The sequence below is a fragment of the Amia ocellicauda genome, chromosome 9 (assembly GCF_036373705.1).
Source record: "Amia ocellicauda isolate fAmiCal2 chromosome 9, fAmiCal2.hap1, whole genome shotgun sequence".
Taxonomy (NCBI): Eukaryota; Metazoa; Chordata; class Actinopteri; order Amiiformes; family Amiidae; genus Amia; species Amia ocellicauda.
In genome coordinates, this window is record NC_089858.1 from 12896816 (window position 1) to 13126694 (window position 229879).

The window sequence follows — 229879 nt, forward strand, 5'->3', positions numbered from 1 at the left end:
CAGTGTTGGATTCTGGAGCAGGAAGTGGAGTTTTAGGATTAAGTAGGAGAGTAACCCAAGCCACACTGACAATCCTGCCAGAGGCACCTTGACAAAAAGCCTGCTTGCTGTCCTACCACATTCATCTCCATTAAGGTCAACCAAACAGGGATGTGGGCGGCCCCTCCCCGGTCTGCATTATTTATGTTCAATTGAGAGAAAAATAAATGAAAGAAAAGAGAGGATAGAGGGGGCAGTGATGTGTGACAGACAGAAACAGTAACACACACTCACACACAGACACACACACTCACTGACACACACACACTCACTCACTCAGCACAGAAAGCAACTGGAGCCATGATCTCACTGTGCAGCCAGCATGCAGGTCAGCTGCCCATTGCTCAATGATGCTGGAAGCCCCGGGGGGTTCAGGAATCCTTCTTGGTGACTAAGCAATCTCAACCGGACCGGGCAGCATGGCCCCCCCAACAAACCCCACCTTAATAAGCAGAACCAATCCATAAAAAATGTACAACCTCCCCTAAATAGATAGCAATAGTTTTTATAGCACAAGCAGGCGTGTGTGTGGGTGAGCTGAGTGGGTTGCCCCAGCACAATGATTCATGTCATATTCCTCAGGGTGCACTTCGTTTTGTTTAGGCGAGAGATTGGTTACCACTTGTGTGTGGTACTAGGTTCGATGTGTGTGTTTGTGTGGTGCTGTGTGTGTATGTGATTGTGTGTTTTATTGTGTGTTGTACTTCCTCACAAAAATAAATGTTCGCACCACCTGCCTCGCATGAAAAGAGGGGGGAAGTGGGAGCTAGGGTCACTCAGGAGCTGGCCTGGAGATCAGAGGTGACAACACAGCCAGGCTGGGCTTTCTGTGACTTGTTTTCCAGTCAGGGATGATGCAACCCGACCTTCGGCTGCTTGCAGGCAGCGGTAGGGCCAGGGCCTTGTGTTTCTGCTGCCGTTTCCTTATCTGCCTGGGAGGCAGGGCACACTGGCCCGTGTCCAGTGTTTTATAGTAAATCAGCCAATTAATACATACATATTATACGCAGTATATAAATTATAAATCCAGTATGAAAAAAATAATCAAGCATGTCTTTGTAAATCCTTCCACAGTCTTTCTCTTTCTCTTTCTCTCTCTCTCTGTCAAAAAACAACATGGGCATATTTTGAAATGACAAAGGGAAAGAGGAGAATGAGGGGGGGCGCATCCCAGAGGGGAGCCGGAGTAGTTTGCAAAAGACGTCAGCGATACAGTGCTGTCGGCACGCCCAGGAGCCGAGCACACAGGAGCTGTGCCAGTGTCTGGGACGGCGAGGGGAGCGGGGAGAGGGAGGCAGTGTGGGGCTTGGAGGAGGGGGGTGGGATGCCAGGCAGAGGTGTGACTCAGGTTACTGGGCCCCACTGATACAGGACAGGAACAGCTGCCTGCCTGCCAGGCCCAGAGCGTGCCGAGAGGGATCAATAATGCAACAGCAGCCAGGCAGAAATTCTCCCATTACAGCGCTGCTCCTCATTAACCCCACGATGACCACCACTCCCACGGGATGCCCCGAGCACAGGCCTTACCGCCTGGGCCCACATTTACTGGCTGTCCACGTCAGCACTGCTACCCCCCAAGAGCAGGCGGTTACACAATTAATGCTCAGCGCATAATGAAGAATCAGAGAGACAGAGACAGAGAGAAGGAAATGAATCAGTAAGTAAGATGGAGAAGAGGACACCAGCGCAGCAGTCTCATCGAGAGCAGCAGCGATAACAAACCCTACCCCCACCAGGCCAGTCTCCCATGCAACCCTGCAGCTCTGGCTCCTCGCTGGCGCAGTGGCTGGGAGTGGCTGGCCGTGCTCTTGCTGGGAGGACTTTACATTTTTTCTTCCCCAGGCACTAGATGTACCTGGGGAGCAGATGGAGGAGCCAGGCTGACACAAACTGAGTTGCTGAGAGCCAAGAGGAGGAGGGATGAAAAGTGCAGGCAGTGGGGGGGGGGGGGGCAGATATGACTGTGCGATTTTTAGGTTAGTTTGAGTTTTTGTGGCAAGAGAATCCTTTTGTCTCTGCTCGTGTACAGGGTAGTTATAGTTTGACTCAGTGGGGCCTGAGGAGAGTAGAGGAGATTGTGTACATTATTCTCAGTGGGGGCTTTTTTTATTATTATTATTATTATTATTATTATTATTATTATTATTATTATTATTATTATTATATTATCCTGTCACCAGAAACTCAAGAATTGCTGCAGTGTACAGGCTGACAGACTAGGGAATTTATCACAAACTCAATGTGGCAAAGAAACTGGGTGGCCAGGTCCAGTTTACAGAAACATTGGTGTATAGATTAGTAGAAGATATATGACTGTGGTCTTTTATTTAGTGTGGTTGTTGCAGAGAGCATGCCCGCTCACTGGCAGTGTGAAAACAGGGGCCCTGGTCCGTGTTATAGTGACTACCGCTCACACGCCTCTCCGAGCAGGGTACCTGGGCAGAGTGATAACCGATCTGGCTGGCTGGCTGCCAAACTGCTTGTCATTACAGGGGCCTTTGGCGGGATCAGAGCATGACTGGTGGAATACGTTTTGAAAACCCCTGAGTGTCCAATCAGCATGCTCCACAGGTCGAGCTGGACCAATCAGCTCGCTCTCTCTGCTCTGTTTTGGCGGGCTCTAGGCACCTGTGAGTTCTGTTTGGTTTATTTTGCCTCCTTTTTTTCTGTGCTTAAAGAAACTAAAATAACAAACGCCTCTGCTCAGTCCAGCCCCCCACCCACTCACTCACACACACACTGTCATCTTCCTTGTCCTGTTTCAGTGTAACACCCACCAGCGCCCCCCTCCAAACACACACACGCATGCACTCCCAGCCTCTAACCTTTAACCAGAACAGAGAGTCAGGCAGGCCAGTCCTGGAAGCTTCTCTTCAGTACTCCATCCCAATTTCCTTCCTACATAAATCCCCTACTCTCCTACTCTCTCTCTTTCTCTTATATCCCTTTTCCTTTTTCCTTCTTTCTGTCTTTCTTTTGTCTTTTCCTTTCTCTGATATAGTCCCAGTACAGCACGCAGTCTGTCACAGGCCTCCCAGGCAGTCCCTTTCTGAGAACAGGGACACAGACACATGGGGACATGGGAACACAAAGACACTGAGACACATGCACCATACATGGGATGTTATTGGTTTTGTTGTTTTTAATCAGCTGTTTCAGTGTGGGGAGACTCTTTGACTTAAGAAAGAAAGAAAAAAGGAAGGAGAGAAAGACAGACAGACAGACTAAGGCAAAGAATAAAAGACTGAAGAAACACTCGCAGCTTCACTCTGCACTGAAAGGCAGCTGTGGTGAAAGCTGAGCGATCAGCAGTCTGATCCGCTTCCTCTTCTGTATGAGGAAGGCAGACAGAACGAATACTGCCGCAGTTTCGGTTGACATTTACTGATAAAAAAAACATCCAAATGAAAAAAAACAAATCTTCCTGAAGCGATAACTAAAACAGGAACACTGCCGTGTTGAGGAATTGGCTTTCCTCCAGAGATGAAGAGCCACGACGGGTGGGGGTAGGGGTGGGGGCAGGGGTGGGGGTGGGGTGGGGGTACGGGTGAGCTGGCTACCTGTTTTTCACGTCTCCAACAACAAAGGGGAGAAGAGTGGCGTGGCAACTCTCTGTTGCCACCTTGTGGCTGCATTGGGAATAAGAGAGATTATTGAAACGTTGGCGCCCTCTGGTGGCGCTCTCTATTACGACACTTAAACAGTTATATTTTGTATATGTGTATTTTATTATTTAAAATATTTTTTTCAAATTAAACTTTAGAGAAAGTAAAACAGACAACTGTGAAGCAGCACAGAGGTGAGAGAAATGCCGTCTCGGATCAGTAGCAAGCACATTAATTGAAAGTAGATCCTCTTTGTTCAGAACAATTAAATTCAAATCGGGTTGAGCCCAGAAATTGCATGAATGTAAAAGGAGACAGGCCCACTTCCTGCAGGTTAAAAAGCCAGAATTGTTAGCAAACATACAAAGAAACAAAGGGCCTCATCTGGGTGTGACTGGGTGTGAAAGGGCTCCTGAACAAAAGTATTGATGGACTAGGGAGGATCAATCATTATTATTATTATTATTATTATTATTATTATTAATAATAATTAAGTCATTTAGCACATGCATTCATCCAAGTTGACTTGCATGTTTTTTTTTTCCAGCCATGGCTAACATGCAGTGCTCTATACATACACACAATCGCAGATTAATGTGAAATACAGAAGCTTAAAATGTTTATCCACCATGGGAGATGAAAACGAAAGAGCAAGATGATCAAATCTAATATTTTATATCCACTACTAAATCTATCTTGAATAAATAATAATAAAAAAAAAATTATAGACCCTATTAATTTTTTGGACTCTCAAACTACAATTGAATGTATGACTAATCAACATAACATCAGGTAATAGATTATAATTAAAACCTGCAATTAAAAATATCAGGCTTTATCATATGAAAATTAATATGTCTGTGATCATATCAGTTAATAGAATAAAACCCACATTACTTCACACGAACACGCTTGTTTTGATTCTTGCAGCCAATGGGACCCCTTGAAGCTGCCCTTCTAACATCACAGCTTGATGTCACACGGACGGTTTTTGTGTTTTCTTTAAAACATATAAACTTCTTGATTACTATTTATTAATAAAAACATCCAATGCGTTTTATACTGCAATATTATTTTATACAATGTAAAATTATTCTAAATTTTAATATAATATTTAACTCTGGATATGGGAAGTAAGGTTTGGGACGAAAAAAGTCAGGGGAAAAGTTTAGGTCAATTAATACTTGAATTGTAACCAACTTTAAGCTTATTTGATTAAATAAATAAAAAAGATTGACCAGCCTATTACAAACTCAGAATCTTATATTTGTGTGGGGTATACACTCACCTAAAGGATTATTAGGAAAACCTGTTCAATTTCTCATTAATGCAATTATCTAACCAACCAATCACATGGCAGTTGCTTCAATGCATTTAGGGGTGTGGTCCTGGTCAAGACAATCTCCTGAACTCCAAACTGAATGTCTGAATGGGAAAGAAAGGTGATTTAAGCAATTTTGAGCGTGGCATGGTTGTTGGTGCCAGACGGGCCGGTCTGAGTATTTCACAATCTGCTCAGTTACTGGGATTTTCACGCACAACCATTTCTAGGGTTTACAAAGAATGGTGTGAAAAGGTAAAAACATCCAGTATGCGGCAGTCCTGTGGGCGAAAATGCCTTGTTGATGCTAGAGGTCAGAGGAGAATGGGCCGACTGATTCAAGCTGATAGAAGAGCAACTTTGACTGAAATAAGCACTCGTTACAACCGAGGTATGCAGCAAAGCATTTGTGAAGCCACAACACGTACAACCTTGAGGCGGATGGGCTACAACAGCAGAAGACCCCACCGGGTACCACTCATCTCCACTACAAATAGGAAAAAGAGGCTACAATTTGCACAAGCTCACCAAAATTGGACAGTTGAAGACTGGAAAAATGTTGCCTGGTCTGATGAGTCTCGATTTCTGTTGAGACATTCAGATGGTAGAGTCAGAATTTGGCGTAAACAGAATGAGAACATGGATCCATCATGCCTTGTTACCACTGTGCAGGCTGGTGGTGGTGGTGTAATGGTGTGGGGGATGTTTTCTTGGCACACTTTAGGCCCTTTAGTGCCAATTGGGCATCGTTTAAATGCCACGGCCTACCTGAGCATTGTTTCTGACCATGTCCATCCCTTTATGACCACCATGTACCCATCCTCTGATGGCTACTTCCAGCAGGATAATGTACCATGTCACAAAGGTGGAATCATTTCAAATTGGTTTCTTGAACATGACAATGAGTTCACTGTACTAAACTGGCCCCCACAGTCACCAGATCTCAACCCAATAGAGCATCTTTGGGATGTGGTGGAACGGGAGCTTCGTGCCCTGGATGTGCATCCCACAAATCTCCATCAACTGCAAGATGCTATCCTATCAATATGGGCCAACATTTCTAAAGAATTCTTTCAGCACCTTGTTGAATCAATGCCACGTAGAATTAAGGCAGTTCTGAAGGCGAAAGGGGATCAAACACAGTATTAGTATGGTGTTCCTAATAATCCTTTAGGTGAGTGTATAATCAATTTGATAGGCTTTGTTGTATTTTTACCCCTACAGTTTGTATAACATTAAAAACATTGATAGATCCAGTACCCTAGATAGTGTGAAAGCATTAAATCCCCAAATTTGTATATGATTTGTATTTTTCTGACTGGGCCTCTCAAACAATTTAGCAGCATGATGCCTCTGGTGAAAGGTCAGGGGTCAGGGCTCATGGGTCAGGACCGAGCTGTCAGTGAGGTATACTGTGTGTGGAGGGTTCCAGAAGCACCTTTTTCATGTGAACAGGCCCCAGATCACAGCCAGTCTCCTCTCCCTCTCTCTCTCTCTCTCTCTCTCTCTCTCTCTCTCTCTCGCTCTGTCTCTCTCTCTGTCTCTCTCTCTCTCTCTCTCTCCCTCTGTCTCTCTTTCTCTCTCGCTCTCTCTCTCTCTCTCTCTCTCTCTCTCTCGCTCTGTCTCTCTCTCTCTCTCTCTCTCGCTCTGTCTCTAGCCCCTGGCCCCCTTGGACAGAACATTGTCCTGGAAGTAGCCCTTGTTGGTGATGTTGCCGGGGGGATTGTAGAATGCCACAGAAATGAACATTCCATTTCCATCGGTGGCCAAGCCCAGCCCCACCTCCTTGGAGGATCGCCACACCATCTGAGTGAAGTTCCCTGGGGGAGAGAGGGAGAGAGAGAGAGAGAGAGAGAGAGACAGAGGTGTTTATTATATTATATCTTGTTAAATGCTATCCATTGTAATGTCACGTCAATAAAGCAGATTTGAATATTAATTTGAATGTTTGAAACAGAAAGAGATAATGAGGGAGAGAGAGATAGGCGAGAGAGGCGGAGAGAGGGACAGTCAGACACGATACCTGTTCCACTCTGAAATCCCGGGGCGCTGAAGTTGTACTTCTTGCTTTCCTCGTACCAGGACTCGGCCACCTCGGACCCTGCGGACACAGCGCACTGTCACGTGGGCTCGCACCGTCACCCTCACCACGCTCCTCTGTGTGATTTCCACACCTGAAACCTTTTCCTTCGCTGCTTCTTTCGAAGGATTCACTAAACACCAAATACACTTTCCTTTAGAGCAGTAGTCTCTATTTGTCTGTCTGTCTCTGTGTAAGTCTGTCTGTCTCTCTGTGACTCATTTATCTATCTGTCACTCTTTCCCCTTTTGTAAGATAAAACGTAATACCAAAACACTGTATACCGCTCTGTATACTGCTGGCTGTGTACCTGAAGGGGGTGCTGTACTGGAGCCCCAGCGGTACCACAGGTTCTCTCCGTGCTCATTGCCACTGCTCTTCAGGGCCTTGAGCCGCACCAGCTCAGCTGCCCAATCACGTGCCTCCTTGGAGAGGGCAGGGCTCAGCGTCAGAGGCCTCGCTCCATGCTTCTTTCGGAAGCCATTCAGCGTCTCGAGCAGAGAGCGGGAGAACTGGGCCAGAGTGCTGTCTGCAGGGAAAAGTGCAGTCCACATAGCACAGATTGAAATGGTGTAGCACAGTACAGCCCAGTGTTATAGAATACAGGAGAGTTCAGCACAGTACAGACATTTTCCTGTTCTTCATGTATCCATAGACCACAAGCTGTAAACAACTGCAAACAAACAAATAAACAAAATAAACAAACCAAAACAGACGGAACATAAAATAACTAAACCAGACAGGAGGGCTGTAGCGCTGGGGCTGCAGGTACAGTAGAGCGCCCTTCCGCTCCTGCACTGCGGGGGTCTCCTCTCACCTGGCAGAGGGGCCACTTTGTTTCCTCCTGCACTTCGGGACTCCACTACAGGCTGCTCTGTGACCTTTGACCCCGGGGGCAGGACATTGCGCGCGTAGAAGCCGGGGTTGGTGATGTTGCCGGCAGGCTCGAACTGGGCCACCACGATGACGGTGCCTCCCTTGCTGGCCACACCCACCCCCACCTCTTGGGATGAGCGCCAGACCAGCTGGGTGAAGTGCCCTGGTTGAGTGGCGGCGGGGGAGATATATAAGAGAAAGATAAGGCACTGACAATTCAAGATTTTGGATTCCTTTTATAAATTGCCCTCTACCCTCCCCTTCGCTCTTCATCATCTTCTCACTTACACCAGTCGTGCTGTTTCTATTGATTTCCCCTGTGTCCCCTTCCCCTGCAATCTTGTCTGCAATTATTAGCTCACGAATCGAGGATGCCGGGCTTGTATTAACTGTATTTTTTCTAATGCACTTCTGTAATTTTGAACCTGTAATTTGTACTATGTTTGATCTGTAATTTTAGACTGTATTGCACTTTTATAATGCTGTTATGTTTTGTAAGTCGCCCTGGATAAGGGCACCTGCGTACCTGTCTTGTCCTGCCGCCCCGACCTGGAGAAGTCGTATTTCTCGCTCTCTTTGTACCAGGCGTCCACTACCTCGCGGCCTGGGGGACAGAGGGCCAGCTTTAATTAATCTGATAGGCTCTACCTCCTCCTCCTCTTCTCCGCCTCCCACTCTCCCGCCTCTTCTTCCAGGCTCCTACCAGTAGCAGTGGTCCCCGGGCCCCCAGTCTTGGCCCAGATGTTCTCTCCATGTCCGCAGGGTGAATGCTTAAGGACACTCTGGGACAGCAGGGTCTCTGCCCAGCGCTGTGACTCCCCGATCAGGTCGGGGCTCAGCACTAAGGGGGGGGCACCGTGGACACGACGTCGCTCGTTGCAAGCCTGCAGGAACTCTCTGGAGAAGGAGTCCGATTCTGAGAGAGAAAGAGAGAGAGAGGGAGAGAGGGAATGGGAGTGGGCATAAGTGCATAATTTATTCAATTAACCACTTAAGCAATGACTACTGGAATCCTTTCTGACTCCTCAGGAATTGAAAGTAAATACCCCCTTCATTCACCTACCTATGGAGTCCACTGCCTGTTGCCCCCTCTCCCTTGCTGGGCTGCTGTGGGGCTGTGGTTTCTGCACTGCGGCCTCCCTGCTGCCCCCCGGTGGTGCGGTGCCGCGTGGCAACACGTTCTTCTGAAAGTAGCCAGCATTGGTGATATTCCCGGCTGGGCGGTAGCGTGCCACCGCGATCACCATCCCTTTGCCATCTGTTGCCTTGGCAATGCCCAGCTCCTGCGAGTCACACCACACCACCTGGGTGAAATGACCTGTGGAGAGAGAGAGAGGGAGGGTGAGGTGGAGGAATAGGGATGGTAAAGTGAAGAAGCACCCAGTGTGCGTGTGTGTGTGTGTGTGTGTGTGTGCGCAGTGACAGGGGCAGTGAGACGCTGGACTCTGACCTGTGCTGCTCTGAAAGCCTGGCTTACTGAAGTTGTAATCCTTGATCTCGCTGTACCAGGACTCCACTGCTTCCTCGCCTGCAGGAACAAGGTATAGTACAGTACATCACAGCATAGTATAGTACAGCACAGTATAGTATAGCACAGCACAGTATAGAAGAGAATAGCACAGCACAGCACAGTGTAGCACAGAACAACACTGGTCCTGGTGCGGGTGTGGGTGGGGGGGTTGATGGAGGGAGGGATGAGGGATGTGGATGGCACCGATGCTGAAAGCTGGCTGTGGGTTGGCAGGACATGGGCTGGGCTGTCTCACCGGAGACGTCGGTCTTGTTGGAGCTCCACTTGTACCAGATGTTCTCCCCCAGGCTGGTGGTACTGTGCTGCAGGGCCCGCAGGGACAGCAGGTGGTCCGCCCACTCCTGGCTCTCACGGCAGAGGTCAGGGTTCAGATTCAGCGGGGGGGCCCCGTGTAGCCGCCGCCGGGCATTGTGGGCCTCCAGCGCCTCCCTCTGGAAGTCCGACTGGCCTGTCGTTCCCCGTGGTGGTGCGGGGCGGGGGGTGACAGCGGCGGGACGGGACGGAGATGGTCTGCTCGGCTTGGCTGGGGACTCTGTCCCCCCTTCAGCCTGACTCACTGCAATACAGAAGCACACAACACGGGGCGGGCCTTTACTCGTGGGACCAACAACACAACTCCCCTTCACGTTCGGCAACACTATCTGTGCAGCTCAGTGCAGACGCTAACTGAGGCTGCGTCCAAAAAACAAGTAGCAAAAACTGTACAGATAGGCTAGGTATGTTAGTAATGATTTATATGAGTGTTCATCATCAGAAATATTTTATTTACTGCAGTGCAGGGAAAGTTCAACACGACGCGATTTGATTACATAATTAGTGTGTCCACATTCAGGGGTTCTGTTAATCTGTTCTGTTATAGCCCCCTCTGTCCTTGTGCTCAGTTTCCAGTGTTCTCCTGCCCTCAACGCTGCTGCAAAATTTCCTAGTTTGGTGCAAAAAGGTGTCAGAGACCTGTCTGTGTTTTAAGCACTCTTGTAAAGAGGCCCAAAGAGGCCCATAACTGCGGCCCAGAGCAGGTACTGAATTCTCAACAGAATCATTATAATAATTTAGGTTGTCAGTGCAAAAACATCTGTTAGAGAAGGAACAGTACACCTGGGCTGGGGGGTCAGGGGTTTGCCCATATCCTGCCAAATACCACACAGGTTCATTTTATTGCTATGAGAATCCTCTCTATAGGCCTGTTTCACAGCTGGGAGGAATGGACAGCCACTTCATTGGTCAGGCAGTGAGGGAGGCATGTCTGAGAGTTTCGCTTTCTGCTCTTTTTACAATGGCCCTTTGGAATTTCATATTTCATTACAAGCCACAATAAACCATTCCACCATTTTAATATAATTTTTCTAATTATTTTAGTTATTATTATTTTCATTTGTATTATTGTTTTATTATTATTGTTGTTTCATTAATTTGAAAGATGCTTTTGCCCAGAGGAGTGACAGTGACTGAGCCACAGTGAGACAAACAACAAAACAGAACCTCTCAGATGGACAGGCCTTCACCTGGTTTGAGATATTAAACACACAAGACTGCGCCCTGTGAAAGTCTCGGGACTCGACCCATAAGGCGACAGGGTGGGAGTGTGGGGGGACGGGAGGCAGGGCATGTCCAGGGAGGGAGTGCACAGCTTATTTGCATGTATTTAAATTAGTGGAATGTGTGTGCGCATTGGACGATTGACGACATGTTATCAGCGCAGGGTGTTATTGGAGTGGGTGCTCTGGTACCCAGGTCTGAGTGCAGACGACTCTGACTGACTGAGGCTGTTTCTCGGGCCGGAGAAAGAGCCAATTCACTCTCTGCAGGGAAGACAGACAGTGGCTCTCTGCAGCATACAGGCCGATCCTGTCTCAGATCAACATAGGAGACAGGGGCTGCGTTTTGAAGACGACTTTCAAAGCTTCTCTTGCTCTGATGTTACAATTAGTAGCACCATTTATTATTATTATTATTATTATTATTATTATTATTATTTTATTAGTAGTAGTTTTGAACTCCCACTCAGTGTTTCTCATTTACACTCGGAGACCTGCGAGCGGATGTGGACTGAAGACACTGAAGGAAGGTGGTTGTAAATATGGGGCCTCTTAATGGGGTGATGAAGCAGACTTTTATTTCGTGTTTGTGCATCACACTGAAAGTTATATAGCACACATCAAGCACTTGATATCATACATTTAAGTACATTTATATATATATATGGATATATGAAGTAAAATATCAGCGTCAGTGGTGCACAACTCCCTGCCATCTGAGCCACCACGGAGTATTTCTCAATTCTGGATGGCTGGATGTCAGGATTGTGCACCCCTGTCAGAAGCATATATACTACAGTAATGCCCTTTTAAGCTCTACAGGAAGCTGCAGGCTGGCGTGCTTCAGTCCTGGGCCCTTCCCCTCTCTCCTCCTCTCCCAGCTCTCTGCCAGCTGCGAATGGAAGGCCCTTTATTTGACTGAAAAGGAAGAGTTAAGATGGGTGAACGGGGGGCCTGTGGCGCCGGTAGTGAGCGGGTTAGTGAAGCTGGCCCACGGGTTGGAGCCTGTGGTCGAGGTTAGTGTCTGTGAGAGCAGGCAGAGGAGACTCTTGTGGAGACAGTTTGGAGGCCCACTGGCTGCCGCTGTTCTGTAGTGTGTTGTTTGTGTGTGTCTGTGTGTGTTGCTGTGTTTGTGAGTTTGTCGATTCGATCTGTGCAATCGCACAGTGAGTGGTACAGTGTTATTGGTGTGTGAGCCAGTTTGATTGAGACACGTTGTGCTTGGAGATGGTTCTCCTGTATTGTAATATATTGTAAGTAGGAGCAACCTGTGTTGTGTTGTTTTGTGTTGTGGTACCACTGTAGCTTTGTTTTCGTTTTTTTTTTTGGTGCCTTGTGAGTAACCAAAGCTTGAGAGAGAGTGGCATTCGGAATCTCTTCAGCACAGAATAGGAGAGAGGACAGAGGGGTTAGCTCGTTGATATGGAAATAAAATACAAACATGGGTGGCCACAGAGTACAGGCCCCTCTTGGAGTTCTGTGCCATGCAGTGTTCAGATGCACAATAGAGAGCTTCTCCGCCGTTCCAATGCATCATGCCCCCCGCCAATCACTCATAAAGCCATGTGTTACCTGGGGTGTCCAGTGGCAGGACGTTCTTCTCGAAGTACCCCTGGTTGCTGATGTTGCCGGCGGGGCTGTACTGCCCCACCACATAGGTGGTCGCCCCATCTGTGGCCAGACCCACACCCACTTCCTTGCTGGACTTCCACACCACCTGGGTGAAGTGGCCTGCAGGAGACAACAGGATGAGTGCCCATGTTGCAGTGTGTGAGGGTGGCAGCACTGGTGTGTGCGTGTGTGTATCATTGTGCATTGTTTGCGCTTGTGTGTGAGTGTGCATGTGGCAGTGTGTGTGTGGTGCAGTAGAAACTGTTGCAATCCTCAAGGAGGCTTCAACAAGAAAGAAACTAAAGAAAATGAAAAATATATATATTTTTTTTTAAGCAAATTTGTGGTGAATTAACAGATAGCCTGGTGCAGCGGCCTTCCCCTCCCACACTTCCTCGTGATCCTGACTGGCGGGCTTGTGTCGGACACCCTTACGGACACCCTTACCCGTGTTGCCACCAAAGCCAGGGTTGCAGAAGTTGTAGTCCTTTATCTCACTGTACCAGTTGTCCACCGCCTCCTTCCCTGCAAGAGAAGCAGAGAAATTAAAGTTTAAAAATCTATAAAATAATACAGAAAACGCAAAACAGTGAAAAATACACTGTGCAGGCAGGAGTGCCGGACCCTGGGATGACATGTGCATGTCACAATCATTTCACAGGCTTGGCACTCAACAGAAATTGATGGATACATTGGTTGGATGGTTGACATATATTATCCCTACATCCCCGGCACAGATACGCCACACTGAGTTCCTAAGTGTTCAGACCTCTGTGGGATTGGCTGCCGCTCCTGGAGGCTCTGCACAGCTCCACACACAAAACCCCAACCCACACTGTTACCAAGCCCCGACTCACCTTATGCAAAAGATGTCTCTGTCGCGCCCTTCCCTAATTCTGCACTGCAGTGTGTGCACGGCCTGCTGGAGCCTCAGAACTGTTTTGCATATGCCTGGAGAGTGCTTTTAATTGGGGGGAGGTTGGCATTCTGTCAATCTGTCAGACAAGCTGCGTTTTCAGTTTTGTGTTGCTCTACCAGCAGGTTAATTTAAACATGGTTGAAACGTAAAAGTTGATCAGTGAAGAGGATATTTCATCATTAAAAAAACCAAATGCTTTTCCTTACGTTTTTCTTTTATCTAGAGACCTCTGCTTGTAACTAAAGAAGAACCCAAGTGACCAAACACCTGTGAGCATATGCACCAATGAGTACACACCTGTCAGGTTCTTGGGGGAGGAGCTCCAGGCATAGTAGAGGTTCTCTCCGTTCTCAGTGTCACTATGCTGCATGGTTTTGATTGACAGCAGGTGGTCAGCCCAGGACTGCGCTGATTGGCACAAACTGCGGCTCAGGGTCAGGGGCGGGGCTCCATGCTTCTTCCTGTAGGTGTTGTGGGTGTCCAGGAACTCTTTCTCAAAGCTGGAGCGCTTGTCGTCTGTCACACACAGACACACACACACACAGTTGTTGATAACTTCTTTGGAAAGAAAAAAACAACAAAACGGCCTGTGGCCAAAGGGGTCCAAACAACCACTGAATAGGACTGTTCTGTCACTGACTGCACTAGGACAATGAGGGTAGCAATTTACTGGATTCACATTTTAATTTCCTTCTTCCTATCTGAAAATAACAGAACATGAAATCAGGCAAACAAATCATGTTTGGAAAGAAACCAAAGGGACTCACCTGCCATTGTTTTGGTATTCCGGAGAACTGCAAAAAAAAGAAAGCAAATCACCAGGTTAACATTATTGACTGCACTTGGCTCCAATCTGTGTTTGTACAGCGTTGTATGTACACATATTAGCAATTGCAAGGCAAACACATTTCTCCTCTCAGAGCAGTTGTTTTAGGAAGGGGTGTGGACAGCCAGGTAACTTGTACAAGTTCACTACAACAAGGACAAGAGACTCCAGCTGAGGAACACAGCTCTGTTTGCATTGCTGCTTTGTTAGAACAGAGATGAGTGTTGTGCACAATACCTACTCCAAACACCCCACAGGGACACACACACAGACACACACAGGTAGACACACACAGGGACACACGGACAGACACACACAGGGACACAGACACAACACAGACAAGGCCAACACCTATACCAACACACTGACAATGCTTTACACTTCAGAGAGCACTGACTCACTTTGAGCTACCCAGTTAATCTGCTCATAAACCCCTGGCTCACCTGGCTGCAAAAATACAAAAACACAAAACACGAAAGGAAAAGAAAGTCACATAGCAGGTGTGTGTGTGTGAGAGAGAGAGAGAGAGGGAGAGAGATTTATGCTCCTCCTTTTTCAAAATTTGAAGGAAAAGAAAATCCAAGGCAGAGAAGATGACAGAGGAGGACATCGGACAGACAGTGGCCCTGTTCTTACCCATGACTGCTGTTCTTTCCTGAGCAGGAGAGCGACAGTCCAGCCAGTCCGAAAGTCACAGTCAAGTCAGTCAGTGTGGGACTGCGGACAGTAGTCTGCAGATCAGTCAGTCAGTCAGTCAATCGCTCAGTAGGTCAGTCAGTGTGTAGCAGAGACACAAAGGTATCCGTCCTGTGAGAGCCGGGAATCTGGCAGCTACACCTGTGCACACGGTTACACCTGTACTATACCTGCCCAGTGTAGTCGCCTGGTTGCATTGAGCTACCCTGAGCAAACACGGCCTGGGGAGGGAGGGGAGGGGAGTGGAGCTGGACGCAGTTTTTTACATGGCCACGATACAATGGGCACTGTGGTGAGTACACTCACATCTCTCAAGTTATAAACAGTGCATTACAATCCTAGCTCCGGCAGTAGTGCTGTGGGGGCCTTCTGCTTTACATGGAGGGTCTGTATGCTTGAGAGGGTGCACATATGGGGGAAAAATAGCATTGATTACTTTGTGTTCCCTTGTTAGTCGTTTTCAGGATTCGTTTAAATGTCAGGGGGTTTGCCAGCACAGTCCTGCTGCATTAGGGGAGCTATTAACAGAGCTCCAGAAGGCCAAATCGATGCGACCACAGCAAGAGAAGAAGAATTACTGCCGCTATGGCTGGAGCAAATCAAAACATCAGCAAAATGCAAGAGTGACCGGCCCACCCCGTTGCTCTGGAGCTGACAAGGGCCCAGCTACTAGTGCAGGACACACAAGCACAGCTAAGACCCTTATACACTGAGCACTGCGCAGCACACATAATTACCCACCATACTTACACAGTAGAAAGATATCTCTCAGCTTTCTCAGAAGTACAGTGAGCAGCAGAGGACTCTTTCATTCATAACTGCACTCTCTCTCTGTCTCTTTCTCTCTCTCACACACACACACACACACACACACACACACACATACATACATACATACATACATGCACACATACACACAAACACTCATTCTCCTGAAAATATCTGTGCACACAGTCAGTTACAATAACAACTCACTGGAAGGAAAGGTAACCTAATCATGTGAAGTCTGTGAAGATGATGAAGCTAATTACAAGATCATTACAAGCTCTCCTGCGGTTCTGTTTATTTTTGTTCTCCTTGCGAAGCACTATTGGAGTCACTCACCTACTAACAGAGAGACGCGTCTTCAGTGTGATTCACACAGAACGAGACACAACTGAAAGGCAATAAGACAACACACCAGGACTGCAGTGTGACAGTGAGATAGATAAGTAAAGTGAGGAAGTGAGAAGGCAGATCCCATTCTGTTTTATCCCTTTATGAAAACATTTGCATGGGAACATCATTACCATTTTAAAAAGTATCTGTATGGATGGGAAAGAAATGGTATAACATTATTTCCCTGAAATGAAATGTAATTTCTCCCGTGCACACAGCAGTCCACAGTGAATTGCAATACTTTGCTAATGACTGTGAATAAATAAACTATGCTACACACTGCACTACACAGTTTTGCATTGTGTATACACTGTGAAATGCTTTCTGCCTCCCGTGCCACTGCGGAGTGCACGGGTATTGAGTGCCCGATCTGGCCCATTATAAGGAGCTTTCCACACTGTTGTCTGCTGCTGCTGCTGTTCTTGAGAGACACTGCAGCAGCAGGCAAGCCTCAGGGCCAGGCTGGATGCTTCTGCTGCTGCAGCATCTCTCGCTCTGGACTCAAGAGAAGAGTTCGAGAGCATGGACAAAATCAATATCATCACCATCGTCAGCGCCCTTCCTCCCCCTTACTCACCTGCGGATACTTTTCTGTGTTTTTCGGGCTTGTGATCGATCAGCACTGAAGAGCTTCGTTGGTCTGCTGGTCTGCTGGTCTGCTGCTCTGCCTCTCTCTCTCTCTCTCTCACTCTCTCTCTCTCTCTCTCTCTCTCTCTCTGTCTCGCTCTCGCTCTGTTGTTATGTTCATCCAGGGACTGCAGACCCTATATATTCTGATTCGACTGCCCGCCTCCTGCTACATAGGTGGAGACTTCAGCTTGTAAATAATCTAACTCTCCCCCAAAAACACCCAACATCAGCAACACCCACCCCACCCCCTGCTACGCTCTCTGTGCTAATGACAGGCTGATGTCTCCATTCCTCAGAGTCTCATTGACTCCTTCCTGATGCAATTAGGCATCAATTTCTGTGGTTCAGTGGCAGCCCAAATGACATTTTTGTGTAAGGAACAGGTTTTCAGTCAACTGACCTGCCTGTGTCAGGGTGTGTGTGTATGTTTGTTTGTGTGCTTGTGTGTTTGCGTGAGAGAGTGTGTGTCTAAACAGATTCTTATATTTCTCATATGTACACATGTCACAGCACTGCCCCCCCATCGACAAATCGTCAGCAACCCCCCCCTCGACGACATTGACAAATTGTAAATCGTCAGTAGTGTGCCCCCTTTTTGGTCTTCCACCCCTGCCCTCCCAGTGTACGTGCCTGAATACACAAATTATTCTGTGGTCATGTTACGCCAAGATAACTAGCCATCAGTATCTGTTTCTCAACATGGCGAAACCAACGTGTAATTGGCCTAATTAAACTAAAACACCAGATAGTATGTATGAGCTAGTGCCTGCTCTGTCTCTGTGTGATGTTGACAGAGTGCGTTTCAGCAGCAGATGACCCGCCTAATCTTTAGGGAATCCAGATATTCAAACCACCAGCCTCCTACAGCTCTGCCACAGTGGCTGTGGTGCCCACATCTCCGTGTTTTGCATAAGTCCTCATCTACCTCTCCTCAGAATTATTATTATTATATAATTTCTCAGCAACTAACAATTGTTACAACTTATCACATTATTTATGTATTTTGTACATACAATTACCCATATGTACAGCTGGGTTTTTACTGGAGCAATCAAGGTACACTACCTTTCTCAAGGGAAACAACACCAGTGCCCTCCACCCGGTATTGAACACATAACCCTCTGCTCCACAGTCCTGAGCCCTGACCACTACTACACGATTATTAAGCCATTAGCCACTGAGCAGAGCCTGTCAGCACCTGGTGATGTAGAGACTGGGGCCTAGACCCAACCGAAACTTTAACCTTCCCCCGTCAATCAAGATTTAAAAACAACAACCCCATGCCCTCTTTCAGGCTTTTATTCACAAGTGGTTAAAGTGGATTCTGAGGAATGCCCTGGGCATCGATGGGCTCCTGCTTTGCACTATTGGCGTGGATTTCTCTGGAGTGCGGAGGCGTGGCCTGCACCCAAGGGGCTCAGGGAGTCATTGGCTGGCATCGGAGAGACATCTCCCGGACTTCAGCACCCTGCATGCATATCTCAGCTGCCTGTACTTCTTTACCTCCCTCTAGATAAAACAAATCAGTCATATGAGACTGCACTATTGCACCCTGCTGTTGTGGAAGCCTCTGTCATAGTGACATTCACACAGGTGAACTTATGGACGCAACTCCTGCCGTGTCCCATGTGCACAGCTGACAAGGTTTCTACTGAGGTTTTAGCTGTGCTGCAGCCCACACATCTCACGCACTGTTTGGGGTTGGCAAAAGGCAAAAGAGTTCCCCTCTATAGAGGCGTCTGCTGTTAAATAAATTCAGTAGTTTACAGCACTGATTGCAATGGTGTGAGGTTTAAATGTAAAGATTTGGCTGAACTCTCTTGGCTGAGGGAATGACGGTCTGGTGCCAGATGCAGACTGTCAACCACCCCCCTGTCTGCGGTGAATGAGCCAAAGAGCTGCTGCAGAGGCAGTGACAGGGGCAGTGGTGGGATGCAAAATGATGAATGCTGGGGGTGTGTGTTAAGGACGGGGTATTTATACCTTATGGGCAGAAGCGAGAGCTGAATCAGAGTTGTCTACTCGTGAAATTCAATTATAATTTCCAATAAATATATTAAGGGGGTACTTGAGGAGGTTTGTGAACAGGCACATATCTGGCCTTCTATGACATCCAGGGGCACACAGACTTAAGTACCGTATCTAAGTGACATCGTTATTATTTTTCTATGTTACATTTTTCCCCTTCTGCAAACACAAGTTGGACCCTTTCTTCCCCAATATATGTCAGTGAATGCTCAGGGGTTTAAATGGGGAATAAATACATGAATAAATCACACACACACATTCACGTCCCATCAAACACAAACACACACAGGCTCCCACAAAGACCTGCGTGCAAGGAGTATTGTGTTTTGACATTCCCTGGAACTGGATAACCTCTTAAGACAACAAGCCCATTCCAGGGAAACCCAGAGAATGAGGAAGCAAGGGCTAAATAATGTGACCATTGCAGGCATCCTTCTTTCACTTTACACAGTTATTATTTCCATTTTTGTCATAGCTCCTTCCCCAACCACCCCCTTGAAAACTGATCCCAGCATGCTATTTGTGTGCTTGTATTTGAATTCTCCTGCTGCTTTGTTTTGGTGCAAGCCCATATCTTTGGAAAACAAAAGTAATACTCCCTTTTCAAAACATCACTCCGGTTACACAAACCCACAGAACAAGGAAAAATAAATAAAATTAAAATACTACTAATACAGTAGTCTACCCCTGACCGGGCAACACACAGAGATATATATGACTCCATATGGGTTTTGTTATTTTCAAATCCACGGCTGACTTTGGCCCACACAGCTGGGGTAGGCCCCAATCTCGCCACAGGCCGAGACATAAAACAAAAACAGCAACAACAGCAATTGCAAAAGACCCATAAAAATACTGATAACTAACTAACTAAATAAATAAATAACAAACCACAGTAGAACTAATAAATGTGCACAGTTTACACCACAACTGGTAGCGTAAACACTGCAGCCCAGGACCATTAGAGCCAGCCCCATAAGGGCGACGACGCAGACAGACTAAGCTACCAAAAAACGACTTCCACCCCAAAGCCTTTCACTGGCAGCTACCGCAGTGGCGGTGGCGGCAGACTGCAGTCATACGTATATTTCACTGCCGGGTTACTGCTCTGCAATAGGGCCATATGAGGTGCACATGCATCCACAGGAAGAGGCCACAGTGCCAGGTTCCAGGAGTGAGGTGCAGGTTAGGCAGGCTGCTGGAGGGCTGCTTGTGCGCAGCCAGAGACAGAGTGGTGCTGCTGCAGAATTGAGGACGGGTGCTAAACGAGCAAGTTTGTACTCGGCTTCCCTCCCCCCTGGGCTTCGTCAGCCCTGTTGGAGAAAATGGGATGGTCTGCTTACCTGGAAAGATGAAAGACATCTTGAGGCTGGAGACCCAGAATGTGCTGTGCTGTCCGGTGCTGTCCTGTAGTGTCCGGTGCTGTCCTGTGGTGTCTTGTGGTGTCCTGTTGTGTCCTGTGGCTCTCTCACCCCACAGAGCGCTCTTTCTGAAGCTCAGCTGCTGTGATGAAGGCTGGGGTTGCAGCAGTGTGTGTGTGAGTGTGTTGGGGGGGATGTCTGTTTGGTTGGGGTTGCTGCTTGACAACGTCAAGGTTTTCGGAACATCAGCATTGAAATCGCAGCTCACTTCGACACGGGAAGGAAGCTGTGGCCGCAGGAGCTGTGACAGCAACACAGGAACATGCACACACACACACACACACACACACACACACACAAGAAAAAAAGAAAGAAAGAGAGGGAGAAAAGAAATACAGCCGCTCATCCCTTGTTTTTTCAAAGGGCCCGGGCGTGGCCCATATATTTCAGCAGAGGTGCTGATGAACAGATTAATAATTGCACAAGACAGATGAACCTCACTTGCCAAGAGCCCCTTTAGGGCAATGCAAAGCACCAACACGTAGCTCAGACAGCCTCCGTCTCGTCCTGCCTGGAGACAGTCAGACCTGGTGTGCGCAGACTGTGCTGGGAGCTCTCAGCACACCCTCTGTGCAAGTCTGCATGAATACATGGGTGACTGTGTTTATCTATGCATGTGTGAATGCATCTGTGTATGTGTGTCTGTAACTATTTATATATCCGTGTAACTGTGTATGTATCTGTATATCTGTGCATGTATGTTTGTAGATCTGTCTTTATGCAAGCATGTCTGATCTGTGCATTTGCATATTCACATATTCACCGTCTCCTGTATCTGTCTGTAAACCTGGTGCAATGTGGCTGAGTCTAATCCTGCCAAGCAGTTCGAGCCGCTCTGCTGTACTGAAGACTCACACTGTCACACAGCTGCAGTTACACCCATCGAGTACAGACAGACAGACAGATGTTTGTTCTTGTTAAGAGATTGGAGAACAGGCTGAGAGGGGCGGGAGGTGAGACACAGGAGTGTAAGATTATTTTAGGCAGAGCACAGAAACATATGTGGCCTCCCATACAAAACCAACATATATGTTTAATTCTTGTGCTCTCTTTTTGTATATTTTAACACATAGAATCTATTTTAAATTAATTTTATATTTATTTTACAGGTTGAAAATTAACGGCACCCTATAAAATAAATATATGGATTCCAGACTGAAATAAATTAAAAACATATCTCATATATTTTAAATATATAAAATATGGGTCTGTTTTGGCACATGACAAATATAAAGACAGAAAAACACATTGCGACCAGATATTAAAAATACATTTTCGTTCCGTATGGGTGCGACCATTTCAGAAAAAAAATTCTCACACACAACATTTCATATGGCATGTTTTTTTCCTTCTATTTTTTTTTCTCTCTCGTGCCCAAAAATCCCACATTTTCGGGCCACTGTGTGAGAATAAATGGGGCTGTAAAATGGGCTGTTGACTGAACCTGGAAGTAAATGGATGTAGCAGAGGGCACGTCTCTCTGGACTTAAAAGGCCAACGATAAATATATATATTATATTGGAGTCTGCAATCAATTAACATAAGGCTTCTGCCGTAACCATCAGAGTTCGCACACGAGTACAATGCCAGCGGTCATGATGACATCACTCTGATCCTACAGCTGAGGGGGTGGGGTGGGGGGTGCAGCTTTTGCAGTAAAAGCTTGGTAAGAAATTAACACCACCAGTGGAATATTTAATATTTAATTATATTATATATATTAAATATAATTTTGTCCGTAATCCATCCATTTAATGCATATGTGAAATAAATAAATGGTAGAATTTAGCCTTGCAGTGTACACTCACCTAAAGGATTATTAGGAACACCATACTAATACTGTGTTTGACCCCCTTTCGCCTTCAGAACTGCCTTAATTCTACGTGGCATTGATTCAACAAGGTGCTGAAAGCATTCTTTAGAAATGTTGGCCCATATTGATAGGATAGCATCTTGCAGTTGATGGAGATTTGTGGGATGCACATCCAGGGCACGAAGCTCCCGTTCCACCACATCCCAAAGATGCTCTATTGGGTTGAGATCTGGTGACTGTGGGGGCCAGTTTAGTACAGTGAACTCATTGTCATGTTCAAGAAACCAATTTGAAATGATTCGACCTTTGTGACATGGTGCATTATCCTGCTGGAAGTAGCCATCAGAGGATGGGTACATGGTGGTCATAAAGGGATGGACATGGTCAGAAACAATGCTCAGGTAGGCCGTGGCATTTAAACGATGCCCAATTGGCACTAAGGGGCCTAAAGTGTGCCAAGAAAACATCCCCCACACCATTACACCACCACCACCAGCCTGCACAGTGGTAACAAGGCATGATGGATCCATGTTCTCATTCTGTTTACGCCAAATTCTGACTCTACCATCTGAATGTCTCAACAGAAATCAAGACTCATCAGACCAGGCAACATTTTTCCAGTCTTCAACTGTCCAATTTTGGTGAGCTTGTGCAAATTGTAGCCTCTTTTTCCTATTTGTAGTGGAGATGAGTGGTACCCGGTGGGGTCTTCTGCTGTTGTAGCCCGTCCGCCTCAAGGTTGTACGTGTTGTGGCTTCACAAATGCTTTGCTGCATACCTTGGTTGTAACGAGTGCTTATTTCAGTCAAAGTTGCTCTTCTATCAGCTTGAATCAGTCGGCCCATTCTCCTCTGACCTCTAGCATCAACAGGGCATTTTCGCCCACAGGACTGCTGCATACTGGATGTTTTTCCCTTTTCACACCATTCTTTGTAAACCCTAGAAATGGTTGTGCGTGAAAATCCCAGTAACTGAGCAGATTGTGAAATACTCAGACCGGCCTGTCTGGCACCAACAACCATGCCACGCTCAAAATTGCTTAAATCACCTTTCTTTCCCATTCAGACATTCAGTTTGGAGTTCAGGAGATTGTCTTGACCAGGACCACACCCCTAAATGCATTGAAGCAACTGCCATGTGATTGGTTGGTTAGATAATTGCATTAATGAGAAATTGAACAGGTGTTCCTAATAATCCTTTAGGTGAGTGTATATTATGAAAACATAAACATAAATATATGGATGACAGACTAAAATATATCCCATAAGTTTAAAACACTTGTAATGCAGGTGATTACATTTGCAGTTTTTGAGCAGGAGATTATCTATCAGGGTTTGGGACAAACATCTGGTTCGAGTGTTTAAGCAGAGAGTTGTGTTTTCAGTAGCTAATAAACACACACGGTGCACATTCGCTGGTGAATACCTTAGCAGCTTTGGAAAATCAGGACCATGGTGAGGAGGCGGAGGCTTCTGTATAAAATCTCAAACATGGCCATACAATAAATAATTATTTTAACACAAAACGTGGTACCAAACAGAACAGCTAATGCAAAAAGTCACAAATTAGTTGCAGGGCGATGAACGATTGTTTTGATAGCTACCCACACACAAGGAACAGATTATTATTTGACTTGTGCCATTGTGCTCTGAGACTTGCCAAAGCAAAGCAAAAAAAGTTTAATTATTTTCCTGTTACTCTACCAGGGCTCTTGTGTGTGCCAGTGTGGCTCATGGCTTATGGTGTAAACAGAGAGGACAAAGTCACAGCCAGTTCTTTCCCACTGGACAACTTACTTCTGTTTAAAAATAGGAACAAGACATTTTGTTTTCTACGACAATTGTTTCTTTTAAGTTCAACCAGGCTTATGATACTGTAACTTTCTGCCTACATTTAAAATAGATGACATAATTAATTCAGTATGGAGTGGATGGAAAAGGGTAGCAGAAAAAAAGAGAAAGAGAGAGAGAGAGCTGATGTCATACCTAGGGCTGGTGGTGGGAGGGACCCTTCACTTCCTTGGCGCCTCCTGTGTCCTTCCATGTACGTCTCACCTGACACGGGATATTAACAACTCAGCTGCGAAGATGGGTATCCCAGAACATTGCAACCGGAGGAACATGTGTGTGTGATTGTTAGAGGGTGTGTGGGTGGGTGACACAAACCCAGACAGTGGAGACATCACAAACAGGAATAGCAGGCTCCACTCGTACCTACCTGTGGACCTGCAGCCAGTGCTACACATGCATGCAAGCAGATTTCTCTTTTCCAGTCATGCCAATCAACTGTCCATATGAGTTTCCATCTAATGGGGTTACAAAACCCTGCTATTAACCAGTCATATAATGTTAGGGCCCCCGTTCAAAAAATGTCAGCGTAATTTTAAATGCACAACCCCATTCAAAATCAAAATCAGAATAAATATACAAGTGAAGCATTTGGTTAAGTTGGCAGCCTGGAGTTTTTCGTTTTTTCCTGTCATACTTCCCCTTCTTCTCTGTATGCTTCTGCTTGCCCTGCTGAGGGGAAACTGGTGTTCACTTCTTACATTTACTTTGTAATTTCTAGTGGTTTCTGGGTTAAAGGAATGGAGAAGTGACTTAGTGTGTAAGCCAGTCTGTCGCAAAGAGGAAGGTGAGCACAATCACAGCCTGAGATTTGTTGGTTTTGTCAAACAAACATGTTGGTTATAAAACTGGAACTACGAAAGCCAAACAAGATTCTGCTTAGCTTGTGAGACATGACAAGATTCAAGGTGGCACAGCAGCCGGCTACAGGGTTATTTTTGGCAACACCATCGAACTTGTCAAGTGTCTCAGGGGAAACGAATGAGGAAACTTCACTCGAGTTATTTTACACAACTGTGGCCACAAACTGCGGATTTCTGAAACAGGTCAAGAGAGGACGCCTCAGCTCCCAACTACACCAGGGATGGCTGAACACTGCAAAATGCATGTTTTGTTTGTTAGGTTTCATCTTTTATTTTATTTTTACTGGAAATAAATGTTTCTGTGACAACAACACAGAGAAGTTCCTGAGGCATGAGCCATGGGGCTGGACACCCTAGGACCCCTATAAATTATTTATTTGTGTTGTTGTTGTTTTCCAGAAAAACATAAAATAACCCACACAAAATCAGTTAGCAGAAAAACACTGTTCAAAAATGAGATTTAATACACTCACTGACAGCATCCCTGGGCACTACAAACGGAGGAGATAGTGCTGATGGCCCACTCTTTGAAGGTGGAGAAAGAACTGTGTGTCCAACATGTCATGTTTTTCGGCAATCTCGGCAACCCAAAGCAGTGGTAAAAACTGTAAACACAAATGATCGTATTCAAATCAGTTTATTGTCGTGTTAAACTTAAAGTCACCACTCCTTTTTTTAAAAGATGAATAACGAACACCCACTTGCAATGTTCTTGTAAGCATTAAATAGTCAATGGAAAAAAATATCATATACACTGGTACAGATCTTTGTTCTTGTGGGTTAAGCTGCAATGAATCAGAACATGTAACTAAAGAACAGCCTAGTCGGTCACTTCTTCCAAACACACACGCACACGCATACACACACACGCAGACACACACACACGCACACACACGCACACACTCATGAAGATTCCAATTTACTAATAAAAATATGGACAATATTTACGTGGGATACTCCACAGAGATCATGAATTCAACAGGGATAGTTTAATAAGCACTATGCACTTATATACATCTATAATAAACTGTGGTGTAAATACACTATTACAAATGAAGTTTAATTAATCATATACAGCATGTGTAAAATAGCCTCTGTGCGCTCTGACTTTTTGTCAGGCTCCTTACAAATTTGATAACTCTTGACATCAATTTAACGGCATTTCCTACTGAATTAGGGTGTAATTAAAGCAGGGAGATTGCCTGACTATCTCATACACTTCCGCTTGGCTCTGATGATCACATGATTAAGCCCTTAACCCCCAATGATAGCCTGTAATCCTGACCTCTGACCCCATTATATATGTGCACATAGGAGGTGTGTGAGATATTCAGTTATATTTTTTATTGTATTTGTATGTTTTATTCTTTTGGGGGACAATATCGAAACATTGAATTTGAAGGATTATTAAAGCATAAGTCACTGCAGTCGGTGCCCGAATGGGAGACACAGCACAGCTCTGTCTGGAGCTCAGCTCTTCTCTCCACCTTTGATTGGATCATTAAAAAGCGCTTGAAGTCAGGCTGTAAACACGCAGTAGAGGGGCCGGACAGGAGGTGATGGCAGTTTACTGGCACTGCTGGGGTTGATATAGACTTCACTCGCACTCCCTCTAGACCTTTTTATTCTATGTATGGGGTATGGGGGGGCAGATGGCGTTTAAGGCCTCTATCATTCAGGCTGTCACTTCTCTTTTCTCAGGCTGCGACTCGGCATGCAAAGGCACATATGCGATGCTGTGAACATATAAAAAGAACCAACATACTCATAAGACAGGAACCTCACAGCTATTCCCCTCCACAGCTCACATGGAGTGGAGCAGCGCGGGGCCAAGGAGCCGGGCAGCTGGAGCGTTGGCAGGAGCTCACTGCCTCAAGACAGAGCCAAAGCCAGGCAGTTCACATGGCCTGCATAAACAAATTCCAACAAAAAATAAATAAAAAAATTGGTCATTCTGGTTTCTTACACAAAAGCAATACAACAACCTGTGGTCTAGCCCAGTCAGTGATTACTTAATTCCAACATCCTCCACTGCTCTGAGCCTGTGATTAAAATGACTGGCATACCTGGGAGAATGAGCCTTAGGAGCCTCAGGGGCCTCAGGGGCCTTGGGCGGGTAACTGGAGGAATCAGCAGAATACCACAGGTTTCGAGGGAATCACGATACTGCCCCCAAACACACACGCTGCATGCATGCACACACGAACAAGCATGTATGCACACACACATACATACATCAAAGGGACGATGGACGGGGCCATGTACCATCAAATCTTGGGTGAGAACCTCCTTCCCTCAGCCAGGGCATTGAAAATGGGTCGTGGATGGGTATTCCAGCATGACAATGACCCAAAACACACAGCCAAGGCAACAAAGGAGTGGCTCAAGAAGAAGCACATGAAGGTCCTGGAGTGGCCTAGCCAGTCTCCAGACCTTAATCCCATAGAAAATCTGTGGAGGGAGCTGAAGGTTCGAGTTGCCAAACGTCAGCCTCGAAACCTTAATGACATGGAGAGGATCTGCAAAGAGGAGTGGGACAAAATCCCTCCTGAGATGTGTGCAAACCTGGTGGCCAACTACAAGAAACGTCTGACCTCTGTGATTGCCAACAAGGGTTTTGCCACCAAGTACTAAGTCGAAGGGGTCAAATACTTATTTCCCTCATTAACATGCAAATCAATTTATAACTTTTTTGAAATGTGTTTTTCTGGATTTTTTTGTTGTTATTTTGTCTCTCACTGTTAAAATACACCTACCATTAAAATTATAGACTGATCATTTCTTTGTCAGTGTGCAAACGTACAAAATCAGCAGGGGATCAAATACTTTTTTCCCTCACTGCCATAACATTATGACCACTGACAGGTGAAGTGAATAACACTGATAATCTCGTTATCATGGCACCTGTCAGTGGGTGGGATATATTAGGCAGCAAGTGAACATTTTGTCCTCAAAGCTGGAAATATGCAAACAGGAAAAATGGGCAAGCGTAAGGATCTGAGCGACTTTGACAAGGGCCAAATTGTGATGGCTAGACGACTGGGTCAGAGCATCTCCAAAACTGCAGCTCTTGTGGGGTGTTCCCGGTCTGCAGTGGTCAGTACCTATCAAAAGTGGTCCGTGTGGTCCGATCCAACAGACGAGCTTCTGTAGCTCAAATTGCTGAAAAAGTTAATGCTGGTTCTGATAGCAAGGTGTCAGAACACACAGTGCATCGCAGTTTGTTGCGTATGGGGCTGCGTAGTCACAGACCAGTCAGGGTGCCCATGCTGACCCCTGTCCACTGCCGAAAGTGCCTACAATGGGCACGTGAGCATCAGAACTGGACCACGGAGCAATGGAAGAAGGTGGCCTGGTCTGATGAATCACGTTTTCTTTTACATCATGTGGATGGCTGGGTGTGTGTGTCGCTTAACTGGAGAACACATGGCACCAGGATGCACTATGGGAAGAAGGCAAGCCGGCGGAGGCAGTGTGATGCTTTGGGGAATGCTCTGCTGTGAAACCATGGGTCCTGCCATTCATGTGGATGTTACTTTGACATGTACCACCTACCTAAGCATTGTTGCAGATCATGAACACCCTTTCATGGAAACGGTATTCCCTGATGGCATTGGCCTCTTTCAGCAGGATAATGCACCCTGCCACAAAGCAAAACTGGTTCAGGAATGGTTTGAGGAACACAACAACGAGTTCAAGGTGTTGACTTGGCCTCCAAATTCCCCAGATCTCAATCCAATCGAGCATCTGTGGGATGTGCTGGACAAACAAGTCCGATCTATGGAGGCCCCACCTTCCAACTTGCAGGACTTAAAGGATCTGCTGCTAATGTCTTGGTGCCAGATACCACAGCACACCTTCAGAGGTCTAGTGGAGTCCATGCCTCGACGGGTCAGCGCTGTTTTGGCGGCAAAAGGGGGACCTACACAATATTAGGCAGGTGGTCATGATGTTATGGCTGATCGATGTATATACATACATATATACATATATTTATATGTGTTTTTATCTTATGTCCAAGTAATGTTTGACTGAAATCCCCTTAACCACCCCTTCCAAAACAAAGAAACAAACACAACCAAAACACAACAACAGTGACAAAATTGTTATTGTTTCTGTTTTGCATTCCTTCATCCATTTACTCTTTCAGCTCACCCTTGATGTCAGTGGCATCTCGGGAGGGGCATTTTTCTTTGGAACAGAAGCACCTGGAAAAAACACTCTTTCTATCCGGTCTCTAACAACCAGAACCATTCTAAAAATGACAGAACTATTCTGTCCACAGTGTTCCTGTTTCTGAATCCCTCACCCACTAGACAACCCTAGCACTATGTATCTGTGTATGTATTTATCAGACTCTGATAAATCAATCTGATCAGAATGTGTGTGTGTGTCTGCCTGTGTGTGAATGCCTGTCTGTATGCGTATGTGTGTATGTGTGCACGTGTGTGCGTGTGTGTGCATCTGTGTGCAACTGTCCATCTCATGTTGTGCATGCGTGTGTGTGTTTGGCTTTTTATGTGAACATTCTTTCTTTTAAGTGCAAAATCAGGCTTCTTTCATGCCTCCAATTAGACCTCTTTTAAATGTTTTGCAAGACTTCTTCAGAGGAGTGAGGGGGTGTCCTGCTGTTCACACACCTGCATCTTTCTCTCGCCACCAGGCCTGCTGTCCAGCAGATGTCTCTGAAAACAGACCACTGGGTCCCCTGGACTCCCCTGACTGGAGGGGTACAAGGGTAGAGTTAGGGAGCAGTCAGTGCAGTGCTGTACAGAACTGGACAGGCTGACCCCGGGAAGCCCGGCAACACTTAAAGACAGGCATTTCCAAATCACCGTGAGGAACATTTCTTCTTTACTGGTAACATAATTAATGGCTTGTTAACAGCTCATCATCAACCCTACGAGTTAATCACTGCTGATGGGGCTTAATCTCCCCGTTACCACCACCCGGGCGTTCTTGCCAGCACATCCACACAGCCCGTCCACTATTTTTACTATGTCACAATTCACAGGACATTCGTTTTAAGGGGACAATGGACCAGAGCACTTGGGTTCTGAGGGGCGGATGAACCACCAGCACTTTAGGAACGTGGACATCCTTGGGAAACTGGGCCAGTGAAGGCAGGATGAAGCAGGATGAGGTAAACACCTGAAGATGCACTCCCACCCTCCAGACCAGAGGACCCTGCTGCACCCCGTTAGACTGAAGTGTTACTTGGTGAAATAATTCCAGCCCCTGAGTAGAGGCGACAGTGTGTGTTGCAGACGGGACTTGGGTGTGGGGGAGACAGCGAGTCAGTCGGGTGTGGTATGTAAAGGGGAGGAGCTTTTTTATATATTTTTATATATTTTAGTATAGCTGGGCTCGCAAACATCAAGTCCTGGAGAAGCCGCCATGTTGTCCTGCTCGTGGTGACTGGATCGGTCTGATTAAAAGCAGACTAACTGATCGAGTTTAATGCTTTTCTGCAGGCTGAATCAAAATTATATCCATCCATCCATCCATTTTCAAAACCGCTTATCCTGGTGAGGGTCGCGGGGAAGCTGGAGCCGATCCCGGCAGGCATAGGGTGCAAGGCAGGAATACACCCAGGACGGGGCACCAGGCCATCGCTGGGCAACACACACACACACCTAAAGGGCAATTTAGCATGGCCAATTAACCTAACCTGCATGTCTTTGGATGGTGGGAGGAAATCAAAAGTGCCCAGAGAAAACCCACGCAGACACAGGGAGAACATGCAAACTCTGCAGCGCTAACCACTGCACCACCGTGCCGCCCATCAAAATTATATTTTTAAACATTGAAACAGTTTCAGTTTCTTTTTAGACAATATCAGATATGGTGTAATTGTTGAGATTAACCTTAAAAAATAGAAATAAAATAAAAATAACCTAGCAGAAGACGGTGGCCCCTCAGGAAGTTAGTGTGAGAGGCCCTGTAATACATTGAGATGCGACAGTTTTCACCTCTATGTGACCTGTGCAGGGTGAGCAGGGGGGAGTGTGGTTCAGGATGCAGAGCGGCTGAAAGCGGTCAGAAGCCAGAGCCGCAGTTCAACTTCCTGTGTTGTGGAGAGCGACAGTGCCAGAGTGCACTTGACGTCAGTGGTGCAGCTACACAACGGGAGACTCCAGATACAGTGCAAAGCAGATTTGTTATTATTTTGTTTGCATCTCATCCGTTAGACACAAACTGACCGGTGCATTTCATGTTAACTTGCATATACTTTCTGATTGGTCTTGAAGAGTCACAAAAATCCAGAGATCTGTACCTCCAATCAAAAGGTTTTTATTACAAGCAGCTGCATGGAAGAGGCGATCTCAAGAACAGTCTTAGAGAAGTTACAAACTACAGGCACTTGTATGCAGATCAGACAGGAGAGAAAGATAACAGGCCCATATGTCTGCCTCGTGATGAGTGGAAGTTCGATTTCTGCCTGACAACTGCTCAGGAAGACCCATATATAGTCAAACCAGGTTAAGGCATATGTAATGTTTAATATAAGGGGGGTTTGTACGATGCAGTCCAAATTGCTGGTGAAAACTGGTTCTTATCAGACCCTGTTCTTCTAGGTATCAGGGTTGAACTATAGCACAGTACCGTAGCACAGTAAGACAGTAAGACAGTGACCTTGTTCACACAGACACACAGGGAAAGAAATGCAGTTTCTCAGTCCCTCCTGTTGGTACAGCGAAAGAAATGAGTGGAAACCAAAGTCTCCATCTCTATCCCTGCAGTCATAGGGTGTATATCAGTAAGGCTATTTGCATGCATTTACCTGATATGCTTGGCAAAGTGAAAGTGGGTGCTTGATTGGTGGCGATTAAAGCCCATAATATAATAATGGAAAATGTGTGATAGGGTGTGGTTATAATAGGGTGTGGTTGTATCGTTATTCCTTACAGTCTGGTATAACTATGTATTTCTGGGACACCACGACAGAGGAGACACACTGGATCAAGAATCAATTTATTGCTATTTTTTCCCATGTTTAAGTGATTTTCTTAAAAAAAAAAAAAACTAAACAAAAAACAATTTCTAAAGCAAATGCCAGAGTACAAGTCCTCCTTATCTCCCAATATATTACTGTACAAATCTACTCTGATTACACTATGTACACGACAGCAAAACGTGTCTGACATACAATCATGAGATCCAAAAAAACAAACAGAAACAAAACAATTGTAAAACAAGTACCATAAAATGCAGGAAATGGCTTGACATCACTTCCTGTAGCTATATGTGCTCCTAACTCTTGACTGTTGTCACTGAGCTAGTCTGTGGGCCTTTAAAACTCATATGTATACTCTCTCTCTCTCACACACACACACACACACACAAACTTAAGGGCCTTTGAGTAGTTATGGCCAATAACCCATATAGCTCACACTCATAAACAAACATGCACTCTCCCACTTTTACCCACCCACCCTCTCTCTCTCTCTCTCTCTCTCTCTCGGTCTCACACACACTCACCAATTTTCCCAGCCCAGTGACAACAGTTAACCACAGGCTCACTCCAGCAAAGGCTTCTGGGAGGTGTAGTTTCATGGATCTGCCCCTCCCCAAAGCATACAGACAGAACAGTGTGAAGACAGCAGCTGTCAAGGAAAAGGGTTGGGGGTCAGGAGATCAGGAGGTCATCAACTTTAACACCTTTTCTCACAGACAGGCCTACAGGGATTGCTACAGTTCTCAGTGCACATTGGCTCTCCACAAAAACTACATCTCCCAGATGGCCCTCCATGGCTCTATGCGTGCATAGTTATAACCGTTAAAAATTACAAGAAAAAAAAAAAGACATTTTAAACAACTATAACAAAAGCAACAACAACAGAAATACAAGAGATTACAAATTAAAACAACCCTTGTCCATCTAAAAAACAAAAAGATGAAAAGTACATTTTAAGAAAATCAATAAGATCTAATACCATACCAAACTGAAAAATAATAACAATAATAATAAAAATGTAACCACTGCGTTTCCATTAATTTGTTTAGGACATTTTTTGGCAAAACGTTTCAGAATTTATATATAAAATAAGAAACAATCCACAGGCTAACTGTCCCTCTTCACACACAGGACAGTTTCAATGTGCCCTAGAGATCCCCCTGCCCATAACTCTGCCCCCAGCAGATACACCCCGCCCCCAACCCTAATCTCTGCCCATAACCCCCCTCTAACCACAGCTGACTGAATATTCTAGCTGTATTTGAAACCGCATACTACTTATACCACATGTACTTCACAACAACATTTCAGAAGTACGCAGTATGCATGTTGGAGATAATATATGTTCATATGTACTTATGTACTTATATGATTTTGTAGTATGGTAAAAGAACCCCGATGGCTTGCTACATTTGCCAAAATATGCAGTATACAGCCAGAGCTCAGAACTCAGTACAGACTACGGCATCCCATCATGCTTCATGTTTGGTCACATGACATATATACTACACTGAATCATTCATCTTCATACTGTGTACTGTACTACTTAGAAAATCAGTATCTAGCATGCAGTATGTACTTATGCAGTAGACAGAATATAGTAGGGTAGTATGCGATTTTGAATACAGCCTCTCTCCCCATTTTAGCATCCATAGGGACATGCCAGAGAGAGAGGTCTGTTATGGGGTTGGGAGTGGGTGGGGAGTCCATTGCACAATCAGTCCATTCGGGCTCCACAATCCTCTGGTCAGTCAAGGTTTGTACTTCAGCCATGACAGTAGTTCTGTTTCAGCCAGAGGTCAGGGGTCATAGATGGCCTACACTGACCTCTGGTGACCATTGTTTTTAGTTTTTCTTTCTTATCCTTTAATATCCTAAAATATTACTAGTAATAACAACAATTTAAAAAAATAATAATCCAGTGTGGGGGAGGATTAAGAGGGAATGACAGACAAACTGAACAAAGCAAATCAATTCCAACAGCAGTGCTTTACAAAGAAAAAAAAAAAAAAAAAAAAAACACAGGACTGATACCGACTCACTTGCGTGCACACGCCCACACACACGCACACGCCATGCCCACACGCCCACACACATGTCCACATGCACGCACACGGTCAAACAAGATTCATACACATGGAGGAGAGGAGGGGCAGAGGAGACGGAAATACAGTCTTGGCTCCGGGTTCGAGAAGAGCACCCCACTGTAGATTATTTTCTCAGTCTTTAAGAAACAAAGAAGAGCTCTTCCGTTTCCACAGAAACTCAAAAGCATGACCTCACCGCCTATCAGCGGAGAAGTGGGTAGTGGTGGGGGTCCCCTGGCCTCTCTCTCCCTCTCTTCATGCCATCCCCACTCAGAATTGCTACACTACCACCAGTCAGTCCCGTCTTTCCACAGGAAGAGTGGAGGAAGGTCTGGTCGGCCGGGAGGGGGCTTGTCAAAATGTTCCCCAGCGCCCCAAAGCCAAACCTCTCAGTCCCTTCTCTGAGCCTCCACCACCCTGGGTCGAGGAGGAGGAGGGGTGTTTGGGAGAGGCAGGGACCGTCCTCACAGTGAAGGGAAGAGCAGAGAGCTCACGGCCTCGGTGCTGACGGCCGCCCCCTGCAGTGTCAGTGCTGTGTGAGAGAGGAGGGACCGCAGGACTTGCACAATGAGACAGAAAACGAGGTGGGGAGAGGATTCCCGCACACCCCCACGTCTGATCCTCCCTGCCTCGATTTCTCTCCATCCCTCCCTCATCTCAAGGATACCGCAGGCGCATTGCCCCGGCACAGGGAGGAAAGTGTGTGCGCGTGTGCGTCGTCTTTCCCCTCTATCCCTCTGTCCTCCTCCAGCACCTCACAGACCCCCCCTCACCCCCCGCCCTGTCTGCACTAGGCAGTGTGCTCTCGCAGGGCCTGGTACAGCCTGTGGAAGGGCGGCCGGTCCTTGGTGTCTCGACTCCAGCAGCGCAGCATCACCTCGAACAGAGACGGGGGACACAGGGGCGGCGGGGACAGGAAGATCTGGGAAGGGAGAGAAGGAGAGGTGGGGGAGTAGGAGGGAAGGAGGAGAAAGGCATAGAGGAAAAGTCAGAGGAGGAGAGGGAGAGGAGAAGAGAGGCAGAGAGACAGTAAGTAGAGGGAGAGGGGAGAAAAAAGGAATGATAGAGAGAGACGGAATGGGAGGTTGAGATCAGTTTCTTCGTTTGTACATTTGTCATTTTTTCCTTATAAGGCTACGTTAAACTTGTATTTTTTGCACTAGTAATTAAAGCATCATCTCCAGGTAGGTGGTATCGGTGCCCAGGTGTACGTACCTGCCTGCCCTGGTTCCTGAAGAACTCGCCCGTGTTCTCGATCACCTGCTCGTCGGTCAGCAGGCTGTAGGGCTGCTCCTTACACAGTGTGAAGACCTCCCACAGGGTCACCCCGAATGCCCACACATCACTGGCCGTTGTGAACTTGCCCTGTGTGCAAAGACAGATACACAGACATAGACACACACAATCAGGTCAATACTGATATAGTGGGTGTGCGAGAGAATGTGTGCAAGTGCCTTTGCGAGTGTATGGGCATGAATGCTTGTGTGCGACTGTACGTATTTGAGTGTGTGCGTGTCTGCGCCAGTCTGCGTCCTCCCACTGACCAGCAGGATGCTCTCCCAGGCCATCCAGCGGATGGGCAGCACAGCACGGCCCTGGATGCGGTAGTAGTCGCTGCTGTACAGGTTCCTGCTCATGCCGAAGTCGGCGATCTTGATGGTGAGCCGCCGGTCCACCAGGCAGTTGCGCGTGGCCAGGTCTCTGTGCACAAAGTTCAGGGATGCGAGGTACCGCATCCCCGAGGAGATCTGCGTTGCCATGTGTAGCAGGTCCCTCATGCTGGGAGAGAGCAGAAGGAAGGGAGAAAGGGTGCAAAGACGGAGAAAGAAGAGAGAGAGAGGAGATGAGGGGGAAAGGGCAGAAGAGAGGGAAAGAGAAAAGAGGGAGAAAGAGAGAGAGACAGAGAGAGATGGAGACACCCATTACTTACCAAATCCAGACTGAGTGCAGACTGAATTTACTGCTGCCCCCTAGTGGACACAGCAAACAAATCTGAACTCATCTACTAAAACATAACTAGAACAGCAGCAATTAGAAAGTTTACAAACGAGAGGAGGCCATTCGACCCATTGTGCTCGTTTGGTGTCCATTAATATCTAAGAGATCCAAGGATCCTATCCAGTCTATTTTTAAATGTTCCCAAATTGTCTCTTCAGCCACATCGCTGGGGAGTTTGTTCCAGATTGTGACGACTCTCTGTGTGAAGAAGTGTCTCCTGTTTTCCGTCTTGAATGCCTTGAAGCCCAATTTCCATTTGTGTCCCCGGGTGCGTGTGTCCCTGCTGATCTGGAAAAGCTCCTCTGGTTTGATGTGGTCGATGCCTTTCATGATTTTGAAGACTTGGATCAAGTCCCCACGTAGTCTCCTCTGTTCCAGGGTGAAAAGGTTCAGGTCCTCAGTCTCTCAGTAGGACATTCCCTTCAGACCTGGAATAAGTCTGGCTGCCCTCCTCTGAACTGCCTCCAGAGCAGTGATATCTTTCTTGAAGTGCGGAGCCCAGAACTGTCCACAGTATCCACATGAGCTCTAACTAGTGCATTGTACAGTCTGAACATCACTGCCCTTGTTCTCAATTCTACACTTTTGACAATATACCCTAGCATTTTTTTTACCCTTTGCCTTTGGTCTTTCTCACGCATTACTTCATCTAGTTCTATTCCTCCCATAGTGTAATTATAGTGGACATTTTAATACCTTGCACTTGTCCACTTTGAATAACCTGTGCTGCCGAGATTGTATCTGCTGAGCCACCTATTTTAGTATCTTCTGCAAATTTGACAAGTTTGCTAACTATCCCAGAGTCCAGATCATTAATATATATTAGAAAAAGCAAAGGCCCTAGTACTGATCCCTGTGGAACTCCACTAACAACCTCACTCCAGTTAGAAGCGACTCCTCTAATCGACACTGACTGCCTGTGTGCATCTGCCTTTCTTTCTGTGTCTTCAGAAGTCTGTAGCAGACAGAGACACTCAGTTCTCAAAACATTTTTTCCTTGCCTTGATACTTTTAGGGCAAGAGGTAAACATGGCCATATTGATAACGAACCTTCTTGTTGTTTCTGAGAGTTATCCACAAGGTTACATTCGTGGTGAGGTGGAATTGTACCAAAGGGAATGACATTAATAATAATTATAATTATAATAATTATTATAATAATGTATTTATTTTTTAGCAGACGACCTTATCCAGGGCAACTTACAAAACATAAGAGATATGTACTCATTAGCTATATTCTTGATTATAAAATCTGTTAGCCTTCCATATTTATCAATATTTAATGAATATTCATTGATTCTTCCAAATTATTCCCATACATAGACTTTTCTTTGTTCACTTTCAAGGTCTCAACCTATAGTGGGGGGGGGGCCTGACCTGACAGAGGGGATGTTGTTGGCATGAGTCAGCGTGCTCTCCACCTCCCTCTGCGACAGGAACATGTTGAGGTCTCCATTCTCCATGTACTCCGTGACCATGCACAGGGGGTCAGAGGTCACACACACACACAGTAGCCGGATGATGTTGGGGTCGTTGAGCCGGGACATGATCTTGATCTCCTTCAGGAAGTCGTTCCTGGAAAATGGATGGACACACACACACACACAAACACACACAGTGTCAGAACATGAGTGGCACAGGTGCCGTTTGTGGACTCATGGTGTAGCAGCAGGAGACACACAGGGATCACACACGCCTATCCTTCTTCTAAACATTTTCACACTGCAGTCACAGCCTACCTCCCCCACCACATGACACACAATCACCCCGTCTCCCTGTCTGGACGCACAGTCACACAGCTGTCTTTGGACACACGTACAGTTCTCACTGTCTCTCTGTACACCTGGGCCTGACCCCTTCTCGTTCCTTCCTCATTCCCCGACAGCCCCCCCAGGTGACTAACCTGGCATTTTTGGTGGCATCGGCTCTCAGCTGCTTCACGGCCACCAGCACCGGCCGGCCGTCCCGCTCCAGAATCGGGATGCCCCCCTCAAGGAACTCCGCCAGCCCCTCCGCCTCACACAGGTGCACCTGAGGAGGGGAGGATGTAGAAGAACAGTCAGCTGACTGGATTGTGTTTGGGCTCAACCCCCCTGACATTAACCCCTGACCTCTGACCCCCCCTGTACTTATCAACCATGTTTCAGCCGGTCCCAGTGCAGGGAAGCCCAGTAAAAACCTCCAAAAACCACAGGAAACCACGGTAAGCTTATGGATAGTGATAGTGGCCAAGATATGTAATTAAGTTTACTGTTTAAATGTAAAATAAATTAACTATGGGTTTGAAAAATTGTACAGCAAGAGTGTGGACTCTCCACGATTGTTGCAGCTTGTGGAGTCGAGCCCCTCCTGACCTCTCACTACTCTGCCAGCTGACCCCTGACCGCCCCACACACAGTCCCGACCGCTGACCCCTCTAAGCCCCAATCTCTACAACCCCTGACCCACGACAGCTTCCCTCACCTCCCCGAACTGGCCCTCGCCCAGCTTCTCACGGAAGAGGAGGCGCTGCTGTGGGAACTCGGCGACGGAGATGTCCTTGCGTGTGAGCGAGTCGATGGTCAGCGCGGGGACGGCGTACATGTTGCTCCCGGTGACGCCCTGCAGGCTGACGATGTCAGTCTCGGCGTAGTGCTCCACGCTGCTGTGGAAACACTGGTGAGGAGTGCCCTGCGTCAGGTCTGGCTCCGCATAGTCACCACTGCACACTGAGAGAGAGCGGGAGACAGAGGAGAGGAGAGAGGACGATTACGCGCTTTTACGGCACCATTTCAGATCCCCATCAAATGCATCAGTTCATTTGATCAGGATCAGTGGTGTTGCAGCTACACTGCTGTTTGATCAGGGTCAACTGTCAGCAGCCCCAGGGGTCTGCGCTCAAGCATATTACAGACGGGTGACAAATTAAAGGAAAAACCTGAATAAATGAGTGGAGGAACATAACGAATGCAGATGCCACCAAAGAGGTGTACTGCATGATACAATTAAGCAATTAACATCCTATCATGCTCTTTGGCATGTATAACAATGCTGAGCAGGCCCAGTTGAGGAGCAGGAAAATTATGCGAATCATATTGTAACGAAGCACAGCCGTAGGGGTACCCAGGTGCAGAGTGAGAGGTAGTCAGGAACAGGCTGGGGTCAATGCCAGCAAACAGTAATGTCCAGGAGAATCCAGAAGTCGTGGTCGATAAGTCAAGCAGGGGGTCAATGATCAGGCGAACAGGTTGATAGGGAGAATCCGGCATTCGGTGGTCGAGGTACACGTGGAGGTCGTAAACGGGCAATCAGTAACAAAGGGGAAGACTTAGAAATGCAACGGGACAGAAGACAAGACATGGCAGTGAATGGAATTTACAGAGGGGTTTGTAGGTGTAGCAAAGGGGAGCAGGGGGCAGTGAAGGGGAGTACTGGTCCAGTGTGAGTTTGAGGATGATAAAACAAGTGCAGTGCAGTCTGATTTCTGGGGAAAGTGAGGGTTTAGTATTCTGGTGGTGATGACCTCTGGTGGTGAGCTTGTGAATTACGGGATGTGTGGGATACAACAGTGAGACATGCTATGGCCTCGCAGTCACCAGATCTCAACTCAATTGAATACCTACGGGAGATTTTGGACCGACGTGTTAGACAGAGTGTTAGACTCTCACCACCATCATCAAAACACCAAATGAGGGAATATCTTTTGGAAGAATGGTGTTCATCCCTCCAATAGAGTTCAGAGACTCGTAGCATCTGTGCCAAGAGCATTGAAGCTGTTCTGGCGGCTCTTGAGCCTAACACCTTACTGAGACACTGTTGGTTTTTCTTTTAATTTGTCACCCGTCTGTATGTCCAACCTTAATTATGCGGCTATACAAGTAATTTAGAACACAAACACGCTAAGTAAAAATTATTACCTATATATGGTTAATTTTATTTTATTAATAATAAGGGAAGTAGCGAAGTGTTCTCTTATCTGCTACACTGATGGGAAGGATGTTTGGCTTTTCTTTTTTTGGGAAGGATGTGTGCCGCCTGTCTTTAAAACAAACGCCGCTGCACTGCATGCCGGAACTTTAGCCAGTCGAGCGTTTACACTGCCAGGATCAAATGCTACTGATGCACTTGATCCGGATAAGAAGTGGCAGTGTAAACATGACTATAGACTGAGACACTACACACAGAGATGGAGAGATGAGTATCCCTCTCTCCTCGTCCATCCTCATTTGTGTCTGTGGTCTTACCGTTGATGGGGGTCTGGGGGGTGGCTGTGGGGCAGGGCCGGGATAGCACAGTGAGGGGTGGGGAGGTGGAGAGGAACAGATCATAGGCTGGGTTACTGAAGACAAGAGCTGAAGGACAGAGACAGACACAGGGAGGGAGAGAGATAGAGAAAAGGAGAAAGAGGGAACAGGGAAATGTACAGCTGAGGGGGAACTGAAAAGTAAACAAGAGATGGGAGAATCTGGAGGGAGGACCTGTATAAGTTCTGGATGCATGCATGCTTATTGTGTATTGTACTGCACTATACTGCACGTCTCAGTGTATCGGTGTGTTCGAGCACGATATACCTGAGTCCTCTGCACTCTGGGACAGTTCAGGCAGTGCGTGTCTCAGAGCGGAGGGGTCCCGGTACTGGGGGTCCAACAGGTAGACCCGCTCATAGGGGGGGTCCCCCTCGGGACAGCTGGGCTCGGCATGGGGGGTCTGGATCACGATGGTGTCGCTGCAGGAGGACAGGCGCACGGTCACATCTTCATCCAGAATACGGCGAGGGCCCTGACAGAGGGGGAGGTAGCGAGGGAGAGAGCAAGCGTGCATAAGAGTATGTGTGTCTGTGTAGGTGCGTGAGTGCTTGTCGAGGTGCTTTACTCTACCTTTTCCATCACTTTGCACACGTACTGACACCACAGGATCAGGAAGATGATCACCAAGAGCAACAGGATGATGGTCACCAGGCAACCAATCAGGGCCGAGGTGCTCTCGTCGTCATGGTGATCCTTCTCAGTGGGCGTGGTCTCTGCTGAGAAGGGGGTGGGGCTTTGACTGAGGACGTGCGTCAACCCTGATGGGAGTTTGCACATAACATCTGTAAGTTTAAGCATCTACAACAGGGGTTTCCTACCCAGTTCCTGGAGAGGCTACAGTGTCTGCTAATTTTGTGTGCCATTGGAGCTCTCTCGGTCTCTTAATTAATCTGGTAATTCTATGAATTAGACATACATTACATTAAGGTTTAGTACAGTTGATGAATAAAAAGATTCTTCTGATTCGGAAGATATATTCAGTTATATGCAGGGGTGATTTTTGTATTAATCTAATGCCCCGTTTCCACTGGCTAAGCGTCCGGACACGTTCCGTGTTTTGTGGACGGTTAACTATCTGGTGCTGGATGTGTCCGTAAGCGTCCGTCCCCACTGAGGACATGATTTGCTTTCAGGAGCGGAGGTGTGCGCTGGACTTCCAGACAGGGAAAAGATCAGATACATTGTGTCGGAAGATATAACCTCAATTGCCGTGTGCGATCATGAAGAAATTGCAGTTTTATTAGCAGCATGGAGTGAAATCCACGTACAGAAACAATGACTGATACAGTTAATATCCGAGTGTATTAAACACTTGGATTTCACAGGACCGGTACAGTGCCTGACTAGTTAAAAAAAAACTGAAGGATAATAATCGGAGCGGTAGCAGCCGATGTTATTAATATTTTTTGAACAACTGGACGTGTTTCAGGCTGTGTTTTGTGAATGGTGTGCAGAACAATCCGCAGAGACAATCAGTGTGAAGGCGAACACGATTCAGTTAACGTGTGCCCATTTACAAGTTAAATTAATGAATAAATAAATACAGCAGATCTGGGTTTCCCTCTAAAACATTAAGGACTGGTTTAATAAATGCGTCCATAAGTCCATAAACACCATGACTGAAATTTGCACACTTTAGTTTAATTATAACCTGCTATATTGTAACTGGATGATTAATTGTGAAACATGTGTATTTTGTTTCAACTGTAACTTGCCCTGGTTATGGACGTCTGATAAGTAAATTATAAATAATACGGCAAAAAGTATTGTTTGCAAATCTGCAGAAAGAGTAATAAATTAAGGGAGTCACGTTGTGCCGTTTAAAATACATATATACTAGCACAAACGATGATGATAATAATAATAATACTAAATAGCAAATATGTATTGTTATTGTTGCACATGGAAGCATATTGTTATGGGGACGCGCGTGTCTGAATATAATGCTGTCTGTACATGTTTAGCACTTCCTAATATCTCTTAACAGAAATGTGTATTTATTACACTGTTTACAATTATGTAAAGCAGAAATAATAAAATAGACACAAAAGTCCTTTCCACGTCAGGCTCTATCGCTCGTAGTGTTGTTCTCTGTCTTTGTTTTTAAAACGAAACACAAACCAAACCCACAGTCGCTGCTCCTCCCATCAGAGGGACGGACTTCACAACGGCCTGCTTTTACAAAAAAAGCTCTGGGAGCTTAAGCCAGTAGAACCGAGGCATAACTATTTTGATATTTTTCAAACCCCTGCAGTCTAGAGACTTTAGGCAGAGTGCCCTACACTAATCCATAACATAGACGATGATTTGACAGAGGCATCAGAGTGTATTCACAGAGGGGTTACCTGGCTGCGGTGTGGGGGTCGAGGGCTCTGGCCCAGGGCTCGAGGTACTGACTCCGGAAGGCAGCTGGGTGTTGATTGGAACCACTAATGGGTTCACCATGTCTACAGAGAGAGAGAAAGTCTTAAATGTATAATACCACTGGACCACTAACCAAGACTGAGAGACTTTCCTTCAGTACCTCTCCCTCCATCCCTCCCTTCTTTTTTCTTCATTCCTTTACAGATGACTACAAATCTCTCTTTTCTCCCTCCTTCTCCCCAACTCCCTACGCCGCTCTCTCAGCCCCTCCCCCTATCCTCTACCTCGGCCTCCCTCCCTCACCAGACTGGAAGGAGATTTCGCTGATCATCATCCAGGTGTCAGCAAAGGAGAAACGGCAGCGCAGGGCTTTGCCCCCCCGCCCGTCCAGCGGCACCGTGACGAAGCGTGCGCTCGGGTTCCGGTCATCCAGCACGGGGTAGAACTGGGCTGGCCGTGATTCCCAGTCCGAGATCAGCTGCAGCTTGAACTGGCAGGACACCTCAGAAAAGATCTTGACCCCCCGGGAGAACATGTTGTTGCAGTGCACCTGGAGAGAGAGGGAGGGACTTCACTGGTTAAAGGACATAGCCACGCACGCTCTTCACCCGTCCTTCCATCCCAGCCCCCCTCTCTCCTTGCCTTCATGCTGGTGAAGTTCCTCTGCCGGTCGAAGGTGAACTCCATCTCCACGTAGCCCAGCCCCATGCTGCCGTTTCTCCAGCCCACGTAGTCATACCCGGGCCACATCCGGTACTGATGGGTCTGCAGGAAGTCGTCCTGCCCGATCAGCCCGTCCGTCAGCTGACCCAGGCCCCCGAACACCCACCTACAGCAGGGAGGAGAGGGGATGGGAAGGAGGAGGAGGCCACAGAGATATAGTAACTCTGGCTCACTGGCCCATTCTAGTGCTCAGACACACACATGCATGCACACTCTCACAAATTGTGCTTTATTGGCATGACCGGTATTAAGTATTGCCAAAGCAATAGTGACAGGTGTCAAACAGTTTCAAACGCAAACATATACATGTACATTTACATACATACAGTGGGGGGAAAAAAGTATTTGATCCCCTTCTGATTTTGTACGTTTGCCCACTGACAAAGAAATGATCAGTCTATAATTTTAATGGTAGGTGTATTTTAACAGTGAGAGACAGAATAACAACAAAAAAATCCAGAAAAATGCATTTCAAAAAAGTTATAAATTGATTTGCATGTTAATGAGGGAAATAAGTATTTGACCCCTTCGACTTAGTACTTGGTGGCAAAACCCTTGTTGGCAATCACAGAGGTCAGACGTTTCTTGTAGTTGGCCACCAGGTTTGCACATATCTCAGGAGGGATTTTGTCCCACTCCTCTTTGCAGATCCTCTCCAAGTCATTAGGGTTTCGAGGCTGACATTTGGCAACTCGAACCTTCAGCTCCCTCCACAGATTTTCTATGGGATTAAGGTCTGGAGACTGGCTAGGCCACTCCAGGACATAATGTGCTTCTTCTTGAGTCACTGCTTTGTTGCCTTGGCTGTGTGTTTTGGGTCATTGTCATGCTGGAATACCCATCCACGACCCATTTTCAATGCCCTGGCTGAGGGAAGGAGGTTCTCACCCAAGATTTGACGGTACATGGCCCCGTCCATCGTCCCTTTGATGCGGTGCAGTTGTCCTGTCCCCTTAGCAGAAAAACACCCCCAAAGCATAATGTTTCCACCTCCATGTTTGACGGTGGGGATGGTGTTCTTGGGGTCATTCCTCTTCCTCCAAACACGGCAAGTTGAGTTGATGCTAAAGAGCTCAATTTTGGTCTCATCTGACCACAACACTTTCACCCAGTTCTCCTCTGAATCATTCAGATGTTGGCAAACTTCAGACGGGCCTGTACATGTGCTTTCTTGAGCAGGGGGACCTTGCGGGCGCTGCAGGATTTCAGTCCTTCACGGCATAGTGTGTTACCAATTGTTTTCTTGGTGACTATGGTCCCATCTGCCTTGAGATCATTAACAAGATCCTCCCGTGTAGTTCTGGGCTGATTCCTCACCGTTCTCATGATCATTGAAACTCCACGAGGTGAGATCTTGCATGGAGCCCCAGACCGAGGGAGACTGACAGTTATTTTGTGTTTCTTCCATTTGCGAATAATCGCACCAACTGTTGTCACCTTCTCACCAAGCTGCTTGGCGATGGTCTTGTAGCCCATTCCAGCCTTGTGTAGGTCTACAATCTTGTCCCTGACATCCTTGGACAGCTCTTTGGTCTTGGCCATGGTGGAGAGTTTGGAATCTGATTGATTGATTGCTTCTGTGGACAGGTGTCTTTATACAGGTAACGAGCTGAGATTAGGAGAGTCCCTTTAAGAGAGTGCTCCTAATCTCAGCTCGTTACCTGTATAAAAGACACCTGGGAGCCAGAAATCTTGCTGATTGATAGGAGATCAAATACTTATTTCCCTCATTAACATGCAAATCAATATATAACTTTTTTGAAATGTGTTTTTCTGGATTTTGTTGTTGTTATTCTGTCTCTCACTGTTAAAATACACCTACCATTAAAATTATAGACTGATCATTTCTTTGTCAGTGGGCAAACGTACAAAATCAGCAGGGGATCAAATACTTTTTTCCCTCACTGTATATGTATGATAACATAAACCTATTTATTAATAACAATTAACAACAATAAAGAGATTAATTTACATTAATGTATATAAATCAGTTTAAACAATGATTCAGAGATATATACTAATAATACTATGAACATTAGTATCATTGGCTGTGTACAGGAGTGTCCCCTGTGTGAGTGGACTGAGTGTCCACTGTGTCCCTCTGCTAGAAGGACTGGGATTTGTTCAGAGTCTGGCACGACTGGAAATTTCTTACAGAGCTCTGATATTTTGGGGAAAAACTCAATTCTTATTTGTTTGTATTTTTTGCATTTTAGAACGAAGTGCAGCTCTATCTCCACCTCTCGGAGTCGGCAGTGGGAGCACAGCCAGTCCTCTCTGGGCCGCCGGGTCTGCCTGTTAGGCATTAGGGTGTGTAGAGTGTAAATATGGTCAGATGTACAGTGTTTTGGGAGGAAGCCAAACTGACCCTTACTCGGGACACTGTGCTCGGTAAGGAAGGCCAGTATCAGAGTGCTGAGGATACTGCAGAACACCTTCCCTGGGTTACTGCTCACACATTAAAGTCCAATTCGTCACACAGTCTCACACACAGTTTATAGGGTGACCTAGGTGGGTGCGGCAGGGTTGGCAGTGTGGGCACAGGGGTCAGGTGTTACCTGCGCTCCAGGTAACCATCATAGGTGGAGTCATTGAGATAAGCGATGGGGTAGCCGGGCGCTGCCATCACCTGCCCCTCTGGAGAACTGTATGCTGTAAGACCATCTGAGAGGGACAGGGAGAATTTTTTTTTCTTATTTCAAACAAGCATCATAAATATGAATATAGTAAAAGCTGGAAGCAATGTGGATTTGTGAACCAGAGACCTAGAGGGAATACAGACCGACAATTCAACCAGACTGATTGTCATTGCACAGCCTGTCCACAAGAGGGCAGAATTATCTAAGCAGACAAAATGGATGCAAAAGCGCGCACACACACACACACACACACACACACACACACACAACGTGAAAAACCCTTACTGTTATTACTGATTCACTATGATCTCTATCCATGTCTGCTTAGAGGGCTCACCATACTAATACAGCACTACAGTATTATAGTTACAATTTACTATTATCACAAAAAGTTTGGTTGTCAAAGTGTGCGACAGGAGGACAGAAGGAAGCGCTCGGGCAGAATGAGACCTGCCCAAAAAAAGCAGCTGAGCTCAGAGAGCAGGAGGAGCAGAAACATGTGAGGACAGGCAGGCTTGTTTTCTTGCAACATCTTTATGATTAGTCTGCATGTGAGAACATATATCAATAAATAATAATAACACATAACAACACTAGCAAGAAGTAAAACATTAACCTGCATACTACCATAAGATTAATACATATCCGGCAATTTATGGTGCCAAAACTACTGTCACCTGCAGACAGTAACTTCAGATCCTTTAAACTCTAGTTATGATGATCCTACACCATCGATTTAGTGGGTATTCACACGGGGTCATTTTAAACTAACTCAGTTTGGTTCGTTTGCTTTGAGACAATGTGTCTGTTCACACTGGCCTTCCGTATATGGTATATGTTGAATTTGAAAGAACCGAGACCTTCCAGTGTCACATTCAAGTTTTTCAAGCAAACCGAACTCAAATCTATTGCCAAACAGACCAAGACCACTCTTACAGTGGTCTCAGTTCGGTTCATTTGCCAATTGAACTTTGTTTTTCACACGCTTCTCCAAATGAACCAAACCGTACCAAGTATGAAAAAAACCTCTAGTGTGAACAGACATTTACACAGGTCCATGTGAGACTGGCGTGTCCTCTAGCAGGACCCCACCTGAGCACAACTGTGCAGTGTGATGGTAAGCTCACCGTTCCAGGCGCAGCCATACAGCTCCACCCTCATGCACACCGTGGTCTGGACGCGTGTGACCGGGATGATGCGCAGGTGCCGGGCGATGATTGGTGGGTGCAAGTCCTTGATCACAGAGTCATAGGGGTTATTGTTGCCTTCAATCACCTGCATGGAGGGGGGGAGAGGCTGCTCAGCTGAAGGCATGAGACATCAGCTAAATGTTAATTATATTACTAACTTTTACCACTACTGTAATACAACTACCACTAACACCATTCTAACTACTGCTACTTGTAACACCATACCAACTACTACTACCACCACCACCCAAGTTTCCCTCCCTCCCCACCTTGGCCCCTGCACGGCTCCTCCAGGATACCCAGAGCTGGCCGTCGCGGCTGTACTCCAGGCGGTATGTGCGTGCGAACTCCTTGCCATTGCCGCGCGCATGGCGCCCCTGTGTGCCCACCACCGTCAAGAACACAAGCCGGCCCAGGTCCACCTGCAGGAACTGCACGTCCGAGGGCTGCAGGAGCCCGGCTGGACACCACGCCCCGTCTCCCTCCTCCCTCTCCAGCCTGCGGAAAAAAGTCCCCCCTTTAGATAACCCTAAACGTTCCTTTGTTCTTATTTTTTCTGTAATTAACATTTCCAGTTCATGGTAACTGGTAATCCCAATAAATTGGCTAAATGAGAATATGTTTTTTAAATTGAGTTTGGCAAAGTTATTCAAAGTAATTTTCCGAGTTTTCAGGCTCCGTACCTGGCGTACTGCGGCCCTGTGGACTCATACCACTGGCTGGACGCGGTGATGTCACTGTCCTTGATCCTGCCATCCTGCATGCCGAGAGGGTAGCGGCAGTGAGCTGTGGAGGATGGGGGTTAGGTGTCAGAGTTCACAGGGTCACACAGGACAAACTGCCAGGGTCTTGTGGCTACAGAAGTGAACAGAGTGGTGTTGTGTGTGGGAGTGTGTCTCTGTGTGCTCTGGGGGTTGGGGGGCTGTTTGCTACAAGAAACATGCACTGGCTTTGATAACAGTCTGTGCAGACAAGCAGTTCTTACAGTGTACATTGACAGGGCTGTGTGGGGCATCTGTATGGACAGGTCTGTATGGGGTGGCTTTTATTAGTTTGAATGCACAGGTCTATGTACACTGATGTTTATGGACTGGGCTGTGAGCGGTGCCTCACCGGGGTCAATCTGGCCGTTCGAGCTGCCTGGCAGGACCAGCAACAGAAGGAACAGCATGGTGGGCAGGGCCTCTGACTGGGGCGTCTGTCCAGAGAGCGACCACAGCCAGGGACTGATACCTACATCTCTGAGAGAGAGAGAGAGAGAGATTATACACACAGATCTACATTTGTGAGAGAGGAGGTGAGACAGAGAGAGGTATTATCACATTTGAGGGAGAGAGAGAATTGTAATGCTCCCAAACCTATTAAGGAAAAAAGTGTGAGAGAGGGATAGAAAGAAACAAATTCTTTAACATCCCAGCTGTTGTGTTGCTATACAATGTCAGTTTCTGTAAATCAGAAGCGGTTACATTGTAGGCTGTTATTATTTAGTATTGTTGCGAGCTATTGTTCAATGTAACTGCGTGTGTCTGGCAAGGTCTTTGTCTGTATTGACATTCAAAGCGGCCATTAATTGTGCTATTAGCAGTCCTGCCTGGGAGGGATTGTGCCACCACGACAACCTTGTGTCATTCAACGCAACACAGGTGTGTACTGTCCTAATTAGGTACAGGTGGAGTATTTAACAGCCCCCTGGACCTCTGTGCCAGCAGCCTCAGTGCCCCCCTTACAAAGGGCCCCATCTCCAAAGGGCAGGGACTCTAGCTGTGGGACTCCAGTGAGAAGACTGCGAGAGAGCCCTGCATTTCAGCCCGAGCCCGACGGGCCCCGACTTATTTACGCCCCTCGGGCTGGGCTTCGGGCCAATTTTCACGTCATAGTTCACACGCGGGCCAGGCATCGAGCCTGTTTTAGGCTCCTCCTCCTTTTTATATTTTAGACATTAATTAATTTAAAAAAACTATGAGAAGTTGATGATGGTAAAACAAACATGACACGCATGACAGTCACACACACAGGTTTCCCATGGAGAGCATGCTACCGCGCCTGCGCAGACTGGCTTGCACGGTGTTAAGTGTCCCCGGCAGCAGCAGCACGTCTTCAGCGCAGCTGGAAGAGGACAGAAGAAACAGGACTGGACTGAAACCTCCACTGTGGATGCTGTGCTTGTTCTCCACGATGCTCTGTAAAACACTGTTCTTCTGGCTGTAGCCATGTTAAGACTAGGAGGCTGTCTTGTTTTTTCATTTGATTGGACTTTATTTTCATTAGTCTAACTGTTGGAAACTATTGGAAATAAGAATGGCCATGTTCTGTGGCGACGCCTTGTTTTTTCAGGTAAGATAACCTGCGTGCTTTATTTTATGTGTTCAGATCGTACAGCCCATTCGCTCGTTTTTCCGCATGACGTTGTGAGCAGCAGAGCAGCCTGGTCAACTTGTCAAAATGCCTTTTTATTGTGGTGGTGATAATAAACATTTAAACTAACATTGTGTGAGATGCTTGAAGTGTTTTATATCTATGGATTTTATTATAGGCAAGTCAAGTGTTGATTTGAGAGGCTAAATTGATCAAACGTGATCAACTCACTGTCGGCCGCTGGCCGCTTGGTCATCACTTTAAAAACCAAAAACTTTAATTTAACAAACATAAAATGCGCCAAACATTCTTCTAAATTAACTTAATAAAGAAACGAAAATAAATATAAATACTTTGCCATTAAAAACAAAACTGAGCTATTTTAATGGCTGCAACAGTAGGATAGACTGAGTAATGAAAAAAAAAAAAAAAAAACACGGGCTCCAGTCGGACTCGGGCCGAGATTGTGATCAGCTGTCGGACAAGGGACGGGCTGGGGCCTGAGCGTCTCGGGCCAGGGCCGGGGTAGGGCCTAGATTTGAGGCCCGTGCAGGGCTTTAGACTGCGAGGAGGTACTGCACAGCAACAGCAAGAAGCCATGAAGATCTCTTAGATTCCTGTCCTGCTCTCTCCTTCCACTCGGCATGCACCTGCACGCCATTGCCTCCTTAATCCCTCTAACCTCATCTCTCTGCCTCTCCCCTCCTCCTGAGGCCTCTGGAACTCCCACTCAGCTTTCATCTCCGCCTTCACCTCCCACCACTCTCTGGACTTGCTCTCACCGAGACATGGCTCTCCCGAGAACTCAACCACCTCTGCTGCCCTATCCTCTTTGTTTGTCCTGTCCCACTCCCCCCCACCCCGTCTTACCGGGCGGGGAGGAGGAACAGGGCTCCTGCTCTCCCCTTCTCTCCTCATCTCTGTCCCCCCTTTCTCTCCTCTATCACGACCCACAGCTTTGAATTCCATGCAGTGGAAATCACCTCTCCCTCTCACTTCTTCCTTCTAGTTCTCTACCGTCCTCCCAGTCCACTTGCCTCCTTCCTGGATAAACTCGACTTTCTTCTCTCCTCCCTCCCCCCGCTGTCCTCACCTAACATCCTCCTGGGATACTTCAACATCCACCTCTCCAACCCCTCCCACTCTGCCGGATTTCTTCCTCTCCTTCACTCCTTTATCTTCTATCTCTCCCCATCTCCCCCCAATCACAGGGCAGGCCGCCAGCTAGACCTCATCTTTTCTAGAGGCTGCTGCCCTTCAACACTCTCCATTACACCCATGGACATCTCAGATCACCACTTCATCTCCTTCTCCCTTTCTCTCCCCTCCCTCCCCACCCCACACACTCCCTCTGTCACCTTCCGATGTAATCTTCGCTCCGTCTCCCCCTCCACCCTTGCCTCCACTGCTCTGACTCTCTTACCTTCCATTGAATGTTTTTCCCATCTGTCCATCAACTGCACTACCTCCTTTTTGTTCTCCTCCCTCACATCCTCCCTTGATTCTCTCTGTCCTCTCACGTCTCGTCCTATCCGTCCCTCCCCTCCTCAGCCTTGAATCTCTTGCGTTCTTTGCTCAACCCGATCCAGTCTGCGTGCCGCTGAACAGAAGTGGAAAAGGTCCAAACTCCCAGTTGCCCTCGAACTCTACCGCTGTCTACTGTCTACATTCTCCTCCTCACTTACCTCAGCCAAGAAGTCTTACTTCCAATCACTCTTTGAATCCACTGTCAACAACCCCTGCAAACTCTACTCCACCTTCTCCTCCCTCCTTGCCCCCCCTCCCCCTCCTCCTCCCTCATCTCTCACTGCAGATGATTTTTCCTCCTTCTCCTCCAAGATCACAGACATTCGCAAGCTCTTCAACAGTCCCCCCCTCCTCTCCCATCCTGCCCAAGTCTCCCACTGACAAAGCTTCCTTTTCTTCATTCTCACCTCTCTCAGACTCTGAACTTTCCCCTCTCCTCCTAGGTCACAAACCTTCAACGTGTGCCCTGGACCCTCTCCCTACTCACCTCCTCCAAGCAACTGCTCCTGATCTACTCCCCTTCATCTCCTCCATCCTCAACTCCTCACTCCTCTCTGGCGGTTTCCCCTCTGCATTTAAACAAGCTGTGTCATCCCACTCCTCAAGAAACCAACCCTTGACGCCACCTCTCCTCAGAACTACCGCCCTGTCTGCCTACCCCCCTTCCTCTCAAAGACCCTCGAGCGGGGGCGGTCCACCGTCAGCTCTCTGCATTTCTTTCCCATCAATCACTCCTGGATCCTCTGCAATCCAGCTTCAGCACAGCTCACTCCACTGAGACGGCTCTCCTGGCTGTCACTGACAACCTCAGCTGTGCTCGGGTGGCCTCCCTCTCCTCAGTCCTCATCATCCTTGATCTCTCCGCAGCATCTGACACTCTCGATCACTACATCCTCCTCTCCTGCCTCACTGACCTTGGAATCTCTGGAACTGCTCTCACCTGGTTCTCCTCCTACCTCAGCGACGGGACCTACCAAGTGACCTGGCGAGGTTCCTCATCCACCCCCGAACCCCAAGGCTCCGTCCTGGGCTCCCTCCTGTTCTCTCTCGTTCCCCAAGGCTGCGTCTCGGGCCCCCTCATCGCATCCCATGGTTTCTCCTACCATTTCTATGCAGATGATGCCCAGATCTTCCTGTCTTTTCCCTCTTCTGACCCTCTCATCCCCTCTTGTATCTCTTCCTGCTTGTCTGCTATCTCAACCTGGATGCACTCGCACCACCTCAAGCTCAACCTCTCCAAATCGGATCTCCTCTTTTTTCCCCCCACTCTTCCTCACCGTCTGCTGATCTCTCCATCTCAATCCCCTTGGAATCTACGATACTCTCTCCTTCTTCTTCCGCTAAAACCCTAGTAGTCACCATCGATCCTGCGCTCTCCTACACTCAGCACATCACCACGCTGACACGCACCTGCAGATTCTTCCTGAGCAACATACGCCGAATCCGACCCTTCCTCACCGACTACTCGACTCAGCTGCTCGTCCAGTCCCTGGTCCTCTCCCGCCCGGACTACTGCAACTCCCTCCTGGCCGGCCTGCCTACAACTACTACCCACCGCTCCAGCTCACCCAGAACTCTGTGGCTCGTCTGGTATTCTCTCTGCCCCGATTTGCACATGATACTCCACTGCTCCGTTCCCTCCACTGGCTCCCAATACTGGCACACATTCAGTTCAAGACATTGACCCTCACCTCATCTCGACCACACTGCATCAAGCTACCTTCAGACCCTCATCTCCCCATACATCCCCTCCAGACCACTGTGGTCTTCCGGTGTCAGAAGACTAACTCTGCCTCCTCTGCACTCTCCTTCCTCCAGAGCCGCTCCTCCTCATCCCCGGCCCCTAAGTGGTGGAACGACCTTCCCACTGAAGTCAAAACAGCAGAGTCCTTGACCTCCTTCTGGCGCTTACTCAAGACACATCTTTTCAGACAGTATTTGTAATTTAGTCCTTTACTCTCCTGTAAGATAGCACTTCACAATGTTTTATCATACTACTTGCCTTACGTTACTAGTATTCATATTATTTTGATTTCCCCATTGCTCCCTTTCCTTTGGCCCTTGACTGTGACCTAACATCTTGTCTGCACTCAGCTTTTACTATCCAGGATGTAAGACCTCATTTATTGTATACACTTGTGTAAATTGGAATTTGTAAAATGTTTTATGCCTTGAACTGCACTGTATTTTTGCAGTTTGTATTGTGCTTATATTTTGTAAGTCGCCCGGGATAAGGGCATCTACTAATAAATAAATAAATAAATAAATAAAAATAATAATGTCAGTGAAATTAAGAAACCATGATCTTTCTTACAACTTGTAACTTTCTTCTCTCACAAGGCTGCCATGTTCTTGTTTGCTTGTCTCTCTCTGCGCACACACTTTTAGGGACTATCTAACAATTACTACCCCCCTTATTCGTGAAGCAAAAGGGCTCATCGATAACTGATCACCGACCATTAAACCACGAAGTCCCCGGTTCCAAAGGGGATGAACCGGGACAAGAAAGCAGAATATTATTTTTCTTTTGTTTGTGTTTTAAGCCACTTTTTAACCCTCACATTGACTGTCAGCCCTGATCAAGGCAGGCAAGTATGCACTCACACACACACACACACACACACACACACACACACAGACAATGTCAGCCTGAACAGGAAGACAGGCACTTGTGGGAGTCTGAATTGTTTGCTTAACATGTGCAATATAACTGCATCTGCCTTCATGCTCCAACAGAGAATACAGCGAGAGAGAGAGAGAGAGAGAGAGGGAGAGGTGTGTGTCAGAGGGGGAGGGGGATCCAATGGAGGTACACAGACAAGAGGAGGGAAGGGAAGGGGTGGAGAAATGTAATCGCTCACAGCTGGTCACATCCAGAACCCCCACCCCCCGCACCCCGGTGTCTCCCAGGGAGAAAAAGAGAGGCAGAGAGAAAAGAGAACGGGAGGGGGAGCACAGAACAGACAAATTCTGATTACAGTTTACCACCCCTCTGCCCCTTTCTCTCCCCTGTACCCCCTCTGCCCCCACCCCTCTCTCACTCCTATCCTTCTCCCCTTCATGCTTTCGCTCTCCCTCTGCAGCTGTATCTGTTCTCTCACCGTGGTTTCCATGGCAATCACTTACTTGCCAGAAGTAAACCGAGTTTTCTCTAATGTCTAATGTGTTCCCTCCAGTTTTTTGGCTAAGACTGTCGAATATTAACCCCCCCACCCCCTCATCTCCTCTCCCCCTCTCCCTCCCATAATCCCTCCAAACCCCCCTTAATACCCCTTTCCCACCCCCTCTCTGTCTGTCTCTAACTCCCCTCATTCTTTCAATCCTTCACTCCCTCTATCTCAATAATCTCTCTCATTATCATTCCTATCTCCCTCTCCCTCTCAAAACCTCTCTCTCTCTCTCAGTCTCCCTTCCCTTTTTCCATCTGATAAGACACAGAAAGCTTACAACCTCAAACAAAACCATGCAACACAACACAACACAACACAACAATGCCACACAAAACAGATCCTACCCCCCCCCCCCCAAGTTCAGGTCAAAACACAAACTATGTAACAAACTTCCTTTTCTCTGTGCAGATCTGCACTGCACTCACGCCCCCTCCATCTCCCAATCACTCAATCACATCAGACTGCCACTGCAGCAGCCGCCACTGTCTCGCTCTCCCCCCTTCCGCCCATCTCTATCCCTCTAACCACCCCTCCTCCTCCGCCACCTCCTCCACTCTTTCCCTCCCTCCTTCCTCCTGCTGTTCTGTCGTTCTTCATGTCTCTTTTTGCTCACTCTTGTTTCTCACAGCCACCCCCCCCCGCCCCCACCAGGCTGGTTCTCTGGCTCTAGGCCCGAGAGAAGCCTGGAGTCGGGCCAGAGAGCTCTCTCCCAAGAAACCGCAAAGAACGCACAGCCGCCAACCACAAACACAGGGGCCTGCACAGGCTGTGGCGGGGAGAATAGCTAGGCCAGGAGAAGGGAGAAGGGAGAAAGAGAGAGATGTTAAGTGGAGAAAGTAGAGAGGACAGTGAAAGAGAAGAGGAGTTGTAGAGTAGACCAGAAGAATGTTTATTTACTTGCTTTTTTTTCTCCTTAATGGGTTGGAATATGCACAAAGACATTAAATAAATATCTCAATCTGGAACGGATCACGGCACTGTGTGGTTTCTGTCCCCTGCAGAGCAGTGGCACACACCGGGGAGGGTTGGGGGTGGGGGGCAGTGAGAGACCCTGCCTCCCAAATCACTGCGCTTTCCTGCCTGCTGCTGTGGCTGTTGCACAGACGTTCTTCAGCGAATCCACAGAGCAACACAAAGAAGCTCAGCCCGAGTTGAGCATCACAATGGCTGCAGAAACAACCACAGCGCCGGGACCCCTCACAGACCGAAGGTTGATAGATTAATCTCGTATTGTGTCATACATTTGAAACATTTATAAATGCATTTCACATAAATGACGCACATGCAAGTCTTCCTAAATGGGGTATTCTAACACCACCACACTGGTACTCACAGACTCTAGTTCACCATAAACCTCCCCAGGCATCACTAGGGTGTAGCAGTAACATTGAATTTTAATGGTTAACTGATTGGTAAATTGAAGTGACAGTGCGTAGGTAGCCTACTTTGGTATATACATGTATATGTATGGGGCAGCATCGAGACAAAAGCCGCATAACAACTGTGCAATCGATTATAAGATGCGCTCAAAATAAATAAAAAAAATGACAAAAGAAGTGAATGGGCCTGTAGCTGTGTCCTATCCTGTACTGAGCAGAGTCCTTCCCTGAGATTACCCCCCCGTCCCCCGCTACTCTGTGAGGACTATTAGAGAGCTCTGAGGTTTACTTCTCGTCCTCAGAGCCAAAAGCTCATGACGCAATCCCAGATGAAACCATGCCACAGGAATGCAACTGCAGATTTTTCTTTTCTCCATTTCCTTTCCGTTTTCTTCTTCTTCTTCTTCTTCATCGTTGCTGTTGTCTAGAACTTGCCACCCTAGTCAAACTGCCAAGGTAGACTCTCTGGCTTCTACATGAGATCCCAGTTGACCGATCACTCAAACGAGAGAAATCGCTCTGAATGTGCTTCCTCTGCTTAATAGCCACTCATATCCTGAAACTACAATCCAGTGATCCCCCCTCCCCAACTCCCCAGAATCTCAGACTCTCGGTAGTCGATGTGATATTTAACCAACCAGCTGCAGTCCCTGCCTCATTCATTTCTTCCCATCGTTAAGTGCTGAGGTTTCCTTGAGCAGATGCAGAAGTTTTATGTCAGAAGGCCGAGGCTGACAGCCCTGCTAATCTCAGGGAACAACGGTGCTCTGGCCTGGGCTTGGGGCCAGTCCACAGCTGGGGTCACTCTGAGAGGAGGAGCCCAGAGCCTGCGCATGGCTCATCTGCTTGTAGGGAGCACCTATGTTTATTTTTATTATCCCCCTCCTCCACTGCATTTCAGCTCTGAAAGTTGTTCACGAAATCTGCAAAATGTCCTTGAGAGAGAGAGATAATAAAGGGAAAGAGGGCAGAGAGGATAAAGAGAGCAGAGGGAAGTGGGGGGGTTAAGAGGAAAAAGAGAAATAGGACAAACATAACAGAGAAATAGCAAGAGAGAGAGGGGGAAACATGGAGGGAAGATGAAGGAAGGAGAGAGGGAGGGAGGGAGGGAGAGAGAGAGGGAGAGTCACGGCTGTTTTATGTAATGTTTGGCTGTATCCCAGGCGTGTTCTGCTATCGGATTCCTTTGCTGTTGTTCATATTTCCAGAGGCGTCACATGATCAGTTGGGAACAATAATGGCAAACAGCGAACCCATGGAAAGTAGAAAAACACAGTATACACACATGCAAACACACACTCACATAGAGACACGTACACATACAGACGCACTCACAATACAACACTGAGGCTTAGAGCAGGAGGCATGAACAACAAAAAGTTTTAAACAAAAACAAACTAATAAATAAATAATAGATCGAAAACGTTCAGCCTCCTCCCTTCCCAGCTGATTTACAGGGAGGGGTCTCTAAACATTTGCAAAGGTCGCTGCTGTTTTTGTTTTTTTCCTAAACGGAAATTAAAAGCGGACCAAAAAAAACAACAGGGAGGTCTACACTGGACAAACATCAGTTAGCATTAAACATAACCATGGATACAAACTTGGCACTGTCAGCATATATCTAACGGGATTAAAAGTACATCATTCAGATCATGGTACAAGAATCTTAAAGTTCCTCTTTGATACATCAGTTCAGGTTGTCTTGTGCATTGTTTTTGAGGATTGACTTCAACCAAACGCTTAGATGTCAGCTACTAAAATGTATATTCTCTGGTGCTCAGTTTAAGGAGTGGATTATTACAACCACATTTTGTAATGACAAACCCCAAACGCTTGCTCCTTCTACACACACGCAAACCCTGCAACACCTACTGGGACTGCAGTCCGCCACTGGTGAGCGCATATAGGTTATGATTTTGATCTGGGTCTGAGTCAGCAGTCAATCATACATCCAATAGACAATCAGCAGTGAGGATTTACACCGATTTGAGCAGATGTCTTTATTTTAACATATAATCAAATAACGATCGCTCATTTCCTATACCTAATGCTTAAGCTATGTGCATTCATGTGGTGCACACTGATTTCCCATCATGGCCCTAAAGCCCCAAATACACTTATTTTCAACATATTATTATGTGAAAAACATTTCTGAGGTGTCCCTACCTTCTATCTTGCAGATCCTTGGCCAAAGGAACAGGCTCAGCGGAATTGGAATAATAATAATTAATGTGTTTTTTTAATTAAGAGCAACCATGTAGGATACACATTTTAATGATTACAAAACTGCCTTTCTGTGTGAATGAATGTGTTTTAAAATCTGCTACTATTAAAGGAACACTAGACTGTCAAACTCCTACACTGGCTTACATTTTGGGACTTTAGTCTTGGTTACACCTAGCGACAGAACTGGTCCAAATGGTAAAAACTGACTATGACTCACAAGGTTGATGACTATTTAATATACGCTGCTGTAATTCTGATATATGCTCCCCTGCTATGACATGCTTTGTTCAGGTATGATGTTCTTTTACTAACATGTGGCATTTGTATAGGCTCCTGTATGGTTGCTTAAGATGTGTGACAGTTTTGGGTCATGTACAACATTCTTGGCTCACCTATGATACTTTTGGTTTGCAGAAGACACTTTTTATGATCATTTCTAGAGGTTATTTTAGCACACTTTTTGGCTCTTTTCCTTATTGGCCTTGTATTTGCACAGAGGTTCTGATGTATGATGTGTGATGGGTGTTATTTTCATTGTATGATCAGTGATAATGATAATGACTACATAACAGTGATTCTGCATGATACAAAATAGGCTGCTGGTAATCACTGTCCAGATATCATCAAAAATGATTGATTATTAACCAATTAGAGAAGCAGAATAGCTATTATATTATATATATCAAACACCATTACCAATGCATACTACTCCTAACCTAAACATTATAACCTAATACCTTAGACTAACCTACACTGTCATTGATACTAACCTGCATACTACCATAAACAAATGTAATATTAAACATTATGTTTAAGGACTGTCACCATTTTGGATCACCAGAGGCCAGAGCTGAGAAATGCAAGACTAGCACTCATCCCAGATACACTGAAGGCTGAATGAGAATTGCAAAATCTCCCAACACATTTCCCGCCAGATGCAAGACCAAATGCTAAAGCTGACCAGAACCAAGCTCAAAAAATGTGTCCCCATTGCCTTTTCCAGTGCGTCAGCAGCTGCGTTGTGTTACTAAGTGGCCCTGAACAGGAACACAGAGAAAGACCCTTTTTAAACGCTATATAGATTGAAAGCTTTATGGTGTTTCAGAGGTTAGAGTTCATGAAACCTTCCCTGATGAGAGTCTTGTTGGTTAACTTAGTCGCTAACTTAGTCTCTCACCCAAGCGCTCTCACAGGGAAAAAACTTCAGAGCCCCCTTGGCTTCTACAGCGATTCAGGACTCCAGCTGCAGAATGACAACAGTCAGGAATCAGTGGCGCTGCCAAAGAGATCATCAGGGCCAGGGAATACTGTGCACAGCTGGGCTCTCTCACATCCCAGCACGGACTCTGCATTCCACAGCCGCAGCGACTGTCTGTCACACAGCCTTCTCCCGGACAAACAAGCATCGGCACACGGACACCACGCCTGACTCCTCACTCAAACACACACACACAAACACACCCCATACGCCCTCAGCTACACACCCTCAAATCATTTCTAAGATTTAATATTCCCAAAACATAGTTCCGTATATATTTACATTGCCCTGTGTTTTTCAAAAAAAGTCTACAGATGTTTTTTTAATTTTCCACCTTTTCACAGCCTCGTCAGTTTTTCCTCACTGGACAGTTATGAAATGTATATCTTGGATGTAAAAAACAAAAGTCTAACAATAATTGTCAGTGACAGCAGCCTGCTTCATAGTGCAGTTTGTGTGTGAGTGTGTGAGGGGGTCTAAGCGGCCACATAAACCCTGGGGCATCTCCAGTGCACTGTGATCTGGAGAAGGATGATTCTGCAGCAGCTGTGTAAAAGGACACAGATACTGCGTAAACCACTCAGAGGAATCCCCGCAATGCACTGCGACACACGGGACACTGGGCACTGGGCAGACCTCAGGGGAAACTGAGGAGACTACCAGAGCACAATGGTTCCATAGGCTGCAAGATCTTGGTGTACCGGTCTCCCCTGTACCCAGGCTGTATCCTGTGCCTCATGCCCTGTGTCATTTACTGTCATTTATAATTTTTAGAATTTAGAATTTAGAAGGTCACTTACAGGTCCTGGCCTACAGAACAATAGGAGAGCACAGGTTTTGTGGGGCAAATCATTTTGTTTACTAGTATAAAGATTTTCCCACCCAGCTCTGCAATTTCATGTCTGATGGGAAATCAGTGTGCAGAACATGAATGCGCATAGCTTCAGCATTAGGTATAGGAAATGGGCGGGGGAGAACAAGGCTGAGTTTTAACAAATTACTTTTCTCTCACTGGTGATCTCCACAGAACAGGCCCTCCTAATGCCTTGCAATAACAGAAGACGTGCAATATGTCCACCAAAAGAGGAAGTTATTATATATATATATATGACCATCAGTCAGAGCACTACACTCACCAGTCACCCGGGCTCTGCGCTCTGATTGGAGAAAAAGGAATTGGGCACCGCAGGTGATATCACTTCCTGTTCTTTGCAGGCTCTTCCTGTTAGTATCTGCTGGACAAAGAGAGAGAGAAAAAAAAGACTGAGTGAAAAAATATATATATTCCCTAAATATGATTATAATTTATATATATCACACACACACACACAATATATACAATTGGGCACATGACATCAGCACACAGTTGTGGCTCTGTCGTTAGCTATGTTGCAGCCAACTTCAGTCCAGCACAGCAATCACATAAGTGAGTTTACACAGCTCATACCATATACATAAACAAACCAATATCTGCACACATTTTAATTTAAATAGTTTTCACTGAAATCTCCTTTAAACTCTTTAGGAGGAGAACCTGCAATGCATTTGAACTGTTGTCCAGTGCCATGCAATGGGAGTCATTTCCAACACTTATGCAAAGCAATGCAAAGACCCGTCATTGCAATGGATACAGCCGCAGGCTGATCTGAAAGGGTAGGGGTCTGGGGAGACGAACAACCCCACAGAAGGGCTGCAACGAGAGACAAACCCAGGAGCACAAACATAAACGCGGCTCACCTGGTAAACTCTTCTGGTTGCGAGTTTAAAAATACTCCCTCCCCACCTCCCGTTCCCTTCCCCCCACTCCTTCAGAGCTTCAGCATGTTTGCCGGAACAGCAGCTCCATGTTGGGCAGAGGTGAAAGGTCACACAGATCCTATGACAGTCCCCCCTAACCAAAATACTGGAACAGGAGTGTTGCGGCACAGCTGAAATCACACTCTCTCACTGTGGTTCCCCTGCAGTGTTTTGTGAGTCTGTCTATAAAGAAATGTAGAGAAGCTACAGCTACAGCACCACAGCAGGTACCCCCCTACCCCAGTAATGCCTCTGTCTCGGTGACTGTGGGCAGGCTTTACAGAAAGCTAAAACCCGCTCACAATCTGCATGCAGTTCTGACTCAAGCCCTCAGATGCTCTAGGTATTACACAACAGTGTTTATTTAGAAGACAGAAAAAAAACATAACATTGTTTAAAAAAAAAAAAAAATGTTTTAAAACTTGGCCTAGCCTTCATGTTTATCCATCTTTTTTCCCTTAGGATTAAGGCTTGTGTTGACTGTGTTTGAGTGGCTTTGTGTTTCTGCCCGATCGCAGGCTTGTCCCCTTTTAATGCTGCTTCTTTCAGCCCTGCTCATGGGGGTCTTCTGCTTTTCATTCCAGTTGTTTATTACTTAACTGGACCAATTACTTGCCTAATTAGCACAAGTGAACACATTATGCAGGTTTTTGCTTGTTAACGTTTAAAAGTTTCCCTATAAATGCTGCAGGCAGGACTGTAGCTCCCCAGAACCAGGGGTGCTTACTGATCCTGCAGGACAGGTGTGGGCCTCTGTGGGCCTCTGTGGGCCTCTGTGGGCCTCTGTGGGCCTCTGTGGGCCTCTGTGGGCCAGCAAGGTGAATTATAGGTCTTCCTTCAAACGCCACCATCTCCCTCACACTAGGAGCCGACTGTGCAGAGAAGCACAAAGCCCTGTGACGACGCTCACTCCTCCCAACCTCAGCGCCTGCCTGAACTTGCTGCCGCGCTCTAACCACCAACAACTGCTACTGCCGGTCCTGTGGCCACGGCTGTGACAGGCGTCCTCAGAGGCACAGTGGTTGCGGTAGACAGCACAAGCCGCCGGCCTTCTACTCAACCAGCACCGGTAAGCAATGAATCAAGCAGCCGCCATGCGTGGTAACTGCAGCCGCCGATCAATAGAAGTGCAGTGGCGACCCGAGATCTCGGAGAGCGAGAGGAGTGAGGAGACTCGCGTTATCTTTGTGTGACCCAAACTGGGAGGTGTTGCAGGGGGTAGATTTCAGGTTTTCATATTTCATATATTGTTCCACATTACTGCTGTGCTCCGTCGTTCTGTAGTGAAGTCTCGGCCAGCGCAGCGCAGCCTGCCTGAGCACAACAACAGGATCTGGCTATATAGCGCCTTCCACCCACCCACCCACTGCAGCCTGCCTCGTTACAGTCTGGCAGTTCAGCTAGCAAGCCCTACTGGTTGTAATTCCTGCTGAATCAGTTCCCAGTCTGTACATATAGGATTTGGAATTGATTTGCTCAAGTGGACATTTGAAAGACACACACATATAATGTATTTATAGATACAAAACAAAAAATGTAATGCTAATTGTTAGGTCAACACAGCTCACTGCTACATCCCATATGCCAGCACAGGAGAGATGAAGACAACATGCACCCCACACACAACATCCAGACATGAATCTGACTTGCACACGCTACGCAAATGTCAAGTTCTTCACCTACATCAGCTCTGGACACCAGCGTGGCCTAAAGGAGCTTCCGTTATCCTGACCATCTTCGTCATTATTATCATCGATACTCACTGAGTACCCGTAGTTGAGTGACCGGCACACGGTCTATCGGTGAATGGGTACTACCACTGCCAAGCATGGGAACACTCGGGTTTCAGACACAATGAGCGGAAATGCTGCCCAGGGGGAGTTCTGCACTCTCAGGCAGATGGGGATGACGCAGAAATATAGGGATGGTCCTGGGAATCGACTTGCCCTGGCTGCCTGCCTCACACTAGGGCCTTTGTGCTCCAAACACTAGCCTGACATCACTGCTGGGAATCCCTGGGAGACCCCCGCCAGACTGTTTTTTATTATTGACTTGCTTGCATTGTTCTATAAAACAAAGTAAAACAATGACAATATATTCCTCAATTTATATTACAAATATACATCTACATATAATAGAAAGCTGCAGACGTGTTTGTGAAACGAGGTCTGTTGTAGCTGCGCTGTAGGTCAGTGCTCTCAGACAGGGAGACATGGGGGATCAGCTGTGGTCCTAGCAGGCAACAGTCTGGGGGTGTTTTCTTTCCACGGTCTTCTGTAATGCCCCTGTGCCTTCTGCCATTAACCTTCACAGCTGGCTGATGTGCGTACATGTGTGTGAATCCATAGTTTACACACCCTGTTCTGTTATACAACGTCCCGTTTTCCAGTTGTGCCCTCTAAGACCCACAGGGCGATTTTTAAAGTGATTTATAAATGTAGGCCTAAAGATGGCCTGGGCATTTGGCATACACAACCTTGTGAACAGGCTAAAATGCATTTTATATTTTACACAAGCGCTGTTTAATCACAATGAGGGGGAGGTTGTGCATGAGGTCATAAGGTCATGTGCTGCAAAGTGCTTCCTGCACTGCCAGGGAGAGCGAATGTGTATGGCCTGTTTGCATGTTTACAGCTAATTAATATTATATTGTGTTGATAGGTTTATTACCTTATCTGTACGGGACGATTGAGTGAGATAGGGCAAAATAGGCGCTGAAAGAATGCGCAGGAGAGAGATTCACATATATATTTGGTCTACTCTCCTGTTGAACTACAAGTCCTTGTATTGTGTAAAAAGCTGCAGCTGCGCAGGCGTGAGCAGGGCTGCGATCTGCGCTGCGTGCCAGGCGGCCAGAGTCACGTCACGTGTTGTGAAAGTTGCTCGTGATTGCAAACAAAGCGCTGGTTCGCGCAGATCTGCACCAGGACGCGACCCACGAAAGTGCAGATCTGCGCAGAACAGCGGGCGTCTGCGCCACACGACCGCGGCCCAAGAGCTCGCTCGCACCCGGACCGCAGTGTGGACCGGCTCGGTACCGCCGCGCAGCTGCACGTGTGTAAACAACCCCGGTCACAGCGTGCAGTGCACCCCCCACAACACACCCGTATTGGTAAGCATCAGCTACCCCCAGTACCCAAAATCCATTAAAGGTTTTAGAAGCAAAAAATGAGAGCTAGCGGAGGCGGGGACAAGGGGTAAATAACACCCCCCACACACACTACCACAGATACCCCAGACTCCCTCCGTGTCATTCCCAGGCAAGACCAGAAAAGTGCAGGGAATTAGGGGCAAGAAGAGACGGTGACAGTAAGCCTGCAGGGAATAGCGAACATCCGGGTCCTCACGGGCATCTTATATTTAAAGTAAACTTCTATTTTTAATACGTCTAACTTTTATGTGAAGTTAGAGGAAATATGAATACTGCAGTAACCCCCCCTCCCGAGAAAGAGAGAGAGAGAGAGAGAGAGAGAGAGAGAGAGACTTTCTGGGTGATTGCTGTAGGCCAATCAACTGGTCGTGCAATTCACAAGACTGCCTTTCAATAAAAATAAATAATAAAAAAAAGTGCCTACCCCCTACCACATCTCTCTTCACTATTTCACAGGCAGCTGTCACAGAAACGCATTGATCGATCCGGTTTATGGGTCAGTATACACAATTGAATAACCGTTTTTTAAAAAGCAAAGAGAACTTATTTTTCATATCATCATCATCATCATCATCATCATCAGAACCCTGGGGCGCTTGTAGGGGGAGCTGCGGGGGGATTCAAACATTTTTAATTGCTGTTTTATGTCTAACAAAACTAGAACACAAGCGACGGGTCGGTACCGGTTCCTGAGCAGCGCGAGTAACGGAGCAGACCCGGTTATCCGCGCCGCCAAGTCCCGTCCGGCAACTTCGGCCCCAAACACAACTTGTGCTGTTCAGCCTGGCTGGGTGTCCGCACCGTCCCGCACCGTCCCGCACCGACCCGCACCGTCCCGCACCGTCCCGCACCGACCCGCACCGACCCGCACCGACCCGCACCGACCCGCACACCAGCCTGCAAAGACGCGTTTACCTGCAGCTCGATGCGCCGGCGATCCCTGGATCAGATGTGTTTTCCGAGCCTCCTTTCTGCTCCCTCAGCGAGTGCGGCCAGATCTGCAGAACATTGTTACTTTGAATCCCAGATCGTCGTGTTAGAAGAAGCAGGAGAAGAAACGAAAAATCAACGCGACTGCGTCCCTCTGCTCTTTCCCATGTATCGGGGAATGTGCACATTCACCAGGAAGAAGTAGTTGAGGGGAAAAGAAGAAAGAAAGAAAGAAAAAAGTGGGGAAAAAAAAGTTGCAATGTGATTTTTTTTAGCTCACATCCCCCTTCTGGCGACTTGCGTAGGGGGAGCAATTTGCTTCAGGAGAGAGAGGGAGGGACGGAGGGGGAGGGAGGAAAGTAAAGAAAGATGGCATGGGAGCCGTGAGTGTCCCTCAGTAAACTGATAACGCTCTCTCTTTCAGTACTCTTGTACCGGTAACGACAGTGCTTATTACTGGAAGTGTATCTGGATATTGATTCGAGTTATTATTATTTATGCCATTGAACAATAATGGAGAGAAGAAGGGGTTTCCTCCTGTGCCTCTGGTGATATGGGGGGGAGGTAAATTAACTGTAACGCAGATTACTTTGTGAATATATTATGTTGTGTAACATTCATGAATTGAAAGCAAGTAGCATAAACTCTGTAAATGCATCTCGGCAAGGAAGCTCCAGTTACACTACTTGTGCACTTTATTAATTTACTTATTTATTATTAACTCTGCTACTGCTACTAAGTGAGTCTCATTCTGGTAATGTATGTTGCCTTCTTGTTGTGCATGACCATTTGCACCTTAGCCCATACAAACATATACACACACACGCCACCATCATCATCAGCCTTTGTCTGAGGTTTGCTCTTGTTTCGACATACAGCATCTCTTTTCCAGGTCACACCATCAAATCTTCCGATTGCATCTTCTCTTTCGTGTGGCCATCTTCTAGCTCTTGCGATCTGTTCTCTAGCTCCCTTCATCCGTCTTTGGTCTGTTCTTCTTGCCCCGTGTCTGCCCCCTTCGCCCTTTCAACATCTTCACCCTTTCAGTGACGTCACATACTTTTGATTGCTCTCAGATACATTTCTTTGTTTTTCTGTGTCTTCTGATATATTTAAAATAATGTACAGCTGCTCTGCAATGGGAGGACTGGTGCCCCGTACCTGCTGAAATAGAGAGACAACAGGTTTCAGGAACAGACAAACTCTCAATCATCTATTTCTCAATGCACGGAACACATTTTTAATTGGCAGTTCTGACCAGCCAAATATTGAAGAAATACATTTGTTGTAGGGCATGGGGGGGTAAAGAAAAAAACAAACAAATGAAACAGAAGTGCTTGTGGCCTTCCTGGGTTCGACAACTGTGTACACAATATATAAAGCGGTTGTTTACTCTCACTTTGGATAAATGCACTATACTTCTACTAACAATATCAAGACCCTCCTCCCCATAATTAAACTACTACTAATTAACTTTCCCTTTCTTAAACAGGGTGCAGTGTTTCCCAGTCAGAGCTCAGGACTCAGCACTGCCCCCTAAAGGGAGGCCCCAGCAGTGCAGGAGGGACGTCAGCTGAAGCAGTCTGGGTGAGTGCAGCTCAGTATCTCTCTGTAGAGCAGAGGGGAAGCAGTTAAACAGTTAAAAATACATCCCAACCCCCGTATAAGCAACAGATTTCAAATACACATTGATTACAGTTGAAAGTATTTGCTTCATTCGAAACCATGTTCTTGGGTGCATTTGGTTGATTAGCTATTGAAAGTTAAATGACCTTTGCTGCAATTTTTCAGTCAGCAGCTGGCAGCAATATCTCAGTTTGGTTTGCCAAATAAAATGTGACGTATCTTATGTGCCGCACCAATCAGCCCTTCTCCATCGGTAAATACATATTCATTATGTATGTCATGCTTTTTGTCCGTCATCACTGCATTGTATTATATATTTACTTATAGTTACTTAATTTTCTCATCTGTAATCAGTGTAAATTAAAAGTGGCTCCGGCTGCACTGTATAAATGAATGGCGAGTTTCGGGTGCTTTGTTGTGGGCTGGGTTGAAGGGTTAATGTGAGTTGAGCAATTTTATTGTTATTGTGTATTGCCACAGATGGTGACCCCTGTGTGCCAAGGTAACGTGGAAGTCAGAACCTGGGCAGAACTGCGCCATCTGCTGGAGGTGCTGTGTAAGGACATTGACATTGTAAGGGCTTCACTCCTGAACCATGTCTGTTGAATTAGAACATTTCAATAAAACGATCATTTAAGTAAACACAGAAGACAAAAACTTATTTTGTTGCTATGAGTGTTACACTACATATAACATATCTTACTACACACTATACTACATCCAAGATGTTTGGAGAGTGTTATTTTGAATAATTGGGTTATGGTCTGGTTCTAGCTCGGGTCAGGGTTAAAGTCCCATTTCAGTTAACTGCATCGGATGTAGGTTTGTGTAGGCCTAGCCTGTAAGTTTGGTGTTGGTTGGGGCTCAGGCTCTTGTTTGGCCTTAAACTGGGTTAGGTTACCCACTCATGTAATACAATGTCTCTCCAGCAGATAGTCCCTGTGTTTCAGTTACATACAGGCCAGGGCGTTTGTTCCAGACCCCTGTAGTTAATTCATTAATTATTTTTATGCATTAAAATAATAATTCAACCAATTGATTTCTCTAGCCTGGTCTAATTGGGGCTCCTGTAAACACAGTCTGTGTTAGACCACCTTGCTATTGAGGCCTGCATTGTCTGCATGACTTGGGCTTGTGGCAGTGGCAAGGATTGGACTCTAGGTGGCAGCATAACCCCACAAGCGAGACTGAAAGCCTAGCAGTGCCCCCCTCACCCACTGCCTACAGTCTGGACTCTTGGAAATCGACCTTCAGGGTAGTTTACATTCGTTGCTGCTTCCTGCTGAGCAACCCTGTAATTTCACAAGTGTGTTTTGAGTGAGCGGTCTCTTCCGTTTCCCCTCTTGCTGTTTCTGTCCAGGCCTGGAGTAACTGTGTATCCCAGTGATTAGCTGTTAGATTACATTTGAATCTAAGTTACCTGTGTACCCCTCCCAGTTCTGCACCACTGCACAACAAAGCTATACCAAAACTGCTGACTTGCCTTTTATTGCAAAATATGTGGCAGAGCATATGTGGCTTTGTTGCGGTAGCTGTTGTTTTATTCAAATCCCATTTGCACACCTGGCTTGTTCTTGTTTTCAGCACCGTTGACACAGTGAAACAGTTTAGACCTCCTCCAGGTTTGAGGCGGTTTGAAGATGCACAGTGGTGGAAGTTTAGGCTGTGCACGCTTGCTATGTGAACTACGTTGTCTGCGGCTCCTGTGCCCTGGCCGCTGTATCCTGTGCTGTGGTATTGCTGCCCTGTGTATTTTGTTGCACGATGAAGCAACAGATCCTCAGCAAATGTGAGGCACTTAGGACAGAGGTGTCAGTCAAATAATAATAATACCACACAGATGTATGCCACTACCTTGGACTATTGTGAGATACCATCTTTGCAGTGAAAATCTGCTTCCGAGTAGATCCCACAAGGGTAACTATAGGATTTGAGCTAGGGAAGATCAACCGTGTAGCACAGGCTTCACTTCAGAAACTCTTTGCAAATGGGTTGCCAAGCATGGTGCAGCTCTGAACTGCTTCCCCCTTCCAGTTCTTTGCCCCCTTCGCGGGCTTGCTGGTCCATAGATCGCTCTTTCTTTGAAATGTTTTTTTCTTTGTGTGCGTGTCTGTATCTGTATCTGTGTGCATGTGTGTCTGTGTTTGTTTTCATATTTGTCTGGTAAGCACTTAGTTAAAATAGAAAAATAAGTAAATAACAGACTGACAAAAGAATATGAATCATGACAGACACACGGCAGAGGAGCTGTGAGACAGTAAATGCTGTGAGCGAGCAGCCAGAACGGATTGCAGAAATGGCAAGTTGCTTTTGAGGGGAAACCATTGCAAATTTTTGCAGTGATTGTTTTGATTCTGGGCTGAGATTAGCTGGGAGGAAGTGCACTTGTGTGGTGACTACAGCCAGGGCTTGCACAACCAGTAAGTGAACTAGGTAGTCGACAGTTTATTGGGAAGGGGGGGTTGCAGAATAATTGGTGAGGGGGTATCAAAAAATGTGAACCGTGATATATATTTGTCACATGAAGTTGTGAACTCTTTAGCATCAACTATAGTCATTGCACGCAGGTGGAGGCTGACCGACCATAAGTGCTGTGACCACTTGTCCATCTCCCTCTGTCCTGTGGGTGGTGGTGGCGGTCCAGTCCAGGAGACAGGGCATAGGGCATAATTTTCCCTTCGCATCGGCCCTGACTACTGCCCCCCACAGTGCTGGAGAACAGAGTCTCCGTATTCACACTGGGGCAGAAGGACACTAGGACTGACTTAATTATTTATCTCCCACACATGGTTCACATTGCGGGTGGGATTTGGATCTGGGTTTTCCCCCAGGATCCAGGGGGGCGGGGGGTTCTGTGGCAAGGTGTCCCTCGATGGTGCCTCTGGTTTCTGTAGCTATGGTGCTTTGACTTGAAATCAGCTGAAGATCAGAGACAGCGGGGCAGGCCTAGAGGGAGACAGAGAGTAGTTGCAGAGCAGCGCAATCAGTGTCTCTTGCTAGTTACCCCCCCCCATGCCACGGAAGCTCTCCCCCCTAGTCTCGCTAGCTTGTGTTCACATGCTGTTGTACTGTTCATCTTATCTTACCATCGGCCTGCATCTCCGCTCTGCGCCTGTGTTCCTGCATGCTAGCTGCTGCAAGAGTCTCCTGCAGGGACTTCCTTGGTAGTTTTTGTCTTTTAATATACTTGCCCTACTTCAACCAGTTAAAAAAACAAATAGAAAGATATAGAAAAATATCCTACAATGTCTTCAATTCCTATGAGCAGGTGCAGGAATCCAAAAGACAGGCATCCCTCTCTCCACTGGGATCGGTTTTGTTTGTTTCCCTGGGATCTCTAAGGAGACAAGCGGATCAGAAGTCTTGGAAGAGTTTTGTAGTCAGGGTAAGGGGGGGGCTGTTGGTCGCGTGCTGAGTGTGTGTGTGGGCGTGGGTGTGCCCGCGGGTCATCCTGTGTTGTGGTCGCTTGGCGTGACTGGCTTTCTCTCTGTGTTGGCCACCCAACCCTCCACCCTCCACCCTCCACACCCCACCCCAGCCCATTCACATTTCCTTTCATCTCAAGATCTCAGGGTGCTTTCATCCCACTGACTCGAACTGCGGTTGAACTCTCACTCAGTAATTGCACCATTTAGAAGAAAAAAGAAAAAGAAAAAATAGCAAGGTGCATCAACTAGTCCTGACATGCTGACCTCACTGCCGGGGACAGGAAACATTGTTTGGGGAACTTGTCTTGATCTCTGACTGGCCTGAACCTGATCGAGCACTTTTTAAATGAGATTTAGACATTCAAAAACAGTAATGTAAACCGTGTACAGGAGGGCCGGTGTTTGCAGTAGCAGATGCTGTGGTCCTGATAGTTTGGGCCAGTTACTGCCAACCCTGTTCTGTGTGACTGGACAGAGGGAAATGAAGGACAGAAAGTGAGAAGGAAGAAAGAGAGAGAGAGAGAATTACATTTACACAGACGGTGTTGAAATTGTGTCAAATTTTCTAGACTTTTGACACACTGAACTCCTTTTTGGCATGAATCCACTCAAAAAAAAGACAAAATGTGATGTAATGGCCGATTACGTTCTCCAGTTTGACCTGGTGTGAATTTCCCTCTGCTCTGTGTGTCACTGAGTTCAGAGGGCTGTGTCTCGCAGTGTCCAGGTCAGGAGGGTAAAAGCAGTGGACACTTTTTCCACTGAGTCACTGATAACTCTGTGAATTGATGCATCATGGGCAAAATCCATAAACCTTTTACTGTTGTGCTCACAGGACAAATAAGTGGGGGGGTTCTTATTTAAGTTAACAAATGTAAATCAGATTTTTTTAAAGTTTTAATATTTACTTTGTACCAGTGGGTGTTTGTTTTAGTATTTTAATAGTGTAGTGCAATGTAATGCAGTTTACTGTATTGTAGTCCAGGGCATTGCAGTGTGGTGTAGTGCAGGGCAGTGTGTACAAGAATATGCAAGTTCCTGCTTCCGTTTCAAAAATTACCTCGCACGACAGCGTGCAGAGCTGTGCTGAGCAAAGCAGGTCTTTGGGCATTTCTGCATTTTCCTAACCGGATCCTCTTCTGCTTTGGTCAGAGCCTGTAACATCAGCCTGCTGCCTGCTCCTATTTATAATCAGACCACAGCAGTGCTCTGACTTCCAGTGTTGCGTTAGAATTTAATCTCCCGGATACCAATACTGATCCACAGCATTGCAACACGGCACCACGAGCAGGTCCTCGCCTGCTTGGCAGTGAGGGGGGACAAAGGGCAGCAGGGCAGTAGGGGGGGGTAGAGATGGGGGTGGAGATAGACAGGTGGAGGGGGAATGGAGGTAGATGCTGAGGAGAAGAGTTGGAGAAAGAAGGGGAGAGGGGGGGAGATAGAGAGAGGGCTTCAGGACAGAGAGAGAAAGAATGAAACATGGTATCCAGGGAGAGGGGGAATGGGAGGCACAGATGGAGAGGAGGAAGATAGAACAGGATTGAGGGAGATGAAGGATACATTCTTAGGATGTTAATAGCCACAGATGTTAAGGAATTCTGTCTAATCAAGCAGAACAGAGTTGTTGCTGCTAAAGAGAACATGGGGTCTGATTATTCTGTATAGGATCCGCACTGGACTATATACATATTCAAAGACTGAATCATGACTAACACCAGCATTTTAAAGACAGTTTCTTACACTGTGGGTCTAATCATTTACTAATTATGCCGTTTGGTGTATTTGATATGAGTGTGTCACAGGCACTTCAGGCAACGATGCCGTTACCAAATTTGGATATATGTGTGCCTGCTTATGTAACTCCATGGAAACTCATAGGACCTAACAGGAGAACAAAGCTCAACGCCCTCAATGCCTTTCTTTTGACTATAACAATAGGAATAACATGGATGTTATTTCCTAATGAGAGCCGCAATGCATTGTCAGAGAGAATTGTGAATGAGTGTTTGCATTTTTTTGACATTCTTTTTGAACAAGATTATATAGCTTAGTTCTCCCAATGAGGTGAGGGTGCACCGTGCCTTATGCGTTATGCAGTCACGTTATTGTTAAAGAGCACTTTCGGAGGAATTACGTCACTGCGAGAAGAAATGGAACGTTTAAGATTAAGAAGTGTCATTAGTCTTTACATTGTCTTACGCTAGCAAACCGCACCATCGTGTCAACTGTGCATCACTGGTGAATGCCTGGGCGTGCAGCACAGAGGCAGCGTCCGTTTTACGAAAGCAACACTCTTTTCTAATCTACTAAATATCAGCTGTTTATTGGGCTTAAGTGGGTTAAGGCACAGACTTGTTTTTGTGTCCGAAGGTACTGCTAATATTTGTATTAAAATGGGAGATATATATATATATATATACATTGTGTATGTGTGTGTGTGTGTATATATATATATATATATATATATATATACACAGTGAGGGAAAAAAGTATTTGATCCCCTGCTGATTTTGTATGTTTGCCCACTGACAAAGAAATGATCAGTCTATAATTTTAATGGTAGGTGTATTTTAACAGTGAGAGACAGAATTACAAAAAAAAAATCCAGAAAAACACATTTCAAAACAGTTATAAATTGATTTGCATGTTAATGAGGGAAATAAGTATTTGATCCCTTCGACTTAGTACTTGGTGGCAAAACCCTTGTTGGCGATCACAGAGGTCAGACGTTTCTTGTAGTTGGCCACCAGGTTTGCACACATCTCAGGAGGGATTTTGTCCCACTCCTCTTTGCAGATCCTCTCCAAGTCATTAAGGTTTCGAGGCTGACGTTTGGCAACTCGAACCTTCAGCTCCCTCCACAGATTATCTATGGGATTAAGGTCTGGAGACTGGCTAGGCCACTCCAGGACCTTAATGTGCTTCTTCTTGAGCCACTCCTTTGTTGCCTTGGCTGTGTGTTTTGGGTCATTGTCATGCTGGAATACCCATCCACGACCCATTTTCAATGCCCTGGCTGAGGGAAGGAGGTTCTGACCCAAGATTTGACAGTACTTGGGCCCCGTCCATCGTCCCTTTGATGCGGTGCAGTTGTCCTGTCCCCTTAGCAGAAAAACACCCCCAAAGCATAATGTTTCCACCTCCATGTTTGACGGTGGGGATGGTGTTCTTGGGGTCATTCCTCCTCCTCCAAACACGGCGAGTTGAGTTGATGCCAAAGAGCTTGATTTTGGTCTCATCTGACCACAACACTTTCACCCAGTTCTCCTCTGAATCATTCAGATGTTCACTGGCAAACTTCAGACGGGCCTGTATATGTGCTTTCTTGAGCAGGGGGACCTTGCGGGCGCTGCAGGATTTTAGTCCTTCACGGCGTAGTGTGTTACCAATTGTTTTCTTGGCGACTATGGTCCCAGCTGCCTTGAGATCATTAACAAGATCCTCCCGTGTAGTTCTGGGCTGATTCCTCACCGTTCTCATGATCTTTGAAACTCCACGAGGTGAGATCTTGCATGGAGCCCCAGACCGAGGGAGACTGACAGTTATTTTGTGTTTCTTCCATTTGCGAATAATGGAATCTGATTGATTGATTGCTTCTGTGGACAGGTGTCTTTTATACAGGTAACGAGCTGAGATTAGGAGAGTCCCTTTAAGAGAGTGCTCCTAATCTCAGCTCGTTACCTGTATAAAAGACACCTGGGAGCCAGAAATCTTGCTGATTGATAGGGGATCAAATACTTATTTCCCTCATTAACATGCAAATCAATTTATAACTTTTTTGAAATGTGTTTTTCTGGATTGTTTTGTTGTTATTCTGTCTCTCACTGTTAAAATACACCTACCATTAAAATTATAGACTGATCATTTCTTTGTCAGTGGGCAAATGTACAAAATCAGCAGGGGATCAAATACTTTTTTCCCTCACCGTATATATGATTTAGTTTTTTGTCCACTGTGTCTGCTCCCTCTATCAGTCTCATCTGACTCTCTCACAGTCTCCCAGGCTACATTATATTTTAGTTCAACCCAAAAATACAACCTACTGCAGCATCTGTGTGTTGCAGGGATATAAAGGCCCAATCCAGTTTATTCAGTTTACATTCATAGTTCCCTATAGGTGGCTGGGTTGAAAGTCAGGCAGACAGAGAGATAGACAGAGAGATAGATATATAATTTAAAATAATAATAATTCTGTTTATAGGAATCAAGTTTTCGGTGCTAGCTGGGGTTTCAGACATAGAAGATATTTTAATAAAATGCATCCAACACTGGTCTTTGTCACAAAATGAAAGGAACACTGTGTGTGTGTGTGTGTGTGTGTGTGTGTGTATATATATATATATAAAATATGGAGTAGCACCGGCCCCAGGACCGATGCGACTCCACAACAACTGGGAGCTCTGACGCGGCACACCTGAGACACGCTGTGACTCCACACACCTGGGCGGCCCCTCCCTCCCGGAGCTCTGCGGCTGCCTGCATGCCTGGCATTCTGCGGGCCCCGCTCCCTGTGAGTGCACCCGGAGGAATCCGATGGCTTCCCATTGCGTTCCACAGCGCTGCTGCAATCGCTCCTCTAGGAGAAACCGCCGGTGAAAGAGCAGGGCTGGGGAGTTTCGCCTGCTGGATTTGCATTGGCAGATGTACAGATATGAGTGTGGGTGTGTGTACATGTATAGAAATTTTAAATACAGATGAAATAGAAATGGCATCTGAGCCAATGGTGTAGCACTGAGGGGCTGATCAGAATTAGGCAGAGCTATGTGACAGGAGTGTGTAATGTAACAGATGCCCCCCCCCCGTACAGTACTGTAGAGCCACACTGATGATGCGCTAGTTTCGAAACCCACTGCAACCCTGTAGGATAATCTGCGGTTTTGCTGCTGTTTTTCTCGTATTGTTACATCGGCAATTGAGCTAATTACAGAGGCGCAATTCTTCCGGAGTTTTGCAAGCTCTGGCAGCAACTCAAGTGATCTGCCTGCCATCTATTCTTGCATGTTCTCCCTAAAATAAATTCAGTGAACCATTTTTGCTTGCTGGTGTGTTTGTTTGCAAAAAGTCATGTAGTAAATTAGAATTTGAAGCCTCCTGTCTGTTAGACTGAAACCCTCTCCTCCTCCTCCCACGCTCTCCTCTTTTCATGCTGGGACACGATCCCCTCTTTCTCTCTTGCTTTCAGTCTCGGTTTCTCTTTCTGACTTTTGTGAATTTTTCCCTCCAACTTATCCCTCCCTCCGCCCCCCCCTCTCTCCTCCATTTATTCTCTTTTTCTCTCACTTATTGTCCGATTCTTTTTCTTTTTTCTTCACCCCTCTCCTCTAGCCTTCTATCTTGTCCTTTTTCCACTCACTCTCTCTCTGTGTCTGTCTAAACCCCTCCCTCCCCCCATCTCTGCCTCTTCCTGTTCCAAACTGCTTCTTGCAGGATGAAAGCAGTTTTCTGTGCCGTCAAGGAATTCCAGTTGGGAGAAAGGGAAGGAGGGGAGGCGAGAAGGAGAGAGAGGGGGCGGGGGGCCAGTAAGGACAAGTCTTGTATTATCCTGTCTGTAGCCACCGTGGCCGTGGTGTTTGGGAAGCAACTGTGTCCTGAATGGACCTCTTTCTCTGTGTAACATCCTGGCCCATAATCCAGTTGCTACTCCCTCCTGCCCTGAGTTTACTCTCTAGATTTGCATCTGTCAGCTACGCAGTTGCATAACAGCTGTAAAAAGAAGAAAGTCCCTACAACTGGCAAGTTTTACCAAGAAAAGCATGACTTTCTCAGTTAAAACTACTAAAAGGATTTTTCTTTGAAATTGTGTTACTTCCTTACTGTTGTTTCCTGTATGCCTGTGTGGTAATGCTGATGATACCCTGTGGTCTCCTGCCTCATTTCCTCCTCAGCTCTTTCATTTAAGGGTAAACGCTTTGTGAGTGTGTACGTGAGCGTGTGAGTGTGTGTGTGAGGTCAAGATTGATTCATAAATCGAACATGATGGAAAAATAAAGAGTGAGAGATCCAAACTCTGCTCAAACAGCATAGTAGATGTGACGCCGTATCTCTTGGGCATCTCTGTGTCTTTCTTGAGCTGTTTATTTCAGATGGACGTCACAGTTTGTAAATATGCATGTGAGGTGATTTCCGCCGGGCCCATGGCAGTGGGGTGGGTGGGCTGATGCGGGGGATTGTGGAACCTCTGCCAGTGGTTCCAGAACCCTGTCCCACAATCCCACTGTCTCCTCATCTGTAATTGGTTCATAACAAAATCAATAAAATTTGTGCCACAGCTGGGTTCCCTCCTGCCAGTCTTCCACAGAGCATACTGAAAGCCATTGTCCAAGTTATCTTAGATCTGTTGTACTTTTTACTCTAGGGCAATGGATCATGCAGTGTAGTGTAGAGAAGTGGTTTGCAGTATAGTGTAATGCTGTTATGTGCCTTCCAGTATAACGTAGTGTAGATTAGTGGTGTGCTGTGCCATTTTGCATGGTCTAATGTAGTGTAATCGTATGCAGTGTAGTGTAATGTAATGTTGTTCTTTATACTGAATATATAATAAATGAAGGGACTTTAATACATTAATAATTGAATCATTAAAGTCTGATGAATCTGAAACTGAAAACACCAGCGTATCTGATCTCGAGTTACCCTGAGCCTCTGCTCTGATAGAGGGTTTGGTTCCCTCTCGGCGTGTCAGGGCATACGCTTGGGGCGTGATGATATGACTCTGCATCTCTAGAATGATTGACTTTCGATGTGGCTGAATTGTCATGTCATTTATTTTACATGCCAGTGGCATTCCTCAGCCACTGGCTAAGAAAGAATGTGACTGTGAGGGGTGAACTGTGGGAACTCAGTTGAATGATAGGAGAGGCCACCGCCACACTTCTGTACAAACCTGGGAGTCTCTGTCAGGTGTCTGCCCTGCTGCCTGTCCTTGTCAGGTTCCGTGACTACTGAGGTCTGTTTCCCTTATGGCATGATTTCCCATGATGCCCCAAAAGTAGGGGTCAGGGTACCCTTGTCTTGCTGGCCTGAAGGGGAGGAAATAGACTGTGGGCTAGCAGCTGCTCTCTTTACCCGTCTTCTGTGTGAATTGAGCCCGGCTGGGGAGGCTCTCACCGACAGCGATGCAGCATCATCAGCATGAGCAAATGTGTTTCTCACAGGATGTCGGCAACTCTTTAGAATTAAGATTAATCAAGGCGTGCTTGCTTGAACTGTTGGACAGAAGGGTTGTGACCACTCTCCCATCTCCAACCCAGTAGGAGGGGTGAGATGTGTCCGAGGTGACAGTTAGTTGGCCTAGCCCTATGGTATTGCTTCCCTTGGTGGCGACCCAGCCTAGAAGACACCTCTGTATGCCAGCCAGCTGTTGTTTTCTTTCACTTGGGCCCAACACCTTAAAAGTTTAAATGTATTGATATAAAACATTGACATAGTGAGTGTGCATTGCAATGAGTTTTACAATACACTCACACACAGAAAACAGATTAAAGGGGAATGATGCACAGTGCTAACAGACATGCAAAATATTTAAAAGACCCATTTTACAAACACACTTTCCCCCTCGCAGTCTGCCTCCCTGCATCACTACCTGCCTGAGCAACTGCGGAAACGCTGCCAGCAGCAAGGCTCGACGATTGCCTTCACCACAGTGCGGTCTGACCTCACATTTCCCTCGCGCATCACATCCTGACTCATGACGCCTCATTCTTTCTTTGCCCTTGAAGGCAGGATGTGTGGATTCCCAACTAGCAGCCAAAAGGAAGAAATCTGTTGCAACAAAAATATGTAAATCGGTATGTCTATTTATAAATATAAATATAGAGAGATGCTCATGTTTTCACTCACAGTGCCAATATCTATAACTGACCAGTTTAGGGTGGCAAAGTTAAGAGTGGCAAAAGGGAGGGGATGTGCCCGTTGCATTTTAGGGGGTGTATTATAAAAGTAAACTTTAGATTGATGAACACACCTGGCAAATCTCCCGTGCTTGCTTTCTCCAGGAGTCTGCTGGGGGGGGGGGGAGTATTCCTGACTCCCACAGTTCTGCTGCTGCCATGGAGGGACTTTTCCTATCAGATGAAAGACATTTGGGGGTTAGTTGGAGGTTAGTTGGCTCTTCCTCAAGAGGCCCCTAATTCAAGGACTAGACCAAAACTAACATCTAACATCTAACTAACAACCAGAACTAACATCTCCACCTTTTGCTAATTTTTTTAACCTGTGAACTCCCTCTTGACATATTAAAATGTATTTATAAGTAGTAGAAAAGTGGTTTCTGATAATTAATTTAACCCACCACTGGGTTCAGGTTTCCAATTTGGGATTCATGGGTTGGGAGAAGTTTTAATTTGGTTTGGGCCCTGGTGTGTGAATCGGGATGCAGGCTCTGTTTGGCGTTAACACAGAGATGGAGAACCAGTACATATCTCATGAGACTAAAACCCCAGTTCGCATCCTACAGTATTTTCCTGTAAGTCCTATTATAATAATAAATACTTTTCATTTTGCCAGATTAAATCTCGATGCATGTACCCAGTAAACCATTTTGCTTCAGGAAGTGCAGCACTCTTCCAGCTTGCCCAACGATCCTAAAGATTTAGATATACAGACTGGAGGATTTGGGGGATTGTGGGTACTTTGCCCATTGTAACACACAGTGCTGTGGTCTGCATGGTTATTGCCTGTTATTCACGTGTGTGGACAAGGCCTAGCCACACCATTAACTTGTCACTCCCTTATTACATCCTACAGTTATTGTATTCTCATAATTATAACTTTATAAAGAAATCCTTAATTTAAAATCTATTTTCTTTCATCAGCAATCCGGTTGTGGTTATGTATTTGTTTCTAGTTGTATGTGTGAGAGAGAGGTGTTATTTTTAAGTTCAGGCAAGTACATTAAAACATGATTAGAAACTGAACCAGAAAATGTGACAAAAAGAGCAGGAGATTCAGAATATTCTTTTCATTTATTTTATTTCAGGTTTCTGTGATGCATTAAATTCATAGGAACTGTATCACAATAAATATCATTGTAACAATAAATATCAATAAATAACAATAAGGACATTATTGCCCATAAATACCAACAGACAGCAATACATTACAATAGTCTTTTCAAGTGTTACAGTGCTTTTGTTCTTGATAAATTAGTGCATTTTTCCCCGCTCCCAGAGACACAGCTCAAGTCCTGTAATCGAAGAAGTGGTGTCACACCATACCCTGTTCAGAACAATTCAGGGGACTGGTGGGAAAAGGATATTTCTTCAGCAAAACTACAGTAAAACATTTGAACCAGAGTCCAACAAAATAAATACACTTCAAGTTATACTTCAAACACCAGTAAGTCAAGTTTCTTTTTTGTCTAAAGAAAATGTCAAGTACAAGTCATTTTTTAATGTGGTGCTTCTACCACTCTCTTAAGACTTTATATGTTAAAGCATTTTTTCTTTGTTTTGTGCATGATGCTTTTCTCTCCCCGACCTGACGTTTCTCCAAAAGGAAAGTCTGTGTCCAGTGCGCATAGGCTACATTTATCCATGTACAGCCCGGGTTAAGCGCTGTGGAAGATCTCTCCATTCAGTTCGCCTTCCTTCACACTGGGCTTCACAGGTTGTGATAGACGGGGTAGAGGAGAGCCACCACGTAGCCACTTTGCCTGCTGGGCACAGACATCCTGGCCACCTCATTGTACCAGTCGGGACACGTTGAGTTCAGGTCCTCGCTGTCTACCCGGTCCGCCGTGCTCTCCTCTAGACGCTGCTGCCCGGCCGCGTAGCTATCCATCTCCGGCACCTTCAGCTCGGCGGAGAGGAAAGGTAGGAGCTGGAGCTCGGAGAAGCGCAGGTCCTCGCCAGAGCCCTCGCCAACGACCGCCGTCTCCGCGCAGGGCTCCTCGGTGTAGATCTGCAGGCACACCACCAGGCAGAGGGCGACCAGCCAGCGCTTGATCAGACTCTTCTCGGGCGGCGGCAGGTACTTGCGCACCTTGGACGGGTACAGGACCCGGGTGGTCCTCCTCTTGTTGCGGTGTAGCGAGCTGCGGCGCCGGTCGGGCTCGGGCAGCCGCTCGAAGGTGAAGATTTCGGGCTGGGTACTGCGGGCCATCGGCCGGTACGAGTGCGCCGCGTACGAGTGCTCTGCAGAGATGGACAGGAGCAGGCTGTTGGATCTGGTGTACATGGCTGCGTTTCTTGTGTGTAGTTTCTCCAAAACCGTGCGTAAACTCGTGTGCGCCTCTGTTTTGGATCTGCTGGATTGCGCTGAATATGCGGGTTTTATAGGCTGTGCGGATGTCGCTCCTCCTCCCCGGCCCGTCCCGTCCCTCCTCTGTGTGTCTCATGCTCTGGCTATCCAGCTCCAGCGCGGTTCCTGTATTTCATCAAAAGGGAAAGTTCCACTTCCCAAAAAATAAATAATAAAATGTAATCAAAAGATTCCAGGTGCAGATTGTCCAGCCTGTCCTATAATTATTTTCATGATTTGAATTCCTTAGTTTGTTTCTGACTTTCTTAAATTAAGATCAGAGTTTTGATCTGGAGAGAAATTAATAAATACGTGTGTATATTTGCCCCCTTCCTGATTTCCTCCATTTTTGGATATTTGTCACACTGAATGGTGTCAGATCTCCATACAAAATGTAATATAAGATGAAGAGAACCCAAGTAAACACAAAATTCATTTTTAAATTATAATTGTATTATCCAAGTTATCCATCTATATATATTTTGTCGCACCACGTTTGAAAATAATGAATTGCAATAAAAAGACTGTTGCAGCAGAATGTAGGGCAGTATTTCTGTCTCCGGCCACATGAACTGAAGGCGATGGATGCGGATGAAGAGGCTGGTTGTAACACAACAGTGTGAGGAGAGTAATTCGTACAAAGTTCTTGTGTGTGTCAAATGCATTATTATTATTTCGAGGGCCATTATTCAGCAGAAAAGTAGTGAAACTCCTTTTTAAAATATATATTGGAACAAATTGCAACTACATGTAATGTTATTTGAAGTGCAAAGGTTTATATACAATCGATTGTGGGTTGGATTTAGTTTTTATTTTACGATTTATTTTATCGCATTGTCAATATGAGGTGATTTTGGCAGGTGTGTGTATATATATGCTAACTGCTATATTGGTATTGGCTGTTTCCACTGTGTGGTCATTTCAGTTTTTAGGAATACCCGTGTCCATCCACAGTCTTTACGAAATTTAAAATTAACGATTAATATAAATCGTCCTCGTTGATTGAAACGCAGGATATTTCCCATTCAGAACTGTCAAATATGTAGGCTACGTCAGTATTTCTCAACTTATTCAATGACAAAAATCTTCCCACGCGTGATTGTATTGTCACCCTATACAAACATGCATGTATTTCCGACGCAGTAGAAGAAAAATATTCACTGCATTCCCTTCTCAGGCATGAAGTCCAATAATTATCTAAGTAACACAATGCAAGATATACGAGTTAACCTTTTAAAACCACACACCTTAATTATACTTCAAGGTTTCAAATATCAGTTTCTAAAACAAAATGAATACAAAAACACAGTGAACATTGTAACAGGAGTCATACATTGTAATCAAGCATTGAGATTTGTTATCGGTCAATACCAAGATACTAATGGGGGAAGATACGCACATGGATTCGTATTCGGTGGCTGTTTTAAGCGTTTGCTAGTTGTCTCACGCACATCATGGCATGGTGACTGGAGGCGCCCCTGCAGCTTAATCAACACCCTGGGAAATGCATTCCTTCTCATTATAAATAATTATACATTTAAAGGGTTTAATTGGGCGAATTAGCTTGTAATTGGAGAATTGGAAGTACATTATGCTACCTGGGTTGGTAAGATGAAGCAGGAACAAACTCTGGGTTGCCAAAACACAAACCAGGTAAATAAATTAGGTATATCCTCGTTGTAAAAGCACAATTAAACTCGTGAAACATTAAATAATGAAATACTGCGCTTTTCCATAGGTAGGTGGCAGTATTGGGCTCTGCTCACGCACAATTCACTGAACAGCGCTGTTTTGAATGGGATGAATGGGATGGTGAGCTCAGTGGATGATGCAGCAGCGACAAATCCACCAAGGTGAAAGTCTGATTGTTAACACTGAACTGCATTCTTAGCTTGACACAAAAGCCTTTGTCATATAAATCACCTTCAAAATAAAAAAATACACACATTGAATTTAAAGTATCTGAAGCTACACTGCATGTGACCATGGTTTGCAGATATGTTACTAGTGGATACAGTGGCTATAGGAAGTGTTCACCCCTCTTTAACTTTTCCTAGAGTTATTTTCATTATTTTAATTCTTTAGTTTGTTTCTGACTTTCTTAAATGAGTATCAAAATTCAGTTTTAAAATTATAATTGTATTTATTTATTTTATTTATCTGGCCCTGTGTGAAAAAGTAATTGCCCCCTTAGTTTGACCCAAATTTGAATGGTCATTGGATTAAATTAGAGCAGACACACCCAGCCTTGATTACTGCCAGCCCTGCTGAATCTAAACATGACTTATATAGAACCTTAACATCAGTGTGAAGTAGGGTACAAGGTCTCAACCAGGAGCAGACCATACCGTGATCAAAAGAAATTCAGGAATAGAAAAAAAAGTTGTTGTGATACACTCACCTAAAGGATTATTAGGAACACCTGTTAAATTTGTCATTAATGCAATTATCTAACCAACCAATCACATGGCAGTTGCTTCAATGCATTTAGGGGTGTGGTCCTGGTCAAGACAATCTCCTGAACTCCAAACTGAATGTCTGAATGGGAAAGAAAGGTGATTTAAGCAATTTTGAGCGTGGCATGGTTGTTGGTGCCAGACGGGCCGGTCTGAGTATTTCACAATCTGCTCAGTTACTGGGATTTTCACGCACAACCATTTCTAGGGTTTACAAAGAATGGTGTGAAAAGGGAAAAACATCCAGTATGCGGCAGTCCTGTGGGCGAAAATGCCTTGTTGATGCTAGAGGTCAGAGGAGAATGGGCCGACTGATTCAAGCTGATAGAAGAGCAACTTTGACTGAAATAAGCACTCGTTACAACCGAGGTATGCAGCAAAGCATTTGTGAAGCCACAACACGTACAACCTTGAGGCGGATGGGCTACAACAGCAGAAGACCCCACCGGGTACCACTCATCTCCACTACAAATAGGAAAAAGAGGCTACAATTTGCACAAGCTCACCAAAATTGGACAGTTGAAGACTGGAAAAATGTTGCCTGGTCTGATGAGCCTCGATTTCTGTTGAGACATTCAGATGGTAGAGTCAGAATTTGGCGTAAACAGAATGAGAACATGGATCCATCATGCCTTGTTACCACTGTGCAGGCTGGTGGTGGTGGTGTAATGGTGTGGGGGATGTTTTCTTGGCACACTTTAGGCCCCTTAGTGCCAATTGGGCATCGTTTAAATGCCACGGCCTACCTGAGCATTGTTTCTGACCATGTCCATCCCTTTATGACCACCATGTACCCATCCTCTGATGGCTACTTCCAGCAGGATAATGCACCATGTCACAAAGGTCGAATCATTTCAAATTGGTTTCTTGAACATGACAATGAGTTCACTGTACTAAACTGGACCCACAGTCACCAGATCTCAACCCAATAGAGCATCTTTGGGATGTGGTGGAACGGGAGCTTCGTGCCCTGGATGTGCATCCCACAAATCTCCATCAACTGCAAGATGCTATCCTATCAATATGGGCCAACATTTCTAAAGAATTCTTTCAGCACCTTGTGTATATCTGTCTGGAAAGTGTTACAAAGCTGCTACAACCTGAAATTTCAATGCATTTAATTGGGATGTATTTCCCTTTGATTGACAAAAGCCACACAATACTTTGAAGGGCAAGATCATTTTTATTGTGAAACAACAGTTGGTGAAAAGATGTAAAACTGAAATGTCTTGGATAGAGATGTATTCACCCCCCTGAGTCCATACTTGGTAGAATCCCTATTGACAGCAATTAGAGCTGTTGGTCTTTTGGACTAAAGTCTACCAGGTTTCCACATCTGGATTGTGCCCATTTTGCCCATTCTTCTTGGCACAGTTGTTCAAGCTCTGTCAAATTGGATGGGGATTGTTGGTGGACAGCATTCTTCAAGTCTTGCCACAGATTCTCAATTAGATAAGTCCGGGCTTTGACTGGGCCTCTTAAGGATATTTCTTTTTTCTAAGCACCTCCAGTGTCACTTTGGCTGTGTGCTTGGGGTCATAGTCCCGCTGAAATGTGAAACTTTCCCAGTCTTAGTTATTTTGCGACTGAAGCAGATTTTCCTCAAGGATGTGCCTGTATTGATCTCCATCCATTTTACACTCTACCCTGACAAGCTTCCCAGTCCCTGCCGCTGCAAAGCATCCCCATGACATGATGGTGATGTGTTTCAGTCTACACAGTCTTTCTCTTTACTGTGGGGGGGGGGGGGACAGTAGGAATCTCATTCATCAATTATGATGATGATTAAATAAGTGTATCAGGGCTTTAAGACTGTGATGTGCAGCCTGTTGAGCTTTGTGTTCATTTCCCACTTGTGAACTCGCCAGCATCAGTAGTTGCACAGATAATGCTGACGCGCAGTATCGGTGCCAGCGGCTGTCCCAGTGACAGCCTCGGTTTAAGACCATGGTGCCGACCGCATTAGCTCTGTTCATGAGTGGCTGGTGAAATTAAACAAGCATGTGGGGATTTCGATGTGCTCACCGCTGTTGCACAGTACTGCCCAGAAAGAGGAATGGCGGGAAGCGTGGGAGAGGAAAAAAGAAACAAAAGAAACAAAAAGGGGAAAACAAAAGTATAATTTTAGAGTCTGACAGATACGTTACTTAATCCAGTAATGTATCCTGGGTGTGACGTCTTGTCTGACCTTTACATTGACGATCTGTGTTCCCTTCCTCATGGCAGAGAGCAGGCCTTCTGTCCAAGTGCACAGTCTCTCCTCCGCATCTGTCCCTCCCAGCACAACTCTGTTGTTCTCTGTGCAGCTCAGGTTACTCAGCTCCAGGTACCTGGCATACCATGTAGGTCAGGGACTCTGAATTTAGCCCAACTGGGAACCTGCGGTTATTAAAATAATTCACTTCAGTTCAGATCGCCCCTTCACCGCACATCACCACAGAGTGTTGCGCACGAGATAAACTTCAGGTATAAATCTCAGGGATACTACTAATGAGAGCACAAAACTTGTCATGATTATGACAATAGAGAGTATAAGGCCTTAAGGCTTGGTCCCAGTGTTGGCATTTCTTGTAGGAATAAGTACAAGGCTTTGCCACCAGGAGTGCTGTATCTGCTCTCTATGATCTCCCCCCTGGGAAAGGCCATTTTACCTTGGGGGGAGGGGTAGTTATCTCACCTGTCCTCTGGGAAAATAAGAAGCAAATAACTCTGCAGACCCACATGAGAGCTGTGGCGTAGTTTGCCCGTGAGCTGGTGCAGAACACACACACAAAATCCAAAGAAATTTAAACAATACTGGTACTGCCCCCAAACAAAGTCACCCAGAGAATGGCACTGGTAAATGTCCAAACCTTTGTCCAGACAGTTGTGGCCCACAAACCTCTTTCAGTGCCGGGAACAGTAGATTCATTTATTTATACTGTGTGTGTGATTTCCTTTTCACAGGATGACGAAGGCGGTATATTGTACTCTTATATAAAGAGTTTTTATTTTTCTTGGAGTCTGACAGGAAGCATCGTCCAGCAGAGGAGAACAAAAGCTTCCTCTGGGGGCGGTAAGTGTTCCAGCGCCGCCCAATGCTGCGCTGTGTTGTTACAGTTACGTCTCCTTTTCTCTGCTGCGGCTGACTGAGAATCCTGTTGATTGTCCCTAGGACCAGAAACAGCATGCCTACTGTGGCACAACAGCCTAGCGGTCTCATTCCTCCTCGTGCAGGACACAGCGGTTTGCCAGCCATGCCAGTCATGTAAAATAATAGCGACAGTTCTGTGTGGTGAAATAAACTTTTTATGACTACAAACCGATTGAACCGATTCAGAAACATATGACGATGGGGCAATCGAACGTGCGTAAAATGTTATGTTTTCATGATTTTCCGGACTTTTCAGATTTTCTCCATTGACTTCCAGCAAAGCATCTGCAGAGTTAGCACCCCCGTGACGTCGGGGCATATTTCCTGGTCTCTGATTTCTGGTGCATAGAATGAGTTGGACTTGAAAAGCACACTCAACAGAATATGTTTCTAATTATAGAATGACCTGAATTTTTGGTTGAGTTCCCCTTTAAGTAGCCTATCAACTTCACTGTGTATGCTGCTCTGCCTAGTATGTGATGGGGCCTGATGGTAGTCTCAATTACTTTATTCACCCAGTTTATAAGATATAAATAACACAGTTTAACTTGGTTTTTCATTGTTTTCATTTATTTAGTCCATGGCTTAACAGATTTTCTTGACTCATGTTACACGACACCTGTGTCATAGTTTCACTAGCCAATCAGCAGTGAATCGTACCCCTCGAGAGCGAATCAGCAGGTAGGATCCACAGCCATTTTAATTCTCTGCCTGTGCTTGGTATCATGGTGATGTAGTCAGTTTCTACTTATATGACACTCCAACAAAACAAATAATGCCTTTAGTTTGGAATACAGTTATATACAGCACCTCTGCTTATTGCCTACAAAGTAAGTATTTAATCTAGCCAGTTAATAAGCCGCCCAGTTAATTTATTGGGAGCTGGATGCATAGAGGAAGAAAAAAGTATTTTATCTAGCCACAAAGAAAAGGGGGCTGATTGTTACATGATGCCCTTTACAGCCAATCGGCCATTAGGATTTATAAACATTCAAAGGGAAGTGGGCACAGGGGTTCTGTTAGGTAAAAGCTGTGGTAAAAGTGGAATGGAAATCAGGAGCCCTGGTGCCCTGGGGGAGCAGACTGGCTTTCACTTCCTGGAATGAGAAGGTTTCAGAGCGTGTTTGTTGTTCAGGAAGAGAGGCCAGCGCACAGTCCTTGGATGAATGTCAAATAGTAGTAATAATAATGGTAATAACAATAATAATAATAACAATAACTAAGTCAATTTTATTTGCAAAGTTTGCACAATGGGGAGGGAGGATGAGGGGGAGGGAGGATGAGGGGGGGGGAACAGCCAGTGAGTCACAGCAGACAGAGAGAAGGGAACCGATAAACTGCTGATGTCCACTTACTGCTAATAATATTGTTGGTTATTTGTTTTGATTTTGTTTTGTTTTTCTGCTCTTGTCTTTTGGCTGTTGTCATAGTGTCCAGACGTGCTCACCTGCTGGCCCCGTCTGCCATGTGTGCAGTATTTTGTGTGCCATCTTGGTTGACATGAATGACATCATTTGCACAAAAAAGATCAGAGAGAGAATTGCAGTAATGTGTGACATGACAGCATCTATTTTCAGTGCCTATTGTCCCAAGAATGTGATGACATCACCACTTTTGGCACAGTGACTAGGGTTCGACCTATAGGAGATCAGGTTCCCGTGGGAAGTTTATAACACATGAATGATGTCTCTTGTTTGCTGGTGCGCTGAATAGACATCGGCTACAGATAAACAAATGTATGAGCGTTTACCTGTAGCCTGAGGTGGGGACCAAGGGAGAATGACAGATATGCCGGTCTTCAACTAGAGAAATATGAATGATTACCACATGTGTGTCTCATAGTCTGAGAAGCCTTTGCTTGTGTTTCGCTCGCCTTCGCTTGGTTTTGGTCACGTATGAAAAGCATTACACATGAATGTTATGAGTGGCCACACTGTGGTGTGTCGTGTTTATTTCCATCTTTAGTTCGAGTTTTGTTTTTTAAATTATTAGCTTTGAATCAATAGGCCGCTTCAATGATGGATGCAGGATACCAAAGGAGGAGCAAGGGTAACAGTTTAAAATAACTTCGTACAGGGTTGGGGTCAAACCTGTATTTTCCATTCCAGTTTTGTTTGTAATTCTTTCTTTTTTCGGTTCTGTTCCACTTCCTGTAGAGCCTGTAGGGCAGCAGTGTGGAGTAGTGGTTAGGGCCCAGGTGGAGGATGCTGCTGTTGTACCCTTGAGCAAGGTACTTTACCTAGACTGCTCTAGTTAATGCCCAGCTGTATAAATGGGTAAAATGTAAAAATAATGTGATATACTGTAACAATTGTAAGTTACCCTGGATAAGGGTGTCTGCTAAGACATTGAATTTAATTGAGTCTCTTTTATCAAATGGCAAAAAGAAAATAAATTGGAGTGGCAGTTTTGAGAGGTACATTCCTTTAGTGCAGTGTGCAGTGTAGCATAATGTCATATAAAGACAATGTGGCAATCTTGGAAATGTCTGTATGTAGGCCGTGGAGAAAGTCGTCTGCCAGAAAGAATGCTCACGGCACCATAAACACCAGGGCATCATGGGAATTCTGAGGGTCTGACGCTAGAATAGCCTTCTGAGGCTTGTGACTAGTGTGAGTGAACCAGGTGGGTGATCCACAACTGGCACAAACACACGCGGCAGTACATCTTTTTACCGTGCAACCAAAGAGAGAGAAGGAAAAATGAGAGTGAAGGAATCGCATATAGGTCACTCACGGGTACTTTCTGAAGCCCCGCAATATATAGCTCCCCTCCACTCCAATGAGGTCGTCTGGGCTGAGGGGCAGCGCCAGAATCGAGAGTCTTGTATCTGTCGCTAATATCACAGAAAGAGAAGCACCTGGCCACCTCACTACAATTTCATGTGACGGGAAGTAATTCATCAGGGTACTCCCTTCATCTTATATGATTTTTATTGTTATTCTTTTAATTTGTTTATCATAAATGCTTTTCACTGATGTAGAAAACAGAAAGGTTTTTCATAAACTGTAACCACGAAGATTTTGCTCAAGTTTTGTTTTCCTGGGACCCAGGTGCTGTGCGGTCTGATCGCTGACTAAGGCACTCCTCCTGAAGGTAAACAGCAGCCACCCTGTCGGAGGATCAGATCCTGCTGAGTGGGAGCAAGGCCACTCAGAGAGAAAATAAATAAATAAACAAGACACCAACAACAAAGGAGTAAGAGGGAGAGAGGGGTGGGAGGGTATTTGCACGCAAACCGGATGGGTGACCACCGCTTGAGTGTAGCAAACTTGGAAAAATATTTACTGCATCAGAACCCTGCCTCCTCTCCCCACACACTCGCCATGCGTGCGTTAGGAGGCCCCCGTCAGCGCTCCTCTGACAGGCCGTGAGTCTCTGCCTTGCTCTCACCTTCTCTCTCAGGCTGGCTGTATCTCTCTCACAGGCTGCAGTTCTGCAGAGTCATTTTGGCCGGGTTAGTCACTGCTGCCCACTCCGTGCGAGACTGTACACTGAGTTTCCACTGGCCCTGCTGCTTCACCCGGGGTCTGCAGTCTGTTGTGTGTGGGAGTGTTTTTATCTGTCAACAGCTCATTTCTAATGATGAAGCTTCTCGCTCTGTCTGTCTCTCATCTCTCTCACCCCTGTTGTCTCATCTGGCAGCGTGCCACATACTCTTCCAGTGTGTGGGGCACTTTCTGACATATTGGCCAATTCTGTTAATTCCCTACCACCTCCTCAGTCAAACAAAAACACAAAAGAAGGTAAATGTGTTTCTTATGTCGTAAACCCCCCCTCCCGACAAACACACAAACATGAAATAATCTATAGGAGGGGTGGTGGTGGTGGTGGGGATGTACTTTTTTCCCAGTGGAACTTCCCCACCCCCCCCATGATGTAGCTCCACAAAAAAGTTAATAAGAAACAAAAACGAGACAGAAAAGTTAAACTGAATTTTCTTTATTATGATGATTATTATTGTATAAAACATCAGGCAGATATTCAGGACAAGAGGTAGGTTTTAGTGAGGGTCTTGCTCTCAATACTCAGCATGTCATTTTAATTGGCAATGTGGCTGCATTGGGCTTACGCTCCTGCATTCCCAGAATGCTGCACTCTATGAGTTCCACATTAGGACTGAACCTTGCAGCTTCCTGTTGCTTTAAACCTGAGCTCACCAAAGGTTATGGTGCACATCTCATCGGTGTGACTGGGACAAGAACACTACACAGTTTTCACAGCACTATCTTTTAACATGAGTGCAGACTTTATTGCATAAATGTACAGCAACAAAAAAAACCTCAATAAACATACCTGGACATGTTTACATTCTGTTCCCATACCTCAAGAGTCTATGGTTTTGATTTCCAACAGACATACAAAAAAGAAAGAAACAAAAAATAGAGTCCTCTTTTTCCGAGTCTTTATCCCAGCTTAGTCTCCTTGATCCCTGGTCTCCTGCACTCCTGGACCCTGAAGTACAGTCCCAACCTCGCGCAGCCCGTGCCACCTGTGCAGCCGCCCGTCAATGGGGGAAAAACTGCAGTTGAAACCTCCTTGCGTCACCCGCCTAGGCATTCTCCTACTGTCTCTCGTTCTCACGCTCAGGCATCTGACAGTACAGGCACCAGACCTTGGGCTCCGGGGAGCAGCCCTATTCCCACGGCAGGGATGGTCGTCCAGGAGGCACCCCTGGAGAAGTTCAGTGCTGTGGGTGGGAGGTGGATTGCAGCAGTAGGGCCACACAGGAGTGAGGATGAAGAAGAAGAAGAAGAAGAAGAAGAAGAAGAAGAAGAAGAAGGAGGAGATGGTGCTGGAAGTGGTGTGGACTCCTCTGTGCTCATGTGGTGGTGCAGGAGGCATCGGTAGTGCCCCGGCAGTGAGGTCCATTCTGGCTCACCTCCGCTCCTGGCAAGGGCTCTGTCTGCCCTCAGGGAGGTGGTGCTGTCTGGGGTGATCAGGGCAGGGAGCAGCTGCTCCTCAGGCTCCTCCTGCCCCTCCTCACTGTAGACCTGCAGCAGGAGCACGGCACACAGCACCAGCAGCCACCGCTTCGCTGCACTGCCCCCCTCTGGCCGGGGCAGGTACTTCCTCCCCAGCGGAGGGTAAAGCACTCTCTGGCATCGCCGGGGCTTTTGCCAGGGCCTTGTGGCGGTGATGCCAAGTTGGGGGGTTGTCCCCAGGGCACGGGCAGCTAGCATCTCCTTCCCCCTTCCCTCCCCCTCCTGTTCCTCCTCCACTGTCCCTCTGGCGGTGTTTCTCTGCCAGCGCGAGGGCATGGGGCCTCTGCAGCGAGCACACATGGTTGAGAGGGTCGATGGACACGTCCTCCTCTCTCTCCTCTCTCTGCTGATGCCCCTCAGACCACACTGGTTTGTGCAGTTTGTGGTGTTCAGCCCAGCAGGGTCTCAGGCGTCGTGTCTGTGGACAGGTCACTATGGGGCGTCCCGTCACCCTCGCTTTGTCTGTCTGCCCAGGCAGCCGGTGTCGTCTCCCTTTTGCAGTTGAAGCAGCTTACTGTTGACAATAAGGGCTGCTGTCTGGCTTCTCTTTTCTTCTTTCTTTCCTTAACTGCCCTGTTCCATTCAGTTTTAGGCTCTCTTTCTCTTTCTGTCTCCAGCCTCTCTCCTCCACCTGTCTCTCCTCTCCCCACCTTTAAATAGCCCAGGTTTGGGAGGTTCTCTCACCTGAGGCTCCACACTCCTCCCCTCTCCCTGCAGCTCTGTCTCACTGCTTCTTGCTGTTTTTTTTGTTTTTTTCCACGCACTATTTTTATCCTCAGCTGGCCTCCCAACAGCAGAAAAACGTGTCCGAGTTCAATATGCAAATTCTCCAATGCTCCCCAGTTCTGTCGGCAGTGCACCTCCCTGGAGCTGCAGGGCTTTACACCTTTTCAACTGACTTCCAGCAAACCATGAGTATCAACTGAGTATCTCATAAAAACCTTTTGAAAATTAGTGTCCTTTTGTATTTTTCTTCTTCTTCCGGTTTACCTAGTTACGTCATGTTCAACTCATTCCTTAGATCTCGGGAGGTTTTGCAGCAGAGCCACACTGTGTTTCTGTGCAGGTAAGGTGCTGAGCAGTTGAGTCGGTGTGGAATTAGCTTCTGTCCAGGTGCCAGTGAGACGCACTTGCGGGGAGAGGGGGAACTAAAATAAAAAATAAAGAAAAGAAAAGAGTAAGGACAGGTGGGGTAATATTTGCCGTCACTAGTGAAAGGGGCCCAGTTTGATACTATTGATAATGGATCATTGAAGTGCAATACGCTGCAGCTCTCCAGCAACTGTAAAGGTCATGTACAGATTGACTCAGCACGGGCAGCTGCCTGCTCCCACACTACAGTATTTACGTTATCCACAGTTTATTGGTTGCTAGTGTGATCTCACAGTAGTGAAGAGGCATTTTATTATTAAGGGGTTTTTGTTTCATTCGTTGACACACTCGTTTCTAACCCTAGTGAAGCACAACCAGGCCTTTGAGCAGGAGGCTGGGCACCCCAGTGTCCAGGGCTTCACGTGTGGACTCCCGGTTTAAGCTGGGTCTCTGCCCCTGACTCTGAACCCCGATGTAATTACTGAGCCAGAACCCGCTGAGATTGTGTGGGGTCGAAAACTTTACCTTGTGGCATTCTGCTCAAGTTCAGGTGTTGTGCAGTGGGGTGGGCTATGATATGTTAGCACTGCTCCTCTACTCTTTCACTCGGCTCCTCTACTCTTCTCATCAGCTCCTGGGTGTCTTAACCTTACTGGTAAAAGGCTTCAGGTAGGACTGCAGGCTGGGAGAGGCCTTGATGGTTTTATTTGCTGACTAATGTAATGTCATCACTTTCTATCTGTCCCTTAGTTTATCTGTCTCTATCTCTCGATCTATCATTCATCTGTCTATCTAATTGCTGATTGCCAAGAGATGTCGTGACCAGTGCAGTGCATTGCTGCTCAGTCAGCCCCCAGCACAGCGTGGCTCCGCAGGAGAGAGTGGAGCCCGGGCCAGACTGAAAGGAATGCGTGCCGTGGATCAGCTCTCGGGGCACGCATACTATTTTTTACCCTTTGTTTTTTGCCCTCCCCCCTTCCCCCAAAGCTATCCATCCCAGACAGAGCTGGCTCGCACCTTTGAGTTAAGCGGGAGGAAAGGCTTTTAATTTTGTTTTTCTTTAATGGTTTCTTGCCCGTGGGATAAACAAGAAAAGATGGGTGTTGCTGTAAAATCCACATTCCTTTTTTTTCCCTTTCTTTTTTCTTTTTATTTGGGAGTTTCTCTGACAACCCATCTTCTCCCCTCCAAATATTTACAATAATTTGAACAGTGTGGTGGGGTCAGCATTGAGTTCCCACCTGCTGTGTTTTTTGGGGAGTTATTTGGCAGTCTTCACAGACCAGCGACATTGTGAGTGTTTTTTTTTTACTGTCACCTTGTTTGCTGCCTGTGTGAGAGTGTATTAGGGTTGTATAAAAAAGTTTAAGTAGCCATAATAGTTGCAGAAGTAGAATGTAGTAGTAATAGAAAATTGAAGTATAAGTGGTAGTTAATTTGCAGTCATTTGGAAGAAACTTTCCACTCGTGCTGATTCGATATGAATTACATTATCCATATGTGGCCTACCTGCAAAATACAAAGAGCAACTAATGACACTGGGAGCACTGGGAGCACTGGGAGTAGGCAGCGCAGTGACTAGCACAGCTGGGGACCCCGATCCTTGTGGTCTTCTAAAGCAAACAAAGATTAATGGCAGGAGAGCATGTGGAGGCATGGTGCGGTAGAGTGATACCAGCTCACAAGCCAGGAAAAACGATCACAAAGCAGACATACCTGCACAGGTTAAATTACGGAGGGAGAACCTGCCCAATCAGGCTGCGATATAGTGTCCAAAGGGAGGCGCAGCACTCTGTGATCCTGCCTGGAGGCCAAAAGTCGGCACTCAGGGCTGGGATGCAGGAACAGACTGGCAGTATTTACCCTGCCACTACCCACTGCTCCCGGAGATGGGCGAACGCCTGGGTGACGGAGTGCACGGTGGGCAAGAGAGCTTGCCTGGGATAATTGTTTTCCTTTTTCTTTTCTGTGCCTCCCTTTGTCCTTAGGAATGTGGGAGGGGTGACTTGCGTTGGCCTTGAGTGCCAAGGAACTAAAAATACAGTTTATTTTTGAATAATACCAATGATAACAATGATAAGGGAGTAAGGGATAAGGAAGGGCCTGCCTCCGCGGGTTGAGCGGCGGTGTTCTGTGGGCGTAGGGAGTTCCGTTCAGGTGAGCCCGAGGTACGAAAGCCAACCAGTTGAAGGCATGCATTCCTGAGTCATGGCAATCCCACCAAAAGCACACACATTCTCTTCAGTACAAGCAATCCTTGGCAAACACTTCTCACCTTTGCGTGCAGAGTCCAAAACCGCTCAGTGACATTGTGCAAAGGGGGTTTTTCTGTTTTCTCTCTCTCTCTCCATCTCGTTTTCTATATACTTTTTCTTTTTCTGTCCTCCCCCTCCTTTCTCCCAGGCAGTTCACCATCAGCACTCTTCATCTGATCTCTCACTCCTAGATCCTCTGCAATCTGGCTTTTGCTCTGCTCATTCCACTGAAACTGCTCTCCAAACTGCCCTCAACTCTGCTCATGCGACCTCCCCCTCTTCTGTCCTGATCCTTCTCAATCTCTCTGCAGCCTTTGACACAGTCACTCACTCCATTTGTCTCTCCTTCCTCACCGACCTTGGAATCTGTCACTGCTCTCACCTGGTTCTCCTCCTTCCTCACTGACTACACCTACCAGGTGACATGGCATGGATTTTTGTAGACGCCTCTCCTCACAGGTGTGCCCCAAGGCTGTGTCCTGGGCCCCCTACTGTTCTCTCTCTGCACTCACTCATCGCCCCCTCATCACCTCCCATGGGTTCTCCTTCCACTTCTATGCAGTTGATGTCCAGATCTTCCTGTCTTTTACCTCTTCTGACCCCCTCTCACATCTCTTCCTGTCTTTCTGCTATCTCCTTCTGGATGCACAAGCATCATCTCAACCATTTCAAATCTGATCTCCTCTTCTTTCCCTCCTCCTCTCCACCCTCTTCTGATCTGTTAATTTGAATTCCCCTGGAATCTACCACACTCTCCCCCTCTCCCACCACAAAGAATCTTGGACTCAACCGTGACCCCGCCCCATCCCACTCCCAGCCCAGCTCCACTCTGGCATGCATTGCTCCGTTAATGTTCCTGTTAGATCAGTTAGACTTTTCATAAGCCTCTAACAGTCGAAGACTTTAAATTATCTTTTGAATCAAGGTGGCTATGCTTGCAGCCTGCAGAGCAGTATTGAATTAATACAGTACACCTGCTAATTAGAACAATTAAGTTACTATGTGCTTGGTTGGATTACGAGCCAGAAGCACATGATATTGAGAGCCCTGGTACAGAGGTGTATCAGTGATCTTGAGGTTTTCGACTGGGTAAGGGCTGTTGTCGGAGTATTCTTTGACTATCCTGTTCATAAGGGTGTGAAGGAACTGTCTCCAAATATGTACTGTCTGGTACTGCAATCAACAGTGTTTCTGGATTTTGACCCTGTGTGTGTTGAGCATTGCAATTGATAGTAAGCTCACATCTACAGACTCTACGGTTCAACTCTCTGCTTCACAACCTTCATCACCAACACAGCACTACCACCCATTACAGTGTCACAGGCCACAGGAGGAGCTGATCATGGTCAGATCTTAGTTACACAGTTCTTATTTCTAGAATGCTCTGTCTGTCTACAATTCTGGGAATTTGACCTGTTTTCTGTGTGTATTTTTGTTCAATACCACTCTGCCCCATGTACATTTTTAATGTTGCTGAATGCAAGTATAATCATCATCAGCATCATAACGCTTAGAGGTTTAAATATCCCAGAGAGAATCAAAATAAAATAAATACATCATTTCAAATCTGAAATTTCCACGTATTTTGGAATCGGCAAAATGTAGCCCTTGGAATGTCTTCAGAGCTACACAAGGGGGCGCTGTGACTGCAGGCGCTGCACGTGAGTTTTAAAAAAGCACATTTCCCTAAACATGACAACAGATCCAATGTGTGCCTCAGTGCCGTGGGGCGACAGAGTGTCGGAGTTGTGCAATCTGCCCGGGCTGTGCCCCTGTTCTCAGCATCCTCATTCTCAACATTCCGGTTCTTAACCCCAGGACAATGGCAGCCGAACAAAGCAAGCTTTATTGAAGTTGGAAGTTTGCATCCAAATAATTGACAGGTTTTGTTGTTATTGTATCCTATGGTGATTTATTTATTTAAATAATCACAATCACAGCAAACTAATTAAAACAAGTAACAATAATCATCATCATCATCATTATCATAATTTTTATAAAGTGCTGATAAACTAATTTATTGATTTAGTACTGTACTGTGATTTACGACCTTCCAGTTCCCTGCCCCCCTGCGCAGCTCGTCAGACTACAGACAGGCGCTGACAGGACCACACCAATGCACTGCAGCAAGACCGGCCTAAAGGATTGTGGCTCCACCATCACACCTGCTCCCCGATTTCTGGCTTCACCTAAGTTTCCCCAAACTCCCAAAAAACGCTGGCCCACCTATCTGTAGAAAACTGTGACCATGGCACCTTTTCTGGCCTGTCTCTTCTCAATGGAATCCTTTTCGCTCTGCCCAGTGAAACCCCTGCCAAGAAGTGTCAGTTTGGCATTTGGTAAAGTGGTGAGTTATTCTGTTCATCGCCACCCAGCCTGCGTTTCGAACAAGAAACTAGATATTTAGTTATTTATATTTGATTATTTATATATTTTGGACTTTGCCTGTCCTAGCTGTGTTTCTGGCTGCACTTTCACCCTTGATCTTTCATCATGTCATACAGACAGAAGGGGAGATGTTTGAATTGATCACGGCATCTCTGTGGTAGAAACTTTGCTCATGACCTAATCGTCTCAGTCAGGTGGCTACCGGAGCATGCTGTGTTCCTGCACGATTGCTGGGATCGCTGTAACGTGTCCTGTACTCTGCTGCACTGAACTGCGTCCTGTAGTGGTGCTTTCCTTATTCTTCACCGCTGTGCAAGAGTTGGTCTTTGCTCTGTGTAACTTTGTGCAGTTCCTTCCTGGATGTGATTTGATCATCATCATCACCACCTTTATCGTTCACCATCATCTGTGCCTGCACTGTTATGATCCTGCTTCTATTTATATGGTCACTTCTAGGTGATTTATGAGGAAATAAGAATTTAGTTTCCCATATGCCTGACTACAAAATGATTGAAAACAGGGGCTTTCCCTCAGTCCTGATAGGCCTATCTGTGTCATTGCACTTGCATCGCTGTGTGCATCCTCTGGTCGGAAACAGGGCTGATAACATGATAGCTGTTTCTTTATTGAGAAACAACTCTGTCAGTGTCTTTTCAGTTGACAGGCTTGTGTGTTTACTGAGGAAAGCTTGAGCTTGAGCTTTGAGCTTGATTAAAAACAATAATAATTGAAATAAAAAATATATATCCTCCCCACCAACCCCCTATCCAGGACACACACTTATGCAAAGATGTTTGGTTCTGAATGCGTGACAAATTTACATGGATATAAAAATGCTTTTTACATGTCAGGTAATTAAAAGGGATCTAAATAGATCAATGTCATTTTGGTTTTTTTTTGTTTGCAGAGGATTCACAGGGGAAGCGTGTTCAGACAGGAGTTTGTCTCTAATGTGGATCATCTTTGCGTGACCTGTGCAGAGGCTGAGGAATGTGCCAGGGGGATAGCATTTCTGCACCTAACTCATTTCACTTGCTTTATTGTGTTATTTATTTATTTAAAGGAATAGTAAAGGTATGCCTGCTTGCATACCAGCACGCACCCTGCCAAACAGCACAAAACAGACAACAGAAATAGACACAAACATCGTAGCATTGCAGGTGCCAGTTCTGTGTGCTAAAGAGCAGTACCATTCATTCGACTAACAGTCTCTCCAGCCCTAGAGGGCCTCAGTCTGGCAGTGTTCTGCTCCTGCTCACCTGCATGTGAGCTAGGACAACAGTTCACAATGGGTCAGTTGATTCATCAGTTTAATTGACATTGTAGGAGCTGATTAGGGGGAATGTGCACCAGGTCTCTCTATCTGGGCTCAGATCTGAAGACCTCTTCATCTGTGGCAAGATCAAACGGATATGTGGGTAGGATTCCATACATTTGTCATTGCAGCCCATCAGTCAGTGTGTCAGTCATCCCTGGACTGCACAGTGCAGAGGGCCCGCCCCTAACTCACAGTGACTCAGTGTGCTTGTGTGCAAGAGTGTGTGTTTGTGTGTTTTTCTGTGTGTGTGAGTGTCTCTTTGTGTGTGTTTGTGATTCTCTGTGTCTGTGTCTGTGTGTATATGTGTTTCTGTGAGTGAGACTCAGGCTGCCTTAGGACTCCTTGTCCATTCCAGTGCAAGTCTTAATTAGCAGGGTGATTTTCAGTAGCAAACCCAATTAAACAATTGACGTTCAAAGGATTGAAAAGGCCTTAGCTGACCTGCATGGAAGTTTGATGACGTCATGGTTTTCTCTGCAGCTTGGTAAACTGACAAAGAATGGTTCTTGGAGTGGAATTTTACTTGCACTCTGGGCAGGAAGTGTGGGAATAACAGTGTCAAATAACACTGAGTCTTGTGAAAAAGGTGTACAGAAGAGAGAGAGAGAGAGAGAGAGAGAGAGAGAGAGAGTAAAAATAGACCCAGGAAGGCTAACAAAAGAAACCTTTTTTAAATATTTATCAAGATGTAGTTTGTGTCCAAGCCACAGCCTTCGCAGACAGTTAGATGCTCACAAGCTGGTTATCAAGTTGCATGTAAAACGATAGCCTCAAAAGATACAACAGATGTAGCGTGTGAAACCCTAGTTGTCAGTGAGAGTATAAATTAATTCCTCTCGTGTTCAGTCCTAGGCTGTAACACTAGGCTATAGCAACTGTAATTCATCCTTGTGGTAGTTGAGAACAGAGGGATTATTCAAGAGTATTGATCACCCTGTAAATGTGTGTGTTTTTGTGTATTTGTGAGTGAGTGAGTGAGTGTGTGTGTGCGTTGTGTTGTGTTGTGTGTGCGTGCGCGTGATATGATACAATGTTAAGAGTTTGATTTTCCTTGAAAGTGTAAAAAAAAAAGAATAAATTAATTAATGCTAAAGAATGTAACCGGATTTGAAAATAAAGAATCATTCTAGAATCTAGAAAGTTATTTACAATATTTTTGCCGAACTTTTCCAGCAGCTCAAATGTGAGATTTTTATTTTTTCGAATCCACGTCCTCCTTGTCTCTCCCAGCTTGAACAGAGATACATCACCGTTTCTCTCCACTGACAATGTCTCATCCCCTCCAACCCCCAGCGAGTCTGCTCTTCAGTCAAAAAATGTATTAATAACAAAAATCCCACTCTGCAGATCCACACCAAGTGCCCGTTGAGAGGTCCACATAAGCAACCTTCTCCATCCGTGTTCAAATACGTCCAAGCATAAGAGGGAGTGGAGTGGGTGGCATTTCCAGGCGAGAGCTTGTTCCAACAACAACCCCTGTCCTCTTGAACACTTTCCTGGTTGTCTTCTCAAGTCAGACTGCGATATCATAGCAGATTGACCTTTCCCACCACCTGCTTGCAGCCGTTCCTGGAGTACTCCCGGTTACCCGCCGTGTAGTAAGAAATCTCAGCGGCCAGGCGCTCAATGTGGGAGGTGTCCGGGTAGAAGCCCTCCCGCGTCATCTCGTCCAGGAAGCACTCCATGACATGGCTCTTTTCCAGCAGCCACATGGGGACCACATCCGTGTCTGCCCACAGAGGGTGGTAGTGGACCAGGGAGCGCTTCACCTGCCTGCCCAGCTCCTGGGTCAGCTTCTGTTTGCCCAGAGAGTCGTTGCTGGAGGAGTTCTGCAGGACAAATTTGGTGATCTCCGCCTGGCCGATGTTGCTGATGAGCACGTAGACAGCATTGAGGTACTCGTTGGTCTGGTTGGCACGGAAGAAGCCCTGCAGGTACTCCAGCAGCGGGCTGTGCATGAACTCCACCTCATCAAAGATGAACACCGGGATCTTCTCCTCTGCCTCAGCCCGGTTTACCATGTCTGAGATGCGGGTGGCCAGCTCCTGGGCGCAGTGCGGGGCATTCTCCTCCAGGGGGCAGTGATGGAGCATGAAGTACTGCAGCACCAGCTCCTCACTAGCCACCGAGCGGAAGTGGCGTGCCAGGATGCGGCCCAGATGGCTCTTACCCACACCACTCGGGCCGTTGATGGAAATAACGAGTGGCTTGTTGTGGACATAGGTGGAGAGGTAATCTGACAGCAACTCCAGGATGCTCTCTGCTGCCTCCCTCTGGCCGAACACCTCACGCTTTAGTGTCTTCTCCAACCCCTCCAGGTCGTACCTTTGCAGGTGATCATCCAGGTTCTCGATGGCGTTGTACACCTGCACGCACACAATGATGCTGAGTAGGAACAGGCAGTTCTTTGCACGGCTACGTTCCTTGGCGGGCAGGTACCGCCGACCATCATTGGGGAACATGACTCGGTTCCTCTTCTTCTTCTTTCTCTTGCGTGGGCTGCCACCACTAACGGGCAGCTGGTCAAAGGTGAAGATCTCTGGACCCGTGGGCCGTGGCAGCAGTCCAGACCGGGGCAGCTCCCCACCCAGCTCCGCCCTTCGTTTCTTCATCACCTGGTACTTGCGCCGGATGCGGACCATAGCGCGCAGCTTGGAGGAGAAGTTGGAGATGCTGGGAGCAGCCGTCTCCGTCTGGCTCTCCTCCTCCATCGCACTCTCTGATGTGTCCAAGTCAGCCATTCTGTGAAGGGGGAAGAAAATACATCAGGTGAACAGACGCCGCTGCAATGGCACACCATTAAACAATTTCTTCAATTAAATCAAGAGTAAAAAGTACAGCTGTTACCCCAATGCATCCCAAAAAACAGCCTGTGTGTGGCCTGTGCAACAGGAAGGGACACGTTTGAGTGTAACACCAACCCCCGACTCCCACTGCATGCCTGGTTGGCATGGCTAGTGCTGCAAAGGATCAGATGATCGCGTTACACCCTGCAATTTCTACTCTTTTGCAGGGTGGATCTGATATACGTTTGAGGCATTTATTTCCCTAGCTACAGTACACACAATAAATGAAGAGTGCTCTGGGTTGTGGCAGGCAGGGGCAGAGTGCACAGTAAACAGCCCCAGGTAGGGAGGTGTTTTTGCTTGTCCAACGGGGGTAGCATCCTTTAACAATAAGGTGCTCTCTGTGAACCCTCAGCAGGGCCTGAACCTGCCCACTAGCTAGCAGATATGCATGCAAATGCTGTGGTAGTGGGTACTTTTATGCAAATGTAGCTGGAGAGGTGGCAGTCTCCTCCTGGGCTCTGCCCTAAGAACACTGATGGCTTCTATGGCTTCCTGTGGTGCTCCAGGATGCAGACACTTTCCCTCCCTACTGACATTAAAAGCTGCTGAATTTTGCTTTCAATTTATTGGACTTTACAACACAAGCAGGGCACAGGGCACAGTGTGCAGCCAGAGTGGACCCATGTCGTGTCCTGTCATGTGTGTGGACTGTTCATCTTTAGGGCAGCTGAAGCCTAGCAATGCAGCCCTCTCATGTGCTGTACTACACACCTCCCGGTCAAACCCACTGCCCTCAGTTGGATGTACCGCCACACCGTGCACTGGGAAAGACTGTGCAACATTGGTTTTAGGTTTCCTAACTCCAGTTGGGAGTAGGCCCAGCCACAACCAAAATACCATAGTGCAACACCTGTAGCCTATCGCTGTTTCACTCATTGTCAGAAACCCACTTTCTACTGCTGTGAATCGGACTGTGACAGGGTGTGGGACTGTGAGTGGCATTGCGGTGCTAGTTCACGGTTTAGATCTCCTCTAGGCCTAGTTGCTAGGCCCCGATGACGATGGATGCACACACATCTCTACTGCAGTACACACAACTTTAGTGTTAGGTGTTTGTGTTTAGTGCCTAGAGAAGGGATGCAATCACACAAATACAGGGCTGCTAGGTTGGTAGGTTTTTATGCCTTTAAAAACTGAGAGAAATCATCTTAAATATATATAGTACACTGTGCATGAACTGCTCAGACTTGAGATTTTTCCCCCCACCATTTGTATGTGTAGTGTGTGTGTGAGAGAGACAGTGTGGTTATGCAAAACTGCTGCTTCTCTTTGCCACGGGTTATTATGCAAAGTGTGCCGCTGTGAGGGGATTAACTGGTTGGAAAATCGCAACCTGCGATCTCTCACAATGTGGACTGTTTTTTCACTGTGGTTCTAATAATAAACCAGCCCTGACAACTCCCATTCACAGACTGGACCTGGAGCACAGCATCCCTGCCCTGGGTCAGGCACACCAGTCTGTGATGTGTGTCACTTTTGTGTCTCTCTGTCTCTCTCCACCAATCTCTGTCTTTCTCTCTGACTCTCTCATTCAGTCTCTCTGTGTCTTTTTTGTGTGTTGTCTTTTGCTGTGTCTCTTTGTCTCTCTCCATATCTCTCTCTGTGTGTCTCCCCCTGTCTCTCTGTAGTCTGTCTCTTATCGTTCTCTACAGCTGTATTTGTCCCTTGTACACTCTCTCTCTCTGTCTCTCTGTTTCTCTCTTCTGTGCATATGTGTGTATGTATAAATACTGGAATCTTTACAATTTTGTCTGTACCCCGTTGAATGGGTACAGTACAGTTTCATGAAAAAAACATTTTCATGAAACTGAACGAATCGAGAAATTAAGTGGATTTCAAGCTACAGCGGTAGTATATCTTGACATCTTGACAGCTCTTAACATTTACAGCAGTGCACACACAGGAAAAATTAACACTGCAAGGCTTGTTAACACAGTTTTTTGCATTTAAACCAATTTCTGCAGTGTTGGTGAATTTTGCAGTTTTAACAAGTTCTCAGTGATTATAGCATTACTGTTACTACCACATCTGCTACTACTACTAATAATAATGATAATAATCTACATTAAAATAATCATAATCATCCTTAAAATAATAATATTAATAATTGTAATAGTAGTTATATATATATATATTTTTAAGTCTCTCCTCTACACCTGGAAGGACAGGTAGCCTCTGTCTCCACTGTACTTCCTTGCTATCTGGTCTCCCCAGATAAAATGGCACCTGTTCACAGTATGATCGATGCTGAACTCCGCTGCTGAGCTGTGCAGTGCTGTGTAGGACCCTGCTACGACAAACAACCTCTGTGGCCTGGCCGCCTCGTAAGTGACAGGCAGTGGGTGTGTCTTTGTCAGCTTCCAGTGGTGGCAGACTACATGTGAACCCACATAGCCCCCCAGCGCAGTGCTGAGCTCAGCAGTTTAGTCAGTTTAGTCAGCACTTCTGCTTCAGCATGGCCTGGGTCTCGGCCTACTATTCTCAGGCTTGCAAATTGCACTCTATCACTTGTAGGTTTTCTACTCAAGAGTAGTGTGAATTAGAGAGGAGGAAAAGGAGAGAGAGAGAGTTTTTCTTTCTTTCCTTATTCCAGTATATCCCACTCTGTCCTGGATTAATCAGGCATATACTAATCAAATAGGCACAACTGCTCCAGAACACAATGGATAGGAATCTTAAATATGAATCCCTATAAAGAGTAGTTATTATTATTTATTATTATTATAGTCGCTGCCACTAATAATAGTGCAATTAATTGCTGTTAACATTCGTATCATTCACTGTTTGTAATATATACAGTTAGGTCCATAAATATTTGGACAGTGACACGTTTGTCACTGTTAGTTTGTTTGTCCAAATGCTTGCTTTGAGCCCCTAAAACTGGGGAGACCACATATGAAAATGGGTGTAATTCCTACACCGTTTACCCAATTTGGATGTACTACCCTCAAATTAAAGATGGAAATCTACACTTAAAGCAGTCTTGATTGTTTCCTTTCAAATCCATTGTGGTGGTGTACAGAGACAAAATGATGACAATTGTGTCACTGTCCAAATATTTATGGACCTAACTGTATATACAGTACATTTTTAAAAATCCTATCGCAGCTTAGTCTAGCCTTCCTGTGGTATCTGTGTCAGGAAATGTGACTTGACCACAGCTGAAGGCCCTGCACTTTTGCGCCGCTTTGTGAGGATCGCTGAATGGGACGTGTGCGAACTGTGCTGCAGGCCGGACCACCACAGCGGCACTGGTGCAAGAGGAAGACGGTGTGGCAACCCTAAAGTGGTCTTCCCGGGTCACTGATAGAGATCTGAGAGCTCTGCACAAAGTCCCTAATGCACATGAAGACAATTACAGCATGTCAGCTAAGGGGCACACGTGTATTTCTGTGTTGCTGTATTTCATGTATCCCATGGCTGTACTGCGGATATTGAACACAATTGCCCATGTGATCCTGCTGACATAAGATGGTGCTCACATAATTCCTACAGCACAGTAACTGCTCATCTTGTTGCTGTGGCACTGGGGGGTTGTGAGGGGGGAGTAGAGGCATCTGCTAAACTCACTATCTGCTTTGCATGACACAGTCCGAAGCATGCAATCCCCCTGCACGCAGAATCAGTGCTTCCTCAGTGCTTGTCCCCAGTGGCTACGACAAGAGTTCATATTCACCTAAGCAGGTCATGGAAACCCACTGCAGTCCCAGACCAGGAGCTGGGTGGGCGGGGTAGGGTCACCAGTCTAGACGTTTAACACAAAGACCTTTTAGTTTGAGGGACTTTTTTTTTTTTTTTCGTCAATGGAGCAGTTTACCATCAGCTATTACTGTAAGCAGGCTGCGGTGATGATGTAGTTCTAGGAAATGCACAGCGCGAGGGGCTATTTTGCATAGATGCACCCACGAGATAAGCAAGTTCTGCATTTTAGAGTCAGATTCGAAAGCGAACAGGGTGAGTGAGAACGAAGGCATGATGCCCGCCCGCCTGCCCGCCCCTCTGGCTGTACTTCTCTAATTCGCAGCTGTAACAAAACCAAGGTGCCCCAGGGCACTTGTGGCTCTTCTCTCTGTGCCAAAAGCATCTGAATGGTCTAGATACAGAAGGTGTGAACAACTTTCAATGGATGCTCTCTCATTCGGTACTATTGTGTTGTTTACAACCAACACTGTAAACGTAGCATTATAAGGACTACAGCCTTGTGTATCTCTCTGCAGTTCTCACACAACGTCTCCCTCTGTGTGCACCCAGTAGGTTTTTGCATTCCCCCCAGCAACACACAGATGTTGCAAGACTGTACCTTGGCAGCCAGCAGCAGCCGTGGTAAACTGGCAGTGCTGCTTGTGTTATCATCACGGGGGCATGGACAGAACTCTCTTTCGAAATGGTTGGCCTTTCATCTTGTTTTTGGCAGACTGTCTGGCTTTTTTTGGCGCGAGAGTTGATGTCTGAGAGACAGAATGGTGAAGAGCCTCATTATGGCGCCAGTTTAAAATCAGACTTTCATTGAGTGACTGTACAGTCTGAGCCAGGCCAGGCGCTACAGTCTGCAAGACCCCAGAGCTGGTAACATGGTGTTTGCCATACACACACCCACATGAGTTGCAACTGCCCTGTTTTGATAGCCCTGTAGTGTTTTTGTCTGTGTGTTTTGAAGGGAGTGCAGATGGCTCGATGGACCTGACCTGGACCAGATCTAAAACTCACTGTAGGAGGAGGGGTGTGTCTCCACCTTTATTCAGAAACGCGTCTACAGGCACAGACCTCTCTATTCCTATGCCAGGATGCTGTATAAACAGGTCCCCCCTGCATTAGGACTGACTAGCATGACTATTACCCATGCCTCTTCTTTGAAACTATTCTAGAGAATAATGTCATTATTGGGGCATCAGCTGGATATTGCAGTACAGGATTATTTGAGGCAAAAGCTGAAACTGGCACTTTTGCAGGCTTCATTTTCACTTCAGATCAAAACACGTGGTGCACCTTGGCCAGTGTGGACGCTGTGTGCTCTGTTAAACCACACTGATCTTGTGTTCAAAAACATACAGGATTGCCATGTGCAATGCGTTCGCTGCAACCATTAGGTGCATTTACACTGCCATTTCTGAATTTCTGAAAATGCATGGGTACATTTGATCAGGATCAGTGGTGTCGCTTTTACACTGCCATTTGATCAGGATCAACTTTCAGCCGCCACGGGGGTCTTCACATACGCACTAGCACGTAAGTCCAAACTAAATTATATGCATATATTAAAATAGTCTTTTAGAACACAGAGCTATATCAAAAACTTCTCATTTTATTGCATTATGAATTTTTCTAACAAATAAAACCAATGCACTTGCTTTTTGTTCACAACCAAAACATTTGTAATAAAAATACAAATGTTTATTGCCAGCATAAAAAGTTACTTTTCGCAACTGAAGCATTTAAAATTAAAAATACATAAACATAAAATAACAAGCCATTTAGTTTTCATTATAATAATATTTAACATATAATACATGAAGTAGGGACGTGTTCTTTTATGTTCTCCACTGATGCGAAGGGTGTTTAAAACAAACGGCGGCAGTGCATGCCAGAACTTGAGCCTGTCGAGCGTTTACACTGCCAGGATCAAAGATTACATATGCATTTGATCTGGATCTGTACCATTTTCCTGAGTACATTTGATCCGATCGCTTTGCGATTACACTGCCATTTCTGAGCAGGATCAAATGATGCCGATGCATTTGGTCCAGATCAGAAATGGCAGTGTAAATTCACCTACTCTCACCTGCGCACTGAGGAGTCTGAAAGTGCCAGGGGATGGATTGGATGGAGAGCCAGAAATCGCTTCTGTCAGTCTCAAAATGATTCCCACGCAAAAGATGTGAACTAGTTTCTGTTTTCATCAGTTACTCTTCTTTTCTAGTTAGTTAGTTATTGGGGTGGGGGTGGGGGGCTCTGGTGAAAGGTGCCATGCTGCATAAGTTACTGAATGGAAGTGAATTGAACTGAAAACCATATATAATGTGTAGTAGAGTGCAGTGGTTTTGATGAAGCTGAAATTTTAAAAATAGCCTTTTAGAAATTAAAAAAGCCTTCTGACTGGTGTGGGTCTGTTTTAACAAGTTCTCACACTTTTTAACAATTCTCTTGAAGTGGAATAATTCACAGCAATGGATCTCCTGAAAACAGCTGCAGAAATATCTTGTGCTGGGAGCTGCTTGGCTTCCATTCGCCTGCAGGCTGCTCTCTGTGGAGGGGTGGGGGGCTGGCTGTTTTGGGAGGGGAGATGGGGGGAGTTGGCTGAGAGAAGACATTCCACATCGGCATTCTAGATTCTGCGCTAAAGTTGCAGGGCAAAGGGTTGCATCCCCTCAGCCAAACTGTGCTTAATGATCATGATGATAATAATAATCATAATAATCATAATAATCATAATAATCATGCATTGTGAGATTTGGATGTCTCAGCTGCCTGGGGTCAGTTGGAAAGTGAGAGAGCAGCAGGAAGGGCCTTGGCCTGAGCGTGGAAGATAAAAAGGTCACTTCCGAGAATTTGCAGTTTGCAGCCCCTGGTTTTATTCTCCAGACACCTACTGTGCCCACAAAGAAGGCTGGACGGGGAAGCACAACTCTGGCACATTTAACTTGGAAGCACAGCTAACGCCTGGACCACCGCTTCATTACAGCTGATTGCAGTTTCTGTGTAGTATAGCATCTGCAGGGGAGAGTTCTTCTGCTTGAGTTCTTGACAGGGTGTGATATGAGAGGCCGGGTGGCTGATAAAATTCTGCTGAAGGAGTTTTTTTTGTTTTTTGTTTTTTTTTATTCTGTTCCAGTGAATAACTTCTGCAAAAGCAAAAGTTATTTAATAATCAGATGAGTTTATTACAGTGCATATGGCATTCCTTCTTGTATTTGCATGTTTGTGTATTTGCACAATTAACTCTTCCTCCCTGCTGTTTTTAAAAGCGTGCTGTTTTTGCGGGTGAAAGCATTCATTTTAGAACCAAGAAAACACAAAATGAATACAAAACTTTTGCTTGTAAATCAGTCATTATAGATTGAGCATCCATTGTATGCATCAAGACGTACGCTTTGATCTCTTGCAGTTTAATCGCCAATCAAAATTCTCAGTGGATGTGAAAGTGTGTGAGAGTGAGTTTGTGAGAGATGTCTGTGTGTGTTTGTGAGTTACCTCAGTGCTCAACCTGTCAAATAAGGTAGCAAGCATGGTACTAACTCGTACTATTACAAAGATCTCTTCTACACACATACTGTATATCTTGCCAAGACCTGTACTCCACCAGGCCAACATCATTCAATCTTACTCCATTCCAACCCCCCACCCCCCTCTGACGCTGTGCTCTGACTGCGTTGTACTAGACACATACTGTCAGACAGCTGCCTGTGCCAGGAAGACCTGCATCTTTCAGAACTGCACATTTTTGGAAGAGTGGAGAGAGAGAGGGAGAAGGAGAAGGAGAGGGAGAGAGAGGGGAAGGGAGATGGTGAGGTTATGCTCTTACCTTGACACTTGTAATGGACCTGTGGCTGCTACTCTTACAGTTCTCCAGCACACTCAGACTGAGAGCTGACTCAACCACCGCCACCCACGACTGGATATTAAAACTGTCCTAGGCTCTTGTTCACGTTCTGCCTCTCAACTTCCCCTGCTCTCTCTCTTTGGCTCCTCCTCCCCCCCCTTTCTCTCTCTCTCTCCTCTCTTTTTTCTCAGTTTCCGTGTTTCATTTGAACCTGTGAGCTATCTGTTATCAGTCCACTGTGTTTTTCTTGGTCTATCAGCAGCTTGTACTTGAGGCAGAACCAGGGGCAAATGCCAGTTGTCAGATTTCGGGTGGAGCCTTGGAACCTGGGTAGGGTGTGTGGGGGAGGTGGAGAGCAGGGGGAGAACAGGAAGAGAATGGGGAGGAGGAGAGCAGGGGTCATTCTGCACCTGAACTAGCAAATGATCCTGCCTTCATTCTTTGCATATTTTACATAAAGTTTGGAGATTATAACTTTAAATTCACAATGTATAGGTGATCAGTTACCAGTTATAGTTTTTAGTTATAGTTAGTCAAATTTTTTCTTCTTCAGTTTTAGGTGATGTCACTTTCTGTCTTTGCTTCCGAGTGGCTGTCAGTCCCTACAGGACAGGTCAGTGGCCTTCATTGTAAACCGTGCATCTGGCGTGACTGGCTTTTCTGGCCGGTTCTCAGCTGGGGGGTCGTTGCCAGGCACTCAGATCACAATCAGCACCTGATCGAGCGCCTCTCTGTAATTAGAGAGGGGGGGGAGGGGGGCGTGGCCTGACTGTGCCCTTCCAGCCCATTCAATTCCTGTCACTCACATTCGGGCACCCAGGAACAGGGAGATGTGATTTGTATTCATTATTTATGTGTGTATTTATTTATTTATTTATTTATTTATGTATTTGTTTGTAAATGGTCCTGCTCTCCTTGTGCTGCCTGTGTGTGCTCTCTGCTCATGCTCCGGTCTGAGGAGAGTTGCTTCTGTTCTGTTGTTGGTTTTGGTTTGGTTTGACTGGGCAGTTGTGTTGTGTTTTCCTTTCTTTCTTTTATTCTTGTGAAATTCATCCTCAGTTTGAGCTGTAGTCCCTCCCTGTGGCCAGCCAATTGGTAACCGTACAAAATACCTACTCGGAGCACCTATGGTAAAGCTCAGCAAAGGCATGTTGAGCCCCTGGGAGACCAGTGCAAAACTAACCACGGTTAAGCCAAGTTAACGTTGCATCAATCATGTGGTCAATTCACAAAAGTAGTGTTGACCAAGCTCAAGGCAGGGGGATGGGCAGTGCACATTTCACAGGAAGTAAGGGTGACCAAAACATGAGAGAAGTGACCAAACAAAAAGAAGGCTCAATGAGATGTTACTTAGCAATACTTTCGCAACCGGTTTCTTACCTCATTCTCATCGGAGGGTTATTTCTGGCCTCCCCAACTTTGCTAAGCCCCACACCATCTCCCAGGCCGTGTCTTTTTGCACAGGCTGTGTTTTCGGACTGCTCCCCCCCAGCTGAGCTGCACGATTAAACCAGGGGTATCTCAGCAAAGTTAGCATTTTTTCACAATTTTAACACAGTTTTACAGTGTCTGTGTCCAAGTGTTACAGTGGCCTCCTATGGGTCCAGCATGCCTTCCCTGTTATGTACCACACTGCAGAGGTAATTCTAGAGTATGTGGGCGCCCCAGGCAAAATAAATCCTGATGGTGAAGCCGGGGGGGGAGATTTCTCCCGTAAGAGTGGGGGGGGGGGTTTCCCATTTGGGCCCCCCCCCCCCAGCCCTGGACCCCAGGCAATTGCCTAGGATGCCTACCCCCTTGCGATGCCCCTGCACACTGGACCCAGGCAATACCATGATATGATGATGATAAGGACTTCTCCGGCCTGTTGACATGCCAGTGAAGGCATGCCAAAATCCTAGGAAGCCACTGTAGAACTTGGGCACAACCACAGGCAAACCATGTTAGAAGTGCAGTCAGTGTTACCAGTGTTGCATGTTTCCCCAACAGAGAAAGATAAAAATAACAACCCAAAAAAACCTCTGACCACAGATGCTTTTCAATGGCTTTGACTCAGAGCTGCAAATCTTGCCCTGGTCACTGTGCAGTTTGAGCATGTTGGGTTGGGGTGGGGGTGGGGTGAAGGCTGTATTTTCAGTGAATCACAGGTCAGTGTTTATGCAGGGCAATCCATACTGGCGGCACGGTGTCCACACTCCAGATGTGCACAGCTGCATGGAAGATATGTGTCATCAGCTGTCATGGGCGCTGCTGCAGTTAAACTCTCTCTGTCAAGGGGGGATTAAATCAGATCCCTTCGCCATTAAGTGGGAGAGTGTATATCAACAGTCATGCGTCAAGTATGCTGTGCATGTCTGCCGGGGTAAACCCATGACCCCTCTGGCTGAGCTGTGTGCCCGCACTCCTGAATGACCCCTTCAGCAGAACCTGGAGGTCTGAAGGCGTAAAGTCCCCAGCAGTATAGTTTAGCAATAGTGTTAGCTGAAGTAGTACCAGCAGTATATTAGTAATATTAGTAGTAGCAGCACTGTAGTTGTTTAGAAATAGCAGAAGTGTAAGACAACAGTAGCATGAGACAGCAGTAGTGTATCTGTAACTGCAACTCGGAGTGGTCTCTGCGGGGGGAGGGTCCAGACAATCCTGTCCACTCACAGGGAGGCCGCCACAGGCAGCCAGCCCCTCAACACAGGAAGTGGAGAATGTGTGTGAGTTGGGTGTCAGGGTCAGAAGTCGCAGGTTCTAAACAAAGCTCCTCCAGCGATTATGGGCCCTACTTTGACTGGAAAGCCATTGAAATGAGTTTCCAGCTGTCGTCATTCTCTTATCACCAGGAGGCACACTTCCTCCCCCCATTGTTCCCTAACTCCCTGGCAAGGCTGGATCAAAGAACAGCTACGCAGAAGTTGCCCCCCTCCTAGCCCAGTGCCTTCTCGTCAGCTCTCATTGACAATTGCACCTGCCTTGCTCCCCAGCCTCTTGGCTCTGACCTCTGCCACCCACTGCCACTCTCCCTCTCTGCTGAGTAAAATCGTCCTGACGGCCTCTCCCTTAGTTCTCTGCTCCACAAAGCTGTCCGCTCTCCCCAGAATCTCAGATCTAACCTCTGCCTCCCTCTCCCCGGTCTCGTCTCTAATCAGCAATCTGAGCTGCCCATCTCCCTGGCCTCTCAGCTCTAAGCACTGCAAAAATGCTCTGCAGTGCCCACCTCTCTCACAGTATCCGGACTCAATGAATTACAAGGCATTGCCTCTCACATAGTTCAACAGTACTGTCTCTCTCTCTCTCAAATTTAAAACTGGTCATTGCTGTGGGAGGTGTTTCAACACCAGTTATCTGTGATGAAAGATAATTGCATGCATTGCCACACAACTAAATTCCTATTCATTTAAACATATTAACAAACAAACATGAACACAATAGAAAATGAAAGATTACATGACCGTTGTTTTGACCACAAAGCCGAGTGCAGTCAGATTGCCGTCTGGCCTGTGCAGCTCTGAATGGAGGCTGCAGATGGAGACTCAGGAAGTGAATTATTGTGCCCAGGGCCTGTGATGGGGCTCTCAGCAGCCGGGGAAGGGGACTGTGTCAGGAAACAGAGCAGTTTGTCAGGAACATAATGCGTGAGAGCAGCAACAGGTTGTATAAATTGCTTTAGTAGTAGTGATGTTGGTTTTCCATTTTTTGTTTTGTTTTTGGTTACTCTTGCTTGCTTACTCTCATTTTTTCTGTGCTACTCACTCCACCAACAGGAAGCTCAGATCACAGCCTGTCTCCCCCTGGCTGGACTGACAGACAGGGATAGTCTTGCATACATGCGGAGAAAGACCTTGCATAACCACGGAGCGCCATTGCAACATTGTTTCACAACACATCCCTCCCCATTGCGTAGTATAACATAGCATGGCATAGTATAGGAGAGTGTACCATTGCATAGTACAGGATAGTATAACATAGCCCAGTACGGCACAGCGTAATGAAGCATGATACAAAGGATGGAAAACCAAGGCACAGCATTCGATATTCATGGATTAGCCATAGGAAAACCATCAGTCAACCTGCTCAATTACTGTTCAAAATGCTTATTCTGCTTTGGGGATGGTCTGTTTAGGAACTACTTAATGTATCTTTGTTTTCAACACCGTCTAGTCTGTCTGGGATTACATGAAGATAGAGAAGCAACTGAGGCTGCCTAAATCCACAGAAGAACTGTGGTTGGTTCTCCAAGATGTTTGGGCCAACCTACCTGTCGAGTTCCTTCACAAACTGTGTGCAAGTGGACCTAGAATTGATGCTGTTTTGAAGGCAAAGGGTGGTCACACCAAATATTGATTTGATTTAGATTTTTCTTCTGTTCACTCACTATAATCTATTAACATGTCTATTTTTGAAAGCATTCTTATTTACAGCATTTTTTCACACCTACCTAAAACGTTTGCACAGTACTGTATATATTGTTTAAGAAGGTTTTTTTCAAAGCAGAAACTACTATGTTTAAAGATTTTTTTTTTATATTATCCCGAAATAGTTCAAGGGAAAAAAAAGTCAAATATAAATTAAAGTACAGGGGGAAGAATAGTGTTGACGAGAACATAAACAGGGAAGCCTTGCACCCGCAGAGGAAATGGGAGCTTCCTGAAAACCACTTTCTGTCCTTGAAGACGTCCTGTGTGACTCAAAGCATGTTTTCAAGAACACAGAGCGCAGGCCAAAGACGAACCAGGCTGTAGGGTACCAGCACTCCCCAGCAGGCTTCTGAGGCAGCTTTGAAACTATGGTCTCATGTTTTCTGGCATCAAGACAGGACTCAAGTGTGGTGAATCGCAGGCGGACAGGCAAGGAGCCGGCGGTGAGCTGGACTGGTGCAGGAGTGCATGTGCTCCCTGCTCAGGGCTGCTGATATTGAGCAGTGGTGCTGCAGTGTGTACGTTTCATCTGGCTAGACCTCACGAGAGAACAGTGCCGGGAATCTGCATAGAAATTCAATATTTTCTAGCGGTTCTCCTGTGTGTTTTGTAGGTTGCATTTCCTTTGCGTTGTACTGCTCTCCCACCCTTACAACTGATTCATACAGTAGGTTTATGATATAAAACAGTTTATCTGTTAAATAAACGACCTGCTATGCTGTGTGTATATTGTGAACAGGATCCCTGAGCTGCTGTGTTTAGACACAACAGAGACAGCAGTCCTGTGCCCAACAGATAAGTGTGTCTGAGGACAGAGCGCAGCAGCAGTGTGTTGGGGCCATGTGCAGTTTGCAATACCAGATCAAAAATCAGTAACACAAGCAAAAGTAGAATAAAAACAATTTCCTCTCTGAAACCTCTTTCCAGGTTTCCACAGGCTTGATGTCTCAAACTTTCACTCCTCAAGACTCGCACCTCCTTCTGGGAGCTTTACCATCTCCATTGCATTCTTTTCAATAGAAGAACAACAACAGAGAAGCTACAATTAGGCCTTGCAACCAGAAACTATCTTTGTCCTCGTTCCTCCCCCACAGAGCTTAGAGAGAGGCTCTTATGCACAGCAGCATCCATAGAGGCGCAGACTCCCCCAGGTGCAACCAGTCACCCATCCCAGCAGCCGCCCCCACCCCCCTGCCTCTACTGCAGCCAGCTGAAAACGGGAAGGACACACCCCAAACACACCCAACCAATCACAGTGCCTGCCCCCAACAAGGCAGAATTATTCTTAGGTGGGGGAGTTCTACACTCAATTGACCGCAGGGTTGCAAGTGCAGCCTGTGTGGCCCCTGCTAGTTAGAAATAAAATATGTTTTTATACAATTTAATGTAACATAATACAGTCTTTCTCCCCTGGGGTGATGTAACCCTATCCCTATTATTATTATTATTATTATTATTATTATTATTATTATTATTATTATTATTTATTTCTTAGCAGATGCCCCTATCCAGGGCGACTTACAAAAGATAAGAGCATTATAAAAGTGCAATACAGTATAAAATTACCGATCAAAACATAATACAATTATAAGTTCGAAATTACATAAGTGCATAAGAAATATATACAGTTAATACAAGTCCTACATCATAGATTTTTGAGCTACTAATTGCAGACAGGTTGTGAAGTCAGAGTTAATAGCTCAGGGGAAGGGGACATTAGGGAAATCAATATAAACAACAAGAGTATTAGCAATGTAAAAGAAAGTTGTACGAGATATAACGTGCAATTTTACAGGAGAGCCGAGCCACACGGGAACTAAATTACAGGTACAGTCTGAATAGGTGTGTATTGAGTAATTGCAGAAAGGTGGTCAGCTGACTTTCCTGACTTCAGTGGGAAGGTTGTTAAACCACTTAGGGGCCAGAGATTAATCCCTAGATACATGTGGCCAGATAATTGTCTTTAAGAGTCAGCCTAGGGTTAGGGTCATTTACGTTATCAGAAGCTACGTGGCGAAGAGACATTTGACAGAAAATAGCCGATACCTGTGACCTGCTGGTTAAAAGGGAGTTGTGGGGAAATGTGGAAATAAGACATTGTTCCTGTTCCCTGAGATTTCCATCTGGTTCAGCCTGATGGTAAATTGAGTGTCATTTTTAATAGGAGGGGGGCACAAGGAGAAAAACGCTCACACCAGAGTGACGAAGGCATGGATAGGGAGTTGGATAAGCCCTACCCCTAAGCAAATAGACATGGAGGCCAGATTAAACACAAATATCTTTCAGAAAGGGCCCGAGGGAACTGTCCTCAGCGTGCCTGGTTATAATCACATCCCCAGGAAAGGAAAACGACAACAAAGGACTGGCAGATACAGAACAGAAAGAGGCCTTGACCCCAGTGGAGGGGGGACTATACGGGAAGCCTAGGAAAACAAAGATGTCTTTTGACTGGAACTTACTCAGTCAATGCTTTTTGCAGTTCAGTGTGGAAGTGTGTATTTACTGTAATATACATAGTGTGTATGCAAGTGTGTAGGTCTGTGAGTGTCAGTGAATGTGTGTGTGTATGTCTGTCTGTAAGTGTCTGTGTCAGTGTGTGTGTGTGTGCATGTGTGTCTGTCTGTGAGTGCGTCTACGTGTCAGTGAGTGTGTATGTGTGTGTCTGTGTGTGTTCATACTAAAACGTGTAGTACGTTTCCCCAACATACTGCTATACCACTATCTGTACTGGAAAGTCTGGGTGCGAGACTGGAGGATACGTGTTGGGGAATGCGTGGTAGCGGCGAGGCGGAGGGTCTCTGTCTGAGTCATCGGCTCTGACGTCTGTAGCCCTGAATTTGGAAACTCGACCTCACTCATCTCTGCTGTGTGCTCCGTCTGGGGAGACCCTGCTGAGCCCAGCAAAGTGACGGCAGCAGTCACCACAGCTTCACGCTGAGGGAGTTTACTGTTACTCTGCATGTTTGACTCATTCTTTGATCACCCCCCCCTCTATCTCTCTCTCTCTCATGTTATTCTGATAGGAATTATTTATTTAATATTAAATGTTTCTCATGCGTGCCTTTCCCGTCAAAACTCAAACTTAGAACATTTGGCAATGCTCAGTTATAATCAGTGATGCAGGTAAAGCCAGAGGTTATTTAAGTTGTTTAGAGGCCATTATTTTAATCTAGACTAATTTTGCATGTAAATTAAATTAGGGATTTTAATTAAGGTTACGTGTTGGTCTGTGCTAGGGCAGGGTTAGAGTCCCCTATTTCAGGCACTGTACAGCAATGAAGAATTTAAATATAATTTGCAAGTTACCCTCCCATATTAGTACATTTGACCAAGCTTCAGTTTTTAATTTAGTGGTTGAGAGGATCTGAGGCCCAGGGGGAACTGCTGTCTACCCCCTCTTTTATCTCCCAGTGCTTTACTGTGGGTGGCCAGTGAGGCTGAGTTGACACCTGTTGCACAGGTTACCACACCATCGACATGATGCAGTTTTGTGCGATGGCATCCTACGGAGTACTCAGACTGCTGGTCAGCCCCAAACTGCTTTGTAAGTGAAATCGAGGAGCCATGGCTTACTGGCTCACAGTGGGCGCTTCACTTGCATGTTACTGTCTGGATGTTTAAAGGGATTTGAAAAAACAAATCCAAAAAAGAAGACAGAATGCTTTCCCTTTTCAAAGCTTCCCGGCACCTCTGGAGCCCCAGGCTGGGAGAGGGGGGGGAAAGAGCTAGCGCCACGTGCACAGCGTGATCCATCGGCAGTGCTGCTCTCTGCTGCCTGACTCACTACCTCACCGCCCAGGAATGTCTTGATGGGCCTCCTCAGCACACTTAACCAAACCAGCTCTCTCGATTCCAGCTGCAGGGCTGCTGCTGCTGCCTTGTTTACTGTCACAGGTCCCTGTTACCCTCTATTTACGAATAATCTCACACAGACCCACACAAACAGACACCTCCACACACTCGCACACACGTGTCAACTCTTGCACGGATTTGATCTGGGCTCTGGCACCCCCGTCTGGTTGGTGCGCAGAACTGCACCTATCAGACCAGCACTCACTCTTGTGTTCAATGGCCAGGAGACAGAAGGGAATGGTTTATTTGGATTGTTTGTTTTGAATTAGTATTAGTGTTAACTGTCATATGGACCCTGTGCATGGAACTGCAGCCTGCATGCGTGTATTATCAGTTGTGGTCACATATGGTTCTGGCCAGACGTGGGAGCTGCACTTCTCTGACTAACTGTCTGTGTCCGACAGCAGCAGAAAGGGTCCAGCATTCACGGCAATCACCTGGTGTGCTTCACCCTGAATCCTGAAAGGCCAAGAGCCTAGGTTATTTTTTATCATTATTTTGATGTTCAGTATGTCTGTTCAGTCCCGCGGTCCAAGGCACGGATATTTATTGATTGATTTATTTCGGTCAGTGTGCATACAAGTGGACAAGTGGACATTGTGCAGGAACCCAGACAGAATGAAAAACAGTTTCTGAGCATCTCGGAAACCACAGAGCTTTCTGTGCTTTGGCCAATAACAGGAGCTGCATGTCGAGTCATGGAAGTGAGACAGAAAACCCTTCTATGAGTAATAACAGTGGTCTGGATCACTTTCTCTCTTTCTGTCTTTTGACTCCCATATGTGCTCTGTCATCCAAGTCTCGCAGCCAATAGGAACAAGCCTCCAGACAGACGCACGCAGGTACCCGACCAGAGAGTACACAAGACCCTCACAATTTCCATCTCACCGGACAGACGTCAGCATGGTGGGATTCCCGCCCCCCCCGGGCAGCATGAGTGCCTGCCGGTGCTGAGTCAGCTCCTGTCAAGAGGAAAACCTGCCGCTGAGACCACTGGGGCTCCCAGACTGCCGCGGCACACCCTGCTGCCCAGAGCATCTGCATGCCACATGTGGACCCTGAGAAAGCAGGAACGCCCCCTCCCCGACAGCCATTCATTTATTATTTTACACACAGTAAATGTTTTGAATGCAGTATAGTCACGTTCTAGTTTGCTTTTAATTGGGCATGTTTTTTTGTGGGGGAGTGGTATCCACACCTGTTTAAAATCACACCTAAAGCTTTAAGAATCTATTAACCTGTCCCTCAAATTTTGCAGAGAGGAAAAACAACCATAATCTCAAATATCTGAGTGTCTTGGGACCTATTCCCACTGAAGACAGAAGTTGACCTCCTCCACACAGCCTTGTCATAAAGCAGCACAGCTCAAGGGGAATATTTATTTTGTTATTTTTCTTTTTTTCTCTGAATGCCCTCGTTGACTCTGACCCTTTCGAAGATGACGAATGGCTTCCAAACAGATCTGGCCTCCTGTTTACGAACTGAAGCACGCGCTCCGCATCGCCCCCGCTGCCCAGGAGACTTCTGTAAACTTCCTCAGTGACTGCTCTCCTACGTCGGCAAAGTAAACGCAGGGTATGGCAACCAATCCCTGCCCCTCAGAGTTGGGGAATGTTTGCGTGTGTGTGTATTATAAAACTTGTCCAGGGATCCCCTCAGTAAGAGTTTCCATTCTTCAGTTCTTTCGGACGTCATGCAAGCTTTTTTGGAGTTTTTCTTACTTCCTTTTTTTATTTAATTTCTCTTCACCCTGGCCCCCATCTGCCTGCCTGTCAATCCATCTGTTTATCTGTGTTATAGATTATATCTTTCTGTGTATATCTTTGCCTCTTCCTCTCTCCCTCCCTCTCTTTCTGTTCGCCGATGTGTCTATCTCTCCATCTCCCTCCCTCCTCATTGCCAGTTTCGTCTTTCGTCCTGAAGTCCCTGGAAGCCAGACATGCCAAAGTTATTTTCTGAAGAAGTGCACATTGTCTCCCGATCCTTTGACATCTCTAATTTTGTCCATTCCTGTTTCAGAATACTAATGCTTTGGGATGCGTTGGTTTGTTCTCTGCGAATCTCGTGCGAGTTTGTTGTTTCACAGGGAGGTTCGCAGGAACGGTGTATAATTCACTGTAACGCTTTCAGCTCTACAGGGCTAACATGCATTTTGTGCAGAAGTTACCCATAAATCCATGTGTTTTTCACGCTATCCTATTGTTATCATACTGATCACATGAGAATCATTAGCAGTTTGAAATTCACAGGAAAGCTAACTGTTGCAACACTGAGATTTTCTGAGAAGGTTTTATTAAAATGTTTCTATGAATGTTACTTAATTGAACACGTATCCCTTGGAAAAAGAAAACAAAACTACAAAGATATAATGACATCTTGATTAATCATTATGCAAGAGTGAGTGATGTCATGAATGGGGTGCGTTGTATGTCATGAATGTGTGAACCTACTACACGTGACAACTCCAATGCCCGCGGGTTTGATCTGGGCTCTGGCATCCTCTTCTGGCTGGCAAGCAGAACTGCATCTGCCATGCCAGCACTCAGTCTTGCGTTCAACAGCCAGAGACAGAAGGGGACGGTTTTGTTTCTTTGTTTGTTTGTTTTGCATTTATTTAATTTGAACTCTGAGTTAGACATCAAAGTGTGCATTGGACACTGCAGCCACTCTGAGCTCAGGAGGGAGGCATCATCTGTAGTTCAATCACAAACTTCAGCATGTGTACAGCTGTTTTAAGAACGTATCCCCAGCTCTCCAGCCCAGACAGTGACAGAGCGAAGAGGAACATCTGGCAGAGCTGGGAGAGCCTCGGGGCCTGCTGAGACTCCGTCTGGAGTCTCTCGGAGTCACACCTCTCTGCGAACAGCCGGGAGATCGGCAGGCCTCCCACTTTGCTCAGAGCCTCCCTGCGCAGCACAGGAAAGAGGGCTTGTGTGTATGAAGAAGAAAAAAGAATACATACACACACACTGACCCTCCATTCCCATCCCACAGTTTTTTCTTGTCTTTTTTCCAGCACAAGAGCTAGTAGCTCCCATTTACTCTCTCTTCTTCCTTTTCCCTGATTTCCTGAAAGCTGATAGTCCAGCACCCAACTGTTTTGGTCAGTTATCGATACACACACACACACACAAACATACACGTACACACAGACACTGTTTCTGTGATTGTTCTGTGTGCCCCCCCCCCCGCACCTAACCAGCTGCAGGGCTAATGACTTAATTTTCTCAGTAAAAAGGCAGTATTGTCTCTCGCTCAGTCAGAAGCTGTGACCACGATGCATGCTGACACATTCTTGGCCGGGATCATTCTGTTTAAATCACTGACACATTTTTTTTTAATTGATTCTGTTGTGCTCTGATTAGTTTCTATTCAATTTGTTTAGAAGACCAAAAATGATAAGTAAATGCATAAACACATAAGAGATGTCTTTGTCTGGCAGCAAAAACAAGCAAATTAGTCTCCGGATATAATTCATGTAAACGTTCGATTGCTTCTAGTCTTTCCCTTAGATAGAGTTTTAGGCCCTGAGCTTGTGCCTCTGCCTTTTTCATCAAGGATTTCAAAAGTGTCTCTGTGTCTGTGCGTGTCTGTAAGAGTTTGTGTCAGTGTGTCTGTGGACACAGGTGCTTGCCTCTGCTCCTCTGTTTGTGACTTTATTTTTCTGCCTGTGTGTTTCAGATATGTGTCTGTGTGTTTCTGTGCGTTTCTGAGATGTGTCCATGTGTTTCTGTGTGTTTCTGTGTACATATGCCAATGTTTGTGTCTGTGTCTGAGTGTGTGTGTGTCAGTGAGTGAGAGTGAGAGTGAGACATCATTCACAGTGATTAAGTGATTGACAGACGTGACACCATGTCCTTGTCAGTGAGTCATGGTGTCTCCTGTGAACGGTGGCCCGTTGGCATTACAGACACATTTTTTGCTGCTACTGTATAACGCTTTTATTTGGAGTGTGTGTCAGCCCCATTGGAAAAGCATTACAGGGCATCACGTCACATCCCATCTCCCAGCACTGCCTGGAAACGCTGCCGGGATACATTATAGTTGTCTTCACTACTGTTGTCAAGGTGAAGTGGAGTGAACACCAAAACACACGGAGCAAGCAGGGGACAGGAGAGAGAGTGAGCAGCTGTACTTTGACTTACACCTACACCTGACACAGACACCACGGGCAGGCGTGAATATTTCCCTTCTGATAACAACGAGACGCTGCGGTGCGACTGAAAAGGTCCGCTGGACAGTAGCGAATATAAAAAACAATGTTAACACAAAGTACAATTGTCTTATTTTTCTCAAGGTTTGAGAGCTGCATCACATCAGAAATGGACTACCCAGCATTAATCCTATAAGCTGCCACACATTTCTAATGTACTGAATGTATGAGTAGCGTGCGGTCAACATCGGAGCTCCCTGAGGTATTGATGTGGTATTCACACTTTAATTAATTAATTAATTAATTAATTAGGGAATGTAATGATAACACTGTACAATTAATGATCCCCAATTCATAATGAATGCATGTATGAATCCCACAGGAAACACCTGTGAAGGCCTTTGCACTTCCACTGAGTTCTGCTGTTGATCACATGTATGAGCCCTGACCCCAAACCCAGTCTTGTCACCTTCTCCCAGACCCCGACCCTCACCTAGTTATACCTGTGATTAACAGCAGACCTCAGATAAAGTGTGTAAGATATTTGTGTGTGATCCTGGAGGATTCACACATCATCTCATTAGGAACCAGTTGTAAAGTGTGACCCAATTTAATTAAGGAAGGGGCGGCTGATATTGTGCTGGGTGTGTGAAGATGTTCGTGGCTTCCACAGCTGACCAGATCTCCACTCTGAGGAAGCGAGCAATTTCACCCCTTCATTGTAAAAAGCAAAGGAGAGGAAAGGCAGGAGAACAGGCAGCTGAGTGCTATTATTGTCATCGCTGTTATTCTTAGTATGTGTTTCTTTTCTTTTTTGGAAGATTTCAACACAGTCTATGTCTTGTGTAATTTCTGACTGGCTCATCATAGTTGTCCTCGAATTCACCCTATGACACCCCCCCATCTCTCTCTCTCTCTCTCTTTATCACACTAGCCCCCCTACCTCGCTCTCTCTATCTGCGTCTCTGCATCTCCCTCTCTTTCTGTGTGTGTGAGTCAGGCCCCAGTATGAACCCGCTCTCTGATGAGTAATTCTTGCTCGCTGTGTGGTGTGGTGACCCCCAGGGGAGAGGAGATGGGGGTACAGGCTGCCCTGCGCTCAGTGGCTGTGGTGTGGGAGCGCTCTTATCACCTCTGACAAACACAGCCAGACTTTTATCTACAGGAAAAAAAATTAACAGAGGAAACATTGGCATGACTTGAATACAACAGGAGCTCATGGAGACAGACTCTACACCGAGTTACACTTCATCATTCTGCAATAATTGCCCAACCCTCTCACTCCCTCCCCCACCTCTACTGTTTAGACTGTGTGTATTTATTATAATATTACTCTCATTTCTTGCATTGTTTTGTCATTTATTTGATATTGTGTGTATGTGTGTGTGTGTTAGCTACTATAATGCACTGTACTCTCACCAAATAGTTGCAAAAAGACCCTTATAACCGATTTTAGAAAAACTGCAATACCTAAGAAATGGGATATAATGACAGCTCCATCTAGTGTCTGAAAAGGTGTAGTGTGTGATTGATGCGAGTGTAACTCATGGGAGGGAACATTTGTAGTATTATGCTGCTATCTGCTGGATGGTTTGGCGTACTGCATGTTAGTCATGTTGCAACACTGAGCATTTTGGATTTGTTGTTGCTTTTTCATGCTGCCCAGGTGTACAGGAGGGAGGGGGGGGGGGATTTTACAATGAGAACAGATAATTATACTAGTGGCTACTGGCATCCATTGGAACATTCTGTTTTATTTATTCCTATCTTCCAGTTTGTGCATGGTTAGTGTGTATGTGGGTGTGTGAGGGATGAGGTAAGCAAATATCCACTCAGCACAATCACTTGTCACCTTCTGACAAGTTACTGTCATTTGCCTTTGAACTCCTCCAAGACAATCACACACAAGAGCTGTGCTGTGCAGGTTTTTATTCAATTATTAACTTAAAAGCATCCATACAAAAAATGTACAAAATATACAAACAATTACCTCTCTGTATGAAGCACAGCGACAGAGTACTGAGTGTTTGTTTGAAGCAGTGCTGATTCAGCAGCAGCTCTGACCTGTATCTGTATCAGAGCGCAGTCAGAGGGAGGCAGGTCCACATTATTTCAGTTTTCCTATTTACAGCGAGCGTCAGGTTTTGGCGGAGGCGTGGCACTGAAGTCCCTGTGTCGCTGCTCCCAGTAGGAGCCACAAGTCTTCAAACAACAAAGTGCTGCCATGTAGAACTGGGCTTGCAGTGTATGATGGGAGCTGTGGACAAGCTCTGAAACCAGCACATAGCCACAGTAAAACCATGCTAAAAGTGGCACATTACTCTGGTAAATTTACCAGAGTATAATTTGCATGCAGGTAGCCTGGCCAGTTCCCAAATCTTGGCACTGCATTGCAGCATCTGTGGAGGAGAAGGAAACAATCCAGCTGGGAGAAAGGAGCCCAGAGTGGCAGCAGGTTCACACCCTCACTGGCACTTTATAAACTGGGCAAACTGCCTGAACCATCGGAATATAGGACAGGCATGTGACATTATAGCTTAAAGTGGAATATTTAAATGTTCATATTTATGTATTTGTTTATTTGTGTGTTGGTTTGTTTGTTTATCTATAAATTTACGTCTTTTACATTCAGAAGCCTGTACTGGATAGAGACTTGCCTGTTGTGGTTCTGTGAGGGATTCAGTCCACTTTCTATTTGTTTTGATTTGATGAATATATTATTATTATTATATATTGTTGTTTATTTTCTGAAAGGATGGGTTAGTGTATTTTGTCTCTTTGCCCAGAACCTTGTCTTTCTCTGTCTCTCTTTCTCTTTCTTTTCTCACCCTTTCACTCTCTCCCTCCCTCTCTCTCTCTCTCTCTTTCACCCCCCCCTGCCTCTAGTGATTGAGGAAGAAGATGATGATGCAGGTGAACAGCACCAGAGTGAGCACCACAGACAGCATGAGGAAGACCCGGCAGCAGGGCCTGCCTGCCAGGCCCAACACCAGCCCGTCCTGGGATTGGCGGCGGGCATGGTCATTGGGCAGCCCCACGTCCAGTGACTGGCTGATAGAAGAGAGCTGGGGCAGTGCGTGTGCCTCGAGGGGCCTCTTCACCTGCAGCCGGCCCTTGTTGCGGTTGAAGCGGACACTGTAGACGCGCTGCATGGCATCGGGTAGGTAGGACAGGATGGTGGGGTTGTTGTCCAGCTTGGGGAGGCCCAGCACGGGCAGAGAGGTGTGTCCTCGGCACAGGGGGCACTGGATGGTGTCGGGCTGGGTGGACTTGATGTTCATGCGGGCCAGGCACTCCAGGCAGAAGGTGTGCCGGCACTGCAGCATCTTGGGCGCCCGGAAGACGTTGTTGAACTGGCTGAAGCAGATGGCGCATTCCAGGTCAGGGGCGTCCTCTTCCCCTTCTTTCCCCCCCACCCCCTCCCACGCCCCCAGGCACGACGGCTCCAAAGGCTGCATTGGCTCCTGTCAGGAAGTGGGGGGGGGGGGATTCAGTTGGTCAATGATTCTTCCAGCCAGACACACCCCCCAAAACTACATGTGACCTGAGGCCTGGACTGACCTGAAACACAAAAGACGGGCCATGAAACACATTTAATGATCAAAGTCAGGAATTCTATCGGCATTGGATACATTTATTAGGGATAATTTTGCCTGTTGTTAACAAAGCTTTCTTCCATGTAAATTGTCTATTATTACCCCCCCAGCAACACAGAAAGATATATAAGTAAATATATTTATTATAATAAGAAAGTCCATGCAAAGTGGACAGCAGTCTAGTTTGCATTATGGCAGGTGTCAGTGCTGTTGAGACATGCATCAGAGTAATAGCTGTGCTGGAGTGTGAGGTCTGTAGCAGGCCTTTGTCAGATCTCTGATAGAGAAAAGTACCTTTCGAATCACGTTGCGCATGCGATAAAGGATTGTAAAGCAGTGCAGTTCATAGATATTTCTATTCAGGTCACACTCCGCACTGATTTATCTTTTCTTTTTAAAGCAAAATTTCCTCTTAATTTTCTCATCTAGGAAGAAACAACAGAAGCATGTATTTACTGTTGTCACTGAAACAAAAACAACTTTAAAAAAAAGGTTTTAAATGCCACACATGCTGTACAATTGCAGCAAAAGTTGTGACATTCAAAGGGTCAATGGTCTTTGTGAGACCCTTTTGTTTTATTTTACTTTCAATACATTTTTTTGTTTGTTTTAAGTTTATCAGAAAGATCAGTTGGAAACACGGAGGGAGTGACTGTGGGTTGGGTGTTTTAAATGTTTAAATGTCAGCGTGTAGCAGCAAGACGGGCTGAAAGAGGAAGCTGTATATCTTTCCATAAACTATTCGAGCAAATTTGCATTTTCCAGTGCGGAAGAACAACACACGGACGCACACCGGCACACCGGCACCCAGCACATTGTTTCACTCAACACTGCAAACACCTCAGTGAGGAGGAAATACATCAACCGCTGATGGGATTAAAATCACCTACACTGGGCACGATCCCAATCACAGTTCAGTGAATAAATATGGCAACATGTTTGAAACAAGAAACCGTGTTTTGCAGCAGCAAAGGCTAGGCTGTTAAACACAGCTTCTACATATTCCCTAGCATAAGCAGGCTACAAACATATGACAAATAAGGTTACCATAGACTCCGTTGTTTGAATACGTTTTATTTCAATACTCCTACACAAAACTATTCTCTTCTGCTGCAAACTATTTAAAAACAAATACTTTACAACCTGTCATTATGTTTTTTAAGCATCTACTTTTTATGGACTTGATTTTAAATTATATTGTGTACTTTTAATGACTATTATTTGTACTCCATATATGGCTACAAATCATAATGTGATCGGTAGGACTCACACGATTTGTGGTCTCTGGGTCACTATATGAAGTGTGGTGTCCCCTGCTGTCCAGGCTGAACGACTCCAAACTGGCAGCCATGTTGTCTACAATGTTTATGGTCTTTTTTTCCCGGTGTGTCTGGTGTCTTGTGGCTCCCAGAGTGTTTACATTATTTGTACCAATGTCATTTGTATAGATTATTGTTATTATTATTATTATTATTATTATTATTATTATTATTATTATTATTATTATTATTATTATTATGATAATAACTGTAAACACAGCCTACCCTCACAACTGGGAGTAGGAACCATGCGAACACCATGATACCCCATGAGAAACATTTCTAAGGCCTGTTCGCTGTGGTGTATTCATGGTCTGGTGCAGTATAGCCCAGATTTCCCACAGGCCTCCACTGCAAACCCACAGTAACAACACTGCGTAAAAAAAAGTGCAGAAAGAACCCAAACAATCCAATGGGAAATTTGCCAGGCAAACTTGCACTTTGAGTAGCTGGGCGATCAGCAGGTGGGCCCTGCTCTGTATGGAAAGAAACCAGACTGACCTGACAGGGCTTCTCCCCAGTGCAGTCCGAGTTAATGAGCTGGGTGTCCAGGCAGCAGGGCAGGGGAGGTCTCCAGGTACAGGTGAGCTCTCTGATTGCAGGTACACAGCATGGGTCAGAATGTGCACCTCGACCCCCGAGACACACAGCCAAGCTGTGAGGCAGGGTGGAGTCTCTCCCAAACCCTTACTGCTTGAGAAATACCTCTCTCTCACACTCTCACTCTCTGTGTGTCTCATTTTTGTGTGTCTCACTCCCTTCATTTAAATCCTCATTTAAATACTGGGATAATATTCAGAGACATGAACAGGACAGTCAAATGAGAGGGTGGCGAGTTCTCTGTGTAAACTAACAGTGTGACGACACACTGCCACAGCGACTCACAGCTCAGCTGTGCTGGGTGGGGAGGACTGTGGGTAGAGAGGGTGTCCCTGGTGCCCCCCCCAACTCTCTTCTGGTTCCACTGCCAATGGAAACCCCCTGTTTCTCTCTCACACACACACACATACAGTATACACCGATCAGCCATAACATTATGACCACTGACAGGTGAAGTGAATAACACTGATAATCTCGTTATCATGGCACCTGTCAGTGGGTGGGATATATTAGGCAGCAAGTGAACATTTTGTCCTCAAAGTTGATGTGTTAGATGCAGGACAAATGGGCAAGCATAAGGATCTGAGCGACTTTGACAAGGGCCAAATTGTGATGGCTAGACGACTGGGTCAGAGCATCTCCAAAACTGCAGCTCTTGTGTGGTGTTCCCAGTCTGCAGTGATCAGTACCATTCAAAAGTGGTCCAAGGAAGGAAAAGCAGTGAGCCAGCACACCTTAAGAGGTCTAGTGGAGTCCATGCCTGGACGAGTCAGGGCTGTTTTGATGGCAAAAGGGGGACCTACACAATATTAGGCAGGTGGTCATAATGTTATGGCTGATCGGAGTAAATACCAACACATACACACACTATACTCTGGTTTCCTCTGTCTTTCCCACCTGTTTCCTTTAGTTGAGCTACCCTTACCTGCGTTTACTATGGAACATGGTGGGCATTATTTGTCACCTTTATTTATTCTTGGTCAGAGTGTTTGCAAAAGACAAAGTATGCGTAACCAACAAAGCATTCTAGAGTGTCGTGACTCGAAAAAAATAATAACACCAACACACATACACACACATTCTCTGAGAAAGAATGGTTTGGGGTTTGTGTGTAATCCAATCAGAGTTGAAGTAAAATAGTATAGTACTCAAAATTGTAATATTCCCGATGCACACTACTCCTAAACTAAATTATACAGCACTACTACAACTGCTATTGCAAACTATCACTGATACACTGATATTACAGTTTTTCTCGTTTGCTAAGTCAATGTCAATGAAACTGTGGTCCACATGACCAACACCATAACTTAGATGAGCAGAACAGTATACATCTGTCCAGGGGAGTTGGCACGGGCTGCTGTGAGCCGCATTCAGCTTCACCTGACCTCCCCCCAAGATACCCAGCCCTGTTTGGGCCCCCTCACTGGAGTTCACCGGCATTGCCAGCGGGCATCGGTGTGCCCTACGTTGGATGGAAATATGGCTGCCAAGGCTGACCTCCACGACACTCGGTGGAATGAGCCTCAGGCCACTTGTTAAAAGACTGACTATCAGAAATATGTCAATTACAGTTATAATAATCTAAAACTCAGAATGAGGGGTGCGTATGCCGCTGTGCCTCGCTGCTGCATTCTTCAATTGCTTAAGAAGTGTCAGCAAATGTGCATTTCCCCAGGCTGGTCCTGAGAGGAGAGCGCTGGGTCTCTGTGTGTCTCCAGAGAGTCCTGCCCTTGCCACCGCACCGGGCAAAGCCAGCCCCAAGGCTTCACACCAACATGTGATACTTTGTAGCTTGTTAATATTTGATCTGTCTTCTATTAGTCCCACGTGTCAAGGAGATGGAGTAATGGAGATGTGGCCACAGCATTGAATTGCAAGGTGTGCCTGTTTGGCCTGAATGGAAGCCAAACCACACCTCGTGAGAAGAGGCCCGAGTGTACAGAGTATTGTGTACTCTCACACCAAGTTACCATGAGAGACGGGGGGTGAGCCACACAGAAGGGACAGAACACACACCGTGCTCGGGAGAAGCCACTGGACTCTGTCTGCCGGCTGACCCGTGCCCGTGTGCTGCTGCCAGCGCTGCCTAGCCATTCTAGAGGGCTCTGGCATACGTGCAGGAGAGCAGGAGGGTCAGCAGGGGACCAGCGTAAATCTCTCTGGAGGAAGGGGACCGTAAAATTGGAAAAGCGGAATATAATACATTGGATTACAGCACAGCACCGCAAACTAAAATTCAGTACAGTGGATTACAGCACATCCACAGAAACAGTAAGTGTGGAGAGGGGACAGCCAGAGTCTGTCCAAAAAAGAATGTGCCTACATACAAGATTTTCAGTGTATAAACCTACAAACTGACTGTATCTGTCATCAGTGGAAATCAGCTTTCCTTTAACTGGACTTCTGAGATCAACCCCCCTCCTCTCCAGTCCTGCTGGGGGCCCTGTGTGTTCCCTGATGGCTGCCCCTTCAACACCCCCTGCCTCCCCCGACGTGCCCGAGTGTCCCATCTGCTTCTTCGCCTACGACAACGTCTTCCGCAGCCCCCTGCAGCTGCCCCCCTGCGCCCACACCTTCTGCCTGCAGTGCCTGGCCCAGATGTGCCTGTTCCGAAAGCCCCTCCAGAGCTTCTATTGCCCCCTGTGCCGGGAGCCCGTGCCCTTGCCTGTCGGCGGAGCCCCCTGCCTCCCTCCCAACATGGAGGTGGTATCCCGGCTGCCCCCGGGCCAGAGAGGGGGCTTGCAAAAGGTCTGGCTGAAGGGGTTCCAGCTGCACTGCTCAGACCCTGACTCCCAAGGCTCTGGCCCCAGGACCCTGGACCTCCTGCCCCTCTTCCCAGACCGCCCCACCTCAGGGCCGGTGGCTGTGCAGTCAGCGCAGGGGGCTGCGTGGTGCCGGATGAACATGTGGTGTGTGGTGTGGACAGTCCTGCTGTTGATTCTCTGCCTCTTTATGGTTGCTTTCTTCCCCATTTACACCAGCACCTGGAAGGGGAGCGGGGGGGCGGAGGAGGAAGAGGAGGAGGATTCACACCCACTCAACAACGGCTCCAGCTCTCTGTAGTGGGACTCCAGGGGGAGGAGGGAGTGTCAGAACTGATTGGTTTGTGTGTTTGTTTTGTTGTTGTTCTTTATAGAGATTTGAGGTCTGCAGGATTTGTTAAAAGTGCGACTCGCATCCAGGAAGAAATGGGACACACGCTGCTGCTGGGGAACTGCTGACAGCTGGACACTGATACTGTACTGCTGGTCAGACCTGCACTCTGACTGTGGACTCCCTGTGTGTGTGTGTGTGTGTGAGAGAGAGTGAGTTTGTGTGAGTGTGAGTGAATGTGTGTGTGTGTGTGTGTGTGTGAGAGTGAATGAGTGTGTGTGTTTGTGTGTGTGTGGTGTAGGATCCTGCCCTCTGTGTCTTTTTGTTTTGGCTGTAGCCTAGTTACCCTGGCCCTGAGTTCTCCAACAACAGAGCAGGTGTCCAAAGCACCATTCCTCTCAGTAGCAGCAAACCCCACCGCATGGAGAGGAGAATAAAAAAGAAGAGGAAGCCGTCGCAGCAGCAGCCAGTCCCTGGACAAGACGGCCACCATACCCCGTCCCACAGTCAATAGGTAGGTGGTCTGTGCTGGGGGGGGTTGGTGTGCAGGAAGCAGTGGCTCCAGCACTGGGCAGTGTCCCAGATTGAGTCCTGAAGACCAGAGCGTTGGTCAGGCAGGGGAGGGGTTCTGCGGCCTTCACTTCAGTGTGCCGTGAATCCTCCAGTCAGTGAGCGAGTCAGAGGGCAGTGGAGTGGCTACAGTGGATCCCTCTGTACCTGTGGGGTTGTGTTGGGTCTGGGCTTGTTTTTCACACATGTACCTTGATACTGTATTGTCGGTGTCTGATACAGACCAATCCACAGCAGCTGTTGGTTTACCTGGAGTTGATGATTTCTCTTGTATTACCAGTTGCTGATTGTGAGTTAGAGGGGCTGGCCGGCCGGACTGCAGTGGACGCTGCCATGTGATTGAGATCGTGCCCAGTGTAGGTGTTTCCATTTTTGTTTTTGTTTGTTGTGTTCATGCACTGCCCAGTTGGAGGGCAGATGAACACCTATATAGCGCCTTATCCTCTGCACAGAAAGGGTCACTGAACTGAACTGCTGAGAATCTGCTGATCTGACCACCTCCCCTCTGTTGGTAATGACACAGTAACAGTTTTTTTGTTTTCTGTAGCTCTCCTGCCACACAGGAGAGGGGAGGGCCGTGGCAGTGGCTGTGGGGGATTCTTCAGTAGCGCTCCTCCCATTCTCCAGAGCTGCCTATCTCCCCTTCCTCTGTCAGGCGATCCTCTTCCCACCCCGACTGTGTGTTCCCTGATGGCTGTTCCCTCGGCACCCCCTGCCCCCCCCGGCGTGCCAGAGTGTCCCATCTGCTTCTCCGCCTATGACAACGCCTTCCGCAGCCCCCTGCAGCTGCCCCCCTGCACCCACACCTTCTGTCTGCAGTGCCTGGCCCAGATGTGCCTCTTCCTCAAGCCACCCCAGAGCTTCCAGTGCCCCCTGTGCCGGGCGCATGTGCCCTTGCCCACCGGTGGGGCCCCCTGCCTCCCTCCCAACATGGAGGTGGTTTCCCAGCTGCCCCTGGGCCAGAGAGGGGGCTTGCAAAGGGTCTGGCTAGAGGGATCGCAGCTGTGCTACTGGAAGACGCAATCGGCCTACAGCCCCAAACGTCTGATACATGACCCTGGAGAGGACATGGTGGTCAGGCTGCAGTTGACCAGAGTTGCCCCGGGCACGTCCAACTCTGGACCTCTGGACCTGGTGACGGTCTGGACACCGAGGTGGCTGCGCTGCAGGGAGGTGTGGCGCAGTTTCTGGTTTCTCACGACAATGGTCACTCTGAGCTTCATCATCCTGTTTTGCACCATCTTCTTCCCCATCTACATCCTGGGCCGGGGGCCCTGAATCCAGGGGGGAGGGGGCACACTAAAATGCCCACCTGCCTATCACCAGCACAGGCATCCACTGAACTTTCGCCCCTTCTCCCCAATCTCATGGAATTAATATAGTTCTCCTCTGTGACATAGGAGGACAGCTGGGGTGTTGGAGTCTGCTCTCCCTCCCAGCTCCTCTCCTCTCGCTGTGCTTTATCCTGGCCTAGGAGTATTGTTGTACAACTGTGGGAGACGAATGGGAAACTGTATTAGGAGACTTGCCACAAAAACAAACAAACAAACAAAAAACAAGTTGTGTGAGAACAGTCCGTAAGCAGTGCTGCTAGTCAAGTATCTGACTTATTGGAGTAAGAACTGCTGCTTCAGTTATTATATATATGAGTTCAGTACAACACCTTTGCACTTACTTTAGGTGTGATGAATTACAGATTGTGTTTATCAATCAAATTTGAAAAGCAATGCCGTTCTGAATACTCTTACTGTTCCATTCAGGGAGCTTACGTTCCATGAGGTCTGTCGATTCCTCATCAGTAACCATGGCAAACTCATATTAAAAAAAAAACAATTGTAGCAAATAACCTTATTGCTTCAGTGGAGAAGTTGTAAAATATGAAGCAGTGTATCTGTGTGTAAATGTAATGCCCAGAAAATGCTGATCAAAGTGTCTATACCAATATGCTGGACTGATGCTCGGGGATCCCCTCTTTCCTCCTCCACAGGTGTGTGACCCCAACACGGACAATGCCAACTCTGAAAACTAACCAGAATATGAGGAGAAGGCAGGTCACATTGTGTACTTGTGCTTTTAATATTGAGTGTTAGATAAAGAGTTGGGGGCAGGGTTCTGACTACTGTCATTATTTTCGCTGATGTAAATAACTTTTACAGTCAGCGGACCAGCAGCCAGAGCAGGGGAATGTGTTGACAGCACTTTGGCCTGGAGTGGCAGGTCTGTTTTAAAAGTAACAGCCAGCTTGGAAATTGGAAAGCGTTTCTATCACTGCAGAAACAAAACAGGACTATGATTCTATCTGTACAGTTTACTTCCTGTTTCTACCTATTTTTGGTTGATCTTTTTTAACATCATTTCAATAAATAAAACCTAAAGGTATTTTATTCTGATTATTCTGATTATTTAGAAATTAATTATTCCTCAGACAATCTTTCAGACAGCATTGTTTGAATGACTAAGTCTCAGGCAGTTCTGTAACCATGGGACCTGTAGAATTTGTTTGTCATAAAATTCCAAATCAGGTCACAGTTCATTCTGTGATTAATTTTGTGAACTGCTTCTAGAATTCTATCAACAGACCAGTCGCCACATATTGTTCTGTGCTTTTTGGACTCACACACACACACACAAACAGGCAATGGTTTGAATATCATTGTTGTATTTTGCCCTGTTCGTCTCCTAGCTCCTCCAAGGAACAACACACGCAGACAGAACACTAGCAGTGAGCCGCCCATTGTGTGGATGTATGTTATGTCACTCCTGCAAGGCCAGAGACAAGCCCAGGCTTGAGTGGGAAAACACTAGGCCCAGTTAACAAACACAATCCCAAGAACCTGAACTGACACCTTATTATTTATTTCACCTATTGTGTTTCCTGATTGATACATAAGGGTCCTTGTAATGTGAAGCCACTATGTGCATAGAGGGATTCATACTGATACAACCCATTCAATTACAACAATGCCAGCTGGGCACCTTGTCCACTGCCCCCCGGGCTGAAGCCTTGTGGTCAGTGGTGGCGGAGGCTGTGGGCAGTGTTTGGAGATGCTGGCAGACAGTGGGGCCTGGATTGGAGGAGAGCTATGGAAAAGTCTTCACTCTGATTGACTGAAATATCTGAGCCATTCACTCAACTGCAGTGCTTTTGCTCCCTCGCTCTAGAAAGTCTACATCAGCTTCTACTGGGCATGCCATGACAACCAAACCTGTTTTACCAGTCCACAAACCTGGCAGCCTGCCTGTGAGTCTCATAGGCCAATTGTGCGAGTTGTGAGAGTGTGTGTATGTGTGAGCATGTGTCGAGAATGAGAGTCAGTGTGTGAGTTTCAGTATGTGTGTGTGTGTGTGTGTGATGTCAGTGTCACCTTGTGAGTGTGTGTGTTAGTGAATGTGAGTGTCACTGTGGTTATGTGTGTGAGAGTTAGTGTGTGTGTCTGTGTGTGTGTGTGTGTGTGTGTGTGGGTAGGAAGTGGAGCTCACTGTGTCTTTGTTAGCTTGCCAGCCTGACATCTAACGTTGGATCCTTTGCTTTGTGGATAACAGTAAGTAAATACAAAATAATACTGCCAATAAACCATAGCTTATCATGAGCTGATCGCTAGTTGCTTTCCATCAGGGGCCCGGCATATCATTCACAGACAGACGCTTCATTGTGCAAGCAGAATTTTAAGAGGTCGATTTCCATGTGGTGAACCAAACAACTCAGATAGCCATCACATCTCTCCACCTGGGCACACAGCAGAGAGAGCGAGAGGGGGAGAGCGAGAGAAACCAAGAGGAAGAGAAGGACAGCAGGAGAAAGGCAGAGAGGGATAGGAAGATGGAGGGAGAGAGAGGGAGGGAGGCAGAAGGACAGAGAGGGCTGATCGAAAAGGTGCAGGTGGTTCACTAGCCATGACTGCTCCGTGTCTCCACAGCAGGACACAGGTTAGTCACAGGAGGTGTCGGCAGTGTTGCTTTGCCTTTTGTTAATCTAGTGCCTGTGTGGTAAAAGATTGTTGTTTTTTGGTCTCAGGTGTATGAGGAAAGGTCAGCCATGTGCTCATCGCAACATTGCAACATTATGAAAAAGACAGAAACTTAAGTACTTCTCTTAAGTTGTTAACTTGAGGAAACCTTTCCCTTACCTAAGGGGATTAATTAAGAGTGTTCCATAAACCACCTTAAATATTCCCCTTAGGTTAGGAAAACCCCTTAAGTGTCTTGCTCCTCACCTTTTGCTACAACCTGCAGGCTGGTTACCATAGAAATGTTGCAATGCAGATAATTGTTTTATTTACTCAAGAAAATGGCAAAATGATGAAACCCCAACTGGTATGAAGAAAAAAAATGTTTTACTTGATAAGTACAGTAAAAAGAAAAATATAGTTATGTCCAGATTAAATCCTCAGGTGACAACAATCAATAAACAAAAACTGTGGGATGAAATAACAGAGGCTATAAATGCACGAAACATCACCGTGCAGAGGACGACTTCTGAAATTAAAAGTATGAAAACATTGCAGTAATGGCAAAAAAATATATTCCAGTTACAAAAGAGAAGATCTTGCTATTTTAAAATTGTGGAGTAGTGGGTACTACCAGGCCATGACGCAACAATATTTGTGATTTTGCAGGACGGATCATAAAGACACTGCATATTAATGGAGTGGTAAGTTTTCTGATTTACATACGTTTCTTCATATTCCTGTGGTGCTTGCAGTCTGACGCTGCTGCAACTGATAACGCCTGAAATTCTGGGAAATTCTGTGACTGTGGAAATCCACCCCAAAGCCTTTCTGAACTTAGTTTCTGGGAACTTTTATTAACTGTCCAACATTTTAACATTCAGAATTGGAAACCTTGTGGATAATACGGTTAACTGTAGATTTCTGAATATGAAAAATATCTCCAACAACTGCTTAGAATCTGCTAGTGGCAAACAATGGGAGTGCTTCCAGTACCCATAGAACAGGGAGCAATGTGCGACTCCTCCTAGTTTGTGCTTCTAGATCAGTTTCCAGCATCGCAGATATTTGAAATATTGAACTAACTAAAGCAGTAGTTTTTCATTATTATCTCATTATCCAGTGTATCCAAAGGATTCACTCTATTTCTGAACACCCTTGTGTGAACCTTCACCTCAATTTTCAATGTGTGGAAATGTGGCCATTATAAAAAGGCTTTAAGGGAAATACTTAAGTATATATACTTGTGATCAACCTAACCAACATTACCTTACCCTTAAGGCAATAAAATAAAGTTGTCTTATGCAATACACTTAAACTTAAATTCCAGTTAAGATGAAAACTAAGGTGAAAATTCACTTAAGTTGTTTTATGCAACTGGCCACTGCACCTCTAAGGTGTGACCCTTCTGCCTGCTCTCTTTTGGAGTCGCACAGGCTGACGAGAGATCGATTTGCTTGAATTTCGTTTGAGCGCAAAAACACCAGCTCCCACTGTTTATCTCACTGCTAAGAATCTAAGTTATGTACTCACACACTTCACTACATTTTTGTTTGTTTTGTCTCTACCAAGCTTTTCTCCCTTAATTGGAAGTTTACTTCCTGATCTTCATTACTAATTTTCTTCCTGCACTGGCCCTTACTGTGCATATCCCCCTCCAAAGCTAACATAGCCCACACTCTTCACAAATTCAAGATCTGCTCTGTGCAATTTCAAGTCACTGACGATGGGCTCACGCCTGGTATTCAGCCAGGATCAAACTCCAGCCTGCTGTGGATGGAGCAGAGCACCTGACAGCTGCCAACACAGCCGAGGTCGATTTAGGGGGTTAGTAAAAAAAATAATAATGAAATACGGGTGATAAGATGTGCCGAAATGGACCACTTCTCCAGTGTTTTTAGGACTGTCCACAGCCTGCTCTTGTGAGTGATGGCGGACAGGTGGGCAGAGAAGTCCGAGTCCCTGAGCTGTTGTAATTGCCCCCACCCGCCTCCAGGGCTTAGAAGCGTGCGGTCTCGCAGAGGCGGGCCAGGTCAAGCTGCAGACTTAGCAGGTGGATCCCCGTGTTGAAGCTGGCACATAGCAGGTGCCCGGCATAACCTGATGCCAGGGAGGAGAGCGGGCCCGAGCCATCCAGCGTCAAGGTGGTCAGGCAGGCTGCAGGGAAGCAGACACACAGTCATGCACCTACACACACAGACATACGCATGCACAAACACACATACACATGCACACCCAGACATACATGCACACACACATACACAGTCATATGCAGACGAACAGAAAGAAAACACAAGAGGACTCAGTAAGTTGCTCTCTTACTCCTTGGCTCTTGAATCTGGTCAAGTTTGTTTTTACCTGGCAGGCCATTCCCTTCATGTGTCTCCACACATAATTTTTCTCTCTCTCTCCCTCTCTCTTTGTCTCACCCTCTCGATTCTTGTTGTCAAACACTTTTTTCTAAATGATAGTTGGACAGTGTGTGTTTTACCTGCTGAGTTCTGGTCCCAGATCCTGACAGAGCAGTCTTGGGATGAGGTGGCCAGGGTTGGGGCGCTGCCCGGGGAAGGCGGCAGGAAGAGGCAGGAGGTGGCGGACTGCAGGTGACCCCTGTACTCGCACACCTTGCTGCCAGTTTGTCGCAAGTCCCACAGCTAAACAGGATCATCCAGGAACCCAGGGACAGAGGGAACAGCGTGGGATTGTTTCAGTAAAGTATGTTGACTGTGCCCAAGATTCTGCATCAGTGTGCAAAGTGGATCATAGAAAGATGGCCATTGGGCTTCCCCGGCTCTACAGTGGAATGCAGGACATCTCTAAATCTGCAACTGATCAGACATCTCACAGCTGGGTTTTAACTGGAAAAATCTGGGTAAAGTATCTTGCTCAAGGGTACAACAGCTGTGACCTCCATTTGGGAATGCAGAGCCCTGACCTCTACTCTGCTGCAATTACCAAACTAATTATGCCAACTAACCAGAGACATTAATGAAGCACCCTGTCTGGGCCTAAAGCAGCCAACCCCTCAAACTCCTGTACTTGTGGACCCTGCAGGACTGGATTTGAAGGTCACTGGTCACTCTGTATCAAATTCAAATTTGCTTTATTGGTAATTATTATGATTATAATAATAACAATGAAAATAATACCAGTGCTAATATTAATTATAATAACAATGATAATAATTCTGAACACTCTCTCTCTCTCTCTCTGTAACTCTGTATCTCTTTCTCGCTCACTGTGGCCTCACACCCCTGTCCTCCAAAGCCGTGGCTACAGGTCAAGCAGTAGCGGCCATCGTTGCTCACGTCGCAGTGCGTCTGGATGTGCTGCTTGGGTGGGAAAGTGCTGGAGACCTGGAGACTGCGGCAGTCCCACAGCCTGCAGAAACAAGAAACACAGACACACGCACACACATAGATGCATACATACAACACACACACACACACATAACATGCAGACATTAATGCATACGTAAAACACACACACACAGCACTGAGTCAGAAGGACAGAGCAAGGAGACCAGCCAATTAGAACAGTGAAGGGCAGCGTGAAAACCTGGGTGTGAATGCCCTCTCCCGATGCTCTCTGCATCTTCACTGCACTGGTCATACTGGCCACATCACTCACCTGACCATCTTATCCTCTGATGTCTGCACGACGCAAGAGCCTCCTGGCACCCAGCATAGGTGAGTCACCTGGGGGACATCGAAGCAACAGCAAAATAAAGAAAGAAACAAAGGACTTGTTTACTGATTGGCATACACGGAACCTGGGCTGTAACAATGTCTGATCCTGAGTCACTTGCCTTGCTTTGTGCCATTTAATATTTATCACTGCTGGAAGGGGACTGAAGCTGTTTCTCTCTAGTTACTGGGTGTGCCGTACACCTGCCTTTTCCTGTATAATTTAACGCCACACTGTCTTATTGTTAATCATACGGCATGTGTAGCTATATGCATTATATTTACGTTTACACATACGGTGAGAGGGCATTTTGCTGCTGTGCCTGTGAATTATGGAGCACGGTTTTCATCCACGTCTGGATCTCTGTTGCACCGAGCACCTTGACACCCAGGTTAAGAAACACTGCTGTTTCAGAGCAGCTTTGGACCGAGCCTCCTGTGTCCGGCGTACTGGCGTTTATTTCAGTTTCATCTGCCTTTAAAGGGCTTTGAGAAACTCGTAACAAAGTCGATTTATAAGTTTAATTTTTACATGGATGTTGTTAGACAGAGCCCAGTCTGACCCAGTCGTTCCCCCACCCTGCAGAGGGCCTCAGTGAGGGAAAGGACCTGGGAGGCCGTGGGGGGGCAGGACAGGGACTGGCCTACGGCTTCCCACACTGTGTCTCTCACCAGGTTCCTGGAGATCGCATTCTTCAGCAGGCACTCCCCTGACTCCACGTCCCACAGGCACAGGGCGTTGTCCCGGGACCCTGTGCAGAGCTGGGACCCATCTGGGCCCCAGTGTCACCGTGTTAATCTCACTCACTCCCTGAAGAGGCTCAGCATTGTAAAAGACACTGCACATTGAATTGAGGTCGGTGAGAAATGCAGATTAATTAACAATTGTCTGGGCTTCCTCCCTCTCTTTTCCAACTCAGAAAACACAGAAACACACAGAAAGTTTTTATCCTACACAAAAAATCTGATGTTTATTAATATTGACTAATTTAACAGTTCTTAATATTACAGTGTATAGTCCATTGAGGAACCCTGGTGCATTTTGTTCTTGCAGACACGTCTTGCACCCTAAATTCCGATATTCCATTAGGTTCACGCAAGCCATGCTGGAAAGCTGACGGGCAGCTGCAGCACCATGTGTACACTCTCTGAGCGGTGCGGTGGGAGCCCAGGTCTGTAGCTTTAAAAGAAAGAACTGTGAAGCCTCGTCACACACAGTGCAGACACTGCCTCAGTGAGTGGACACAGGTCCCTGGAGATCGTACCCACCTGGACTGACCGCCAGGCCACTGACCACTAGGTCGTGCCCACAGAACTCTTGCACAGGCTGGTCCCCTCCATGCAGGTCCCACATCAGGACAGTCAGGTCCCGGGAGGCGCTGAACAGTCTGCTGGAGCCATACTGGCAGCCCACCTGTACACACAGTAGGCAGTGAGCCAGGGGGCACTGTACCGTCACGCCATCCATTTGCACCACCCTTAGAGAGTTACTGTGCCACACTCACCTTGGTCACCTCCCGCTGATGCCCTGGAAACCTGTGCTGCAGCTTGCCCATCCTCCAGTCGTACACCACCACTGCCTGGGGGAGAGAAGAGACATCGCCCTGAGGTGACCCTCCTCGGCTATTTCCTGTCGTGGACCCATGCTGCACCGGGCCACAGCTTGGGCCCAACTGCTGAATCAGAGCAGTGGAGAGGGGTCACACTTAGAGACAGGAGCGGGCCCTCGAGCTTTCCTGCCAGGACACTGGTGTGCTTTGCTAGGATTGAAATGCAGCTGCCCTGATAAAGGTCCGGTGGAGACCTTTTTCACACAACAGTGAACTGTAGTGAGGCATCAGAGAGGTAGGGTAATGTGGAACAACCATGGTACAGGGCACTGGGGCACGAAGGCAATGCGGAATACACGGCATAACCAGGGGAAAAACTGCCAAATTACTGAACAGATTTACTGCAGTAAGAATATGGGAGAATGCTCTTCCTTTGTCCAAAGCTCTTAACTCTTTGGTCGGGGCGTTGTCGTTATAAACAGATCCGAAGCAGTTAATACGCAGTAGAGCTGGAGGCTGGCAGTTGTATAATGTGTTAGTTCACCCTGGGGGAGGGGAAGGGTGGACCAAGAAATTGCCTGGCACATTTGTTTGCAGGACAAAAAGCAGAAAACTTACGCACCTCCAACATCTTATAAGCTGCAAGGAAAATGAACTCCTCGTACATGGAGACCTGCACTAATGTACACAATAATGCATACTGTTTTCGATCATCAGGACCAGCTACCGAAATGTTGCTGCATCTAGGTTTAAAGGGATGGTCACCTCTGTGACAGCGCTACCTGCTACCTGCTACAGTCCTGTTACCTTATCACCTCCTCCTGATACACAGAGGTCAGAGTTCAGAGGCGCCACTGAGTTGACCATATCGGTGTGGGCGGGGCTGTACTGCAGCACCTGCTGAGTGGGAGGGGGCTCCTCTTCCCGTGTCACTGCCCTGCGGGGAGAGAGTCACACGGCACCTGAGGAATGCAGACAGGAATGGAACAACAATAGGGCCTCGATAACAACTAAATAATTGAGAAACGTCAGGACTGTGACCTGTCCATTGATCAAACATTACCACCCAGTAACTCACGGTGATCTTTTTTAATGGTTTTAAAAAATATACATTATAAAAAGACAGAAACAAACAAACAAAAGAAAACCGATTATGAATTCAGGTAAAAGGAAAACCAGGAAACATTTTGACCCTTGAGGAATAGCATTGAGGTGCACTGTTCTAGAGTGTTATTATATACTCATTATCATGTTTTTTCCCCAAATGTTTTTTAAAACAAGCCGATGAACTGGTTGTGCAACATGAGAATTAAACCAAACTTTTCTTGTACATAAAATATCCAAGCTGATTTTGCTTTCGATGTTGGAATCCCCTTCACTCCACTTCCTTTCATTTTCAGTTTAGGCACATAAAGCTTTCCTGAAGGTGTCACCAGACATGTATCTTTAGGATGGTGGCTGTTGGGTAAACACTCTGCAGGAGGATTACACAGCAGGTGCCTGTAGCAAGCGCAAATGTTGAGAAGGTCTTACCTGTACACAGACGAACGGCATCTGTATTTGCTCTGGAGCTTCCCCATTCCTGTGCAGCATGGGAGGCACAGGAACCAATGCACCCCTGGAGCTCAGGCTAGTAAAACCCCCAACCGCTGCTCCCCAGATCAACCCCTGACTCCACTTCTCATCTCGGCCACTCACAAACCGACACCGGCCCAGAGATCCTGCAGACACCCAGCAAACCTAAAGCACAACAAAGACAGACAGGAAAAACTCTCTTCAACAAACAGGAGTCTCGAGGGGAGACAGCCAGGCAGGAGGGGTGAAGACGCAGACTCAGGCTAGGCCCAGGGCTGAGCAGGGTGCTTGTGTGCATCTGCTTGTGTGTCCGCAATGCACGCCTAAATGTGCACGCAACACACAGCCCAGCAGCGGCCTGTCTTGGAGAGCAGTCTGAGCCCTGAGAACCGCACAGACGCCACTCCGCGCTGTCGGAGGGGCCCTTTGGAAAGCCTATTAGGTTGGCATTATGATGGGTGTGCAACAAATTAGAACAGGACCAATGCAGGTGGGCCATCTGTTTGCTGACTGAGAATTGCCTGATCCGTAATGGAGAATTGGTGTGTCCTGAAACCAGGCATTACTGGAATATAATTTGGTTAAAAAAATATGTTAAGATTATTGTAGTGTCCCTCTACAACGTTTAACCTAGTCATTACTATTTTTAAAATAGTTTCCTATATAATACTACTACTAATAATAATATGACATGACATGGAAGTACCAGTAGTAGAGAGTAGTTGCGCATTTAGTTAAATTAATATATATTTATTTCAATGTGAACAGAAACTGTGAAAAACACCCATGCACTTATTATAATGATTGCACTGTGTTCCAGTAGGATATTGCAGTCACCGTTAGCCGCAAGTATTTGCATGCTTTTCTAACGCAGCCCGTTTCGCACTTCCTGTATGCGTGTGTGTATTTACTGAACACGTTGTTATAGAATTGCACGCACTATGACCTTCTAACACATAACGAAGATCTTGCACACACAGCTAATAACATCGCAGTCTTTCATTCTAGCAAGCGACTGTGTCCTAATACCAGTCTGTTATAGACATATGCAATACAGCCGGTTAACTGAAATACTTTATTTTATTAAATCGGGAATCGCTCACCAGCTTCTGATCCTGCCCCCTCTCATAACGCGTGTGTCGTGCTGCTACTCTCTTCCTCCTGGGAGCAAATCAATGCATCCAACACTGCCAACCTCATGAGAACTGCACCCGTAACAACAGAGCCATGATCTCCTGGCCCCCTGTTGTACCCGGGGCTTCCGGGAGCTTGTCTGGGTTAATTCACTTTATGTAAGTAAATACATCAAATAAAATAAATACGTGCATATATTTATATGTCCTGAGGTTATCGACTTAAAACCCCGTTCCCCGCTCACTTCCTTAGCGACGCTTTCTGTAACCAGGGACCCGGCGGTCACATGACAGGGGCACAATGGCCGCGTCCCAAATCACACACTTGCTTCTACACCCTTCGACACGTGTGTGTTGTGTACTAGGATGTAACATTTCAATACTCAGAAGTCTTAGCACATTTTAAGACGCAGTAGGTCCAATTTACTTCCGTTTAAAAAGTTGTTGCTGGTAATACGAAAGTAACTCATTTACACGATGGGGCACATCATTCGGGATCACTGATTAATGCATAGCCAGTGAACTAGCCATTCATGAATCACATCCTTTGCAGTGGTCTTCCTCGGTGGTGTTTTCGTTATTGTGGTCCGGAACTCGAGTCGTGCTCAAGTGTCCCCTCGGCGGCGGACGGTTTACAGTGTGGCACACGCATGCGCCGCTTGAGCCGCTTCCGACAGGCATTTCCGGGGGTAAGTTAACATACTTCCTGCTCGAATGTAAGTTACAATCACATTAAATTAATTTAAATTAAATCAATACAACACCGACACACATCGTACCCCGAAGCGAGTAAAAGGGAAATTAACAGAAACGTGAGAAAAAAAATTAATGATTCAATATGTGTGTGTATATATATATTGTATATATATATATATATACAAAAAAAATGAATATCGTTAAAATTATTATTTTGCTGATAGGAATGGCAAGCTATGACGAATTATAAATTACACTAACTGATTATTATTTCACTAGTACAACAGTGATTTAATGTAGTTAATACACCTCGGCGTTATCTGTGTGTACTGTTACTTTTTTGCATTGCGTTTTAACGGTTGATTTGCACTTTGTCACTGACTGGTTTTCAGCGTTAGTCGCCGTCGTACGTGTTATATGTGTTAATGAGTGTCATGAAGGCTGAACACAGTGCTGTACCTTGCCTTTACTGGGAATTAACAAAATCCAGTGGTCAACTTCCGGATGGAAATTGTATGGCAGTGTTTAAAATGAATTTGCGTGTTTTTACCACAGTAGGGCACATTATACTTTACTGTGTTTTTACTACAGTACAACACATTATACTGTAGCGCTTTACTACAGTACACCACACTACACTTACTAGCTACTCTTCGGCCCCTTGGCTATAGTATAGCTGCGTATTTAACAATTACACCACTGGTCCAGCCAAATAGGGCAAAGTGTGAGACGGGACTCGACTGAAAAATAATAACATTTGGCTTTTAATACAATACAAACCCCCCTTGAGCAGAACTTTGAAGAAAGTTACTACACTTTGTCAATATCAATATCAATAATAATGCGACTATATTGTCCACAAAGTAAACAAACAAAAAACACTGCCCAGTCTCCTGTTAGGGGAACCAACTGAATAAGCTAGGACCACAAAGATCAATATTTATATTTGAAATCCATGAGGCAGCAGTAATGCGTGCTGAGGGACATTACCAAGAGGACAGTTTGAGGTTTGATCAGAGGGGCCTTTCTGAGGAGTGATGTGGGGGGCTCTCATCTTCTGAGTTTTTATCTCGCTGCAAATATTGACTCCTACTGCTGTGCCCTCAGCTCTCCCTGCTGTGCCAGGTCAGGAGAACATGAGACAAATTGCATACATTTGGATGACAGCAGCTGACAGGGTATTGCTGTTGCTGCTGCTGTTGATGATGTGTTTGTTGTAGGTGATGCTGTTTATTTGGCATGTGTCCTGTTGTCCTTTGAGATGCAGCTGATGGCTTCTCCCAATGGCTCGTGCAGGAACCTTGTTTGTGTCTGGCGGGGCCTGGAAGGGGAGCAGATTGGCAGAGGCACAGCCCAGCTGTGCTAATCATGTTGTTGGGATTGGTAGGACAGTGTATGTGTGTGACTGCTGGTGCCCTGCTGATGTAGCCTACATGCTGTGCCTGTAAAAGGACAGACTTGTCAAACAGTGTGCACAGTGAGGGGCTGTTTCTTCAAATCGATTTTCAATTAATTCAAATTTTAAACGTGACACTGTAGGTTGTAGTTGAAAGCATTCACACTCTTAATCTGAAGTGATGCTGTTGATATCTGGTGGTTCATTTGCTTTCGTACCTGTTCTCTTGTTGTAAATCTACTACTTAGGAATCAGTGGACTGAACACATCGGGATCCTCAGGAGAGATTATGTTAATGCCTTTTGTTTCATGGTTGCAATGCGGAGGTTGGTGGGGGGTGTTGGGAATTGGGAGTGTGGGGGTGAAAACGAGCATGGGCCAGCATGTTTGCTGTCTGGGGTGGGAGGGAGGGAGGCAGGAGGAGGTGTGTGTGTGTTATGGGAGGAGAAGGGGGTGCAGTGGCATAGGGACTCCCAGCTGATAGCAGAAGCTATGACAGCTTGATGCTAAGCACGCACCTCTATTGTTCTCCTAATTGTGTGTATGTCGGGGGGGGGCAGGGGGCATTAAAATGACAAAGGCAAGGCATCAAGCCAGCAGTATAGTATGGGGAGTCCCTCACTCCACACGCTCCACACCTCCTCCTGTTCACCCCCTCTCCTCTTTCCCTCCAGGGGGTAGAAGCGTGGCGTGCAGTGTGTCTCTCATTAAGGACTTATCACTTAAGCAACGCTTCCACCCCCTGACAGATGCACCCCCCCATCAATGCCCGCCCCCCCAACACACACACACACACACACACACACACACACACACACCCTGACAAACACAAGCCTGTACTTAGATGCTAACAAGGTGTCCCTCGGTACTCTGTGTCTGCTGTCAGAGCCCAGCTCCACAGCTGCTCAGTCGCTCAGCATTCATTCACACAGCACCGTGCTCCTGTGATCCCTGTGAGTCCAAGTCTCCCTCTGTATGGAGCGCGAGGCACACCACCCCTGCCCCAACATCCCTACAGTATGCACTCTAAAACCTCACCCACCTTAGACCTGGTATATTTAAAATATATATTTTTTAAAAGGCTTCAGAAACTGGTTGAATTATAAAAAGCAGTTAATGAATGCAAGGGTGTGCCAGGTCAAGAGTAGCGTGCTGGACTGTTAAAAAGCTGCTTTGGAACGCGGCGTCTCCTATTGCTGGGGGAGACCCGTGACCTCTTATTAAACAGCTGCCTGCAGTAGAGCCATGTCCACACTGAGTATAGGCCAGCCGAGGGAGAACATGGTGAAAGCATGGAGAGGCATAGAGTACAGAATAGTACAGTACATGTGTTCCCAGGACGTGCAAACTCACAGCATACAAACTACAGTTACAAGAAGAAAAATACAAAATACATTCTGTATACCATTTAAAATAAAAATATACTTTACAAATACAAAATAAAATGCATAATAAGCTAAACAATGCACATAGCTGTAAGCTGTATATTCAAAGAATTGGAACTGATGAGTTCACCTCCCATTCTGTGCCGGGGGGGCCTACACAAGCTTAGCAGCACAGTGTGTGGAGCAGAGCGTATTTGCCCAAAGCTTGTTTGGTGGGGTTGGGCAGGGGCAGGGTAGTGTGTCTGCTGGGTTAGATGTGATCCGATTGCGGACCGGTGGGCAGGCGAGAGAGAAGGGACACCGCTTTGATCAGAGAACGCCAGAGCAGTTCTGAAGACACTGAAGTTTCCGCTCCCTCGCTCGCCAGCCCCCCCAGCTTCACAATGGCCACAGCCTGGCCCCAGCCCCTCTCCCTGACAGCAGGAGCAGTGGTGTTGCTTCAGTGATGGTGCTTGGCTTGGGAGGGGAGGTGGCTTGTCGGGGGTATTCTGGCAGCTGTGTGGTGTGGTGTGCTTTGGCTTGGCATGCTACAAGGGGAGGGATGTTTGCTAAATATCCGTTAACTATGCTGGTGATAATTATCCATGGCGACCCTGACGGGCAGTGGACAGAGAGAGCGATCCGAACAGGGGAAAACAATGGTATGACCCACATGGAATAAGGGTTAAGGCTACATTAAGGTGTTGTAATAGTATTTTACCCCCCCACCAACTGTTGTCCCTCCCCCACCAAGAGAATATCTTCTATTGATTTGATGATCATTCTTGGAGACCTGCAGATGTTTTTTTGCACTACTGTGATGAACAAAAAAACAAACAAAGAGCTTGTGATTTCGCTCTTGAGTTTTAGCCCCCCTCTTACAGCCATCTTCTCCTGCAACATGAGATTAATCGGTACATTCTAATGCAATGTGCACATGTTTTTTTGGAGGTTTTTAGTTTTTTCAATTTGTTTTGCTTCCTGCCGCTGGGACCGCCTGGCCACTGGCAACTGCCCTCTCTATGCAGAATCTCAGGGTCTTGCAGCCCAGTCGGTATTTCCCTTTGACCCACTCTGAGAATCTGCCTGTGTTCAAGGGCTAAGTGTGACAGTCACGCTCCCACTACATTCATTGTGGATTTATATTCCACAGCTGTTAATGCAGGGAACTACCAGCAGAGGGAGGCATCGGCCAGTTATAAAAAACAAATAGACTGTTGCTGCAGCCTTCCTCAGAACTGCTTTCGAAGTAGAGAAAACTGTCAAGATTTGAACTGAGTTAACAGGGCGATGCGTAATTATAATTCCACTCCACTTCTCTCTTTACATATACATACATAAACAAGAATATACACATATTTGTGTGTGTACATGCAATGCAAACCATATTATAACAGACTGATAATGCCCGAGGCTGGCAGAGGGTGTGATTCCCAGAGTGGCCACAAGAGGGAAGAGCTTGTGCGCTGAGGGGTCTGTCTTGTCCCTGCTGGTCCTCCTGAGCTGTAAAGACAGAGGCTGTGAGCCAAGAGCCTCCCACAGTGTTAGTGGAGAAAGGGAAACAGACGACTCTGGAGCTAAGAAAACATCCTCGGAGCCCCGCAGAAACCCTCTCCCTGGGCCAGCTGGCAGGCATCCCCTGTCTCTGGCTGGATTTCCCACAGGGGGGCTGAACCGGGGCCAGCAGCAGCAGTAACAGCAACAGCAACCCCGCCCCCCCCCCCTCGCTCCACAACCCCCTTCAACAACCTCCCTCCCCTCCCCTAGTCTCTGCTCCTTGGCCTGTTGGTGCAGGAGACTCTAGAGAGAGGTACAGAGACCTCACACACTCCCGTGCCCGCAGCCCGTCCCCACCGCCACAGCTGCTCAGATTCATGAGGTGGTTCTTCGGTGTGTTTTGTTATTTTTGGTTTTGTTTCTTTCTTTCTTTGCACTTGCAGTAAGAAGTAGTGCAGACAGGCCAGGTTTGCTCAGCGCCAAGTACAGACAGGCAGGGGGAGGTGTTGATAGATTTGCTTATTTCTGATATGACATTTATATGTTTTCATTCAGTTTTACAAAACTAATCAGAAGTTGTATTATTATTGCTAATAATACTGTTTAAAATGCAGTCTTTCAGGGCTAAATATAATAGTCATGACAAATATGTTACCCCCCCAATAAATAAATAAAGTAATTCAATTAAACTCATAGAGCTTTGGGGGGTGATCTCTCAGACAAATGGAAAAAAAATGCTGAAAACAATTCCCTTTCCTGTTTAAAATAAACAAAGTCAGTTAAAAAAAAATGAAATGTTGAATTCTGGCAGCAGTACAGTGGTTGGCAGCAGTGAATTGTTTGCAGTATGAAGAATTGCTGGCATTAACTCAGAGGCTGCTTAGTGTTGCTAACTGTTTTGAGCAAGTGATGAACGGCCTGGGCTTGAGCTGCTGGTGACCTGCTTAGAGCTGGGGTCAAGGGTCACAGGAAATGGACTTCTATCATATCATGTGGAGGGAGGCGTGGCGTGGCCTAGCTTATGCGGACTGTGTTTTTTCGTGGATGTGCTGCCGGCACATTGACACCTTGGTGGGATATCGGTGGGGACAGTGAGACGGTTAGATCCTTTTTTGTATCTGGCCATGTGCTGCACTGGCTCCATGCTGTGCTCAGTCCTGAAACCCTCCCTTCTCTGCATCCTCCCTGTAAGGGTTGGCAATGTCTTGGCACCACCGGCCGAATCTGGGATACAGTATTGTAACAGTGCTCCAACCATGGAGACACAGAAATGCGGTCTCCTGTTTGCCCCTCATCCCATCTGCATTACACCAGTAGAGTCGCAAATGTCAAAGCTGATCACTAACCCGAGCAAAATCAATAAATACAATTAAAACAAAAGAACACTGATAATGACAACCATATGCCAAACAAATAAATTAATACAAGAAGCAGCAGTACCCAATATAAAACTGCCTCACCCAGCAGAACCACAGCCATAACCTAACTGTAAGTCAGACACTCTTGTGTAGAAATAGATATACATAGATCTATATTAAAAAGAAAAAAAAAAAAAAACCTCTCCACTGCCATAACATTCCAGTCTGAGACGGATACCCTCGTAGCATCAGTGGTTCATAATCTCAGTGCTGGTATCTTACTATAGAATACTAATAAAGATTAAGTGTACTGACCAGTTTGTGCTGACTCTTTGTGTGGTCCCCAGGGTACTGAGAGGAGCCGCCAACAGGAGGGTGAGACAGTGACCAGGACATCCAGACTGAATGATGAGCAAAGGGTCAGCACTCCAGGGTGAGTTCCGGCCAGGCGCCGGGGTGGACGGCCTCATCCTGGGGGCAAGTCTGTGACCTTGGTGACCCCCTCCTCCCCCCTAGCTGTAATGGCTTACAAAGCGCTGGGATGTTCTGGGTTTGGCAGATGTGTGTCTGTTTAATTAGAGCACTAGCGGCCAGCACAGAGACTCTGAATATTACTCAGGTGTTCAATGCTCGTTCATTTAAGGCCCATTAGCTGCCATATCTGCTTTGGCCAAAGGTCACAGCTGAAGAAAATGTAGAATTTTAGAATTAATTGACTGAGCGAAGTTTGAATTAAGGATACAGACAAAGGCAGGAATGTTATAAAGGCTGCATTTAGCTCGTGTAGAGAAAATTCTCCTGATCATTGTAGTGAAAGTGTGAGTTTACATGAAGTGAAGTTTTTATAGTAGGGTTTAGTTTTGGTCCGGTTTCAGAGTCCCCAGTTAAATTCAGGCCTTCATTAAGGTTAGCGCTAGTTTTCTACTGAGTTGACAGGGATCGGGGGTAGTTTTGTGTGGGCCTGGCTTGACATATTGGTGTTGGCTGAGCTTGGACTTCAGGCTGCTGTCAGGGCCTTTCCCGAGAAACTGGGGGCGTTAAACAGTCTGTCTGATGATGAGGAATTCAGTTTGTGTGCCAGTCCTGAAGCAGCTATTCAAGTGTTTTTTTTTTTTATCCCCATGTAACAGTATATCGCCAGAAAGGCTGAATTGACGCAGAGTCTGCATGCAAGGCCAAGCAAGACACAGAATGCAGAATCTTGATTTAAACTTATTATAATAAATTCGAATAAATTAGATATATAATCTTATTTTTTTATATCTTGTTCAGTAACCTTATGTGACTGTGCTCTGTCGGGTCTCCTCTGCAGCAATTTGCTCTTCTACTCTCCAGCTGACCTCCCGGGGGTGTCAGACAGGGGTCGTTGGGAAGGTCACATGACAGGAGTGTTGCTGTTTGGGGTCAGGAGCTCTTCAGGGAGGCCCAGTGCCTGTGGGGGGAGATTTGAAGAGTGAGAGCGAGGGGGGCAGGGGGTCCTTCACTCTGTACATCTGGAAAAAATACCCCAAACAAAACAAAAATGAGCCAAACTCAGACAGTGTGTCCTGCGTTTCAACTCCTGTCATCCTCACATTTCTTCGAAAAGTCAAAACAATTCCTACCAGACTTCATTTTTTTTTTTTTTTTTTTTTAATGTTTATAGCAGTGGGGACTTCCTAGGGTTCTGCAACAAATCAAGGAAGCTGAGTTTTTTTTCTTTCTCTCTTTAATTTGTTTATGATTACTTATCAACATTGTTCATTACTTTAGAGGACTCCTCTTTCTTCTTCACTTTCTTCTTTGTCCGCTTCTCAGAGAAGAGCCAGCTGTGCAACACAGACGTGTGACATTGTGTGTTTGTGCGCGTGTGTGCGTGTGTTGCAGGTCCTCCAGCTCTCCCTTGGGGTATGCCGGGATGAGCAGTTTTACTGAGTGTTTGTTTGACAGTGTTGCTCCCCTCGGGCTGTAAAGCTGGTCCTTGCTCAGACTGTGTGACCCACCAGTAACACCCCGGTGCTGCACAGGCTGTCACCAAAGTCCCTGTACAGCCAGGCAGTGTTACCGCACAAGAGTCATGTCAGTCCTCTGAATGACCTCTTTTCTCTGGTGCCTCATGCTGTGGGGCTTGTAAGTGGAGGAGGACGACAGACTTCAGGACACGTGCATCTTCATCCTCGTCGCTGTCCCCTGCTGAGACTAGATCAGCAGAGGCAGCAGGATGAGTGCAGCCTAGTAAAAACTGATAAGGCAGCAAGGCAATCCCAATTTTGAGGCAGCTTGAGAAGGAAAACCAGGAACACAGAAAAAACTCCAGGGAAGAATACTCCAGGAGTGCCCCAGCGACACTGCTGCCGTCTCCTGTATGAGCAGTGTGTGGCCACAAGCAGACCCGCCGGGGTTTATCAGAGGCCAAAAGAAATCAGAATTGCACAGACACACCAATGCATCTTCAAACTGGTAATGCTGCTACTGTCACATAAACTGAAAAGAAAGAAGAATGCAACAGTGAGGAACAGGGAAACCAGGAAATGCCACAGCTCAGTAGGGATGGGTGGGCCTTCTCCAGGGTGTCGTAGGGGTGAGGAAGACTGGGGCTACGTGGGTGGGGTGGGGCTGCTGCCACGACGAGCAGAGGCTGAATAAGGGGAAGCACAGGTGCCACGGCAGCCAAGTGACTCTGGCTGGTGAACGAGCCCGACCGCAATCACACCATCCATGAGCACCTATGCTTTACATTTTTTTAAATGTATATAATATATTCAATTTATATCTCCTCCTCCTCTTTCTGTCCCGGTGCTGTTGTTCTGGTCACCGCAGTGATAAGCTGTGCTGCCTGGAAGCTTCCCAGCCTGGCAGGAAGGGCAGCTCCGTGCCAGCACTTCCTGCCCAACTCTGAGAGCGAGCAGGCCTGGGAACAGATGCAGAGGGAGATGGGGATAGGGAGGAAGGGTGAGTGAGAGGGAGGAAGGGAGAGAGAGATGGAGGGAGAGTGGGACAGATATTAAATGGGAAATGGATAGAGAAGGTAGGATGAGGAAGGACAGATGGTTGGATGGAAGTGGGTATAGAAAGGTGGAAAGAGAGCAATGGAGGGGAGGGGAGGAGGGGGAAGTCTTTGAATGGTGCATTTGTATTGTACATCGGCCTACCGGTAAGCAATGTGGCGGGCTGTGGCTCACCCCAGGCACCTGCAGTGCCATCCTGACTCTGCCCGTGCTGTTCCTTGCCCACGACTCGGCCTGGACACGTGGGCACAGCACCTGTGGCATACGATATAGAAAGGGATCAGGAGATAGTAGAGAGCTGACTGGAGGATCTGGGAATGGAAAGCAATGCAGTGGAGAATCTGGGAATAGAAGGCATTAGCTGGGAATAGAAGGGAGTAACAGGAAACGGAGCCCGATGCCGGGGAACAGAGAGCCCTTGTGTTGTGCAGAGTTCACGCTGGTGGCAAGTGCACAAGGAGTTTTTTTTCCTCTCTTTCTTGCGCGCAGTGCGAGAGAGCGATGTGTTTTTTCCCAGGCTCAGCATCACAGAGGTTACTGCCGTGAAGGATTCCCACACCGTGAGCGAACTGCGGCCTTTTCCTGGGGATGTCCGACACCACCGCCACAGCGCTTGCAAACGCGGAAAGCAGGAAAACAAGAATGGGGGGGGCCAAGGAGGAAGGTTGAGAGGGGGCTGGAGGGTGGGGGGTGGGGGTGCTGAGAATGGGAGAGCAAGATAGAGTGAGTTAGTCAGACACAGACTGAGAGGACAAGACAGAGGGCAGGCGGGTGGGTGGGCAGGAGACGCAGGCCAGCCTGCCTGAGCAGATGGGATTGCTCAAGGGGAGATTTGTTTAGCTTGGCATCTCTCCTCATCACTTCCCTTTTATCCCGAAATCACCCCCCCCTCCTTCCCAGTCCACAGTCCCTTCTCAGGGAATCTTGGATACAAACATCAGGATCTCGGTCCTGCCAACAAAAACAACCCCACCAGTGCCCCCCGTCTCTCTGAAGTATGAGGAAGAGCAGCCCTGCCATTCTGCGTGGGGGGGGGGTGGGGGGTGTTAGTGTTCACAGCAGCAGGGCCACAGGCAGACACATGCACTGCGCTCCTGAAACATCTGTTAGGTGTGCAGATTATTGTACTGCACTGTACTGTACCCTACTGTACCCTACACTAGACAGCATTTGGGGAGGTGTTCGTTTTAATAAGACAGGGCTGTGTAATTCTCTTCCTTTCCTCCCATTAGCAGAAGGCCAATTTGTTTGGTCCACCCAGTCTGGGGTGGTCGAGGGAGGAAATGTGAAAATACTGTTGCTGTTGCTGCAAAAAAAAAAAAAAGTTGTGTTGCAGTGCTGCTCCCGGCCCCGCTCCCCATCACTCAATGTAACCTGCTGCTGCTCCTGCCCGCTGTGTGAGGCTGACTGGAGGAGCGGTCTTGGTTCACACTCCCTCCCTCCCCCTCCTCCCCTCAGACTCTGATTGTCATAGGGGCTGTAGTGAGATAAATGTGTTTTCTATTACCCACTGGGCCAAGAACCCTGGGCTTCCCTGCAAGAAAAATGTTTTAACAGAAAAAATAAAAAGGAAAATGTTCTTGTCATAATTAGAGATGAACCGCAGACTCTAATAACAAGTGTGTGTGTGTATGTGTGCTTGCAAATTCCATCTCAGCTGTACTACGAACACTGTACTGGGTTCCAAGGGGTTGCAAGGAGATTTCTGTTGATCCCTGTCCCTCCCTCCCTCTCTCTCTCTCTCTCTCTTTCTCTCTCTCGCTCTCTCGCTCTTTCTTTCCTTCCTTCCTTCTCCCTCCCTCTCTTCCCCCCCTCTCAAATTCAAATTCAAATTCAAAATGAGCTTTGATAAGTTTTCATGTGTAGCCAAAGCATTTGCTCTCTCCTCCCACCCTCACCAAGAGGGCAGCACAGTACAGATCATTGGAGGTGTGTGATACAAAGTGTGTTGAATGAATTCGTCGTACCTCACAGCAGTTGGGGGGGTGTCAGTGCCCTGCTCCCCAAGGCTGCGCTAGCATTGAAGCACTATGACTCTCAGTAGTGTTGACCCTAGTGTAAAATCCCAGGCACTATCCAGGGTGAGGTCCCGGCTCCGGCTCACTTGAGTAACACACAGCCTCCTGTTTCCCAGGTTTGGACCCTGAGCAGCTCAGAGATCGCTTGCTCGGACTCTGGGCCAAGAGGGAGATTGCAGAGGTGAGAGAGTAAGAGTGAGTGGGTTTATCAGTGTGTGAAAATGAGTGTGATTGTGTATTGTCTGAGTGAGTGAGTCAGTGAGTGTGTGTGAGTCAGTGTGTGAATGTGATTATATGGCTTTGAGTGTGTATTTATCTAGTGTGCCTGCATGTTTGCTTACTGCAGTGATTGATCGACACAATTCCTCCGTCTCCCAACCCCCCCCCCCCGCTTGCAGCTCCGCGTCGTGGCTCAGCAGGGCTTCTCCACCCTTGGGGACCCCCTGTGGGGGCTGCTGACCATCCTTGAGAGCTGTCCCGGGACACAGAAGGGGAAGGGGTCCTCCCTGGGCCACTGTGTGCTCATAGAGTTCCAGCGTTGGCGAGAGAGCAATCCCCAAGCCAGCCTGCAGGGGGAGTCAGTGGCCCGGGTGCGCAGGCTGCAGGTTCAGGCCCTGGGACTCCTCAACGAGACTCAGCCCAGCTTCATTGACCCATTTCTGGACATCTTCCAGCTCCACACCCTGGATCGAGACTTACTGCTAGGGCATGTGGAATACCTGCTCACCTGTGGCAGCTACAAGGAGGTGAGAGACGCCTCCTGCTTTAAAAGGAAAATTTAAAGATCAATGAAATAACTCAATTTATATTTAGTTTAGCACCCTTTGCAATGAATTGCCACAGAGCACTTCTCTCTGTAAAGGACAGAAGATACATTTTAATTATTATTATTATTATTTGAGGACAGAAGTACCCCTCTGAGCCTGTAGTTCTCATACATGTTGTGTTAATTTTACAGTATTTAATCATATCATAAGATTGGTGTTCATGTGGCGTGGAGCTGTAACTGCTGTGTGTCCTGCAGGCGGTGCTGCTGAGCGGGAGGCTGGAGCTACAGTCAGACCTGGACATGGAGCAGGTGAGGAGGTGGTCTTGAGGGGACCACCTGTGGGCTGTACAGTGTTCCCTCAACACCAGCGCTGAACATCAGGCCTGTGTCTCAAATCGCACACTTACTCCCTCGTTACCTTACCTTGCGCGGTGGAAGTACTATGGTGGCCCAATACCTTAGGGAATGAGTGAAGGGAGCCTAATCGGGCTATTTGTGCCCTTCAATGCTCCCTTCGACGGAGTGAACAAAACAGTACACTTATGCGGAAGTGTTTTAGTGCTGTCCCAGTCTTTGCGTTAAAGGCGGAAACAAGTCAATTGTGAATATACACTCACCTAAAGGATTATTAGGAACACCTGTTCAATTTCTCATTAATGCAATTATCTAACCAACCAATCACATGGCAGTTGCTTCAATGCATTCAAGGGTGTGGTCCTGGTCAAGACAATCTCCTGAACTCCAAACTGAATGTCTGAATGGGAAAGAAAGGTGATTTAAGCAATTTTGAGCGTGGCATGGTTGTTGGTGCCAGACGGGCTGGACTGAGTATTTCACAATCTGCTCAGTTACTGGGATTTTCACGCACAACCATTTCTAGGGTTTACAAAGAATGGTGTGAAAAGGGAAAAACATCCAGTATGTGGCAGTCCTGTGGGCGAAAATGCCTTGTTGATGCTAGAGGTCAGAGGAGAATGGGCCGACTGATTCAAGCTGATAGAAGAGCAACTTTGACTGAAATAACCACTCGTTACAACCGAGGTATGCAGCAAAACATTTGTGAAGCCACAACACGTACAATCTTGAGGCGGATGGGCTACAACAGCAGAAGACCCCACCGGGTACCACTCATCTCCACTACAAATAGGAAAAAGAGGCTACAATTTGCACAAGCTCACCAAAATTGGACAGTTGAAGACTGGAAAAATGTTGCCTGGTCTGATGAGTCTCGATTTCTGTTGAGACATTCAGATGGTAGAGTCAGAATTTGGCGTAAACAGAATGAGAACATGGATCCATCATGCCTTGTTACCACTGTGCAGGCTGGTGGTGGTGGTGTAATGGTGTGGGGGATGTTTTCTTGGCACACTTTAGGCCCCTTAGTGCCAATTGGGCATCGTTTAAATGCCACAGCCTACCTGAGCATTGTTTCTGACCATGTCCATCCCTTTATGACCACCATGTACCCATCCTCTGATGGCTACTTCCAGCAGGATAATGCACCATGTCACAAAGGTCCAATCATTTCAAATTGGTTTCTTGAACATGACAATGAGTTCACTGTACTAAACTGGCCCCCACAGTCACCAGATCTCAACCCAATAGAGCATCTTTGGGATGTGGTGGAACGGGAGCTTCGTGCCCTGGATGTGCATCCCACAAATCTCCAGCAACTGCAAGATGCTATCCTATCAATATGGGCCAACATTTCTAAAGAATGCTTTCAGCACCTTGTTGAATCCAATGCTACGTAGAATTAAGGCAGTTCTGAAGTCGAAAGGGGGTCAAACACAGTATTAGTATGGTGTTCCTAATAATCCTTTAGGTGAGTGTATATCAACAGCACTGTGTGCATATAAATGTAATATAAATATAGCTAGACAGTAGTAGATATTATTCAATTATTTATGAAAGAAATTATAATACATACATAGATAATATAAAATTGTTCTATAATCATAATAATAATCATGATTTAAATGTATGATTAGAAAGTACAGCGAAAATATGTTTCGGCACCTATCAAATTAATTAATTACTGAAGTAGTATAAAACTAGGAGGTGATATAAGCAAACAATATATTTCCACATTGTACAGATACTACTTGCCGAAATCCTTGAAAAACTTATTTGGAACATTGCAAATGCTATAGAAGTATGCTACAATCTTACAAGAAAGGATTGCTCAGGTACTTTCTCAGTCAAAGGTTAAGGCGCTGTATGCTGACGCTGAAGTGTGTCCCATTTAACGCTTTTAGCTTCGCCTTACACCTATACCCTCCTCACTCAAGTACACACTCTCAGACATCAGCACAACATCACAAAGTGTACACTTGTCGAAGGGTGAAGGGAGCAAGTTTTTTGGGACGCGACCCAGGACAAACACGTGAACGTTTATCGCTGTGTGTGTACGGTGTGTGTACAGTGACTGTGTGTGTGCAGGTGTGCGTCCCCCTGATTCTGCTGGACAAGCTGCCCCTGGCGGAGATGTTTGTGAGTGGACACCCAGAGCTGCAGCAGCGGCTGGTCAGGCTGCTGGACTCCTGGTGCAGCCTGGACTTCAACACCACAGACCTGTTCAGGTAAGAACACACACACTCATTCACACAAACACACAATCTCTCTGTCACACACACACGCACAACTTTCCACTGCAAAACTCACGCACACACACTCGCTTAAATAATATAAATCCCCCACCACCTGTACACACCTGTTCAGGAATGCATATGACACCCTCCACCTCCCCCCCCACACCACAAACACACCTGCTCAGGTATGAACACAGCACCCCCCCACCACCCTTACACACCTGCTCAGGTATGATTGCAACCCCCCCTTCACCCACCAGCTCAGGTAGCAATTCCCCCCCATTCATACACCTGCTCAGGTATGCACATTAGCCTGACAGAACGCCCCCTCACACACCTGTGCAGGTAGACACACACCCCTCCCTACAAACACCTGCTGAGGTACACCCCCCCTCCCCCCACACACACCTGCTCAGGTACGTGGTAGAGGAGGACCAGGAGTTCTGGAGGGTCAGAGGCACCAGGCCGTTACACAGCCAGGGTGGACCCGAGAACTGGCACTCTGAACTCCGTCGAATCCACTACCCACCTGACGTGACGTCGAACTGCAGAATCCCTACTTGCGCTTTAATTCCAGGTGTTGCTGGAAAGTACCTGCTCAGGCACCTCCCTCCTCTCCCCCGGCCCAGAAAAAGATCAGCATCGGAGGCAGAAGTGGGATCTTAAAAGCAAAACGGTTCAGTTCAGATTAACATAGAGGCTTCTAGGTAACGGTGTCAGGGAGGGCTGCCCATGGCCCAGTCTATTATATTAAAAGCATTAACAATATATTTATATGTGCATGGGTGTGACTATCTATATTTAAGTCAGATATTGCACAACACTTAAGCAGGAAATGGTTGTATTTTTATATTTGGCTGGTTGCTGCTGGCTATGTATAAGATGTTGCATGGGAAAGAGTTTTGCAGATTAAACGATGAACGCGATAAGATTTTGATTTTTTCTTAAGCTCCATTGGCACATTCAAAACACATTCAGTGCCAAGTGACTGTATTCCAGAGCACAACTTGCTAACCTCCCGCCCTGCTTTTACAGAGGAAAGCTGATGTCTGTTTCAGATATGAAGCTGTGCAGACTCAGTTGGTCAGTGAAGTAAACTCAGAAAATGAGACTTTGAAGACCCAAAAGAGTATTTTATTAATTAATTGATGTATTAAATAATGCTTTGAGGACAGTGCCCTTGTTTCCCCACTTCCTCCTATACTGTATGCCCCCGCCGGGTGAACTGCTGTGTGTGGATTCAGCCCCCGCATGGTTTAGGATCAGCCGTGTGAATTGTGGCTCTGCTGGGAATAATTGTGTGTGCAGTGGCTCAACAGACATGTGCAACTGCACTCAAACCACAACCCAATTCCCCAACGAGCCGTTTCCACAGCTTATTACTGGTCAGGAACCCGTATCCAACTTAACGACCAGATCACTGCAGATCGCAGCGATGTGTTTGTGGCACGGGTGGGAAATGGCGATTACTGAAAGGAGAGCAGTCTGTGTCTGCGTATTCATCATATTTTGTCCATGGTTCTCTGCGTGCGTGTGTGCGTCTGCAGGCTCTTATATGTGTGCTCCAGTACCTGGTGCGGTGTGATGTTACAGGGCTTATATTGTTCTGTCACTTCCAAAATAACAAAACAAAAAAAAATAGCTTTATGAGGGAACTTGATGGGGTGGGACGGAGGTACAGGAAGTGAAGGATTTAACCCTCTTACCCCGATAAAAAAAATAAAAATAAAAATAATAATAATGTACTGTCTGCAATTCTGACACTTTCCACTGGTGGTGCTGAATCAGTGGCAGTTACTCCTGCTACTGCCATACAGCACAGATCAGTAGAATTTTAATTCCACCCGAGTGCCTGGTGATCTTTATCAGATCAGATAACTGCCCTGACGTTGCCACTGGGCTGCCTTTAGTTGCTGATATTGCAGGGGCTGTGGGCCTTCTGCAACCAGGTGTTTGTGACGCCTCGCTGTCTAAGAGTTGTAAAATTGTCATGTCACTGACGCAGTTGTTTTGACCTTGTGTCCCCGCAGCCAGTACCCACAGCTCCTTCTCTCCCAGCACTGCGTGGAGCGCCTACATCCCAAAATACTCAGCAAACAGGTGTTCAGACTGATGGACCTGTTCAGCATTGACCCAGGTCTGTGTGTCGTTGCGTCTGCTTGTCTGTCTGTCAGCATCAGTGTTTGTCAGTACATTTGTGTGCCTTCCTTTGCCTCTGCATGCGGAGATGCACAAACCTCAGCCAGAGTCTGGTGCCCTGCCTTGTCTGTCTGTTCCAATACATCCATCCCAGAGCAGGTCTGTGGTACAGCCAGTTGCTTAATTACACGACTGAATCGGTTATCAATTAATCAAGGGACTCGAAGGCTGGCCCCAGGGGCAGAGGGGGATTTTGCAAGGTGCTGATATTTGACACCTGACTGTCCCTGTCCCAAAACCTGGACAAAACAGCAACAACAATCGAAAACTTAAAGACAAACTATGAAACCAGACAAGAAATTCTGCTGTTCCAGGCAGTGGTCAGCAGGGGACAGTAGCCAAGTAGGTTTCAAGGGGGGCTGTAAGGTGCTCCAAAAGGATTTTGCCAGTAGGTCGAAGTTCTGATGGTCCAGGCCTGTGTTTCTCCACAGTTATGGTTTAAGGGGCTGTCTGATTGTAAATAAATACTAATTCAAATATGAGGAGTTGTCCTCAGAGTCTCTTATTTGAGATTCTGCAGCTTGTTGATGGTCAGGTAACTGACCACAGACCCAGCTCACCCTCTCTGTGTTGCAGCCCTCTGCCCCAATGCAGTCACCAAGAGACGGATGGATTCCCTGAAATTCCTCATGTATAAAACGTTTAGGGAGGTGAGTGGAGCCTGTTTGTGCGCACATGAGTGTGTACACATGCGTGTGTGTGTCCAAGTGTTTGTATGACTGTGGGTGTGGGTGTATGTCTTCAATGCATTTTATAAGAATCTCTCTCTCTCTCTGTGGTTTTAGAAAAGCATGTCTGAGGAGAACTGGACTGACCATGTGCAGGTGAGCGAGAACAGGCTTGTGGGTTATAGGGGAGTGGTGGGGTTCGGTGGTGGGTGGTGGACATACTGGGGGCAGGAGGGGGATGTGGTTTGTTGATTATGGGGCACGAAGTGACACTACAGATGAGAGGGAGGAACAGAATGTGCCATTCGCTTCCTCCTCCAACCCCCCGATCGAGAGCTGGATCTCTGTAGTGCTGCTCTGCAGTCTGCATATTGTGCTGCAGCCAATGCCACCCTGCAGCAAAGGGATTTTTAAAGGAACCTTATATTTCAAAAAAAAAAAATGGGATGTATAGAAGATAATTGAACAAATAAGATTAATTAATTAAAACCTGGTCCTGGAGAGTCCAACATTGTCTTCTGGTCTTTCGTCTGATACCAAAAAGTACTCTTGCCCCACTGCCATGCACTCTCTCACTCAATTTGACACATAATGTTTTTCAGCCCAAAAGTACTTTCTTGTGTTGGAGTCCCATTGTGGTTTAGGCAGTATTTTGACAGACTTTGTGACAGACAGAACGTGTTGACTCTCTTCTGTCTGCGCTGCAGACCGGTGTGACCCGGGGGCATGGAGCAGATTCCTGCACGTAGCGGTTTATTCAAATACCTCCACGTTGTCATATTGACACGTCTGTCATCACTATAATGTGTCTGTTGTTGTTAGAATGTGGTGACAGTTTGCCAACTGTAGTCACCATTCTGCCACTGCCCGGGCTGTGGGCTACACAATCCTCGTACGGCAACTTGACGGTGCATGGCTCTCATGTCTTTCTGAGCTCGTCTGTATTTCCCCAGTTCAGTTGAAATGTATTGATTTGCATGGCATGTGTTTCATTTGTCCCAAACTGTGCTGAACAGAATACGATATCTACATATTACATACAAAAACTAAACTTGATGTTTTCCGCCACTGACAAATACCCTGTAAAGAGTGTGATGGGGTGGGAGGGGGTGTTGATGTAGAGAGGGCCCTCTAATGCCTGCAGGATTGTGGCTCTGTCTGAAGAACAGGGTGGGCCACCGTTGTTGCAGTGTCTGGGGGTCATTGCAGTCTCTGTATGGTTTTCAGTCTGTGTGTTTGCTCTGCTTCCCTCTACTCCGGGGCATGTGGTGTGGTGCTGCGGGGATGCCCAGACCTTGGTGGATGACAGCGTGGAGCTGCAGTGCCAGCTGGTCTTGCTGCTGGTAAGGTACGACGGGCTGCAGAGCGCCGCCCGGTGGGCACAGCGGTACTGCCTCCCCCGTGACCGGCTGCCCTTCGGGGTCTGGGACCACATGGAGAGCCAGCCATCACATACACTGTAAGAGACCCTGCCCCGGGACCCTCGCTCACTGATTACCTCACTCTCCCTCACCTCTACCTCACTTTCACGTACTCACGGTCTCACTCACTCCCACTTTCTCAGTCTCACTCACTCTTGCACTCACTCCTTTATTCCCAAACAGTCAACAAAAGAGAGAATTTCCCTTTCCTCTCCCTCTCCTCTGTGTGAATAACAGTGCAGCTTCAGTGATTATTTTTCATGTATTTATTTTGTCATTTTATTTATGCATTAGGCTTTTTTAATTTCCTTTGGCTAGGAAATTGGGTCCATTAATCTGTGTCTTTAATCTGAAACGTCTGCAGCAGCAGCAGCAGTGACCACAACGACTTCAACAGTTGTATACAGGTCTGGAAAAGGACCCCATTAGCATTTGTATTGTCTCTCTTTTATATTTCTTTATTTTTCTTTTGGAAATTGGGCTGGTGTTCATCATAAGTCAGAGTGAGCTGCCCCCCAGAGAGGTGATGTAATTACATGCTGTTCAGCCCCCATTCAGACTGTACTGCTCTGTAATGCTCTATACTGCACATGTGTAGTGCTTTAAACTGCTCTGGGCTGCTCTACTCTCTCCAAGGCTTTTGTCTCTCGGGAGCTGCACAGTATCTCACTCTGTGTCAGTGCCTCCTATAGACGCACCTGTTTAGTTTGTGCCCTTGTCATTAAGAGGCCTGGTACACAGAGTGTTGTCCATGATGGGTCAGGAAGGCAAGTGTTCCTGGAGAAATGCGTCTGCTGGATAACAATAAGAATGAGAATAACAACCATAACAATAACAGACCTCACTGCAAGTCATTCTAAGTGAGGACATCTGCTAAGAAATAAATAATACACAAAATAACAATACACATATCAATAACAAAGCAATAAGGTGAAATGTGGGTGACCGGTCCCACGGCCCTTTCCTGAACCCCCTGCCCCCCCGACTCCAGCTTGGCAATGTTGCCCATTCCTATGCCGTCTCTGACCCTACCCCCCTTTACAGTGCCCAACCCGATGTCCCCCTAACATCCACGGCCACCTGGGACCACGCCCCTGGCAGGAAGGACAACTACTACCAGCTTCCTGTCCCAAAGGACTGCATTCACTTCCTGGATACAGCAGAGGGTCTGGGGCGTTGCCAGGAGGAGGTGCTGAAGGTACAACACCGGACATTCATTGCATTCCTGGTATTCAGTAACGATGCACTGCCAGTTATTACTTTATTTGTTTTTTTACACAGTTTTTTTCTGTGTGTGTTGGGGAGGGTTCGATGACCTTCCTGATAGGAAGTGGCCCCAGTCTGAGGCACGGCTGTCAATGGTGTGTGTGTGTGTGCTGTTTTTGTCAAAGGAATGCAGTGGCAATTTTAACCCTTTCGCTCTCTGTCTCTCTCTCTCTCTCTCTCTCTCTTTCTCTCTCCTTTTCTTTCTCTGTCTCTCCTCCTCGTCCTCCTTTTACCCTCTACATCCATCCCTCCACCCTCCCCCTCTCTGTCTTCTCCTCCAATTCCCCCCCCTCCAAAATACCGCCCTCGTCCCTCTCTGTCTCTCGCGCTCTCTCAGCCCGGGGTGGTGGTGGGGGTTGATATGGAGTGGCGCCCTACTTTCGGCTCCGTGTCCCGGTCACGGGTGGCTCTCATCCAGCTGGCAGTGCAGGGCTCGGTGTTCCTGCTGGACCTGTGCAAGAACGGTGGGCCCCTGGACCAGGCCCGACTAAGCCTGCTCTCCACCTTCATTCGGGCCCTCTTCTCTGATGCCAGCATCACCAAACTTGGTCAGTCCTCGGCGCACTGGGTCACTCCCGGTGTCTTTTTTTTTTTGTTGTTGTTCTGGTTCTGTTTTGTTTTATTACATTCTTCTTTTTTTATTATTTATCTTCCTCTTCTTCTCTTCTGATCTCTCTCTCTCTCTCTCTCTCTGTCCCTCGGTTCTCTCAATCTCTCTGTCTCTTGTCTGTCCCCACGATAGTCCTGGGTAAACACCAGTACCTGTTATTGTTATATATATTTTTTTATTCTGTCATCTGTCTGTGGTGTTTGTCTGTCTGTCTCCCTGCGGTGTCTCTGTCTGTGTCTTCCTGCCACATCTTATATGTCTGTCTGTCCATCCGTCCCCAGGATATGGGATGTCAGGGGACCTGCGCAGTCTGTCTGCCACCTGGCCGCAGTTCACCGAGGAACCCCTGGAAGTCTCTGGAATGCTGGACCTGCTGACCACTCATCAACAGGTGAGCTCAGGGCTCTAGGAAAACACACACAGGTACACCTGCACACAGACGGCACCTGGGTTACAGGGACACGCAACACACACACACACAAGATGCACTTGTGTACAGTTACCACACTGCAGTCTGATCAGGGACAAAGTGAAGAAGACTTTAGAGTTTATCTGTCTCTCTCTCTGAGTCTTGGCTGACTCTTGGCTGTGCGTCTGTGTGTCTCCCTGTGTCTCTGTGTCCCTCTGCGTGTCTCTGCATCCATGTCTCTGTTTGCTTCTCTCTAACTTTACACCTCTGTCTCTGCATGTGTCCCACAGCTCCAGCGAGCATGTCGGGGAGTGCGGAGATGGCCACGGGGCATTGAGACTCGGGAGGGGCCTGCGGAGAAGGGACTCAGCCTGCTGGTCCAGATGGTCCTGGGGAAACCTCTGGACAAGACCGAGCAGCTGTCCAACTGGGAGAGGAGACCACTGAGGGCCAGCCAGCTCCAGTACGCAGGTCAGAGATCATGGGTGATGTGGCATAGATGGCCAAGAAAGAATTAAATGAAATGGGGAGAGGAAAGAGACAGGATGAAAGCATGGAGGGAGGGAAGGCGGAAGACAGGCGGGAAAGAGAGAGAGGCAACAGAAAAACTTTTTTCTCTTGCTCTCAGGCTCTGTCTGTTTCAATCCCTCCCTTCCTCCCTGTCTTTCACCCATCGCTCTCTCACACCTTAACATCACAATCTCTCCATCTCCCTGTCGTTCTCCCTCTCTGTCACTCTTGTTGTTTTATGTTCTCTCCCTCTGTTGTGTTTATCTGTCATGCAATCTCTCTCTCTCTCTCTTTCTCCAACTGCCTGTTCTGTCTCTCTCTATCTGCCTCTTTTTTTTCTTATCGCTGGCATGAGTTCTCAAAGTCTGTCTGGCAGTCTTTTTTTTTTTTTCCTGTTCATGTCTGCTGCTCTCTCTTTGTTGTCATTTCTTCATGTTAATCTGTCACACCATCTCTCTGCCTTTTTATCTCCTCTGTTTTCTCTCTCTCTGTCTATCTTTTTACATTATCAAACACCTCACTTTTGACTCTATCTTACTTGCTTTTATGTGGTACTCAATCCCCGACTCCCTTTCTCTGTCTGGGACATTCTGTGTGCAGAGTACATGAGGAGGGAGATTTCATTATTTTTATATGATGATCTGTGGGTTTTAAAAGGGTAATGGGTTTAGTTTTTAATATTGCATTTGGTTGTTGATGTTTTTTTGTGTATGTGTTTGTGTATGTTTTAATTTGAATTGTTTGGATTATGAACTATGTAAACATTTTAGTTTTCATTATAAATAAGGGGGATTAAAAGTCTCTCTCTTTCTCACCCTGATACAGTGTCTGATGTGTCTCTTTCTCTCCCTGCAGCCAACGATGCGTACTGTCTGCTGGAGGTGTTTCACACCCTGTCTGAGGACCCTACACGCTTTGGCCTGCCACCTGACTTCCGCAGCGCCCCCACAGACCAGCCGGGGAAGGGCAGGCCCAAGGAGGGGAAGAGGAGAGCCAGGGACAAGCAGAAGCAGCCCAAGCAGAAGCAGGTCAGTGGTCAGTGCATTTGTGGTGCAATGGTGCATTGCTGTGGTGGCGAAATTGGACTAGCAGGCAGCAAGCCGCTGTCAGTGGCGCAACCAATGCACAGCTCTGATCTCTCTTTCTATCCCTCCCTCTCTTCTCTCTTTCTCTCTCTCTCTCCCCCATCTTGCTCCCTCTAGGCACCCCAGCATACGCCCAGTGCAGAGACAGAGGACCCTCCCCGTCCGTCAGACCGCCCGTCCCTGGTCACCTCTGACCTCGCTGTAACCCCTGACCCCATGACCCCCCAACAGCTGCATGTGGTCTGCGACAACATGCTGCAGGGCCTGGGCCGCTACCTGCGCTGCGTGGGAGTGGATGTGCGCATGCTAGAAAACAATGATGACCACCGCCGCGCCGCTGAGGTCAGCCCAAGCGTCAACGGCAGGGACACATGCATTTGTGTCTGAGTGTATGTGTGCACATGCGTGTGCATGTGAGCACCATCAAAACAATAATAATAATATTACTCCTAATATTGATCACCACAGTGTATTGTGGTTCTCTGGCTGTTAATGACTTCAAGTGCAACTAATGCCTGCCTGACGTTCAGCTGTTGACTAGAGGACCTCAGTGATTTGGCTCGGGCACGTTATCTGCAAGCCTCCCCCACCTCAGCTCAGTGTGTGAAGCATGTCCTCTCTTCTCCCCTCCCTCCAGATTGCCAGAGGAGAGGGGCGAATCATCCTTACCTGCGGACAGCCCTACCAGACGGTAAGGGCACTGGGGCAAACCCGGAAACTGGTCTGTCTGTCTGTCTGTCTGTCCTGCTGTGTCTGTCTCTGTGTCTCCCTGTCTCTGTGTGTGCTGACCCTGTCTCCCTCTCCCTCTCCCTCTCTCTCTCTTTCTCTGTCTGTCCTCTCAGCTGAAGTCCCAGGTGGGTGAGGGTCGCTGTGTGCTGGTGGACTGCTCCGAGAGGGCGAGGGACCAGGCCCTGCGTGTCCTGCGCCACTTCCACATCCAGGTCACCCACGCAGACGTATTCAGCCGCTGCCAGGTAAGAGAATTGTGTTTCAAATCGCATTATCCGCACACCATGTCTTGGGGCCACTTAGCATGCACACACTGAAGACGGAGGGAGTGAGTGCACATATACATACACACAACCCGTGGCTTTTATAAACGGTTGCCTGGTGAGCGTTGGGCGCTTCTCTCGGCTCTCGCTGTTTGTACGCCCATGGATCGCTTGTGTCAGTTCGTGTGAAAAAAACGAAAACAGTGGGGGCCCCGGCGGACTCCTGGTGGTGTGTGATCGGCACACACATTCGTTTGGTTATGACTGCAGGGCTGCAGACGTTTAAGGGAAACGCTGTGACGGGGTGCTGTGCCGCTCTTGGTACGTGCTGTTAATGGATATGTCATGCAGTTGCTTTTAAAAAGGTGTGAATTTTGAAGTGCTCTTTCAAAAAGAAAAAAAAGAAAAAATAAACTGAAGAAAGTAGGCAGAGGGTTTTGACATGTTTGTGCAGAAAGGGAGTTTCTGAATGTTTTCACTGGCAATCAGGGACTGTGGTTCGTGTTTTGAAGGAATTCTGGTTGGGGTTTTGGAAAATGTGTGTCCAGTCAATGCTGTTTCTTTTCTTTTTTGTTTCTTTAAGTATTGTTCAGAGATCAAAGGGCTTCTTTGAGTGTCTGTGAAATGGATCTGAAGGAGTTTATAGACTAGACGTTTCTTATATAGAGCAAGAGAAGTATATCTATACACACACACACACACACACCACACACACACAAAAGTAAGTGAAAAGTAAACAATAGCAACTTGGAAAGAATGGTTCGAGTGACCCGGGAGAGATTTTTTTATCGGACGTTGCAATTGCACTGAAGTTGTATGTTTTTGAGATAAGTTTGGTATTTGTTGCTGGAACAATAATCCCCCCCTACTGAAAACCATATTTCCTTCCCATACACGGGGAGGCTCAAACCTGCAAGTGATTCCTCTGCAGAGATTAGATTTCAATTTAAACATTTGGTGTAACAACAAAAACAAAAGAAATACAGAATGCTGTTCTTTCGTGCAATTACCCAGGGCCTGCATTCTCACTGGGTGCAGTACAGCGCTTTGACTGATGTTACTTGTAGTAAGAATAAAAATACATATATATAATTAGTTGTAACTGAAAAAAAGAAACTTTGCCAATCTATCAACCCCCTCTCTCTTGCTCCTGCTCCCTCTCTCCCCCTCTCTCACTCTCTGCTTCTGATTTTCACTCTTTCACCCCTTCCCTATCTACTTCCACCATCTCGATAGGAGCGTAAACACCTGGCACCTCTTTGGGTGAGGTAGAGAGAAGGGGGCCGGGGGGGGTCAGATTCTGTGTGTTCAAAGCCCCTCTCCCTGCAGGTGAGCAGCAGGCTGGGTGGGCACCCTGAGGGAGGAGAGAGCACACAGACTGATCCTCTCGCTGGCAGATTTTATTACTTTTATTTATTTGCTTTTGTCGGCCTTCCTTCCTGTGTGGGCACCTGTGCTGTCCTGCCCCGACCCCCCCCCCCGACAAAACATAGCAGAAGCATTGCAGGGCTGATGTAAGGGCAGTCTGTGCCCCCCCCCCCCCCCCCCACCTCGAGTGGCCTCATCTCTGTACAGTCATTGTTTAAAGTGGGAAAGAGGAATTAGAGCTAAATTGTGCAGAACAGAGAAGTGGTTGGTCTCCTGTAGTGAGAGAGAGAGAGAGGGAGACTGGTCTTTAGGTTACATTTAGGTTGATTATAGAGTATTATTATGGAGTTATTTAGCAAAATTGTCCTCAAAACAATGCGTCTTACATTAGCGTTGGGGTGGCTGTGTACCGAGGTTGGTAGGTGCACTACCTGAATTTTTGGTGTTGGCTAAATTTGGGGTTCAGGCTGTTGAGATAAGGGGGCAGTTAACCCACCGATACTGACCGGTTGGCACAGCTTGGTGAAACGAGGGAATGTGCCTGTGCAGAAGTTGAAAAGATCATTGATGGAAGTTGGTATTATACAGTTGGCTGGCTAACAGTGGATTGTGAGTTTTGCAGCACTGGTGTACAAATAGAGCAAAAAAAGCCACACCTCCCCCCCACCCAACCCACTTCGTGCAGCAGTCAGCTGGCCTGCTACCTGATACCCAGCCGGGCCCAGGCAAGCGCGGCCCCACAGAGGGCCAGGGCAGAGCTCCACACTGCCTGGGGAAGGGACAGGCAGCCCTCCCAGGCGGCTTAACCCTTTGTATGCCGGCTGTAAAAGTCCTTTGAGTGCGTGAGGGTGGGTGGCTCATTCCACTATGTGGGGGGCCTCCCTTCTGTCTCCCTCCCTCCCTCCCTCACCCTCTTTATTTCTTTCTCCTTTTTTTCATGTCCATCCCAAACTCTCCCTCTCTCTCTGTCCATCCCTCCCTCTCCCTCCTTTTTCCCCCCTCTTTTTATTTAGTGGCAGAGATTTGGTGAACCCTATTTTATTTTATTTTATTTTATTTTACCCCCCCACTCCCTGTCGGCCCTCCCCCACTGACAGACAGAGGAATTCCTGAGCTGTGGTTGAGGGATCTCCCCCTGTATTGTAATGGGCCCTATTGAGGAGATCAGGAAGATTATTAACCCTGCTGCCACCGCTGGCTCGTTCCACCCCCCCACCTCCCCTGTGTCCTGTGAAAACTGACACTCTGTAAAGATCTATTCACAGGGGAAGCAGTGCATTCTTACAGCAGCAGGAATGCACCTTCTTTCCTCCCCACCCCTGAACCCCCCTGAAAAAAAAGAACTTAAAAGAATGCTGCTGATTCCCGACAAGGCTCAGAGGTGGTTTTTTTATTTTTCCTCTGTTGATTTAGTTTATTTTTCCAGTAAATGGGCCTGGGAGTCCCTGGTGATCACGCTACACGAATCCATCTAAACTACATAGTTTTCACTTTTTGTTTTTTCCAGAATCTATGACAGGAAAAGCACAGAAATTTAAAATTGTGTACATCTGTTCACCATGCAACCTGAGTTTCTTTGCAACCTTCCAAGACTCTTCTGTTTGAAGTGCATTGAACCAAATTCAGTGTGAATTTCCTGCGCCAGTGTTCCTGTGTTTGGAGTTCCGAATGCTGTGTCCCGTGTCCTGTGTCCCGTGTCCTGTGTCCCGTGTCCCATTCTAGCATTTGCATATATATTTTAATGACAGTATTTTAAGCTTTCTGGTGGACATATAAAAAAAATGGGATGGGGGAGAGAGAGAGAGGTGTTGCAATGAGATAAAAAAAAAGACAAGAAAAACAAAGTGGCCAACAGGTAGAGATAAAGAACAGGATGATGGCTGGAGGAGGGGAGGCTGCTGGGAAGAGTGGGTAAAAAGACAAAGAACAAAACAGTGAGAGTCTCTTCCACATCATAAAGGGTCTTGTGATGAGGAGGAAGGAGAGGTGGGGGGGTGTGAGATAGGAGATTGAAGGGGGTGGGGGTTGGCCTGAGCTTTGATCTCTCGAGAGCGCACAGGGCTTGGAATAAAACAAGTGAGCGAGGAAGGAGAACAACAGAATGCGAGAGAGAAAGATGACAGGTTTTACTTGACTGAGTGTCACAGAGGGAGGACATGGGGGGCTAGAGATCAGGGTTCCGTAGCGTGGAGGTTGTGTGCGTGGGTGTGACGGCGGGGAAGGGAAGGGGGGTGTTAAGTACAGATAGTAGATTTAATGATCTTAAGTACTGCTTCAGCTACTTCAGTGACGATGTCCGTCCGTCCATGTTCTGCTCTTATCCTTCAAACCCATTTTACTGAGAGTGGAGAATAACCTACTGGGTGGGACTGTGAGGGGCGGTAGGGGGAGGTTAGGGCAAGGTGGGTGGTGTGGGGGGCACAGTCTAGGTAATAAGGCAAAAATATGCTGGAGGTAGGAAAAGGATAGGGGTGTTGGCTGAGGTAAGGGGGGATGGGTGCATTCCTCAGGAACACCAAAGCAGTCCGAGAATTTAAAATATTTTATGAAGAGTGTCGGGGGGGTCCTTTGTCTGTCTCAGGGCTCCACTGGACCACACCACCTCCCTGCTTTACTGACTGACTGACACTCTGACTGACGCACTGAATGTCTGTTTGACTGACTCACACACTATCAGACTGACTGACACTTTGACATATTCACTGAGTGTGTCTGTGCGGTGCAGTGCAGTGTAGTATAGTGTTGTGTGTCTGTGCAGTGCTGTGATGTGTTTGTTTGTCCTCCTCTGTTGGGGTGTCCAGGACTGCGTTTTTTCAGCTCCACTACAGCCCTGCTCTACCCCCCTGTTCTCCCAGTTGAGCCCTCTTTTTGTATCTCCAGTTTCCTGTGACCCTTGTCTGGGACTCTCCTCAGCATGAATTCCTCTGGGCCACCGTAGGTTGTTCACAGACTAATTTGTGTTTGTGAAATTAAAAGAGAGAGAGAGAGAGTAGAGAGAGAGACTGTTAGAGGAGATAGATGAGAAGGAGAGACAGAATAGGAGAATGGGGTGGGAGAAAGAGATTGACAAAGAGGAGGCAGAGACAAAGAGCAAAGAGAGAAGAGAAGAAAAAAACAAAACGTATAAAATATGCAGTCAGACCAGTTACCAGCTGCCCCAGTGCAGAGAGCTGCAGTGAGTTTAATGTCTGCAGTGAGTTTGCTGTGTTGCTTTGCGGCTAGAGACATCAGATGGCTGTTACAGGGCTCTGCAGTGTAGCGTCCCAGTCTCTCACACACACTCGCCCACACTCACTCACACTCCCCCCACACATACACACACTCCTACACTCCATTCTGACTCACTCCCACACACACACACTCACTGCCCACTGTTGTTTTCATGGTTGCCTGGCGCTGGGTTGTTTGATGTGGCCTATTGTCTGTGAGCTGTGCTGCTTCCTGCCCCCCCCCAAATCCTGGATAGCTCTGTCAGCCCGATAGGTATCTCGATGGGGCTCTTCCTCCAGCCAGAGTCGACACAATGACTAAAGCACGTCATTTCCCCCCTGCCGGCTTTCCCACCAGAGCCACAGCCAGGAGTGCAAAGGGAAATGGGAAAAAATAGGTGAAGGAGAGGGAGGGAGGGTTGGTGGGACCAGTGTGATGAAAATACTCTCCCTATATATATATATATATATATATATATATATATATATATAATATTTGCGAATGGAGGAAACCCTCCATTCAAATAAGGAAGAAATAATAATACAGGAATTCCATAGTGTTCTTAGCCTCCTAAAGCTGTCACACATGCCCCTCCCCTCCCACCTGTCTCCTTCCATCAAAAACAAAAATACATGAACCCCAATTATCATCGTCACCATCAGGACAAGAAAGCAAGATGCTAAGAGGGGGACTGGGCCGCTGCATCTGAGGTGTTTCCTGCCTGCCAGCCATGTCTCCCATTTCTCCCCCGCTCACTGCCCAGGGCCCGTCAACAGTCAGATGTCGCTCTGGACAGATGTGCTTGAAGTGTAGACTTTCATCTTTAATTTGAGGGTAGTTACATCCAAATTGGGAGAATGGTGTAGGAATTACACCCATCTTTATATGTGGTGCCCCCAATTTTAGGGGCTCAAAAGTAATTGGAATAACATACTAACATAATCATGAATTAAATAGTGAGTTTCAATACTTGGCTGCAAATCCTTTGCAGTCAATGGATGCCTGAAGTCTGGAACCCATAGACATCACCAGATGCTGGGTTTCTTCCCTGGTGATGCTCTGCCAGGCCTGCACTGCAGCCGTTCTTGTTCTTGGGGTGTTTTGCCTTCAGCAAGTGAAATGCTGCTCAATTGGAGTCAGGTCAGGTGATTGACTTGGCCATTGCAGAACATTCCACTTCTTCCCTTAAAAAAATATTGGGTTGCTTTAGCAGTATGCTTCAGGTCATTGTCCATCTGCACTGTGAAGTGCCGTCCAATGAGTTTTGAAGCATTTCGCTGAATCTGAGCAGAAAATATAGCCCAAAAAACTTTAGAATTCATCCTGCTGCTTTTGTCTACAGTCACATCATCAATAAATACAATGGAACCAGTTCCCTTGGCAGCCATACATGCCCATGCCATAACATGCTTCACAGATGAGGTGGTATGCTAAGGATCATGAGCAGTTCCTTCCCTTCTCCATACTCTTCTCTCCCCATCATTCTGGTACAAGTTGATCTTTGTCTCATCTGTCCATAGGATGTTGTTCCAGAACTGTACAGGGTTCTTTAGATGTTTTTTGGCTCTATCCTGGTCTTCCTGTTTTTGGGGCTTACCAATGGTTTACATCATGTGGTAAACCCCCTGTATTTACTCTGGTTAAGTCTTTTCTTGATTGTTGACTTTGACACAGATACGCCTGCCTCCTGGAGGGTGTTCTTGATCTGGCCAACTGTTGTGAAGGGGATTTTCTTCACCAGGGAAATAATTATTCTGTCATCCACCACAGTTGTTTTCCTTGGTGTTCCTGAGCTCACCAGTGCGTTCTTTCTTTTTAAGAATGTACCAAATAGTTGATTTGGCCACACCTGATGTTTTTGCTGTCTCTCTGATTGGTTTGTTTTGATTTCTCAGCCTAATGATGGCTTGCTTCACTCGCAGTGGCAGCTCTTTAGAATTCATATTTAGGGTTAACAGCAACAGATTCCAAATGCAAATACCACACTTGAAATCAAATCTAGACCTTTTATATGCTTACCTGTAATTGAACTAATGGAACAGCTGAGACAGCTGAGCAGCCAATTTGCCAATTACTTTTGAGGCCCTACAATTGGGGGTCCACATATAAAAATGGGTGTAATTCCTAAACCGTTCACCCAATTTGGATGTAACTACCCTCAAATTAAAGATGAAAGTCTACACTTACAAATCCATTGTGGTGGCATACAGAGCCAAAATTATGACAATTGTGTCACTGTCCAAATAATTATGGAACTAACTGTATATCATGCTCACATCCATCCATCCATCCATCCATATTTGAAACTGCTTAGTGAGGGTTGCGAGGAAGCCGGAGCTGATCCCAGCAGACGCCTGCACTGCACCGCCACTCTATAATATTTGCAGTGTATGCAATATATGCTACTGAATATCCTACTTATGGTATTAGAGGCCACTGATTTTATGTTATTTAAGGATGTTGGAGGTGGTTTCTCTGGGTGTCTGCGGCTACAAAACATATAGCAAATAGCAAAACTGTAGGTATAGGAGGGGTTAAACATCTTCTCCTACAGCAGCCTCCCCCTGCAGAGAAATAGAGAGCACTCTGTACAGAGAGAGAGAGAGTGAGATAGAGCACTCTTACAGACAAGCAGAGGGAGAGAGATCTTGCAGACAGAGAGAGCATTATATAGAGACTGAGAGAGAGAGTGTTCTGAGAGAGAGAGAGAGAGAGGGACAGGGAGAGGGAGCTTCCTGGTGTGTGCGGGCTGTTTCACAGTTTTGAAATGTTTTGAGGCCGACGGTGCATTCCTGCCGTGCGGTGATGTCATGAGAACTGGCCCCCGGCAGATAGGGCTGTTTGTGCCGAGCAGGAACTGGAGAGGGGGGGGCATAGGATTGGGGGTTCTGCTGAGAGAGAGAGAGAGAGAGAGAGAGAGAGAGGACAGAGTGAGTGAGTGAGCAAGCGAGCGAGTGCCTGGCAGGCGCAGAGCGGTGCGGTGGGATTCTCGCAGCGCAGCAGGAGCAATAGCTGCAGCAGTAGGGTGTTGGTAGGAAGTGCTGCTGCTTCACTGCGGCCCCTCGCACAGGCAGGAGGCTCTACTGTGTGGGGGGTGAAGTTGCCGTGCACTGGGTCAAGAGCGGCAGGCCTCTCTACCAGCTGTGCCCATCACTGCACCTTCTCTCCGGCAGTCCAGCAGTGATAGCTCCCTCAAAAGGGGGAAAAAATCTTACATTGTAGTTTTAGTGACAATTAAAAAAAAAAAAAGTCTTGCTTACATTTGCAGTTTGATTGTGGTTCTGTGGGGAGAGGGGAGGCAGTGTGTGAGAGAGTGTAAGTGTGTGTCTGTGTGTATCCATGTATGTGATTGTCCATGTGCGAGAGATTGCGATTGTGTGTCTGTGTGAGTAAGAATGCGAGTGTGTGTGTGTTAGTGGTATTGTGAGTTGACATGTTTCCTTCTGTGTCAGTGAGAGAATCTGAGAAATATCAGGATTCTATTAGTGTGTGTGTGTGTGTGTATGTGTGTATGTATATATATATATAAATGTATACAGAATGAGGCCTGTTTTCAGTTTATTAAACCCGCAACTGTAATCTCATTGAATTATGATCTTGCATTTACCATCTTAAAAAGGGATTTTCTTCAGCCTGTGTTATATACATGATGCATATCCGTCTCGCTATTGACTCAGTTTTACAGTATGAGTATTTTAATTGCTGGTTACTTAAGAGGCATTCTCCCTCTCTTTCTCTCCCTCTCTCACACATATACACACACACACACACACACACACACACACACACACAGTGGTGCCGGGCGTCTCGAGCACACTGCCCAGACATAATATTGAGGCCAGCTGACTCCTCCAGAGGATTCAGAAGCAGACTGGATGTGATTCTGGGATTGCTAGGTTGCTGTAGCTACCAGCCGAGCGCAGCACCATGGGTCAGTTTGAGCAGCTCTTGAAAACCCCCCCCTTAATATGATTCTTATGTGTCTTGTTTGTGGTTTTGCTCTGTGCGGTTTTCAGAGGTGGCTGCAGTGCTCGCTGTCGTCTGTAGGTGGTGCTCTTGCAGAGACCAGGGAGCCAGGCCTGCCATGTGGAGACTTGAGTCTTCCCCCAGCACTGGAGTGGCTCCGACTGCAGCCAGATACAGCGCAACATGTATCTCATGTGGCGAATGTATTGGTCGCAAATGTAGTTTGTTTAAATACCCATATTGGCTATTCTAAATATCTTATATGAAAATGTACACTCACCTAAAGGATTATTAGGAACACCATACTAATACTGTGTTTGACCCCCTTTCGCCTTCAGAACTGCCTTAATTCTACGTGGCATTGATTCAACAAGGTGCTGAAAGCATTCTTTAGAAATGTTGGCCAATATTGATAGGATAGCATCTTGCAGTTGATGGAGATTTGTGGGATGCACATCCAGGGCACGAAGCTCCCGTTCCACCACATCCCAAAGATGCTCTATTGGGTTGAGATCTGGTGACTGTGGGGGCCAGTTTAGTACAGTGAACTCATTGTCATGTTCAAGAAACCAATTTGAAATGATTCGACCTTTGTGACATGGTGCATTATCCTGCTGGAAGTAGCCATCAGAGGATGGGTACATGGTGGTCATAAAGGGATGGACATGTTCAGAAACAATGCTCAGGTAGGCCGTGGCATTTAAACGATGCCCAATTGGCACTAAGGGGCCTAAAGTGTGCCAAGAAAACATCCCCCACACCATTACACCACCACCACCAGCCTGCACAGTGGTAACAAGGCATGATGGATCCATGTTCTCATTCTGTTTACGCCAAATTCTGACTCTGACCATCTGAATGTCTCAACAGAAATCGAGACTCATCAGACCAGACAACATTTTTCCAGTCTTCAACTGTCCAATTTTGGTGAGCTTGTGCAAATTGTAGCCTCTTTTTCCTATTTGTAGTGGAGATGAGTGGTACCCGGTGGGGTCTTCTGCTGTTGTAGCCCATCCGCCTCAAGGTTGTACGTGTTGTGGCTTCACAAATGCTTTGCTGCATACCTCGGTTGTAACGAGTGGTTATTTCAGTCAAAGTTGCTCTTCTATCAGCTTGAATCAGTCGGCCCATTCTCCTCTGACCTCTAGCATCAACAAGGCATTTTCGCCCACAGGACTGCCGCATACTGGATGTTTTTCCCTTTTCACACCATTCTTTGTAAACCCTAGAAATGGTTGTGCGTGAAAATCCCAGTAACTGAGCAGATTGTGAAATACTCAGACCGGCCCGTCTGGCACCAACAACCATGCCACGCTCACAATTGCTTAAATCACCTTTCTTTCCCATTCAGACATTCAGTTTGGAGTTCAGGAGATTGTCTTGACCAGGACCACACCCCTAAATGCATTGAAGCAACTGCCATGTGATTGGTTGGTTAGATAATTGCATTAATGAGAAATTGAACAGGTGTTCCTAATAATCCTTTAGGTGAGTGTATATATATAATGCGCACACATGAGTTTTCTGTATGGGTATGTAGAGGTAAAAATTTGACCAGAAACAGTGCAAAAAAGAGAAGAAAGTAAACAGCTATGTGAGGGGCCCCAGTGTTGTGCAGACTCCTGGGGGATGTGTGTCCGTGTTGCATGCTGTGTTTACTATCACCTCAGGAATGCAGCCATTAAATGTGTATTTAATCCTCCGTGCAGACTCTGCACTGTGCTGCCTTCGCGGAGGCAGAGAAGGGTAACTGTCTCATACAGACAACGCCTTGTGTGCGGAGCTTACCTGTGGGGGCAGGTACTGCCGTGCATGCGCACTGTCGGGCACATCCTTGCTGGAGTGCACTTTTGAAGAGCGATGGGGGTGCGTGAGTGTTTCTTTCCGTTTCTGATTTGAAGAGATCCGTGGTGGACGGAAGTGTCTGTTTTATTTTAATTTGTGTTTGTTTTTTCATGGTTTTCATGTTTGTTTTAGTCTCCTTCAAGTTGTGTACAAAGCTAAGTCAATACTTCCACACCCAGCACTGAATTTGTCAGTTATCAAGCAAGCAAACAAATTAATTTTATTTGAGGAACAAGCAACAGCTCGAAATCACAATGCTGCTCTGTCCTTATTGTTGTGTAAAAGCCTTACTTTATGTGACACGTACACAAGTTCAATCTCCTAGCTTCTTTTGTTCCTTAGATGGTCCCCCAAGAATGAAGTGAGAGATTCAGGTTTGCACAGGGTTGACCACACCATGCTTCGGCAGTAGGCTTCAGGGGTCTGAGTCACATTTAATTGCTTCCCCCACCTCACTTCCTGGCATGCAGACCAATTTCAGAGAGGCTAAAAAGACAAAATGCAGACCCAAAACTTGATAAATGAAAAAACAAACAGAAGAGAAATTACATGGGAGTGTGTGTGTGTCTGTGTTTATGAGAGTGAAAGTGTGTGTATGTGTGTTAGTGAGCAAGTGTGTATGTATAGTGAATTACAGTGAACCACTCCCTGCGGTCTGACTTGCACTGCACTGTGCTGTGTGTCTGAATAGCTGTCAGGTTGGGACACCTTCACAGGAAATGGGCAGAGTCGCACATGTCTGAAGGGAACTGCGTCAGACTGTAAGAACGCAGCAGTTAGAGACAGGAAGCCAACCGGGCCCATCTCTCTCTCTCAATTCAGTTAAATTAAACTGTGCTTTATTGGCATGACCATCATTAGCAGTATTGCCAAAGCAGTTTACATAATAAGTATTGGTAATCAAAGGGAGAGGAAGTGTGTATAATATATCCCTATCTCTCTTTTGCTCCTTTGACGAGAGTCAGATATTGTTCTCTGTTTTTTACTTTACTTACTTACTTTAATGTGTTTTATTAACTTAATGTGTTAATTAATAAATCAACACAATGTTGGGATATTGACCCTCATACCTCCCAGGGCTTTGAGCAGTTGGGTGGGTTAAAACAGCTAAAATCTCCCCACTCTCTCTCTGTCCCCACTCTCTCTCTCTGTCCCCACTCTCTCCATCTCTCTCTCTCTCTCTCTCCCCACTCTCTTCATTGCTCCTTCTCTCCCTCTGGTTCCTCTCTCTCTCCCCACCTGCTCTATCTCTCTCCCCCCATCCCTTCTGTCCATGTTGTGTTTCCAGACCGCCGCTCTCTCTGACACTGATGTGGGCTGAGAGGAGGATGTGAGCTGAAATCCAGCAATTACACATCAGGCCTGGGAACTGAAGGGTAGACTTCCACCCTCACCCTCCCTCTTTCTCTCTGTCTCAGTCTCTCACCCTCTCCCTCCTGCTCTATTTCAGCCTCTCACCCTCTCTTCCTCTCATCCTCTTCCTAAATCCCTGTCCTTTTCTCTCTCTCCATCTTTCCCTCTCTTTATATACATATATTGTTGTGTGTGTTGGTTTTCATTCCACTCAAGCTCTTAATTAGAAGGTATTTCAATTAAGCCGTTCATTATTTGCTTGGATCGATTTTTCTACCTAACCTGCTTTGTCTGTGGCCCTAGTCCACCTTTGTGCACTTTGGACTGCACAAATCACCATACCACACCGATTGACTTGTTCATGGAATTAGTCCTCACTGCAGTGCCCAGAGCTGCTTTGTGCAATACATTAATAAATAAGTAAAACTGACGCCACAGGTTCATAGCTCTGACTTGGGGCACAGTCTGAACACTGGGGCTGACTCTACAGACTCAAGTGCAGACTCACTGACTTCCTGTTTAACCCACCCCCCTCCTCTCTTCTCCAAATCCAATAGACACACTGACTTCCTGCCGTGATCCCCTGTGTCCCCCCCAGCACTGCCCCCACGGGCCCCAGGAGACCAGAAATGCTAATTGTCAGATTAAAGACTCGTTAAATTGCTGTGCCGGCTCTAATGAGACTGTGTGTTTATGAAACGCCCCTGGAGACTCAGAGAACCCCCCTTACCAACACACACATACTCACACACACACTCTCCTGACATACACACACCGCTCCTTTTACTGTGAGTGTGAGCATGAACGTGAAGGTGTGAGTGTGCTGGTGTCGGCTCACAGTGAACGTTTTCCCTGCTCCATGGTTTAATATCCCACAGCAGAGCTCCCCTGGCAGCTTCTACTTCGCCTCTCTCTCTCTCTCTCTCCCTCTCCCTCTCCCTCTCATTCCCCGGCATCCTAAAACACTCTGAAACAGCTGTGCTCCGGACAGTAGCTCCTCTGCCTCCTGGCCGCAGAGACTGCAGCCTCTTGTAAAACTGATTCTTTTAACAAGGCCCCACACAGTCTCTCTCAGTCAGTTCCCTAGTGGCTTATATTTTTTTATTATTATTATTATTATTATTTCTTTTTTTCTGCATTATTATGTTAGATTTTTATGCATGTAGAATATAACAAGCACAAATGTAATATTTGGCTCACACTGGTCTGTCAGTGCCTCAGGACTGTCCAATGTGACAGGCTGTGGCTGTGTGACGTGGCTGTGCCAGGCAATGTGTGAGAGAGCATGATTTTTCTTCAATTCAGCAACCAGAAGAGGAATTTGGCTGCTGTGCATCCTGGAAAGAGAGAGTGAGAGGGAGGGGGAAAGAGAGAAAGAGCTCCTGTTCTCTCTTCCCTGCATTACATTTTGGGTAGGGGGTGTGGGGGGGGATACCTGTGGTCAGGAATGCGTGACAGTCACTGCTGCTGCTTTGTACACCTCCCCTTTCCTAATCATCCTCCCCCCTGCCCTTACCTCCCTTCATCCCACCCTTCCCTTCCACCACTCCTCCACTCCAGTCAGAACCACAGTGCTACTCTTGTTTACTTAGCAGGCTTTGTTCTTTTACAGAACTACAGAAAGAGTGAGAGATGGGGGGTAATGAAGAACAGAATGAAAAAGATTAAAGGGCAGAGAGAGGGGGAAAAAAGAGATCAAAGACAGACATGGACATGGTAAGGAGAGCAGGTGCGTGTTGTCGTGGCAGGGACAGGCCATCAGGCTCACACACTGAGACTGGGTTCCTCTGGCCTCCTGTCTGACTCAGGCCTGGCAGGGGGAAACTGCGGTGTTGGCCTGTCATTGTCAGGATGCCGGCAGTTGCGTAGTTTATACAAATCTGCACCCTGAGACAGAGGAAGAGAGAGATTTTTATTGGAAAGATTATTATTAAGGTATTTAGCTGATGCCCTTTATATACCTTTTTGCTTTAATAATAATAATGATAATAATTGGTAGTAGTGTGAATGTGTCAGTATGTGTGTGTGTACAGTGTGCTGGTGCCGGTGCGCTGTGCAGAGCCGGGCAGCAGTGAGTTAAGCCTGTGCCTGTGATGCACTTCCTGTGCAGGGTGACGGCCAGGGCTGCTGTGCTGCTATCAGGGTCGGGAAGCTGTTTGTTTTGGGAGAACTGGGCAGAGAGCGCTGGGAAGGGCCTGTCCAGGGGACCCCCCTTGGGAGGCAGAGTTGGGGGAAGTGGTGGGGATTGGATGGCGGGGGGATGGCGGCATTCACCAACAAACAAGGGGTAATTGCAGTGGGGAGTAGAGTTGGGGAGGTCGGCTTGGGAACCGGCTGGGACTACTGGGCCATTGTAATACATGAGATAAAAATGGAATGGAAAAATTGCCATTTTTTTTTTTTACTTAAAAGAAAAAAAAGTGATTCGCCACTCTCCTTGCATCCCAATTTGTCCTTTCTCACAGGAACTGGGGATCCGGATTCTGTGCTTGTTAACCCTTTCGGACAAGGTCGTGGTGCATCTCTCTCTGTCTAGCCAGCTATGGTCCTGATAGCTCCATGTTAGACTCCGCTCCTGATTTTTGCAGCCGCCCGCTTCTTTCGTGAAATTTGTACACTGCGTCCACAACGCAACCCATCACGTCCTCTCAAGTCTCAGATCATTCTTGGATGCATGGACATTCTGAGTAATAAAGTAATACAATTATCAATGTTTTGTTGGGGGGGTCACCAGAAATGTGGACTGTGGTGTGTCCCAGACTGGAGTGGACTGCCTGTTGTTGCCTACTGTACAGGTGCAGGAGATGTGTAGAGCTGAAGTCTTGAGCCCTGGTCCAGAAAAGCCCCAGTGGGTTAGGGTGTGTGATGCCTCCCAGCAACAGCTCAAGATGGCGTTGCTCCTGTCTAACAATGCCAATTATTTCTGTTCAATTAGCTAATTAAGTGTGCTCGGCCAGAATGAGAGTGGGCAGCCTCTGTGGCTCACCAGGGCCTGGGCCAGAGACACTACATCTGAGGTGCTGGATAAAAAGAAAACAATTAAATTTAAAGTCTAAAATTAAATAAAATCTGAAATAACCGTTGCCTTCATGTGACAGCACTGTCTGTAGTTTTTGATTGGATGTGTATTATTTTGCATGGTAGTGTGTAGCTCAGCATCAGTGCTAGTTGGCTAGTGGCAGTAGCAGTATTTGGGTTGGGTGGGGTTGGCAGCGGTGAAAGGACGGTAGCAGGTTTCAGTGGCCAGGGGTGCTGGGGGTGTGTGCCAGGTGGTCTCCTCCAGATTTAGGAACAGATTTATCTTCTTAGTTTATTGGGTCTTGAAGTGGCAGTCTTGTGCTGGAGAGGATGATGTTGGCTTGACCTCACTGCCAAGACCTTCTGACCGCTGCTACAGTTACTGTCCTTGGCACAGCTTTCATGGGACACACCATCTGTGTATGTGTCTGTCTATCTGTGTCGGTATACAGATGTGGTCGAAAATACACACATCCTTCGCGTGAGACCGTGTTTTTGCGTGCATTCATTTAGTTGAATACATATTATTCATTCAATTATATACTTATTGATCAATGGTAAGTTTGTTGTACACAGTTTCACCCTTGGCTTGGGGACGACGACACTGTGAAGATTAAACTGATAATTGGTCAAGTGTCATGGATGATACTGACATTGAATAAACGATAGCATGGCGAGACTGACGCATGTGAATACTACATCCGTCTGTCCCTGGTTTCTGTTCTTGTGGAGGGGCCAGTGTCTGTCTGTCTGTCTGTCTGTCTGTCTATTCACCAGTCTTATTCCATATCTGTCCCTCTGCAGATGTCCTATCCATGCAGTAGCTTTGCTAATTAAAACTTAATTATAACAATCATCAAAGAGCGAAACTGAAACCTCTCTTTCTCTTCTTCCTCCTCCTGCTCTCTCTCTCTCTCTGTCCTCTTCTCTCCTATGCAGAGTCCCTCTATTTTTGTCAACCTGTCCCTGTTTCCCACAGAGTCGTTCCCATGCCGATCAACTCTGCTCTGAGATAGCGGGCTTGTTCAGCACTGGATGGGGGGGGGGGAGGAGGAGGAGGAGGGAGGGAGAGAGAGAGAGAGCAAGAGAGAGGGGGAGGGGGGGGTCTGAGAGAGACTTTGTTCCCACACTTATAATTACTGGGTCACAGGGGACTTAAAGAAACCTGCCTGTGGCCCAAGGGAACTAACTGGGCTGTTCCTGCAGTCCGAGAGAGAGGGAGAGGGAGAGGGAGGGAGAACTCTCCCAACCCCTTATGCTGCCATTACCTCATTGCTTTCACACTAGAGGCGACCCCCCCTACCCCTGGGTTCCCATCCCCCCATCTCTCTCTCTCTCTCTCTCTCTCTCTCTCTCTCCCTCTCCTTTGTCATCCCATCCCCCCTTTTTTATTCCTTCACTGTTCATCACCTTCTTCTTCTTCAGCTTCCTTTTTTAATCCCTTGCTCTCTCTCTCCCACCACTTCACCCCTGCTCTCTCTCTCTCTCTCTCTCTTTCTCTTAACCCCCCTCTCTCCCCTCTTTCTCCTTCACAGCCTCTCTCAGGTCACTGTCTGCCTCTTTTCCTCCTTGTTGACACCAGCTTTCTGGGAGGCTTTGAAGTCTCTGTCCTGCCCAGCTTTTGTGCCCACAATTCTCATGGTCCATATCCTACAGCATCAGCCCCCCCCCCCTCCCCCCCCTCTGCTCCCCCCCTTCATTTCTCTGTATCTGTCTGTCACATTTTCTCTCTCTCTTTCACTTTCTCTCTCCTGAAGACCTCTAGACACAGCACACAATCTCTCCTCCTCTTCCACACATCTAATAGCTGGCACTAGTTCTTATCTGTCCGAGTCTTAAAGAAGCCTCGTCCACAATCCTCGTACCCCCCATCTCCACAGCAACCCCACTGTCTCTCTCTGTGTCCCTCCATCACACACACTGTCTCTGGTGTTGGAGAGTCCCTCTGTTTGTCCGTCCTTTTCTGTGTTTCCTGTAGTTCTCGCTCAATCTCAGGACCCTTCTCTGTCCCCAACCCTGAACCCAGAGGCCATGTGGAGCTCCCTAGTTGAACTATTTCCTTATATGTATACATTTGTTATGTCAAGCTCACTGGAGCTCACTGTCCTCATGCAGTGCGACAGCGAAGGGAACAGCAGGTCTGTGTTTCTGGTTTTCTGTCCTCCGTGCCTAATGGTTTTCCTTCTTTCTTTTTCTGTCCTGTGCTGTGTGCAGCCCTCTCTCTGTGGCAGTGTGTCGTGACAGGGCGTTGTTCTTTACCAAAATTGAGTTGAGTTGTGTTGCGTTGAGTAGAGTTGAAAAGCAGCTGTGTGAAGTTATCCAGTGTTGTATGCATTGGGCAGCCAGCCTGTGGGGACCACCGTGCCCCTCCACCCTTTCATCACACACAGGGCAGTGAGGGGAGAGGAAGCTCTGGGGTGATGGGGGGGAGGAGGAGGAAGTGGAGGAAAGATGCACTGTGAGGAACACTAGGATCCCTTATGGTGTTTATGACCTAGTGTTAATGCCTGTGATTGTGTCGTCCCCGTCCCCCCCCACTGTGTTTTATGTCTCTTACTGTCCTTCTCACTCTCCCTCCCTGGACAGAAGACCACTGTGTCTCTGTGCATCTCTGTCTCTCTCTGTGTGACTGTCTGTCTCTCTCTCTTTCCCCTCCTCTCTCTCTGGGGCTCAGTCTCTCTGTGTCTGTGTTGTTCCCTCACCATGCCCTCCTGTCTGTCTCTGTGTGTCTCTGTCCATCTGTCTCCCTGCCTCTCAGGTTTTGTTGTCTTTCTGATATGTGGCCCAATCAAATATTACACTAAATGAAACTGCAAAATAGTCAGAATATTAAACTTAAAATGTGGAATTAGCCCCCCCCTCCTTGACCCAGAGACTGCGTGAGAACTTGTAGCTCCTGAACAGTCCCCCCCCCTCTCTGTCTGTCCCTCTATCTCACTGTGATTCCCTGTGGGCCTGTTCATTGAGTGACTGAGATAAGAGTCTGGTTATCGCAAAGGGAAAAATACAACCATTTCTCTCTCTTTCTCTTTCTCTCTCTCTCTCTCTCAATCTCTTACACACTCTTTCCTTCCCTCTCCCTCCTCCTCCTTTCTTCCTTTATCTTGCTCTCCCTTTATTTCTCTCTCTCTCTGTTTTATCTTCTCAAACTTCCTTATCTCTCACCCTATCTCTCTCTCTATTTCTCACCCTATCTCTCTCTCACTCACTCTCCCTGGGGATTGGCACAGCTTGGCACTGCGATTTCCGTTTCGTCAAGGAATGAAAGAGCTGGTTTCTCACATCAGCTCCATCTCCGCTCTTTAGTGTAAACAGACAGCGGCTCCAGAGAGACCGGCTGGGGCTGCGGGCCGGAGCTGCTTCCCACAGCTCCAGCACAGCACTACAGCAGTGGCCAGGCCATCAGACGCCCTGTGCCCTGACTGCTACAGCCTGGCTATATAGTGCCTTTCACCCTAACACTGCAGCTACAGCCTGCCAATATAGTGCCTTGCACCCCAACACTGTAACTATGACTGATGTCTATAGCACCTTACAACCTAACCACTACAGCCTGGTCTTGTTGCACCTTGCACCCCCAGCACCCCTGTATGAGTCAAATGCAGTGTTATGTTTTTGGCACATTAATTATGTTGTTTATATTTGTATGTGTAAACATACAAATACGGGATTTGGATATATCACGGTCGGGGGGGTTTGCTCCCATTTATTTATCGTCAAGATGCACCTGCTTCTGAATAGAATGAACCTCTTTATTGTTTAACCTCCATTGTGTTCTAATATTCAGTACATAGGCTGCTGTTACCAGTAGTGTAGGAGGTTGGTGCAATGTGTTAATGCAAAACACTTAATGTCTGCCCTTCTCTGCTGTATGTGGAGATGGCAATTTCTCGTGTGTAAAGCAATGGTTGAAAAGCAAATTGAAAAGTTACACTATGCACTGTATTAACAGCCTATTGCTCTCTGAGTTTCTAGATGTATTTCTGCCCTGTTTATAATTACTGAGGCCTGCAGTTGTTAAGTTGGGTTTTTGTAAATAAACAAATACATTAAATCACTAACACCCCCGTATTTATATGTCTTAATTTGTGCAAGTTTGAGGAGCGAAACGCATTGCATGTAGAAAAGTGTCTTGATATGATGTCTTGTGTTTCTGATGTATGACGTGTGGCTGTGTGAAGCCTGCCCCCCATGCTATGCCTGACCACATGTGTGCTGTGTTTTACATGTGGGATGCAGTATGGCATCTGAGTGAGGGAAGAACGGGTGAAATGCACTCAGCCATCGGAATCCTAAAATACACCCCTCTCTCGGTCTCTCTCATTCACTTCTTCTCTCTCTCCCTCTCTGTACTCTCTCTCTCTCGTGTGTTCTTCTTTCTCCCAGTCTGTTGGTCTATCTCTCTGTCCCTCTTTTTTTCTATCCCTCTCTCTCTGTCAGTGACCAGGCAGTGTGAGAGATTTGGCCAGCCGCCCCTCCCCCCACTTTCCCACAGCCCCCCCCTCGGCAAAGGGCTACACGCCTGGGAAAACACTGCCACCACCCCCCCCGCTCTATCTGTCTCTCTATCTCTCCCTCTCGCTCTCTTTTTCTGTCCCTCTGCCTGAGGTCTGGGAATGTCACTGTCCCCTCTTTCCCTCAAAGACCTCTCTCACTCTCTCTTTTTCTCTATCTCTCCCTATCTATCCCCCCCATCAGTTTCAAAATTAAAACTAACTTTATTGACATGGCCAGCCGATCGGATGTTTCCACAAGGTGTTCATAGAGCCCCCTGCCCAAGTGCAGAAACATCAGAGCAGCCCATCTGTGGAGGTGTGGGGGGTCTCTCTTAGGATGAGTAAAACCAAGTTAACAAACTTCTAGGACCTCCGCATTCATCCGCAGACATGCACAAACCGCACTCACCACATGTACACAACTTGGCAAGCACGAGTGATTTCACAGCACCGGCTCGCCGCCACCCTGTGCCGGATGCAGCAGTTACTGAACAAGGAGGGATGAATGGATCTTTATTTTATTTATTGTTTAAATTTAATTGTATTTATTTTTCCCATGTTTGCTGAGCCCAATGTTTGTGTGCTTTTTCAAAGTGCAGTAAGGAGTCTGTCTCAACAAGTACTGCGCTCACCCGCCCAGCCCCGCTTCCGCTCCTGACCAGAGCAGAGCAGTGAACTGAGCTGATGAACGAGTGCCCGTGGCACAGAGAGGAGAGGGGAGCTGTGTGGGAACAGCAGGAATGTGTGTGTGTCAGTGTTGCTGCTAGTGTGTGTATCTGTGTGTTTCTGTCTTTCCATAAGTGTGTGAGACAAGGTTGGTGTGTCTCTGTGTGTGAAGGTCTGTGTCTCGGTGTGGATCAGTTTCCATGTTTCTGTGTGCGTCAGGGTCTGTGTATGTCTGAGACATATGTTTCTATGCGAGTCAGTATGTCTCTGTGTATCTCTGTTTGTCTATGTGTCTGTGTCTGTTTGTCTGTGTGTGGGTGAGTGTGTGTATCTGTGTGGGTCAGTGTGTGTGTCTCTGAGTCTGTGTTGGTCTATCTCTGTGTGTGTGTGTGTGTCAGTGTATCTCGGAGTCTGTGTGGGTCTGTATGTTTGTTGGGAGACTGCTGTGGGAGTGTGTGGGAGGTGCTGATGAGTGTGTGTGTGATTGCCAGCTCAGGGGTGTTTTGCAAGTACAAGCTTCTGCTTGTGGAAGTATTTGGTTGTTGTTTGTTTTGTTTCTTGATTCCTTTCCTAGTCGTTCATTGCCCAGAGTGTTTCTATGCGTGTGTGTCAGTGTGTAAGTGAGTGGGTTGAGGTGTGTCCTGGACACAGTATACATAAAGGGATTAAAAGGGAATTTCCACTGCAAAGTTTCCTCAGTAGAGTGAGGGTTTTATTGAGGTGTTTCTCTTCCTCTCTCTCTCTCTCCCTCCCCCCCCACCAGGAGCAGGGAGTGTGGGAACAGAGGGGGGAGGGGGAGATCAAGGATTGGGGAAGGTGTGCTTCCTTAAAACCTTAGGGGTCAGAGGTCAGCACCAGAGCATTCAGTGAGCTCAGGCTAATCCACAGAATGGCAAGGAGGGGTATTAAAGCCGGGCTGGGAGGGGCTAAAAACTGCCGTCTATGTGCGTCTATGTTCATCTATGTGCGTCTCTTTGTTGCTCTCTGTGTTGCTCTCTTTGCATCTCTGACTCGGATCAGGCAAGTCTGCACTTCTGTGTCCCAGGGGCTGGATATCTTATTAAGAGCGTGTCTTTCAGGTCATCCTTACAGACCTGCAGGGAAGGTAGCATCTAAATTGAATCAGTTAAACGCAGAATGATCAGAGTAATTGATAGCAGGGGCGTTCTCTGCTTTCAGCATTCCCCGGCATGCTTCAGGGCAGGGGTTGTGGATGGGGGGGTCAGAAAGCAGAGTCTCCCACAGGACTAAATTAGCCCATCGATGCACCCGATTCCACCACAGAGCTCCTGTCGTGTGGCTGTACGCCAGCATTGGCACACTGTTGGCTGCTCCTCTGGCTGAGGTCTCCAGGCAGCTCTCTACACACAAAAAAATATATCCTAAAAGAAAAGTGTGTTGTGGCTCAGCTGGTGCAGACATTAAACGCATCCCTGCTTCCTTCCAGTCCTCGGGGTACTGATCCCCACACGGGTTTCTCTGCATCTCGCTGTGTGCCGGTGTTGTGCAGTTTGCATCGCGGCTGTGAAGATATTGTGTTGCTCTGTCCTGCTTTAGTGCACAGCGTGGGTGTGGAGCGTGTCCGGGCACGTCTTCCGTTAAGTGTGTGTCTGTGTGTGTGTGTGCGTGTGAGTGTTTCATTTTGCGTGTTAGTAAGCTAGATAATTAGAGTGTGTGGGTATGTATGCGAGGGCAATTATAAGTAGAACAACAAAAAGAATAACGTTCACATGTGGAGCAATTGTCATCCCAGAGAATTGCCAAGCCTTCTGACACGACAGCTTGAGGAAGGCCTGAGATGACAGAGGGCCCTGTGATCTGTTCTTGTTCACCCTTTTATTTTTTATTTTAATTTTGCTCATCTCTATCAGACCCCAGAAACAGACCTTGAGAGCTGATATAGAAACTGATGAGGATTTTTAAAACATGGGTTTCAGAAGAACAAATCCCAGGCAAGGTTTCTGCATCTCAAGGGCCACGGTGAACTCCGACACATGCAGGCTGCACTGACCCTTTCACACAGCTTTGCCAGTGAACAGCTGCCAGGCTCTGGATTGACTAATCAGCCTCCGAGCTGTGGGAAGAATATACATGCTCTGACTCACCTGGAGAGAGAGAATAGAGGGAGGGAGGGAGGCTGGGAGTTGGATTCCTCCCAGAACTCTAGGATTAATGGGTCTAATAATGTACAACAATTTGTTTTTGTTTTGGTTTAAAATCCTATTTTCACCCGATTGCATGGGTGGAACAAAGATGACATGCAAAATCACTGCAAAATCACTCCATTACCTCACACTGAGGAAATCTATATTTGGTGACTACCAAAACATGTCTAAAATTATTCACGGTGGGGTGACATAGAAACAAAGACGAGGAGAGAGGTAGATTAAGGGACATGGAGATGGAGACAGAGCGATTGGGATAGACTGTCAGGGCAAAGGCGGTACCACACACAGCTCCTTCTTTCCCCCACCTCGGCACCTGGCCTGTGCTGGCTTCCCACACCTCTCCCAGGGAGCAGACTGTGACCCCGGAGTGAGTAAGTCAATATTTAGAATCGGAATGAATCGCAGAGCATTACAATAACATTCCCCAAATACTTGTGTGTGCTTGTGAAAATATTTTGGATTGCACAACATGCCCTGGCAGGACTCCCAGCAGCCTAGTGAGCTGTATAGAGAGCTGCAGGCAGGGAGGGAGGGAGGTAGGGAGACGAGACGAGACGGGACGAGAGGAGAGGATGGCGGGCAGGCAGACAGACAGAGGGAGAATGCACCGAGGGATGCAGTGACAAAGATACGAGGCAAAAGAAGAAGGCAGGAGGCAGAGAGAGAGAGAGAGAGAGGAGAGAAATGGAGAAGAAGGAAAAGATGTGGCAGAGAGAGACATACAAAGTTGTGCATAGACAGAGAGAGTGTGAGAGGGAGAGACCTGCATACCTGCTGTAGTTTTTATTCCCCATTGCCCTGTTCTTCAGTACTGGAAAAGTCTATAAATGCTTTGTCAGCACTGATGTGATTTAGTCAGGCCAATAATGCTTTTATTCTCATCTGAATTTTAGATCGAGACAGAGAGATTGTAACCTGCACACACCCCAGGTCATCGGGTAATCCACTGTTGTGAAAAGCACAGGTCAGTGTCGGAGGGCGGTGAGTTTGGGCTGGAGTCCGGCCTGTAGCTCTTTTAGGCTGTAGGGTCCCTCATGGCTGACCAGCCCCAGGCTCACGGGCCACACTGCTCTGCCCATACTGAGGCCGAGACGGACAGACAGTGGTCTGTGCACGTTGAGAACGGTGAGGGAATGTTCAGCAAGCAGGTAATAAACCCGATGAGAGATCAGGTGAGCCCAGAGCAGTGGAGACTGGTCAAAGGGAAAAGCTTTTTAATTCTCCACTGCATTTCTGTGACCTCCTCTGCTCCTGCCTGCTCTTACTGTGCCGTGCACTCCAATTCAGTACAGCACTTCAGTGCTTTACCATGCCGTGCTGTACAACACCTTCCCATACGCTCCAAGACAGTCCAGTCCAGTCCAGTCCAATGTATCAATACAGTACAATCCATTCCAATGAGAAAAGAAAGCGAGGGCAGAGAAGGATGTCACTGTGTTTGTTTTTGTGCGTGTGTGCGTGCGTTTGTGTGCTGGTGAGTGTGTCTGTGTTTTGCTGTGCTGTATTGCTTTATTGCCTGTGTATTTGAGAGGCCCTTGTACAGGTTAGTGATGAGGAGCTGGCCCGGGAAGGGGGGTGGAAACCGGGGTGGAGGACGATTTGTGACGCAGGTGTAGGGAAACTTTGACAATATCAATGTGGGTGTCTTTACTGCCGCCTGCCTATCCTGTCTCTGCCTGTCTGTCTGCCCGTCTGCCCACCCGTCTACCCATATCTTTAAGAGATATGCTGAGGACGCATATCTCTTGGTTCCTGATCTAAAATCTGGTTCTGGAATGCCTGTGATTTTTTTTCTGCCTTTGATAGTGTGTTACTGTGTCGTTTTTTAAGCGAGCGAGGCTGTCTGTCTCTGTTTGTGTGTGTGTACGTGTGTGTGTACATGTTTGTGTGCTCAACTGTGTTGCTCAACCCTGTCTGAAAACCCTATATAAACTCTTTCTCTCACACTGTCTTTATGTAATATTGTAGTGCTTTCTTAGATCCCCCCCACCTACTTCACACCACCACCACCACCACACTCCTGTCACTTCCCTCCCCGGCTGCTGTCCTCAGTCATGCAGTAGGCTCTAATTTGACAGATGCAACACTTCACCAGGGACAAGGCGGGCCAGCCAGGCAGACTGACCACCACAGTGCCGTGTTAGGAGTCGTTAGTTCCCTCCTGCTAATGACTGTTCCCGTCCCAAGTGTCCTGCCAGAAGTCTTCCATGTTTGATACTTGCCCTCCTCTCTCCCTTCTGCCCCCCGCTGCTCCTCCTCCACTCGCAGTCGCAGTCCCCTTTGATCTGCGGGAAGCTGTGTTGTGTCGTCTGTCGCCGTGTGACACTTTGCTCCATTGTGTGGCTAGGTCATTGTGTGACTAGGTCATTGTGTGGTTAGGTCACATTTTTGAATTTCACTCTCACATACACAAACACTCTCTCAATGTCCCTAGATAGAGGTCTTTGGAGTGTGTCAGATTCCTATACCTCGGAGCCCCTGTTCCCACTATTGTTGTTGTTTTGATTATCATTGTGTTTGCTATTAATATCATCATTATTCATATTGGAGGGAACGCAGTGTTTGCACTGTGAGACAGTTGCTTCCCTCTGGGCTCTCTGAGTGAAAAGGACCTGGTCGATACAGGGCTCTGCGTTGTCCCTGTTGTTTCATTGTAGTTACATGTTGTGTTAGCTGGGGTTGGGGGGGCAGGCAGTTAAGGCAGGGGCAGTCACAGGGCACGGGGTGAACCTCCCCCCCCAGGGCACCGCTCCCCCCCAGGCCAGCGAGTCCACAGAGCTCGTTAGACGGGTAATTGATTAGACACGATCTGCCGAGCACTGCTGTAATCCATCACTCCTGGTCACATTACCCGTCGGCCTGTTTTTTATTCACATTGGCTGCTTTCCAGTTGCCCAATTATCCTCGGAGCTCGAGTGCTCTTATTGTTGTTTTTATTTTTGTTGTATTTATTTATGTCCAGCATGCAGTTAAATGAAGAAAGGGTTTGATTGGTTCTCGGTGAACAAAGAGCTGGGAGGCCGAGGCCACAGGAGTCTGATGCAGGGACTTGGAGGCACAGACACAAGAATCTGCCCATCAGCAGCATAGGGCTGAGGTACATCATGCTCCCTTGCTGTCCTGTGCTATGAGGCCGTCCTGTCATTTTGTTCATTGCTGGGATAAAGGCATCGGATACTGATGTACATGAGGGGAAGAGTGACGGAGAGGAGGAGGAAATAGAGGGAGAGCTTCTGTAGCGCTTGTGTGGTTGTTATTGAAGCTATCAGGCCCACCATTTTACAATGCAGCAGCGTTCCTTGAAAGTAGAGACGTAAATGCGTCGACCATAACGGTGAATAATTACACCTGTAAAACCTCCACTGCGACCTTGGCCTTTATACCTGCTCTCCCAGTGGGTGTTTTGAAAAGTTTTTTGTCATCTTCATGGGGGGTGGGGGGAGATATTTTTTTTATAGAGAGAATAAGCACAGGGGTAAACAATTATGAACACAGTAGGGCGGTGGGGGCGGGACGACACGTCAAATTTTCAAAGGATTTCTGAAGTATTTGGAGATGACCTTTTCTAGAGAAAATGAACCCCACCTGAGAAGACGAGAGAGAGGGAGAGGCAGAAAGAGAGGTGCAGGAGGGAGGGGAGATGGGACACACACAAAGGGCAAGAATTCCCAGCCTGTGGTCTGATGCTGGCCTTTTGGAGGAGAGAGGGAGGGAGGGAAGGAGGCAAAGAAGGAAGGGCGGAGGGGGGGGGGCTCCCAGCAGGAATGCAGTGCTAATGGTCGGCAGATTGATGTGCTAATTCCCCCCCAGGCCCCCACAATGCACTGCACAGCGACAAACCAGTGAGTTATTTCTGAGCTTCACAGCAGGAAGAGGCTCTGAGAGTACTCACCATTTCACAGTGTGCGGGGCTCGCAAACTGGGACACAATGAGACACATAAACACAGGACAACACAGATACACAATACACGCACACTCAGAGACAGACACGGATACACACCACACACACTTACACAGAGACTGACACAGATAATCAGCACACACACATGCACACCACACATGGAGACAGATACACACACAGATATAGAGACGAACCCAGATACACACACAAAAATTGGAAAGAAACAGAAAAATAGCATGCAAGTGATGCACACATACGCCCATAGAGAGGGAAGGAAGGAAAGAAGAAAGGAATTCCTTACAGACTGGGCCACGTTTTACCATTTTATTAACAGGTTCTCATCGGTGAACCTTTTAGTTTTATTAGTTTGATTTAATATTATTTTTTTCTTTTCCAGTCATAGAATGTTTCGGCTGATTATCAGATTCGGACTTATTGGCTTTTAGCTCAATACAGTTATAAAATGTATATGTAAGTGTGAATGAGTTTTAGCTTTTTACCTGTTATTTGAAAACATACAGTACTGTACAAAAGGTTTAGGCAAGTGTGAAATGTATTAATTAACTAAATGCGAAGTGAATGAATAGAAGAAAAATCTGCATCAAATCCATATTTGGTGTGACCACCCTTTGCCTTCAAAACAGCATCAATTCTTCTAGGTCCACTTGCACACAGTTTATGAAGGAACTCAGCAGGTCGGTCGGCCCAAACATCTTGGAGAACCAACCACAGTTCTTCTGTGAATTTAGGCAGCCTCAGTTGCTTCTCTCTCTTCATGTAATCCCAGACTCGATGATGTTGAGATCAGGGCTCTGTGGGGGCCATACCATCACTTCCAGGACTCCTTGTTCTTTTTTACATTGAAGATAGTTCTTAATGACTGTTGCTGTATGTTTGGGGTCGTTGTCATGCTGCAGAATAAATTTGGGGCCAATCAGATGCCTTCCTGATGGTATTGCATGATGGATAAGTGTCTGCCTGTACTTCTCAGCATTGAGGAGACCATTCATTCTGATCAAATCCCCAACTCCATTTGCAGAAATGCAGCCTCAAACTTGCAGGGAACCTCCACCATGCTTCACTGTTGTCTGCAGACACTCATTCATGTACCACTCTCCAGCCCTTCGGCAAACAAACTGCCTTCTGCTACAGCCAAATATTTCAAACTTTGACTAGTAAGTCAAGAAAACCTGCTGCCATTTTTCTGCACCCCAGTTCCTGTGTTTTCGTGCATAGTTGAGTTGCTTGGCCTTTTTGCCATGTCGGAGGTATGGCTTTTTGGCCGCAAGTCTTCTGTGAAGGCCACTTCTGACTTCTCTGAACAGGTGTACCAGGGTCCCACTGTTTTCTGCCAATTCTGAGCTGATGGCACTGCTGGAAGTCTTCCGATTGTGAAGGGAAGTAAGCATGATGCGTCTTTCATCTGCTGCAGTAAGTTTCCTTGGCCGACCACTGCATCTGCGGTCCTCAATGTTGCCCGTTTCTTTGTGCTTCTTCAAAAGAGCTTGGAAAGCACATCTGGAAACCCCTGTCTGCCTTGAAATTTCTGCCTGGGAGAGACCTTGCTGATGTAGTATAACTACCTTGTGTCTTGTTGCTGTGCTCAGTCTTGCCATGGTGTTTGACTTTTGACAGTAAACTGTCTTCAGCAACCTCACCTTGTTATCTGAGTTTGGCTGTTCCTCACCCAGTTTTATTCCTTTCTTTCTGTTTCAGTTAATGATTGTTTTTCAACCTACATATTGAATTGATGAACATTGGCACCTGTTTGGTATAATTGTTTAATCATACACCTGAATATATGCCTACAAAATCCCTGACTTTGTTCAAGTGTACCTAGAAGAATTGATGCTGTTTTGAAGGCAAAGGGTGGTCACACCAAATATTGATTTGATGTAGATTTTTCTTCTGTTCACTCACTTTGCATATAGTTAATTGATAAATATAATCTATTAGCATGTCTATTTTTGAAAGCATTCCTACTTTACAGCATTTTTCACACCTGCCTAAAACTTTTACATAGTACTGTGTATTTAATTATGATGATGATTATTATTATTAAAATCTTTGGAATAAGCTCTGTCCACACAAGGAATTCAGACAATAAATTCTCCCCTCCTGACTGGTTCCAAAGTCAAGGGCAAGTGAGATTTGTTCTGCTAAATGAGTGCCTGGGACATTCGCTCTTGTGTGTCTGTGTGTGTTTTGGGGTGGGTGGGGGTGGGAAACAGGGAGCAGAGAGAGAGCCTAGTGCTTACAATTGTTTAAAACAACAGTTAGTGTAGTGAGACACCTGTACTGAGAGAGGGAGCACAGTGCAAACAATGGCGGTATTGTTAATGGGGCTGGTGGGACAGTGTCAGGGGGGCGCTGTTAGGGGTCAGCTTGATTTCGGCACCCAGGTCAGCCCAGGGCCACACTGTTTGACCTCTGACCCCTAGGTCCAGTGACAGCTGTTGAGTGGGAGCTTGTGAACAGAGAGGGTTAACCCAGGCCTGCCTCTCTCAGACACAGACATGCACACAGTGATTCACTTCACTCATACACAGATCTTCAGACATATGCAGACATACACATGCAGACACATGTATGCACGCAGATGGACGCACATACCCAGACCGCACATGCACATTCAAATGCACAGACATGCAGACAGATGCACAGATACACGGTGCACGCACGCACGCACGCACGCACGCACGCACGCACGCACGCACGCACACACACACACACACAGACAGACAGACAAAACACAGCAGCCAGGAGGCAAGAGAGCAGTGAGATACACACAGGTCATACTATCCTGCCATTACACAACACAGGCTCTGTCCCAGGCTGCAGATCAGCAACAATGACAACAACGCAAAGAATCCTCCCAACTGCTGGGTGTGAGGGGGATTGTGAGTGAGGGTGTGTGTGTGTGCGTGAGAGGGAGAAAGAGACTGAGAGTTGCAACAATTCATATCTTAATGCATGTTATGTACATATCTTTTAATATCTGTAAGACTATTTGTTTTTGTATAATTATTCTATTTACCCTTTTCTCTGTTGCCTGGCTCCTGAGCACTGGACTGTTGAAGCTGGTGAAACATAGTCATCCCAATAAGCTTTTTTAAAATTGAATTGAAAATTGAGAGAAATGTGTATGTGTATGTATACGGTGTTCTGAGTATACGCTGCTCCCGGATGTAGGCTTTGCTTCAAGTACGAAGGGTTTCGCAGCTGCTTCCAGCTGCCCCCGTACATCTGCATGTGCGGTGTGTAGGTGCAGATACACATGCACACAAACCTGGTGCAGACTTTGCACTCTCGCCTGTGGGAGCCAGGCTGTGCTGTGGGAGTGCTGCAGGCCGAGGTGGGGGGGGCAGGCAAACAGGGCTGGGAGCTCTCAAGTAAGGTGTGCCTCCGTGAGAACATTCAGCCTGCTCTGGTTTGGCCCGGCGCCACCTCCGCTCTCTGTGTGAGCCGAGGTCGAGGCTGATGAAAGCCTGATAGGAAATGACTGGAGGCAAAGGGCCAGCGAGTCCCCCAACTGCAGGTTCAGTGCAGCAGTGTGTGCCGAATGGGGGGTCAGCAGTCATGGCCACCCTGCCCTGTATGTAGTGAGTTTCGGTCGTTCTTTTGTTCCATTCCACTTTCAACTACATTTTTATGATGATGATGATGATAATTATTTTTATGATCTTTCTTTATTTCAACCTGTGGATCAGATTGGATGCCGGTTCACTTGCTGGTGTCAATAAGTGCTTAATTTGAGAGTGGATGAAGTACCACACAGGCCACACGTAGCATGTCTCACTAGAGCTGTGTCAGATTCCTCCCTTTCTCTCTCTCTCTCTCGCTCTCGTTCTCGTCCACCCGAAACACATAGTGTGACGGTACATGACACCGCTCAATCTAACTGCCTGCTCTCACCACACTATTAGTATTAAATGTTTTTTCCACCTTCTTTTTCGTTTTATTTTTGTTCTTTTCTCTGTTTGCCTGCAACGAATTTGTGTTGTGAGTTGGTGCCTTTATTTAAGTCACTGACATGGAGAGGAAACGGGGAGAGAGACGGGGAGGAAACTGAGGTACAGAGAGAGAGAGGGAGGAAACTCAAGCAGAGAGAGACAGGAAAATGAGGTAGAGGAAGGGGGGGGGCAATGCAGAGGTATAGTGGAACAAGTAGAGAGGTTTTTCTCTATTCATTTGAACTTTAAATACACTTGAAAAGTGCAGTGCAGTTCCTCCCACTGTAAGTCCACAGTGCTGTTTGTTGGCGCTTACCTATTTATTGCCGTTCCCCATGGCTCAGAAGTGTTGCAGAACGCTCAATGCTCTCTATTGACCCTTGTCCCCTGATAAGACTCCTATCCGGACGCTTCCAAGAGCTGCTCCTGATTGGGGGCGACAATGGCCCCTCCAGTTACGTCTGGTTAATGTGTAGGTGTTCTGAAGTATGAACCTGGCTTTGAGAAGGCACTGGGGGCACTATGGTTTTATGTTTTTAACAGTGATCCAGTATTCATGTGTTGCGAGATTGGTACATGTGACTGCGATAATGATTGACAGCACCTCTGTTTGAGAAAATAGTTTGTTGTTGAGCAAACTGAATGTTTGTTCCAATTGGACACCTGTGTCAAACACACTCCATATGTACAGGACTAGATTTTTAATTCCCCCTGGAATATTTATTAATTTGTTCAGAAGTAAAAATACAGGCATTTTGTGCTTGTTAATATTTTACCTTTCCAAAAGACCCAGGAAGCAAATACAACAATATAAAGAGAGAGATTTCCCCATCGGTCTGTAAAAACACTGCGGGGGCCTGGGGGCGGTGAAGGAGGAGAGGTGAGGTCAAGAACAGCCACTTAAAGAAGCGATGGCTTGTGAGGAGGCAGATTATAAATACAGAGCTGAAAGTCCCAGTACTGTAGAGGTGGGTGTGGGTGTGAGTGAGAGAGAGTGTGTGCGCCCGTGTGTGTGTGTGTGTGAGAGAAAGTGTGTGTCCATAGATATTGTGTAGGTGTGTGGTGGTGGGGGTGGTAGACAGCAGATGCAGTTATACAGGTTATGTCTATATAGGGGGGGGTAGTGGTACTATTTTTTTTTTTTCATTAAGTCATCATCTGAAGAAAAGGAGAGGGGGGGAGGAAGAAAGGCAGTGTTCTGTCCTGCTCTGGCTCTGGTTCCCACGCTGCCCCCCCCACCCCACAAATGCACTCACACCTGACATAGTCTCCATTTGAATCAAATTCCTCACGCCTCATTGGCCATCTGCCTGCCCATGTGACCAGTCAGTTTTTCTTAAGCCCCACCTCCTATGAGGTACTGAGGATTTTCCCATGGGAGAGGCAGGGCCTAAAAACACTCTCTGTCCCTTTACCCCCCTCCTTCCTTCCCTCTGTAACTCACTCTCTCTCTCTTCTCGTGCATTCTCTCTACACCGCTCTCCTCTCCCTCTTGCTTATACTCTCTACTTCTGTACATCTGTACCTCTACCCATTTCCGCTCTCTCCCCCCTCTCTCTTCTCTCCTTCTTTAACCACAGACGAAGACAGAATATACATCAAATATTTAAAATGTAATAAATTACTAAAGAGATGTGCATTTCTTTTACACGTGTGAGAGGCTGGGAGATGGCAGGAATGCCTGATTAAGGATAGGAAATGTGAGAGGATGCTTGATTCTTGACATCTGTGTGAGTTTGTGAGTGTATGCATATGTGTGTGCTGATACTGTGTCTTTCTGATTGTGAAAGTGTGAGTTTGTGTGTCTGAGATTGGCATGCCTGTGTGTGTGATATTGTGAGTATGCATGTGAGTTAGTGTGTGTGCATGTGAGTTAACATGTTTGATTCTGTGCATCTGTGATTGTGTGTGTGTGAGTGCATGCCTGTGAGAGAGTGTGTGTGTGAGTGTGAGAGAGTGTGTGAGACTGTGTGTGTGTACATACATCAGCATGTGAAATATGCACAAATGAAGACCTGAGCATTCCGTTCCCAGCAGACACATTTGACTCGTTTTGAAAAATGTTGCTTTTCTTGCAGCGCTGGAAAGTGAGGAAAAAGCAGTGCATTTTTTCACTGTTTCTTCAAAAAAAGGTTTTTTTTTTCCTCCCCCCTCTTCTAAACCCCTATTTCTATTTGTGGAACCCATGAAATTGGGTTGTTAAACTGGTTAACCCATAAAATGCCATGTGCCCAGCTGTCTGAGCCATGCTTTCTCAGCACTGCTCTTGGACGGGCTGCGTGCTACAGAGTGGCAGGGTTTAATGTAGGTACCTTTAAACGGCCAGTGGCCCAAGACCTGGGCAAAGGGTTAATCTCTTTCAGTTAAGCAAATAATTAGTCCAATTATGCAGTTAAGAGCTCGGATGGAACGAAAGCCAGATGTCATGCCACGCCGAGCCCACACGATTACTTCATTGAACCAATTATTGGTGGTAATTAGTCAGAATGAATGTCATCTTTCAGTCCTCCGGGGTTGCACTGTGGCTGGGCAAGGGGCTGTGTGGGGCTTTGAGTAGTTCTTGTTTATTTCAGTTTGAAGACTGACGCCAGTAACCAACTGCTTTAGGCGCTGCCAGAGAAGCTTTGTTTTCGCGCTTGTTCTGTTGCGGTCTGTGATTCATGAGGCCCCAAGACTTACAACTTACCAACTGGTCTCTAGTCTTAGACCCTGAGAGAGAGAGACAGGGATAGAAATAGGGATAGAGACAGAAGTTTAGAGACAGACAGAGAGAGGTGAAGGGTGAAAAAGAGAGAGGTCACAGGTGAGAGAAAGACAGTGAAAGAGCGTGAGATAGACAGCATCTTCCCTCAAATAACTCATATTTCACTGTGCCCGTTTTGAGTTTAAAACACAGGATTGCTGAAAAGAATGCAGCACGTCAACTCACTCTCACACACACACACACACTCACAATCTCTGTTCTGTATCCTTGCAGGCATGCAATGGGGACCAGTACATGAAGCTGCCTAGGAAGGACATGGAGCATCTGATGAGAGAGAGAGGTGAGTATGTACACAGCTACACATACACAAACAGACACACACAATATCGCCTTCCCACACCACACACCCCTCCCCACTACACACACAATCACCTCCCCACATTATACATACACACACAACTACACACACACAAAATCACCTCCCCACACCTCATGTACACACACACACACGCACAATTGCACTCCACCTGACAGACACACACACACTTTGCAGGGGGTGACAGATTAATGAAATAATGAACAAATGGATCAATGAATGAAGGCACACAGGAGTAGCTGCCCCATCCCAGTGCAGCGCAGGGTGGTGTTTGGAGGTGTGCTGTGGGATCAGGAGTGGCAGTGGGGGAGTATTTCACAAGCACGCATGGAACGACACAAACTGGCTGGATTGGTTAGTTCGGCTGGATGATTCAGTGGTACAGGTGTTGGTTGGAACAGTGAAGAATGGGGGTGGGGGAGGCACTAAGGATTCAGACCCTTAACATCTGTTAATTTCAGTCTCGACGCTCCACTTGACAAATATCCCATAGTTCCCGGCTTGAGTTCAAAGTTTAATCCTGGCTGCTTTGCCTGCTACAACTCTGGACCCTGTGGCCCCCTCTAAAGAGCCACACCCACTAATGCTCTCCTGTGTTTAAACTGCCTCCCCTTCATCTTCTCCTCTTCCTCTCTCTCTCTGATCACGCTTACTGTAAAATGTATTTTTTGCTACATATTCAACATTGTGAAAAAACTATAAACTGTAGCAGTGTCTCTCTGTGTCTCTCAGTTGAACACCAGGCACAGAGATGTTAAAGAAGATGGTTAACACTGCTGTACACATCCCAACAGCAACAGGTCTGTGGTCCCCATACATAGACACGGTGAAACTGGAAATTAGTAACTGGAGCCACTGTATTTTTTGGGGGGGATTATTTTTTCCTTAGGCTTTATTCTTGCAGTCAAGATTAAATAGTCACAACATGCTGTTTTAAGGAAAGGACAGGAAGGAAAGAAAGAAAGTCATTAAGACTTAAAGACCAGAAAAGGCAAATTAATATATATATATATATATATATATATATATATGTGTGTGTATATGTATATGTGTATATGTGTGTGTGTGTGTATATGTATATATATATATATATATATATAAATAAAATCTTAATCCTGGAACGAAAGGGTTAATCCGAGGTCTCTAGTTAAGGTTCTGTCACCTGTTTCTCAAATACTTTCTCACAGGCCTGACCCTGAGAGAGAGAGAAAGAAAGAGTCTGGGCTATATCTTGACTCGGGTCGCCCCTCCACCCCACATCAACCCCGTGAGAAAGTCTGGCTGCCCCACTGCAGCCTGGGAGAGAGAAACCCAATCTGGCTAGTGCAGCAGAAGCCACAATGCCACATGAAACAGAAGGGGAAACGAGATAGAAAAAGGTCCCTGTGTTTACTGTTACAATCCCAGCTTCTAACACACACCCATTACCGAGGGGATATACCCTGGACACGGACCACTGACTGGCCTGCCCTGACCTTTCACCTCTCAGAACACTGGAGAGCTCTAGAATGGGGCGCTGCGGAATGCTGCCGTCTGTTTCCCAGAGGATGCAGGTCAGACTGAGCGGTGCGGCCTGCTCCAGGGGGGCCAGAGGGCCTGCACTGCTGTCATACTCATCGCTCCCTGGGCAGCACCTATTGCACCGATAGAGCTCTTCCTGCATGCTCCATACCAGCGCAGCAGTGAAAAGCACCACACCACTGATTTAATTTGTCATCATTCGTCCTCTGTTAACCCTGGTAAATGCACCACAGGATTTTTGTAAAATACAGAATACTGCTTTAAAACTTCAGTACAACCTGGTCAAAATGTGATTAAAGTGCAAACGTCCTGTGGTAAATTTCCCAGGGTAATCTTGCATAAGGCATTAGCCCACCAGCACAAAAACTAACGACATCATCAACTGCCACCATGGTTTGGAGAGAGGGCAACAGCTTCCACAAGTGTACAGTTCTGGGCTCCACACTTCAAGAAAGATATCGCTGCTCTAGAGGCAGTTCAGAGGAGAGCAACCAGACTTATTCCAGGTCTGAAGGGAAAGTCCTACTGAGAGAAGTCCTGGAACAGAGGAGACTACGTGGGGACTTGATCCAAGTCTTCAACATAATGAAAGGCATCAACCACATCAAACCAGAGGAGCTTTTCCAGATCAGCAGAGACACACGGACCCGGGGACACAAATGGAAATTGGGCTTCAGGTTGAACCTGAAAATTTGGAAACATTTAAAATCAGACTGGATAGGATCCTTGGATCACTTAGTTATTAATGGACACCAAACGAGCACAATGGGTCGAATGGCCTCCTCTCATTTGTAAACTTAATTATGTTTTTATGTTCTTAAGTGCTCTGACACACGCACACACATGATATCTGTGTCTGCATAGATCCCCAGCATAATTGGTGAGACGAAAGAGTAGTGAAAAAGTCAGAGGGAACAATGACACTGATCTCAGCCTGTTATCTCTGTCTTTCTCTCTCTCTGTTGGGTAAGTGTGGCAGCCTTTAAGACAGCAGTATCTCTCTCTCTCTCTCTCTCTCTCTCTCTCTGTTCCTATCTCTTGCTCCCTCTCTGTCTTTCTCTCTCACACACTGCATTCCTCCAAATCACATGACTGTGGGAATCCCAGAGTCCTGTCAGTCTTTCTGTGGCCATCACTCTCTCTCCCACACAGATAAGCAGTCCTGTGTTTGTCCAGGGATCAGCAGTGTGTATGGTATGTGTGTGTGTGTGTGCCTGTATGCGTGTGTATTGGTAGTCTCTATCTGAATATGAGTATGTGAGTACATACATGTGCGTGCGCATTTCTCACAAATAAAACATTAATTCACATGGTTGTGGTAGAAGCAGAGTAATGTTCAGACAAGTGCAGTGAGGTAAAGCACAGAGACTGTCATTGAGGAACAAGGGATGCATAGTATATGCATGAGACTGCAAAATGGGCCTGCAAATGGACAGCAGTGAACTTTGTTGCAAGTGTGTGTGTGTCCTCTGAAGATAGATATCATACTGAAAGTCAGTCCTCCAGACCTTCACATTACTAATTTCACAGAGCTCAGAGAGGAAGAGAGAGTTGGCTGAAATATTTGAAATCATGTTCTGTTTTTTGTTTCGTTTTTTCATTCCGCAAATTCATCTTAGTTGATCCTAAAAAAATTAAATAAACAACATGTTATGAAGAGGGGCTGTCAGCAAGGGTCTTTGCCAGCAAGACTTATGGCTTGTGTTAGACACCTTAAAAAATAAATAAAATCCTACCACAGGAATGTTGACAGACCATGAAAAGAATTCTCCAAAGAGAGAGAGGTGAGGGAGGGCAGGCAGGCAGGCAAAGAGAGGGTGAGTCAAGAATTATGAAAGAGATGGAGAGTGGAAGTAGAGAGAAAGAGGAGGAGGAGGCACATGCTGAGAAGGAGAGGAAGAGGAGAATAGGAAAAAGGTGTCGGGGAGTGAGGGTGGTAGAGAGAGGGACAGATTGTAACCTGAACGCTCCCCAGTTAAGTCTGAGAAGGAGTGAGGGTTTAACTACTGGAGTAGAGGTAGAGATTTGGTTTATTTTTTCTTTCTCTTCCTGTCTTTCTGTAGAAGAGCTGTAGCCTGGAGTAGGGTGCTCTCTGCATTTGTAGCTGACCTGTTTGTATCGCAGTGGGTATGAGATCAGGTGCTCTGCTGGGATTCTGTGACTTCGGAGAAGTGAGGGGCGGTTTTGAAGGTGTAGGAAAGGGTGCAGAGGGCCACAGGGGGCAGTGGAACATACAGGGTTTGACAGACGGAGCCAGAGAGAGAGGGATGGGGTATAGATCGATAGTGCTGGAGGGCAGGGTAGTGTTGCAGGGTGCTTGAGAAAGGCAAGGCGGTCAGGCAGTGACTGGCCCAGCTCTTCCACCTCCTTCCCCCTCTCCCAATCTCTCTCCCTTCCTCTCTGCCTCTCTTTCTCCCTTCCCCCCCCTCCCTCCCTCCCTCCCTGGGGCCAGTCCACATTCCTGTCCTCACCTGGGTTAGGTGACAACGCGGTGCGCTTGGTGTGCGTTTCAGTGAGTGAGCATGTATGTCTGTCTTCTCTTTACAGGTCTGATACCCACTCAGCAGTGCAACTCGGAGAAGGGTGGAGAGAGGGAGGGTGTGGGAGTGGGAGAGAGAGAAGATGGCCACCAGCACATCCCTGGCTATGGCCCACAATGTCGCTGGGCACCAGTATCTGACATGGACCCCCAGACCCTGGCCTTCCCCAGCGGCGCGTCTCTCCAGCTGCACACTATCCCTCCTGGCCTCCTGTGCAAGGTGGAGCTGTTCTACGTCTGCACTGGCTGTGGAAAGGTGTTCTGGGAAGGCTCGCACTTCGAGCGGGTGGTGACGCAGTTTCGGGAAGTGCTGAAAGTTGAGGACCCATGAGCCCTCTACCCCACCACACCCACTCACTGAAGCTCACCCACGCAGCACCACACATCCACTCACACTGTCCCTGCCCCCCCCCCAACAGAATAGACGCAGAAAAGAGAAAGTTACAGCACATTATTCTGCAGCAAGTGGTGAGGCATAGCCCAGCATGCCTTTGTCCACTGTGCAAGGACTGCATCCGATACTCTGCAGTCACTCACTCTGAGAGCGGTGGGCAGGTCTGACACAGTGGGCACAGCCGTGCGCATCAGGGAGGCGGAGAAGGGGAGCAGCCGTGGGCACAGTGAGACAAGACCTGACCTCATCTGCGTTTATTTTTTAATTAATATTTTGATTATTATTACTATCTTTATTACAATCTAATAGGACTTTTTTCGGTTATTGTATCCGATGTAAACAAGGTTGTTTCATAATTCTGTTTACATGCTTGTAGTGCTTTACCCTGGAGAAAGTTCACCAATACTGTAACTGAAATGTTTTATATATTTTAAGCTGTAAATCTATAAATTTTTTGAAACACTGGTTTCATGGATTTATGAACTGTTTATTATTGTTTTAACTGCCAGGTATGATTATTCTTATTGTTATGATGATCATCATTGTAAGGATAGATTTTGGGTGTTAGAGTTGAAAGATGTTCCGTTGTTGTTTTGCCCAGTGGGGGAGTGAAGGTAGTGATGTATCAAATGTATGTAGTGGATCAAATCCAAAGCAGAGATCCATGATAGAGCCACATCTGAGCCTCCCTATGTCTCCCTTTGCTTCTTTAGGCAGGAAACTAACATGAACATTTCTATCAAGGTTTTTAAATTGTGAGTCTAATGGGGGAACTGGATTGTGGGATTGTTCATGAAGGTTGGGCCAGGGAGCGCCTTCACAGATTTAGGGTACAATTTAGGGTAGCGAAGGAGAGGGAGCTCTGGGCGATAGCAGGGTAAATCAGTTATCATTTTAATTTTAATTAATAATTATGTGCTTTTGTTTTGTAAAAAAAACATGAGTTATACTGCTTTCAAAGTGGGTCGCCAGCCGCCAGTGTACAATAGTGTTAAAAACCTCATGACAGCTCTATAACTGATAATTCATATTGTGAGATACATAGAGGCGTAGTTGGTAAAATAATGATTCCTAAATTAAAATAGCCATACAATGATGTGGGTCTGGGAAAGGTGGTTTGGTATCTGTTCTGTTGAATAAACAGGAGTCAGGGAGAACAATAATGGACACGTAAACTCGGGCGTTGGACACATTTCAATGTACAATCCGATACAGAAGTGAGCCGCTGTGCATGCAATGGGCAAGGCGCAACACTGTTTAAACATGTAACCTGTTTATCGCCAGGGCCGCGTTTCCCCTCCCGCCCTCAGCAGGACCATTTTAAACGTTTGCTGGCGGCTACAATTATAGAAAATGTCTAATAGTTCTGCATATCTCTCTGTGTATATATACACATTATCTATATTGTTTTTAATTCGCGTGTTTGTGTGCTGCTTTAAATAACCTCGGCACCTTGTCCTTTTTTCCCTTCTGCAGCCTAACAGCCTTGAGATTTTTTCTTTTTTCTTCGCTGCAGCCACGTTATTTGATCCCCCTCTCCGGCTCTGTCTGCTCTCCGCTGGGAAGAAAAGCTCGCCTCTTTCCCACGCTCTCCGCACACGTGGTCCTGAATTGCCTGTCGAAGCCCCGCCCCGCCACGTAGTGACGTCACTCCCGTTACACGGAGCGCCCCGCCCCCAGCCCATGCTTCGCTGTGAGTGTCTGTGCGCATTGGGCGCCAAATCACTTCTCTTCACACTGTCTGCCGCTTGTGTGTGTGAGAGAGAGATGACAGTAACATGGCAAATTAAGGGCAGGACTAAAACGGAAAGAGACTATGCACAATGCTCAGAATCCTGTATTTCGTTGCTCTGCATTCTTCTGCATTTAACATGGTCTTGTTTGACCTTTTACCCACATGTGTGTCTGTGTTTCTCCTCCTCTATCTATGGCCCATCCACAGGCTGCATTGCACACGGGGGAACTTGCACATGTTGCTTTTCCTGTCACTAACTTCCAGGTGCAGCGCTTTGAAACGGGTGATAACGCCGCTGAGAGGGACGTTAGAAGGGAGTCATGAGACTTGTAGAAGCTTACGTCACAATGCCCGCAAGGAGCAAACTGAATGTAATAAGCTGCTGTATGTGGGGGCAACACATTCACCTACCTGTGCAGATAAATGCGAATGACGCAGAAATGTTAATAATTACGTATAAATGCATGACGTGGTTTACTGCATGTTTGCCACTGATTCGGCTTCTTCTTTCTCATAACTTTTCATATTTCTGTTTCAACCACTGTACACAGCATGTAGACGAAAGTCTTCACATTTATATATATAGGGGTGGTCAAAAACTTATTTCAGCTCATAAAAACATTTTGCATTGTAGCTATACAAATATACCTTGTGCTGTTTATTAATGGCAGTGTTAAAACGCAAGGATAGCGCTTGCTGAAACAACTAGAAGTGAGACATAACGTGCACAATGACTGCATTCTGCTTCCAAACAACATTCCTGCGGTCTCGGGCACTAAGGGACCATCGCCAAAGTTTTGCTGTGCAACTTCTTATATAAAGTGGCAGACAAGTTGCGAGGAAGGTGAACTGCGTCTTCGGGTTTGCTAGCCTGCAGTGTGAAGCGCGCAAATTCAGATCCGAGCATCGCGCTCGGTTAATATGCGCGCTCGCAATCCACGGCTGCTGTTGCTGCGGTTTGTGTGCGTTTTTCTCTGTATGACATTCACACCGTGTGCAGTTCTACTGTTCCCTGTGTGTGTATTGTGCCTGGTCGCCTTTCAGTGTTAACGTCAATTTAATCATAATTATTAATCAAGATGGAACACAGATGTCCAGAGACACTATTGGGTGCACACTGTGGGGTTTTTGTCCCGGGGTTGTGATGAAAGCAGGGAAACGCAACACGCGTGGCTGCAGTTGGCCATTACTGGTGCAGAAACAGCACCACTTCACCGCGTCCCTGTGTTGATCCGGGAGTATTAGTCTTAAGTTTAAAGGCAAGGCTTCCGGCGTTTGTGTGTACGTGTGTGTGGATGTATTTTGTGCTTTAAAAAATGTTTTCACAGAAGCTCTGTGAGTTTATGCACCGTGTGAATTTCTACACCAGATAGCATCAGTTGAAACAGAATAAAACAAATAATCAAACCGCAAGTGTCAAAACCAGAAAGGGGCGGGGGGACGGGACTTTTGCTGCATTTGGTTTCCTATGCCTGAGAGAGCTTATAAAGCACCAAACGGAGCAAATGGTATTCAGTCGTTATTTCGTTTTTTTTGTTATTGTTTTTTTTTTTTGGTATAGCTTCTCGGATCAAAACAACGCAAGACAGCACGCACCAGCATCAGCACCAGCATCAGCACCAGCATCAGCACCAGCACCAGCATCAGCATCAGCATCAGCATCGGCTCCCCACGCGCCCCGGCCTCGCGCACGCGCACACACACACACACACACACACACACACACACACACACACACACACACACAGACATACACTCACACACACAGACACACACACACACACACACAGACATACACTCACACACACACACACACACACACACACAGACATACACTCACACACACACACACACACACACAGACATACACTCACACACAGACACTCACTCACACACACAGACACACACACACAGACACTCACACACAGACATACACTCACACACACACAGACACACAGAGAGACATACACTCACACAGACACACACAGAGACATACACTCACACACACAGACACTCACTCACACACAGACACACACACACACACACACACACAGAGACATACACTCACACACAGACACTCACTCACACACACAGACACACACACACAGACACTCACACACACACACAGACATACACTCACACACACACACACACACAGAGAGACATACACTCACACACAGACACTCACTCACACACACAGACACACACACACACAGACATACACTCACACACACACAGACACACAGAGAGACATACACTCACACACAGACGCACACAGAGACATACACTCACACACACAGACACTCACTCACACACAGACACACACACACACACAGAGAGACATACACTCACACACAGACGCACACAGAGACATACACTCACACACACAGACACTCACTCACACACAGACACACACACACACACAGAGAGACATACACTCACACACACAGACACACAGAGAGACATACACTCACACACACAGACACTCACACACAGACACACACACACACACACAGAGAGACACACACACAGACACTCACTCACACACAGACACACACACACACACAGAGAGACATACACTCACACACACACACACACACAGAGACATACACTCACACACACACACACACAGAGAGACATACACTCACACACACACACACACACACAGACATACACTCACACACACAGACACTCACACACACACACACACACACACACAGACACACAGAGAGACATACACTCACACACACAGACACACACACACACACAGACATACACTCACACACACAGACACACACACACAGACATACACTCACACACACAGACACACACACAGACATACACTCACACACAGACACACAGAGACACTCACTCACACACACAGACACACACACAGACATACACTCACACACAGACACACACACACAGAGAGACATACACTCACACACAGAGACATACACTCACACACACACAGACACTCACACACAGACACACACACAGACATACACTCACACACACACACACACAGAGACATACACTCACACACACAGACACACACAGAGACACTCACTCACACACACAGACACTCACTCACACACAGACACACACACACACACAGACACACACAGAGACATACACTCACACACACAGACACTCACTCACACACAGACACAGAGACACAGACACACACACACACACACACACACACACACACACACACATGGATGCATCCTATTTAACCAGAACAATGAACTGAGAAGAGTTTCTGCGTGACCATGACGGCCTGGCTGAGACTTACACCAGGAAAACACACTGCAGTCAAACCAGTAACCACAATAAGATAAAGATCATAGAAACGGCTGAGTGACTCAATAATTTGAACAAAAACAAACTAAACTTTTATATTATTATAAATCGTTCAGTCATCAAATCACACTGTACACCTGAGAAAGTAGACGATATAAAGCTCTTCTTGGTCATTAGGGTGTTGGTAGCAGATCCACCCAGCTGCGTCTGTCGCCCTGCACTAATCAGCCACTTTCTAATTATTATTTTTAACATTTACTCCAATTCATATGTGTTAATTGTTTATTCCCCCCTCTGATTGATCGTCCAGTCCTGTTCTGCTGTACAAGCCTGCTTTTAACGGTTGCCACAGATTTGGCGGCCCATTGCAATCTGCTGTATCTCAGTGTCCTGCTGCAGACTGTGGGTTTCATCTGGAACCCAGGTACAGATCTTTATCTCGTCATTACATTTTTTTCTCACAAGAGTTTCTCTCAGCACGGTACATCTCATTTGCTGCTTGACAGATATGTGCAAAGCGTGTGCCGCTAGACGTTTATTTTAATTATTATTTCTTTGTTTTTCTGATACGTAAGGAGGCGAAGTTGATTTTATCAGTAAACCACCCTCCTGCTGGTTCAGACTGACGCTTAATTAAGTATTGGCTACAGGATCGCTTTGTGCATCAATTTAATAAGTGAGTTTTGCACCACCTATATGCTATTGCTCGGCCTCCCCTGGTTTGGTGGTGTCTTCACCGTGACGCATATTACAGATTCATATTTACATTTATTATATTGATGTGTCAATTAAAAAAAAAAAACTGACAGTCATCCTCCACTTGCCCCTACATGACAGCCAATACATACTGCATAGCAAGCTTTTGTCTGGAGGCATTCAAAGTTATTTTTTATTCAGTTAAATGCAAATATATGCTCCTAATTGGGCATTCCTGGCGTTTTAGCAGTAGTTCCTTTCACGTCGCCCCCCAGCCTTATAACCAATAGTTAAAGCCTTATATGAATTCGCTATAAAAAGATGATATCAGATGTATATAATTCTCTCCAGAATATCCGTCACTTTGTCATGGTTCTGTAACACCACGTAACATATTCTTGTTGCAGGTTTGAGACTTTCCCCCCCATTCGACTATGATGTGCTGGAGCTGGCTGCAGTTTCTGACCTACATTTCAATTGCGTCTAATGCGTTTATTAAATAATTGGTAATGAGGAATAGCGTGATACGCACACAGTGAGAGCTGTGCAGACGCGGGGGCAATTTTATGTGGATACAAATATATCTTTAAAGTCGATCAAATGAAACAAAATGACACTATAAACCACTGGGATCCAAAAAGGGATTCTGGCTGTGCGTGCTTCCATGTATGCCAGCTGTGTGGCGAATCCTGATGGCTAGCGTTGCGTATTGAACCCCCATCTTGTCCGCTTGTGCCCCCTGTTTGTCAAAAGGGGGTATTCTTCATAACACTTTTTTTTTTTTTTTTAAATAAAGCTCAGGGTTTTAAGATTTCCACTGCGACTAAAACATGCGTGGGGTCCCTTGCAAACCGGCAATCCGTCTGCACAGTAGATCTGCACTATCGCAGAGCCGGATCGGGCGCCTGCGTGCATTTGCGCTGCCTGGAACTCAAGTGGAGAGCTCAATGTATCTCACAAGATGCGACATATGGAGGCTGCAGTTAAATCATGTAACTAAAAAATGAGCTATTACAAAGCAGCTGTGTGCACATATGAGGAAGGATGCCCACCAACGGATCGTGCCTACTTTGATGTATCAACTCCTTTTTATATAAGGTAGCGGATGACAGAAGCTTAAAGGAATTGTATTCATAAGCTGGCGCATCCTGTGTGTCATGTGTGAAGTTTCTTTTCTAACGCTGCTGCTTTTTGTTTTGCGTGGCGATTGAATTCACACTCTAGGCAGACGGTCCCTGGGGTGTGAAATGCGAAGTGATCACCATAAACCCCGCCCCTTTCGCCTCTTCTAAGGGAGACGAAGCCACGCCCCCTCCGCGCAGCGCCGGCGTGCTCCGTGGCCCCGCCCCTCCCCCCGCCCGAACGCGCCAACCGCCTATCACAGCGCTCGGACCCCGCCCCCTCACGCGTAGCCACGCCCCTTTCACACAGGCGTTCGGTTTAGGGGTTCCGTTGTTATGCAAATCAGGCGCTTGTAAAAAAAGGCCCTCAGCGCCGCCGGGCCACAGAGACGGACTGCGCACAGCGAGCTCGACTGCGGGGCCACCGGCGGATTACACGACCGACAGACCTGCCTCTGCTCCACAGGCAAGTGTAAGGACATTCCAGCTGAAATGCATTGGGATATCCCGCTCTTATTTATTGTAGTTAAAAACAAAAACGAAATCAGTGTGCAGCTCTTTCCAAAATATATAATACTATGATTATTGTTGCAGTTATTATTGTTCTTCTTATTATTTGCATGTGATTTAGCCTGTGCACGGCTCTAACTGTACTAACTTCTGGCTTTCTGATTCCCACAGCCACCCAGATGCCATAACACGAACAGGCTGCTAGGGGGGGATCCAGGAAAGGAACCGCTAAGGCACAGAGAGAGAGAGAAAGAGAGAGAGTGAGAGAGAGAGAGAGAGAGAAAGGAGGTAAATATCACTAAAGAGAAGACAGACTGAGCCACTGGGTTTTGGCGTGCGGCTCAACACCATTTGGAGATTACTGCCTTTCTGTTGTTGTTGTGTAATTGTTCTGAGACACTTTCAATCCCTCGATAAAGCGCAAAGAGAGGAAAAGGGCACTTAAAAGGGTTGAAATCTGCTTGGCAATAACCCACTGCTGCTACAACCACAGAGGAACCCAGAGGCCGGGGCTCAAGGTGAGAGGGACCGGCTTGGAGCGACTATAATACAAAGCAACATCCAACAAGTACACTTTCCAATCTGCGGATATTTTTTTACAGCCATTGACTACTTTTTCTTGCACACCGAGCGCGTATCTTAAATGTCTATCCTTCTCGGGATTTAACATCTATATATCTGTGTGTGTGTGTGTGTGTGTAAAGAGCTTTGCTTTAGAAAAACTGTTGGGGGGGATTTGATACCTCTTGTAGCGCATCCAGCTCAGAATCCAGCCACACCAGAAAAAGGATCTGCCTTCCACTTTAAAAATACAGCAACGAAAAAATAAGAGCAGAAGCCATGAGCCAGGCTGAGATCTCCCCCTGCTCCGCGCCGCAGAGGGTCTTCCAGGAGGCGGTGAAGAAGGGCAACACCAAGGAGCTGCACTCGCTGCTGCAGAACATGACGAACTGCGAGTTCAACGTCAACTCGTTCGGGCCCGAGGGCCAGACGGCGCTGCACCAGTCCGTCATCGACGGCAACCTGGAGCTGGTCAAACTGCTGGTGAAGTTCGGGGCCGACATCCGGCTGGCCAACAGGGACGGCTGGAGCGCCCTGCACATCGCCGCTTTCGGTGGACACCAGGACATCGTGCTATACCTCATCACCAAGGCCAAGTACTCCTCCGGCGCACGGTGATCCGCGTCCCTTCTTCACTTAGGCTTTCCCAAGGGTCACACGACCGCCAGAGCGCCTGTGTAAAATACGCGTCTCACTGCAGTCGGGTTCACGGTTAAATGTCTTCATGCATGTACCTATACATACATTCACATACAACCAGACGAAAATACACACATACACATACATGCGTGCATGCGTAAAAATACACGCAACGCCAACCTGCAAGAAGTGGGTTGTTTTCCCGCAGGTCGCATTGAGGTTTGTCAGGTATATGTCTGCAACACCAACCTCGCAAACTGTTGAAATCTGTCCTAAAAAATGGAGCGCATGTAAATGTGCGTTTGGTACTCGACCATTTTTTGCCAGGACTGTGCCGGTCATCGGCCCCGCGGTGGTGACGCACAGTCGGACACCGACTGGCGGTGAGACGCGCGTTTTGCTCCGGGCAGGTCTGCGCCCCATCGTGTTAACTTATACCTTTTATATATGCAGATTGGATGTCATGCTCCTTTTTAACGGTTTTTTCTTTTTTTTATATATATTTTTTTAGAAAAAGCCTGTAAACACGAGAATCTCGTCCATCTGGATTTTCTATATCAATTGGAAGCGTTATATTTTTAAACCTATATGGGTTTGTTATAAAATTCTACCTTTTTAATATAGCTCTTTTGATCTATTTTAAAAAGCGGCATTAAAAAATCCCAAGTGTCTTTTTTTTTGTTTTTAATGGTTGTGTGATTGTAACATGGATTTCAAAAGATGAAAGAGAGAACCCCCCACCGTGCCGTTTCACCTGGATAAGTACTGTACAGAATAGCTTTGCGTGGTTTTGTGTTAAAAGGTAAATTAGAAAAGTACAATAACGCAATTACCTGCCAACTCACCCTGTCAACAGGTCGCATTTGTATAAAAACTTAAAAAGAAGAAAAAACAAACAAAAAAAGAAAAATATGTTAAGCCAGTTTGTAAAATCTCCTGGCTCGGTTTGTTAATCCACGCCCGTGATTTGTTCTCGCATTGTGCGCAAATGACAGGAACAACAAACGCAAAGTCTATTGGAAAGTCTCTGAAATCTCCTTTCAGTATTTTATCAACATCCTAGTCCTAAATGTGAATTCTGGCTAGGTCTTATTTATGAAGGTACATTGAGAACATACAGTTTTTAATTATGTTGCTATGATTATTATTACTATTATTATTATTATTATTCTGTTTTTAATCTATATAGGTTTTAATAAATGTTTTTTTTTTTAATTAAGTGAAAGCTGCTTGGGACTGGTTAAGACCAGACCACTGTGGTAGCCCCACACTATACACGCGTAAAAATATTCTGTAACTACTTCTATCTTTATGAACAACACTCCTTCCTACTGTACGTTTTTTTATTATTATTATTTTGCTTTTTTTTCCAACTACCTCGACTGTACAGTATTCGCGGTTTTTGCAAGAGATCAAACGGATTGAGTGAATCTTGTCCCAGAGAAAGATGGAGCAAAGCTGAGCGCAGAGTCCTGCGGCAGGGCCGTCTCTGTGAGCAAACCCTACACATGCACCAGGCCATTTGGAGATTTCAACATTAAGCCAAAATGATCAGTGATCAGGGGTAACACTAGAGAGCTGGAAACCCCCAGCCTCCACCTTCCCAAGAGTATTTGATCTTTTGCAGAAACCTTCACTTTGGACAGTTTCTTCTCTCATAACCACACAACCAAACTCTAATGTCGGGCAAACACACATTGAATAGTTTTGATTTAATTTTTCTGAAAATTGTGCAAACGCTAGCGTTGCAACTTAACTTTTTTTGTTTGTTTCTTTTTTTTTCCTATTTTTTTCTTTCTTTTTTGTAATTATAAAAAAGTAAAATACAATGCATGAAAAGGCAGGGAGATCTTGTTGCACAAAAAAGCGGATCCTTTCGCGCCCCCCCGTGGCTGTTTTTTGGAATCGTGCAGGAGCTGAGGCCAACGATGACTTACTACTGAGCAGGACTTTTAAACTGTTATTTTTATTATAATAATAATAATTAATGGTGTTTAAATACAGAAACACGAGGGATTCTTCCTCCCTTGTGTCCCGGCCCACCTCTCAATGCAGAGTGGCGCTCCAGGAGGAAAAGAAAGATGGATGATATTTTGCTGCATTCTGAAGTCCTGGCAACTAGTAAAACATATTTGCAATGCTGCTTTTTATATATAATTAATGTTTGTGTGCGTGTGTGTGTGTGTGAATTGTGTCTGCATACAATTAAAGGCCAGCGGAAGAAACATGATAATCTGTTTCTACCTTTGTTAAAGAGTAGTAATACCAAATGTATACTTTGATCAAAATAGTATCCTAAAGCATATATAGAAAAATACTGTTTTGACCCTGTATACCTTTAGTACGCTACTCTTTCACGTGTGGGGAGCGTTATTAGGTTTCCCCGGTTCACTCAGTGCGCCTGTTTGTGTACATTGTGTTTTCATACATTGTGTCTGTATGATCCCTCTGTGTGCTTTTTTTTAAATGTCATACGTTTTATACCCCCCTTCCCCGTATCTGCATTGTATACCCCAGTCTATTTTGTGCTGATGGAGTTAAATCAAAACTTTGAACCAGCCCGCAATTCTACATTATAACTCATTACTTTGTGGCACTTTTTTATGCGTAAGAGAAGAATAGAGGCTCTGACAAACATTGTCACCGAGTATGGGTTAGTAATTTGCCATTAGGGTTGGTCAAATTTTGGATTTATCCCCACTGAGTGTCTCTGCGCCCCCCCTGTGTCGTTGGATGCTTCTTGCGCCTTGTATGAATGGAAAGCGATACAGTAACAATAAGGATTGGATTGGGTTTGGCTAAAAACAAATTATATATATGCATCGCTTGTTTTAAACTTGAGATTTTTTTTTTCTTTATATATATTTTTAACATTGCACTGATGACTTCGTTTTTTTATTGTTGGTTTTATACCAACTTTTAATTTTTTCTAAATAGAAAAAAAAAGAAAAAACAGCAAAATACTATTGTATAAAAAAGCTCCAGGTTATATTCTTTTGTATTAGCGTGTTGCTTTGTGAAACGTAATGTTTGCAAAGACTGTTGTATTTCTGTGATCGGGTGTATATATGAAAGAGAGAAATTCGGGGGGGAAAAGTTTGCAGCACTTTTTTCTGAAGTGCTGTCCTCCTGTTGTTTTGAAAGGGGAACAATACATGTGATGGTAAAATCATTGTAACGAAATGTTGCACGATGCGTGGTTGTTTGGAGTTTTACTTGACAATGTCATAACATTTATGACATAAAAGTAAAATAATAAATAGTTTTAAATGAGTAAAAAGTGCCGAGTTGGTGTTTTGGACCAAGTTCTGTCGACGTTTTTTTTTTTTTTTTTTTTTTTTTTGCTTTATCAGCAAACAAGAGACATAAGAAAATGCCAACAGCTTGGTTTGGATAAGAAAAATAAAGCCAGTTTTGTGATATGGATGTTCCATCATGTTATTTTGTTGTTATTGTTGTTATTGTTTTTATTTTAAGTTTAAGTTTTATTTTTGAATGTTGTAACACTGTGATCAATGGTGGAAATGAAATGTATGCTGTATTGTTGTACGTTTGTGTACAAGTCAGTAAAGAATCATTAAACCTTTTACATGTGGAGAAAAAAAATACAAAAAAGCCTTAAAACTCTGGTTTCCTGCAGCTTTTGTTTCAGAACCACCCCCCAGCGCCCCCCTGTTCTCTGATTGTATTATTTTAAACAGCATCTATAGCATCTGAGAGAGCTGAGAAAACAATGAGGGAGGGAGGGAGGGGGGTGCAGGAATGTACTGGAATGGAAGGGCTTTCACAGATCAAGTTCTGTGATGGGAACCCTCACCTTCCCCCCCCACTCCTACGATCCCTTTGCTTAACACCCTCTCTTGGGTCTCTCCATTCTTTCAGCTCTCTTTGTAACTCTCCAGACCCCTGTCACCCCCTCGCAGAAAGGGCTGGAGGGGCGATGGAGGAGTTATATTCAAACAGGGAGGCCCAGAGCAGGGGGAGGGGAGGAAGGGTGTGGGTGGTGGGTTTCAGGGGATATGATGAGATGTGCGGTGTTGCTTGGTTTGTTCTCTTATAGTTCGAAACGGGAGGGAACTTGATCATCTACCGCGAGTCTAATTTATGCAAATGGCAGGAAAGTCATAAAGGTCATACATCCACAACCACAGTACAAAATAGCAAACAAACAAATAGATCATTTATAATCCCCACTAATCTAACAATTGGGATTGTATCTTGAGTGTGCGATCTTCCTTCTTGTAGTACATTGTTCACATTGATCTGCACCTCATGTACATTGCTGGCATGCATACTTTCTTGTATATACCCCCCCCCCCCCCCACACACACACACACACCCTTTTGGAAAAGGCAAGGAAAGTACGCAACTTCGTTTGCACACCTCAGTGTGTCAGAGATTGTTTTGGGGTATTGTTGTCTGTGCTGCTCTGGGTCCTGAGTGTGTGTGTCTTGTGTGTCTGTGCTTACAAGCCTTGCTTAACCCCCCCCCCACCCCCAATTCCTGGTTGCTGTTTTTCTGGGTGGGCATCTTTGCAGCATCTTGCATTTTGAAGTGGAGGGTCTTGGGGATGGGGCCTAGTACTGTTCTGTTAACCCCCTTTTAAAGAGCTCAGCGGGCTGTTTCTGGAGTAAGCCCCCGAGGTCAGGACAAGCGGAGAGTGTGTGTGTGTGTGTGTGTGCGTGCGCATGCACACATTAGTAATGCTGTGTTAATGTGAAAGCACAAAATTTAGAGCAGGTGTGGGATGTATTTGCTTCGACAGAAGTGTCCCACTCTCTGTATTGTACTGTAGCAGACGGTCCCCCCAGAGTTGCACCTGATGTCACTGAATTCCTAGTTCAGACCGAGACTCCCAGTTCGGAAAACAGTCTGTGCCTTATAAATAAGTACATCCAATTCCAGCTAGGAATGTCCAAAGTGCCAGGATGTTCACCATGCTTGAGCTTTTGACATGGTGTTCTTGTAGAAAACCCATGTTTCCCTATATAGTAAGCTGTCTGTGGCTTTTGCAGATACATTGGTCACAGGATAGTGTGTAGTGTAGTACGTGCGGGCTCTTTGAGATTTTATAACTCTCACCACTTCTCACCCGAAGATTCCCACAGTGACTTCTCCATTATGACTGGTGTACCAGAGAAGTTGGTTATAGAGCCACAAACCCATGCAAAGCCTGTGCTGGTTGTGTCGACACAGACCTGTATCTCTAGGTTTTCTCACTCCACTCTTTACAACCAGGAGAAATCCAGTTTTTCAGTTATGGCATTTGGTTTGTCCTCCGTTGGGGTTGTGCAGTATTTGCACAGTGAAACTACAATTGGCTTTTTATGTCTTTTTCACCACCCTGCACACCAGCACCTCGGGACATCCTGCGTCCAGGAGGGAAGATGTATCTATCCCCTGAGGGTTAGTGTGTCTCTCTCAGGCCTAAAGAGTGTGTCTGTGGAGAAGCACTTCTGTAGAGTACCTGGGGTGGGGGGGTTCTCCGATTATGATCCACACTACAATTTCCTTTCAGCAGCAGCCCACACAGCACAATCAGGCATCTGGTGTTCCTTACGCCACGTACACTGGCTGGTGGGGGCCGGGCTCCAGCAGTGGGATCGGGGGATTAGAGATCCATTGGCTTCACAAGCCCTCAGTGGGATTCACAGTGACCCCAATGCAGACTACTTTTAAGATAAGCACTGAAACAAGGACGGGAGGCCACAAGTGGAAAACCCAGGCGGCTTCTAAAATTCAGATTGTATTCGTGGTGTCCATGGGTGCAAGAACACACACGTACACACGTGTGTAAATGCACACAAGTGCGCGCACACACACATCATCAGCGGCAGTGAGGGAAGAGGGTGAGAGCGAGTCAGCCACCTGTGAACAGGTATGTCTCCCAGGATGCTGGGGGGACTCTTGTGGTGTCCCTTCAATTCCCTTCAAGTCCCTTCATACTTCATTCCTCTGGCAGAGAGAGAGATTTCCCAGTTTCTCTATCTGTGTCTCTGTCTCTGTCTCACTAAGTCTCTCTATCATGCTTTGTGTGTCTCTTGCTTTCTGTGTCTCTCTCGATATCTCTCTCGCGCTCTTGCTCTCCCCCTCTTTCCACCCCTCTCTCTTTCTTCCAGGATGTTTTTTTGAAGTGTATTCCATTGTACAGCAGGCGGAATTGGCGCAGGTCCCGGAGCTGCAGCGGCCAAGAGGAGGGAGGAAAAGAAAAAGGCCCCCTAATAGATTCTTCATGTGCCTGCTTTGGATTACAACAGGAATTTGGAAATGATTTTAGCAGAAACGTCCAGTCACGGGCACCGCTGAGTCACAAGAGGAGAGCTCAGGGCTCGGGCAGAGAGGGCAGTGTCAGTGAGTGTTTGTGTGTGAGAGAGAGAGAGATGATCTAGTGGCAAATTAAGTGCAGGACTAAAACCAGGCACGTGCACAGATAGACCCCAGGGGGAGCTCGAGCCCCTGCCCTTTTTCCCTCAGACTCAACAAGTTCCCTCGTCAGCAGCTGGGGTGCCCCTTTTTTGCTTGAGCCCCTGCCCCCCAAAATGTCTGTGCATGGCCCTGACTAAAACAGAAAGAGACAGAGACTATGCACAATGCTCAGAATCCTGTATTTCGTTGCTCTGCATTCTTCTGCATTTAACATGGTCTTGTTTGACCTTTTACCCACATGTGTGTCTGTGTTTCTCCTCCTCTATCTATGGCCCATCCACAGGCTGCATTGCACACGGGGGAACTTGCACATGTTGCTTTTCCTGTCACTAACTTCCAGGTGCAGCGCTTTGAAACGGGTGATAACGCCGCTGAGAGGGACGTTAGAAGGGAGTCATGAGACTTGTAGAAGCTTACGTCACAATGCCCGCAAGGAGCAAACTGAATGTAAGCTGCTGTATGTGGGGGCAACACATTCACCTACCTGGGTAGTTTGTGTGTGTGTGTGCACATGGACTTGCACATGCAGATTCAAAGAACCCAGGTGTCATTGTGGGAGTGAGGGTGAGTGAGAGGGTCATTGTGAGTCAGTGGGAGTTCATCAGTCAGTCCATGCATGAGTGTAAAAGGGAGAGAGTGTTATGAGATTGTGAGAGAGTGCGTCAGTGTGTGTCAGTGTCCGAGAGTGTTTGCACGCACCCTTGGGAATGTGGCAGTGCTGCTGGTCCGAGGCCGTGGCCCTGGCTGGCCCTTCTGCAGCGCTTGCTGTTCCCTGTTCCCGAGCTGTGTGTTCTACCCCTGTGCTAGACGGGGGCCCCTTTATCAGGGGATCTGGGAGAGCAGCCCCAGACAGCGCTGGGCAGACATAAATATACAGGCCCACGTTAGTGTAACTCAGCGCAGTGGGAAAGGGCAGAGGCACGGCCTGGGCGAAGTGACTGCCTTGCACTGAACTGTGTGTCAATTGGAGGATATACAAGTTTTTTTTTTTTTGGCAGCTTTAGCTAATCTTTTAATAATATTGTTTCTCAGGTTACAGGGTTTTAAAAACTCATATTTTTTTCTGTCCTTTTATTCAGGTCATTTCCTGCAATGCAATTTTCACACTTGTTTTTTTTGCACACACACTTTCACTCACCCACACACACACTCACATACACATGCACATGTTGGACTCAATCCAACTCACATACAACACAATGACACATAATGACAAAGAAACATGCAACACACATTCACACACACTACGTGAAACTACATGCAGAAACCCAATGTGGCCCCACTAGACACAGGACAGCGACGCCCCCAGTCAAAGATAACTAACAGTAATAAGACTAATGGCATTACAGCACTGGGACAATGACCTCCAGTGACCCTGATCCCTCTCTGGGGGCACCTGCCCCTCCCGTTATTTAACCTCAGAGCAGGCAGAGCAGGGTGTTGCATAAAGCAGACATATCAAGACCAATAGCAAATACGGCCAGCTTGTGATTCCTTCGGTGTCAGGGCATGTGTGCAGTTAGGCCTCAGAGACCCACTGACTCCATTGCATTGTACTATTTATTTAGTTTCTTATTATTTTTATAAAAATATATATAGGTTAAGCTCTTATCTAATGAAAAACACAGAATAATGAATGAATAATCATAAAAGAGATGCACGGGACAGAACCAGTTCCCGAAAGTGCAAGAAACCGAGAAAAGGGGGTTATAAAACGTTGACTCAGTTTTTATTTATTTTTTGTTTTGTGTGTTTTTGTTTTTATTTTCTTTCTTTCCCAGGGAGCGTCGGTTTCATCCAGGCTGCATGCATGGTGACAATCTCCCATCCCGACATGAATTCCCACACAGAGAATGTGATGCTATCAGCGCCAGGGTGATAAGAGCAGCGCCGAAGAGGAAGATAAGGTGCTGATACTCCACCTCTTTCAGCAGAAACATGGTCTCTTGCCAAGCCAGACCTGCGAGAGACATCGCTTCGGCGTTTCTTCCACATTCTAAGTTCAGTTAAGTCCTAAAGGTATAAAAATATATATGGGTGGCCACTGGGGCTCACCTGGTGTGCAGCTGCTTGCCTCACTCTGTCCCGTTCATTCCTCCCCTCCTGTCCCCCTGCCCCGGCCCCCTCAACCTGTCCTCACCTGTCCTCCTCTCCCTGCCTGAACGATGGTGAAGCTGCCACGACGTACGAAGAACGACTGATCGATAAGCACTGAATCCAAAAGTGGTAAAGAAAAAAATACCAAACGCTCACCCCTCCAATCGCGCACACACACACACACACACACACGTGTTGGAGCTACTCATGAGTGCAGGCCAGTCCTGCTGTCCAGTTGTCTCCTTCCCCCGCGTATGTCTCTTGACGACCCCCAGTCACTGGCTCTGTGTTATTTTTGCCCTTTTAAGTGGCGGGTTCTCGTGGTGTGTTTATGTGTTGGTTGGTGGGTTTGTTGAGGTTTGCCTGCAGATGAAAGAGTTTGCTCAGGAAGAGCAGAGAGACAGGAAAGGAAGGAAACGATGAGAGGAGAGGGAAAAAAAAGTTCCCTTTGACCACACTTGAATCCCTACTAATCTGATCTCCTTTATTGTATGTGAACCACCCCCCCACACCCACACACTCTGTTCTCTCACTGTTTATGTCAGCGGATTGGGGGGGGATTCCTGTCCCATTTAGGTTAAATGCACACAACAGTGGAAAAAGAAAAATAACAGGAACTGAAAAACAGATACAGAGATTCTGCATGACTTTGGGGACCAAACCCAGTCCGACTCCTAAGGTGTCTGCATCGCTACTGGAATCCTGTGGGGAAAATAATATCCCCTCATGACAAGAGGCCATCTCCAATGTGGGATTGTTTTACTTCCAGGACTCCCCTCAAACAGGCCTGCCTATACACAGAGCGCCTGGAGCGCCACAGCCAGGCCTACGTTTGTGAGATTGTGTGTTCATGAGAGAGTGAGGGTGTAAGAGAGTGTGGGTATGTGTGTATGAGTATGTAAGAATGTGTGTGTGTGTTTTATGTGTGTGTATGTAAGATTGCGTGATTGTGTGTGTGTTTGTGTGTGTGTGTGTATATGAGTATGTAAGAGTGTGTGTGTGTGTGTGTGTGTGTGTGTCCTCGGCTCCTGCGGCCTGCGCTCAGAGACAGGTGGCCAGGCTGGGTCTGCGAATGCCCTCTGCTCTTTTTTAACTTTTTCTTTCATTCTTTTTAACTCCATTCTGCGCCTTCCACCTCCCAAACACAACCAGCCCCATTCAGCCGCCCATTCTTCCCTGCCTGGGCCCTTTGTTCTCTCTGCTCAGCCGTGCTCTGCCTCTATTCATGGCTCCAGACTGGGCACCCATTGACTGAAGCCTATGTTCACTCAGTAGGCAGCTGCTATGCTAATGAACTGCGGAGAGGCAAGGCGAGAGGGAGATGGGGTAGGGAAGGGGGCTGGGGGGGGTATAACAACAGAGAAAGAGAGAAGGGTGGGGGGGAGGGAGGGGGCATAGAGAGGGGAGAGAGGGGTGCTTCTCAACTCTCCTAAAGCAGTGATGATCCAAATTCTATAACAGCAGACCTGGCAAAGTAAAGAGAAAGAACTATACCCCCCCTTTTCTCCTCCTCCCTCACCTCCACCCCCCCAAAATACCTCCTCTCCCCTCACATCTCTTTCACATTCAAATGCATTGAACACCAGGCCCGGCGCACGGACACACTCTGGCTTAAAGTGGCCCCCAGAGCCAGTGCCGTCTGGCCCTATGGGAACCCAGGCCAGTCCTCCCTCAAACAGGTGTGTGTGTGTGTTTGTCCCTGTCTGCATTGCTCTGCGTGTCTGCTGTGCGTGTTTGTGTGCGAGCGTGGTGAGGCGTTTGAACATGAATCTGTTTCGTGGGTGTGTAATTGTTTATGTGTACGAGAGAGTGTGTGTGTGTGTGTGTGTGTGTGTGTGTGTACACGTATACATGGGTATAATTTTGTGTAGAGTTATTCTTCTGTCTGGGACAACAACCCCTCCCTCTCCCTCTCTCTCCCTCCCTCCCTCCCATCTGTCCTGACATATCAGCACAGCAGCGCACAGTTTGGGACTTGACACCTGTCGCTACCACACCTTCTTCATTCCCTCACTCCCTCTGAGAGAGCGAGAGAAAGAGAGAGCAAGAGAAAGAGAGAGAGATGGGGGGGCAGGCTGGGCTCTGGAGTGAGACAATGAAGAGGCGAGATGTGTGGAGCTTGAAGGAATTTGCCTGTAACATTAGCATCCACACATGACATTAAACCCCCCCTGCAGCTTCCCTGTGGGAATTTTGCTTGTTTTTTTATGTTTGTCTTTACATAGATTTTATTTATTTCATTGCCTTTTTGGAAATCGGTTTGTCAGTGGATTATTATTATTATTAATTATCTTCTCATTGTGGAGGTCTATCTAGCCTAGCCAAGCACATACAAGCATGCAAATACAAATACAAATATGCTGCACACTTTACTCATGGTTGGGGGGGTAAGGATGCTTACATAGTATTTTCTCCTTTCAGAGATACTGGCCCAAGAGTTTCTCGTAAAACACGAGTTGAAGTTAACATACCTAAGTCACAGTGCGTACAGTTCACTCAGAGATGCTGTGTGAGTGTTTCTATTAACTGGGCAGCTTATTTTTAATATTTTCGGAGAGAGCATTGCTTAGCTGTAAAAACCCTACAAGCTTATAGGACACAGAGAGAGGGAGAAGAGAGAGAGAACAGTAGGGAGACAGTAGAGAAATACAGTAGCGATAGTACACAGAGAGACTTTTAACCATTTTTATTGACCAATAACAGAATAAAAAATAAAATATTAAGACAACTATATGTAGCCATTGTGCACATAAAGAAACAAAGACAGAAAGAGAGAGAAACGAGAAGAGAAAAAAGAGTTCTCCAAGATACAGGGGTGGCGAAAGAGACGAGGGAGGGGGGAAGGCGGGCGGGAGGGGAGGTAAATACCAAAAAAAAACAGTAAACAAACAAAGCGACAAGCTGGCGGTGTTGAAGTGAGAGTGCAGGCCGGCAGCTGACTGGGCCGGGCCGGGGGCTGAGTGGGCCAGGCTGGGGGCTGAGTCTGTCTCCCTCTCTTTCTCTTTCTCCTTCACCCCCCCTCCCCCTGTTTCCATGTGCAGCTATTTCCCCTTTCAGACGGTGACCTCGCGGGTTCACATGGCTCCCTGGTTCAGCGTGACATCTGCTTGCTTGAGCACAAAGATGGAAAAGGGGAGGGGGGGGTGTTGGGGATGGGGATGGGGTTGCATTGTGGGGGGGTTCATTGCATGGGAACGCAGAGAGAGCAGCACTGATGCCTCGCAGCCTCACCCCAGCCCAGCCCAGCCCAGCCCAGCCACATGCCCTTGGTTTATATTTACGCGTTTTTCTGTTTGTGTCCTCGACTACCTGTCTGCTATGTGCCCGTCTCTCTCCTTCCTCCTTGTCTCAGTTATTGTTCTCTCTGTCCCCATCCCCATCCATCCCCACTCCGCACGCCTGCAATCCTCTTTCTGCTGGACTAATTACATAATTAATTAATGAGGTCATTAGAAAACGAATAATGTGGCAGTGAGAGCACACAGTCAGATGTGTTTGCTCTGAGGTGCCACAGGTGGCTATGCTCCGAGTGTCAGAGCAGCTGGGCAGCAGGTAGGGGGGAATTTATGCAGTTATGTGAGATTTATTTTTGTATGATATCGATTGATCGATTGACTGGTTTTTAGTATCAGCAGGAGGTGGGTAATACACAGCTTGGTGAGTCGGGGTATGAGGTGTGCTGCTCAGCTGATTGTTTTGCTGCAAGAGAAAGAAAGTGAAGAAAATGAGACAAAGAGCTGGCGGAGTGAAGTGGCCACTGAAGCCCTGAGCTGAAATCAAGCCAACTGAGCCGCCTCTGTCTGCCCCGGACTCACAGCCGGAGCGGGGTACAGCCCAGCCCCTGTCTCTGCTCTCAGACACACACATACACACATACACACTCTCTCTCTGTCCCCTCTCTCTCTCTCACACACACGCATATACACACACACAATCTCTCTCTCTCACACACACACACAATCTCTCACACACACATACACACACACACACACACATATACACACACAATCTCTCTCTCTCACACACACACACACACACACAATCTCTCACACACACATATACACACACACAATCTCTCTCTCTCACACACACACAATCTCTCACACACACATATACACACACACAATCTCTCTCTCTCTCACACACACACATATATACACACACAATCTCTCTCTCACACACATATACACACACACTCACACACATATACACACACACAATCTCTCTCTCTCTCTCTCTCACACACACACACACACACTCACACACATATACACACACAATCTCTCACTCTCACACACACACACAATCTCTCTCTCACACACACACACACACACACACAATCTCTCTCTCACACACACACACACAATCTCTCTCTCACACACACAATCTCTCTCTCACACACATATACACACACACTCACACACATATACACACACACAATCTCTCTCTCTCTCTCTCTCACACACACACACACACACTCACACACATATACACACACAATCTCTCTCTCTCACACACACACACAATCTCTCTCTCACACACACACACACACACAATCTATCTCTCACACACATGCACGCTGTAAAACACTTTCTCTACTGCATGCTCATACATATTGCTAATACCTACACATTAACACACACACTTACTAACTAACGCAACCACCCTCACACACACACACAATGCATAATAACAACCTGATAATATTAATTTACTATTACTAATATTAGTAATATAGTAATGCATATTAAATGTATGGCCACTATACAGCATATTGAATATTTGTGTCACCTTCAATAATAATAACACTTCCTGATGTGTGGGTTCGCGCTCGGCCTCACTGCTGTCAGACACAGGCTGTGCAGCAAGGACAGCTGGTCCGAGACTCCGAGCAGCACGCTGTCCTGGCACAGGGTTGGCATTCTTTGTTTGTTTGTTTTTGTTCAAAGAAAATAAGGTATTTTTTTCCAGAGATCTTCTCATTTACCCCTCTCCTGTGGAGGACCTGGCACTTCGTCCTCTCTACCCAAGTGGCAGGTTACAGACCTGCACCACAAGCCTGCTTTAAATAAAACCCCCACAGGGTTCAGCTTTATTACCAGTGATTTTGCAGGGTTTTGATTTGGTCTACACCCTAGTCCCATTCTAGGGTGTAAAATGTATTTGAACTTTATTTAAAATAAATTTGTTTTAAAAAATGTGGTGCAAAGCTGGCAATGGGCAAATTCTGTTAAATTCAATACTCAATACTGAGATGCATGTATGAATCTTTACGTGTGTGTGTGTGTGTGTGTGTGTGTCAGTATCGTATATAAAAGTGCTCTCCCCCTCTGAAAGCAATTAAGGGGAATAAAGCAACAGTTGAGCACTGCCAACCTCTTTATTTTTTCTTTTTCTTTTTCTTTTTTTTTTTAAGTGAGCGGAGAGACTGTTTTTCTGTTTGGCTGCGCTCTGTGAATGGGGCTATTCAGTCACATATTGCCACCACCTTTCATTCCCCCATTGTTATACCCCATTCCCCCACTCACCCCCCCTCCATACCCCTACCTCTCTCTCTCTCTCTCTACTCCTCCTCCTCTCCTCCCACTAGCGAGCGAGGGAATCCAAGACTCTGCCGAGGACTGGTAGGCTTGAATGAACCAGCAAAAGTGTGAGGGTTATGGGGTGGGGGGGTGGGTCTGCGAGGTGGTGATGCTGTTCATGCTATGCGATGGCTTTCCTGGGGTGAGAGAAAGAGCTGTCAGCTGGGCTGGGAGAACGAGAGACGAAAGGAGGAGAGAAGAGAAGGTGGCGGGCAGGCAGACGGGTGGGTTGGCGCAGATGGGGGGGTGCTTCCCCCCCCCTCTCTCTCGCTCTCTTTGTGGGACAGGACAGTGAACAGATTGCACTCACATCGCCCCCTTCCCCCTGTCCAGAGGAATGTGGCGTTCTCGCATTGTTGGAGGAGGGACAGGGGGGGCTGGGGGTTGCCTAAGGAGGTGCTTTGAAATGTGCTCTCTCTCTGTGAGTCAGGCAGATGTGAGAGAGGGTCAGTGTGTGTGTCTGTGAGTGGGGGGAATGGGGGTCTAAGGGTGAGAACTTTGATCCTTGTAGCCCAAACTCTCTCTCTGTCTCGTTGCTCCTGCCCAGCCTGCCCTGCCCTGGCCCTGTCCTTACATCACCCTGTCCCTCTGTGAAGCCCAGCAGCAATGGCAGCAGCAGCTAGGATGGAGACGGGCTCTGTCTCAGGGGCCGCCCGGGGCCACACTGCAGATGGATCAAAGGATAGATTCATAAGTTACCAAATAAATCATTAAATATTAATATAAGATCACTTATATTAAACTTGTGGTTGTATAACACAGTACCCTATTAAGGTTTCTTTGCTGTAAATATGTCTGGTAAGATTTTGAATAAATTTTGGGGTTCATTCCAAAAGCTGAAAAGTCTTAAATTGTGGAAGTGGAAGTTAAACTTAAGGGAATTCACAATCTGGAACTGGAAGAGAACCCAGAGAACAGAGCCCAGCTTTTTTGTGTTATTGTTGGTTGTTTTTCTTGTTTGTTTTCTGTGACAACCATCTTGATTTTCTGAGTGGCTGTGTCTGGTCCTGTGTTTTGTGTGAATTGTGGTGTTGTATTGTGTTCTGCACATTCTGCAGTTCACAAGCTTCACTTTGTGTAAGTTTGTACATGGCTACTCTGACTGTTGACGTTTTGGAAACTCGTCTAGAAGCACGGATGGAGTTCTACACTTAAATATATCACTGTGTGTGTCCGTGTCTTTGTCTGTTTGTGTGTTGTGTGTGTGGGTGGGTGGTTGTTTGAGTGAGTGGTGATTGTGTGTGTGTGTGTGTCTGTGTGTGTGTGTGGGTGGGTGTGTGATTGGGGAGTCCAAGAGAGACAGGGGAGACTGAGTGACGGAGTGACTCACTCGTCCGACACAGAGATAAAGAGACCGGGAGAGAGTGAAAGAAAAACAGAGCTTAACCCCCTCCTCCATGTCCCATTCGGACACGCTCAGCAGGGCTGCTCCCACAGGACCTGTCGGCCCGTTCAACAAGTTATCTTACTTATGTGGGAGAACAGGGATCACTGCTACAGAGGAGTGCGAGAGAGAGAAAAGAGGAGAGGAGATGGATGGAGAGGGAGAAGAGAGACAGAGGGTAAACAAGGAGACAGGGATAAAGAGAGAGAAGGAGGAGTGGGCCGGGCCAGTGGTCAGAGGCACTCTGAGCTGCTGTCGAGGGGTGTGTGGTGTGGGGGGGGGGCTTAGCACAGTCTTCACTGTAGCAAAACAACAGCAAAGGGGGAGTAGGGGAAGGGGAGGGAAAATAGAAAAAGAAGAGAAAGAAAAAAGAAAGATGAAAGCGTGGACAGAGAACTGAGCAGTGTGCAGCTCACTGAGAGTCCTGCTCTGTCCTGCTCTGTCCATTTCTGTTGTGTTCTCTCTTTTTCTTTTCTTCTCCTCCTCCTCCTTTGTGGCCACAGCGCTGAGGTGCGCTGTCAGGCTGTGCAGATCTTCAAGGTGGAAACATGCAAATCCCATTGTGGGAGGGGGGCAGTAAGCCTCACATAGGCATAGCCTCACAGAAACAACACTCCCCCTCGCTGTGCACAGCCCCCTGTCAGCCCCGATCAAGCACAGGACTCACACTGGCACACACTGGCACACTCTGACACACAATGGTACGCATTGGCGCTCTGGCACACATCGGCACATTCTGACACACACTGGCATACAGAGAGACACACTGGTTTTATGTAGAAGTCAACATCCTCTCAGAGAAAGCACTAACAGCAGTTGAGTACAACTTTATTATTTGGTGACTGGCGGGTAGGTCAAAGTTCAGATTTCTTCTTGTCCTATATAGACACATGTACATATACATGTAACTATACATACACACACACGCAGAGATGTATATAAATTTGTCATGCCAGTCAGGATGAGTGTGTGGCAGTGAGGGCCCCAGAGCGCAGCAGGAGCGCTGTCTTCTCAGGAGCTGCAGTCGCCGTCTCAGGAATTCCCCACACCTTCTGCCCTTTGTCCCAGTTTGTCTCTATTTGTTCAGCCCATCCCCCGCCACCCCACCCTGTGGACCCCTCCCTTAATCAGGGGCAGAGTCATTTACCCACCAAGTCTCGGTAGCAGCACAATAGGGTCTGCACTTACAACACTAAGCACATGCAAAGCACAATGCTAAGCACATGCAACACACAACACGCAACTCTAAATGCACACAACACGCAAAACTAAACGCACGCAGCACTCGCGAGCATGTGCTCAGCAGCCGGAGCCGTGCAGGAGAGTGGAATCGTCTGGGCTTGCGTTTAATCAATTGGTCTGTATTTCACTTCCACATATTTGCTACAAGAAAATCACCATGTCATCTCTCCATGGGAAGAGGCTCGTGTTTTCAGGCCGTGCACAGGACCAGAAAATGGTAACGGCAGTGCGCAGCGAGGACCAGCAGCTGTATGTAGTTTTTGTGTTTTACTGGGCTCCCTCTCCTCTCCCCTCTCTCGGCCTCTCAATCTCAGTCTCTCGGTCCCTGAGTATCGGTCTCTCTGTCTCTCAGTCTCTACCCCTCTTTGTCTCTTGGTCTCTCGGTCTCTCCGCTCCGAAGCTGGAGGGACAGACAGGCTATCGGATACAGAGCCGACACAAAGACCAGTGGGACAATAATGCACTATTGAGGCGCACTGAAAAGAATTCCTTTGTAGCCAGCTCTCCCCTCCCTCTCTGTAACACTCAAGCACAAACACATACACACTCCCTCACTCACTCACCCTCACACACACCCTCACACACACACACACACACACACAAACAAACACAGTTGTGATTGTGGTTATGATTATCAGTGTGCATGTGACAACGTGTAGAGTCCTGTCCTCTTGGAATATCTTTAATATCACTGTGCAGTTCACTCAGTCACTCACTCCTCCGACAGCTTTTGCGCCAGACAAATGACAATTCTTCTTCTCGTCCTCCTTCGCTTATTCATATCACAAGTCTACATACAGAGACGGTGAGCCACTCTGTCCTTCCCTGCTCCCGTTGTATTTCACAACGATCTGAAATGTGCCCCGTACACTGTATCTCCCTGCCCCCCTCAGCCGACCCCCCCCACTTCCCCCTACTTCTCCATTTCAATTCCCACGTGTGAAGCTGTGAAAGAAACAATGTGCTTTGGTTTAGGTCTCAAACATAAAAACATTATGAGTGCTGTGCACTGCCAAGGTCTGATCTGAGAGTCTGTGCATGGGATTTCTCACGCTCGCCAGCCAGGCTGTGCGGTCAAGGTGTGAAAGTGTGAGCAACAGCTCACAGCAGTTCCAGGGACAAACACACTGCAGAATCTGACACCACCACAGGTTTCTCTCTCTCTCTCTCTTTCTGTTTCTATATCTCTCACTCTTTTTCTCTGTGGAAGTGACTGTAATCATACAACTACCCCTAGTTTGCTCTCTCTCTTTCTGTCTTTCTGTCTTTCTGTCATTCTCTCTCTCTCTCTCTCTCTCTCTCTCTCTCTCTCTCTCTCCGGAAGGTCAGAGGAGAGATTCTGGAGTTCCATTTCCCTTTCCGGATGTTCTCAGCATTGTCAGCTCAGAATTCCTGGCTCAGAACCCTGGGACAGGAAGCTGCTCTCCACCCCCCCCCAACAGGTAAGGGAAGGGAAGCGGAAGAGGGCTTGCTTTAGGCAACACTGCCACCTACTGGCAACTTCTCACTCTGCAGGTTAAATGCGACACACAGGGCCCCAGCACTGCAGTTTTGTTTCAGTTTGTTGTTTTAGGCAGTTTCAGATCAGCAGGGGACCTGAAGGAGACAAAGGAAGTTCATTCAAGTTTTTAGGAGCTTTGGA

General features: G+C 46.7%; 9 protein-coding genes and 2 long non-coding RNA genes across 25 annotated transcripts; 5 read left to right on the forward strand and 6 right to left on the reverse strand.

The window, feature by feature from the left end:
• Nucleotides 1–5609: 5609 nt before the first annotated feature.
• Nucleotides 5610–20531, reverse strand: glipr2 (GLI pathogenesis-related 2). 4 transcript variants are annotated; one of them, XM_066713206.1, is made up of 15 exons: nt 16775–16967; nt 16144–16195; nt 14285–14311; nt 13815–14033; nt 13046–13123; nt 12560–12718; nt 9688–10008; nt 9372–9449; nt 8985–9239; nt 8625–8837; nt 8448–8525; nt 7863–8084; nt 7356–7574; nt 6989–7066; nt 5610–6785 (listed from the first exon to the last, which is right to left on the reverse strand). In XM_066713206.1, exons 3-15 carry the CDS (start codon nt 14289–14291, stop codon nt 6619–6621), a joined length of 2094 nt encoding a protein of 697 aa, XP_066569303.1. In that variant the 5' UTR covers nt 14292–14311; nt 16144–16195; nt 16775–16967; the 3' UTR covers nt 5610–6618. The 4 variants fall into 4 exon arrangements, with proteins under 4 accessions (XP_066569303.1, XP_066569300.1, XP_066569302.1 ...); XM_066713203.1 differs by lacking the exons at nt 16144–16195; nt 16775–16967 and adding an exon at nt 20199–20531; XM_066713205.1 differs by lacking the exon at nt 16144–16195.
• An 11227-nt stretch (nt 20532–31758) lies between these two features.
• On the reverse strand, nt 31759–65116 carry ddr2l (discoidin domain receptor family, member 2, like). Of its 4 annotated transcripts, none has more exons than XM_066713210.1 (18): nt 64823–65116; nt 60096–60191; nt 48158–48285; nt 47728–47830; nt 47314–47542; nt 46982–47129; nt 45774–45879; nt 43135–43321; nt 42796–43042; nt 42474–42575; nt 40699–40841; nt 40393–40600; nt 38306–38550; nt 37746–37873; nt 37220–37417; nt 35389–35623; nt 35060–35209; nt 31759–34766 (listed from the first exon to the last, which is right to left on the reverse strand). In XM_066713210.1, exons 3-18 carry the CDS (start codon nt 48213–48215, stop codon nt 34635–34637), a joined length of 2619 nt encoding a protein of 872 aa, XP_066569307.1. In that variant the 5' UTR covers nt 48216–48285; nt 60096–60191; nt 64823–65116; the 3' UTR covers nt 31759–34634. The 4 variants fall into 4 exon arrangements, with proteins under 4 accessions (XP_066569307.1, XP_066569306.1, XP_066569304.1 ...); XM_066713209.1 differs by having other exon boundaries at nt 40699–40844; XM_066713207.1 differs by having other exon boundaries at nt 40699–40886.
• Nucleotides 65117–65199: 83 nt separating this feature from the next.
• Nucleotides 65200–67105, forward strand: LOC136758656 (uncharacterized). The gene is made up of 3 exons (XR_010819983.1): nt 65200–65401; nt 66330–66424; nt 66944–67105. It is a non-coding gene; the product is annotated as an uncharacterized LOC136758656 (long non-coding RNA).
• Nucleotides 67106–78832: 11727 nt separating this feature from the next.
• On the reverse strand, nt 78833–80143 carry ier3 (immediate early response 3). Its single transcript, XM_066713211.1, has one exon. The coding sequence runs from the start codon at nt 80062–80064 to the stop codon at nt 79489–79491; it is 576 nt and encodes a 191-aa protein (XP_066569308.1). The 5' UTR covers nt 80065–80143; the 3' UTR covers nt 78833–79488.
• Nucleotides 80144–97458: 17315 nt separating this feature from the next.
• On the reverse strand, nt 97459–108293 carry tor4ab (torsin family 4, member Ab). Its single transcript, XM_066713212.1, has 2 exons — nt 108123–108293; nt 97459–100496 (listed from the first exon to the last, which is right to left on the reverse strand). The coding sequence occupies exon 2, from the start codon at nt 100493–100495 to the stop codon at nt 99281–99283; it is 1215 nt and encodes a 404-aa protein (XP_066569309.1). The 5' UTR covers nt 100496; nt 108123–108293; the 3' UTR covers nt 97459–99280.
• A 14170-nt stretch (nt 108294–122463) lies between these two features.
• LOC136758246 (RING finger protein 223) lies at nt 122464–126161 on the reverse strand. The gene is made up of 2 exons (XM_066712509.1): nt 125968–126161; nt 122464–124112 (listed from the first exon to the last, which is right to left on the reverse strand). Exon 2 carries the CDS (start codon nt 124007–124009, stop codon nt 123434–123436), a length of 576 nt encoding a protein of 191 aa, XP_066568606.1. The 5' UTR covers nt 124010–124112; nt 125968–126161; the 3' UTR covers nt 122464–123433.
• A 1903-nt stretch (nt 126162–128064) lies between these two features.
• On the forward strand, nt 128065–132122 carry LOC136758659 (RING finger protein 223). 2 transcript variants are annotated; one of them, XM_066713214.1, is made up of 3 exons: nt 128065–129676; nt 130013–130088; nt 130280–130419. In XM_066713214.1, exon 1 carries the CDS (start codon nt 128527–128529, stop codon nt 129130–129132), a length of 606 nt encoding a protein of 201 aa, XP_066569311.1. In that variant the 5' UTR covers nt 128065–128526; the 3' UTR covers nt 129133–129676; nt 130013–130088; nt 130280–130419. The 2 variants fall into 2 exon arrangements, with proteins under 2 accessions (XP_066569311.1, XP_066569312.1); XM_066713215.1 differs by having other exon boundaries at nt 129135–129676; nt 130280–132122.
• Nucleotides 132123–132867: 745 nt separating this feature from the next.
• On the forward strand, nt 132868–136278 carry LOC136758663 (uncharacterized). 2 transcript variants are annotated; one of them, XR_010819985.1, is made up of 3 exons: nt 132868–133274; nt 134349–134383; nt 136151–136278. It is a non-coding gene; the product is annotated as an uncharacterized LOC136758663 (long non-coding RNA). The 2 variants fall into 2 exon arrangements; XR_010819986.1 differs by lacking the exon at nt 132868–133274 and adding an exon at nt 133548–133659.
• wdr31 (WD repeat domain 31) lies at nt 134050–142170 on the reverse strand. Of its 3 annotated transcripts, none has more exons than XM_066713220.1 (10): nt 142098–142170; nt 140449–140655; nt 139723–139852; nt 138871–138945; nt 138635–138779; nt 138038–138138; nt 137310–137377; nt 136919–137060; nt 136171–136333; nt 134050–135836 (listed from the first exon to the last, which is right to left on the reverse strand). In XM_066713220.1, exons 2-10 carry the CDS (start codon nt 140493–140495, stop codon nt 135679–135681), a joined length of 1029 nt encoding a protein of 342 aa, XP_066569317.1. In that variant the 5' UTR covers nt 140496–140655; nt 142098–142170; the 3' UTR covers nt 134050–135678. The 3 variants fall into 3 exon arrangements, with proteins under 3 accessions (XP_066569317.1, XP_066569316.1, XP_066569318.1); XM_066713219.1 differs by having other exon boundaries at nt 141594–142147; XM_066713221.1 differs by having other exon boundaries at nt 135705–135836; nt 136932–137060; nt 141594–142151.
• A 16-nt stretch (nt 142171–142186) lies between these two features.
• exd3 (exonuclease 3'-5' domain containing 3) lies at nt 142187–203413 on the forward strand. 4 transcript variants are annotated; one of them, XR_010819984.1, is made up of 21 exons: nt 142187–142312; nt 148282–148367; nt 153056–153120; nt 153338–153685; nt 153964–154017; nt 156151–156290; nt 158330–158436; nt 159075–159148; nt 159284–159322; nt 160459–160625; nt 161632–161785; nt 162191–162401; nt 162745–162854; nt 163163–163343; nt 164238–164410; nt 164585–164809; nt 165105–165158; nt 165310–165441; nt 188443–188513; nt 198382–198448; nt 202553–202606. XR_010819984.1 is itself a non-coding variant. In XM_066713218.1 (21 exons), exons 2-20 carry the CDS (start codon nt 148340–148342, stop codon nt 199240–199242), a joined length of 2355 nt encoding a protein of 784 aa, XP_066569315.1. In that variant the 5' UTR covers nt 142188–142312; nt 148282–148339; the 3' UTR covers nt 199243–199284; nt 202553–202617. The 4 variants fall into 4 exon arrangements, 3 of the variants coding, with proteins under 3 accessions (XP_066569315.1, XP_066569313.1, XP_066569314.1); XM_066713218.1 differs by lacking the exon at nt 188443–188513 and adding an exon at nt 199217–199284 and having other exon boundaries at nt 142188–142312; nt 202553–202617; XM_066713216.1 differs by lacking the exon at nt 188443–188513 and having other exon boundaries at nt 142190–142312; nt 202553–203413.
• A 6720-nt stretch (nt 203414–210133) lies between these two features.
• On the forward strand, nt 210134–215093 carry nrarpa (NOTCH regulated ankyrin repeat protein a). Of its 2 annotated transcripts, none has more exons than XM_066713223.1 (2): nt 210134–210268; nt 210478–215093. In XM_066713223.1, exon 2 carries the CDS (start codon nt 211147–211149, stop codon nt 211483–211485), a length of 339 nt encoding a protein of 112 aa, XP_066569320.1. In that variant the 5' UTR covers nt 210134–210268; nt 210478–211146; the 3' UTR covers nt 211486–215093. The 2 variants fall into 2 exon arrangements, with proteins under 2 accessions (XP_066569320.1, XP_066569319.1); XM_066713222.1 differs by having other exon boundaries at nt 210145–210262.
• The last annotated feature ends 14786 nt before the right edge of the window (nt 215094–229879 follow it).

Coding starts and splice junctions, on each gene's coding strand:
- nrarpa (XM_066713223.1), top strand. CDS start 211,147: ATGAGCCAGGCTGAGATCTCCCCCTGCTCCGCGCCGCAGAGGGTCTTC.
- glipr2 (XM_066713203.1), bottom strand. Junction 10,009..12,559: donor CCTGCCACTGGACACCCCAG/GTAACACATGGC, acceptor TCTGTATTGCAG/TGAGTCAGGCTGAAGGGGGG. Junction 8,838..8,984: donor ACAGGCAGTGGACTCCATAG/GTAGGTGAATGA, acceptor TTTCTCTCTCAG/AATCGGACTCCTTCTCCAGA.
- LOC136758659 (XM_066713214.1), top strand. CDS start 128,527: ATGGCTGCCCCTTCAACACCCCCTGCCTCCCCCGACGTGCCCGAGTGT.
- wdr31 (XM_066713220.1), bottom strand. CDS start 140,495: ATGGGGAAGCTCCAGAGCAAATACAGATGCCGTTCGTCTGTGTACAG. Junction 136,334..136,918: donor GACAGGGGTGTGAGGCCACA/GTGAGCGAGAAA, acceptor GATCCTGTTTAG/CTGTGGGACTTGCGACAAAC. Junction 135,837..136,170: donor CTGGGACCAGAACTCAGCAG/GTAAAACACACA, acceptor GCTTCCCTGCAG/CCTGCCTGACCACCTTGACG.
- ddr2l (XM_066713207.1), bottom strand. CDS start 48,215: ATGCTGTTCCTTCTGTTGCTGGTCCTGCCAGGCAGCTCGAACGGCCAG. Junction 47,831..48,157: donor GAACGGCCAGATTGACCCCG/GTGAGGCACCGC, acceptor CATCCTCCACAG/CTCACTGCCGCTACCCTCTC. Junction 35,624..37,219: donor AACAACATCCCCTCTGTCAG/GTCAGGCCCCCC, acceptor GCTCTCTCCCAG/CATGAGGGACCTGCTACACA.
- exd3 (XM_066713216.1), top strand. CDS start 148,340: ATGATGAGCAAAGGGTCAGCACTCCAGG. Junction 153,686..153,963: donor CCTGTGGCAGCTACAAGGAG/GTGAGAGACGCC, acceptor TGTGTCCTGCAG/GCGGTGCTGCTGAGCGGGAG. Junction 159,323..160,458: donor ACTGGACTGACCATGTGCAG/GTGAGCGAGAAC, acceptor GGGGATGCCCAG/ACCTTGGTGGATGACAGCGT.
- ier3 (XM_066713211.1), bottom strand. CDS start 80,064: ATGTACACCAGATCCAACAGCCTGCTCCTGTCCATCTCTGCAGAGCAC.
- LOC136758246 (XM_066712509.1), bottom strand. CDS start 124,009: ATGCAGCCTTTGGAGCCGTCGTGCCTGGGGGCGTGGGAGGGGGTGGGG.
- tor4ab (XM_066713212.1), bottom strand. CDS start 100,495: ATGGCTGACTTGGACACATCAGAGAGTGCGATGGAGGAGGAGAGCCAG.